The following is a 279,480-nucleotide window of genomic DNA, read 5'->3' as shown; positions in this document are numbered from 1 at the left end:
TTTAGTTTGAATAACCTGAAGCTGTCAAGTTGAAGTTGATTAAGTGTGAAGAAAAAATAAAATTAAAAAAAGGATGAAGATAGAAAATTAATAACTACTATTTTAGTTGACAAACGTAATTTAAAAACTCACTGTTATTTGTGCTAAAAAGGAACTGGTTGTATGGAGAAACATGTATGAGAAAACAAGAGGATAGACACACAACCCTCCCTGAAAGTGGCTGTGAATTAAAAATACAATTGATTTCTAAACATATTTTGTACAATTCATGAAGAGCATATCCCAGGTTTTTATGGAAACTAGGATTATTTTAAGTATATCCCATCATTTAATGTTCTAGTTGTTTCTAATTGCAGATCCTCATGGTAACTGTCTTTCAGGAAGATTCTTCAATCAGTATGTCAACTGACACAGATGTTCCTCTTTCTTCATATGATGAAGGTCAGGGATCTAAATTTATACGAAAAGCTAAAGAGGCACCGTTTGTCCCTGTTGGTAAGTTTGACTTTGACATTCTAATAGTCAGTTTGTATACTGGAACACAATCAAAGTGTAAGCTACTCACTCATCAAGCTCATCCATAAGCATTATTTTCAGACTTTTTAATGTTATTGAAATATACTGAAATTGGCATGCTATAACTCTCATTATAAAAATTCTTCTGTGTGTATTTAGACTTCTCGTTTTAGTAACTCTTATTTCAGTGAGTGTGTAGAGGGATCCCAAGACTACTCTTATTAGTCTCAATGATTTGCTGGAAGGACTCTTTTCTTAAAGCTCTTCTACTCACGGTGATGGTTTATTACATCCTCTATTACATTAATTGATTTCCTTCAAAGAGGGAAGTAGGACAGAAAGGAGGAGTTCCCCAGCCCTCTTCCAAACATTTGTCTACTGGCTTCACAACCCCATGTTTTGAAGATTATAACTTTCTGGATCTGCTGGTTTTTGCTACCATCTTTGGGTTTTTGGTTCCAGGGAGAGATTAAAAGCATGATGTGTATGTTGTCTAATGAATGGTTTCTTAAAGCATTTTTATAAAAACAGTAGAAAGTACATTGATTGATAGTAAAATCATTTTGGTTCCCTGCCCCCATGTACCTGACATAATTGTGACTATTTGTTTCTCAGGAATGGCGGGTTTTGCAGCGATTGTCGCGTATGGATTATATAAATTGAAGAGCAGGGGAAACACTAAGATGTCCGTCCACCTGATCCACATGCGTGTGGCAGCCCAAGGCTTTGTTGTGGGAGCGATGACTCTTGGTAGGTTCCTACGGAAATTTCCAATTTGTCGTTCCCCACTAATGGATTTCTTTGTTACTAAAACAATGTAGATACTTTAAGCTAATTTTGAAGCAGTTTCCAAATAACACATTTATTTTCATGGAGAAGTGAATGAATAAAAAATAGTTCAAGTAGTGACATAATTTTACTGTCTGTATACAGGGTGGGGCAAAAGTAGGTTTACAGCTGTGAATTTGCAAAACACAGTTTATTCTTTTATTATTTATTTATTATTGTACTATTTTCCATATGAACAACTGTAAACCTGCTTTTGTCCCACCTGGTATATCTTACTAAGGTTTTAAAGAAAGAAAAGACAATCCTGCCCATCACTCAGTTTCTGATTTCACTGAAGAGTCTAGACACGCCATTAGATTGGAAGTGAGATCCATTATCTGGGAGAGACATGATTGCTGCTTTACTGAGTTAAAGGTGGAAAAGATTTTTTTAAATGTAGGTATTAGATGCTTTTATTGGCTTTATGATTCATTGACTTTATCTGGTATTATTTAGCAAGAGTGACAGCTTTTAAAGTTGCCAGATAAATACTGAACAGTCTGAGCTAGTCATACTAGCCTTAAGCTACTTGGGAAACTGTAAAAATAAATTTAGAAACTTAAACTGTTTGAGAAGGCTAGAGTGTGAGCAGCCCACGGTCTTGTTCCCCTTGCAAAGACTGCATGCCAACAAAGGTGCTACTTTGAGCTATTTTATGAACTGTTTTTAATTTTCTTAACATCGAAAAAAATATTTAAATGCTTAACCAGCATTCTTTTTCTTTAGGTATGGGCTATTCCATGTATCAGGAATTCTGGGCGAAACCTAAACCTTAGAAGAAGAGATGCTGTCTTGGTCTTGGTGGTATTTGCTGTAGTTAGAGATCTCATATTGAGGTTATATATTTATGTTGAAAATAAATCGTTTGAGTGGGTCAGACAGGAACATGGTAATTGGAATATTGGCTTTTTTCTTGCAGGCTTGGTTTGCTGGGTGACTAAATTACTAGTGACTAGTTCACTAACTAGGTCATTCAGAGGAATCAAATTAACACATAAGAAACATGTCACTTTTAAATGTACTTGATAGTGGTAAAATGTCCACCTTGTTCATCTCTTTTGGTGAAATTAGCTCTAAAGAAGACATCCTGCCAATCCTGATGTACCCCAGTTGCTGCAGAATATCACATGCTTTTGATGTTATATAGGAATCCTATTTGCCCCAGTTAATTTTTTTGTGCCTGCCTTGTGAACTGAACAAGTACTTCAGTTTTTAGGGCTGGTTGGCTCTTAAAGAACCCTTTCAGAACAGTGCATAGCATATAAAGTTACAAACCTCCCCACAACTGAACGTGTGTGTGTCTAAACCAAACCTAAAATGCTGATAACAGCTGCAATAAGGTAGTATTTATTTTAGAGTCATACTTGTAAACATAATTATGGATCCTAGTTTAGCTATTTTGTAATTGCAGAATTATATTTTTGCTGCTGTTATATTACAATAATTTTTAAATGTCACTTGAAATAGAAATATGTACCTTAAGTGCTAATGCAAAGGTAATGAAAAACAATTTTTAAATATGTGCAGTGTGTTTGTTTTTCTCTGTAAAAATACAAATGTTAAACTAAACAATTTACCTATAATGGGAGTGATTAATGATTTAAGAGCAAGCTATGGCCAGACATCATACACAAACTTTTGTGTACTACAGAAGATTTTATTGCACTTGGGAAAATCTCCTGTCTAACCTGAATTTACATTCCATGGTGATAACATGGTAAATGTGGTATTATTAAAGTAAATGAATGCATCGAATGTCTTGTATTTATTTCCATTTGGAAGAACAAATCATTCCTCAAAGTAGTATAAACATCAAACTCCCAGAAAAGAGAAAGAACATTTTGTACCTGTGGCAGGAACCACGGTTAAAGAATATTTACCAAACAGGGATAACGGCTAATATTTACTGAGCATTCACTGTGTGCTACACACTACTATAAGCGCTTTTCAGGTATACTGTCGTTTGAGTTTCCTAGCAACCCTTAAGCACGAGGAGCTATGATCTCATTTCACAGAGGAGGAGACTGAGGCTTGAACAGCTCAAGTAACTAATTCAAGGTCACATAGCTAGAGAAGGTTGTAGGTCTGGGACTGGAACCTGTATAGTCAAGTTGTAGACGCCAACAGGTGTTAGAGACCTGAAATGTTGGGCTTTGTGGAATTAATGCTGGAGAGGTAGTGTTAGTTTTGTTCACATCATAAGTAATATTAGAGAGAGGTCAGAGCGTGGTTTTGGCTTATCACTTACTTTAACCCGGACCAAATCAGGCTTTCTCAGTCTAATCCTAGCTATGACGTGAGAGATTGGTCTAGGTCAGTTCCATGCTCCTACTTACATTATAGATCATTATATGAGTCTGTGAGACAGTGATTTGTAAGCTAGTACTTAGGAACTTTAGTCAGCTTCCGATGTTACAGATACTTGTAGGCAGTCCTAACAGTTATTTCATAAAGGATAAGCAGAAGAACAAATTTGGGAACAAGTTTCGGAAGTGTCTTTTTAATAGATGAGTATATTATTGATTTTGTGAAAATAAATAAATACTAATTGGAGATAAATTGATCTTTACAAATGCCAGAGGATAGAGGGAAATACCTGCGTGAGGTGTTGAGACAGTAGTACACGTTACGTGGTCAAGACAAAATGAGTGGGTTGCTTGCCCGAAGAAGGGTGGAAGACTAGGCTGGCCTCAGGTTGTGGGGGCTCATCAAAGTAGCTGAGGTGGAGGTGATGCTACCTTTTATCGAATCAGACCCAGGGTCATGGTTCTGCCACTTTCTAGTCAAGTTGCCATGGTTTCCTCATCTGAAATGACTGTCAGTGGCCTGGGGTGGCTGGAAAGGTTAAGTGCAGTGATGAATGGAAGGAGCACAGTGCCTGGTGCATTAACAAACTCAGTCAATCATTGCTGTTACCTCGTGCTAAGCCTGGGAATGCATCAGCGCAGGAGACACACGGGCCCTGCCCCTGCGGCCGCGTCTAGCAGGGAAGGCTGGCATGAGATACGGGATGACCAAAAGCATGATGAATACTAGACGCAGCAGGAACATCTGGCCGGGGGACCTAAGGCAGGGTTGGAGCCAAACGGCATCGCTGAGGCCCTGGCCAGTGTGGCTCGGTTGGTTGGAGCATCGTCCTGTAACTGGAAGGTTCTGGGCTGGATTCCCAGTCAGGACACATACCTAGGTTGCTGGTTTGGTCCCCAGTCCAGGCATGAACAGGAGGCAACCGATCCATGCTTCTCTCTCACATCGATATTCTGAGTAATGAAAAAATGTCCTTGGGTGAGGACTTTTAAAAAGGTATCCCTGAGGAAATGATATCCTACCTTAAGGAGATGGTATGCAGGTTTTTCACTCAGAGTTGGATTCCTTGGCTCACTGTGACATGTTCCTGAAGCGCTGGTGTATGGTCGCTTCTGTGCCTCTCCTCCCTGGTCTGTGGGCTCGGTAATCTTTTTCATACAAAGCGCCTGGCTTAGTGCCTGGTTCATGTAGGTGTTCAATAAATCTTTGTTGAATTAATTAGAATAAGTAGGTTTTGTTTTTCCACATCCAGGACCCTGCTGTCCCCAAAGAACTTCCTATGTCTAGTTAATGAGCAACAGTGACATCTGTTGCTCGTTAGAAGTAGAATTTGATGCCACGCTCATAAACCCCCAAAGACACCCTCCACCTCTGTATTGGTCAGAATTTCGGAGGAGAGGATTAGACATGCAGGCCATGCCTCTGTCCTCAGATGGAGAAATGCTACAGGAACGTGAAATTTAGGATCAATGCTCAGGTAAATCCACAGCCTGTGGCAAGGTGCCTACTAGGCCAGGACAAAGCTGAATGAACGTAAGGTATTTTATAGTTCTCATGTGTCATCTGGTGGTATTGCTAGTTATTTATATACTTGATCCTGCTGGAAAGCTCTTCAAGTAAAATGGGGGAATTCGAGAAAGGAAACCGAACGTGCCCAGCCTTGACTGGACTGCCCCTTTCTCAGGGAACGATTTACCTGAAATGAGTTCATGGAAGAACCAGCGCTGCTCGTGCATCCTCTTTATTCTGAGAGAGCCTGCTTTCCCCTTCATCACTGAAATGAGGCAAAAGAATTTGTTTTCAGCAAGACAAAAGCTAGAAGGCTTTCCCCTAAATTCAGTCGCGGTAAGTGGTCCTAGAGTGGAGGCCAGCGGCATTTGCTCCCCTCAGAGGAACGGAGCAGTGGGTCTTCGTGAGTATTTGAGCTTAGAATACCCGTGGGGGGTCTTCCCCTGCCCGCAGCGTTACTGGAGTGTTACGGAGTAACTCAGGTTTTGCCATGTGAGGTAGAAATGCCCCCCTTTCAGCTGGAGCCCAGTTACCTGAGGTCAGCTCGTCTGCATCCACACTTCGTGTCTTCCCTACCGGTGCGCCTTCCTCGCTCACCCATTCCTGTCTGTGGGGCCCCGTCTCCCACTACCTCTCTGGGCACAGACTCGGGAGCATCTTTGCTTGCTCCTGTCATTGCCCACTCCTAAGCCAGTCACCAGGTCCTGCCAGTCCTTCGTAAGCAAAGCCTCTCAGCATTCAGATTTGTCCTTTTCCTCACCTCACGGCCACCACTTTGAACGTAGGCCCTTCACCTGTCCTGCCACCGAGCTCCGGCGGTGCCCCTACGGATGCCAGTCCTGTGCCCACCACGGCGCCATGCCTCTGCCTGTGCTTGGCTCCTTCCCTGAACGTTCCCCTTCGTTCCCAGTGGCCTCTGTGCACTCCTGAGATTAAAGGCAACCCAAGGTCCTTATGGGCAGAGCTTTTTAAAATTCTTCCAGGCCACAGTGAACTCTACCTACTTACAAATTTCACCATATTTGAGTGTAAAACACAATCCACGTTCCACTGTGATAATACGCAGACTGCTTTTTTGTATATAAAATGCTTTAATACTCTTCTTCCATTAGTTCTGCCCAAAAAGTGAAGTATGTATTATCCTTTTTCAATGAGGAAAGGTCTAAGCTGTTCAAGGCCATACAATTGAAAAGTGACAGAGCTGGGGCACAAATCCAGAACTTGAGACCCTTGGTCACGCGGAGAGACCACATGATGGAAGGGAAGGCGGGTACATACAGTCCTGCCTGTTCACAACTCATGCTTTTCCTTCTCGTCTACCTTCCATCGCACACATACACACTCATCCAGGTGCAAGTCTAGTATTTTTTTCCAATGTACTATAACTACTTTATCCTCAGATGTTTTCACCTCTGAAAATCCTCAGCCAGTATTCGTGTTGGTCTTTAGGAGAAGGAGGATGGGATTCCCATCTACAAATGGCCTTTCCTGTGGAGGAGGTGAATTAAAAACTAGGAAGTACACAAGGTATTGGGGATCTGGTCAAACAGGAGGAAACCGATTATCGCTGAGGCCAGTTCACCTTCATCCACGTGCTTTGAAAGGCAGTGATGTGGACTACGAGTGCAACTGAGAAAATCTGGAGGGAAACAGGAACTATATTACCAGCCCACTGTGCTGAGGGCTTCGGGGAGAGCCAGAATAGATCTCATCCATGAGGGCGGTCCCGTGGAACCAAGGAGTGAGGAATCTTGGCAGAGCATCGAGTTTTCTCATAAAGTCAGCATATGATGAATGAGATCACCATATATACAAACACTTCTTAGACAAAATAAGTCCATGGATAAAATAAGACTTGACTGTAGACAAGATGGTATTAAGCTGAAACACAACTGTATGTGGGATAATACAAGGCTGGTGGCCAAGAAAAGCCCAAATCCATGGAGTGGAAGAGGCAGAACTGATAGTGTGTAACCAGCACCTTCCAGCCAGAAGGAACTGGAACCTGGGGGGAAAAAAGGAACAGTTTTAATCTATGCAGGAGCCCCTCACTGTGCAAAGGAATATTTAATAAGGCTTAACTCTGGGGAAAAAAAAAATCTCAAAACAGTTTGCCTCTGTTTGCTCTGAATTCATACCCACAATACTTTTCTGATGACTCTTGGCTTCTTGGGTGTCTGATTCCGGGAAGGGAGTGGCTCTGGATATATGGGTCACAACCCTCTCAAGTAAACTCGTGGCTTAGTGTTTACATGCCAGTTACTTAATACCATGACTAGCGTATGTCTAGCTCCTGGTACACGGCCAAACGCGACTTGGAACCTGCAAAGCTGAGGCCCCTAAACTCAAGAGCCCTGAAGTGGGGAGAACCACGCGGAACTTGGCTTTAAGCTGCAGCAAAATGTACTTCCACTTTGAGGCAAAACAGCTAAATCTATAATAAAACGAACGTTCGAATTTACAAAACAATTTTCAGGACCTATTTGAGTATAGTGGTAATAAGTGTACTATTGCTATTTTAAGAAGAAAGTTGAGGTTTATAACTTGGCAAATGTCACAGAGTTAAAACCCAGGTATTTGTACTTCTGATGGTGTTTATTTCCATTTCATATCTCATAGTAAGAGCAGCACCACTAACTGCTTATATTTACTTATTTGCGGGGAGTGAATACGAGTATAATTTCAGTGAAGGATAATGTGTTTGGTGACCTTATCTTTAAAAAAATAAATAAGCATGGATATAGGTCCCACTTTAAAGTTGAAGCTACACTGAAATGTGGGAAGGACCTAATTTGGGAATTATGAAAAAGAGCAATCAGATCCACATGAATATGCTCAACTAATTTTTAAAAAATTTTATTGTGGCCTGGCTGCATGTCTCAGTTGGTTAGAGTGTCATTCTGTGCACCGCAATGTTGCTGGTTCGATTCCTGGTGAGGGCACACGCCTTGCCTAGGTTCCAGGTTCAGTCCCCTGTTGGGGCACATACGGGAGGCAAACAAACAATCGATGTCTGCCTCTCTCTCTCTCTCTCCCTCTCTCTCTCTCTCTCTCTCAATCTTTTCCCCTCCCCACTCCCCCACTTCCTTTCTCCTCAATGGAAACATGTCCTTGGGCGAGGATTTAAAATTATTGTAGGCCTGGCCGGGTGACTCAGTTGGTTGGAGTGTCCTCCCATGCAGGTTCAATCCCTGGTCCAGGCACATACCTAGGCACTGGGTTTGACCCCCCGTCAGGGGGCATACGGGAGGCAACCAATCGATGTTTCTCTGTCTCCCTTCCTCTCTCTTCTAAAATCAATAATCATATCCTTGTGTGAAGATTTTTTTTAAATCATTTAAAAATTGTAAATTATGCATAACAAAGTTTACCATTTAACCACTTTTAAGTGTAGAATTTAGTAACACTAAATACACCTACAATGCTATACAACCAGCCACTATTACCGTCTGCCTCCAGAACCTTTTCATCGTCCCAAACAAACTTCCTAACCTTTACCAGTAACTCCCATTTCCCTTTTCCCTTGCCCCTGGCAACCTCTATTCTACTTTCTGTCTCTATGAATTTGCATGTTCTAGGTACCTAACAAGTGGAATAATAACAATATTTGTCCTTCTGTGTTTGGGATATTTCACTTAGCATAATGTTTTCAAGGTTTATCCATGTTGTAGCATGTCTCTGAATTCCATTCCTTTTCATGGCCAAATAATATTCCACTGAGTGGATATACCACCTTTGTTTATCCATGCATCTATTGATGGACAGTTGGGCTATTTCCAACTTTTCGCTATTGTGAACAGTGCTGCTATGAACATTGGTGTAAAAGTATTTGAGTTCCTGCTTTCGTATTTTGGGCACATACCCAGAGGGGATATTGCTGGATCATACAGTAATTTCATTTAACAGTTTGAGGAACTACCAAACTTTTCTACAGCAGCTCCAGTACTTTACATTCCCTCCAGTAATATGTAAAGGTTCTGATTTTTCTACATCCTGGCCAACAGGCTAGTTTCCACTTTTTTGATAATAGTCCTCCTAATGAGTATAAAGTGGTATTTCATGGTGGTTTTGATTTGCCTTTCTTTAATGGCGAGATATGTTGGGCATCTTTTCATGTGCTTATTGTCTATTTGTATGTCTTCTCTGGAGGAATGTTTATTCAAGTCCTTTGCCCATTTTCCAATTGGGTTTTTTGTTATTGTTGAGTTCGCTCAACTGATTTTTGACAAAAATTGAAAAGCAACTCAATAGAGGAAGGATACTTTTCAAGAAATGGTGCTGGTCATTCATAGGCAAAACACAAAATAAATGACCTAAATCTCATACCTTATACAAAAATTACCTCAAAATTAATCATGAACATAAAATGCTAACATTTCTAGAAAATCATAAGGGAAAGTGTTTGGGATCCAAGGCTAGACAAGGAGTTCTTACACTTGACACTACAGGCACGATACAAAAAAGGAAGAAACTGATACATTGAACCGAATCAAAATAAAAACTCTTGTTCTGTGAAGTCCATGTAAAGAGAATTAAAAGACAGGCTACAGACTAGGAGAAAATATTTGCAAACTACATACCCAACAAAGGACTAATATCTAGAATATACAAATAATTCTCAAAACTCAACAATTAAAAATTGGGCAAAAAGGCATGAACAAACACTACACCAAAGAGAGAGAGCAAATATTAACAATGACAAAAATGTTCAATATAAGTATCCATCAGGCACCTTAGAACCACAATGAGATGTCACCACACATGTGTCAGAAAGGCTAACATAAAAAATAGTGACATTCAACACTGGCAAAGAGGTGGAGAAACTGGATCGCTCATACACTGCTGGTGGGAGTGTAAAATGGTACAGACACTCTACAGAACAGGTTGGCTGTTTCTTCTATATGAAACTAAAGATATGATTACTATACAACCGTATTTTGGGGCATTTATTCCAGAAAAATGAAAACTTAAGGTCACACAAAAACCTGTACATGAGTGTTCATATCAGCCTTATTTGTAATAGCCCGAAACTGGAAACAGCCCAGAAGTGCTTCAATGGATAAACTGTTAAAAAAAAACATGGAAAACCATTGAGCAATAAAAAGAAATTATTGATACAACTTGGGTGAACCTCCAGAAAATTATTCTGAGGAAAAAGTCAACTCCAATAGGGCACATACTGTATTATTCCATTTACCTAACATTTTTGAAATGACAAAGTTTTAGAAATGCAGAACAGATTAGCGGTCACCAGAGGTTAGGGATTTGGGAGGGGGCGGGGCAAGAGGGAAGTGGGTGTGGTCATACAAGCCCAACCTGAGAGGATCCTTGTGATTTAAGTGGTCAGTGTCTTGACTTCAGTGATCAAACCCTACACATGTGATAAAATTAAATAGAACTAAATACGCACACGAATAGAAGTCAAATTGGGAAAACCTGAATAAGGTAGATGAATTGTGTCAACGCCAATATTCTGGTTGTGCTATTGTGCTTAATTTCTGCAAAATGTGGTCTGGTGCCGCATCTTCGTGCATGTCTATGAGTGGATGCCTTCTGCTGTTAAAAAGAAAGACAACTATGAGATATCTGAAGATTTTCACATTGTAAAGTCCAAGATAAATATTTAGAAAGCTTCCTCGGATCTAGATATTTGTCTCCCACCCCCATCAAATAGCCCTGAATATAGGAGTGGCTGAAATTAGGAAGCGTTTTCCACTATGAAAACAAACCATATTCATTATATTTAAAACCCTCTAAAGTGCAAACATAAAAACAGCACTGCCGTTCCGGCGGCCAAATATAATAACTTGTACTATTCCCATGCGTCTCTCCCAGCCTTGTTTTTAAAAACATAACTTTATTTAGTAATAACTATTTGTGTCCTGCTTTTTTCACTCACCATCACAACATGACCTTTCCCCCACTTTTTTTTTTAACACATTTTTCAAAGACTTTCATGGTGGTATCGTTAACTTTTCAACTCCCCTGCAAAAATGCGGAATGAGCACCTATGCGCAGAACGTTTTGTCCACAAAACTTCCAAAACGTATGTTCCAGAAGCGGCCCACTGGACCTACTTTAAAGTCTCCAGGCCCACGACACCCCCCTTCCAGCCCGCCACGCCTGTTTCCTACCGTATCACCGCACCCAGGACCACCCGAACCTCCGTCTCCTTCTGAACTCTGGCGCCTTCTCGGCCACCGTAGACCCGTAGTGCGGTAACGCGGGTGGTGTAGCAGGTTTCCCTGGTAACCGTTGCCAGGGCAACGCGAGAAGCGTCCTGAAGAGGTGACCCAGCTGCGGTGGCCCCAAAAGGCAGAGGAAGTGAGCGCTGTAAGTGCGGGGAAGTGGAGCCGGGGGAGCCCGCAGCCGCCGGGGGGCCTGGCCTGGAGCCGGAGGGCACACGCTCGCTCGAGCGCGCTGCCCCTGGCAGGGTGTTCACTGCACGCGGAATGCAGAGCGAGGACTCTCCTCCTTTGGTTCTTTGAATCTTCACGCTCAACCTCCCCCTTCTCTAGGTATTTCTTTTCTATGCGGTACAAGGGTTAGTGCGGCGCAAAACGGGGATCACCTGTTCAAAGCCACATAGTAGGTGGCAAAGTCAGAACTTCAACTCCGATCCGCCAGAACTCCGGCGCCCTCTTCTGGTCCCTGCTGCGGAGGGCTCTCGCACAACGCAGGGGTGGAGCGGACACTGAGCGACCTGGGGGTACCCACTCCCCTCGTCCTCCCGCCACAGGGCAAGCCCCCACAGGACCGGGGACTCGTCGGAGAGTGCCCCTCGAGACGGGGCTCCCTCCCGGCGACCCAGTCGTCTGCATCCCGTCCCCAGCCCAATCCCATCCTTGCATTGATGCTGGCCTGGCAGGCAGTCGGTACAGGTCGGCCCATACGCTTCTCAGGCCGCCTCCCTTCCACCCCCAGGACCCCAGGAGGTTGCTGGGAGGAAAGGGAGGAAGGGAGGGAGGTAGAAAGGGAAGGAGGGAGGGAAGGAGGAAGAGGGAAAAGAGAAAGTGTCAGGCTGGAGGGGACAAAGGAAGCCCATGCCTGGATGGGGCCTCAGCCCCTTCTCACTGGTCCCAGTCCCCTCCCCTATGCACTCAGCTGCCTCTGGGACCTTTGCCACAGCAAGTGCCATGATGGGTAGGTGCCACTCTCCCTATCCCACGGCTTTCTTTATATGCCTTATTTCATAGAACAATTTTAGATTTACAGATACACTAAACAGAAAATACACAGAGACCCATATATTCCTCTCCCCTTCCCCCCATTATTAACATCTTGCATTGGTAAGGTATATTTGTTACCATTGATGATCCTATAGTTATTATTGACTTTATGTTTGTAGGTTACATTAGGGTTCACTTTCTGTATCATACAACTCTATGAGTTTTGCCAAATGCACAATGCCACGTATTCACCATTATAGTATCATTCAGAATACTCTCACTGCCTTAAAAGCCCCTGGACTCTCCTGTTCATCCCTCCTTCCCTCTCCACAACCCCTTCTCTCTGTAGCTTTGCCTTTTCCAGGATATCATATTGCTGCAATCATACAGGGTACAGCCTTTTCAGACTGGCTTCTTCGCCTAGCAATATACATGTAAGTTCCCTTTATGTCTTTTTGTGTCTTTATGTCATTTCTCTTCATCAATAGATAATATTCCATTGTATAGGTGTACTTATTTGTTCACCTGTTCACCTCTTGAGGGACATCTTGATTGCTTTTGATTTTTGGTAATTATGAATAAAGCTCCTATAAACGTTTGCTTACAGTTTTTTGTGGAAACAGGCTTTCAGCTCATTTGGGCAGATATGATGGCTAGATCATGTGGTAAGATTATGTTTAGCTTTGAAACAAACTGCCAAACTTCTTCCAAAGTGGCTGTGCCATTTTGCTTTCCCACCAGCAATGAATGAGAGCATTCCTGTTGCTTCACATCCTTGCCAGCATTTGGTGTCGTCAGTGTCTTGGACTGTAGCCATTCTCATAGACATGTAGTGTTATCTAATTGTTGTTTTAATTTATAATTTCTAATGAGATATTATTTTGAACTTTGCATATGCCTATCTGTCATCTGTAGATCTTCTTTGCTGAGGTGTGTGTTCAGATTTTTTGCTCACTTTTTAATTGGATTGTTTCCATGATGTTAAGTTTTAAGAATTTTTTGTATATTTTGGATACAGTCTGTTATCAAGTGTATTTTACAGATTTTCTTCCAGTCTGTGGCTTGTCTTTTCATTCTCTTAACAGTGCCTTTTACAGAGCAGAAGTTTTTCATTTTAATGAAACCCAACTTGCCAAATTTTTCTTTCATGCATCATGCTTTTGGTATTGTATCTAAAAACTCATTGCCAAACACAAGGTCACCTCATTGCCAAACACAAGGTCACCTAGAGTTTCTCCTATCTTATTTTCTAGAAGTTTCATAGTTTAGCATTTTAGACTTAGGTCTATGATCCAGTTTGAGTTCATTCTTGTAAAGGGTGTAAGGTCTGTGTCTGTTCCTTTTGTTGCATGTGGATGCCTAGTTGTTCCCATGGCATTTGTTGAGAAGAGTGTTTTTTCGTTGTTGGATTGCCTTTGCTTGTTTCTGTTGATTCTCTTTGTGTAGGTCTATTTCTGGGCTCTCTATTCTTTTCTCTTGACCTATTTGTCTATTCCTTCACAAATACCACGCTGTCTTGAGTTCTGTAGCATTATATTAAGTCTTGAAAGTGAAGAATCAATCTTGCAACTTTGTTCTTTTCCTTCCTATTGCCTCGGCTATTCTGAGCCATGCCTTTTCATATAAACTTTAGAATCAACTTGTCAGTATCCACAAAGTACCTTGCTGGGATTTTCTTACAATTGTGTTGAATCTATAGGTCAATTTGGGAAGAACTGACATGCTAGCAATATCGAGTCTTCCTATCCATGTACATGGAATATCTATTTAATTATTGGATTTCTTTCACTTGAGTTTTATAGTTTTCCACATATGAATCTTGTACATATTGTTTCCAGTCTAAGTATTTCCATGTTTCTGCAAATGTAAAACTGCGCTTAAAATTTTCATTTCCGGTTGCTCGGGGCTGGCCAAGTTCTCATCGCTCCGCTTTAGGCTGGCGGAGCAGAGGCTGGCCCCGCAGCGGGTCGCTCAGAGCACTCGCTCCTCTCACCTTCAGTTGTGGCTCATCTTTAGGCCCCTGTGGGAAGTTGTAAAAATAGATGCCCAGGCCGCAACCCGAGCCACTTAAATTGAAACGTCCCTGGCTGCGTGCCCCTCCCAGAGCAGAGGCTGACGTCCCCGGGGTGGGGAGGAGGAGGACAGCAGGGGCCGCCGGGGCAGGCCTGCTCCCTGTCTTCCAGCGGCTTAGTGGGCCGCAGACGCCGCGCTGCATATGGGGAGAAAGATACTGACAGCTGAGTTCTCGGAGTTCTTTTATGCGAGGCACTGCATTACGTGCTTTCCACTCATTCCCTCACTTAACCTCACAACCACCCTGTTAAGTACTTAGTGATTGCCTTCCCATTTTATAGATGAGTAAACTGAACCACAGAGGGAGAAAGTAATTTGCACAGCAAACAGTGTACATCCTAGGAGAACCCATTCTCCGTGGACTCCAAGTGCAGGTTGGGAATAGAAAAGGAAAAAAGCTTTGAGAGTTACTGTGTTTATTCATTCATTTATTCTTTCTCTCATCCTAGAGTACCTGCTACATTCATTCAATGGCAATTCTGCAAATGTTAAATGGAAGGCTCATTCTGGGCAGGGTGCCAAGAATTAAAAAATGAATAAGACCCAAGACCGTTGCCTTTACGAGGCCTCTTAGTAAAGGGAAAGAATAGAAATAGTCATAGATGATTCTAATACACTGAGGTAAGATTGGTGACCAAGGAACACCTGGGGAACTCTAGGAGCCCACACAGTGCCCCAGGGGGTCCCTCAAGGCTAAAGGGGAGCTTGTGGGCAGAAGAAGGGCTGCCGTAGGGAGCCTGGGGAGGAAGGCTTCCCGGGCAGGTACAGTGGCTGGAGCAAGCCTTTGAGACGCCTCCGGGCTTGAGCCTTAGCAGGGGTCATTAACCCAAATATCTGCAGGGGCTGGTGGGAAATGAAAAGGGTGAATCCAGCAGGTGTAAGAGTGAACAGCATTCACTGCAGGGATAACGGGCAGCTGGTGTGCCAGCCGCAGCACCTGGGAGCGGCGGGGACCATGGCTGAGCGGAAACGGCACACCCTGCCCAGACAGGACTCCCTCGGCCCGGCAGCTGCTGCCCATGTGGGACCATGGGCTCAGCTTTGCCGGGTCTGTAAACTTTTACAAAAGAAGCTGGAAATCTGGATTTAATTGAAATCTATAAATGTTTTTGAATGTTGGCAACAAATTCAAATCCTAACAAAGCATTCTGTGAGAGTCAGACAAAAATGTCTGTGGGCGGATGTCAGCTCTCGGGCAGCCTGAGTGTGCCTGTGATTCCTGGGCCCTGGGGACCCAGGGGGCACCTGGGAGGCCTGGGCCCTCGGCAGCCAGGACTCGGAGTCCTGGAGGGTCTCGCAGAGGCCGGAGCCACTTAGACCTGGCTTTGGAAAGGTCCCAGAAGGTTGCGTACAGGAGGGATTAAAGCGACAAGGCAGGTCCCCGGCAGCTAGGGTGGGAAGCAGCTAGCCAGGGAGATAGGGAAACCCTGGGGGAGGCAGGGGTGAGCCCAATGCCCCAACTCCTGGAGCAGGCAGGCAGTGAGGGGCACAGGGGGCGGCCTTGTAATGCGAGGCAGTGGCTGCAGAGGCTAGAGGCACCGGGCATGGGGCTTGGCCACTGTGGGCCCAGCAGCCAGGGAGGCTTTCTGCTGAAGGGTCACAGGGATCACCGTGAGGGATGAGTGTCTGGATGCAGGGCAAGAAAAGGAGGAAGAGAGTCCTCCGCAGAGACCAGCAGGAAGGGAGAGGATAGTAATATTTTGTTTCCACCAAAGGCATAGCGGACAAAGCGTGTCATACCGCCCTCTGCATTTTTCCTCGCACAGCACATCCGGGGCCTCCGCGGCATCATCTCTTGCTTACCGAGCAAGGGGCTGAGGCCTGGAGAGGTGGAGAGATCTTTTAGACTCACATAAGCCAAGTTCGCCCTCAGCTCCAGGTGCCGTCTCAGCTTCTCATACCAGGCTTCTCCCACGAGAGCCCACACAGCAGCATCCAGCGCCCAGGCGGCACCTGACCAATGACATCAGAATTCCCGGGCGTGGGACCCAGCGTCCGTATCCTTAAAGCACCCCAGCTCGTTCCAGGGAGCAGTACAGGCGGGCACGGCGGCTTTACATGCTGGTCACAGCCCCCGCATCGCTTTCCTGACTCGCTGCTGACCCAGAATGGTTATTAATAGCTCCCTCTTCCACTCTCCAAGGTGACCCAATTTGGAAAATGAAGTATATGGTCGTCCCTTCTTATAATCTACAAAAATAAGGGATCACAGGACAAACTTATTTTTAAACTCTATTAGTTACATATTCAAATAATTGGCCCAGCAGGGTTTTCTTCCATCTCTAGACACCCTTTCAGGTGGAGCTCCTCTAATCGGGTTGGCAAACCAAGGCTCACAGCCCAAAGCCAGGACGCCGCCTATTTCGGTGATAAAGTTTTCGTGGAACGCGGCCACACCCACTTAGTGACGCCTCGCCTGTGGCTGGGTTTCGCGGCGACGGCAGAGTGCAGTCGTTGCAATGGAGGCTGCGTGGCCCACAAAGCTTAAAATATTTACTATCTGGCCCTTGGGAGAAAAGTTTAAGCTGGACTCAGTGGAAATTTAAGCTTGTCAGGCTTTTTTTCTGGGAGGTGTAGGAGCAAAGGGACACTAGGTGAAACCGGCATTAAGGGGAGAACAGGCTGGGAGGAGAGACGGAGGCCACACCTCCCCAAGCCTTTGGATTCCGATGTGGGGCTCATGGGCGTGTACTGACGCTTTCAGCACAGGGGCACGGCCACCTCCGGGCCGTGCTTTAGAGAAAGTAGTTTGTCAATGAAGGCGGGCGAGGCTGCAAGAGAGGCAGGAAGAGGGAGAGGGCAGTGAGGGCCGTGGGGGCCTGTGAGCAGTCCTGGGGCAAATTCGTCCGTCATTCGTTTACCCATTCGTTTGCTTCCATGCCTGCTACACCCCAGCGGCGAACATCACGCAGTGCCTGCCAGTACGGGGCTGGCGGGGAGGAAGAGAAGCAATCAACAGACAGATAACGTGTCAGGCGAAGCTAGGTGCGAGGGAGAAAGATAAAACAGGGTAAGGGAATGGGATGCGGGGACACATGCTTTCTACAATAGAGTGGTGAGGAAGGCCTCGCTGACAAGGTGAGCAAGGGAAGGGGAACAGCAAGTGCGAACGCCCTGCAGTGGCCATGAGTATGATAACAAGCTTGGTATCAGTGGGGATGGATAGATGGGGACAGGCTTGTTTATGGAGCATCGACAAGATTTGTGAGTAATCGGATGGTGGATGAATGATGTGACAAGGCTGGTTTAAGTCAAGGATGCTTAACATTGGCTGCACTTTAAAAGCATGTGGGGAGAGTGTTAAAATGCCATCTTTGGTGCTCTATTATTCTATTTACATGAAACCCAAAAGTAGACAAACATCCAGAGTATTTAGGGAACTCAGTAAGCACTGGCAGCGTGGCTCAGTTGGTTGGGCATCATCCTGAGAAGAGAAAGGTCACTGGTTTGGTTCCCAGTCAGGGCACATGTCTGGGTTGCAGATTCCGTCTGTGGTCAGGGCACACACGGGATCGATGTTCCCTCTCACATCAGTGTTTCTCTCCCTCTCTTTCCGCCTCCCTTCCCCTCTCTCTAAAAATGAATAAATAAAATCTTTTTTAAAAAAAGAAATTCAATAAGTAGACAACACAATTTTTAAATGGGCAAAAAATATGAACAAACACATCACAAAAGAAGATGTGCAAATGGCCAGTAAGCACATGGAAAGATGCTCGACATAATTTGCCATCAGGAAAATGCAAATTAAAACCACATTGAGATAGCACTACATACTCGCTAGAAAGACTAAAATTTATACTGACAATACTAAGTGTTGACAAAAATGTGGAGCAACTGGAACTCTCATGCACTACTGGTGGGAATGTAAATGGTACTGCAACTCTGGAAAACAATTTAGCAGTTTCTTATAAAGCTAACATAAATTTACCATATAATGAGGCATTTCCAATTCTAAGTATTTACCCAAGAGAAATAAAAACATATGTTTGCACAAAAACTCTTGTATATGAATATTTGTAACAGCTTTATTCTTGGTAGCCAAAAATGGAAATGGCTCAGGTGTCCACTAACGAGTGAATATATGAACAAACTGTGGTATATCTATACAATGGAATACAACCCACAATAAAAAGGAATGAACTAGTGATGCATGCGACAACATGGATGAATTTCCAAAAGGCAGTGCTAAGCAAAAGAAAACAAAACAAAACAAAGCAATAAAAGACTGCCTACTGTATGATTCAAGTTGTATGAAATGCTAGAAAAGGCAAAAGCATAGTGACGAAAGCAGGTCAGAGTTTGCCTGGGATTGGGACGGGCAGAGGAATTGGTTGCAAAGGGGCCCAGAGGAAATTTCTGGTGACATAGAAGTGTTCTGCCGTGGTGATGGTGCTTTACACAGGTTATATCTGTCAACACTCATTTGCACATGTAAAATTGGTATGTTTTATTGTGTGTAAATCACAATTCAATGGAGCTGATTAAAAAAGAAAACAGATAAAACTCATCCTGAGTGGCAGAGGTCAGAATAGTGGTTACCTATTCGGGAGTAACCCCTTACCTTGGGGGTCAATGGGCTGGAGAGGGTACAGGGTCGCCTGCTCAGGGCCGGGTAATACCCTGCACCTTGATCTGGCACTCACCAGACGAGTGTATATTTATGTAAAGATTCACTGAACTGTGTACTCAGGATTTATGCCCTTTACTGTATGTAAATTATACCTCAAAATTTTACCTCCATTTTAAAAGTAATGTGTGAATCCCATTCCTAGGAATTGGGATTTAATGGGTCCAGGGATATGCCCAGGCTTTGGTATATTTTAGGAGATTCTAATGTTCAGCCGGAGTTGAGTACCGCTGTTTTCGGGACAGGAAGGGGTGAAGTGTTGGATCTGAGTGATGGGGGAGAATTCCAATGCCATTCACAGTCTGGTGGCACAGTCAGGGCCAGAGGAGGGTGCTCAGCTCAGCTCTGGCTTTCAGGGGATTCGAAGTGAGGCTGGGTCTTCCGAGCTTCCACATGGCCACAAGCAAAGCTAAGCAGGAAGCTCCAGGGTTGCGGGCTGTAGGCCAGGCTGACTACGTACTGAGCACTCTTGGGGAACGTGCCCTTTGTGGAGTTGGCTTCAGCTCAAGCTTCCCCACCTCCCCCTGACTCCTAGGGCAAGATGGCAGCAGATGAAGGCTCGCAGGACACCTTGCGGCTCCAGTTCAAGGCCATGCAGGAGATGCAGCTTAAAAGGTTACAGAAGCGGATGGAGAAACAGAAGGAAAAGGAACTGAGCCTCAACAGCAGAGTCGATGACCCAAAAGAACCCTTAGAGATCTTCGATGGCCTCAGCCTTTTCCCAGCTGGGGAGCTAAATTCAAAAAACAGCTTCGAGCAGAGGTAAACGCAAGTTTGAACTCTACCAGGAGCATCACAAGGAGGTGGGCAGGTGAGGGAGACACGGCCGTAGGCTGTCAGGTCGACCAGGTGCACGTTTCTAACTTGAGACACAGAGGTGTTGACATAGAGGTTGTTATTGAAGACTCTTGCATCTGATAGAAGGTCTGCACTCCTGTGGACAAAATTTGATATGAAATGTACTTAAAAACCATGTAAAGTCACATTGAAATTGGGAAACTCACCAGGGTGTGGTTTATTCACTTGGATTTTCTTCTGTAGTCTCTCATGGAAACCATGTTTGGGTTTCTGAGGAGCTAGTTGGCTGCCTTTGACGGTTCATCAAAAATCATTGTCCATCTTCATCTGGGACCATTCCAATGTCCTTTTCCTGACATAATAACACATACACCTGCCTGTCCTCAGGAAGCTCTTGGTGGGCTCCTTGCTATTTTTTAGTTGATGGAAAAGTTGTAAAGAGTCCAGAACCCTTTCAGCTTGCTCTAAATTTGATATCACATAGATTTATATTGACCTATACTGGTTATTGGAAACAGGAGTCTGTATTGATACAACATTCTCTGCTTGTGATTTTTACATAAAAATCACAACAGTTGTTGAGCTGCCTTTTTGCTTCTGGCTTCACCTAGAATCTATTTTCTCCATCTTCAAATTCTACTTCTTATAGCTTCTCAGTGTTCAAAATCATCTACTAAAAATGCTCATTGAGAAAAAAAAGAAAGATCTCTCAATAATTGAAAAAATTCATATGGCTCTTAAATATTAGCTGTAAGTTAACCCCAGAGCTATTTGCAAGTGATCTTTGCCCAAATCCAAGAAAGTGGACTTGATGGAGACTTGAGCCATTGATGGATTAACAACAACACAACAACAACAACAGCTATCATCTAAATGACAATAACCTGTAACTCCTAAACTTATTGACTTTCTGAGCAATGGTCTCTAGAGAGTCTGTTCCATTTGTAACAATGGAAGTCATTGCAGACCACCACCACGTGTTAACTGGCTTCTAAAAAGAGCCTTGCAGGCAATTTATAATACTGAAAACCAACCAACTACCTGTTCTGATTTTCTGAACAGATGCTATTTGGTCTTCTAATATGTATATGCAATGAAGACTATAAATTTCCTTCTAAGTATCATGTTAGCTGCATTTCACAAGTTTTGATATCGATTGTGTCTGCAGTCCATCCATTCTAAATGCTTTATAATACATATTTTGATTTCTTCTTAACCCACAAATAATTTAGTAGTTTTTTTTTAATTCAAACATAGGCTTGCAGTTTTGTTTTTTTAATTTTTACTATATTTTTAGTATTGATTTCTAATTTTAGTTCACTGCTGTGAAAGAAAACGGTCTGTATGATGTCCATTATTTGGAATTTGCTAGGAGTGCCTTTGTAGACTATATTAATACATTTTTGTGCATGTTCTGTGGATGTTTAAAAGTAAAAGAAACTCTCTAAGCGGGGGTTTTATGTCGCTCTCTGTTGAATCCACAGTAAATCATGTTCAAAACCTTTCTCCTTTCACGTGTGTGCACATGTGCGTGTGGCCCGCCTGTGCTGAATCACTTAGTTTTGAGACCAGTGTGTTACAGTCCGCTCATTGAGGTTTTGCTAACTTCTCATTCCTATTTGGCACAGACCAGTTCTTATCACCACCCAGTGCCCAACGAGGCGCAACACACACGGGCAATGGAGGCCTGACCCCCGCCCCTGGCCCCTGTGAGGAAGCAGCAACTCGGCCTTTGCCTTGCAGGGTGATTGAAGATGAGATTGAACAGCTCCGCAGTCAGCTCAGGGAAACCGTGGACGAGAACGGGCGGCTGTATAAGCTGCTGAAGGAAAGGGACTTTGAAATCAAACACCTCAAAAAGAAAATAGAAGAGGACAGATTTGCCTTCACAGGTAGCTCTGCCATTGTTGCAACTAACTGTCCCCGCCCTGAATCCCAGGTACCCTGAAGTCCAGGCCCTGCTGCTGCGGAGCCTGCCCAGCAGGGCAAGCAGCAGGTTCCGAGGGCAGGTGCCCAAGGGAGAGTGCCAGGGGGCCGCTGCGGTCCAGCTTGTCCAGCTGCTTCCCGGAAACGAGGGAGCGGCCAGAGGAAGGGAGCAGGCCCAGGAGGCCCACGCGCCGGGAACGGGATGGGGGAGCAGCAGGGAGTGGGGCAGCGGGCTCCAGGCAGCGCCAGGGTCGCAGCTGGGACTCGTGATAGGGTCCTGCATGGTGTTCGCTGCGTGTTCGGTGGGCCAGCAGGGTCCATTTTTCGTTGGTGCTCTGGCCCCGGCATTGAATGGTAGATGTAAAAAAGGCCCCATAGAAACAGGCACTTACTCTACTTGCGTTGCAGAAAGGTGGATGAGACAGGGAAGCTGGCAGTTCCTGGGGGAATTCCTAGCACCCAGCACAGTCTATCATGGACCTTGGCCCCTCAGGTCCGGGCTGGACCTTGGCTCTGTTGGTGCAGACCTTGGCACCATGGGTCTGGGGGGGACCGTGGCTTTGTGAGTTTAAGATTGACCTTAGCCCCGGGGGTGTGGGCTGGACGTTGGCTCTGTGGTTATGAGCTAGACCTTGGCCCCATGGATCTCGTGGGGACCTTGGCCTCTGCTCTAGGTATGCCCATTGAGTAATTCCCAGGTAGCTGACTAATCAACCACAAAGTCAGTTCAGCAATCCCAGGGAGCAGCTGGCCTCACCCCGCATCTGCCAGGGCGCCCCTCCCTGCCTGTGATCAGGAATGCCTTTAAGGGCAGGTACACCCGCCCAGAGGCACCCCGCCGAATTACACTGCAAGGGATGTGGGTGTCCTAGCGACTCCTGGTGGTCCACTCTGCCTCCCTCCGTGCTTCGGCCTTTGCTGCCTAAAACAAAACATCGAAGACCCGGCTTTGTGTTCTGAGGACAGAGACGCACTCAGGGTTCAGATACGAAGGGGCAGGTTGCCCTTTGCCAGGCTACAGAGAAGCCGACTGGGCTCCAGGGAGAGCAGGAAGCCCGGGACCCCAGAGCCGGGGCTGCCCTCTCTGCCCAGCCCGCCCGCGCTCCCGCGCGCTCCCAGCCGGCACGCGGCCTCGCCTGGCTGCCCGCCCCAGCTCCCCCTTCACCTCTCCTCTTAGAGTCCAGTTCATTCTCTGAAGTCACCATGTCTGATGTCCAGCTTCACATGTGGAAGAGAAAGGTCTGGCCCAGCTCATGTTTTTAAATGAGGCCACAAGTGACTGCTGGCAGCTGATAGGAATTTTAGTGATTGTTATAGTTTAGTTTTTCAGACTACATTTCTTGGGTACTATTTATTTGTGATTGCTCTGGTGGTTCCAAACTTAGCTTTCCACAGTCTACTTAGAATTCATAGTTTGCCACTCCAAGGGGAATGAAGAAACCCTACCTCCACATGGGTCCCTTTATCCTCCCCACTCTGTTGCAGCTTTTGTATTTATTATTTCTATATATTGAAAATCCCATCAGACCGGGGTGCCGTATTTGCCTTCAAGCATTAGACATATTGTGAAGAACGTGAGGAGACCAAAGCGGTCTGCCGTATCTACCCAGACCCTGCGCATCTCTGTGCAGCCCCTTCGCTGCGGCCCCCTTATCAGCGGTGGCGGCTCAAGAGTGGGGCCTGTCTGGCAACAGCGTTGGTGAGACTCAGAAAAAATCCCCAGAGGATGTTTCCCTTTGTCCGCGAGCTCCCCTTGCTGCCTTGGGATTGGAGGCGGCTCACGTTAGACCTCTCTCTGATGTCAGGTTCCAGGATTTGTACTGCTTTTGAGTCCTGGGAGAAGACATAACCCGGAAGACTCACCACTGGACTGTCGTACCTCTAGGCCCAGCTTCCTCCCTGTGTCCTGAGCTCTTTGTCCTGTCTGTCCTCATCCTGTTCTGCGGATGTGAGGTGGCTGAGGGCAGCTGCTGCTGGTTGTCTTCCTCGTTGCCAGGCCCAGGCCGGCGGCGCGAGCCCGGGCTGAGTTGGGTTGAAAACCTTCAAGTAAATTTGTTCACCTTCTACCTCGGTCTTGTTCTCAGGCACATTACAGTCTCAAAAGCAGTCATTTTTGTTTTTTAACTTTAAGTAACTTTTTATGATGAAGAATTTCAAGCATGCAACAATAAAGGAAAATCATGTGTCTCTGCCAAGGACCCAGGGCTGGAGCGTCACAAGCATTCAGGGAACGTGCAGACCATCCAGCCAAAGCTGCCTTTGCGCAGCTGGGAAGCCGCCCTCCAGGGAAGGCACAGGACTGCAAAGCTGCCCAGTGGCCGCGCGGGGCCAGCCCCCGCCGCCCGCCTTCTGTGGGGCCCCACACCGCCACGTTTACAGCCCTCCGGCCACCCCTTCTCCAGCCTCCTGCCCTTGCCTTGCCTTCCAGCTGCCTCCTCCGGCCCTCCATGCACTTGCCTGCCTCCGAACCTTTGCACTTGCTGTTTCCCCTGCTGAGAACACTCTTCTGCATGGCAGGTCCCTCGCTCCATTCAGCCAGGCCTCTGTTCACACGTGGCCTCCTCAGGGAGGCCTTTCCTGACCACTCCTGAAATGCCACCACCCCATCGCTCTCATCCCCTTGCCCAGCGTCAGTTTATTTCATACCATTTATTCCTCCCAGGTATTAGAATACATTTGTGTTTGTTTTTTTTATTATCTGTAAGCCTTCTCTATTCACCATTGAATCCTTAACACCCAGAGTATTCAGCACTTTGTAGAAACTAGGTGAAGACATGCATTTGTATTATTAGGTGTTACCACAGAACTCCGGGAAGAAGCAACCACACAATCTCAGCAGCATTCGGCAGTGAGCGTCGATATAGCTCCAACACCTGGGGGTTGGTTGGGGACCTGCTGATCCAGGCCAGGCTTGGCTAGGGTGGGTCAGCTTTGTTCCATGTGTCTCTCTTCCTCTTCCTGGGCCCAGCCAGCTGTCCTGGGTGTGCCATCCCTGTGGAGGGGACATAAGCAAAAAGGGCGAGTTTACCTGCATAGGAGCTTTGCGAGCCTTCACCTACACCTTGTCTGCTAACGTTCCATTGGCCAAAACGAGTCCTTGGCTGAGCCCAGAGTCAGGCAGGCCTGGGGACCCGCTTCTCACTGGGGGGGCGTAAGGTGTGGCTGTGTAACTTGTCACTGAGGAAGGCATGAAGAACTGGCACAATAAGCTTATTTCCCATAAAATAAAGCTCTGCATCCTGATTTTATAATTTTCCTAGAACACGCTGAGTCTCCGAGCGGCTGCCTTCTACTCGCTGGGGGTGGAGGTCAGGGCGCCTCGGTGTGGGGTGACGTTCCTGAAGTGCCCCTGTCCTTCCATGAGCATCACGCCAAGCAGCCTCAGCTTTAAAAACCCTGGCTGCTGGTGGTGTAGCACAAGTTGGCTGTGTTGCCCGTGTTTTTAAGCGACCTCACCATTTCCCTTCATTTTAGGGACAGCCGGTGTGGCTGGGGATGTGATCGCCACCAGAATCGTCGAGTTGTCCAAAAAGAACCGGGTGCTGATGGCAGAGTCAGAGGCTGCGAAAACCAGAGTGAAGCAGCTGAGCTATCGCGTCCAGGAACTGGAGCAGGAAGTGAGGGGCCCCGGTCATTCCCGCCTCTGGAGGGGACTCAGCCCCTGGGCCACCCCTCCGGAGGGGAGCCACGCTTAGGTGCTTTGGGTCCTTCTGTAGGGCCTGTGGGTCAGTGTTTGCAATGAGTGTCCCAGTCGCGGTCACCTCCTGAGAGGGGAAAGTGTGTTAGGTAGTGAGGGACACAGGTCTCGGAGGGGCAGCCTGGCATAGAGGTGAGGACATGGCGTTGGGGACCAGCTGCCTGGGTGCAGATCTCAGCTCCATCCCTGACTTGCTTTGTGACTTGGAGCAAGTTGCAAATGCTCTGTGCCCCGGGCTGTCACATGGCAGAGATCAGAGCACTCACCCCAAGGTTTTCTGAGGACTAAATGACAGCACATTGTAAAACACTTAGAACAGGACCTAGCATGCAGTCAGCACTAGATAAATGCTTGTTAAATGCATGAACAGGGAATCTAGAGCCAGGAGCACTCTACCACTTGCTACCACTAGCTCTCCCTACCATCCATCTTCCCCTTTCTGCTGCCCCCTGCCCTCCCACAGCTAGTCACAAAGCCCCCCGGTCGGGCAAAGGTGCAGCCCAAGCAGTTCACGGTCCCTTAGGAGCTAGAATGGGATCCCTGTGCCAGACAGAACCTACGTAGCTTCTCCTTTTATGGCTGAAGGAGCCAAAGCCGGAAGAGGTTAAGAGTCTTCTGAGTCACCCAGTATGTGGTGGTGCCGGATTTCAGGTCCAGTCTTGTCGCTCTCCAAAACTCTCCCCAGCCATTGTGCTCGGCGCGGGGTCAGAGCTTGTTCTCCAACACATATTTGGAGAACCATCCCAGGCACTGTGCCAGGCCCCAGGGAGACTCTGGGGAGCAAAACAGGCCTGGCCCTTGGCCTCCTGGGAGCGAGACCAGCACCCCGGGCCTCTTGAAGGAGGAGCCTGCACGGGTCCCTGCCAGATGGACGGGGCAGACTCGGAGAGGTGGGGAAGGGGCTGCCCTGCAGAGGGCCCCTCAGGGCGAAGAAGGGCGGGGAAGAAGGTCTGAGAGGAGGCCAGCGTGGCCGTGGCCGAGAGTGGAACCAGATGAGGTCACAGAGCCGGAGGGGGGCCGTGCCCAGCCTCGTTAGACAGGTCATGGTCTTTGTGTGAGGAGCAATGGGGAAACCAATAAAGGGCCCGTTGGCTGTCTGCATCCGGAGCCGGTCATGGCCCCCGGGGCCGTGGGCCCAAGCAGCAGGTTCCTCAGTGTCTGCTTGTCTGAAGCCTGAAGCCTGTGATTCCTTCACCCACTGCCCCCAGACTGTCCTTAGAACTCCAGGATGCTACTTATTAAGCTGTTGGTGAATCCCGGGGCTGCTCCCTGTGTGACTGGGGAGACAGGCAGACAGTCTGTTAAACCTTCTCCCATCGCTGAGTTAGTAAATGAGATTCTTCCACTGGTGACCCTAACGTGCGCGGAAAGGTAACCACTGCCATCGGTGACCGCGCACCTAAGAGCGGCACCGGGGCACTTTGAAGGGGCAGTGGGGCAATTGCTGAGCAGAATTAAATATTAAGTGTGAGGTTTGCTTTTTCAGCTGCAGACGGCCCTGGCCAGGCCGCCGGCCAAGGGCGCCACCGACGCAGGAGCTAAGCTGCCGAGGGCCCCAATGGGAAGCAAAGCCTTGGTATGATTCTCTTCTGTGCTGGGGAGTCAGCGAGGCAGCCGCCGGCCAAGGCCGCCCCCTTCCATGGAATGTGGGGGTCTCTGCCCAGGGTCCACCTCCACCCCACGGGGGAGCCAGTGCCACCATCGCAGGATCCCCAAGACAGACATCAGGGACAGTAATCAAGCCAGGAATGCCCAGCGGAGGCCCGTGAGGGTCTCACTCTGATTCGGTCCCCGGAGAGGGGGGTCAGGAGGGGCCGGAGGACGCTGGAACCCTAGAATTTCAGGACCAGGAGGGAGGGCCTGGTCCAGCTGGCCCCTTGCCCTCAGCCCGCTGGGGAGACACCCCACCTCTACCTCACCCCAGAAGCAGGCGCTCAGTACTGCTCCCGGAGCCCTGCTTTGGGGGTCGGTTTAAGTTGTGTCGTCCCAAGAGTCCGTCCAAGCAGCAGTCGATGAGACCCGGGAGGTGTGAACTGCACCCGCAGGGAAGAAGGCAGCCTGGCCCCACGGGCTACCAGGGAGGAGCATGGAGCCCAGGCCAGACAGGAGGTTGCACCAGAGTCTCAAGAGCACCCCAGGCAGCCTCCCAGGGGTTTTCTTGGGAAGCCAGACCAGTGGGCCATCCAGGGGTCCAAGCCTCAGGACTCCCACCCAGGGCTCCTTTCCCGGCCCCTCCTCCCGGCTGCCTGCACCTCAGGACCGAGTGGCTTTGTGCCTGTCCCGAGGAGAATTCTGTCCTTGGTGTGCAGCGACGGGTGCCTCGGACTCCAGGGGGGAGACGTGCCTCCTGAGGGCTGGTCTTGTGTAAACCTACTCATTGTCAGGGGGTTGGGGGGCGCAAAAGAGGGGCGCCGCTCTCAGCAGGGCTGGCCGGAGTGATCAGGGCCTTTCTGGCTCCGGGGCACATGCTGGGCAGCACCTGGTTTATCCAGAGCGTGGAGCACAGCCATCTGCCTGACCCTGACTGGGGCTGCCCTGGATGGGAAAGTGCTTGTCCAGGCCCTTGCCGAGCCCTGCGACCCAGAGAATCAGACAGGGCCTCTGTCCAGTGGGGAGTCCAAGGGGAGAGATGAGCGGCCATATTGAAGGAAGGAGGGGGACAGGGCCTTCCGAGAGAGGCCCGGGCTCTGAGGTCACAGAGGGAGCGTGTCCCTTGCCTGAGGTGGCTGGGAGGGGACATGGAAGGGGGTTTTGGAGGGCGGCCTTGCTGGGGGAAAGGGGAGGGGCTTCCGTCAGGCAAGCCAAGGTTCAGGCCAGAAGCCGTCAGTACTTCTATCGTCTTTGCTCGCAGGGTGTCAGCTGGATGACGCTCGGCTGCGGCCCAGGGCCCGGGAGGGGAAAAGGGGAACGAGAGGCAGAGACAGCGGGGTGGGGCCACCATGGACGGCGGCCTCGACTGGCAGCTGGAGTAGCCCTTCCAGCCTTCTTCTGCGGCTGCAGGGAGCCTGGCAGGTTTCTGACAGGAGAGTGGGTGATGGGCTGTCAGGCTCGATCCATCAGTGCCATGTGCTTTTTCTGGGCCTCTTCTGATCAGAGAGAGAACAAAAGCGACAGCGCCCCTCCGTGGACTGTTCCGCACTGCGGAGGCCTACAGGCTCGCCCTGCACCGCGGCCCCAGAGCTGCGAGTCCATCTGGAGCCGAGCAACAGGGGGGGCCTCCCTCCCTGGGGCCGCTGGCGTGAGTGGCGCTGGCATTGCGTGCTCCCCACGGGCTGGGTTTCAGTTATGTTCTCAAAGATCACAGCCCCTACCTAAGCCCCCCACAAAGCCTGTGGAATTTCACTCTGGGAGGAAACAGCTCCGAAGTGGCAGGGGGTAGGGATGGCCCCGCTGCCCAGGAGGGGAGGACCCGGCCGGCAGCGGAGCGGCAAGGGCTGTGCGTGCACGTGGGCCCAGCCCCGATCACAGCACCATTGGGCCCTCTGCCCCTCCGCCAGCTGCGCGCCCGCGGCAGCGGAGGCGCCCGGCGCGGCCCTCCGTCAGGTCTGCCCCCACAGCACCCTTACACGTGCTATCCTATCAGCACACACGGAGGCTGGTTGTGCTTACCCCCATTTTACAGATGAGGAAACGGGGTTCTAGGTCCAGGTCCTCTCTGCGTGCTGGTCCCGTGCTGGGAGCAGGGCCGCAGTGGGCACGTGGGAGGCTCAGGCACTCTCCCAGCTGCCGCATCCCCACCCGCAACGTCGGCGGGGCTCATGGCGCCAAGATCTGGCAGGTGGGGATCAGGTTGCTGCCCATCTCCGGGCAGATTCAAAGCAGCAAGGTGGCAGGGAGTAGACAGCGCCCAACCACAATGAGGTGGGGTGGCAGACGGCCAGATGGAAGGACATGAAAAAAATGGATTGAAAAAAAGATACGTTTGGTTTTTATATAAATTCCCAGCTTACAGACTCTGTTCACGTTGGTTATTATATTTAGCCTCAGGGTGGCGCTGTGGAAGCAGGACAGGGAAGTATTTTGTACCCATCGCATAGATGAGGAAACCAGGGGTGGCCAGGCTTTCTGGACCGGCTGTCAGGGTCTCCTTCCCTGGCCCGGGGTTCCCCCCGCACCGCCCCACTACCCAGAGCCTTTGGGGTCCACGGACCGTCCCAGACCCCGTCTGCTCAGATCTGCTTTCACACTGAGCCGCTCAGGAAAACTCAGAAAGCCACTGCAGTTGCCACCCTGCTTCCCAGAAGTCCAGCCCACCTGGTCTGTTGGGACAGGAGCAGACGGTCTCGGTCTCGGTGTCATTGCTGGATGGGATGCTCAGCCCACCAACCTCCATTCCTGCTGCCACGATGCCTGGCGTCAGCCACAGCCTTGGGGGGGAGGGGAGAGTCAGCCAGTGCAGGGGAAGGGGCTGGCCCTGAGCCTCCCCCGACCCCCGTTCCCCGCCGGCCAGCTGTGTGCCCAGGGCAGGTGGCATCCCCTCTCCGAGCCTTATGTTCCTCACTTTAGGAAGGGGTTTGAATGGGCTGAACTTGGCCTACCTTTCCCGCCCAACGTCTTCAAGTCTTAGGAACATTTACTGAAGAAAGAGAAATGGGCAGCATTCAAATAATTTAAATCAAACATTTTTTTTGAAAAAATTTCTAAGAGTTTTCTTGGTTGCTGCAGCTCTTCGAGCCACAGAAATGGAGCATGTGGGGTTTAAATGGGGTCCTTGTTTCTGTCCAATGCGCTCACTGCCAGGAAAGGGAGCCCAAGGCCCAACCTGAGGATCCCAGGAGGGGGAGGACCCGAGTTTGGATGGGTGTGCCCTCCTGCCAAGCCGGCGTTGCCTTCTGCAAAGGAACCGGTTCCCTCTTTGTTCTGAGTGAAGGTGGATGGGCTGTGAGGCCGGCCTCCGGTCTCTAGTGTCTGAGCGCAGCAGGGAGTCCATACCCACGAAGGGCCCGGGAGGTGCGGAGCCTGCGGGCCTCCTCCAGAGCCTCTCCCTCTGCGGCCACCACATGTGTCGATGTATGTGCCACACTCTGAGCAAAGGGCTCAGCTCCCAGAGTGGGGCCGCCAGCACTCACGCCCCACCCCCCCGCCGCCCTTCCCAGCCGGGTACCCCACGCCAAGGGGACTCACCCTCCAGCAGCCTCTGCGTTGCATCTCTGAGGGGCCAAGGGGAGAACCTCCCTCTCAGGGGTGTGTGAGGACTGAGTGAGTTGCTCCTTGCTGAGCACTTAGCGTGGCACCCAGCACATGCGTGGATGGACGGGGGCTGTGGTCATTCCCACTGTGGAGGCATCAAGTGACTGCTCTCCATCCCGTCTTTCCCCACCAGCCCGAGGCCCCAGAGGTGAAGGCCTTGCAGGACAAGCTGGCGGCTGCCAACCTGAAGATGAGTGACCTCCGCAACCAGGTCCAGTCCCTGAGGCAGGAGCTCCGGATGGCCCAGAAGGTATTTCAGGGCCAGGCTTCAGGTCTTCTTGGCTGGGACAGGCTCAGGAAGGGACATGACAGGGACAATGGGTCCCATTCAGGGGCTAGAGAAGGCTTGGCCCCATGCGCATCATGCTGCTTGCTCTGGGTCGAGCTCCAGGTCCAGGGGCATCCGTCTACCAGCCCCAGAAACAGACCCGTTCGGTGAGGGGCTTGCTGGCCTCCTGAGGGGCCCTGTGCATGTGCCCCATTGTGCCCAGCCAGCTGCCGGCCGGGGTGGACAGTGCCATCCCCCAAGCCGGAGTCCCAAAAACCTTCCCTGTGCCGCATGCACCCCCACAGGTCAGGGGTCTCTCCTCCGTAAGCCACCTTGGACTTGGAAGCCTGGCAAGACCTGCCTCTTGTCCTCTGCTGTCTGTAATATTAGAAAATGAATAGGTTGTTTGTGTATTAAAGGCCCCTTTCAAAGGAAAATCCTCAGACTCGGGATGCAGGCCCAGCTGGTTCATTATTTATTTGTATTTACACAGCAAATTCTCTGGCGTTTGTCTTTCCTGCTGGAACCACTCGGGCCAGCCAAGATTTCCAAAACAGTGTTCTATTGTAGAAACGAGCCCCAGAGACTGGGTTCACCAGCTCAGGTTTCCGTGACAGGCTTCGGAGGGGCCCAGGGCCCACGCTGAGCGTGTTGTTTCCACCACAAAGCCTAGAGGTGGGGCCTGAGCACCTCCCGTCCACAGCCACAGCGCCGGGCCCTTCTGGAACCCGATGTCCCTGAGTGACATTCAGAAGCCCTCGTCCTCGCTGCTCTCAGACATGGCCCCTTGCCGGGGGCTTTTCACAGAGAGCGAGACCCTGTGGCAATGCACTTCCTGGAGCCATCCAGAATGAGCTCAGTTCCAGGTGACCGTGAACAAATTAAGGAAGCAGGTCTTGGTCAGTCTTGTGGTTCACTCATCCCAGAATATGTCAAGAGTGTGGGGCCCCATCTGGGCCTTGTCGGCAGTTCCTTGTCTGCTCTGAGCATCGCCAAGAAATGCTGGGGACAAGGGGTCCGCTGCTTTCCCAGGGAGAGCTGCACTTGGAGCCCGGTGGGCTGGCCTTTGGGGCAGGAGGAAGGTAGGGCAGGCAGAGTCCGGGCTTTCTGGGAGCCTCTGCATGGGCAGCAGCCCTGGGGCTGGGCTGGGGCCCCCTCTCCAGGCCTCACGGATGGCCCCGCCCTTTTCAGGCTTTGGCCAGCGAGGTTGGGGAAGATGTGAACGTCCAGCAGCTTCTGTCCTCGCCGGGGACCTGGAGGGGTCGGGCCCAGCAAATTCTCGTTTTGCAGAGCAAGGTGAGTGAGTTGTCAGACTTCTCCTGGCCCAGAACCCAGGGCTTGGAATGCCCCAGGAAGACCCCCACTGGCCCACAGGAGACCAGGAGCCAAGAAGAGGCCCCTTGCAGGGTCGTTGTTTTGCATTCTCCCCACCCAGCCTGACTTTAATTTGTTATTTAATGAATGAGCATTTACATAACAGTTACCATGTGCCAGGCACTGGTGCTCAACAAACACGAAAGCCTCTGATTTATTTGACTCCAGGCATATTTTTTCCCCCTGAGTTTATGTAAATTTGCGTGACTCGCGTACTTTGTAGGCTTTTTCAGTTTTGTCCAGATGCTGGTAGACTTTTAAAAGTTTTAATTACCCAACAAAAACTTAGCTTTGTCTCCCTCTCCCTGTTCTAAATATTTGGAGCCTCCTTAGAGGCTGAGAGTAGGGGCCCCAGAGCCCAACTGCTCCGACTGAAACCCCAGCTCCCCGCCTGCCAGCTGTGTGGCCTCAGGCGAGAGCCTTCATCTCTCTGTGCCTTGGCTGCCTGCTCCAAACGCAGATTATGGTGGGATGAGCTAGTGGGAGTAAAATGCTCAGCACGCCGCCAGGTGCGCAGGAAGCGCTGTACCCAGGTTAGTTGTGGTTCTTTTGCCTTCAAACCAAGAAATCCCCATCGATGTGTAACTGCTCCAGTTGCCAGCACTTTGCCTTCACCCCAAGGGCATCAGAGCTGCAGCCCCCTGGGTGGCTTTTGTCCTTGGGTTTTCCCGGAGGATCCTTGAAGCCAACATGAAGGGGGCAAAGGCCTCCCAAGAACTGTAATCAATGACTGGTGTGTGGCCCCAGAGTTCAGCAGACCTGAGCCAGTGTCTGGCCTGAGTCACTGATCTACAAGTTCCGTGACCTCCGGCAGATCACACCTCTGTGCCTGCGTCTAGTCTCCTCCCCGGTAAAGGGAGATGACGGTGTGGTATTTTTCTTGTGGGTTTTTTGAGGGTTAAATGAAACAACACATGTAAAGCACAGTGCTTGGACATAATAAACACTCAGCACATTAATTATTGTTGTTAAATTGTGTAAATAAATTATTAGAAGTAACCCACCCTGTTTCTTTAATGCTTAATGGGATGACCACACAAGGCCACACGAGGGCGCTGCCACGTGTGTTCACACACTGCCCTTTACTAGCGAGCCCAGTGACCTTTGCGCCTCTGCTCAGGTTTACCCAACTTTGTTCCCCCATTTATGTTTGTCGACATGGGAACCAGGGTTAGAAGGACCCTAGGAATTACCCACTTTAACCCCAGTGTGGTAAAGCCAACGTTCTGTGGGATGCCACCTACCAGCCACTTGCCGTGACAAGAGACTTTGAGGACTGGACTCTGTGCTGAGGGCTTCGCCGGGCCACCTTAGGGTTTCTCAAAGTTGCCCAATCCTAAATAGCACCCGTAGCACTTGTTTAAAACACAGGTCCCCAGGTCCTGCCCCTGGGGCTCTGAAGTGTTGGTCTGCAGCGGGCCCCAAGATTTGTCATTCCAAGAAGCATCTTGCAGATTCCCGGGCTCAGACAAGTTCAGGACACTTGTAATAGCATGATCAGCATTCAGCGTTGTCAAGGTGGACCCTTAGGGCCACTTTGCAGATGAGAGGCCTGAGCAACCTCTGCGCTGTCACACAGCCGGTGAGGCTTTGAGCTGGTCTCTCAGCCCCCAGGCCCTGCCCGCGCCCTCTGCTGCAGCTCTTGCCAGTGCCCAGGCACCCGGGGCCTCCCGAGGAGCATAGCACATCTTGGGTGGTCTGTCTGTCACAGTCCTTCCTTGTACTGAGACCCTCTCCCTCCTGGGTTCCTGGGGCCACATGTCTGCTTCTCAGCCTCAGAATCCTCAGAGATGGGGTGATCTTTTTCATTTACTGTGAAGTTTCTCTTTTCCAAGCTAAACCTCTCTAGTGTCTTCTCCTGTTTTGCTCACGGTGCCACCTCAGATCCCTCCCCTCCCCAGTCGCTCTCTCATGAGGCCTCCACATCCATCTGTCTGGTGGGGTTTCCTGTCAGACCTCAGGACAGTCCCCACCCCCTGCCATGAGCGGTTGAGTCTGACGGGAGGCCGGTTGTGGGACAATGAGTCTTACCACCCTCAGGTTCGAGAGCTTGAGAAACAGCTGGGACAGACCCAGAGCCGGTCTGTGGGGACAGCCAGCGACGAGCTGTCCATCTATCCAGACCCAAGGAAGCTGACGGCACAGGAGAAAAACCTGTTGAGGATCCGCAACCTGGAAAGGGAAAAACAGGAAGGCTGGGAGGTAACACATGCATTCCTGGGGGGACGTCAGCCAGGCACGGGGGACCCAGAGATCATGCCCGCCCTGGCAAGGACTTGGAGGCACCACTGAGAGGCAGGAGACACCCGGGGGTTTGGGTCACCTCTGTGCATGTTCCTCACATGCTGCCGATCCAGCTTGAGCCTCCCGATGGGCTTGTGAACTTTGGGTGGCCCCATCTTGGCTGGTTTGTAGGTAATGGATCCGAAACTTTCACAGTAGGACAGGGAAAGCGTCCCAGTCCTGGACATGTGCAGGGTGAGGTGGCCTTAAAGGAGGAGCGCTCCAGACTGATGAAAGAGGGGGCAGGCTGGGGTCAGCTCCAGGGCCTGCGTCTCCCTGGCCGAATGGGGAGCGTCAGAGCCAAACTCCACCAGGCCGATGCAGAAAGGAGACGTATTGGCCCTTGTAGCCAAAAAGTCGAAAGGTGGCCTCAACCCAGGCAGTTGGATCCAGATTTGGGGCTCGGTCTCAGTGCCACTTTCTCCTGGGTTAGCCTCAATCTTGCCCATGGGGTCTCCTGACTTCTCTCCTCCAACCCAGCCCCCACAAAGGGCTTCTCTTTCCCAGGAGTTCTGATGAAATCCCAGAACTGAGTGTCATTGGCTGGCTTAGGCCGTGTTCCCCTCCTCGCTGAGCCGATCACTGCAGCCAAGGGTGCCGGATGCTCTGACTGGCCAAGCTTCACATCCCCGCCCCTGGGTCTGGGGAAGAGCCAGCCTCCCCACACGTGGTCTGAGGGCGGGGATCTAGGGGCTTTCTTGACCAGGAGGTGAGGAGGTGCCAGCAGCCCGAGTGGCCCGCGTCAGCGGCCCCGGCAATGGGCTTCCTAGCAGCGAGGCCTAACAGGGAGACAGCCCCCCGTGAGAGCCCTGTGCCAGGCCCTGCGCTCGGAAGGCCATGGCCAGCCCTGTCGTCCCTCCCGCCATCCCAGACCATCAGGACTGAGGGAGGGAAGAGCGAGACTGGGCAGGCCCTGCGAGACCCTGTGTGCTGCCCAGGGGTTTGGGCGTTTACCTTAAAGGCAGCGGAGAACCGGCAAATGGTTCTAAGTTGTGGAGGGACCTGGTCAGGCTGCGTTTTGGGACGGTTATGTGGTCAGGCATGGGGTTGGGTTGGAGGAGGCATGAGGGGCAGGAGATGTGACCGAGGACCTGCACCAAGGCGGGAGGACTCAAACAGAAGGGCTGGACACCCGGGACACTGAGCATTGACTTTCTAGGGCTCAGCGACTGGTGGCTGGGGAGCGGGTAGGAGGAATGATGGAGGACTCTGAGTGGGTGTAGTGGGTGGGTAGGGAAGGCGGGGAGTGGGTTCCAGGGAGGTGGGAGCTGAGATTTGACACCGCTGGGCTTGCGGTGCACTTAGCTCAGACGTACACGTTCTCACAGAGCAGAGCATGATGGACGCGTCCGGCCGCCCATAAGCCTCAGTGCTGGCCCTGGGACCCGGCCTCCCGCGCACTGGCCCCGCCGGGTGCCCCCCAGAGCCTGCAGCGGGCAGACGGCAGCGCCACAGGGAGCAATGGCTGCTTCCCTGTGACGGATGAGTCTGGGAGGCTTGTCACATCCTGCTGGTGTCCATTTCTATGACTCACCTCACCAAGGACCTGAGAACTCTTTTCCAGCGATAATGCCCCTTTCAAACCAAACCAGAGTCTGTCACCCACTGCCCCACACCCTCCTCAGTGTCTCAGTCTTGGCTCTGAGGATTTACCTAATCTGGCCTCTGGCCCCTCTGCCCTGGGCCCTGACCTGCCGCCCCGTTCCAGCCACGCCTGTCCCACCCCAGGGCCTTTGCACTTACCCACTTCTCCTTCAGTCTCTGCTCGGACGCCACCCTATCGGAGAGGCCTCCCCTGTCAATGCTGCTCTCCGTCCCTCCCGCCCTTCGGGCAGCATTTATCACCCCGGGGCATCACCAGCCTCCCCCACTGGGATACCAGCTCCTTGGGGACAAGGACTCTGTTTTGTTCTCAGCTGTCTCCCCGGCACCTATAATGTGAAGCACAGAGTAGACCCTCAGGAAATATTTGAGAAGGAATGAATGAAGGAGAGGCTCCGAGGGCTCTTGCAGCCTGGAGTTCCCAGTTCGTGGCTGATGGGTCCAGGTGCAGCCTGGGGTGGTGCTTGAGGAAAGCGCGTGGCGGTGGAGCCTCCCTTCTTGCTCTAGCTGCCGCGGGGTGAGGCACTTCCCACTGAGCCCTAGACTGAGCAGGGCTTTCCTCTTATCCCCAGCTCAGGCAGGGTGGAGGGGTGGGGACAGCCGCTGGAGGATGGCCCCAGAGGTGGCCAGTGGGTTTCCTCTCGTGTCTGACTGTGGTCTTGAGCTGAGGGAAGGAGTGTTGTCACCCGTTAGTGACGTCAGCCGCGTGCTGGGGCAGGAGCTGGGAGGCAGGGCCCCGGCTCTACTGACTTGCTCCGTGGCCTTCGGGTAGCCCCCTGCCCGCTCTGGGCCTCGCAGTGAGCGGGCGTGAGGGCCCGCTTTCTGCTCCCAGAAACTTGCTGGTGAGCGGGACGCCCTCCAGAGAGAGCTGGAAGAGCTGAAAAAGAAGGCTGAGGGCGTGCGGTCCCGGAACAAGGTGCTGGCGAGCGAAGTGAAGACCCTCCGGAGTCAGATGGGGACCCTAGCAGAGAAGGGCCGGCATGACGACGAACTCATCGACGCCCTCATGGTACGGCCCCTCGCTCGGGGGGCGGGGGTGCGGCCGCAGCCAGGGCCCAGCCCCCGGGGAACCGGGCCCGGCCACGGGGCACCCTCCCTCACCCCCAAGTGCCACCTGCTGAACCCCGAAGCCCTAACCTGCAGAGGGGCCCCAGCCCCAAAGCCCCGCCCCAGGGCCGAGAGCAGCTCCGTGGCTGCCCAAGAGTGCGTAGAGGTCATGCTGTGTGACGTCTGGGCCTGTGGACCCCAAGGGAGAAAGAAACAGGTGCGGGCGAGGAGCAGGATTACTCCCCAGGTCACTTTTAATGAAGGAATGGAAGGGACAACCGAGGGGCCAGTACGAGTTCCTGTCAGTGTGGTAGCACAGAGCCCCGCCCCCTTCCTGCGCCCTTGGGGACGGTTTATACGGTTAGTGGCCAACAAAGGCTCTAGGGTCATATATTATAATCCCATTTCACAGATGGGGGAAGTAATTGGTCAGAGAAGTTGTCCAAGACCGCACAGCTGCGTGCAGCCCAGGCTTAGCTGACTAACCCTCTTCGATGAGCCTCGGCGCGCTGCTGCCCTGATCCGGGCCTGGCCTGTTCTTTCAGGGGCCTGAGGCGCCCCAGCGTCTGTCTCTGAATTCCGACTTGTGCTTGGGGTGGCCATGCCGGCTGGCCGGGGTACAGGGGGAACTCATGCTGGCTTAGGCACCGCCCCCCCAGCCCACGACCATTTCCCCCAGTGGGGCGGTGGGCGGGGCACCAGACCCTAGAGAGCGTGGCCCTGCCTCTGCTGATACCTCACTGTGTGACCCTAGGCCTGGTGCGTCCCCTCTCTGAGCCTCAGCTCCCAGTTTTAAAATACGGGTGTGGGGCTGGAGGTCCCCTGAGGTCCCAGTGTGCCACCATTCTTTGTCACTGAAGGTGGTGTGATGAGAGCTGCAAACCAGCCCCACCCTGCCATTCACCAGTGGGGTCCCCTTGGGCTCTCTGTGCCTCATTTGCCTCCACTATGAGATATGGACAACAGCCCCCTTTTGTCCCCAGTTGCTAACGTGGTCCTCTTTTCTCCTCAGCACAGAACTTCCACTTCCTAAGTATCCCCTGGGGCATCTTCAGGGGGTGGGACCTCGGCCAGGGGGTGGAGCCTCGGTCAGGTGGAAGAATTCCTGGGAGGGGTCCAGGTGTCCCAGCAGAGTGGGATAGGGCTTCTTTTTACCTGAATATTGTCCCTGCTGGCTGAGGGACCGCCATCTGAGCTGCTTTCTGTCGTCCCGAGAGCCCCTTGGATGTCCTTCTTGGCCCTGATCTCAGGGAGAAGACACTTGAGGACAGGAAAAGGGCACAGCTGTCACCTGCCTGGTGACCCCCACAGTATGCAAGCAAAAAGGTGTCCCTCCTGCTTTTCAGGGGAGAACCTGTGTCCCGCTGTTAGGTTCCCGCAGACACAGGGAATGGTGGGGTGCTGGCGGCGGCGGGGGCGGGCTTCCCTGGTCCTTCCTTACCAGGGTCCTGCTTGGTGCCCCAGGACCAGCTGAAGCAGCTCCAGGAGATTCTGGGAAGCCTGAGCCTGCAGGAGGAGAAGACGCGCGCATCCCAGCACCGCCTGGGCCAGCAGCTCAACAACGAGGCTCAGCAGAGCAGCAGCCTCGTGGCCCAGCTGCGCGCCATGGTGGCCGAGCGGGAGGCCAAGGTGCGGCAGCTGGAGCTGGAGATCGGGCAGCTCAGCCTGCAGGTGAGCAGGGCGCTGGCTCAGCCCGGCACCCAGCGACGTCTCAGCCACTCCCATGTGTTTCCACCTGCCTTTATTCAGGTCGCACCATATCCTACCTGGTCCCACTTAGGCTCCCTGCTTTCATCTGGCTCCCCAGCCCATTCTGCACACCCCTTTCCTCTCTAAGGCACAAAACGGATCATCTCCCTGCTCTGCATTAAGCCTGTCCGTGCCTCCCCATCACCCTGTCCTCACGCAGTCCTCAAGGGCCCGGGCTCCTTCCAGCTCACCCCTCACTCCCCAGCTGTGGCCCTTGTCCTCCTGATCCAATATGGTGGCTGGAACGCCAGCTTTCACATTCACATCCCAGGCAGCAGCAGGAAGTCGCACTTCCTCATTCAGCGTGCGGGGCACCACGTGACCAGCTCTTGCTGCCACCCCTCCCGCATCTTCCCTCCACCCCTCCCTCCCCTGCACACTCTGGCCGCAGCTCCTCACTTGGCCCTGCTCTCTCCCTGCTCCAGGCCTGTGCGCACACCTCCCCTTTCCGCCCCCACTGCCCTGCCTGGCCAGCTGCCCCACAGCCCTTGGGTCTTACTTCCCTAGCATGAGCGCCTCTGGGAAGCTCCAGGGCCGCCATTCTCTGTCATGTACCCGTCCTGGGCACTCTATGGACTCCCTGTGCATCCCTAGGCCAAACTTGTATCATACTGTGCCATCATTTTCCAGTTTTCTCCCCAAATCCCCCTGGAGGGACACAGACCGGAGGCTCAGGACAGGCGTGCTGAATGCATGAGCTCCTGAAGGTGTTTTCCTTGGCTGATGACCTGAGGGTGCAGCCTGGGCTGCTGGGGGTCAGGCACCGTGGCGCTGTGGGGTGGGAGGATTTGGTGACCTTTGGGGAGAAGGATTCCTGGACATCAGCACAGGTTTCCCAGTGACAGAGGCGCCTCACAGGCAGGTTGAGGCTCAGCCACAGGTGTGTCTCAGCGTCCCAGCCCTCAGTCCCCAGGGCTCCGTGGTCCCGTGGGAGGGTGGGAGCCCAGGAAGCCCTCAGTCCCAGGCCAGTGCTGCCTGCTGTTGGCGGTTTGTCCTGCAGCCACAGGACTGGCCACGAGGGACAACACCAAAGCCCCCGAAGCTGAGGGAGAGCCGGGGGCACGGGCAAGGCCTGGGCACAGGGCAGCGGTGGCCGTGAGTGGGGCATCTCCTCCTGGCCCCCAGGCTTGCCGGGGAGTGGAGTCTGAAAGGGCACCCTGGACATTCCAGCACCTTGATTGACCTCACCACCCTCCTGGCTCCAGGCACGCAAAAGAGACTGCTCCTTCCCTTAAAGGTCACCCGCCAGCTGGGGGCCGAACGCTGCCGGCCAGACAAGGTGGCGCACGCTGCGAGTTTGCTCCGAATGGATGGGGCTGGGGTGCGACAGGTTGTTTGGGGCTCATGCCAGCTGGCCGCTCCTTGCTGACCCCCTGCTGGGGCCCTCCACTGTTGCGGCCTCTGCCAGGCCTGGGAGGCCCAGCCTCCCCGCAAGGTGCCGGCCTCGCTCAGGCCCTGCTGGCCTCTCTGGCTCCAGGTGTCTGGGAGACGCAAGTGTCTCCAGCGGACAAAGGCAGCTGGCCTCAGTCACACCTGGCAGCGTAGGGGGCGCTGCTGAGAGAGATGGGCCCACTCAGGACGTCAATCTCTGATCTGCCCCGAAGGCCAGGCACTTCCTCTTGGGACCTGAATGTCCTCACACCGTGTAGCTCCCTTTCTGAAGGGAGCCATTGTTCAATGTCATTATCATGCAAGGAGGGCCTTCACCAAACAGGCCTCGCCTTTCACTCCTGAAAACAAGCAGCTTTCATGTCCCCTGAAAGCCCCGAAATCAAGCCAAGGCCCCCTTCTGCCTCATCCAGGCCTCTGAGACAAACCCTGAGAACCGACCCCATGCCTGTTCCCTGCAGTATCATCAGAATAAAGGAGAGGGTGAGGGGTCCGGTGAGCCCGAGGTCAACCCCACGTACACCACGTGCCTGGAGGACCCGGGCCTGGCCAAGGAGGCCGGCGATCACGTTGGCAGGCTTGGGTCTTCCCGGTAAGTAACACATGGGCCGGAGGGGTTGGGAAGTGAATGTTAATTATTCAGAAGACAGGATGTTTCCCACTGCCTCTGTTCAGGGAAGCCACGGGTGCACTTTTAAGATGGCTGTGGCCTTGTCCTTCCAGTCCGTGGGCCTCCCCTACGCCATTAGCCCTGCGCCTGCGTGAAGCGCTGCAAAAGCGCCTGGGTGCAGCTCCCTGTAAAATCCTCTCGGAACTCACCAGCTCCTAGGAGTCACAGCACAAGCCTGTGTTGGACTGTTCTCGGCTCTGACGTCTCCTGGTTCTCTCGTTTTGAGCAAGAGTTCTGGAGGGAAGGGCAGCAACTCCACAGGGCCGGTGCGAGGACCAGCGCTGGCCAGCTCCTCGGGCCGCCCCCTGCCCCCCGCTGGCCCTGCGCCCCGCCCAGCCGGGGAGCCCTGGCAGGGCCCAGCCTGCCTTCCCATGGTGATGAGCCCCTTCTCCTCCGCGCAGCTCTGTGACCAGCCTGGGCCACACACTGGTGGAATCTTCTCTCACGTGGCCTTCCCTGCCCAGTCCTCACGGGGCCTCGCCCAGGTAAGAGCCCTAGTTCCCCAGGCCCTCCCAGTCCTTCCCGTCCTGGAGAGCTCAGCCGGGATGGCCATCCCATTCAAAGGAGGGAAACTGAGGCCGCGCCAAGGCCAGCAGCTCTTCCGAGGTTACCTAAGGACACAGAAGGCCAGGGAGGTCCGGTGCCTCGTCCAAGCCGAGAGGCTTCAGAACCAACCGTGGCCTCTGATTGGCTGTCTAGTGTTCCTGCTCCCACAGAGTTAACGGGGACCTTCCAGGGCCCGGAACCCAGCACCTTCCCTTGTCTTCTCTTGCCCGCTGAAAACCAGTCTCTCGGGGAGGAATTCACGTCACATGCGCGCCTGCTGTAGGGCTCTGATATCCCCCCACTTCTCTGGCCCCATCTTTGCGATAGAATCAAGACTTGGGGCTAAAATGGGCCCTTTGTTCTTCTTGCCAGCTCAGAGATAAAGAGAAGCTTTGTCCTGCCTCCGAGCCCTGTCCTCAGCCCTGTCACTGGAGCCGGGCCCCTGCCGTGAGCCCCGCCCCACCCCCACCCTCAGGCAGGTCAGCTCAGGTTCCGGGTCACAGCCCCTGAGTGGGGCTGGTCCCTCCTCTGACTTGCTGTGAGGCTCTGGGCAAATCATGGAGTACCTGAGACACTTCTGGCCTGACAGGTGGCAGCACAGGGACCATGGGCCAAGGCTGGCCCTACCACTGCCCCACTCATCTGAGGGCACCTGGGGGCAGGGGGACCAATGGGGCTCATGCTACGGAGAGAAGGGACAGGCGCTGCCTCGCTGCGGTTTCAGCACAGCAGTAGGAGCAGGAAGATGGGCAGGATGACCCCTCAAGACCCCTTCCAGGCCTTTGTGGCTGGGACCTCTGCATTCCACAGGGATGGAGGAGCCCGTGCGCTCCTGGGCTGCCCAGTCTGCTGGTTCGCAAGCTTGTTTCCCCCACAACATGCAAATATTTACTGAACCTGGCCACGCGCAGGCCCTGCCTTCACGGAGCTTACAGTCCCCTCCCATCAGTGACAGGGTCAGCATGCGTGGGGGGCATGACCCCAGAGCATGTGTCTGTCAGGGAGGGCGTGGAGGCTGGTGGGGTGCCTGGGAGTAGGGTGGGGACTTCCTCCTGCCGCCCCTCCCTGCCATGGCACCCAGAGCAGCGGGGAGCCGCCAGGCTGGATGTGGGTTCCTAGGCAGCGGCAGGTCTCGACCAGACACTGAGATCCTGCATTTCCACCGAGCTCCCAGGTGACACCCCAGCCGCTGACTTGGAGACCACACTCCAAGCAGCAAGGCTTTAGAGTGTGTTCAGGAGCCAGAGTGTGCAGGAGCCTGCGTCCTGGAGCCCGACTCAGCCACCCCATTCCTGTGCGGAAGGACGGCCGGGGCCCAGAGACGGGGAGGGACCTGCCCAAGACCACAGAACAAGTCAGCCTCTGGGCTCAAGTGCCTGCATCCTGTGACGCTGGAAGAGCAAAGCCAGAGTCACCAGGGTCTCACTCAGAAAGGCGAGGGCAGAGCAGAGAGCAGCTTGGGACTCACGCGTGGCCTCCGGGGGGCTAGAGGGAGGGTGAAGCTCACCTTCTGTCCAGACCCCAGCTAGTGGGGGAGGGGCTGGCAGGCTGTCCCCATAGTAAGGAGGGAAGCAGAACAGACCAAGTCACAGAGCCGAGTGTCTAGGCCCACAGAAAGTGGGCCGGGCTGGGGCCGCGCGGGGACCTGCAGCGGGGTTGGGGCAGGGGGGTGTGGGGCAGGGAAGCCAGGCCCCCAGGAGCCAGCGCCCTTAGCAGCCAGGCCAATTCCAGGCCCCTGCAGGGGCCGGATGGGCAGGGGTCGGATGGGCAGGGGTGCCGATGCAGCTCTAGCTCTGGTGGGGCGTGGGGTTGGAACCAGCTATGGGAGGTCCAGAGACTTCAGCAGGGCCGGCGAAGGCAGGCTGACAAGAAGCCAGGGGAGAGGGGCCGGGTGTGCCAGGAGGGACTGGGGCGGCTTCCTTCCCTCTGGCGGTCTCTGAGGGCCCCTGCCTGTCCTCAACTCTCTCCCACCCTCACAGGGGTCAGTGTGTCTTCAGGTAGCCCTTCAAATGACTTCATCCCCCCGGTCCTGGTCCCCAGGTTCTCCGACTCCCCAGAACAAAAAGGCTGGCAGGCACAGGCGACAGAGTTCAAGGCCCTCTGGCAGGCGACCGAGGTCGAACGCGACCGGCTCACCGAGTTTGTCGCAGTCCTGCAGAAACGGTAATGCCTGGCCTCAGGGCCTCGCTTCGTGGGCCTGTGTGGGCTGGGGGGTTGACAGCCGGGCCCGCGGCATCCCTCTGGGACAGGGCAAGCCCCGTCCGGGACTGGAGCCACCTTACTGGAGAGTTCGGCTCCCACGGTGTTGATCCGGGCCATTCTCCCAGACAGACACAGCACGTGTCCCCACCCAAGTGCCCCACAACCTGGGGGTCCGATCGTCACCCTGTGGTTTGCCCTGTCCTGCATGCTCCCAATGGGGCTGTGACAGACAGGGGGACATGAGGTGGGCCTCTCAGGGGAGAAACTCTCTGGAGTAGTTAAATCAGTCAAGGCTCCACCAACATGGAAAGTCTGCAGTGAGGACAGCACTGTCCTGCGCGCCGCTGGAGGCGAGGCTGGTGCCCAGGCTTACACAGAGCAAGAGGGCAGCTGGGCGCTGGGAGCCGAGGCCCCTCGGGGGAGGGCGAGGGAAGCATGTGGCCTGAGGCAGCAGCCCAGGAGGATGGTTTTCCCCACGGGGCTGTTGACAGGCTTCCATTCAGATAAATCAGTGCTCCTCACTCAAGTGACCCTTTTGGCAAGAAATGCAGCTGCCCGGTCCAACACATGGCCTAACCACGTGACCTGCACAGTGACAGTATAAAGGACACCACCGAGTTTCTGCCTTAACAGGCCACCTCGCACATCCGTCAGGGCTGTTTGGTGACAGGCCATAGAAGCCAACGCTGGCTCAGTGGAGGTATTCGGACGAAGCTGGCGGGCCCCAAGGCGCAGAGCAGGACAGAAGCTCACGGAGGCCCAGGGATCTTGGTGGCAGGAACCTTGGGTGGTCTCCCCTGGGCCCCTCGAACGGTGAAGGCTCAGTGGCTTTCAGCTGCAGTGCAGTGGGTTCTGGAAGAGAAGGTCTAGCCGGCCTGGGCCGCTCTCATGTCCCTCCCTGGACACAGGCCAGGCATCGTGACTGGGAGAGCCTCCAGCAGCTGGCCGGTGGGGGAGGGGCAGCTTGCCAAAGAGAAAAAAGGAATACCGTTACCGAAGGGGTAAGGGCGCCGGCAGGTGATCAACAGAAGGCCACCACCTCAGCAGTGACAAACGATCAGCGTTAACTGTTGTCTTTTCCATAGTGCATAGGCAGGGTCTGATTTTCAGACCTACTCAGGTCTATGAGAAAGGTAACAGCAATTCTTTTCCCGTAATGGAAATGGAATGGGTAGTAGAAGCCTCTGGTCTACCAGATGGAAGAAATATAGTCCTTCCAGGCTTTCTCACCCATTCCCTTTGAGTTGTACCTGAGTTTGGTGGGGTTGTGAACCAGGATGACTCAAGTATCTGTTTCTGTTTGAGAAACCACACCAGGCATAGCGGCTTCAGACACAATGGTTTATTCTTCACTGAATAGGTCTCTTTTTAAAAAGCAGTTATACAAGATCTGTCCAGAAAATATCTGGCCATGTACTATGAAAAATAGATATTTATTGAAGAAGATACAAGATACAAGAAACACTGTACATAGGACAGTGATGGCTCAGTCCTCTTCAAAGTAGGCACCTTGGCACCTCACACAGTTCTCTCAGTCCCATCAGCTGCCTCATCATATTTTCCTGAGTGCCATTGATTGTCTGAAATCTCTTCCGTTTCAAAGGTGGTTTTAGTTTTGGGAAAAGCTAGAAGTCACAGGGCGCCAAATCTGGGCTCTAGAGGGGCTGAGTCACCTGGGTGATTTGATATTTCACCAAAAACCTCTGCACAATACACGATGCATGAGCGGGCACATTGTCGTCATGAAGCTGCCAATCACCAGTTGCCCATAGCTGCAGCCTTCTGTTCAAGCTTATCGCAAAATTGGGTGCAGATTCCTCGCTCTGCTCGCTCAGCCGTTTTGAATGCGACAGCCCCACAGTACACATGCTCACTCAGTGGCATCTACTGCCCCTACTGACTAGTATAGTGAAGTTGTCATTGTTCATACATGTGCGTTCCAGGCCACTCTCCTTGGCTGCCAGGTTACATCAGTGTTGTGCAAACCAGTCTCATTATATTAACAATGGCTGGACTTTTTCCAGGCAGACCTCATGTGTAATTTGCTGTGTTTGTTCCATCTGAGAATTCGTGTCTGAACAATAAAGATCAATACATTCTCATTTTTGGAATATTTGGAAATATTTCAATTATCTCAATATTTTCCATTTGGCATGATTTTTATTTGTTCTTTTTTCTTCATTCTTCACTCTTATAATATTGGATGGATCAAGTTTTATTTCTCTGTCTTGTATACCAGTTTGGAAGTTATGCATTCTCTCTCTATTCCTTTCGCACTTACCCTTGAAACTCAGTTTAAGGTCAGCAGGTTTTTTATAGCCACTTTGAGCAATAGAATGAATTTATGCTATGTTAAGTGAGATTTCCCCACGTGCATCTTTCATGTTACTATTTTCTAGAAGTTCTCTTCCACATCCTTTTTTTAAATCCTCTGAAATAAACTCTCCAAATTTGTCATGTTAGAAAACAGTCAACATTCACTTACTTTTACCAACATGCTTCAAAATGTCTTCCCACTCGTTGTTGCTTCTTGCATCTCAATCTTTTCTTTTTTCTTTTTTTCTTCTCCTCAGTTTTCTTTTACTGATGCACATCCTTTGGGCAGTTCAGAGAGGCCACAGGAAGGGCCAACTCTGAGTCTTTGCTTATTTTTAAATCTCTTTGTTATGCCCTCTTGAGAGTGAGAATACACTCAGGCATAGAATTCCAGAGAGATGAGTATTTTTTCTCAGCCCTTGGAGGCCATGATAGCCTGCTGTCTTTAAGCATCTGCAGTTGCTAAAAAGAAATGTGTGGTTGGCTTGATATTGTTACTTTCTGGATGTGCCTGTCCTTTCTCTCTGGCTGCTTCTTCAGAGATTCTCTTTGTCTTTGACATTTTGAAGTGTCGCTATGATGTGTCAGGTATTTTATTTTGATTTATTTTACTTATTTTATTTTATTTTTCCTACTTAGAAATTAGTGTGCTTTTCATTCCAAGGACTTACGTCTCTATATTGCCTCTCCCCGTTGTCTCTGTTTTATGTTTTATGGTTTATGGTTTATGTTTTTGTGTTGTTTCTGTGGGCTTATCTTCAGTGTATTTTTTTTCTCATGGGAGTTTCTTAGGTCATGAAAGTCCTTCCCCAGAATGGTCCTGCTTTTGTTTCTGTGGAGCTTTGGGGTTTTCTTGGTCACTGATTAGTCATTTAGGCTAATTTATTGGTTTAGATTTCCTGAACACATGAGTGTGAGCCCCTTTGTTTCCAATGTCCCCATGATGGGTGCTCTGTGCCCCGCTGAGGCCCTGGTGGGCTGCAGATGTCCTTACCCCGACCCTGGCTTAGAGGTGGAGACTGTCCAGTTCCTGCATCAGAAGCAAAGCACTCTTTGGGGGCTTCCAGAATTATGCAGCAAATTTACTTGCAGCTTGCTGTCTTACATGAGCCCAAGTTTTTGTCTTCTGCTCTCCTGCTGGCATGAAAACCTCTGAATTATGCTGTTAGAAGTGTTACTAATTTTACTATGACAAATGAATGTTACCTATTTCAAAAAGCCTCCTTTTCCAACCCCACAAGTTCTCATTCCTCATAGAAAAGAACTGTTAGCATTTACAAAATGTTTTCTTTGCACATCCAAAAATATGTATGCATGGGTATGTGTGTATTTGTGTAGGCACAAATATGTACACACATATATTACTAAAAGACCCACACTAGACATTTCTTTAAATATTTGTGAGAGTATATCTGTATCATGAATTTCTAACAGTGGAATCACTGAATGAAAGAGTATGTACATTGAAAATGTTTACAAATAATGGCAAATTGCCCTTTTAAAATGAATCAATTTATATTCCCATCAGTAATGTGAACTATCGACTAGTTCCTCCCCATACCTTCCCTATACTAAGTTTTATCAATCACGAACATTTTTGCCAAACTCCAAAAGAACACTAATATCTCATCGCTACTTTTACCTGCTTTGCTGTAACAAAAGTGGGGATGAACATATTTTTCACATGTTTTTGGCCCTTTAATGTGTTTTTTTCTGTTAAGTACCTATTTATACTATTGTCCATGTTTAGTCATTCATTCCTATTTTTTCTTTACATCTCTAAAGAGCTCTTTATAAATTATGTATACAGTATTATGTACATGATGTGTAATATTGATCTCCATAGGGATCTTGTATCATTAGTATTAAATTAATTCCTGGGTATGAGGACTTCCTTATCTAAGTATTCTTTGCCAATATCCCAACAGTTACAGTCCTTATGAAAGCAAAACATTTTTTAAAATTAATTATTTTTAGAGAGAGAGGAAGGAAGGGAAAACAAGAGGGAGAGAAACATTGATATGAGAGAGAAACATCGATCAGTTGCCGCTTATACATGCCCCAACCCAGGACCAAACCCGCAACCCAGGCATGTGCCCTGACCAGAATCGAACTGGCGACCTTTGGCTTTGTGGGATGACAGCCAACCCACTGAGCCACCCCAGTCAGGGCAAAAACAAAATTTTTAACATCAAAACATTCATTCACTAATGACTTAATTACTTAATAGTCATCACCTCACATTGTCATTTGGTCAAACTCTCAAAACAGAATGAAAATCAAGTACAAAGTGAAAAGGGCAAATCTTTAGAAATATTTGGAGTTTCACGAGGTTGATGCACGTGATGTCGGAGAGCTGGTAGGACCACGCTCCAAGCCATTCACAAACAAGGGCCTGGCTGGAGGAAAAGCTGTGGGAGCAGCCGTGTCCAGCCTGTTGGCGTCTCTGGGCCGCCCTGGAAGCAGAGTTGTCTTGGGCCACACAGTAAATACACAAACACTAACAAAAACCGATGAGCAAAAAAAAAAAAGGTTTTAAGTAAATTTACAGTTTTGAGTTGGGCTGCATTCATAGCTGTCCTGGGCCGCATGGGGCCCGCAGGCCACGGGTCAGACACCCTGCTAGTAGGGCCTGCTGATGAACTGGAGGCTGAGAGCAGCGAGGACCAAAGGGAAGGCAAGAGTGACTCCCAGGTTTCTGGCCAAGCAACTGCATGAGCCACAGTGACATTAATCAAGATAGGCACATTTTGGGGAGAAAGGGAGAAATCCAGAGTTTAGAAATCCCTAAATGTGGGAACATTTCATAAAGTACTTTAGCCTTTTATGTGGTGTTTACTGTTCATTTCTTTTATTATTTCCCCATCACAAATGGAATACAAACTTGTTTAAACAGGCACTAGTGAAAAATGTAACAGAAAAATGAGAGCCCCTTTCCCACAGATAACAAGTCAGTATCTGCTGAATGTTCCTCTGTTTCAAGACATGGGCGGACTTACATTGGCATTAGTATTGATTTGTTTGCAAATTCTTAATATTATACATTTTAAAGTTAGTTCATATATGATGCACAACCTTCTGCTACTTATTTCACTTAGTGATACATCGCAGACATTCCTCATGTCGGCACGGATTCTTCTTATGGTTGCAGAGTGTTTTATTGTGTTAACCCGCTATGATTTATTTACCACGTATTTACATGCGGGCTTTATACGGAATCTTGTGGCGCCTGCTTTTCTTCACCAGTTCCCTGACTTGGAGGCCTAGCGTGTCTGTACACACGTAGCTCCTCCTCCTCCTTCCCCGTTGCCAGAGCGGCGCTGGTCAGCGGGCCTTCCGTGAGGAGCTGTTCTATGTCTGTGCGGGCCAGTAAAGTACTCATTAGCCACGTGCAGCTCTTGAGCACTTAAGTGAGGCAAGTATGGCTGAGGCACTGAATTTTTAATTCTCTTTAATGTTCATTAATTTTAATTTAAGTAGCTGCCCCGGGGCATCCCGCCGGCAGCTGCTGCGCTGCACAGCACAACCCTCTCATACTCTATTACGTTCCGTGGCACGGATATGTTACCGCCTACGCTGTCTTTCCCCTGTTGATGGACCTTTAGGTTGTCTGGGTGTTTTGCTTAAGAGGCTGTCCCCTGAGTTCTTATCACGTTTTGTTTTAGTAGTTGTGTACTTTGCAAAATTGTCGCCGTTCAGTTCCTTCTCGACTCTTCCCCACGGTGCCAGGACCGCGTCCTTCAACACTGCAGGGTTCCCGGCAGCCACTCGGACCTGTATGTGCTTGTAACCATTGCCTGGGCTGAACCTCGGGGGAGCTCGGCCTTCTCGCCGAGCCTTTAATACCCGCAGTCTCCAGTGCCAGGCCCAGCCACGGGAAAGGCCTCAGTCCAGCCCCAGGGAGAGTCAACAAGTCCTTCATGTGCAACATCCAACCGACCAGGTCCTCAAGGCCCATGACTTCATGACAGGCGCACAGAAAATAACAATAAGAATAGCCGTAGACAATAATAAACAGAAAACAATTACTGACTCAAAGAGAAGCAACAATTAGGAAAGACAATGTAACCATTCCATTTCTGGGGTAGGCAGGATTTCATCCCCCCTGCCGCTCGCTCCCTGCCGTTGTGCCTGTGAGCGCTTTATATTATATGGCAGAAGGGACTACGCAGATGTAATTATTGTTATGGATCCTAACATTGGAAGATTATCCTGGATTACAGGGTGGGCCCAATGTCATCACCTGAGCCCTTAAAAGCAGAGAACTTCCTCCCACTGGGCTCTGGCGGGGAAATGCTGCAGAAGCCAGAGACACTGAAAGCACAAGAAAGCTCCTTTCCGGCTTTGAAGGTGGAGGCCTCTGAAAGATGATAATGACTCAGGCAACAACTAGCAGGAAGCAGGGACCTCAGTCCTTCTGTTGGAACTGAGTTCTTCCAACAACCTGAGTGAACCTGGAAGCGGACTCTCCCCCAGAACTTCCAGGTCAGCGAGCACCTTGATGGGGCTGGTGGAACCTGGGCGGAGACACCCACAGAACGCCCTGAACCCTCTGACTCGAGAGCCGAGATCGTAAATACATGTCATTGTAAGCTGTTATGTTTCTGGTCATCTGTTACGGCGGCAATACAAACAAATGTACCGACTACTGTTAATTCAGCCCCCCAAAATGGTATTATAACCATACTAGGAGGTGGAGAGGTGATTCTGCTGGGTAAGGGGGGAGTATTGAAATAAAACTAAGCTCTCGTGTTGCATGTCAGGAGGTCAAAAGGTTATATTTAACCCTTAAAAATAGCAGCATAAGCATCTGTGGAAATAAGGCAGGGAACAGTGAAGCAGCAGCTGAAAGTGTTATAACTGGTTGCCTCTGGCGAGCAGGAACTGGGAGCGCAGAGGAGAGGGGAGGGGGCAGGTTTCTTCATCTTAAGCCTTGGAGGATGGCAGGATTTTCAAGTGCCTGTTCCTATTGGAGTATGTCACTGCGGTAAAAGGGAAGGAGAGCCGGTCCCCCACCACTCGTGTCAGACGTGCGCACCCCTTTGGGAGCCGGAGCAGGTGGATGGAGGGGGGCGTGGGGGGGAGCTGTCCTGCCTGCCAGGGTGCATGGCAGCCCCTCGCCTCTCGTCTGGTCCCCAGGGCGGAGGAGAGCGACAGCAAGCTTCTGGAGTCGGAGAGGAAGCTGCAGGAGGAGCGGCAGCGCACCGTGGTGCTGGAGCAGCACTTGGAGAAGATGCGCCTGGAGCCTGGGAGGGCGGCGGGCTCTCAGAGAGCAGCTTCGCGGAGCAGAACAGGTGGGGCCAGGGACCGGCAGGGGAGGGCGTGGGAAGCAGGGGCCCCCCGCTCAGGGTGCGGCCGGCCTGCCCCTGCTGCTGCTGCTGCTGCGTGTCCTCCCCGCCCCCGGCCTCCCAGTCAGCCCCAGAGGGCCACGCCCCTGGGGGCCCTGGCCCAGCTCGCCTGCGAGCCCGTAGGGTAAAGTGGCAGGGCCCTCGCTGAATGTCTTCAGCCACCACCCCACCCCATCCCTCAACCCTCTGTCCCCACTGACTCTGGCCGTAGGGCACAGCGGGCCCGCCAGGGAGGCCGCAGACCGGTCCCTTGCCGCCTCCCGCCGTTGTTGTCGTAAGCGAGGCTGAAGGTGCCTCTCCACAGGCCTGGGGACCTGGGCTCCTCTGTCTGGTGCTCCACTGTCCTCGACGCTGAGCTTCCATCTCATGGTCTGAGGTGGCTGCATTCACTGCCCCGCCAGCAGCTCAAAGGGGACACCCTGCTCTTTGCCATTTAAGGCAGCACCCCTAAGGCTGCGTGTCACTTGTGCGCTCAGCGCCTTGGCCAGACCCCAGTCATATGACCACACCCAGCAGCGGAGGGGGCTTGCTGTCCTAAATGAAAAGGTGTATTGCTGTGACACAGTGGTTCGCAAAGGACAGCCGCGAGGCCAGCAGCCTTAGCGTCTTGTGGGGCTGGAGCAAGCAGGGGGCGCAGGATGCCAGAGCCAGGGCCTTTCTGGGGCAGCTGACCCGCAGGGACGGGGACTCTCCAGCGCAGAGGGGCTGGGCCTGCTGCCCTCTGACGTCCCACCCCACCCCCTCGAGGCTCTCTGCTGGAGCTGGTGTTCTGCCTCTCAGCACCCAGGACTCCCCCTCCCTCCCCCAGCCAAGGACACTCAGACCTTTGTTCCCCGCCCAGATCAGACCGCAACGTGAGACACAGTCAGGGAGCTGTGCCCTTCTCCCTTCTCTCGCCAGCAGGCCCCGGGCTCAAGGGGGCCTCCCGGTGCCACTGAGAATCCAGGCTCAGGTGGGTGCTGGGCTTAGCCCTGCTGGCCCTCCTGGGCCCTCAGGAACATGTCCCCAAGGATGTGGTGCCTCCAGGCCTTAGGCTCACCCGCCGCTGAGCAGCCAGCCCCCTACCTGGGAGGGCCGACCCCTGGCGGGAGAAACCGCTTTGATGCTGCCCGGACAGCCAGGGGCAGCTGCCTGGGAAAGCTGTCCACCCGCTGGCCTGTGACATGGGCGGCACATAGCGCAGCGCCCGTCTGTAAAATGAGGAGACCTGAGTCTGGGACTTGGCCCCTCCAGGCAGTTCCAGCCCAATGAAGAGTGAACGACATGACAGGTTAGACAGAAGCAGGTGCTATGGCTCAAAGCAGAGGAAGGGGATGGGTGGCCGGAGAGAGCCGCCATCTTGCACGGGGTGGCCAGCGAAGACCTTCTGAGGAGGGGACACCTGAGCAGAGGTGGGGGAAGGGGGAGGGGAGCCTGGAGGAGCAGCAGGGTGGCTGTGAGGCCACGATGGGGAGGGCAGGGAGCAGGAGGTGCGGTCAGAGGAGCCGCGGTACTCAGGCGTGTTCCCCAAGGGAACGTGTGCGTCCCCTCAGGCCTCACAGATTTCTGGAGGCGAGAACTGTTCTCGTTTTACAGGCGAGGACATCAGCTCAGAGAGGTTGGTGGTTTTCCTGAGGCCGCACAGCAGGGGGTGAAAACCAGGCCCCTGACGCCCGAGTGATATGCCCTGGGAGCCGCCTGCCTCAGGGGCCTTTTCACACAGAGAGTTTCTGGTGCCGGGATCCAGCCCACGTCCCCCGCCAGCTGGGCTCTGGTTCCCTTTCCTAAGCATTCTGTGGTCCCTGACCCCAGCCGCCCTGGCCCCTCCATGTGTATGGAGCTGCCGGCCAGGATGGGGACTGGACGGGGGGTCGTCGTGGTGTGAGGACATCAGATGAAGGGACTGTCTAAACTCAGGCTCAGCCTGCAGGCCAGACCTCAAGCGCAGCTAACTTCCAGAAACTTGTAAAGAACAAAGACAGACAGAGGCGTGAGGGTGAAAAGCCAGGGCTGCGGCAGAGGCCGAAGCCATGGTCCAGGGGAATGCGGAGCAGCTATCAGGGAGGGCTTCCCGAGGGAGGCAGGCCTTGTCCTGCACCTCGAAGGAGGGGTACTGTTTCCACAAGTGGGGAAGGCAGGAGGTGGGCAGCAGGGGGAGGAGTGGGAGAGCACAGGCCCATGGCCTGTCACAGAACGCCACGCTGCTGCCCCACAGGTCTGCCCAGCTCTAACACCAGGCACAACCCGATCGGGAGCGAGAAAAAGGACCCATCTTTCGCCCAGCTCTCCGGCATGCCCATGGAGTCACAGATGGAGGAGTTGACCACCAGGTGCTCCCTGCCCTGTCCTCCCGAGGGTGGCATCGCCTGGGTGGAGGTGCTTCAATGGGCAGAAGGATCGCGTCCCTCCCCTTAAACGTGTGTTTGCCCAGAAGGCTGGTCCTGCTGGGCCCTGGTGTGTAGGCCTGTAATTCAGCGACTGGCCATCAGGAAGCAGAGAGACTCAGCCATGACCACGTTAGCCCCAGAGCCCTATGAGAAGTTTTACGAAGCGTGGGTTGCCAGACCCCCTTTTCTTAGCTAAACTTTTCAAGGTTAAATGCAGTGATGGGAAAGGAAGGAGGGGGAACCTTTCCAAATTAGTACCATCCTTGGGGCAGCTGACATTTTGAGGAGCTAAAGGCCCAGGGCTCGGGGCAGGGCGCAGAGAGGAATCTCACGTGGTATTCCCCCAAGGGTCCATGGGAGGCTGGGATCGGGGAGAGAACCTGCGCCTGCGCAGCAGCTGTGCTGGCGGCCCCACCCCGGGGTCCCGTGTACACGCACGCACGCACGAACGCACACACGCCAGCGGGGGTCTCACCGAGCCCTCTCTCCTGTGGTGCAGGCTGGCCATCCAGGTGGAGGAGAATGAGGCGCTGAGGTCCGCCCTGGGCAGCGCCCTGCGGGGAAAGGAGGAGGACTTCCGCATGTACCACGAGACCCTGGCCCAGGTGAAAGGGGTCTTCCTGCAGGCCTTGCGGCAGCAGAAGGCAAACAAGCACTAGGACAGCGGCCCGGTATCCCCCAGGCCCCGGCTCCTGCTCCTGGAACAGGCTCCCCAAGGTGACAGAGCCAACCCATCAGGCCAGAAAGGCAAAGCAGAAGCCCTGGTGGAGCCCTGAGGGAGCCCCTGGGCGGACGTGGCTGCGGTGGGAGAGGCCCAACAGCCTGCCCGGCGGCGGTGGCAGAGGCGGCGGCAGCAGCAGCAGCAGCGAGAGTCTGGGACAGCAAGCTGGCCGCGGACAGATGTCACTGTTCGGACAAGGGCTCATCGTCCTTGTCCTAGGGCCCGTCGGGAGCCCCTGCATGCGAACGTGACTGGGCACGCGCAGGAAGGCCCTGGTGCTCCAGGCGGGGGGCATCCCCCCGGATGCTCAGCCCCACGCCACCCCCAGCAGGGCACACCTGCCCCCTCCGCGGCTCTGCCTGTGGCCACCCCCGCCCTCTGCCGGCGTGAGCTCGTGGCGCTCCCAGCCACATTTCAGCCCACACCTCAGGGCGCTTTCTTAGATGCAGACCCTTGACCTTGTAATAATAATGATTATTTTCATAATCGCTGCAGCTCCCAGCGCGTGGGCACCAGCTGTGGAAATCTGAGCCCATCTAGTCCTCTCGCGACCCAGGGGATTGTCACCATATTTTACACTTGAGGAAACGGAGACGTGCAGCAAGAAGCAGAGCCTGCCTGACACCAAGGCAGAGCAGAGTCGCCAGGGCCAGCCGTGCGCCCACCCCGCTGCTGGGCGGTCCGTCAGCTGCTCCAAGAGACCCCTGCATGTGCTACCAAAGGCTGCAGGGGTGGCTGCTGGGGGCGGAGGGCGGAGGTGGGGCTGGGCTGGAGCTTTGGGCGGGAGTCCAGGTGAAGGCGCGGTGCGCCTCCCTCACCGCAGCGCTGGGGAGGCGGGCTGCCCTGCATCAGGAGAGCCCCAGGCCTGACTGCTGACGCCATGGCCACCTCCCAGCACCCACAGGCACACACACACACACGCAGATGCACACAGATTCCCAGACCCGGGAGTATAGCCGCCAGCGTGCACTCGTGAACACACAGGCTGGGCTGTGGCCCCTCCACACTGGCCTGTGTGCGCACGGGCGTGTATGTGGGTGTGGACGCCCATTCCTGCACATGGAGACCAGCCCCTGTGTTGCTTGCGCAGTGACTCACAAACTTGGGAGCACAGACCATGAAAGCGCCCTTCCCCAGGGGAAGCTACCCGGGGCTCCTGGGGCCTGTCTGCTCAGGTCCTTCCTCAGGGACCCAGCTGTGGAGGGACTCTGTGCTGAACCCTCTGGCCAGGAGCCCCGACCTTGCACGGGGTGACGCAGGCCGTGGGGACGAAGAGGCGACTCTGATGGGCCTTACGGGTCCCTGAGAAGGAACAGCTTTTCTCTGGTTCCTTGGGAGGGGGGATGGAGGACAGAGAGGGAGTGGGAGGGCCTGTGTTGGCGGGGACAGCGTGACAGGGGCAGCGGGCCAAATGCAGAGCCAGGACACTGGGCTGCAGGGCTGGAACCTGTACCTGCCGGCGAAGGGGAGCCCCAGAGGGAGACCTGAGCGTGCGGGATGCGGGCGCTGGTCCTCCTGGCGGGGAGCACGTGTAGGACCAGCCTCCCTCCTCGGGGGTGGGCAGAGCAGCAGGGCCACCTCAGGGGAGCGCGGGGTGGCAGGCCTTGCACCGTGGCCACTCAGGGGTGGTTTGCCTGCCCTTCCTGGTGCAGGTCTGGGTCTGGGCGAGGAAGGGGCATCCGACTTGGGGTCTGAGGAGGTGGGGTGCGTGGGGCAAGTCCCTCTCCCCACTCACCGACTCTGTGGCCTACCTCTCTGAGCCTCTCTGTCCTCTGTAAAATGGGGACAATAATAGAACCTCCCTCCTGGGCTGCTGTGTAAGAATCAGTCAAAGACATGCAGCTGGTCATTAGCCTGCTGTTTATTACTTCTGTACAAGGGACATGCATCAGTAGATTGAATTCGGTCCATAGAGATACAAACAGAACTTATGTAAGAGAGGAAGGGGGAGCTTGCAGTCAGGCACAGTAAAGAAAACTTGTTTGCACATTTCAGGGTAAACTGATTCGCTAGCATCCGGCAGAGATCAGTCCGGACGTTCGGGCCTTGTTTAGGCCACAGGTGTAAAGACATCTGTTTCAATTTCCAGGCCTTGAGGGCGTGGCCAGAAAGCTGTGGGCGGGGGTCCCTGCCACGTCTGCTGGCACCTGCCCTCAGCACCCCGAGCTTAGTCAGACCAGGTCTGTGCCATTTCCCATTGGAATCTGTCTTCAGGAGTCACTGAGTTACAAAGTGCCAAGTGCTGGAGGGGCGGCTGGCACACGTGAGCCTTAGCGTTACCTCTGGGAGTTCAACAAATCCAGCGGCTCCTTTGCCCTGGGCATGGGGGTCCCGGGTGAGGCGGACTTGCTTCCTGGGCTCCAAGAAGTCCCAGGCCACCATGCCCTGAGCTGGCCAGGCCGCAGGGTCAGGGAGTGCCGGCTGCAGGCCAGCCTCTCCGGTGGCCAGACTTGCTGCTGCTCCCCAGGAGCTCCCGCTGCGGTCAGAGGGCCCGGGAAACACAGGGCCACGGTGGAGCTGTGGAGCCGTGGAGCCGGCGGCTACTGGTCGGGGTGGGAAGTGCAAAAACAGAACGTGGACCCCAGAGCCTCCACCTGCCCTGCTATGGCTCCCAGGCTCTGCCCAGCTCTGGGCGGGGAGGGGCTGTCCACAGCTCCCTGAGGTGCGGGTGGGGCAGGGAGGAAGCGAGAGGCCCAGGGGAGCCTGGGAGCGGATTTTTCAGGGAAGGAGGGGTTGTCAAAGGGGCCAAGGACTGGGACCCTGAAGGAACTAACCCAGGGGGGCCAGGTGGCCAGTGGGGCAGCCCGGTCTGCCCAGGTTAATGCCACCTGTCCCTGGGACCCTGAGGATGACATTCCGCAGCCCTCAGGCAAGTGGGCAGCAGGGGGCTGGACTTGCCTTTCACAGATGAGAGCGCACTGGCCGGAGCCACTGGGTGGTGGGGGGAGGGCCAAGGACAATCAAAGAGGCCTCACGTGAGGGCTCTCCTTGGCTGCACCCCAGGCCGGTGCCCGGGGCCTGGGTGCTCAAGTTCCTGCACTGACAGGTGAGACCTGGTTGAGCCACGGGTGTGGCTTGGCCACTGTCCCCATGGGGCCTCTGGGACAACACAGCAGAGCGAGATAAGACTGCAGCGTGGCTCAGGCCCGTTCAAGCCCCAAACACAGTCCATGGCCCCTGGGTCTCTCCTCCGGGCCCCTGCACCCAGTGTGGAGAGCCAGCCTGTCCCCTCCACCCCTCCCCCAGCCAGCCCTCCGCTGGCCTGCAGGGAAGTCTCTGCCCGCCTGCCCCTGCTCCACATGTCTCAAATGTACACACACAGTACACACACCACACACATCTATAGACAACACGTGCTGTAGGCAACATACAACAAAAAACATGCACACAGACCCACACACAGCCAACACAAAACACATTAATACACACCCAAGATACTTGCTCCACATTTTTACTTTGAACAACAACAAACCTAAGGGACGAAAAGAAGCTCTACCCACTGCATCCTTCCTGGCAGCTCTTGTGGCCCCAGGTGCTTGTGCCGGTCTTATCCCAGTCGGCTTCCTGCCCCTTGTTGTGTGCACTGGCCACACTGGGCACTCTCCCTGCGCGCCACCCTCACACAGCGTGCAGCTGGCCTGGGCCATCCAGCCCCTGGTCTGGGGGCCTCCCGCCCACTACCCCTCCTGCCCTCTCCACATGCCTGGCCCCCTACAGACTCCGCTGCGAGGGGGTCACCCAGTAAACATGTACTGCACATGAGTTCTGCCTCTTGAGTGCAGGGGTTTCTGTCTGTTTATTTTAAAGACTCTATTTATTTTTAGAAGGAGGGAGAAAAAAGGAGAGAGACATCAACGTGAGAGAGAAACGTCGATTGGTCGCTTCTCATACGTGCCCCGACCAGGGACTGAACCCACAACCCAGGCATGTGCCCCGATGGGGAATCGAACCAGCGACCTTTCGCAGGAGGATGCCCAGCCCACTGAGCCTCACCGGTCAGGGCTGCCTCTCTTTATGAGCAACTCAGAGAGCCAAGCCCTTGCTCTGGAGTGAGTCATCGAACCCCGCAAGAGCCCAGCGTGGTCAGGGCCAGAAGCCCGCCTGTTTATAGGTGAGGACCTGAGGCACAGAAAAGTGGTCACACCAGTGAGGTGCAGCTCAGGTTCACGTGAGCCGGCTGGACCCGCATGCTTCCCTGTGGGGCCAAACCACCCTGCCTGCTTCCCTGAACCTTCCTCTTGTGCCTCAGAGGACGCCTGCTGGGGCAGCTAATGGGGCTGACTCACTGCTTAACCTCCCGGTGCATCAGTTTCCTTTTCTATCAACCAGGGCTAAGGGCGACACCTTCCCTACAGGTTGTGGGGAGATTAGAGTCGATCCACGCACAGCCTTAGAACTGTGCCTGGCTACTGGGATTAGCTCACTCCTAACGACCGTTCACCCTCTCAGGACGCTGCTCAAGCGCCCCCTCCAGTCCAGGAATCCCTCCCGGACTCCCACCGGCACCCCTCCTGGGTGCCGGTCTCCTCCAGGGCCCAGGACCCCGGCTGCAGCGCCCCCCCGAGCCCCCGTGCTGTGCTGCTCCTGCTCTTCCCACCTCTTGGGGTCAGGGACCGGTGGTGCAGGCCTCCCATAGCTGCGGGGACTGTGTGCTGGGTCCCCTGGCTTCTTCCTCTGGGCGGGTGCGCCTGCATGCTTGGGAGGAAGCCCGCTGCCTAAAGGCGCTGTGGGAGGGCCTGGGCCTCCTTCCCCTCCCCACGCCTTGCTCAGGTCCTCCTAGTGCCCCTGCTGGGGGTGGGGGAGCAGCCCCTTCTCCCCTCGGTTGTACCTGAGCCCATGGCCGCGGTTGGGATCAGCAGCAGCTCCAGGGCCCGTCCCATGATTGCAGTCCCACTTGTAACCCCAGACCCCAAACCCAGGCCTTACACACACATGCGCGAACAGTCCCCACATAGACTCTGAAGCGCTCATCCCAGAGGGGCCTATCAGAAGTTCTGGACCTGGGGGTGGCCCATCAGGCGGGCTGTGTGGAGGCTTTGGCTGCCCCTTCCCAGAGTGGGGGCACTGGCTCCCACCTCACTCCTTCCCCCTAGGAGTCTGCTCTACCCTGCCATCGGGAGGGTGCCAGCCACTCCAAGCACCCGCTCAAGCCTGGCCAGGCAGCCCTGCTAGCACCCCTCCCCCAGGCAGCTCCCCAAGGGCCAGGGCTGGAGGCCGGGGGGGCCCCCTCAGCCACAGGCGAGTAAAATCCCCTTAGGCAAGCGAGTCTTCCCCCAGGCCTGACGCCTGGCCAGCCAGGACTCTCAGCCTGATGAAATGGACCGGAGCAGGGGCGAGGTGGTCTGCCCTGGGCCAGCCCCTGGGAGCTCACATGTAAAGGTGCAACCTGGGGTTCATGGAGCTGAGCATGAAAGTGTGAGTGTGCGCGCACACGCGCGCGCGCATGTGTGTGTGTGTGTGTGTGTGTGTGTGGTGTGAGCAGGCATCACAAGCCTGGAGAGACCAGTAGGGGCCACCCGGCAGGCTTCCTGGAAGAGGGGAGTCCTGACCAGCAGTGAGAGGGAGGTGCAGGCCCTACGGACCAGGGGAGGCAGGTTGAAGTGAGGCCCAGGTGTCCCTGTCTGAGCCACCGGCCACCCCCTCCCCTCCGCCCCCCTCCCCCCGCTGAGATCCTCCCTGCGGCTCCCTGTGGCCAGCAGCTCTGCAGCACTCGGCTCTGCTCCACTCCGCTCAGCTGCGCTCCAGGAAGGCCACCTCCTCCCTGCCCTCCTCCTCCCCCGTCTCCTGCTGTCACCACTCACCTCTCATAGCCTCAAGGGGGTGGGGACCCCAGAGCTGGACACACTCCACCGTGGCCCCAGAGCCCAGCTCGTCGGACGGACAAACGGTCGGACGCAGGGCCCCGGAGCCCTGAGGTAGGCAGTGTGCCAGGGTGCCTCGCAGCCTCGTCAAGGTCAGTGCCCAGCGGGGGTGCGGCCGCTGTGGGGTCCTTGAGACCTTCAGAGCCCACCCTCTCTCTCAGACCTCAGGTGCCAAAGCGGGCTCTGACCCCAGGTGTGCCTGAGGCAGGCAGGGTCGGGGGGCAGGGGGCACCCGTGTGTCCACCAGCTGGCCTAGGTCTGGGGGTCTATTGGGAGAGGTCCCAGGCTGGGGACCAGCCCTGGCTCCACTCACGGAGGCCTCACTGGGGACACCCCGCTCTGGCCATGGGGAGCTAAAATTGGAAAGTGGCGAGTGGGAGGCAGCTGACAAAGCTATTTCGCGGGCTCTTCACCGTGCTCCGGTTTCAAGCTCCTGCTCCATTAACCTGATCCTCGGTGCCTCCCTACCCCCAGTGCCGCTGAGGAGGCGGCTCGGGCCTCCGGCCGGCCGGCCGGCCATGCAGAAGCCAGGCCCACAGCCCCTGGTGCAGGAAGGGGCGGCCGTGGTTGGTTTTCTCTGTGACTCCGGAGAGGCTTACGGAGGACACTCGATCCTGTCCCAGTTTTGCTGCATGACCTTGACGGGTTCCTGCGCCCCTCTGGCCCATGACCCCTCCACCTGTGTACAAGGGAGAGGGCCAACCTGGGGGAGCTGTTTGCAGGCGTGGCGGGGGACTTTTGGGAGGGGAGCTAGGGTGGGTGACGGAGCCGTGCCTGCTACCTCTCGGCTCAGCCCAACCGGAAAGGGTGTCGAGAAGTGTTCCTCCTTTTAATTTGGGCCCTGAGCCTGTTACCCATGGGACCCATAGGAAGGTCTCAGGCCAGGCTGGAGTCAGGTAAGAAGGGAATAGGTGCTAGCTGCAGTCCCAGTTCTGCTAGATGGCCCAGCAGAGAGAGCTCCTGGGGACGAACGGGGCTCTGGTAGAAGGGAGTGGCTAGGCTCACCCTGGGCCTGATACCGGTCAGCACCTTGGACAGCGGCCAGCACCCTCCCCGGTGCCCGCCTGGCTCTGCTCCCGCTTCCCCAGGGCAGCTCTTCAAATAGCACAGCCCGCAGCCAGCATCCAGGGCCTGAATACACCGAGCACCGAGAAAGTGGCCCGGTGTGGCCACGGACAGAGGCAGGAACCAGGGACGGGGCAGGCGGGAGCTCAAGGTTGGGGCAATGGGGGTCAGCGGGAGGCTGGAGGCTCAGTGCTGGGGGCCGGCCCTGGGGAGGTCACGGAAGGTCCAGGTGGCTCAGGAGGGTACGGGAGTCAGGGGAGACGGCGGGGAGGGGTGGGGCTCAGTCAGGCACTGAGGGAAGCTGTCTGAGGGTCATGGGGACGCTGGGGGCCAGAAACAAATTGAGGTGGTGCAGACAGGGCTTCTCCACATGAAGGGCATCCGAGGCCATGGCAGGAGCAGTTAGAGCACAAGCAGGGGCCAGCCCACCCATAAGGTGTGGGGAGCAAACAAAAGTGAGGAAGGCAGGCGGAGGGTGGAGGCTACGCCTTCCAGACTTCGGTGGGAAAGGCAGGACCCAGAGCAGAGACTGGGATGGGGGCAGGGAGAATGATGGCATGAGTCCCCAAGGGGCCAGGGGGACAGTCTGCAGGATGAGGTCCTCACCACCCTGGCGGGGGACCATAACGTGGGGCTAGGCAGGGCTGGGGGGCCAGTGTGCCCTCACCCAATCTGTCTCCCCCAGCCCCTTCCAGGCTATGGGCGTCAAGACAGCGCTGCCGGCAGCGGAGCTGGGCCTGTACTCCCTGGTGCTGAGTGGGGCCCTGGCCTATGCTGGACAGGGCCTGCTTGAAGCTTCACAAGGTAACAGCTGGGCCCTGGGGCAAGGGGGCGGGACTCTCCTCTTCCTGGGGCCTCAGGGTCCCAACAACCAGCAAGGCCAGAAACCTAGAGGCTCCAGATACAGAGTATTCCCTCTGCCCTGGGGGCTGGGCTGAGCCAGGTGCAGTCACGGGGAGACAGCTGCAGAGACGTCGGCAGAGATATAAATGCGGAGCCACAGAGAGAGACAGGCAGACAGACAGAGACTCAGACGCTTAGGGAGGCCCGGGCCCAGACACACAGCGAGGCCCAGAGGGAAGCAGAGGCGGAGGGAGGCCCAGGCTTCCCAGGGTGGCGGGGGCGGGGGGGGGGGGGCGCCTCGTGCAGGGCGGCGTGGCCTAGGGGAGGAGGCCCTCCCCCTGAGGCCGCACTCTCTCCCTTCTCAGATGGGGCCCATAGGAAGGCCTTCCGGGAGTCCGTGCGGCCCGGCTGGGAGTACATTGGCCGGAAGATGGTAGGTCCTGGCACATCTCTCTGATCCTGAACCCTTCCCGACTCTCCCCTATTCCAGGTGCTCAGAGGGCTCCCAATGGGGAGGGTCTCTGGCTTGAGCCTCCCCTGCCCCGGACCCTGCTCATTTAGGAAATAAATCAAGACAGGCCTTAGCAGCGGCCTCAGGCACTGTCCCTCCCAGGAACAACGCAATAATGCTGGAGTGTCAGGCAACGTGCCAGGGAGAGAGGGAGCTTTGAGGGGCGGGGCGGGGCGGCCCATATGGTGCCCCTCATTCCCCTCTGTCTCCCCGCCTGGTACTTCCCTCAGAGGGGAAGGCAGGGCCCTGCAGCCATGGCTCTGCTCTAATGTGTAAGGAGAACATGGGGGCTGGGACGGTGCTGGGACAATGCCGGGGCTCTGACCTGCCTGCCGGCCAGCCCACCCCGCTCCCCTGCCCCACCCTAACCTGCCCGGCCCGCCCCAGGACGTGGCCGACTTTGAGTGGGTGATGTGGTTCACCTCCTTCCGCAACGTCATCATCTTCGCCCTCTCCGGACATGTGCTGTTTGCTAAACTCTGCACCATGGTAGCCCCCCAGGTGAGCACGACCTGAGCCACCCCGGCCTCGCCCGCAGCCCCTCCGCAGCCGCAGGGGCTCTGGAAAACCATACTGGGGTCCCACCCCCATGGGTGCGGCTAGGTCAACGCAGCCTTCTCCCTGCCCGCAGCTCCGCTCCTGGATGTACGCTGTGTACGGGGCCCTGGCCGTGGTGGGCACCATGGGCCCTTGGTACCTGCTGCTGCTGCTCGGCCACTGTGTCAGCCTCTATGTGGCCTCGCTCTTGGGTCAGCCCTGGCTCTGTCTTGGCCTCGGCATGGCCAGCCTTGCCTCCTTCAAGCTGGACCCCCTAATCTCCTGGCAGGTGCGCAACAGGGAGGGGCAGGGGTGGAGGGTGCAGGGATGGGACACCCAAACTTCCCACCCCATCCAAGGCCCTTACCTCCCATGTCTCCTCAAGACTTTCCTCCACTTCCCCAGCTGTCTCTGAGCCTTTGAGCCTGGAGTATGCCTTGCCTACAAGGTGGTCCCCCCCACCAAAGCAGGGACATGTCCAGCTCATTCCCTGCTCTGTCCCCAGCACTTAACACAACCTTGCCGTGAGCAGCCACTGTTGCCTGGATCTGGAGAGAGGAAGGGGCGGGACCAGGCTGGGCCTCTGGGGCAAGCTGGGCAGGCTTCCCAGAGACCAGGGGCACCTGGTGAGCCGGCGGCCTGTTCTCTCCTATCCAGAACGGGTTTGTAACGGGCACTTTTGATCTTCAAGAGGTGCTGTTTCACGGGGGCAGCGGTTTCACAGTGCTGCGCTGCACCAGCTTTGCGCTGGAGAGCTGTGCCCACCCTGACCGCCGCTACTCCCTCGCCGACCTGCTCAAGTACAACTTCTACCTGCCTTTCTTCTTCTTCGGGCCCATCATGACCTTTGATCGCTTCCACGCCCAGGTGAGGGGACATTCTGTGGGCCCCCAGAGCTGGACTGGCTCTCTCGCTTCAGACAGGGGCTCCCAGCCACTGGTAGGACTCCCAAGGTGGGCTGAGTCCCCATCCGCAGGCATGGCTCCCTTCCTCAGACCCCAGGACTGGGCCACATTTTCCCGAGACTGGGATCACAGGATGGAGACGCCTCCTCCCTCAGACAGGACTCTCCTCCTGCTCCGCTGGGTCTCCCCCAGCAGGCGGCGACCCCCGTTGAGTGTTTCCACCCTCAGGCAGGGCTGCCAGGATGGAGCCAATTCTCCCCAGGCAGTGGGTGACTCTCCCCGGGGACACTTGGCACCCCCAGGTGAGCCAGGTGGAGCCGGTGAGGCGCGAGGGCGAGCTCTGGCACATCCAGGCCCAGGCGGGCCTCAGCGTGGCGGCCATCCTGGCGGTGGATATCTTCTTTCACTTCTTCTACATCCTCACCATCCCCAGTGACCTCAAGTTTGCCAGCCGCCTGCCGGACAGTGCCCTTGGTGGGTGCTGGGGGGCCCGGACCAGGGATGGGATCTTTGTGCCCTCTGTGCCCCCACGGCGTCACCGCTGGAGAAGCTGACGCCTCGAGGGGCACAGTGCCTACCTGAGGGTGTGGGAGCGGGGACCTCTTTGAAATGTGTGGGACTTGTTCGCTTTGTCCTGCAAGGCCAGGCTGATATGGGTCAGAGCCCTTTCCACCTCCCTGGGGCCTCGGACTGATCTCCACATTGGAATGGGGTCTCCCTGGGGCAGCCAGGGCCCAGAAGTGGGGAGAGGGTGCCCGTGGGCGTGGTCTGGGCAGCAGCACCTCCCCCAGGACCTGGGAAGATGGTGTCAGAAGCGGAGGGTAGCCCACCTAGACTGGGTGTCTGGGGTGGGGAGGCCGCTACAACGACCCATAGGCAGTGACAATGTGCTGTCCCCAGCTGGCCTCGCCTACTCAAACCTGGTGTATGACTGGGTGAAGGCGGCCGTCCTCTTTGGTGTCGTCAATACGGTGGCGCGCCTTGACCACTTGGACCCGCCCCAGCCTCCCAAGTGCATCACAGCACTCTACGTCTTCGCAGAAACGTGAGTGACAGCAGTGGGGGCCACGCCCTAGGGGCCCTCCTTCCCTTAGCCCCTCCCCCTCGTCCCGGGAGCCCTGCTCCTGGTTGGCTCACACTCAGCCGCCCTCCTCCTACAGGCACTTTGACCGTGGCATCAACGACTGGCTTTGCAAGTGAGTTGGGGTGGGCAGGGGGATGGGCACAGTCATGGGGCAGGTGTTTGAGTGGACAGTGCCGAGACTGGTCCGTGTTTTGAAAGATTCCCCCTGGCCCAGAGGAAGCAGGGAGGAGGGCGAGGAGGTCGTGGCACACAGGTCCCGGTGAAGGACATAGAGGTTTGGAGTTGGGTGGAGCCCGGGAGGTGAGAGAAACAGTCGGAGAGGAGACGCAGCAGGCAGCCTGGACGGGACTCGGCTGTGCGTTGCAGGCAGCAGGAGGGAGAGGGCAATGACTCCCCAATTCCTACCTGGAGCCTGGGAGGATGGAGGGGTGGTTTCCAGAACAGGATTCCATCTGAGAAATGCCTGGTTGGAATCTGGCAGGTCCAGGGAGGCGGTTCAGAGAAGTCTGGGGGATGGATGGAACGCTGAGCTCACGGGGGAGGGTGGTCTCTAGGCCTTAAGGGCCCCAAGGAGAGATGAGTCCCAGGAGGGAGGATGGAGTGAGGAGAGAAGGGGTAGCCGAAATCCGGCCTGGAAGAACGCTGGATGGGGGAGAAGAAAGAACAGGCAGAAAGGACTGAAAGGGGTGGTTACAGGAGCAGGAGAAAGGTCAAGGCCATGTCACATCCTGGGACTAAGAAGCCCGTCCAGGTACGGCGGGGGCAAGGGGGTCAGGCGCTGCTGGGGTCAAGGAAGCTAGAGACTGAGCGGTAGTGTTGGTGGCGGTACGCAGCCTCTCACTAAGAGCAGGGGCAGGTGAGGAGCCAGAAGCACCTGAGGAACTACAGGGGAATTCTTGTGCGGACAACTCCTGGAAGGAACCTGGTACTGAAGGGGAAGACAGAGGGGTGGCTGAGGGGATAGTGGGGTGTCTAAGAGACAAGATATGGCAGACAATGTGTGGGTGCTGGGGCGGAGAATTATTGCATAGAGAGGAAGGTGTTGGTGATGCAGGATAGAGGGCTGATGGGCAGAGCGAGGTCCCCGAGGAGGGAGGAGGAGGCGGAACCAGGCAGAGGCCTGGCTCCAGGTCAGGGAGGAGGAAGAGAAGCCGGCATGCTCAGGAAGGATCGCAGGTCTGGGTGGAAGGGTGGAATTTTCTCCACCCTCCTGCCTAGGTCCCCACTCATGCTGGGCAAGACGGGATAAGGGTGGTGTACTCGCTGCGGAGCACGGGAGAAGCCGATTAGAGAGAACTCGGCAAAGAGAGCCCAGGTGGGGTTGGAGGTGGTGGATTCATAGGCTCTGCTCTGTGAAGGTATACGGGTTTCCCCATCAGCACTTAGCTTCCTGGGTGCAGGCGAGGAGAAAGTGGGTGATTGGACGCTTCCAGATGGGTGAGAAGGAAGGGGTGAAGGGTTTTTGGTTGTTTGTAATGATGACTTGCTGGATGTAAGCCTGTTAAGGAGGAGGTCACAAGATGAGGAAGGGTGGGTATTAATGAGATTGATAGCTGGAGCTGGGGGCCGGGCCAGGAGGGGCTGGGCGAAGAAGAATGGGAATTAGTGAAATTTCAAGGGGTGACAAAGTTGGGGTGTGGCCGTGGGAGAGGGTGGCTGAGGTGGAGTGGACAAGGAACCAGTGGAAACGAGGAGCTCAAGGACATTACTCAATGGGTCTTCTACTGCATTTACTTAACAAATACTTATTAAGCACCTACTATATGCCAGGCACTGTTCTAGGCACTGGGGACACAGCAGGGAACATGGCAAAGTCCCTCAACTCATGGAGCTTACAGTCTAGTGGGGAGAAACAGACCTTAAACAGGTAAACAAACACATAAGTAATTTTAGAGAGTGGTAAGCATTATGGAAAAAATGAAACAGCATCATGGGATAGGAGTTGGCCACAGGATCTGGGCAGAGCTCTGTGAGATGATGTTTGAACTGCGACTTGAGTGACAAGGGAACCTGGGGAAGATAATTCGAGATAGAGGGAACAAGTGCACGGGCCTCGAGGCAGGAACCTGCTGCGTCCGAGGGTCAGAAAGGCCAATAGGCCGGAGCAGAGTGGATGAGGACAAGGATGGCGGGTGATGAGGTCAGGGGGCAGCAGATGCCAGAGGACTGGGGGTCTTCCAGCCACAGGAAGGAAAACTGAGTTTATTCTAATTGTAATGGTGGGGAGGCACTGGGAGAGGGTTTGATTGTGGAAGAGATGTGATCCAAGGTACACTCTTAAAAGACGCCTCGAGCTGCAGTGTGGGGAGCCGAGGGGAGGGGGCGAAGGCGGGAGCAGGGTGATGAGTTAAGAGACGTGCAATCGTCTCTGTGAGAGAAGCTGCCCCGACCGGGGTGGCGGTACGAAGGAGCTGAGCCGCAGCCAGGGCTGGGCGGAGCCCGTAGGATTTGCTGGCTTGGATGCAGGTGGGGGTGGGAACGGAGAATCCCAGCCGGCATTGAGGCCCAGCCTCCAAAGGAATGGATGGCAGCGTCGTTCACTGAGATGGGGATGAAGCGGGTTTGGGCAGGGATGGGGGAATCGGTCATTCAAGGGAGATGTCTGGTGACAGTTGGCGAGACAAGTCCAGAGGGAGACTGAGCTAAAGACACAGGCGTGGGGCTCAGCAGGGAGACAGTTCTCAGAGCTTTGGGTGTGGGAGAGGGCGCCGGGGACCGAGTGAGCATAGCTAGAGGAGACCTGGAGCCCAGGCCGAGCACCCCACAATCTGACAGGAAGCCACCTGCGAGTGGGAATGTTGAATGTGCCGGATGACGGCATTGAGGAGGGCTGTCCCTACTGTGTCCCCTTTGCCCGTCCCCTGCCTGCCCTTTCCCTCACTGCCACTGGTCCCTTCTCCCGCCTTTCCCGCAGGTACGTGTACGACCACATTGGTGGGGAGCACTCTGAGGTAATCCCAGAGCTGGTGGCCACAGTGGCCACCTTTGCCGTCACTACTCTGTGGCTTGGGCCTTGTGAGATTGTCTACCTGTGGTCCATCCTCAACTGCTTTGGCCTCAACTTTGAGCTCTGGGTGCAGAAGCTGGCAGAGTGGGGGCCCGTAGCACGAATTGAGGTGAGCTGGGGCTGGGCTTGTTGCTCTCTGGAGGCTTCCAGCCACACTTGGTCCCCAGTCCAGAACTTTCTCACCGCTGCCGTCCTGGTTGTCAGGACAGTAGCTCACCCTGCGGGTATCTGGCGCCCCCATCCCCCGCCGTTACTTCTCTGGGGTGTGGCACACCCAGGCCCGTCTATGTTGGTCAGGCGCTGCGCTCTCTCCAGTCCTCAGTTTCCCCATCTTAAACAATGACAGAGAGCTGACCTGGGACTCTCAGAGACCTCAGGGACCACGCGGGCAAGACCTCTGACCACCCATGTCCTCTTTCCCCTGGGCCTCTTGCCGCACGGACAATGCCTTCCTGGACCGGGCAGGCCTCTCTGTCGGAGCAGATGTCCCGCCGGGTCCGGGCCATCTTCGGAGCCATGAACTTCTGGGCTATCATCATGTACAACCTTGTAAGCCTCAACAGCCTGGAGTTCACAGAGCTGGTCGCCCGGCGCCTGCTACTCACAGGTGAGGGACGGAAGGGCGAGGATACAGAACAAGCCAGGCAGCAACCTCGAGGACTGTGACCTTTTGAAATGCTTCCACCTCCCCCCCAGTTCCCCAGGGACTCAGCGGGAGCGGCATGAGAAGAGAACAGTCACCGAGGGCGGGGGCCGCTCCCAGGCTTCAGTGACAGCTTCCCTCCACAGGGTTTCCCCAGACCACACTGGCCGTCCTGTTTGTCACCTACTGTGGTGTTCAGTTGGTGAAGGAGCGAGAGCGAACCCTGGCGCTAGAGGAGGAGCAGAAGGAGGACAAATTGAAGCCGGAGTAGGTGGGAGGGGGCAGGGACAGCCCTGCTCAGCCATTCCTGGGCCCAGGCCAGGCCGGGCCAGGCGGGGCCCGACGGAAAGAATAAAAGACTTTTCTACCACAGTTTGGCTGGTCCCTGCCCATTCCCCCAGCATTCTCCTGCCTCCTCGTCTGTGCTGCATGAGGAGCAGGGAGTTCTGGGCCACAGGAAAAGGGTCAACTCTTGCTGCATGCAGGGTGTGGAGGAGACATCATGTGGAAGGCAGGGACCACCAACCCGGAGACCCCAAAAGCTGAACGTTAAAGCCCCGGATCTTCAAACTAGCTGCTCACTCTCTTGGAGCGCCTGATTCCAGACCCTGAGCTGCTTGCTCGGAAGGCACTTTATTCTTCTTACGGAAGGAGACTTATCTGTGCTGCAGGGGGCACTCGATGGGGACATTCCCCATGAGACAGGCGAGGACCGGCTCCTGTGGGGAATTTACTGATGCGTGCAGCCAGGCTGCGGCAGGGCCAGGATGCAGCCTCCTGGGATACGTCCTTGTGTTGCTGGCTCAAGGGCCAAGAACGTGGGGGATACGGAGACATTGGAGGGGCCTCAGGTTCCTGTCCCTGTCCCCAGGCTGGGACTGGCAGTGTGACCTTCCCTGGCTGAAGCAGCCACTCGGCCATCATGACAGCCAGGTGGGCTCTGGCCCCTCCCAGCCTCCTCCCTGGAGCCCCCAGAAGGCCCGGCCTGTGTGGGCCGCAGGGCACTTGGTTCAGGCCCTCCAGGCTGGTTACATCTTGGTCAGGCGCAGCACGTTGAGCCGCACAGGTAGGAAGGTGGCGCCCGTGGCGTAGGCAATCTCCCGCAGCACACCTTCCCACTTCTTCTCATCCTCATTGTACCTGGGGGTGGCGCAGGGACCAGGAGCTCGGTCAGCGAGTTCAGAGGGAGGCCCAGCAGGCGGGTGCACTGGGCCTCCCTGGCCCCGGCTGCGGACAATGGTCGGCTCCGGGAAAGGGGCCCCCACAAGGCCCATCCCCAAAGAACACCCGCCCCACATTCCAGGTAGGGCCACCTCCCTCCAGCAAGGTCTACCTCTTCCCTTCAGATGTAGAATTTGCCAACTCAGCCCTCTAGGAAGTACCCCCATCCCCCTCCCGACAGCACCGCTCCTGGACGCCGCCTGCAGCAGTGGGATAAGGAAGGGCCCAGGGGCAGCGCAGGCGGCTGGAGCCGCTCCCCTGCACCCCCAGGAAGGACCAGCCATGGGAAGCAATGGCTCTTCGAGGCTGGGGTCCAGCGACTTCTCAATCCTGGCCCTGTCCCCCTCCCCCTCCCTGAGCATCCAGGAGGGAGGGGAGAGGGAAGGCCTGGTGGCCTCCTCAGGGCCTCTCTGCTTCGGAACATTTCCATGGTTCTGTGCCCTAAGCTTGGGGTCAGCTCCTGACTGTGACATGTGACTCTGTTGGGGACCCACAGTGGGGACCCATGGTGTCATGTGTGTGGGCCCAGACTTGCCCCACCAAATGGAGGGAACCTGGGCTGAACAGCACCCACTGTGGGGAATCTTCTGTCCCTTCCCCACAAGAATTGCAGAAGAGAAACCAGCTCTGCCCCCAGGTGAGCCTGCCAGGCACCTCGGGGCCCGGCCGCAGAGCTGTGGGCCCTCAGCCCTGCTCACGATCCCCCTCACCTCCCCGGGGCCAGGCTCACCTCCAGATGTCCGTGAGCTCTGTGGGGACCAGCTCCCCGGACTCAGTCTCCAGAGTGGCAAAGCCACCAATGGCATAGAGGGTGCCTGCCAGGCTGACCAGGCTAAGCGAGCTGCGCTCCTGCGGGAAGGCCTCAAAGGATGCCCACCTGGCGGGGGCGGGGGGGGGGAAGACGGTGAGGAGGTGCGTCACCGGGGTGCCTCAGTGAGCCCAGCGGCTGTCCCACCCTGGCACCCACAGCCTCAGCCACATGCCCCTGAAATCCAGACTCTGGGCTCGAGCACAGCCTCCCGGTCTGGGCCTTTTGGGGATGCCCACCCGGTGCCTCTGCCAGGGCCTCAGAGCATCCCTACGCTGTTCTCCTCCCCCTTCCCTCTGGTCTTCACTTCCTTCCCCATTCTCTCTGCCCCTCCCACTGCCCTTCACTGTCCCTTTGACATGCCATCCAACCTGCCCCCCGAAATCCGCCACAGATCCCCCCAGTGTCCCTCCTCCTCTCCTGAACCAACTCCCACTTGCCAGCTCAGAGGCCGTCACGCTCCCGGCCCCTCGGACCCCTGCCCGGTCCCCTTCTCCCACAATTACTCTCGAGGTGCCTTCACTCCCGTCCCAGGGCTCCTGTTGTTGAGGCCTCGTCTCCACCCCCGCACGGCTGGCAGGCCCCCAACCACCGCAGGGCTTGGCGGCCGAGGCCCAGCGCGCGCACCCCTGCTGCCGTGACTTGCATTTTAACACGATCTCCCGGGGACTCGTGGGCACGTTACAGTGTGAGAAGCCCTGGCCTGAAGCTTTCTACGGGGCACCCCCTGTGCCCCTTCCCCTCGGCAACCCCACCTCTGGGCCACCATCACCTCTTGCTATAAAGCAGCATCCCTGCCTCCTGGGAAATTCCTGATTTCTTATCTACACCAGCTGTCATGAGGCTTCTTAGTAAAACCCATTAGAGGAATTTCATTGCCCTCGGCCTGCTCACGGCCTCCACGGCCCCAGCAGCCCCTCCCCACCTCCGTCCACCCTGCGCGCTCCGTGCAACCTGAGCAATGGCCTTTCCTCCGATGGGCCTGCCTTTTTCTGCTAACTGCCTGGGCCCCCACCTTCCTTTCCCTGGCACCCTTCTCCCACCCCCACGGTTTTCTTCCTGGCCCCCAGTGCGGGGCGGCTGGGTCACCACTGCATCCCCAGTCCCAGGCCAGTGCCAGGTGTCAGTCTGTGCATGAGGAACCGGCATCTCGCCCCCCAGCCCTGGGAGCTCTCCCCTGCAGGCCGGGCCGGCCCGAACCCTCGTGCCGCCTTAGGGGAAGCCCACCTCACTACTGATCAGGGGAAACGGGCTTTTTCCGAGCCGATGTCCAAGCTCAGCTGCAAAAATCCAAGGCAGGAGCTACGCTTCCCTCGGGGCTGGCACAGAGGGGGCGGGCACAGGCACACAGCCAGGGGTCACAGGGAGGCCCTCAGTCCCTGGCCGTCCTGCCTGGGGAAGGGGCGGGGGACACACAGGAGTCAGGCAGCCGTACTTGTTGTCCGCGATGCTGTACACCTCGACGGAACTGGTCAGCCCAGTGTCTGTGACCCCAGCCGCCACAAAAATGCGGCCATCGTGGACGGTGGCCCCGAAGAGTGATCGAGCCGTCTGCATGGGAGCCAGCTCCTTCCACTCGAACTTCTTGGGGTCATAGACGCACATCTTATTCAGGCACTTCCTGTGGGGTTGGGGGCAGCCAGTGAGAGGGAGGGGGCAGGAGCAGAGCCCCTGTCCCTGTCCCTCCCCCGCCCCCGCCCTGCCTCCCTGGGCAGCCAGGACAAACACCCGACAGCCCCTCGGAGCTCCTGCTGCTGCTGCTCTCGCTGCAGGCCTGAGCCTCACCTGTTGCTTCCTTTGCCGCCAATGACGTAGACAAGGTCCATATGGGAGAGCACCGCGTGGCCGTACACCGCGTAGGGCAGCGGGTCCGATTCACCCCATTTGAACGACCTGGAGGGGAGGGGAGAGAGTGAGGGCACTCGGTCCCTGTCGGCCTCCACCGACCCACGCAACACGTATTCCGTATTCCGTATTCGGGGTGCACCCGGGAGATTACCCGAACTCCCCAGACCTCTCATTTCCTGGCTCAAGTCCCACCTGCCGCCCGCCCGCCCGGCCCCTACCCAACCGGGTCACTGCCCTCTGCGCGGTCCTAGACCGCCCCGCCTCCAGGTTCCCGCCCACGTCCTCAACCCAGGCCGCGCGGCCCGCCCCCCGCCCGCGCTCACAGCCTGTCGTAGCACATGACCGAGTCCAGGCTGCTCTCCCCGTCCTTGAGCTCCCGGCCTCCGACCACGTAGATGGAGTTGAGAGCCTCTCCCAGGCCGAAGAGGCAGCGCGGCGAGGGCAGCGGCGGCATCCCCAGCCAGTCTGAGTCCAGGTGGTCAAACTGCGGGGAGGGGGCGGGGAGGCAGTCAGCTACCGCCCTCCACGCCCCCAGCCCCAGCTCCACCCCCAGCCCAGCCCCATCCGGCCACCCTGGGTCACAAAGGAGTCCAGGCGTCCCAGTAGGGCCAGCGAAGCCTGAAGCTGGTTTCTGGAGACAGCGCCCCTCCTCCGATCAGGCTGAGAACAGCGGAGCGCGGCAACCCCCACCGGGCCCGCTTCTGAATAGCCAGAGGCCGGGAGATCACCGTCGCGGCACCGGCGCGGGGCGGCTCTGCCAGGGCCTCCGAGAGGGGGGCCAGCGGTGGCCCTGGCCCTTGCCCAGCACGGCCCGTCCCACCGCACAGCCCTGCCACTCGCCCCTTAAAACCTGCAGTGTGAGCCCCTCGCCCTGTCCGCCTGGACAGTCTTATAATAATATTAGTGGCTCATGTTTTTTTAAAGTTTCCTGAGCCCCGTGCTGATGAACACTTTATACCCACCATTTCACCTTCAAACAACCCTACCAAGCAGGAAGAATCACGGAAGCCCAGAGAGATCAAACCACGTGCCCACCTGGGCCTTGGCTGGTCACTGGTGGGGCTGCCCCCGCCCCCCAGCTTAACCCTGGCATCAAGCCACTCCTCACCCCTCACCCCTGGCCTCACTGAGCACACCGCTCACAGGCTCCTTCCCCCACCCCCGACCCCCTTCAGGTCTCCAGATGCCACCCACCTGGCTCACACTGACAGAGCCAGTCCCCAGGAAGCCACTTCTGCACTCCGAGATCCCACAGTTACACTACAACTTGGACTGGGCACCCCACTCTCCTGGTCCTTCCGGGGCCCTCAGTTTGCTCATCTGTGTAACAGGAGGACTAGGCAGGATGGTCCCTTTGTCTGGGATGCTCTCTCCCACACTCCAGTCTTGGCCGCATGCAAAGGCCCTGCCCAGACCCCGACACTGATCTTGCTCCTCCTTCTCGCGGTGCCTGACCCCACGCCCTGTGCAGGGCTGGTGTCCGCGACACATCAGACTGTCCTGGGGCTAACATTCCCCCAAAACTAAAACACCATAAAGTTACGCAGCTCATTGCCCACAGCCTACAACTGCCTTCAGCTTTCAGTGGCTGTCAGCAAACCTCCTTGGTCTACATCTCACCCTAGACCAACGACATTGACCAAGAAGCAGACACAGGTCGCTCCTGGGCCTCAGGGCTGACGCCAGCGCCTAGCACCCAGCATTGGTCACCCCCTCCCAGGACTGCCCAGGCACCTGCAAGAAGTAAGCACTCATGGGGTCCTCTTTGTTGTCCTCGTTGTAGAAGAGGCCCCCAGCCACGAAGACCTGGTTCTCCTTTGTCGCCAGGCTGACGTGGTTCTTGGGGATCTGGGTGGAGAGAGAGGCACAGTAACACTCGTTGGCAGCCGGATCGTAGGCCACGGCGCCCTCCTCGCTGATCATGAAAATGAGGTCCTGCAGGAACATGCCAAAGCGCAGCGTGTCGTTGAGGATGCCGGGTAGGACACGCTCGTCCTCCTCCTCCTCGTCCTCTTCTGCCTTGGCTTCACCCGTGCCCTTGTCAGCCGCCTTGGTCCCAGCTGCCTCCTTCCCCTTCTCCTTCTTCTTCTTGCGCAGGACAGTGATGCGGCCCTCGTGGGCATCCTTCACCATCTGCACTTTCCGCAGCAGCTCGGGCTGGGCCCGCACGAGAGGGTGGCGCTCCACGCGGCTCTCCAGGAAGGCGCGCGGCAGCAGGCGGAAGCGCACGCTCTCGAAGACAGTGGGCAGCGCGCGCTGGCGCTCGGCCTTGGCCTCGGCGTCGCCGCTGGCCGCCCACCGCATCACCGCCTCAAACACAGCCTCCTCCTTTTCCACGTTGAGGTTGTCGCTGGAGATGATGGCGATGAGCTCGTCGGCCGAGAGCCCGAGGAAGTCGTTGTCGCGTGACACGAGCGAGAAACGCGCGCAGATGAAGTCGCGAGCGGCCACGGCCAGGCGCGCGCAGTCGAGCAGGAGCCCGAGACGGAAGACCGCCAGGCAGTTGGAGAGACACAGGCGTTTCTGCAGGAAGGACACGCAGATGGTGAAGATGGACGGGATCTGGAAGCGGTGCGCCGCGGCAAACAGATCCTGAACGCTCGCCTCGTCCAGCGAGATCTCCGACGTGTACAGGTAGTGCAACACCTGGGCCACCACGTCCGGGGACACCTCCTCCAGGCGCAGTTCGCCTGCGTTCTCGGGCTCCGCCAGGAAACGTGCCCGGAAGTAGGGGCTGCAGGCGGCCAGCACCAGGCGGTGGCACGGGAACTCACGCTCGCCCACCCGTACCACGCAGTCGAGGAACTTGCCGTGGTCCAGCATGTCCTTGAGCCCGTCCTGCAGGAGCGTCTGCTGGTACAGCCGCTGCTCCTCCGCCTGCTCCAAGCCCAGCGCCATGGTGGGTGGCCTAGGCCTAGGGTGCAGTGACCGAGGGTGCCAGGGGCTTCCTCTCTGTACTCCCTGCTTTCCTGCTGGGTCCAGCTCAGCCTATGCAGCTGTCTTCCTGGGGCTATATATAGAGGAGGACCTGGCCCTGTAAGGCGAGCTGCCTGGCCTCCTGCACATGACGCAGAGGGGACAACTGGGCAGAGGCCCCATCCCAGAGCAGCCTTGACTCAGCCCCACGGGCTCATGGGACCGGAATGGGGTTTCTGGGCCCTCCGGGAAAGGTGAGGGCCTCTCTGCCTCATTTCTAAAAGGGGGCACGGGGTGGTGTTGACCGCATTCCTTGATTGGGCAACGGCCCTCGGGGGAGGGGCTGCCCCAGCCTCTGCCCCTTACATCAGGGAGGGGCAGACATCGAAGTCCCACTTGTCCCGGTCGCCCTGCCTTCATGCCTCCTGTGTCTTCCCATCCAAGCGCCTCTATCTTCGTCTCTGGAGTACCTCTCACTCCAACCCCCTCCCAGAGCTTGCGTTTTGTGCTCAGTGAACTTGAGCATGGCATCCGCTCACTGGGGGCCTTGTTATCCAGCCTTTTAAATGGGAAGATATTTTCCAACCTTTGCCCCGGCTCAGATACCCTCTTTCAACTGTGCAAGAGAGTGCGTGAGGTGAACTAGGTGGCCACTTTTCTGTGGAGCCTGGGGCAGGGCAGGGCTCTCTGTGGACCCTCAGTTTCCCTTCCTACTCAGTGAGGAGGTGGAGGAGTTGGACTCGGAGGCCGCAGCCCGTTCTGCTGAGGTTCAGAGGCACTGAGGTTCTGTATTGCTAGGAGCGCACAGTCATAGGGTTTGAACACTGTTAGGCGTCTGACATGCTAGAGTAATTTCCTAGGATGTGACTATTCTAGGTGTTTAAACCCCTAGGGTTTTAACATTCTGGGGGAGTGACATTCTGGACTTCAGTGTTCAAACAGTGACACTCGAGGAGTTTACTATTCCAGGACTTTAGCTATATGTGCTCATTGGTCTTTGTCCATTCCCCATTCTTGGCCTGGCCTGAGCCTGCCCGGCCTTGGAGCCCCTGTGCCTAGTCTAAGGGATCAGGGTGGAGACCCAGGACAGCCAGCCCCTATGGCCACGCTGCTCAGGACTCCTGACCAACCCCCCTTCGCACACACAACAGCCTCCACCACCAAGATTAACTTGTTCCCAAAGTGCAGGAGGCTGCAGCTGTGGGTTAAATTTAGCCCCCAGGACACTGGCGTGAACTGTTATGGGGCATTCTCCCATCATTCCTCTGAGTCACTTGTTTATAATCTCAGGCTTGGGGGGTGGAGGGATTGGAGAAGGGACCTTAGGCTGGGCCAGGACTGAGTCACCTCCCCTTTTGTGATCTCAACGACGTCACTGCCGGGTCCCTCCTGAGCAGTGCTTTTGACCACCGCTGGCTCGCCCCACCCCGAGCAGACCCCAGAGGGCACAGCACCTGGAAGGCCCTGACGGTGGTCCTGTCCGTCTTGCAGAAACGACAAGGAGCGCAAGTGGTGGGCATCCAACGCAGCCCTGGAATGGAGCAAGTCCTGTCAGTGACACAAGGCTCTGAGAGGCTCGGCGACTTGGCCAAGTCACACAGTTGACAAGTGACCCGGCCAGGATTCAAGGGGGATCTGCCTACCTCCAAGAACTTACTGCTTCCCACAAATTAACAACAACAAGGTCCATTAATCATAGTTTCATTTTCCAAAGACCCGGACAGAAGGTACTGACTGAACAATTAACTTATATTTACCAAGTGACTCCACAATGTATTTTTAGATTATGATGAATCTCATAGTGCTCACTCCCTACCAGGCATTCCACTAGAACATATATATGTGGCTCATTCATTCACCGAGAACCTTCCGGGGATTCAGCAGTGAACGCATCAGGCAAGAATTCCTGTCTTCATGGAGCTTCCATTCAGCCGGGGGTGGGGGAATGACAGCAACAAATAAATTGTTATACAGCATGTCAGCTGGTGATAACTGCTATGGTGACAAACAGCGGGAAACAGGGTGTGGGGAGTGACAGATGGAGGTGGTAACAATTTTAAGCGGAGGAGGCAGGATGGACTCACTAAAAAGACTCCATCTGAGCCCTGGAAAAGGAGGGTTCCCGGCAAGGGGGCGGCTTGAGCAAATGGCCTGAGGCAGGAACGTGCCTGGCTCCTGTGCGGGCTGGGGCAGCGAATGAGGAGGTGAGAAGGAGGGAATGAGGACAGAGAGGAACGGGTGAGGGGACCGTGCAAGACCACGTGCAGTTTCCCCCTCAGTGAAACGGGATCCGCTGTTTACGTTTTCACTCGAGTTATAGAAAATGCAAACATACACAGAAGTAGAGAGACAAGGACGCTGAACTCCCTTGTGCCTGTCACCTTGCTGCAGGTCATGTCATGGCCAGTCCTGGAGCACCTCTGCGGCACCCGCTCTGTGCGTGACCCAGGGAGAGGCCCGAGCGCTGGTCGTGGGTGCAGGCGAGAGAGGGGGACAGCAGGGCTCCACCACTTGTCGTCGAACCGAAGGAAAATGTCATCTCACTTCATCCCTTTAATTTTTACTCATTAAATCGTTACACCAAAATCATGAGGTAAGTATTGGAAACTGAAATGTAGGTGGCCAGCAAATAGGGATCAGTCTTTTGTTGTTTATAAACAGCTTTGTTGAGGCAAAAGTGACATCCAGTAAACTGCACATATGGAAAGCATACCATCTGATCAATTTTGACATATGTATATACACCTGTGAAAACTACCACCAAAATCAAGGTAAAGGATATATCCATCACCCATGAGTTGCCTCGTGGGACGGGTTACCCCGAGCTCCCAGCCTGGGGCACCCAGTCTGTTCTCTCAGACAGCAGAAACAGAAACGAGTGACAATCTGTCATTAGAACCTCAGCCCGCAAATGTCGACCTGGGCCCGCATGCTAAACCTAAGCAGGGCAACTGCTTGTTTAAAAAAAAAAAAAAAAGAACCCAGAATCTTCTAACGTAATAGCCAAGATGTCCAGGATACAATAAAAAAAATCACCGGTCATAATAATAACCAGAGAAATCACAACTTGAATGTGAAAAGAATCAACTGATGGCAACACTGAGACGAGTCAGATGCTTGGACGGTCTGCCAAGGGCTCTGAAGCGGCCATTGTAACAACGCTTCCACGATAAATCACACGTTCTCTGGAAACAAACCCAAGGGTTCTGAAGCAGCCATAGCAACAATGCTTCCACGATAAATCACACATTCTCTGGAAACGAGTTTGTATAAATTGAAAATCTTAGCAAGGACATGAGAGTTATACAGAAGAACCAAGTGGAAATCAGAGAACTGAAAAATGGAACAACAGCACAGAAACTTGCCAAACGGTCTCAGGAGGAGAGGGCAGATGACAGAGGGTAAGATGCCCGTGAGGACAGATTAATAGAACATACCCGATCTGAAGAACAGAGAGAGTGTGGAGTGAAAAATAAAAAATGAGCAGCATCTCAGGCCCACAAGACAAGAACAAAGGATCCAGCATTGGCATCATAAGGCTCCAGAAGGAGAGAAGGGGCTGAATACTTCCAAAATCTGGTGAAAGACACAAACACGCAACTTCAAAGAGCTGAGCAAACTCCAAACAGGATCCGTGCCACGACACGTAATTAAACTTCCAAAAACTGAAGACAAAGAGAAAAACCTTGAAAGCAGCCAGATATAAACAACACATTCCCCATAGGGGAACACCAATTTAAATGATGGTTGATTTCTCACCAGAAACCATGGAGGCCAAAAGAAAGTGGCACAACATTTTTTAAGAGCTGAAAGAACTGAAAATGGTGAATTCTATATGTGATGAAACTCTCTTTTAGGAATGTAGGGGAAATAATCCCAGGGAATCTACAAAACAAAACAAACAAATGAACAAACAAACAAAAACTTCCAGGAAACTAAGAAATGAGTTCAGCAAGGTTGGAGGATATAAGATCAATACACAAAAATCAATTGCATGTCTGTCTATGCACAATGAACATGTAGAAACCAAAATTGAAAATATAATAGCATTTATAATCACTCTAAAGAAAGTGCAACATTTAGGAGTACACTTAACAAAATGCATGTAGGCTCTGTGGACTGAAAATTACAAAACGCTGATGGAAGACATCGTAGGAGACCTAAATAAATGGAGACACATACTGTGTGTGTGGATTAGAAGACGCAACACAGTAAAAATGTCCATTCCCCCCAAACTGAACTATAGATTTAATTCAGCATCTTATTAAAATCCTAGAATAGTTTTTAATAGACATAGACAAGCTTATTATAAAATCCATATGGAAAGGCAAAGGCCCTAGAATAATAAAGACAATCTTAGCAAAGAAGAATAAAGTGGGAGTAATCACTCGACCTGGCTGGAAGTTTTCCTATGTGGTTACAGTGATCAGGATTTTGTGGTATTGGCAGAAGGGCAGACACATAGATCAATAAAACACAATGGAGGACCCAGAAATAGATCTAAATATGCTCAGCTGATTTTTGACAAAGGTCCAAAACAACTCAATGGAGGAAGGATAGACTTTTCAACATATAGGGCTGGAGAAATTAGACATCCATAGGAAAAAAATAAAAAGCCTCTACCCAAATCTCACACTTTGTACAAAAATTAACTCAAAATGGATCATGGACTTAAAATGTAAACCATCTAAAACAATCTTGAAAAAGAAGAGCAAAGTTGGAGATCTCACACTTCCTGATTTCAAAACTTACTGCAAACCTACAGGAATCAAATCAGTGTGGTACTGGCATAAAGACAGGTACACAGACCACTGGAATAGAATAGAGAGCCCAGGAATAAACTCGCACATACATTGTCCAGTGATTTTTAACAAGGGTGCCAAAACTATTCACTGAGAAAAGGGCAGTCTTTTCAGTAAATAGTGTTTGGAAAACTAGATATCCACACGCAAAGGAATGAAGTTGTCTTATAGCATCTGCAAAAAGGAACTCAAAATTCAAGAGCTAAAACTACAAAGCTTTTAGAAGAAAACAGGTAGAAGCTTCATGATGTTGGATCTGACAGTTTCTTGGATATGACACCAAATACACGAGCAACAACAAAAAACAGATTGCATCTAAACTTAAAGCTTTTGTACATCTAAGGACAGAGTTGATAGAAAAGGCAACCCTGGGAATAGCAGAAAATATTTGCAAATTGCATATCTGATAAGGAGTTAACATCTACAATATATAAAGAACTCCTAAAATGTAACAACAAACAACCTGATTTAAAAATGGGCAAAGGAACTGAATAGACATTTTTTCAAATAAGATATATAAATGGCCAATAAGCACATGAAAAGGAGTTCAATGTACTAACTGCTAGGAAAATGTAAGCCCAAACCACAAGATACCACCTCACACCCCCATTAGAAAGGCTACTGCAAAAAAACAACCAAACAACAGGTATTGGTGAAGATGTGCAGAAATGAAAAGGCTTGTGCGCTCTTGGTGGGAATGTAAAAATGGTAGAGCCACTGTGAAAAACAGTGTGGTAGTTTGTCATAAAATTAAAAATAGGATTACCAGTAATCCACTTCTGGTTATATACCCAAAGGTATTGAAAGTAGGGTCTCAAAGAGAGAGAGATTTGTACACCTGTGTTTGTTGCAGTATTATTCACAATAGCCAAAAGGTAGAAGTAACCCAAATGTCAATAGACAATAGAGAGATGAATTGGATAAATAAATTGTGGGACACACACATATACGATGGAATATTATTCGGCCTTTAAAAAGGAAAGGAGTTCTGCCACATGCTATAACATGGATGAACCTTGGGAACATTATGGTAAGTGAAATAAGGCCATCACAAAAGGACAAAGAATGTATGATTCCACTGGCGGGAGATATCCAGAGTAGTCAAATCATAGATGTAGAAAGTAGAGCGGGGGTTGTCAGGGGCTGGCAGTGGGCAAGGGGAGTCGGGAGTAACTGTTACCGGGGACAGAGTTTCGGTTTTGCAAGATGTAGAGAGTTCCATGGACGGGTGGAGGCAACGGCTGCACAACGATGTGAATGTGCGTAGTGCGCTGCACCGCGTATGCAGCCCGTCCCGACTGACCGACCAGCCACGACTCTGCAAAGCCGCAAAACCGGGGAGCAGGTCCACGGGCACTGCCAAGCCAGGGGTGCATCGCTTCCCATCCCACTGGCCCCTGCTGGGCCTTAGGCAGAAGGAAGTGCAGCTCCCCACCGCAGGCCGGCACTGCTCGGACGTGTGCTCCAGGCCACGCGGAGGAGAACGAGGGCTTCTGAGAGGCCCACCGTGGTGCCCGCCGTTCATGGCCCGCGGCCACCCGGCTGCGGCTGCTTCCCGGCCTCACGTGGCACGTGCCCAAAACTCTCTGGAGAGGCAACTTGGAAATACAGTTGATCCCTGAACAATGCGGGTTTGAACTGCATGGGTCCTCGTATACATGGAGTTTTGTCAACAGGTACATACTGTTCCGTAAATGTATTTGATGATTTTCTTCATAACTTTCTTTTTCTAGTGTATTTTATTGTAAGAATACAGTATATAATACATATAACATACAAAATATGCATTGATTGATTATTAGTGGTAAGGCTTCCAGCCAACAGTAGGCTGTTAATTGTTAAGTTTCAGGGGGATCAGAAGTTATACGCAGATTTCCGACTGCATTGTGTTCAGTATCCTTGACCACCACGTTGTTCAAGGGCCAGCTGTACTTTGGTGATGAGGGTGGTGAGGTGGGGCTGAAGGAAAGGACGTATAGAGAGGTGACAGGCAGACAGGTGGGTAGCAAGAAGAAAGAGAGCAGAAACACAGAGAAGCAGACCCCTCCCAAAAGAGACCCAGGTTGAGGGGCGCGGCTTGGCCCTCGCGTCTGTCAGTGAGACTTTTTCTAGGGTGGCCTGAGTGAGCCCCAGTTCCTTTTAGTCAAGGAAGGGGACTGTGTGAAAAGAGTGTCCACACCCTGACGACCGGCTCCTCCGCTGGCTGGTTAATGAATCCACCCACCAGCCTCCTGTCCTCCCTCCCAGCAGACCCCTCCCCCGGAAGCAAACCAAGTGACGCCAACACAGGGGCCTCATTCGCCCCGTATCCCTGGGGCCTAGAAACCACCGGGTATGGAGCCAGTGCTCAGAGGGCCCAGGGGAGCCACAAGCTCCCCCTCAGAGGGCACTACCTGTCTCCCACGTGAGCATCCGTCCTCCCAGGCACCCATGACAGCATCTCCCATACCTGGCCCCTTCGGTCTCACCTGCCCATGAAGGGATGAGTCCACACTGGCCATCGCAGTGTCCCCCAGTGCTGAGCATGAGCAGGAGGGGCTCCTGCGGCCACACCCCTGGGGGTCCTGGAAACCACACCTGCAGAGGCCCTGACCTCCTGTGGCACCGCCTCCGGGGCCTCCGGCCACTGGCCCCAGGACCTCTCCTCTTTCCAGCCCAGTCTGCACCCGCCCAAGCCCCAGCATCAATCTGGGGGTGTGCCTCTGCTCTTGCCTCAGCTCCTGACTCTGGGCGTTCCCCGAAGTCTAGCCCACCCTAACGGGAGGGAGATGGGGTCCAGGGCACGCTGTCCATGAGGTCTGCGGCCGAGCCGTCGCACTCCTTGCCCTGGTCCAAGTCTTTCTGAGCAATAGTCTGGGCAATCAACACATGAAGAAGAGGCTGGGCAGCCCTGGCCAGGTGGCTCGGTTGGTGAGGGCACCGTCCCATAAACCAAGAAGTCTGCAGGTTTGATTCCCAGTCAGGGCGCTTACCGAGGCTGTGGGTTTGATCCCGGCCAGGGGTGTGTTTGGGAGGCAACGAATTGGTGTTTCCTGCTCCCCGTTCCTCTCTCTCTCAAACAATAAATATGTCCTCGGGTGAGGATAAAAAGAAATTTTTTCTTTAAAGAAATAAAAGAGGCTGGGCCAAGGAACAGTTGTATGGACTTTATTCCCCTCGCTCCTCTCACTCGCCTGCCTGCTGTCCCCCACGTACTCTGTGGCTGTGGGACGGTCACACATGACCAGGGGTCCCCAGGCCCGGGCACAGCCATTCTACCACCTCTGTGAGGGGCACTGTGGCAGCACATGCCAGCGCCGGAGGCTCGGGCTCTGAGACCAGCCCCGGGTCCCACAGCTGTGGTCACGGGGCTTGCAACGGGTCACCTCACCCCCCTGGCCACTCCCCCGACCTGGCCCAAGGCCAGGGAGCCCCAGAGGAGCCGGGGCAGGGACCGGCCCAGGTGCCAGACCTGAGGTCTGGCCACATGGGTTGAGAATCCCACTGCACAGAGGGGCCTCCTCACAGCCAAACCCCAGGGGGAGGGGACGAGCCTGAGCACCCACCCCACCCCTGCAGCCAGCCCTGGGGGTGGGTGTAAAGCCCAGTCCCTTCGGTCCAATATCCGGGTGCTTGTTAATTGGTTGTTAAAATAAAAAGGAAATGGAAAAGCTGGTAAAACAAGAACCCCATCGTACTGGTGCTGCTGAGGTTCCCTTATTGCTTCAGGCCCTTGTGGTCTGGCTGGAAAGGAGTTCCCTCCCACCGTGGCCCAAGGGGGAGAGCATTTAGCACCAGGGACACAGGGCTCCCGCCCCGAGGGGACAGGGCCTCCGGGAGCGGGCTCGGCTGTGCCTACCTACACGGCTACATGACCATTTTGACCAGAGCCCAGTCTGCTGCCCGGACCCCTCTCCTGCCATCAGAGGGAAGATATAAAAGGATAGGGACCCCCAGCCTTGGGACACGGTTTCACTACCGGCTCCTCCACACCCACCTCTGGCCTCTGCTTGTCCAAGTCTGGCCTGGCCAGGGCCCCCAGGCTTGCTAAGGCTGCAGTGGGGCTAGCAGGTGTCAAGGCCACCAGCCTGTACGGTAGACCCTGGTGTGAGTGACAAGGGGTTGGGAACCCACAGGGGTCCCGGCCTAGAGCCCGCTGGGGAAGATCAACTTTCAGGTGGGGGGGAATGTGAGCCAGCTCGGGGGAGCTGCCAGGCACTGGGACCAGAGGTTAGAAAGAGCAAGCGTTGGGGAGCGGGGAGGGGGGACCCTGAGGACGTCATGGAAGCCCAGAGATAAGGGGTACAGGAGAGGGAAAGAGCTTCAGTAAAGCAGGGGCCGAGGAGGCCCAGGCTGGGGACGGGGAGCCGCAGAGCTGGGCGCCAGACGGGAAGCCTTCCCCTCAGGGAGGGCCCGCTTTCAGGCCCCCGAGGACAGCAGGGGCCCCGAGGGTGTGTCCGCAGGCGCTGGCCCGGCCTGCTCCTGAGGCAGAGGCAGCCCCAACTCAAGCAGGCCGGGGCGCTGCCCGCTCCGTGCCCAGGCAGCAAGCAGCCTGTGCGGCTGGGATCACAGACCCTCAAATCACTCGGGCTCCTCGGGCCTGCCCACGTCTGTACAGAATAAAGTGCTTCGTTTATTGATGATTAAAATGTGCCCAGTTCCCTGCCCCAGCGCCATGGGTCTCACAAAGAGGTCAGAGGGGTTCCGACCCCTTCAGCCTGTAGGCTGATGGGGCCCAGCCCCCCGTGGTCCCCCTGGGGCTCAGGCCTCTTCCCACTCCAGTTGTGCTGGGAAGGTGGTGGTGTGGGCGTAGTCGTGGGGGTTTAAGGTGCAAAGAGTATAACAAACATAACCGCATAAACACAATAGGAAAGAGCTTAACTAGGAAACATGTAGCTTATGGAACCTTCCTCCCCATTTAAAAGGCAGGAATAAAGATGTTAAATGACAACCAAAAAGGGTGACCTGTTAGTGCCGGCCTCCGGGGGCAAGCAGTGGGCACGGGGAGGGGCTCCCCCCACCCCGGACCCTGCCTTGCCCCCGGGAACGTGCAGGTCCTTTCACCAACAATGCCACAGGCACCCCGCCACCGGCGCAGGGGCCCAGGAGGGACAAGGACGCTGGATGCTAGCCAGGGGCAGGTTGTGGCAGGGCCTAGGAGAGCACGAGGCCTGGCATCGTCTTCGGGGAGCGGGGACAGACGCAGACATACACATCTCCTCTAGCGTGGGAGACACGGCCAGGGCAGCAGCGAGGGGCGGGGTGCTCTGTGCGTGGGAGCCCCGCCGGCTGCCCCACTGATAGCACCTTGAAACCTCCAATCACGTGCCTGAGCCTCCTCCTACAGCCCTTCCCCTGCAGTCCACTCATTTGCAGGGGCTCCTGGGAGCTGGTGCTGCGGGAGCCGACCCACCTGCCCAGCCAGGACCTGCCCACAGCCCCCCAAGGCCCAGGCTGATGGGCTGATCTCGGTGCGGCCTGGTGTGGGTCAGGGACCCCTGCTGGCAGGGTGAAGGGTGGGGAAAGCAAACGCCTGGGGTCCAGCCCCTGCCTGCCCCACTCCACACGGTGCAGAGCTGGGTCTGAAGTCTTCACGCCTGGCCACTCCCCACCCACCACGCTCACGGGCATGCAGACTCAGGCCCCTATTCGCTGTGCACAGTCCTCAGACCGAGTCCACAACTGCTCCAGGGGGGCTGGCATCCCAAGTTCTCCCCAAACCCTCCAGGACAAGGGGGCAAGGTACAGGGCACAGGGGAGGCAGGGCTGAGCGGCTGAGGCCGGCCGGGCTCCACCTGGACGGCCCCTCCAGCTCAGGCCTCGGCAGAGCGAGAGTCATACACCTGCCCTCCAGACCACCCCTTCCACTGTGCCCGCTGCCTCCAGCGCCCCCCTCACCTGGAGGGGGGTACTGCAAATAGTTTCCTCTCTTCTTTTTCCTTCGCTTTCAAAAAAAGAAAAAAAGGAAAGGCTTCAAGGAGTCACTGAAAGGGAGCACTTGGGAGTGAGGTGTCCTCCACCAGATCTGGGGCGCCACCAGCCTGCACCCCTGCTAGGGGCAGGGGCCTCAAGCAGAGCGTGTCCAGCCACCTCTGGGGGTGGGGGGAACGGTGCCAGGCAGGTGTGCCCTCCCCCAAGGCGGGGAGGACCATGGGGTGCTCCCAGTCGGCGCTGGGCTCCAGGTCCTGCAGGCGCAGGGCAGGGTTAGTTGTTGGCGTTCATTCGCCCGCCGCTGTTGGCAGTGGTAGGGAAGAGTGGAGGTGGGGCGGGCAGGTGGGGCGCGGGGGGCAGGGTCTGGGGCATCCCTGGGAGCAGGGGCAGGGTGGGAGCCTGAGGCGGGGCAGGGGGCAGGCCTGGCGCAGAGGGGGGGCCGTCGCCGGCCAGCGGGTGGCTGACGCGGAAGCATTTCTCCTTGTGGGCCTTGAGCATGTTTGAGAAGCGGAAGCGCTGGCCGCAGACGTCGCAGGGGTAAGGCTTCTCGCCTGTGTGGGTGCGCCGGTGCCGCTTCATGTTGGGCCGGCTGGTGAAGCTCTTGCCGCAGATCTCGCAGATGTACGGCTTCTCCCCTGGGGGTTGGCGGGGGACAGTGGGGTGTCACTGGGGGTCACTATACCGCAGCCTAGGGCCAGCCTCCCTGCGCCCAAGGAACCGCAGTGGGGCTCGGCCCTCGCGCTAGGATCCTCCCCACCCCGGGCTACTTTGTCCCAGCCTCATTAACCTTGGGAGGTGGGGAGCGTGGCCCTGAGCCTCAGAAGGGTAAACTGAGGCCCAAGGTGGAGAAGGGGCGGGGCCATCCCAGGCCTCCTGAGCAGGGCTGAGAAGGGGTCCCAGGCCGGGCCTACCTGTGTGGGTCTTCATGTGCTCATCAAAGTACTGCTTCATGTTGAAGTCCTTGCCACACCACTGGCACATGAACTGCTTGTGGCCAATGTGGATGCTCATGTGCGACCGCAGCTGGTACTTGTACTGGAAGCGCTCGTTGCAGTTCTGAGGGTGGGGTGGGGCGGGGCGTGAGGACGGGGACTGAGCAGGGAGCAGCTTTCAGGGAGGGAGCCCACCCCGCTGTTCCAGCCCGGGCAGCCGAACCACCCTGAATGTGTGCGGATGGGCGGGGGCGGAGTGGCAGCGCGGCGCACGGTGGCAGGGCAGGCCGATGGGTGACCAGGTATCGCTGGAGTGGGGGCGGGGGCACAGACATCAGACAGAGCGTCCCTCTCAGAACCCTGCACCCCGCCCCGCCCCCGGCTTTCACCCAGCTGCCATCCCTGACCTCAGTCCTGTCCGGGGCGGCTCCAGGGGCAGGGGAGGACGGGGACTCACCTCGCATCGGAAGGGCTTCTCCCCGGAGTGCTGCAGCGAGTGCACCTTGAGGGACATGCTGCGTTTGAAGGACTTGCCGCAGGTCTCGCAGGTGAAGGGCATGTCCTTGGTGTGAGCTATGGGGCATGCACCATGGCCGTCACAGCTCTGGGGGGCCCCGCCTGCCTGGGGCCTGCCTCACTGTCTCTGTCCCAGGACCTGCGGCTGCCTCCCAGGCAGCACCCACCATCACCCCTGTCCCCGGCGGCGAGGTCTCTGTCCTTTCTGAAGTCTGGTCAGACGAGCATGGTGGCCTTTCTGGTTCTTTAGCCTCTGGCCAAGAGAAAGAGCCAAGGCCACTCGCCCTGCCCCCCACGCCCCCGCTGAAGTTTCAGGGAAAGATGGAAGCATTCCAATAGAACTGGGCCCAGCGCAAATCCGGGCCCAGCCGCCGGCTCCCTGCACGGCCTCCGTGGACCTCAGCGTCCTCTATAAAGGGAGGCTAGGAGTGATACGGTGCCTCAGTAGTAGCTGCACTTTACGGGGGTGGCCCTCCTAAACGTGAGCTGCATGTGCCCCAGGACCCACGGACAGATGAGGGAAGAGGTCAAGGAAGAGGTCAGGGAAGAGGCGGTCGGAGGCAGGGAGGGCCCCCTCAGAGCTCGCGGCTGGTGACCCTGAGCCCAGGGGGCACCGCCAGTCCTGGGTTACCCAGCATCTCCAGACCTAGCCCCAGGGGTCCCAGCTCCCAGGCAGTTCATGCCGGGGGCCCCCAGCACTGTCTGGTGGAGAGTGGGGGTAAGGCCCCCCTTGGCCACCTTTCCTGCGGGCCCAAGTCCATGAGCGGGCCAGGAAGGGAGAGCTGCAGGGACCCCGGACTCCCAGCCAGGCCCCCCTAGAAGGGAGGGACAGCCACGTCCAAGGTGCAGGGGCGGCCCAGCCCGCACTTGGGGTGCTTCCTTGCTGTGTCCAGGCTTAACCCTGGGCGAAGGGTTCCATTCGGAAGGTGAGAGGCACGGCTGTCCTCCAACAGGGCCTGTGCTGGTTGGACCCTGGACCCCACCTGCCATGGGGTCCGGGAGCCCTTGTGCAGCGTGCGGCCGGCCTAACTGAACACGGCAGCCCTGGCCCCAGCGTCTATCCGGTCCCGCCTGCCGCTGCAACCCGCCATCCCAGGCCTTCCCGCTGACAGGGGCCTCCTCACTCCTTCACACCGCCCTCGCCCTCGGGTGTGAAGTCCTTCCCCGCACACCCAGCGGCTGGCCAGCTCTGTCCTCAGGCTCCGTTCCCCACGGGCCTCGACTTACCCACCATGTGCTTGCGCACGTGGGCCATGGTGTAGAACTTCTTCTCGCAGATCTCACACGAGAACTTCTTTTCCGCGTAGCCATGCACGATCTTGTTGTGTTCATGCAGGGACCACAGCTTCTTAAAGGCTTTGCCGCACGTCACGCACTGTGGGGTGAGAGGACTTCAGGCCCTGGGGCCGAGGTCAGGACCCTGTGATGAAGGGCGCAGGCCGTGGCCCTTCTCTGGGCCTCATTTTCCTCACCTCGGCTGCGCTGGAGAGAGGGCCCTCGAGTCTGGGGACCCGCCAGATCTGACGCTGTGGGGGTCGGGGGGGGGCACCTCCCTAAACACCTACCCACAGCCCGGCTCGCCTTCATCCTTAAACTTAACTAGGGCCGGGGTCTCCTCTTCCAGGGGGCCCCTCCTCTGTGCCCATTCCAACAAGGCATCTCCTTACAGAGGGGAGGGCATGTAACTGGCTGAAGGGCCACAGCGGGTGTGGAGAGGCCCCTCTTAGGTGCAGACATCAGCTCTGCTGCCTCCCCGCTGGGACCCAGGCCCTGACGCCATGGAGATCACCAAGGAGACAGGTCTCAGAGGGGCGGCTGCGGGAAGCGTCCGTCCGGATGGGGTTGCTGCAGAAAGAGCCCGGTCCCATCAGGCAGTGCAGGGCGGGGGGATCCTTAAGGCTCCGCTCCCTTCCTCCTCTTCCCCCAGGCCCTCGTCCTGCCCACCCTGCAGGACGTGCCCACAGGTCTGGAGGCAGGACCATGGCGCAAGCAGAAATTGGCTCCGGTTGGTCAGGGTGGCCAGGTCGGAAAGGGAACAAGGGTCTTTCCCCTGCGGAAGGGAGGCGCAGCTGCGTGGCAGGTGGAGAGTCAGAGCAGCCCCGCAGGCAGGCAAGCGGGAACAGGTACGTGAGGGTGGGGCAGGGGACCAGGTAACCCCCAGGTAACACTTTCTCCTCGGGCAGCTGCAATTAGCAATTAGTTGAGGCAATTAGCACCCGCCTACCTGCTGCCCTCACCTCGCCACCTCTCAGCCACAAAGGTAAAAACCCTGTGCTGCCCACACCCTGAGAGTCTGGGCTGGCCCGCTCTTCCCCTGCTCTTCCCAAGTTTCTATCCGGTCCCTCGTCCCCAGGCGCAGGCCAGCTGGCATCTCCAAAGAGCCGAATGCAGGGACTCCTTCCTACCCGCTGCCCCTTCCTCTACTCAGCCTTTGTGGCAAGGGGAAAATGGCACCCCCCTCAGGGTCAACCCCTCCTCCCTTCATCTGCGCTTTTGTGCACCGAACAATCTGTGAAACGCTACACAGTGGCCCTGCGGGCCCATCCCTCCTCACGGCTGGCTGTCCCCATCTCATGGGCTCAGGCCACTCTCTCATGCTCCCAAGTCCATGCTCCCTTGCCCTTCGGGCCAAAGGTACTGTTTGTTCCAATCCTATCTGCATCTTTCCATTTGTCAAAGCCCAGTGCTATCCACCTCCTCCAGAAAGCTCTCCTTGACATTCTCACCAACCTGGGCCCTACTCTCTTGACTTACCCTGGGCTTGGGCTGGTCCCCCCCAGGCTGGGCAATGCAGTCAGCAGGACCCTTGGGTGCCCAAGTCCAAGCTCTGGCCTGGCCCAGCCTAGGTGGCTGTGTGGCCTCCGCTGGCCTCCTGCCCCATCCCGCCCCGTCCCCCGCACGAAGCGCCCCCCAGGCCCACCTGGATGTTGCGCTCACAGTCTGTCTGCCGGTGCAGCAGCAGCTCACTCTCCAGCAGGAAGCGCTTGCCGCACTGGTCACAGATCTGCATGCGGCTGTGGGTCACGTTCATGTGTTTCTCCAGGTACCAGCGGTTGTTGAAAACGCGCGGGCACTTCTGGCACGGGTGGTGCTGCTTCTCCTCCAGCTTCACCTTGGCCCCCAAGCCATCAGGGGCCTGTGGCCCTCGAGCCGGCGCCGGGGCCGCTCCGGAGGGCTGCTTTGGCCTCTTCCCACCACGCTGCGCGGCCTCCTCAGGCTCAGGGGGTGCCCGACGCCGGGCGTTCTCCCGGGACCGTGTGGCCATGCGACTGTGGGGAGGGGGCTCTGCCCGGCTGCCCCTGCGCCCCGCTGGCCCCTGCCTGGCTCCCGCCTCCCCCTCCTCCTCTTCCTCCTCCTCCTCCTCTGAGCTCTCTTGATCCTGGTCACTGTGTCCTTCTTCCTCCTCCTCCTCGTCCTCCTCCTGTTCGCTGTGCCCTTCCTCCTCCTCATCCTCCTCTCCCTGACTGCCACCTTCCTCTTCCTCCTCCTCCTCCCCTCCACTGCCACCACCCTCCTCTTCTTCCTCCTCCTCTTCCTCCTCGTCCTCCTCATCCTCCTCGTCCTCCGAGTGTCTCTGCAGCCCGTCCTCCCGGCCCAGCACCATGGTGGCAGGGCCCGTGGCAGCGCCCGGCTTCCCCTCGGGCGTCGTGGACACGTGCAGCGTCTGGTTGTTGAGGTTGACCTCCACGATGATCTGAGACTGCTCCTGGCGACTGTAGGTGCCGGAACCGCCCAGCTCTTCCTCCAGCTCCTCCCCACCCTCCAGCTTGCACAAGCTGGCCGGGGGCCCACCAGCCTCCTCCGTACCGCCCTCCTTCTCCTCCTTGAAGAAGGGCTGAGCTGGCCCAAGGGTGGCAGGCACTGTGCCACCTGCAGTCCCTGCCCCGTCCTCAACACGCACAGAGTAGGGGTCAGGCCCCTCGCGGGCGTAGATCTTGGGCAGGCCTGGGGTGTCGGCCTCCTGCTTGATGTCACAGTAGTAGGGCGGCGCGGCTGGGGCACAGCTGGCGGCTGGCTGGGCTAGAGCCACAGCAGTGGGGCCTGGGGGGCCCAGGGAGCGGGCGTCCAGCAGCTCCTGGCAGGACGCAGCGATGTCAGCCATCTGCAGCAACGAGGCGGCGCTGAGCACCTCGTGGACGTTGGCCGCGTTGACCAGCAGCTTGGATGTGTAGATAAAGTTGAGGATCTGCTGCAGGCCGCCGGGGGCCAGCGCCTCCAGGGACAGTTCCACCCGCTGCAGCTGCTTGTTCTGGGTGAAGAGCGAGTGGAAGAACTGGCTGTAGGCGGCCAGCACGCCCTTGTGCGCCGGGAAGACGCTACGTTGGGGCACCAGCACCAGGTCCACGTCGCAGAGGTCAGGCTGGAAGAGGCGCTGCTCATTCAGACGGCCCATCAAGCAGGCGAAGTGCAGCGCCACGTCCTCTACCAGCGAGAACTCCGCCGCCGGTGAGTCGGTTGTCTTCTCAACCAGCAACTGCAGGGCAGAGGGCACAGGTCAGGTCCAGGCCGGCGGGGCTCCGGCCAGCCCACCTTCTCAGAGGCAGCGATGTCAGCCCCCTGGTTCCCCCATCACTCCTGGTTCCATGTTACAGAAAAGGAGCCGACGCTCAAGCAAGGAGGTGGAGGAAGAACCAGGATTCAAGCTCAAGTTCTGAAGCCCCTCAGAGCTCCAACTCCAACCGTGACATTCTGAGGCCAAAGATCAGTTAACTTTTCTGGGCCTCCAGCTCTTCCGCTGCAAAACAGGAAGTCATCCGGGGAAAGAAAGAGGAAGAGGGGAAAAGGGACTAGGGTGGCCCCCTGTCCAGGTGTGCCAGCAGCTAAGGGTTTCCCAGGATGCGGGGCTTTCAGTGCTAAGCCCAGGACCATCACAGGCAAACGGGGACCAAGGGGTCACCCCAGCAGGGACACAGGCACTTCCTGGGCTCCATGAGTTCTCTCTCCCCCACACTCACTCACACAAATAAAACCACAGCCGCCAGCCCCAGACGCCTTGAGAAGAGAAGCCAGGCTCACTCGCCCGCTTCCCGCACTCTGGCTACCGCAGCCCAGGAAGTGGCCGCTGAGGGGAATGCTCGCACCCATGGCGCTGGGCCCGCCTGGCCTGAGCGCTGCAGGGTAGACACTTCTGTGAAGCACCCCCCACCCAGGCCTGCGGCTTCGCCCGCCTGAGAGGAGGCTGGTGCGATCCAGCCAGCCTCTCAGCACTTGCCAGAGCCTGGGCCAGCCGGCGCCGCAGGCCTGGCCTCCAGCAAGTCCCCCTCACACAGGGGTCCTGCAGGGCGGGAGCCCAGGCAGCCTGCGTGGGCCCCCAGGCCTGCCCCAGGGGCTCTGAGAGGGGCCCATCTTGGAGGGCCACTTCATCTAGGGCCTCCGCAGCTGCCGGGGGGCCCTTGAAGTCTGATGGGTCAGGTTCTCTAGCTCCCGTGAGCCGCGGCAGTACGGACGGGCATGACCTTTCCTGGCTCCACCACAGTGGCCTCCCCAAAAGGTGGGCCACACAGACAGGCAGGCTGCCCAGTCCCTTGCTTGGGTCCAGTGCATGGCATATGCTCACATATTCTGCCAACCGCCTGCCTGGCTGGACCGAGCCCACAGGTTCCAGGCCCTGGCCCTCCTCGGACCCTGTCCAGCTGGGGCAGAGCATCCTATATTTGAGGACCTTGCTCCACTGCCACAAGGCCATCATCGCCCCTGCCCCAGACAACTCCCTGGAGGCCCTGGGATGAAAGCCGGGTCCCATCCGTCCACAGCCCACGCTTACCTGCCCCCCATGTCCGGCCTCCCACTGCTGGCACAGCCATGGGTGGGCCCAGACTGGGGAGGGGGTGTGGGGGTGGGGGGATGTCTCTTCTCAACTTCTCAGTCACTTGAACGAGAATCCGCCCTGGGCCTCAGAGTGGGCCTCGAGGAGCTACCAGGGCCGGTGGCAGTCCCCGGGGACACCCACCCAACTTGCACTTGGGTCCCGCTCTGGCCAGGCCCTCAGCCACGGACACGATCTCCCTCGAGCTCTCCCACCACACCTTCTGCCTGCCGGCCAAGAAGCCACGCGTCTGCCCCTCTGCCTCGGGGCTGCTAGCCTGTTCCGGCCTGGCCAATCTCACTGGGATATAGTGCCAAGCCCCTCCCTCTTCCCTTCCCTGACTCAGTCTGATTCATCTTCTGGGACCAACTGAGATTGCACAGATGGGGAAACTGAGGCTCAGAATGGGAGAGTCCCTAGGTGAGCAGTAGCAGAGCCCCTGGCCTCCCAGCTTTTCCGAGGCCACCCTTCCCCGCTGGGCTGGATACTGCTCCATGTAGGCCGATTTCTTGACCTTTAATGACTTAAAAACAGGAAGAGGCATCGGGGACCCTCTCACCCAGGGGACCAGCTGTGCCTCCTCAGGCTCTCCCCGCCTCAGCCTCCTCCCCAGAGCTGCTGCCACCTGTAGGTCAGTGAGGGGTCAGGGTGCAACTTGAATAGTAACAGGGGCTCCTTAAGGGGCTCCAGTGGCCAGATAGGGGCAGAGGAAGCGGCTTGGATCAGGGCTTGTCAAAGCCAGGCCTGTTGTGGGGAGCCCGCCCCAGGCGACGGGGCCTGAGCCACCCTGCTCCCCATCACAGAACGCCCTGCAGTGCCCAACCTTCCTGTGTGCAGGTGGGGACCCAGGGCCCAGGCGAGGCCCGGTGAGGCCCTCTGGCTTCAGCCGAGGAGGGGCGGTTGGCCGGCAAGCTCGTGCTGCCCCAGAGGCCCCACTCACGAGGCAGCACCCCCGGCCAAGCCAGCAGCATCCTTGTCGCCTGAGGGGCCGAGAAACTCAGGACCAGGCCCTGTGACTGGGCTTCATTGACAAGCACACAGATGCTGCCTGAGTCCATAGCTGGCAGCCCTTCAGCAGGGCACAGCTGCCCCCTCGCCTGGCACCTTCCATGCAGCGCCCACCAGCTGTGCCCGCCTCCCCAGCCAGATGTGCCAGTTCCCTGAAGCTGCGGCTGCCCCTCCCCATGTGGCTGTGCCAGCTGCAGCCACACACCCCACCCCGAACGCCAGGCCAGCCTGGCTAAGGTGCAGGACCAGGGGAGCGGTCAAGCGCTCCTGTTGCCGGGGGGGGGGGGGGGTTCATACCCTCAAAGCCTGGCCCCCAAGCCAGGCCGAGAGGAAGCCAGGTGCCGGGGACACCTGCCCAGGCGCTCAACCAGGTCAGAGCTTCTACACCTGAGGGGTGCCCTGCATCATGGCCAAGAAGCCGCTGCCTCCCTAACCTGCCCCGCGCCTCCCGGGGGGCCCCAGGATGAAACCTGGGCTCCATCTGCACCCCAACTCCCACAACAATCCTTCCATGGTCCGGCAGCGGTGGGTGGGCCCAGTCTGAGCAAAGGGCACAGGCTCACGACTTCCAGGCTCCTCCTTTTGGGGACGGGGGTGTCTAGTTCAGTCTCCTCAGGGCTCATGCCCCCTCCTTCCCGGGGAAACAGGCCCAGAGAGGGAGGGGGACCGGCCCAAGGTCACACAGGAGTTCGGACTGGAGCTGCGGACGGCCCCCCCAACACCCCGCTTGGCCCAGGAGCCCCGAATCCCCAGGCAGGGCGGCTCCAGCGCCCACGTGGCCCAAGGCCCAGGCGGGAATCCGACCTCCCCCTTCCCCCGACACCCAGTCCGAGGGCGGCGCCGTCAAAGCTCAGGGGAGCGCCCCCTCCACCAGCGCCCAGCAAGACCTCAGCCTCTCGAGCCCGAGGCCCCCACCCCAGGAATTTAACCCCCTCCCCGCCGAGGGCCGCACCAGAGCGCAGCAGTCCGGGCCCGCGGGGACCCAGAAGGGGTTCGGGAGACCCGGCGAGGGGGAAGACCCTCCACCCCGAGTCAGCGGGCCGTGCGCTCGGGAGGGCAGAGAGGGCAGGTGGGCGGATAAGCGGGGGGACAGGCAGGGCCTTGCGTACCATGGTGCCGTGGCGCTGGGGGCTCACAGGGCCCCGCGGGATCGCGCTGCCCCCGGCGGCCAGGCCGGGGCCGCTCCATGAAGCGCCGCGCTGGGGGCCGCCCCCGCGCAGGGCCCCGCGACCATGGCCCCCGGGGGCGCGGCCGGGCGGGCGGAGGCGCAGGGCCGCAGCGAGTCCAGCAGCCGAGCAGCTGCGGCCCCAGAGCCTCGGGCGCGGCGGGCGGGGGGCGCGGGGCGCCGATTGGAGCCCGCGCGTCAGCTGGGGCCGCCGTCTGGACGCTTAAAGGGCCAGGCCGCCCTGCGTGCCGGCGCGGGGCATGGACACGCGTGGTGTGCGGCGTCCCGAAGCTGCCCGCTCTGCCTCGGGCCGCTGGGGCCCTCAGCCAGGCCCCGTGCTTCCCATTCTAGCGGATGGACCCCGGCCTCACTCTCCCGCGCTGAGCCCCCTTTCCGCCGCCGGGTTGTTAGTCCCGGAGTCTAACCTCGGTGCCCTCCAGCTGCGCCACAGAGGCGGGGTCGGAGGAGGAGGCGGCCCTGAGATCTAGAGGCTGGGCGCGCCCGCCCCCCGACCAGCTGCAGAAAAGGCTTCCACCTGCTCCCCCGAGCGATCCCACGCTGAGGAACAGAACCGGCACCCTAGCCGCGCTCACCACCCCCACCCTCTGTCCTGGGCTGCTCTGAGGGTGAGTCTGGGATCTCCAACTGGCCGGGCCGTCACGGCTACCCCAGGGCAGCCCAGGGCTCGTTTTGCTCTCTGCTTCCAGGACGTGGTTCTGGTCACCCCGTACCTACCTGGTGGCCTCCTCTGGCTGCCCAGGTCCACCTAGGGCAGGAGATAACCAGAACCGGCAGCACGGCGATAGGGATCGAATCCTTTACGGTGACTGGCCCAGGAGAAGGAGAGACGCCAGGAGTGGGGGCCAGCGGCCCAGGCCCCACTGCGCCCCCAGCCCGGCGACCTGACGCCTGCTCATAGCCTCCCCGCTCAGTCTCTGCTGGGGAGATGAAGCCAGGCCTGCGGAATGCTGCTCTGGCACGGACACCAGTGGGGGCAGGGGGCGGGCTGTGCTGGCAGGAGGCTACAAAGGAACGCTGCCAGGCTGAGCCGGCGGCAGGGTGGGGACCACCGCGCGCTGGGCCTGGCAGGGTCCAGGTGGTGGCTGGACCGCTACTGTGGAGAGGGGGCCTCTGTGGGCCTCTCCTGGGGCCCTGTCATCATTCAGATGCGCCACCCCCGCCCCACCCCACGGTGACTGGTGACCCATGTCCCGTCACCCTCCCATTGCCCCATCCCGCCAGTACCACTCAGTCCCTCCCCGCTCCCCCCACACTCGCACTTGTGCTTACCCACCAGCCGCAGGAGTGTCCCCTGCGTATGCCACCTTACTCACGAGTGGGCAGGGACTCTGGGGCCCGTTCAGAGCGACGTGGTTCTGAGTGCCAGGGGAAAACGAGGCAGAGGCACAGTCCCAAGGCAGGCACCAACCTCTCCTCTGATGGCCTGACCTGCACGGCGGAACGGGCCTCTCCTGAGGCCAGAATGGGGAGGCCAGTTATGACTAGGCTGTCCCAGAGCCAGGGAGAAAACGCCTCGGGGCAAAGACGGGTGTGACCAAAGGGTGCCAGGAGGAAGGGAAGAAACACACCCAGCTGGATGCAGGGTCAGGAGAGACCCTGGTGGAAAGAGAGATGGGGAGAGAGGAAGGGGCACCGACGGGGACCTGCCCCCCAGAGGGAGCCACTGTGGGCATTTTGCTCTTCTGTGGCCGCGGTAGGTGCGCAACAGCTGGCTCAGCTCCCACTGGTCTCGGGCTGAGGCCAGGCCACAGCGGCTGACGTGCCACATGAGCCCGTCACCTCAGCGCTGCCTTCCACCTCTTCCTCCTCACGACCCACCTCCTCATCTGGTTCCGTGGGTCCCTGCACCAGCCTGGGAGGTGGCAAGGGAGGGATTGCGTAGCCTGGGGTTGGATAGGGACAGTGAAGCCCAGAGCAGGACAAAGCATACAGCCAGGCACCCGCATCGGGAGCCAGGGAAAGGGGAGGCAGGGAGGGGGTGGCCCCCCCACGGTGGGGAGGAGCCTGGCAGAGAAGACTGCAGGGACGCTCCTGGGCCCACTTCCCAGTCACGGCTTGGGGGCCGGCGTGACCAAGGTAGGGCTGCTGGCCGCCTTGGGATTGGCCCTGGTTGCGGCAGTCAAGCCAAAGGAGGGGCTAGAAGTTGGGAGAGAAAGGAGGGAATGGTAGGGTCTCCATAAAGACCCCAGATGTTCTTCTTGCTTCTCTGGCCTACCACCCATCTGGGGGAGCCCTGGGCAGAGCCTGGACTCTCTAAGAAACTATGGGCTCTTGGGTCACACTAGAACTGGCAGGAAGAGGCTATTTGAGGAGCTGAGTCTGGTGGGCTCAAAAGGGGCCGCTCTGAGCTGATGCCTGCAAGTGGAGTGAACGTCAGTTAGAGCAGGGGGAGAGGAAGGGCCCTCCAGGCAGCAGAGAGCAGCGGGGGTTTAGCGTGTGCAGGGACTGGAGGTGATTTGATGTCATGGAGTCCAAATTCTAGTCGGATTGCTCTCTGGGCCTTGGCAAGGGCCCTGCCACTGGAGCTTCACCGCAGGCCTGGTCAAGGTTGGCTTTCTGGAGGGGGAAGGGGTGACGCTGGGTTCCTGGAGAGGAGGGATCCTGGGCCAGAGTGGCATGACCCAGAGGGAAGCCAGGAGTTTGTGGAGACGGGGGTTGGGGGGGGGTGAGCTTAAGGAGCCTTCAGACCCGTGGGGCTCGGTGCTGGCAGTCAGCAGCCATGCCCGTGCCTCTAGAGGCCAGCTCTTGGGTTTTCCCACAACTTCCCTAAGCACCTAGCCCCGAGTTGCTCCCCCGTGTTAGGGAGGAGGAACAAACAGACCCACACAAGCAGCCCCAGGCTTGGTTGGGGAAACCAGGCTCACCCCTACTGAACCTGGAAAGACTGGGTTGGGGGGCGGTGTGCGTGCGGGCATGCGTGGCTGCGCAGCTGCACACGTGCGGCCTTCCTGGGCACCGTGGAGCTGTGTGGCTGCCGTAGCTGAGGCGGGGGAAGGAGCAAGTCCAGAGTGGCCATTTGAGCTGGCACTTCAGCCCAAGGCCATTCAGGGCCTCCTGCAACTAAAATCCTTCACCAGGCCACATCCCCTGAGAAAGGAGCCCACTGGCCACAGTGCCTCTGGCTTAATCTGACTTTATTTAGAAGATACAAAGGGCCCCTATGAGCACCTATTCCATGGCACAGTCTTTGAGGCTTTGGGGCCAGAGCCAGGCTGCCTGGGTTCAAGTTCTGCTGTGCCGCTTCCTAAAGTCGGGTGACTTTAGAGAAGTAGCTTGGATTTTTAGAATTCAGCTCCTTCTCTGAAGCCCTGGACACTAAGGCCTCCTCCCTCCTAGAAGTGGATTAAATGCTTAGAGCCAAGCGGTTCAGGGACGCTGGCCGCACGGGCTTGCCTCCAGGAGGATGGTGGGAGGCCATGGCTCCACGTGGAGGGCCAGGCTCGGTCGCAAATGAGAGGCCTGGGGTCCCTTGACCCACAGGGCGGGAGAGAATCCCAGGCACAGCCAGGGAGGCCTCGAATGCCAAGGCCGTGACGTCTGTGCTGCAGGAGAGAGCAGGGCAACCTGCTGGTTTGAATTAGGTCCCCACCCGCCAGCAGCTGTGGCCTATTAGTGCTGAGCTCCGAGCTCCGAGGGGGCAGAACATAAGTAACGCCCCTGCAACCCCCCAGCCAGAGACTCAAGCTCCCCTACCCTGGAGGGCCCTGGGTCAGCTGGGGTCTCCCCGCCACCCCACGGACCCCGCCCGCAACTTTCTGATTCACAAGGAGGAGGAGGCAGGGGCCAAGGGAGCATGCCTTTTTCTACTGAAGCCTTAAAAAATAAACACCCCAGACCTCTCAGGCCCCCTGCCCCCTTGTGCAGGGCTTCTCACCTCGCCCTCATCGGGCACTGGCCTGAGCTGTCCAGTCTGTCCCCAGGCAAATGGCTCCCGTCTCCCATGCGGCCGCGGGACGCCAGGCTCTCGCCTGTGAACGTGGGCAGCAGCAGAGCGCGCCCTTGTCCAGGCCTCTCACCTGGTCAGAGGCTAAATCTGCAGGCTTGTCACAGCACCCAGTCTCCTTGCCCTTCTGGTGACATGGTGGCCCGTGAAGGGTGTGTTCCTCAGATTCTCTTGCCTCCTATTCGATGCCCAGCTAATTCAGAACAGTCAAGACCAAAGCCCTTGACACCTTGCCCCCCATACCGCCTGGCTGATGAAGATGATCACTATCGAATGTGAATCAAGATCCCAGGGCTCACTAGAAAGTAAGACCCTGAAGGAACCTCGCTTAGGGATTTTCCGCAGCAGACCTGCAAATTTTCCTAACATTTTAAAGCGACGCATCCAGATGGGACTGTCGTCAGGACCTGCATGACTTGGGCAGCAGAGGGGCCTACTAATGGCTGAATTTTGCAAACGGAATCTCTGCAAGCCTTACTGGGAGAGGTTATGTTGTAGTCACCATGCAAATTCCTTGGAGTCCTGAGGAGAAAAAAGGTAATTGCATTTGCTCTGCCAATTCTCCTGTGGTTGCTAAAAATACCCCACGAATGTTTCCCCCCGGGAGCAAGTGCCGTGTGCCTGGCTGGGGAACCGTCAGGATGGAGGTGTGGGGGCCGTGCAGGTGGGTGAGGCAGGTGAGCCACTGTCCCTGGGCAGCAGCTCGCAGAGGGGATGGGACACACTCCTTCCGCAGCATGGACACCTGCACGTGGTTGCAGCTGGGTGACCACGATGACTCTGGAATTCCCAGGGGAACGCGGAGCATCCCCGGAGAGGCCTCCTGGGAAGGTGCACAGCTCCGCGATGAAAAGGAGCCCCAGAGGTGGGTTGGCAGAGACGCGAGGCTTCCTCCCCCGCCTCAGAAGCACTAGCTCAGCCTGGATGAGTAACGGTGAAGCACGCAGACTCCGACTCAGACTTAGACTAAGCATATATTTTAATTTCTACAAGGTGCCCCTTTCAAGTTTTAGGGGAATTTAAATGAAGTGTATACAAATTAGACAGTGCTGATATGTACAAAAGTTCTTCTAGTTTTTAAACAATACCAGCTATATCATGTTTCATTTGCAGTAAACAGGATGTTACAAAAACAGTCCAATAATGCATTTTCTATTAAGAAGCACAATACGCAACATAATTCAATTTTGTTAAAAATTAACTTAAAATACAGAATAATCCCCTTAGGAAGGAAAGCTGTCTCTGTAGTTCATTCAGTAAACACACAAGTTGAACGCTGCAGCTGAGGGCTGTTCTTTTCCAGAGAGAACCAACGAGGCTCCCAGGACCCACGCCCTCGGCCCCGGTGGGCAAAGGGACTGCCCGAGGGAGGCAGACTGCTGCCCACGCCGCGCCCCAGCCCGGGAACCTGTGCACGGTGGGGGGGCGCTCCTGTGAAGGTGTTTTATGACCTTAAAGTGGGGAGGCGATCTTGGTGGGCTTGATGTAATCACATGAAGCTTAAAGCAGAGGAGAGAGGAGGAGAGATCGGAGGCATGAGGACTGGCCAGGCCGTCACTGGTTTGCAGATGGAGGGGAGCGCATGAGGAGGCGTTTGGGCAGCCTTAAGGAGCTGAATGAAAGGCCCCCCAACAGAACGGAGTACCGCCAACTGGCTGAGCCCACCTGGAAGCAGCTGCTTTCCTAGAGCGGCCGTAAAGGGCCGCTGCCCTGCAGGCCCTCGGATTCACACTTGTGAGACCCTGAGCAGAGAGTCCAGCCCTACGGAGCCAGACTCGCGAGCTTCGGAGCGGGGAGCTAAGGAACGGGTATTGTTTGAAGCTCCTAAGTTTGGGGTGATTATTTACAAAGCAACAGAAAATCAACCCGCTGCTCAACAGTAATTTTCTTAACATAATGAGATTTGGCAGTTTTTGTTTGAGTTCTGAATGCAGATTTCCCCCAGAGGATTATTAAAGCAATATTCTCCACTGCAGGCAACTTTTGAAAACCCTTCACATGGACTGCAATGTTTTGCAGTCACTAGTGAGTACGTCTATTTGACTCCGGTCTTGTTTTCTAATGCACTCTCGTCTGTCAACATGGCGAAGAGCTGACCCCTTAACCCTGTTTATGAACCTTTCTGAGCAATGGTTTTGAATCCATCCAAGGTCGTCCCTCCATGCATCAAGGGTTGCCAGATCTCTCCAACTGAGGGCTCCCCCTTCCCAAGCACACCGGGCGCAGCGCCGAGTTCTCTCTCAAACATCCAACACGAATTTCTCCCGCATAATTGGGCTGAACTGGCACTGAGGTGATTAAGTACACTTGGGGGAAAAAAACTGCAACTAGATTAAAAAAAAAAAAAAAAATCACACCGGTTTTTACGGGCCAAATCATTTTTGGAGGAACTGCCCAAACCTGTGAAAATGCATGGTTTACACTGTCCCATACACCTTCTTTCCATGTCCTGGGTTTCCTTGTGTGGTGCCAGGCTTCACTGGGTCGGTGTGGTCACAGGGAAAATAGGCTGGTGCTGAAAGCCGTTCAACTACTATTGTGGCCTCTCTCTTACTTGACTTAAAAGCCCCGCAAAATGTCCAGGATGGTGGCAGTTAGGTTTTGCTGTTACATTGGACGTCTGTTCTTCAATCCGTTCTTCCAGACATGGTCACGTCAGTGACATGTAGTAGACCTGCGTGGCCATGCAATCCCTGCTGCCAACCCTGCCCGGTCCAGGAGACCCCCAGCCCACACCTGTGGCTTGAGAGAACCCCTCCAAATATTCAAAGTGAGTACAGCTCAGAAGGAAACATGTTTGGTGCCAGTGGTTTAAAAAAAAATTTCATCTCTCTCTCTCTTATGAGACCGTAATGTACAGTAGAGAAGTAGAACAATGCTTAAAGGGGCACCAAAAGGTACCAAGCACCAAAGGGTGAATGGGAATAGAATTGTTTTTACAGTCCGAACCTCTGATCAAATTTATTAGAAAGCACATGAAATACTAGGTCCTTAGAGACAGTAGGTACTTCGAGTTAAGGCTGGTTATTCTCCTTACCCTCGCCTGCCAACCGGAAGTAACACAGACAGCAGGCTGTACAGTGATCACTTTCCTGGTCCTTGCAGACAACGAAGAAGGAAGGAATGGATTAAGAGCCCCAAAGCCACACCCCCACGCCTGGCTACCGTCAGCAGGGACCTGGGTGGTGGGTTCTTAAGAGCACACTGCGTCAGGCTCTGTGATGGGTGCACAAACACCTGGCTGTCTCTGACGAGCTCCCACAGGTCTGTGCTGGGCAGCACATGTGCTAACACCTGAAAACGGGCAAAAAGAATTTGTATTCTAAGGGATACGTGAGAGAAAAAGGAAACAGTCTATCTAAAGTAATATTGCAAATTATACTAAGATTTCATGGTTTCTTGATTCAAGAAAATGAAATTTCACTTCCATAGTTGGCTACTGTAAAATGTGGCATAAAAATATTTTTAGGAGACATATCTGTATTTTAAATTCTGCACACAAGGAACAAGTAACAATTAAGAAGTGTCTATTTTTGAAATTCACCTCTAATATTGAAACAGAACAACAGACTGACTTTAAGTTTCTTAAATTTTTAAGTTACCAGATATTTACAAATAAGATATAATTTGTATCAAAAAAGGGGACATTTTCAACTATATCTGCTGCTTTCACTGGGACTCCTGCGATGAGAGTAACTTCGGTCACTTTCGCTGTCAGAGCCGTAAGATCTACAACTCCTGTGTAACAAAACAGAACAAACACACAAACACCTTTAGCTGTGAACCCTTTGAATTCCTCTGGTAGATTCTTTTTCCACAAGACTGGCGAAAAGCCCTACAAGGTGGCGTACAGCGCGGTGGGTGGACCGGGGGTGCTGGCTGTGGTAGCACTGTGGACTTTTCAGAGATGTTTTAAATGAGAGTAGTACTACCAAGGCTAAGATAAAATACAGAAACATCCGTGGCTTGAAATCCACTCATGCAAATGAGAATAATTTTCCATGTTACCCAAATGAACATCAATACTGAATTAATTAGATTGAGAAAGTAAAGGGAAACAGTGCATAAAGAACGTTTTCTTAAAGATACGGAAATCAAAATGGTACCCAAAGCGGGCAGGGGAGACGGCGCGGCCGGCACGGAAGGAGCACTGGGACAGGGAGTCAAGAGGACATGGTCATGGTCACCATCCAGGTATTTTGAAAAATGTTCACTGAGAGCCAGTTACTTTGTAGATACTGGACGCACGCACGAAGGGGACCAAATAGTGGTCCCTGGGCTCAAGGATAATGCAGGACAGTGGACGAGACAAGCCAGGTGCACAGGGACGGGGACGGCCTACATCGGGGTCAGCAGTCAGAGGGCTTCCCCGGGGCCGCAGGCTGCCATGGAGACCTGCAGGGTACATGGGAATCGGCCATTGCAAGAGCCAGGAGAGGTGTCTCTCGACAGAAGCAAAGGTTCCAGCACAGTAAGGGGGGAGGACAGAAAGCCCGGCCGGAGCTGCAGGTGAGAGGGCCTTGGCCAGGAGGGCAATGCAGACACAGCCCCTGAAGAGTTTCGAACAAGGGAGTGTCCAGAGAACACTGACTTTCTACAAGGATCATTGGCTGTCCCTGCAGTGGATGAGGGAAGGGTAAGACTGAAAGCCACCAGGAAAGGGTCATTATAAAAGGTCACGATAAAAACTTGCAGTACTAGGCATAATGTTACATAAAACACAATATTTATAAATAGAGAAAAAGCACATTTCCCCCAAATAAATGTCAAGATATGAACCTTAATCCTGCTTCTGAAGCAAATGACCGTAACATTTTATTATACATTTTTTAATTTAAAAAATTGACAAACTGGCTTTCCCAATTTTAGCAACGAGCTCTGTTTTAAAAAATGGGCCTCGGTTTGGGTGGACTTCTCTCTTTACTCCTTCCAAGAGAAACGTTTGTCCAAGGATATGTGAATATTTAAAAACCCATTTCAGATTCAAACGTCAACACGGACCAACAAGCATCACCCAGCAACTCTTAGCACAAAGGCCACATTTGTAGCTGCCTGTGGGTTGCTGAAATTCAAGGGGAGAGAGGACTTCTGTCCTGAGATGTCCATGCTCTCTCCTAGGTCTCCCGCCTCACACCACATGCCCACAGGACCGGGCCGCGCTCTAAGGAGACACCCACCTGGACCGCCTGTTGTAGCTTCTGCCTCGGTGGTAGCTGTCGCTCCTCTGGCTTCTGCTGCGGCTCCGGCTCCTGCTGTAGTAGCTGTCGTAAGTGTAGGACCTGCTTTCACAGCAACAATAAACACTAAGGTTTCCCATTCCAACACTCACACATTCCCATTCCCTTCTAGGAGCTTAAGAGTGTCCTCTTAGAACGTGGGCACTATAGGACAGGGAGACACTTGCATAACAAGCACTGGAAACACTTAACAACTGTCCCAAGTCAGACTTACCATATGAAACAGAAAAATGTTAATTTCTGTTCTGCGTTGAGAAATATCACAAAATTAACACTGAGTCAGTTGGCTTGAATCTGGCAGACACTGGGCATTATACTCAGTAACACCTGCCATTTACAGTCGGACATCAACTGTGCCTTTTGACACACAGCACAATGGGCCAACAGGGAAAAACTGTCAAAAAGACCTCATTTAGAAAAAGTCTGATTTCATGAGGCAAACGCATGTGTTTAAGTTGCTCGATAAAATACACCCCATTTAAAGGGGGTCAGGGCTCCAAGGGCCAAGGCCTCTCCACTCTGCTGCAGGCGGCTCCCCAGCCCCGCGCATACCTGGAGCGGCTGTGGGGGTCATACGAGCTGCTCCTGGATCTGCTCCGGCTGGACGTCCTAGGACGAATCACATGAGGGACCGTCATCTTGTGGATCAGGGTAGGCTACATAAAAAATCTAGACATGTATTTACCCATCAAGAAGAAAACACAATGAAATCCAGCAGCTGTTAGTCTTTATATCAAAGTATATTGGACTTTTTTAAAAAAGCATGTTGGATTGCCTAAGAAAGGTTGAGCTTCATGCTATTCTTCTATGAGGTGCCGCTAAAGAAAGCCGCTGGGGAGGCTCTAAGCGGGTGATGGCGGAGGGAACAAAGGTCTGCCCAGGCAGGACACTAAGCCATAAGCAAAATGAAGCTGCAGTTGTGGAAAACACCTGAAAGGCAAGTGTGGGTGCGAAGAAGCTGGGAGAACTAGGCACCTGGGGTTACCCCTGCCAGACTTCTCCATTTGGTCCCCCTTTAAAACTCCTCCTATGCTGCCCTGGCTGGTGTGGCTCAGTGGACTGAGCGTCAGCCTGCGAACCAAAAGGTGCTGGTTCGGGCACAGGCCTGGGTGATGGGCCAGGTCCCCAGTAGGGGATGCACGAGAGGCAGCCACACACATTGATGTCTCTCTCCCTCCCTTCCCTCTGCTCTGAAAATAATAAAATTTTTTAAAAAAACAGGTGTAGAGTTATAACACAAATAAATAATACAAAAAATAATGATACAATAATAAACTGTTTCCTATACTTATAACTATAAACCTACTTTGGGAAAAATAAAACTGCTCCTGTCCCAATCTCTAACTCAAGTCAAGAGGTGCACACCATGGCAAGCGCAGGTGAAGGCAGGTGCGCGGGGGCACGGGGTGGAGGTAGCGGTCAGGGCCCCTCTCAAATATTCCCACTGCGCCTTCCTCCCCACTCGGGGAGATTCTGACCAGCAAGGCTATGACTGTTCCCCGAGACGGAGCTGGATGAGAAAGCAGGCCTGCCTGGCACCGAAAGGCCACTGGGGCGGAGACCGCACAGGAGGCGGGACTCGCGAGCTCACCTGTGACTTTTGTAACTGCGGGAGGAACTGCTCCGGCTTCGTGTGCGGCCCCAGCTGTACCACCCTCTGCTCCGACTTCTGGAATAGCTTCTTGATCTACAATTAAGAGTGTGAAACCGTAATTATATCAACTCCCCATGCTGTTAGAATTACTTACTTATAGGGCGGGAAGGGGAAACACAGTAAGAAGAAAGGCCAGGGCAAGGTCTCCCATGAAGTCCTCACAGTGTGGGTATGATGGTGACAGCGAATAAGGCTTTAAATGGAACAGAATGACACAAAGAAAAACCAGGAAATGCTGACACATGTATGTGTATAAGAGCCCCATTAGTAATAACAGAAGAGGAAGTAGTCCAGCCTCCATTAATGGCAGAGTGGGCTAAATGGCAGCATGGGCTACAGCTTCATGTATCAACTGAGACATCTCTTTGGAACACAATGTGGAGTGAAAAAGCCAAATGTAGAACATCTATACATAAAAGGATTTTGTTAGCAAACATGCAAAAGCAACACTGTGTAAGGATAGAAACGTTTGAGGTGAGACTACAGAAAAGCAACAAAACTGCAACAACAGTTTAGAACAATGTTTAACTCACAAGGTAGGATAGCGCTGGGTAGGGCTACATCAGGTATGTCAAAGCTCTAACAAGGTGAGGTGACTTTTTAAATTACTTGTTATATCATAATCATTTATTTTTGTATCTATTTAATACTTAATAAAACAAACACTTAAGTAACACAGTCCTGCCCTCTGCATGCGCGTAGCCCCGGCCCCTCCCCCACTGCTCTGTGCCTGTCGCTCAGCATCAGGACAACAACCCTATGCGTAGGCTACTTAGGTAAATACCGCCACAGGTTTTACTCAGTTTTGAACCCACTGTGTTCTAATAAGACTCTAGTCATTTACTCAACAATTGTAAAGCAGACTGGGAGGTGACTGAAAGAGGAGCAGGAAACAGTCTGTGGATTAGCAGACATTCAGTCCATCGAAACCGTCCATAAGCATATTTGGCTGATGTCAAGTGGCCCTTGGTATTTGGTCCTCTCAAAACGATCACACTCAAAAACATCCGAGTTCAGGTAATTCATTTATTTGTATTTTTGACTTAATACGTAAAAAACCTATCATGTTTTAGTGCCCTGACATTGCAGCGGGGCTGTCTCGCCAGCGACAGCCCCCGTCTCGTCTTGGTCGCACAGGCGGTGATGGCGCAGGGGTTAGGCCGACAGATCAGCTGACATGGACCAAATGTCTCCGCGTGTGTTTTGGGCAGAACCAAGATGTTCTGCAAGGCAGCCCCTCACTTCAGTGAGGCCACAGCCTAGGAGGGACGTCGGGCCCAGGCAGGCCACCAGACCAGGGAGGCAGAGTTCGGCTCTCTCAGTCTACTGCCTTGGCTGAAGAGCTGAGAGCAAACTGCTCAGCCTCGCTATGCCTGTCTTCATTTATGAAATGAATCACCACCCACCCCAAAGGCAGACGTAGGAGGTGCTAAATGAGAGTGGCCAGCGTGACCGCAGCTCAGAGCTGTCAGAGCGCAAGTGGGAAGGCAGGAGCTGAGCAGACGGGAGGCTGGGGGGCAGCTCAGCAGGTACTGCACCCAGAACTGGCAACGCCAGGGTCGACCAGTTCTCCGGGCCTGTCGGAGTCGGGCAGGAGGAGGCAGAGGAGCGTTAGCAGAAGACTTCCAGAAGGTGAGGACTGAAAACCGGCTACGCCGCAGAACCTGGACACCTCAGTCAGTTCAGTGAGACGGGGGAAGGGAGGCACAGAATACAGACGGCAAGCAGCTGAGGAGTAAAGGGGAGGCCGCTATTACAGCTGGCAAGTGCCGTTTCCTATTTTTAAAGAAATATGGGTAAAGGGAGAGAAACACTGACAAATAACTGGAAAGGGAAACAAAAACACTCAAAGACTGTTATTGTATTTTAAGTTTAAGGGAAAACCAAGAAATATTTACAACACAAAGAATACGAATGACTTATTCCTATCACCATCACCACTTTTAAGTTAAAAAGAACCTCCATCTGGGCTGATGACAAAAGTTAGGTTCAGCCTGAACAGAAGAGCGAAACCTATCTAAAGATGATGGTTGCTGCCATCCCTCCAATCCCATCCCAGCCTTGAATAAAGAGCACCTAACTGGGCAAAAAAGGTAACGGGATTAAGACGTACAATTTGGTAATTAAGAAGCAGTCATGAGAACATCAAGAACAGCCTAAGGAACATAGTCAATAATACCGCAATAACTACGGCTGGTGCTCGGGGGCACTGGAAATACCAGCGGGAATACATTGTAAAGCACAGGACTCTCTCACTACTGTGCTCTACGCCTGAAACTAATACAACATAAAATTGCATGTAAACTGTAATTGAGAAATAAAATTAAAAAAAAGTGAACTAGACGCTTGCCTTGAGCAGGCAACTGGGTCTCTCTGGTCCTCACCCCCTACTTGGGTGAAGTTGAAGGGTCAGGCCAATGATCTCCAGAGCCCTTCCATCCTGCCAATGGAAAACCCCTCACATCCCTAAAGAAGGAGCCCTTGCCACCTATCACGGCAACTGATTTCTGCTGCCAGAGAGCTATAGCAGAAAGTGAGGGCTTTTCACACTGAGCCCCAATTTCTTCCCTGAAATCTGCTCCGTGTCCTCAATCTGCTCTCTGAGTCACACGGCACAAGGCTTCTCCTTATTCACCTTCCAGATATTTGGAAATAGCGATCTTGTCCCTAATTCTGATGTTCTTCCAAGCTAAACAATAACAGACTCTCTTTGGGAGAAAAAAGGAAAGAGAATATTGCTCACCGATAAGATGATGTGGAACTTCGCGATCGACTTCTTGAATGACTGTAGGAGACAGACCTTGTTCTGTGTCTTGATTTGGTTTCAGATTTACTTCGAGACCGACTCGGACTCCTGGACTGGCTATCGCCATCCCGACTAGGTGTCTGCTCGTCGCTTGAACTCTCCTGATTTCTCGGCCTCCGGTTTAAGCGTGCCGTCTTTCTTACTTCATCAAAGAGAGACCCAGGCCGCACTTTATTTTTGCTTTTAATTTCTATTCTCAAGACTTGTGGCTTCATTTCAGGCAGAGCAGTCAACGTCTTACCTTCCACGGCACTGGAAAGGGCAGCCGCCGGTGCTGTCAGGTTCCCCGCCCCTTGCAGGGGCTTCCATTTGTTATCCAGGAGGCTGAGCTGGCCCCTTTCGGCCACCTCCTTCCTCACTGTGCCTTCCACCGCACCGGCCGGGCCCACAGAGATGCTGTCCTGTGCCCCCGCCTCACCCCCTGGGGGGCTCTCAGGCATGCTGCTGTCTTGGCTCCCCGCCTCTCCCTCAGGATGCTCAGCCTGTACTTCCTGCTTCACAACGAGGCCTACATCCAGGGGGTCAAGCCTCGAGTCTCCTAGAGGGGACGCCCCCTCCACCTTTGCCGGGGAACTCCTATCAGGAGTGCAAATTTCCATGTTGTCATCTGCCTGAAGCACATCCTCCACTCTGCTTGGGACACTGTCTTCGATACGCTGAATGTTTGGGGGAGAACTGGCCACACTCTCCTCGGTATTTAAAGGTGTGGGAGAAGTGCTGAGTTTGCTATCAACTTTGGCAGGCTGCTCAGCATCTGATGAAGCCGTTACTGTATTCTGTTTACCTGACTGACTGCCGTCTTCACAGGGCTTCTCAGTTGGGGGGATATTTTCTTTTGTGGCTTCACTGTTTTCAGAAACTTGTTTTTTCTCTTGTGACTCCTGAGTCACTTGCTTTTCATTAATCTCCTCCTCCTCCTCTTCACCAAATTCTAGTGGAGGCTGCCAGTGAAATGCTTGTTTTCGTTTTGGAGCCTTGTGCTTTTTGTCTTTTTTCCCCTTCATTTTCTCTTTCACTTTTTTGGTGTGTTCCTTTTTAAGATTTTCCTTTGACCCATGTTTGTGCTTCCGTGACTTTCCTCTAGGGTTTTCTGAATTGCAGGACCCCTCGGAATCAGAGGTTGATGACCGCTGTTTGCTAGACTTCCAAGCACCATTACCATCAGACTGTGAAGTACTCGCTGAAGACTTTGTTGTGGGTTTGGCTTTGATGTGAATTTCACCAAACTCTGATTCAGAATCTGATGTGGCCTCACCTTCCTCCTTATCAGAAGATGGCCGGGAATTATTTTTACTGTTTTTAGTTATGTCTCGTTCAGAATTTGACTCAGAGTCCCATTTACTCCCAGCGTAATTCTTCCTTTTGGGCTTACTGCCATTTCTAAAGTGTTCGGAAAGACTGCCTTTCGAAGTTCTTTTTTTTGAACGAGGACGTTCCTGTTCGGGCTTGGATTTCCCTCCATCTCTGTTTTTCTCTTGTTTATTATTTGTTTCCTTTTGGACTTGCTTCCCTTTTTCCTGGGCTGACTGTGTCACCTGAACACTTGACCGTTCACTGTCTGAAGAATAATCTAAAGATGACCTGCTTTCGCTATACTTCCTCTGAGACGAAGACTTATCTCTGCCTTTCACATATTTATTGCGAAATATCTTTTCAGAGCTGCTGCTGCGCCTTTTATTTGAAGTGTTATTTTTTTTCCCACTGGGCCTAAGTTTTCTCTTGGCTCGCCTTCCGGCGTCACTGCTGACAGAAGAATATGAAGACGACCTACTGTACTGTGAGCGATCACTGTACTTATTTCGTGAATGAGATCTAGAGGAGGGAGACCTAGACCTTGAATGGGAACTAGCTACACTTCGTGACCTTGAGTACGATCTGGAGTAAGATCTACTCCTGGAGGATCTGCTTCTTGACCTTTGTGAACTTTCTGAACTTCTATCACTGTATTTTGAATAAGCACTCCGATCACTTTCTGAATTTTTTTCTCTTTTATGGTAGGATGATGAACTACCAGTCTCTTTAATACTTGCTAAACTGTAAGTGCTTTGGATGGGCAGCAAATGGGTTGTTTTTGCTTTCATTTCCTGAATTCGCTCATAAGAGGGTTTCCAGGGCTTCTGCCCAGGCTTCCACCTTGAAGGAGGGGGACTGTCACTCAGTGGTATTACAGGAATATTTTCCGCCACCACTGGCTGTTGTACTATGATGTTTTCATTTTGTGGCACGATCGCTCTTAAAGGTTCTGCTTTAACTGGTTTGTTTTCGCTTAGCTGAGAGGCTGTCCTTCTCGGTGATTTTGATGCCGTCCGTTGGCGCCCTGACTTGGAACTCGATCTGGACTTTGATCTACTTCGAGAATGGGATGAGGACTTTGATGGCGTCCTTGATCTTGAGCTTCCTCTAGAATAAGACTGCGAGTGAGATTTTGATCTGTATGAGTCCCTGCTGGAATGAGTTGAAGAGCTCTGGTCATCCTTATCAGATTTAGACCAATCCCTCTTCAGCGAATGATGAGAGGATAGCGAGGAAGATCGCGACCTCCTTTCTCTGTCACCAGAGGGTTTCATTCGTCGGGTGGAAGACTTTGAGGATTCTATGTCAGACGGTACAATAATCCTTCTCTTCTTAGTCTGTTTGCGTCTCCTGCAATGTTTCTGCTTTTTAGCTTTCTTTTTATGCTTGACCTTTTTCTCTTTTCTGTGTTTTTTATGGTGACTGTCAGAGTGTCTCGCTGTACTAAGGTCTGAATAATATCCACTGTAAGACCGTGACCTTGATCTTTGGGACAAGCTTCCTTCATCCCATCGGCTTGAGCAGGGGTCACTTAGCCTGCAGAAAGAACACAATACACATGCAGTATTTGCAAGCATGATTTCTATGCTTTAAAATTAAAACATGTTCATTGTCAATACAAATGCATTGACAAAGGCCCAGTTACCCACAGAGCACTGACCCCGTCGACACTTTCCGCACACGTAGGAAGGACAACGCACTTACTGGTTGGCCTGGTCCTGACCTGACAACTGCAGACCATGGACAACTGCTAATGGAGCCACTTACAAAAGGATTTTTTCCAAAGCTAAGCATAGCATTTCAACTTTGATAGGAGAATGGTTTTGAAAACCAAACCAACCAACCAGGAGAGCACTGCTGACCTCCTGAGTTCCTGGCTGCGGTCATCTCCTAACCCTCTGCCTCCAGGAACAATGTCCAGCCAAATTCCCCAACAATTCTGTTGGTTCTCTGCCGATACAGGACAGCCGCCTGAACCCTAAGAGAAACCTCTTTTGCTCCAGAAGCTAACAAGGTTGTTGCTTTATCTCAGCCCCACAGAGTAATCAAGGCCTTCCCCTAAGGCTTAAACTATTTACTATGGGCACTGGGGGGAAAATTCACGAAAATAGACATGGGCTTTACAGTCCCACTGGCTGCGTCAGGGCTCTAAACCAAGAGTTCTCAGGGCCACGGTATCTGAACTGTTTCCACACAGCGGTGCGCCTTTTCCTTCCGTTTCCAATTTCAAATATGCTATAGGGCGCCCAGGCCAATCAAGAAAATTTTGCCATAAACAACTATAGAGGGTCCCACTGGTATATTTTCATTTTTTAGTATATTTTCACTAGCTATTCCAAGGCCAGTCCCATTTCTAAAATAACTGTTCCCTTGTGGGGTGTCACTGAGAGTAAGAGACGCATATACTTCTGAAGAAGCAACAGTCCCTGGGTCAGAAGTTAATGCACATGCTGGGTACAGATTTTCCCATCTACCAAGTCATTCATCAGTAACTAAGAAACCTTGCTGTTAAAGTACCTGCTATATAATTTTAAGTCCTGATTACTTCTAAAATTGAACAAGAAATCTGTAAGAGATTCAGCAGGTTTATAGTCTTGGGAAGAGAAAACAGAACACCTCTTGGAGAATAGTACTACTTTCACTAAGTATTCCCAAATGTATTTTCTGGTCGCTGACTCATTTTAAATGTAAATCTTCAATGAAAAGTCCAAAATTAAGTCTCTAGCCCCTGAACACTTAGAATACAGCAGATATTGGATTGTGCGCAGACTCAAAGCTCTTACTTATCTCCTTTACTCCATTTCTCCCCACTTGGCGGTCTATATGCTCTCAGCCTCTGCATCTCCTCTTTCCAGTGAGGGGGTGTCTCGCTGCTGTCGTCGTCATCTGACTCGGAGCAGGATCTGGATCTCGGAGGTGTGTGATAGCGCTTTCAAAACAAAGACAGGAGCTGCTGTTTTTAAAATACCCCTCAGTCACAGGCCGCTACAGGACAGAGTTAGGTGTAAGACCCAATCTCAGACCCCACTCAAAGGCAATAATGACTGCAGTACAAAAGGATGATATGAAGTTATGTCAGACATAAGCAACTAAAAGAAACGGGAAGGGCTGAGATTTACCTGTAATCACACGTGAAAATTTCCTCTTCGAAGTCCCAATGGTTACATTCATTAGCCTAGAGTATTCAGCATACTAAGGTTTCTCAACATACTCACTGGTTGTTTCACATGTTCATTTCATACTTAAACCCATTCAAACATGGTAGTAAACTGATCTAATAGCTATACCTTCCCATAATTGTGTAGAATACAACTAGCTCCTTGAACGGAGTTTGGATTATACCTATAATCAAAGCTAGCATTTTGCCTACAGGTGAAAACATTTTACTGCTTAGATAATTTGAAAAAAGAAAAGTCTTAACAAACATACAATTGTACCCCTTCCTTTAATCTTCCGTCCAGACTTTGATACAGATGGTTTCTGATCACTTACAGTGGGTGTAGCATCAGGAATCTTCCTGGAAAAGGTGATTGAAAATTAAAAATAAGCAAATGTAGGCAGTTTTCTTAATGTTTACATGTAGAGTTTATGCTCCTATGATACAAAAACACTTCATTTAGATCCAACACTTATGTAGAACAAGACACTCCACATGACCTTATTTTTCAACCCTTCAAATGCCAAAACTTAAAAAAAAAGAAAAGTAACCCAACTGGTTAGAAATACACGATACTAGTATTTATCTTTTTAAGCACAGTACTATTTTTAAACAAAATCCTCTTTTAGAAGTCTCATGTCAAAACAGTAATGTTCTAAGGGAATCCGGAGTTGTCCCTGACTCATGCTTAATTATGGTTGGTTTTTCAGTTGGTTTTTCTTTTATGTTGTATTTTTTACAGTTCATTTGTCTATACTTCTCTACTGCTAGCTGCCCCTCCCTCACTGCGCTGAATCTGCTGCCTCACCCTACGGGCAGTTTTGAGAATATGAACTTTGTGGCGGCCACAGTTCTCCACGCATATTTAAATATGCGTGAATAAGCATGAAGCTTATTCATGCCTGTTTGTTTTGTGTGTCATTATTAATATAATGGCTAGTTTTCACTGAGTACTTACTATATGTCAGGCATTATGTTAATAAGCATTTTTAAACATGTTTTTTATTGGGTAGAATACACATAAAGTAGAGTTGGTTCTTTTAACCATTTTAAAAGCGTACAATTCAGTGGCATTAGTTACATTCACAATGTTGTACAACCATCACTCCTATCTTTCCAAGAGTTTTTCATCACCCCAAATCAAAACTCTACCCATTAAGCTCTAATTCTCCATTGCCCCCATTCCCTCAGCCTCTGGCAACCACTAATTTATAGCCAAATAATGAGAGGGAGGGAGGGAGGGAGGGAGGGAGGGAGGGGAGGGGGAGAGAGAGAGAGAGAGAGAGAGAGAGAATGAGAATCATTCTTGTATGGATGGACACTTGGTTTGTTTCCACCTTTTTCCTGTTGTGAATGTTGCAATGAACTCTGGCAAACAGTTATCTGTTTGAGTCTCTATTTTCAGTTCTTTCGGGTATAGAGCTAGCAGTGACATTGCTGGGTTACATGGTAAATCTATGTTTAATTTTTCAGGAAGCACCACACTGTTTTCCACAGCAGCTGCATCATTTTACATTCCTACCAGCGATGAATGAGGAGTCCTAGGGTTTTATTGTTTTTTTAATTTTAGCCATTCTAGTAAGTGAGGAGTCATTATCTCATTGTGGGTTTGATCTGTTATTTCTCTAACAACTAATGATATTAAGCATCTTTCCATGTACTTACTGGCCATTTATATATCTTCAATATAAGAAGTCATTGCCAAATCCAAGGTCGTTAAGATTTATTCCTATTTTTTTTTTTCTAGGAGTTTTATGGCTTTAACCCTTACATTTAGGCTGTTCACCCATTTTGAGTTAATTTATGCATAGCATGTGAGGTAGGGATCCAACCTCATTCATTTGCATGTGGAAATCCAGTTGTCCCAGTACCGTTATTGAAAAGACTATTCTTTCTCCATTGAATGGACCTGGCACCCTTGTCTAACATCAATTGGCCACAGATGTATAAGCATTCCATGGGTCTCTATGTCTCCTCTTAATGCCAGTATCACAATATTTTGATGACTGTAGCTTTGTAGTAAGTTTTGAAATCAGGAAGTATGAGTTCCCCAACTTTGTGCTTTTTCAAGATTATTTTGGCTGTTCAGGACCCCCTGCCACCTCATATGAATTTGGGTTTTGACTTTTCCATTTCTACAGAAGGGTTGTTGGAATTTTATAGGGATTCCACTAAATCCACAGTTCAGTTTATAAGTGTTGACATCTTTATGATATTCCTATCCATGAATATGAAACATCTTTCCACTTACTTAGGGTCTTCCTTAATTTCTTTCAACAATATTCTGCAGTTTTCACTGCCTTAAGTGTTTCATCTCTTTGATTAGATTTATTTCTAAGTATTTTATTCTTTCAGATATCATTTTAAATGGAATTGCTTCTTAATTTCCTTTTCAGATTGTTTGTTGCTTGTTGTTAATAAGCATTTTAAAGGCATTCGATCATTTAATTCTTATAACAATACTAGGGGGTAGATACTATTATATCTCCATGTTGAAGAATTTTACGTTTAAGTGATTTAAAATCTTGCTCAAGGTCACAGAAACAAATGAAACTCAACACTTACAACAATCATATAGGGCTTTCTAAGGGTCTGGGAATCTGGCTCCAGGTAATTCTAACTATAACTACATTATAGTTTTTTCAGTCATGTCATACGCATGACATCACTTGATTCTCACAGTGAGATAACTAGGTAGTCTTGGTAGGCAACTGTTGGCCCTATTTTCCTCATGAAGAAAAAAAGGTACTGAACACCAAATGGTTGCCTACAGATGTTCAGCAAGAATTAAAGTCCACCTGGAACCTTTTAGATACTGATCCAGTGCTGCCCCACCCTGTCCCTCTCAACAACACTCTGATTTGATTTGCTGTATGGCCCAGAAACTGGTATTTTTTAAAGCTTGCTAAATTACTCTAAAGTGCAACTGAGAACAAATGAACTAGAGTAAGTGTGGAACCCAGCTTCTGCTAAGCAAACTTTGAGTGACAATGAGCTTAACTGTTGGTAAGTCAGCAAGGTGGCAAGCTCCCCATGGCTGGCAACCCGTGTTTCTTATCCTTGCATATGCTGGGTTCTTAAAGCACACTGAATTCTAGCTCCCAAACGCCTGATCAAAACCTCAAAGATTCTAATAATCTAGATCAATCTGCTCTCTTTATAGGACACAACTACCCGCCAATTATGACTTAAAATAATTCCGCACACAATAACTTCCTGAGATGTGAGCAAAGAAGAGTCATGACCAAATAAACTTAGCAGCAGCGTTCCATCACAACTGCAGGACGGTGGTATGAACTACTTTAAACAATACCGGATAACAGGGGTCAGCAAACTTTTTCTGTAAAGAGTCCACGAGTATTTTAGGATTTGTAAGCCAATATATTAAGGCTATTATGTAGGCACTTGTGTAACAAGGTGGGGGGAACCCCCAAATTTTCACAACTATTAAATTAAAATATAATAACTGAATTATCTTTTTTTGTTTTTGTATTACACATCTCCTAATGAGAGGATTTAAATGGGGGGGGGATAACATTTCAGTCAATCAGGGTCCATAGTGTTTCCTATCAAAATAGATCATGTTAATGCTGTTCATCTGGTAATGATGACCTGTAATGAGGTTTTACATACTTTGTTTTTGAAAATATCTTTTGGCCTCATGGGTACCATGTGTGGCGCCTGTAACACTGAAGAGCTGCAACTGCATTACTGGGATGTGCAGCGTTCCGAGCAGAGTATGAAGCAACGACGCCCCCCTCACCCCCAAACTCTGCGGCCACTACTCAGTTCTGCCGTGGTACAGAAACGGGACAAGAAAGTCACAAACAAATGACTTTGCTGTGTCCCAGTAAAACTTTATTTATGAACACTGAATTTCACATAATTTCTAGTATCACAGAATATTATTCTTCCTTTGATTTTTTTCCACAAACATTTAAAAACATAAAACCTGTTTGCAGCTCATGGCCTACACAAAAAAAGAGGCAGTAGGCCAACTGTGGTCCATGGACTATAGTTTTGCCAACCCCTGTCACAGGACACTGAATTGACCTTTCAAGTTTCCTACTTTCTGAAAGCCAATGGATTTGATCAATGAACTTGATATCTTGTCTTTTAAGAAGGGTCCCACTAAAATTTATTCACAAGCCAGAATTTTTAAAAAAGAAAACACCAGCATCTTAAGCTATTAATTAAAATGCCAGCATCTTAAATATTAATTCAAAGATACACCCAATTTTGTAATAACTTTATAAAATGAGACAATTCCAACCTTAAAAATATTTAATAAACTACATAATAACCTTATGCAGACACCTGATTGTGAACAGGGACATTTGCAAAACTTCTCAACCTTTAATCTAACTTTTCAGAGGGAATTTATCCATTGCATCAGCAATATTATTATATTTCTGTTTACTCTTCACACAATACTTCTTTTAATAATTCTAAACTTGAATCTAATATACAAAATACATTAAATACTATCTTTTGAGAACCAAATCTAAAGCTATACATTAGCTTTTCCAAAGTAGAGGAGTTATCACCAAGGAAGTTAACAACAGTTAACACACTTATGATACTAAATTCTATCCCCAACTTCCATACAATTGATTTTACACTATTCAAATTGTAACAAGTGTTTTATTCCTCTACTGGATCCAAAGAGTTCAACGAACTTTGTTCTGACAACTAAAACGTCATGTCTAATGAAAAGCCAAGTAAATAAGGTTAGTGACGAAACCTCTGCAGGCCTCCAACAAGAACTTCTCCCCGGACCAACGTGCTCGCTGCCCTTCCTGTAAGAAGAATGTGAATTCTGAAAGGCAGGGCCCATGCCATTCTTTAATCTGGAATCTGCACAGCTACCTTTCAAAGCGCTTTGGCTGCGGGCCGTGCTCAGTGAGTGTGTGTGGGACCCAATGACCTGATGAAACCACCACTCAGACACGCAAACACAGGTTAGCCGTCCTACTTACGGTTCAGGTTCGACTGTGACAAGGGGCATATCTCTCCTCAGTAAAAACCGGTTCTCAGGCACTGGGGGTATCTCTTCTGGGCGGACCACAGGCTTTTCCCTTTTAGCATTTGAATCGACTGACCTTTTTCCATTGGTATCACTTCTCTCAGAGTGACTTAGAAAGAACATACCAAGTCATCAATTAAGATATGTAATGTTTGCATTTCATAATAAAAGCACATCAAGTTAGCTATTAAATAGCAAAACTACTGATACCTTACGAGTCTCACTCAAAAGCTTTATACAGTTTTCTCAAAGAGAACATATAAAATACCAACTCAAGTCAAAATCCACAGTACTAAAAGTCTGAAAATTGTCAAATGAATCCTAACTTTCTTAAAGAGTTTCAGGGATCTTTGATATGAAATGTCTGTGCTACCCTAGATTTGCCAGATTTCAATTTACATAAAAAATGCTATCCTTTTTCAACAATAGGTAGAAGCAATGCTAAGTTTACAGAATTATACATACTTTATTTTCACCATTCCAGGGAGGTTTTTTTTTTTTGTTTTTTTTTTAAGGTAAGACTATTCTAGGGTTTCACACTTACCCTTTCGGGCTCACTACATGTTTATTCCTTGGCTCTTCTGAACTGCTTGCTTCCTTTCGTCTCTTCTTAGAATGTTTAACTTTTGGCCTCCTCTTATGTTTCCTCCTCCTGCTTCTCTCCTGTTCGATTTCACTTTCTGAAGATGATTCTGAAGAGGAAGAGGAATTGGAAGAGGAATCCGATTCTTCTGAATGAGTCGGTTTCTTCCTTTTTTTCTCAAAAACTTTTAAGAAACAGTAACAAAAGTATTAGTACTGGAGTGTCTACCTTTCAGAGCAAAAAATGTGATTGTCAAATATTATAAGACATGCTTTATGTATAGCAAGCTAAAAACAAAATTTGTATTATCAGCTTGAAAAAAAGTTTATATAATCAGCCAAGAGGCAACAAAGCCCTTGCCTTTATGAAGTCTAGTGGGGTCATATAAAAAAATAAGTAACTGCATAATATGACAAATAATAAATGCAAAAAAAATAAAAAAGCAAGCAGTGTAGAGCGATTAGGGAGTCAGGGGTAAGTTAGGGTACCATTTGAGCAGAGATGTAGAGGGAGTGAGGGAGGGGGTCAGACAGATTTCCGAATGAAGAGTGTCCCAGACAGAGGAAAGAGCCAGCACAAAGCCCCTGAGCACTTGGCATGTCTGAGTAGTCACGGTCAGCACGGCTGGAAGACAGTGAATGATGGGGAAGACGTCAGAAACAGCAGAGACGCCGGCAGCCTGCCAGGTGGCTGTCCAGATTTCAGCTTTGGCAGACTGAGAAGGGAGCCTTAGGAGGCGACCACTCTGGTGGCGGTGAAAGCCCAACTGTAGAAGGCCATGAATATAAGCAAAGGGGGCCAATTCGGAGGCTACTGCCACTGGGAAAACATTGCAGAGGAGTCAGGACTGGCAAAAAGAACACTCATGAGGCTACTGCAGAAAGCCAGGTAAGAGATACTGGTGCTGTGGACCAGGTAGCAGGGGAAGTGAAAAGAAGAGATAACATTTGGTAAGACTTGCTGAGGGACCAGGTACAAGGTAGGGCATAGAGGTCTCAGGGCTACTGCTGTACCACTCGTATGAGGTTTTTCCACCACTGAAATCGAGGAGGCATCTTTAAGTTACAGTCTTCAATACCAGTTACCTGTATGCTAGCTCCCTTTACCTCCCCAAACTCTTACCATCTTTTGTTGATTTCGTGGCAAGAACCCCACAGTCAATAACGCGCACATCTGCATAAGGTCTGCTTGCAGCATCAGTTTTCAGATTTTCAATTTGCTCGATGACTTCAAAACCGGAGATAACTAGTCCGAAGACAACATGAACCCTGTCATAATACAAATTCAAGAAAGAAATGGTTTGCTCATAATTAAGCCACGAGCAATAATCAAGAATCAAAACATCTGTTATAAATGATATGTCCACAGACTCGAAAATAAAAGCACAGTGTCTGATGTATGAAGGGAATTAGACCTTGAGATCCCCTTCATAAAAGGGGGAAAAAAAATTTACCCAAACTGGGACTTAGTTTTCTGCCTTTAAAACAATGGTTCTTAATTATTTTATGGTAAAGAGGCCTCGGACAGAATGTGCCTGCTGCTCAGAGCCCACCCTGCAGGGTTACTCTGTGGCTGAAAGGCCCATCCACGGGCCCCGGCCAGGACCCCTTCAGGGGCACGAAAGCCATGGAGTCCAACACCACAGCACCAAGGGATCCTTAAGGAAGAGTCTGGCTATGAGATTCGCCCAGAGATCGAGAGCGCCCCCTTGAGGGTTCACCCAGGTCCAGTGTGCCTGGGAACAGCCCCCCGCAACACCTCCCCGAGGTGATAAGAACATAACTCTTACCCATCCAAGTGCGGGGCAGGTTTTGTGGTGCTGTGTTATGAACGTCAACACAAGGAAGATGGCAAAAGCCAGGTGTTCAGGTGAACAGAGCAGAAGGGTTTAACACAGACCATGTAGAGAACAAAGAGGTAAAGATAAAAAGACAGGGGAAAAAATTAAACATGATATACATGGAAACTTTTACATGTAAACCTTAAAAACAGCAAGAGTAGCCATTTTACTGATAAAAACCTCAAAATTATAACGAATTACAAAACCATATCTATTTCTCCAATATGAAGATTATATATGTATACCAATATATGAAATGGGTTTGAAATACACAGCATAGACATTAAAATTAAAGTTACTCTCAATTCCAAAATAACAACAAAAAGAAACAAACTCGACACGTGTAAACAGGGATAAAAAGCACCTGTCACTTGCCCTACGGAAAGGAAAGCGTGGCCAGCACGGGCCCCACACCCTTGAGTGAGTTCTCCTACTGCGCGTGCGCTGCCGAGGCGAGCACGAGACTTTCCCCTATTTCTCACCCCGAGTCAGCATGTGTCTTCCGGGCGGGCAGGCGGGAGTTAGGCCTCAGGAATTCTGTTTCCAGAATTTCCTGCCTCTCTGCCTTCCCCTAAGGTGAGGCTCCGCCACCACTCACAGCAACTCTGAAAATGCAATAGGGAGCAAACCTTCCCTCTGCCAGCACTTCTGACAGCAAAGTCAATAATGATGGATAACATGAATAGACATTTCAAATTTCCATGGCCCAGAAAATGCTCAACAGGCTTCTTCCACAGTCACAAACTGGCAGAGAGTCACTCTTGAGAAGCCCACGGGTACATTTGGTTAAGATATTTTGAACCCAAGCTGGTTTTCCCATAGCATTTTCACAGATCTTCACACTTGTGAATTGCAGCAAGAAAAAAAAATCAAAAGCAGATACATCTAGACTCAGAAGTATATACCACAAACCTCTTAGTTTTTAAGAATAAGAAATAGATATTTGAGAGAAAGGTCACTGGATATCAAAGGCCATGTTAAAGCAGTCAACTGTACTAGAAGTTCCCAGTTACAATTTAACCTTCATCACAACAATGCTAAAAATCTGTATTCTACACAGAATCTTAACACTTATATTAAAAAATTCAATTCTGTAAGACTGTTACATCAAAAAATTAAAATGTCAACGTAAGTAGTTCTAAAATTATAAAGAGAATCTTGAGTTTTAAAAACCACTAATCTCAAATTTTCCTTAGAAGATTGAGAAGTGGTAATTCAAGCTAGTGTAATAATGAAAATGAATGAAAAGAGGCAGAAGGGGGGAAGGAAAAGAAGGAATAAAGGAAGGGAAGCAGGGAAGGGACAGAGCGAAGGGAGGGAGCGAAGGGAGGGAGCCCTGGCCAGGTTGCTCAGTTGGTTAGAGCATTGTCCCGATACACCAAGATTGAGGGTTTGATCCTAGTCAGGGCACATATGAGAATCAACCAATGAATGCACAAATAAGTGGAATAACAAATTGGTGTTTCTCTTTCTCTCTCTGTCCTTCTCTTTCTCTAAAATCAATAAATAAAAATTTTGGGGGGAAAAAAGAAAATCTAGTAAATTGGTGAGACACTAATGCTTAAATCACTAAACTAGCATCCAGAAACTACCTTGGTCAATATCTCTAAGCCAGAAATGTGCTTCCCACAATTATAAAACTTAACCAAGGCACACTAAAGATAGGAAGACATCAGTCTGTACTCTAGACAGTGATTCCACTGTATGAAGGATACAAAGAGGTAAAAAAAATGTAAAGGTAACAATGTTCTGCAATGTAAAGGCTCAGTCTCAAATGTGCAGCAGTGAAAACGGGCAGTTTGTTGGTTAGTTTATTCCTCTTGATCCTTCCTCTCATGACACTCAAACTGTGATACTGGGGAAAGCCTACAGATTTATCTAAAACACACGGAACCCAATTCAATTTGCTACCCTGGCTAATAAAAGTGCTGTAAAGACACCTTATGGCAAACCTTTGGAGCCAATGGTAAGAGGAAAATATTCTAGCTAACTGCATGATGTACAAACATACTACTTGAGACTCAATGTGAGGATGGAATAGCTACCTTTATGACAGATTTGAGTTTTGTTTTTAACTCCAGTGGAAACTGAAGACAAATGAACTTGGTCCTTTACTGCTTAGTGAGGAAAACAAACGAAGCCAGGAACAATTCTTTCAAGGACAAATTTCAGATGGCCCTCTGTGCCTCAACTGGTGTAATTAAGTCCATCAACTCACACCTGCATTTCAGGATGCAGCACTGCCAACTTATACCTTAACTGGGTTAGACTACATACTAAGAATACCGAAAGGGTCTTAATGAAAGAAGGCCCCTGGGATTCCCAGCCTCTGTTCCAGAAGCAGAAATTCCGAAGTAGAGCAGGCTTCCTGGCACTGGACGTGGATAAACAGAGGATGTTGCCCAATGGGGCAACACAGGGCAGGGGGAAATGATGTGCTCAGTCCGAGCTCTTCAATTCTATTAAAATGGACAAAGAGATCTCATTCCACCAGCTCTGAATTGCACTGATTTTTCAAAACTACAACTGGAAGGCCCCATGCAGTGATGGCATATGCTCAGTAAGTTCAGACCTTAAGAAGGCCAGAGGCTATCATTTGTTCATGTTCGTGAAAACATCTGAAGGAGAAAGAACCACAAAGAACATTTCAAATGATAAAAGCTTTCAGTATTTTCATAGTCTCCTGTCACTTAAGACATTGATTTTCCAGGGTCCTCTAATCTTTGAATCTGCTTTAAAATTACAGGGGTGGGCAAAAGTAGGTTAGTAATAATAATAAATGCCATAATAATTAATAAATAATACAAGAACAACTCATGTATTCACAACAGTAAACCTACTTTTGTCCACCCTGTATATGAACAAGGGCTCATTTAAACCTTGTCAACTCTAGAAATTGAAGTGTCACTGTTACCTCCAACATTTTTATACCATTATCAAAGAAGCTTTTGTCCTTATACAGAATTTAATAGTCCTGTACTAAAATGAAATCTAAACCCATTATATACAATGTAACACTCCCACCCCGAAGATGTGTGGAAACTTAGTAGAAACAAGCCACTGAAATTAAAACACACTTCCCAGGGTTAACCATGAACAGTAACACACTTGTTTTACATGTATTGCTGTCATACAGATCAAGCAGAGTTTTTTTTTCTCTTAAAATTGTTCAATGCACATAACAATAGGATTAAAGAGATAAAGGCAAAGAAAGAAAAAAAGAGAGCCTTAGAGTAATGAGACATTACCTTTGGAGCGCACGGTGTAACACTCTTTCTGTAAATTTTACACAAAAATGGCAAGAAATAAATTGTAATACACTTTTAAGACAAGACTGAATCTATGTTTTAATATCAATATAACTTTGAAATTAAATATTTTCAAGTTTTATGCAAAGCAAGAAAGCTTTTTAAAATGGAGGGCTCTAAATTTTCTTTCAAGTAAGTAAGCATGTAGAGATGAATTACACTTAGGAAAAGCATTGTGGCTGAGGTTGGAATCTGCCCAAATCCTTAACAATGTAACACTAGAGTGTTAATACCTATTAACAAAATATGACCTTTTGCTTCACAACTGGCTAAGTCAACTAACATCTTCCTCAGAAAGAGAGTAACGTATCCTGAATACATACATAAACACAAATCTTGAGTGCCCAGAAGCTGTTCACACCAGTGGAAAGCAAAGACTCCAATTGAGAAAACTGAGTCGAGAGAATTCAAAACAAAATCCCCGGGAACTTTTTTACTAATTCACCTCAGCGGAAGAACCTTGCGTGCTTGCACGTGTGCAACTGTTTTTCCGCTGCACAGCACAGCAGGCCGCTATCAGAAGGTATCAGGCACATGTTCGGACTACAGTTACTGCTCATTGGCATGTACACGTTGTAGCTGTTAAGTCACTGAAAATAATAATAATAATAATAAAAAGCCATAACTAGAATTTTAAGTATTTTCTCAAAAGAGAAAAGGGCAAGAGATAAATGTGTAAGAGTATAGCAAACCTTGGCGACACACAGTACTTTCTTTTCCTGTCTAATCTCTGATTTTCCCCATCAGCTGTTTTTTTTCCCCAAAGAATATACACTGCCTGACCAATTCTAACTCAACCTTTAAACATACCTATTATTACACAGGTCAAAAACCTTATTATATACAGCAGACAAAATTTTTTTATGGGGGTTTTGAAAATATTAAATATTAAAATACTTAAAAACAAGCTTTAATTTAATGGGAAGGAAACAAAGGTAACCAATTTCTGTCTAACGGACCCTTTCATGTGCAGTGTTTTCCTCCCAACCCCTGAGACTATCACAGCACCATGGAGGCGGCACCAGCAGGCTGCACGGCAACAAAGCTGTGTAAGGGCAACAGAGACCGACCACGCCACGGCACAGTGCTCTACTTATGTGTCCCAAAAGTCACCGAGATAGGAGAGCTTTCAAAAATTCAGCGCTCATGTTCACTAATATCCACCGATGCCTATATCACATAAATACTAAATAATACTAAGACTGAATTAAGGATGACACTTGATATTCACCGAACTTGGCTTATGGTTAAGTTTCATGAACATCTCTGTTCATGAAAAATCTTGAAATTAACATACGAAGGTATTAGCCAAAACAATGGAAGGAAAAAGCTAGAACTTCTCAGGTTATTACCACTTACTAGCATTTCTTCCCAAATCTACTTTTGCTACCCAAAACGTCAACAAGCTTTGTAAACCCCTTAAAACCGACCGCCCAACTCCCTTTGCTCCACTGCTCTGAAGTTCAGCACTTCTCTCCCATTCAGGTGAGAAGCCACTTGCACGTGAGATTCTTAAATGACAGAACATATCCTAGAACTTCTTTTGTTTTCCTCCCATAGTCCTACTTAAAGACTGTTACAATGCAAACACTTTTTGATTAAAGTCAAGTTTGACTTTTCTGTATTATCTTGTTTTCTTATCTTTTTATAATTATCATGACCGCCGACAGAGACTTCTCCAAAGCTCTGTGGGTCTACTCCGTGGCTGTGACTTAAGGCCTGCACAGAGTAAGAGCACATGGGACAAGGGCCATGGCCACACGCCTGAGTCCTGGCTGCAGCGGATGGGGAGCCTGCTGCTGCGTCCCCTGATCTAGGTGCAATGAGCCGAAGCTTCTTGGCAGCACCTTCCAGACTGCTAAAAACGAGGCAGTGACAATGGTTTCCTTTAGGCACGACTGTTTGCATAAAAATCATTCCCCACATTCAGAAACATAGCATCAACCTACAAAACTTTCTTCTTTTTATGTCCACATTTCCGCTCTGAAATGCTTACTTTATCTTTGAAAGATTACTACTTTGCAACATACCTATTTTATTTTCCAGGAATGTCTGATGCTTCTAATGCCTAACTAAAATAAATTCAGAGCAGAGTGGTCAATAATATTTTGTAGTTTACAAGGTGCAGCATTCTCTTTCTGGCTATCATTTTTTTCTAGATTATGAATAAAATTTCTATATAACCTGGACTTTATATGGTTTTTCTTCTTTATTTAGCATTATCTACAGAATGAAAAGGACTAGATCTCTAAATCCTTTCCACTCAAAGACTTTGTAGTTCTATAGCTTTTATTGTGGTTTTTCCTAATCTTTGGCTTAAAACATAAATAATAAAAAGGACAACATGACTAAATACTGAGTTAACTTGGTTACTACTTTGGTCCCTGTTCTTTGAATTCCTTCAAAAATACCTCAACATGAGCCATTATTTCCTCAGCGATTCATGGGGATTGTGCCATATATCACTTCTCTCATGTTTCTTGAGCAGTACTAGTCCAAAAAGAATGGGTTTTCTTCTATTTAGACCCCCTAAAACAAAATCATTGTAACTAATACAATAGTAGATATAGGCAGTTATTGCAAAAATCACAAATAGCTTCATAGAAGAAAAGCCAATTTTCATCATATATGTAACTACATGCAAAATTATGTGTAATAAAAATGCTGTAGGCATAGGAAGGGGAAGTTTTAAATGTGATAAGTCATGAAGACAATAGTTACTGCACAAACCACAAGAATCCTTGAGGAACATTTTGAAAATACCCATACTAATAGCATTAAATTTACTCCCTCGGAATTGCAAAATAACAGATTTAGAACATAAACTACGAATCCAATTTTGCAAGACCAGATTGAAAGTCCTTCTTAAGCTTATAAACAGGAACTATGAGGACAGTTCTTGGCATTTCACCATCCCTTCGGACACTACCCTTCTTTTTCCAGAACTGCTGCTCAAGGTGCCACGGAAGGAGCTGTGCGGGAAGGTGAAGGGCAGGGAGCCATCAGGCAACAGCTCTGTGACCGTCGGCCCCAAACCTCAACCTCTAGAGCCATTACCTGTGATCGCATACAAAACCTGAAGACAGCACATTTTACTTTTTTACTACTTCCGACTCCAAAAGGATTTGCAAAGCATGGATTTTCAAAGATTTTTCTTTTATGGAAAAAAAAAACCCCTCCATTTTACTATCCTTTCTATAAAAGCAAGGAAGCGTTTCGTTTAGAAAGGTGACTGTTGGCCTGATTTTTACACTGCAACCCAAGGGGGACTGGTACTTTTAGCCAGCATTAAAAAGCACATTCATTAAAAAAAAGAGAGAGATTGGGATTTTTTTTTTTTTTGAGTGTGCAAAAGCATTCTATTACTTCCAAGATTGCTTTTAACTGGAAACTCATTTCCAGAATTAAATTTCAAACCACAAGTAGAAAATTTTCTTTCAATCACAAGTTCACAGTGATTTTAATGCCATCTACAGTTATTTATGAAAACAAGCTTAAAATATTTAATCTTAATTTACTAAAGTTAAAATTTCCATTTGGCATTCCTTGTCAAAAATAGCAGTCTAATGTAAAATTAAGTAATGGCCTTAATTTTGTTTTGACACTGAACATTCCTAGAAAAGACTTAAACAAGTGCTAAATAACACAGAAACAAGACACTCTAAATTTTTTGAAGGGAGAATCTCATTTACTGGATTTTAATTAATGTATGTAGGTGTACCAGTTGTAACTCTAACATTTTATAAACAAGCTAATCAGTAAATAACAATGAGAAGAAGCTGCTGCTACCTGATAAATCAAATTTTACATGTACTTATATTAAAAAAAAAAAAGAAATCTAAAAGAAACTTTAGAGCCCTCAGATAGTAGCTTCTTGACCAATGAATCATTAGTTTATCACATTCAGTTCAGATAAGCTTAAAAATGGAAATGGGAAAACTCAAAGAGCAAACAGCTTCTATATTTAACTACCATATAAGAAGTTTTTCAAAATATATCACACAAGTTGTTTTTTTTTTTTTTGGCCCCAAAGAAGGTTAAGAATAGAAAAATATAAAGAAATGTAATAACTAGTATTCTCTGCTTAAGATCTTTCTTTTTCTCTGTACCACTCCAAGTATCATCACCTTCTCTCAGCTTTCCATTTTTAGGACATTCTTAGGAACAGAATGCCCCTTATCTGAACTTTATCAGGTCATGTTGGAAATATATTTTTCAGACAAATTAAAAATGTGAGACTTATTATATATGAACTCCTTTAAAGACAGGGAAGCGCCATTCATACTCATCCATTTAGAAAGATGACCCCCCAATAAAACTTTTTCTCCAATATACATAGCACAACTGTTGAGATTTACTCACAATCTAAAGCATGAAACTTCCAGCTAGACAGTTATCTTTCATATTTTACATCAGAGGATTATATAAAAACAGGGTTTTGGAATAGCTGTAGTTAAGGATAAAATTAAAAGTGTGCCGAAGGTCTTTCAGACAAGAAATAAGTAGTAAGGTTCAGGCTGTGCATGCACATATATATAAAGGTGTTTGTTTCTTAAAGAGCAAATTTAGCATGCTGAAGTTTCCAGAGTGATAATCTCATAAATTTTGGTGGAAATGACAACATTGAGCTAATTAAATCATGCATAGAGATCTCATAAAGTTTGAGTTTTTTAAAATACTGGCTTTAGAGCAAATTACTTATTTCCATACAATATCAGAAAATAATGCTCTCTCTCTCAAATTGGCTCAAAGAGACACAATAGAAGAAAACGCAACTCTGCAAGGGCACATCTGGTAAGTACCCTTACATGTTCATCAGTAGTTGCTATTCCAATCCAGCTTTGGTAACTAAGCCCCCAAATTAGTTGCCAATGTCTCTTTGTAAGATGACAGCCTATTTTGAAAATAATGTACATCTTCAAGTTATGTCTTTTAAGCATCGTTCTTCAAATCCAGGATATTTGCTTAACACAGAATTGGTTGCTAGAGTGTGCCAGTTACTATAACATCAGAAATTAAAAATGAAATCCAAGTTCACAGAATCCTAGCAATAAATTTGGTTTAACTATACCATCTTTCTCATGAACAGCGCTTCTCTGTTTAAAAGCTCATCTCTGAATTATGCCTACTCACATGAAAAACTGGGAACCATTGGTATGTTTCCCTCGATTTGCCATTGACAAAAGGAACGCTCTGTCATGTTTGAGAATAAAGTTTTCATCTGTTTGAAGAAAACACAAATTTGTCAGTCTCCAATTATAAGCCACTTTTAAAGTGTCATGTTCACAGAAATTAATAGAAAGCAAAGGATGAAATTCCTCTTCTGGTCAGTACAGATACTTGACTGAATATTTAGAAAAAAAGTTTTAACTAATCAATTAACAAAAGCATAAAAAGACCAAAAATTACTACTTAAAGCCTTGAGGAAAAGAACAAGTATTTAATATTTTATACAAACAGCCTTAGAACAGTCACTTTTAGTAGTAACATATTTGGCTAAATATTTAAACTATAACTTTCAGGGAAAACTAATAAAGAAATTTTAGGAAAAAACCCTCTATTTAGCAAAGCTCATTTCCTTCAAATTATCCTGCCTAATAGTACTGTACGTTGGAGAAGTTTAATAATCCTCTTATGTGCTTAATTTCTATATGGTAAATTTAGTACTTAACTGAACTGAAGCTAGACTATGAGAGCAAAAACCAAGAAATTACATAAATTAAGTTGTAGAGACATGCCTAAATTAAATGTGTGGATTCCTTCTAATCAATAGGATCACAAAATTATCTAAGGAAGAAAGTCCTGTAAAAACAACTTAAATGGCGAAATACAATTTTAAAATACACAGGTATTTGCCACAGGGACCAACCACATTAAAGTGGCCTACTGGCTATAATTTCGAAGTTACATGCTAACAGAAGCAGCTAAAGAGCTGTTTCTTTACTAGTTTTAAAGGAAAAACTGTCATAAAGATAACTTAAGAGATTATTTTAATTCCAGCAGAAATATCTTGAGAATTTAAACTTGCTTTTAACATTCATACAAACAAATCTTTCTTTAGAACAAACAGAAACATAGAAAACTTTAAAAAATGATTACCTTGGGAACAGGCTTCTGAAAAAGAGTAGTAATCCATTTTCCCCCAAAAGAAATATAAAAGACTATTATAACACTGAAGCTATCATGGCATTAAGACCTTGTAATATTGGATCCCATTATAAATCCCTGCAACTGACTTTTCTAAGGCTTTTTGGGGCAAGTGCAATAGTTAGATTTATGCAAATGCTACTACTATAGGAATAATACACAATCATATAGTTCTAATGTACAAAAGAAAATATACAAACCTTGGAGAAGAAAGAAATACCAACTTTTATTCAAGACATTGCTTGGTTTAGGGGGAAAAAAAAGACACAACTAGATTCTTTTTCCTGATGTGGAACTAATAACCCATCAGGAAAAGAAAAAAGATAGAGATGTATAAAATAGTACAAAGAATTTTCCAAGTCTTCAAGCAATATTGAAATCCAGCCACAACCTGACCCAGACTGTCCATAAATTTATTAGGAAGGGTGCAAGGGAACAGAATTGGAGTTTGTGTTACTGAGCTTCGTTCTCTTACCTTTTCATTTTGCAAAAGACCACATTCTCTATAAACAAAAGAATATGTTGACAGTTTTAGGCAGGAAGATAGGAGTTTTCATGTATATAGTTGCCTAACCTCCATGCTGAAAGTCATGTTTAACCATAACGTTAGCCTTAATTAATCTTGTCAATTAAGTTATATATTACAATATAATTTATCCCCAAGTTCATGCAAATAAAGTATTTTCATGCAGCATTAGTTTCATGCAAAAAGTGAACTATAAGTAAACCTGTTCTCATTAAAAGTACATGATTGAACTTGCTTTAATGTCAGAACTGAAAAAAGAGACCATAAAATATTAAGGCTTACCTTTAAAATATCCACCATAAATTGATTCTCCACCTTTTCCATTACCTGCAAATAACAAGATACATTAAACTATAATGAAAGTTAAAAACATATTAATATATAAATTACTTTTTATGGTTTCAATATGCTGCAGGAGATAACACCTTGTAAGAGCTCCCATAATCAAATTTCTAACAAACCTCATCCTTTTACAATAAACACTATTAAAATAATTATCGCCACAATCCATTTATTTCAAATAGTAATCACACCAGAAGAATAAATACAATCGAACTGTGCTTTGGCATTCATCATAAGGAAATTCACCAAGTACTTACATTATTAAAATAGCATGCAAACAAAACCAAAAAACTTTGGTATTTTGCTTTTTCATACATTCTTGATTTACAACATTTATCCTCCCAACAACTATTCAATGACCACCTAATGCTTACATTATACTGTAAGTGACAAAATTTATAATGAAAAATAATGAGTACTTTAGAACCCGATAGATTGAGTTATTAGGAGTGTAACTTTTAGCTCTACCTTCACTGAAGTCCCCACCCTGAATCATAAAGTTCTTAACCACACGATGGAATGTAGAACCTTTATAACATAACTTCTTCCCAGTTGTTTTCCCAAGGCCTTTCTCCCCTGGAAAAAAGAGAAGGAAAAAAAAAAAAAAAGAAAGAAAGGAAATTTAGCTGCAAAAGCATCCTTCCATAGGAAGTACCATCCAATTACTCCTTTGTCAAATCACTCCTGTGTGTTGGGCACTGCAGAAGATACAAGAGGTACATGGTATGACAACTTAAAACACAGCCCCCCCTCAGTAATACAAAGTGGCATATAAATGTTAAATTGAGCCCTGGTTGGTGTGGCTCAGTAAATTGAGCACGGGCCTGCAAACAGAAAGGTTGCCAGTTCGATTCCCCGTCAGAGCAAATGCCTGGGTTGCAGGCCAAGTGCTCAGCTGGGGGCCTGCGAGGGCAACCGATCCATATCTCTCTCACACATTGATGTTCCTCTCCCTTTCTTCCTCCCTCTCTCAAAAAAAAAAAAAGTACATAAAATCTTAAAAAAAAACAAGGAAGAGAGAATCTCTAAAAAAAAAAAAAAAGTTAAATTGTGTGGTACAGAGTCTATATGCTACAGGAGAAAAGACAGATAAGAAATTTTTATCATCCTAAGGAAAAAATGTAATCAGGGTGTTGGTACAAAGACTGTGTATGCATGTGTGGATACCCAAGTATGGATTTTAAAATTTTAATTTGCTATTTCTAAGGTAACATTACAGATGTTTCCTTCTCCATTTTCCTTTTAAAAAATTAATCCAGTGTTATAGAACAAAGAATAACTTATCTTTTGCCCCTCTATCTTCTAATCCTAAATTTCTTGTGAAATCTGGATTGCTAAATTTTTTCAGAGAATTGAAACTTTTGACATTCTACCAAATCAGTGTTGAAAATGCTATTATTTTATAAACTACAATGGACAGAGATTTCATTACACACAGTGGTACTTTATTTCTCATTTTTAAAGACCATTTTTTTCTTCTCTCTTCCTTTAAAAAAAAATGCTTTCCTGATTTCACATAGGTGAAAACAACATTTTTTATTTGCTAAAGTCATCTCACAGCCCATTATTTTGTTTTAAGGATTGTATTTATTTATTTTTAGAGACGGGGAAGGGAGGGAGAAAGAGAGGGAAAGAAACATCGATTCGAGAGGAAAACGCCGATCACCTGCCTTTGCACGTGGCAGGAGGACCCAGGCATGTGCTCAACCAATGAATCACATCGGTCAGGGCGCACAGCCCATTACCTTGTAAGGAAAATATCTGCTCTGTTAAACAGGGAAAAACTGTAAGCCATGACTTCCCATTGGAATAATGATTCATTTACCTGAGCATAGGCAAAGGAAGTTTTTGCATGTTTTTGGACATATGTCTGAGAAGAGCTGAAACATAATGCGACCAACTGAAATAAAACACATAGGAAAAAAAGGTAATCAGGTTGATTAAATATACCACATTTTATAGGAAAGGAATAAAATAGATACATAGACTTGCCAAACTGCAAAGTCCATTTTTGTAATTCATTTTAATTTTTAAAAAAGATTTAACAAGAAAGAATTTAACAAGAACTCCACTCTGTGTGTTAGGATTAGAATTCACATGCAGTTGACATGGTTTCAGGCCTAAAAGTGCAAGATTTTAAGTGTCTTTTAGAGAGGCCTTATGTTATTAGAACCCTTGTAGTACAGACCCTTACCTGAACTATTAATCTTCTTTACAAATACTCTCGATAGCAGCTGTCTAACCACCCCTGCCGGGACCTCCCCAGTGATGGGAACACATCATAGCCTAGGACAGCCATGCAGGCCAGTACTGTAAGGAGAAGGTTCTGTCCTCTACGGTCAGCTTTCTACCTTTACGCAAGAACTACTGAGAGACAACTTCTTGAATTGCAACCCACAACTAAAACTCACATTCTATTCCCTGAACGAGCAGACGAGAGAACAGGTTATCATTCCTTAAAAACAGAAGCACCCCTGTGATAAACAGGAAATGAGAAGAAGCAAGTCTGCAAATTCGATTAATCACACCTTAGAGAGGTCCGTCACAAACTTTTTGGTAACGCTTTGGACTTGTATATACTCCTAAAATCATTGTCCTTTTAAAATGTGGGTTATAGTTCCTGCAACTTACTGTGTCATAAATTAAAACTCACACATCTTAGAAACACGAGAACACACAAGGTCAGGTTCCATCCGCTGTTGGGATGGTGCCACCATTACACGCTGCCACCTGAGTTAACTGACGCTGCTGATGCCTCTTTGGAAACTAATAATCCTTTGAATAAATGAGTAAGATCTCAGGAACGTTCATTACTCAACACTTCTTATAATTTAGTGGAATTTAATAATCTTTTAGAATCAATCTTTACTGTCAATAACATAATCTTTTATACATAAGAAGGTTTCTTCCGAACCTTACTGTTATGCCAATAAATACACTGCTCTACAAGGATAAGACTAAAATCTAAAACTGGTTAGTGTAAGCACTAATACGGTATTTTTAAGGTAAAAAAAAAATACATGGCTAAGGACAAAAATAACACAGAGCAAGAATGGCTCCTGACCTTAATCCCAAAATACCAACATGCAGATCCTTAAAAATAGCTAAGATGGGGAACAATACTAAGATTAATCAGTTACTATCAACACATCTAAACACTGGCTAGAGACAGGAAAGCCAAGACACGACTATGTCACACTGTCAGCCTGATCGGGCCACCCGGCGGCGGGAATAAAATCAGCAAGTACGCAGAATCTGGATAAAATCAACATCATCTTTCAATAATATCACTGTTCCTATTTCTCAGAAACCGCTGTACTGGAACCGCAGGTGCAATGCTAAGAAAGGATATGTATGTTACAGACATAAAAGATGTTAGTTTTAAAAATGAGCACTAGTTGGAAAAATGCCGTAGGTGATATCAGGCCATTTACTCAGACATTCTTTACTGACATCTCTCTACGCTCGACAGTCCAGCAGTGTGTGAGACACAGTGCTCTTTGGGGAGCTCCTAGCCTAGCTGGAAGGGACAGGCACAGAGCGCCGCACACTGTGATGAGCAGTCAGTGGTATGAACAAAGAACACTTCTATCCACCCTGGGCCAGGCTGACGTGTGTGAGGGGAGGGTGGCAGGGCCCGTGTCTGTTGTACTCACCTCTCTGTCCCCACTGATGTGCACAGTGCTGGGCACAGAATAAATATTTGAATAAGGATACCAATAAAAATACTTGAAACAAATTTTTTCAAAAATAGAGATTAACAAAATATAAATAGCTAAATTTATAGATCAAAAGTATTCATTATATGCCAGCAAAAGTTATTGTAAGTAGAACAACATCAAGAGATTGCTTAATAAAATCTCTTTATTTTCAGAGATAAAAAGGAAAAGAATCCTTCAAGCATCCCAGCAGCAGAATTATGCTACCCACAGAGAAAAAGAACTCACAGTATAAATAAAACCAACAAGAAAGAGCTGAGTGGGTAAGAAAAGTTACCTTTCCTGATATTTCAGACTTTGCTTAAAATAGATGAAAGAGGAAATACGGGTTTAAGAACACGTAAACATGTAATCACCTGTAGAATTAAAAATGCACTGAATGCCTTTCAAATTATTGTGGTGGAGCAACTCATGTAAAAGGAAGTAGTAAGAGAACACAAGAAAGATATAAGACAAGGTAAGAGAAGAATGAAACAGCTCTATAATTATTTAGGCACCTAAAACTTTTTTCATGTCATTCAATACTCAAGTAAAGGTATCCTCAAGATAGTACAAGTAAAAACTCAAAAGAGAATTTATTTATTGGCTCATGTAGTTAGCTGACAGGGATACTGGCACAGGTTGGAAAGTTGAAAAACTGCAAGACCCAGGCTGTTGGAGTATGAGGTCAGATCTTAAGAGGTGGCAAATCTCACAAAGCAAAAAGTACTGGGCTATCATCCTTCTTTGTCCCACTCAATGCATGCAGTCCTAAATATTTTCGTCAATGAATAAGACCAAAGATAAATTAATCACTCAACTCAGGATAAAAAAGCAATAAAGCTAAGAAAAGTATAAAGAAGGTAAAAGCAGAAATAAATGAAAAACCAGAAAGATATTAGACTTGGTAAATAAATCCCAAAGCTGCCATGGTATAATGGGTAAGAGAGAAAAACTTGGGCCCTGACTAGTATGGCTCAGTGGACTGAGCATCGGCCTGTGAACCAAAGGGTCGCTGGTTCAATTCCCAGTCATGACACATGCCTGGGTTGCCAGCCAGGTCCCCAGTAGGGGCATGTCAGAGGTACCCACACATTGATGTTTCTCTCTTTCTCCCTCTCTTCCCCTTTCTCTCAAAGATAAATAAATAAATATATCTATATATATATATATATATATATAGATATATATTTTAAATGGCTACAAAAAAGAAGGAAAAACTTGGGCTGGAGCTCCGGTTTTGACAGTTGCTAGCTAGCTATGTGAGCTTGGATCAGTCAATACCCACTCTTAGAGTCTCTTTCTTCTATTAAATGGGTTAAACCTGACATCACAATGTTGTATGGGTTAAGACACCTTGCAAAAACACACAGTATATTATCAGAGCCAAGATTATTACCCGGATTTCCAACACATTCTGCTGTTAATAATGTGACTTATCAAAGGCCACCCATGCGAAAATGAACAGAGGCAGAGCCCGAGCCCAGTTTCTGTGTCCTCACCCAGTGTCCTTTCCAACGCACTTGGCTGCCGTCCCAGGTTCTGACATGACTGACACCCCCTTGCCCCAAACATAGCACCCAGAGTGGCTCTCTCATCAAGCGATTAAGAAGCAAGCGGCCCCGCTGCTTAATTTCAGGTCATGTATGAAACTGAACCTTCCCAAAGGTGACGGCATTCTTAAAAAGAGGATACTTATGTACTTCAATGGAACAGAACTGCAGATCGGTATATGACAGTAAAATGGAAACTTTCCAGCTCTCCGGGAAAGATATTATCTGGGGGCAGAAGCTAGCGACCCTGGGGTTATTCCTGCTTTGCCGTCTCCTTCTGCTCCTGGAATCAGATTCGAAGAAAGCATCGCGTTTTTCAGGTAGTGATTACAGGTATGCAAGGTAAGGAAGGCCGGGACAGAGCAGGGGTAGCGCCTCACACTATGCTTGGCTTGTCTGGGCCACTTTCAATCTGCTAGTGTCGCTGCAGTTCTGTGATGAAAATGTCAGGGTCTTTTTCATTTTTTTCTGTCACTTAATTTTGTTTTTCAATTAGTTTATATTCAGTATTATTTTGCATTGTTTCAGGTGTACAACATAGGGGTTAGATAATTACATACTTTACAAAGTGTTCCCTCCGATATTTCCAGTACCCACCTGACACCATACAGGGCTGTTATGTTAGTGATCATGTCCCCTATGCTGTACTTTACCTCCCCATGACTATTTTGTAACTAACAATCTGTACATCTTAGTCCATTTATTTTTTGTCACCCAGAAAGTGTCAGGGTCTTTGTGTTAACTATTTTGCCTAAAAGGACCGCTTCCTGCAGCTTAATTTAGAAACATAACTCTTCCCCTCCCGCTTCATATCGGGTACCTACCCTGTATACATAGCCCCTCTACTCACACATCACCTAAGAATCAGGCATCAGGTCTGTGCAAGGGTAAGGGTGGAAGCAGAAAGCAGGGTTTCACTATATGACAATCTACCTAGGACACAGTCTCTTGGAGCACAATGGGACTCAAGTTAGGCACTACCCCGGCAAGACATTCACAGCCAGGGGTTTTGAATGCAATTTTCGAGATAATCTTGAAATCATTCTTTAGTTTAAGATAACTGTCAGTGACCTGAGTCTTGCCCTTTCCAGCCTGGGCTTTCTTCTGCCTATCTAAAGAAATCTTTTTAGTTCCCATTTGCTTTTTATTCCCAGTAAGATAAGTGTTTGCTAAATACCTGACCATCTGTGTAAGTGCTTTGTCTACCAAGAATTCAGGCTGAACCATACACATTCCGGAAAGCTTTGAGACTCTCCAGAGCCAGAGGTGAAATAAATCATGTACAAATCAGAACAGAAAGGAACCATACTAAACAGCTAGTTCATACCAGCGATGTCATACTTCCCTTTGCAATACCACCAAAAGTATAAAAATGACAGAAAAGCACAGGGGCTCAAACGGGGTAGGTGGTGAGAATCAGGCAGGCAGCAACCATCTTATGTCAAAGACAGAAAAGGAAAAAACTCTGTGTATTTCACTTGAGCTTTCAGGCAGGGGAAGGGGAAGGAGAGGGGGGTACTAGGAAGTGAATTTTCTCTAGATAAAGTCCCTGTAAAAATTCATGAGTTTGCCTTTGAGACCATCCAATTGAGACTGGTGTTAGGAATGGGATTCTCCAGGCCAAATTTCTTTAAAAAATTAAGGAAATAGCAGGAGTGAAGGGCGGCAGAAATCCCAAGCCTTGTGGCTTACAGAAACCTGAAACTAGGCTTTTTCCTAAAATGTGACCAAAAAAGCTTTCTACGAAGGTCTGTCTGCATAACATACTTACATGAAAGCCCTTCGTACTGATTCAGTGCTAGTGCAATAATTAAAGCAACCTGAAAACAAATGTCACCACACAGGCATAACCCACAGACACACGCAACCGTGGTGACGGACTGAGGAAGCGCGAGTGAGGGCTTCGGGGGGCAGGGGGGCAAAGCAATAAAATGGGAACATCTGCAACAGTGTGAACCATAGAGCAAAAATAAATATATAACAAATGTCAGATACTGTGCTTTTTACAAAGTCTGCTCTACCAGACCATGACGGCATTTAAAGAATCACTGCATCATAAAAACAATTCTTTCCACAGGAAAATAGGAGTTGGGGGACAAGGGAATTTCAGGCTGCAGTAAGAATGACCTTTTTTTTTTTTAGGAGTATTAATAACAAAGGCATATTGTTAGCTCTTAAGTATGTTATGAAACCTAAACATCCCTGAGAAAAACCCCACCACTGAGCACGCCTCACCGCGGCCTCCTTTCCCAGCTCTGTCATGAGCACAATGCTTTCAAATTACCGTCTGGACAGACAAGAGCAACTCAGGAGAGCAGTGCCGGTGAAGTGCCTTCCCTACACACACCACTAGTCCCGCACCTTGTTGTCTGGCTGTGTTATAACACAAACAGTAGTCTACCTAATTAAATGGTCCTCCTTAATTAATCCATCCATTAGAACAAATTCATGTTACAAAAACACAATCTGTAAGACGGGTAGTTGTAGTATTTCATTACTCTTCCCAACAACCTTATTATGTAGGCACTATTTCACCGCAGTCCTATATAGTTTATGAATACATAAAAGGGGGAGAAATTATTAAATAGCACAGACCACTGCATCCAGTCACTCTATTCATGCACTGAGTCTTTGATCCAGGGAAGCTCGAGATGGGAGATACATTTCTCCTGTTCCCTCAGCCTCTCACACTATGAGCTACCTTGAGTGTGAGTCTAAAGTTCACAGGGTAATTTTGAATATAAGCAAACGTTGTCATACTGCTATCTTGAGAACCACATTTACAAAGAGGACAAGTGGCTTGCCCGAGGTTACAAGTAGTACTCAAACATTTGTCTGCCTCTGCTTAAAACAAAGTTTTTGCTATTTCTTCCACCTACTTTACAATGTTCAGTAAGGATACATTTTTAATTCAGTGTTTTGGATCCACATGAATCTTACGCAGTAAAGTAAAAATACCCATTTCAACTATATCCCCATTTTTATCTATTTTGATAAATTGCCAGGGTTTTACGATACTGCTCTGAGGCCCACATAAAGAGAAAATCCCAAGCCAAGTATTCATCCTAGTTATCACTTTCAAAACCAACTTTAAGTCTCCGACAATTACAAAATGAGTAATGTTTTCAAACTTTTTGATATCAGAACCATGAAAATCTCATAAGGAGAATGACAACCAAAGACAGCAACTCCATGATGATACAGATGTTGGGATTGTTAGACAAAGACTTTAAAACAGGTATTACAACTATACTCCAATAGGTAATGATAAACACCAGTAAAAATGAATGGAAAGTAGGAAGCCTCAAGCAAAACCAAAAAGAAATTTTTAATGGAAAAATACAATAATAAAAATTTAAAATTCACTGGGTGGGCTCAGAGGATGACAGAGGAAAAAGACAGTGAACTTGAAGACCAATTAATAGAAATTATCCAATATGAAAAACAGGGAGAAAAAAAAAGACTGAAAATGAACAGAGCCTACGGAACCTGCAAGGTCATATCAAAAGATCTGATATCTGTGTCACTAAAGTCCAAGAAAGAGAGGATTAAAAATATTGGAGAGAAAACACATTTGAAGAAATAAAAGCTGAAAACTACCTACATTTGGCAAGACAGACGCAGATTCAAGAAGATCGGCAAACCCCCCAAGAGAATAAAGGAAAGCAAATTCACATCTCGACACAGCACAAGTGAACTGCTGAAATCTAAGAACAAAGTAAAAAGTCTTGAAAGTCAAGCAAGAACACATTACATACAACAGGGTAACAAAAAACTGAATGATTACCGATTTCCTATCAGAACTGACACAGACCAGAAGGCAATGGAACATTTTTCAAGTACTAAAAGAAAGTGCATGCCAACCCCAGTTCGATATCTAGTGAAAATATCTTTCAAGAAAAAAGGCAAAATAAAATTTGCAGGTGAAGGAAAAAAAGAAAATGTGCTGCCAGGAGATCTGCTCTAAACAATGCTTAAACCATTCTTTAGCCCCGGTCAAGCGGCTCAGTTGGTTAGAGGATCCTCCTGTGCACCAAAAGCATGTAGATTTGATCCCCGGTCGGGATGCATACAGGAGGCAACCAATCAACTTTCTCACAAAAAACAAACAAAACAAACAAAAAACATTCCTCAGGTGGAAGGGAAATGATACCAGAGGGAACTTGGAACTATAAGAATGAACAAGTATCAACAGAAATGGTAAATACAGTATGTAGGTTAACATAAAGAGTACTTTTTTCCTTTTAAGCTCTTTCAAGTTATGTGCAATGTTTGAAAGCAGTTTTCAATGTTTGTACATGTAATACATATGACAAATACAGCATAAGATGACAAGTAAAGGAATGTTATATGGAGGGATGTTTTCAACATTTCCCTTAAAATGGCAAAATATTAATTCTAAGTGCACTATAAAAAGCGTGTGTGTGTACATGCATGCGATAACCTCTTGAGCAGGGGTGTCCAAACTTTTGGTGTCTCTGGACCACAATGGAAGGAGAAGAGTTGTCTTGGGCCACACATTAAATGCATTGCAACACGTAATCACACACACAAAATATCTCATACTATGCCCTGGCTGGTGTGGCTCAATAGATTGGGTCCCTGACAGCAAACTGAATGGTTGCCAGTTCAATTCCCAGTCAGGGCACATACCTGGGTTGTGGGCCAGGTCCCCAGTAGGGGAGGTGCATGAGAAGCAACTATTCGATGTTTCTCTCCCTCTCTTTCTCTCTCCCTTCCCCCCATATATAAATAAATAAAATCTATTTTTAAAATCTCATAATATTTTACGTAAATTTACAATTTTATGTTGGGCCACATTCATAGCCATCCTATGGCCTGCAGGCCACAGGTTGCACACTCCTGCTTTAGGCAACATACTAGAGAGGTGACAGCAAAAATCCAGTAAAAAATTAAAAATACTAAAAAAAAGTTCAAATAATCTCCAAGGCAATAAAAGAAAATGGCATAAAAAGAGGAAGCAAAAACAAGTATTGAACAGACAACCCCAAATTTAATATAATAACTATATTAAATTTAAGTAGTCTAAATATAGCAATTAGGAGACAGAGATTGTGAGAATAGATAAAAAGCAAGACCTATTTGCTCATCTACAAGGAAACCATTTTAATTATAATGCTCTAGGTACAAGTAAACAAGAAAATCTGCCAGGATATAGAAGTATTTAATAATACTCTTAGCCAACTGGATTTAATTGATATTTATAGACCACTCTACACAAAAACAGCAGACTATACATTCTTTTCAAGTGCAAATAGGAATTTCACCAAAAAAGAACACAAAAAACCAAAATAAATTTGAAAAAACTGAAATCATACTAGTTACAGCTCTGACTGTATTGGAATTAAACTAGAAATCATTAACAAAGACAACTACAAAATATTCAAGTACTTGGACATTAAAACACTTTTAAATCATTCATGAGTCAAGGACTTGGTCTCAAAGAAAATTAGAATATATTTTGAACTGAAATAAAATGAGCAACATAACAAAGTTGTGGTGTATGCAAATTGTCTGGGGTCCATACAGAGGGAAATTTATAAATTCATAAAATATTAAATGCTTATACTATAAAAGGAAGGTCTCAAATCAACAATACAAGTTTCCACTTTAAGAAACTAGAACTAGAGCAAAAAAGCCAAAACAAGCATTATACAAGAAATAAAGAGCAGAAATCAATGAAACTGAAAACAGAAAATAGGAAAAAAAAATGAAACCAAAATCTGGTTCTTTGAAATGATAATGAAATTGATAAATCTCTAGCCAAACTTATCAAGGAAAAAAACAAAAGGTACATGGAGGAAGAGCTATCACTGCAGATGCCATTCAATTACGGGACTGTGTCAAACAACTCTATGCCCATAAAACTGACAACTTAGATAAAATGGACCAACTTCTTAAAAAACACAAACTACCAAAACTCACTCAAGGGGAAATAACATGAAGGGTTCTTTATGTTATTACTCAAGAAAAACCAACTACTCAAGAAATGAAAATCTTAGTTTAAAGCCTTCTCAAAAACATTTCTAAGGAATATTCCTGGAATTATGTCTGAAAGCAATCATCTTATTGGATTCACAGAGAAAAATATCATAAAGACTTTTCCTCTTTTGATATATACTTGGCATTCATTTGGTGACTTTGATTGAAATGTCTAACTTGATTGATACAAAATATACACATTTCCACTGATAGTAACAAAAAAACCATACTGTGTAGCATTCAACTCAATTTTTATCCACACTCCTTGATCTCATTAATGTGGATAGTATGGTCACTCTTAAAGGACCTTTGTTTATCAAATTAAATCAAAGCTACTACTCCTACCAAGTGAATTTGTTAACTACACAAGAGGTTGAGTATTCCTTGACTAAGTACTCAAAGACAAACATACTAATAGTTAAATCCCACAAAGACCCTTCAAACAACTGAAGTGATCCTTAAAAGCTGTGAAAAAATCAAGTATCTAATTTACTGAAAAGTGCTAGATAAGTATTACATGAGATCGAACCATATGAAATTGCCAATTTTACCAGCTGATTCGACCTAGAATGATGTTAAGTGTTCCCTGCTTCACATATGATGCAGTCTTCTAAAAAGTGGTATTCACTTTTACCCGGATGGTATTATAATGAATTACCTTGGATATTGGAGGCTGAAGTTCATTCAACGTTCACCAAACATACTCCAGAGATTTTTCACAACAAAGGTTATTTACAGATCTTTATAGGGTATGAACATGTACCAGAAAAGGAGTAATTTACATGGCTACAGAACCTTTATTTTACTTCTACTTTGAAGAGTGTGCTATTTTTAATTGTTTAAAAAACACAAGCCCTGCTATCTGACTCTTTGATTCGCTATAAATACTATGGCCTATAGCCATTTCCCTCTACTCTTTCCCCTCCTCTCCCCAGCTCTTTGAGGTTCCTTAAACAGATAAGGACTTACACTCGAAGACCCCTGTATTAACTGTTCCCTCTACCAGGAATGCTCTTCTCAAAGATATTCACATGGCTCACCTCATCTCTGTCATATGTCTGCTTAAATGTCACCTCCTCAAAATGGCCTTTACTGACCAACTTAATAAAATAGTACCTCTACTACAAGCCACTGTATTTTCCACCCAGGTTTACTGTCTGTCTTCCCCCAAGAGAATATAAATGAGAAGCCTTTGTTTTATTCATTGCTATATCCCCAACCATCTAACAGTAAGAGGCTCTCAATAAGAATTTGCTGAACGAGAGGGTGCACAAAGACTGTAGATACGACTTCAATTAAAAGTGCTGTTACAGATACTAAAAAAAGCTAAGAAAACAGTTTGAAACCCTGCACGCTCTGCTACTCAGAATGAAACAACAACCCTTTAGAAGAAAATATTTTATTTGCAACAAGATATGCAGACAAAACATTAATGCTAAGTGCATGCATACTGCAAGTCCACTGGTAGAGAATGCTTTGGTTTATCACAGAAGACTTCCCCAGGAGATTTTCCCATGAACCAGAAATTAGAAATTCCAGCTAAGGATACTTAAGGAATAATAGAGGCCAAGTAGGACCTATTACTAATACTCAAGTATTAGGAAATACAGAATATCGGAAATGTTTGCCACCTAGAATCACTGGGGTAAAACAAAAATCCTAAATGGATTGGACCTCTTTTCTTGGCTCCAGGGATGGTATGAACACTCAGCCTGGGGGTGCAAGAGGGCATGAAGTTTGGGAGAATGAGGCCTAGACTCCCGAGTTCAGTGGGAGTGGTGTACCCGAGCCATCCTCCTACGTATAGATTTTGGCTCAGGAGGAATACAGTGTTGGCTGTGCCTACCCGTTCCCAAAAAGGCTTGGGGAGAGTTGGGATGGGGGTAGACCCCTCCCCTTCCCCAAAGTAAGCCCGGCCCTAGCAGGGTTCCCCAGTCTCCGGCTCACCCGGCTCCCGGTTGATCTCGATGTCGAAATGGCACTGCGGCCGGTCCTGCGCCCCCATCACTACCGAGGCGGCGGCAAGAGCTAGGAGAGAGGGGGAGGAAAGCGGTCAGGTCTGAGGCCAGGGCGGGGGCGGGGCGGCGCCCGAGCCTCGGTCGCCTCGCGCCTCCCTGTCGCGACAGCGCGGGAGGGTGAGAAGGGGCCCTTTCCCGCCCCGGTCCCACCAGCTCCCATACTACACGCACACACATGCGGGCGAGCTCTTCACCTGGCTGGCCTCCAGCCTGAGCAGCTCCCCGTGCACGGAGGAGAAAGCGCCGCCACACCTGCCTGACCCCAACGCCGATAACGGACCCCCCCCACCCCCTTCCCCGGGCCCAGCCTCCCGGTGCCACGCGAAACCCCGCGAGAGTCGGAACAAATACCGCGAGAACACAATCTCCGAGGGGCTCTTTAACCGAAAGGAAGCGCACGTGGGCGTGTCTAAGAGGCCCAGACAAGCCTGCAGTCTGGCGCGCCTATAACTGAGCTGGTCCTTTATTGTCCCGCCCCTGTCCTCTTTACTAGTGGAGAGAGTTGCCCAATCTGAGAGCCCTGGATGCACCTGCGCTCTCTACTGGCTCTTGCCCCCCCCACCTTCTAGGGCCGTGAGCTTCCGCGTATCTCTAGATATCGCGAGGCTTCGCTGTTGACAGATGCAAGCCAATTGCTTCAATTAAGTCGTTGAGATTTGAGAAAGCCCGCATACCTTTGGGCCCGTTTTCTTTCTCTCAACAATTCACTTTAAAAGCCTTTTAGGCTGAGATGCGTGTTCCTTCCGCTGTGGCGCCAACGTCACTGGGATAGTTTCTGTTCATGGCAATTTTACATTTTTTTATGAGTCAGTCCAAGTCCTTTGCCCATTTTTAAACCGGGTTCTTCGTCTTGTTGAATACGAGAGTTGGAGACACAGATGTTTGTTACGTAGGTGATACATATATGTTATGAATCCAAATCTTTTGTTGATATATGATTGCGAATATTTTCTCCCAGTCCGGGCCTTGTCTTTTCATTGTTTTGATGGTGGCTGTGCAAAGCAGTTTTTAAGTTGAAGTCATTTGATCAACTTTTTTTCTTTGATTTCCCCGAAGTTCAGTTTCTTCATCTGTAAAATAAGCAGGATGAAATATCTTCCCAATGCCCTCCTTGTTCAAATTTTTTTATTCTGTCCTATGAATTGAAGTTACATTTCAGATGATTTGAAGGTAAGGCATGCTATTTGGTCTGTGATTAAGGTGAATAAACTGCTGTGAAAAGGCAGGCCTAGCATCCAGCAATAAGACTGATACCTCCTCCTTCATCCTCAGAGCGGTAGAAAATTGGTATCCAAGGAGTTTACAAACTCGTTTGGCTGTGATTACCAGGAAGGAGAATCCTTGGTAGGAATTTTCTGGTAATAATTCTGGGTGTGTAACCTCAGAGTGGGATCACATCGGCAGCTGGAACTTCAATGGATAGGACGTTGACAAAACTAATCAGGAGTGCTAGTGGGGAAACGTCGATGAAATAAATCGTTTTCTAGAAAACAGAAATGACCACATTTGACTCAAAAGAAGTAGGAGGCCTGAATAAACCAGTAACCCTTGAAGAAATTGAATTAATAATCACAAGTCTCCCTGCAAACAAGTGTGTAACACGTTCTGACACAGCCATATGGGGAACTTGATTATGGTCTAAATTTTAGATGAAACCAAGGAAACATATTTAATTTTGCTAGATGTGATCATGAAATTTTGATTATATATGAAAACGTCTTTGGTTTATTTAGAGATGCATACTGAAGTATGTAAGAATGAAAACACATGATATCTATCTGTGATTTGCTTTAAAATACTTCATCCAAGAAAAAAGAAAATACATTTTAAAATAGACAATAAGTGAAACAAATGTGGAAAAACCTTGATAATTTTTGCATTTAGGTGATGGGTATAGGGTGATTTTCGAACTGTGTTCTCTACTTTTGTATATCTTTGAAACTATTCATAATAAAACCAACTTGCACTCAAACCATAGTCTTCCTTTCCAAAAAACACAAGCTCCAAATTGTTTCATGGGCAAATTTTGCCAGACCCTCAAGAATTGACAATCCCTTTCTCAATTAGAGTATTTCAGAAAATGGAGAGAAAACGAGCTATCTAAATTATTCTGTGATACCAAGTCCAAAGTCAGGACAAGATAGTTATAGACCAATCTCATTACAAACATGAATTTAAAATCCAAATAAAATATTAAGAAATGCAATTTATCAGTTTTTAAACTCCAAAATGCTCATGACCTAATTGGCTGTAACTCAGGAATGCAAAGATGGTTAAACATGAGAAAATCTATTCCTATAATTTACCATATTAACAGATTAAAGGAAGGTCACATGATTATCTCAATGGCGTATTGGTTATCAATTTATTGCCTCTCAGCTCTTTCAGTGTATCCTCTGTAATACACAATTCAGCTTCAAGCAGGGATTCCTGCTCCAACCTCTTCCCAAGTTAACTTTCACATTTTTATAACTTAGAGAAGAGAGAAAAGAAGTGACCAAAAGGAGAGAAAAGGAATCCAGTGAGAAGGTACATACACAATTCTACCTTATTTGCTTCTACTATTTTGAAAAAATAACATGATATTCTAGATCTTAAATGGGAAATTGTGCAGAAATGAATTCATATTACAGGCCTGAGGCCGCTGTCTTTAGAATGGCCTGCTTACAAGTCTGGCCCTTGAGTGGAACCCGGGAACTTGAATGGTAACCAGTTTCCTACACTTATAGAATGTTTTCATTATATGATAAGAGTGCCTCATTATGCCCAAATTATTTGTGTAAACAATAGGGGTTATGCCGAACACCTGCTTTCTTCTTGGGAATCTGGAATTTAGGTATGTGCTAGGCAGAAGATGCATATGTGACCAGCCTCTAATAAAAACTTTGGACACTGAGTCTGTAGTGAACTTCCCTGGTAGACAACATTTCTCACATGTTGTCACAATTCACCCCTGGTTGAAATAATCTTGTCCTTTGTGACTCCACTGGGAGAGGGAAGTTTGAACCTAATTGCCTGTGGGCTTCACCGCATGTGTCTTTTCCCTTTGCTCACTTTACTTTGAATTCTTTTTGCTAGTAAGTACAACTATGTGCTGAGTCCTGTGAGTCCTTCTAGCCAACCATCAAATCTGGAGGGAATCTTGGGACCCACGATGCAGAAACAAATATTACCAGAATATGGTAACAAAATCTATCTATATTGAAAATTTGGAAACACATATTTTGAAATCCTTTATCTTTTGTGGAAAATAAGTAGATTTAAAAAAAAAAGATTTTATTTGTTTATTTTTTTAGACAGAGGGTAAGGGAGGGAGAGAAACATCGATGTATGGTTCCCTCTCATGTGCCCCTTACTGGAGACCTGGCCCACAACCCAGGCATGTGCCTGACTGGGAATCAAACCAGCAACCCTTTGGTTCGCAGAGTGGCGCTCAATCCACTGAACCACATCAGCCAGGGCTAAGTAGACCATTTTATGTGGTAAATAAAAATGTGCACTTTGCTAGAATAACATCCTCCTGTTAGTCAAGATCAAATTGGCTTTCTCCAGGTGGATCAGAGAACTTGGCCATGGCATCTTTGAGCATATATTTCTATAGCCCGGCAATTTGAAAGGAAAGCAATTTCCCTGCCAGCACCAGTGAGCAGAATCCTGGGGAGAGATTCTGGTTGGCTCAGCGAGGTTCCTATGCCCATCTCTTGATGGCCATGGCAATGGGCAGACCAGCTTAGGGTGGAGCCGGTCACCAGGAGGAAGACGTGAGATGTGGCAGCACAGAAAGAGCCACTGGGGCAATGGCTTCACACTAAGAAATCGCCTTAATTGTGGATACTACACCCATCTTTTGGCCTCTTAGGTAAGTGGCTTTTTGGGCCACTAATTGGTTTTAAAGCATGCCTGTGTCTTCATAAATGTCTGCTGCTGCATTCTCTTTAGGGGGTAGTTTGGATCCCATCAAATTCATATGAAAACCCCAGTACAACAAACATTTCCTCTCAGATAGGATCCTTACTCATTTTTTATTGATCCTACTCATTTGTTTCATTCTCTAAACTCTGCTTTGGGTCCTTGGCTCTGACACTAGTTTTTGCCAGTAGATTGGCTTTTGGTAAAAAGAAAAATAAATTTTCATCTGCCCCGATGCTGATAGAAGCTATCTTTGCTGTGCCAGTCTGCCTCGGTCTACCCACTAGGAACAAGGCATTAGACAGCTGGTATCATGGTTGTTTTCCTCAGAAGACTCTAAGACAATGATTTGAGTGCAAGTTGTTCACTTGGGAAGTGATCCCTGGAATCTGTTTGGGGAGTGGTGAAGTCAAACAAGGAAGGTAGCAAATAAAGTATGTACTATTAAGCTGGCTATGACACTGCATGATGACAGCTGAATCCTGCTGGGGAGCTCTGGTCACCAATGTAGGACAACATCTCAGAATTGTTCTTATGCTGGGGGGTGAAGGGGCTGGGATACTAGTACCCCATCTCCTGAGTCGTTGGTTGAGAGCTGCTCCCAGGGCGATAGAATGCCCAGGCTCTTCTGGCCTGCTGCACCTGGGAAAAGCAGACTGCCAGTTTCAGGAACAAGTCCTCAGAAGAGAAATACAGATATGGACTGTCGGGAGTCAGCTGGAACACAAGAGAAAAAGTTCAGTGAAGTTGGAGTCAAGTTCAAGAAATGAGAGTGGGGCGCTGATAGCTTCCGCTACGACCAGCAAATGTTGTTTGAAGACAAAGGAGTGTTTGGGAACTAAAAAGCATACTTTTTCTATGATGTAGAAGCACTTGATACTTTTCATATGGAATTATTGCAGCCTCAACATCTGGTCCTGCACGGGGCCCCGCCCCGTGCCTGGGTATGAGTCTCCTTTATTTTGCCAGGCTTATTAGGAGTCCCTTGAAAACAGGACCTAGTGCCTCTCCTCTATTTTCCTCACTGTAGAGCCCAGCACAGTCCTGGTCAAATGAGGACTCACGTTATAATTGAATTGATGACCACATAGGTGCACACTGCTCTATAAATGGACTCAAGAGAGGACAAAAAAAAAAAGTTTGGAAAGAAGGGTCTTTGCATAGCTCTTGCGTCTGCCCGCACTAATGAGTGCATATCAGGCTCCTCGTTATTCGTATATCAGCTGCAATCGTACTTGTCATCCCTGATTCCATGATTTGAAGTAGCTACCCACTCTCCAGAACATTCCCTGTTGTAATTCCCTGCAGAGCACTTATTACCATGAGAAGCTTTCCTTGATAATTTATACCTTATTGTCTCCCCCATAAATAACTTACTTATATTGCATTGTCTTTATACTAGAATATAGTTTTCATGAGAGCAGGGACAACGTATGGCTTCCTCAATGCTGTGCCTTCAGCACATACTAGTCAATCAACTATTGTCGAATAAATGAATAAGTGAATGAACAAATGATGACAGAAATGGAAACCAACCCCCCCTTGGATCCTAGACTCTTATTAAAGATTTAGGAAGAGAATGTCCTAATGATTGAGGAGAACATCTGGATTCTAAGGGTCTCTGTGGGATTTTCATTGCGAACAGATTAACTAAAAATTGCTTTTATTAAAATGGAATCAAAACAATATATGTATGAAGTAGAGTAACAATAAAATGAAGATACTATATACCATGCCCAAGAAATATACAGACCATCTTCACTAATGAGTTTATTGCAGAGGCTTAAGGACACGTGAGAGAGCACTGAATATCATTTCCTCCCTAGGCATAGTGTTACTTGGAGTCCCCAAAGGTCACACTGGCATGTTAGGAAGCCTTATGGGAAAGTGGAAAAACAGCTTAACATTTCTCCAGTTATCTCCCCAGAACGGAGCTCTCTGGAATGTAGGGTAACCTGTGGCTAAAGCAGCCTCACTGTTCTTCGTGGCATCTGATTTACCCGAATTCAGTTCTCCGCGTACAGATTGAAATACCCAAGACAAAGGGAGGGGGACATAGCAGGTCACAAACCCCTCCCCTCTGAGGGAGAGCTGAGCTTTCTCTTCAAGGATATGTATTCCCTCTGCACTTAACGGCTGTAGGCCCCCTGGCTTGCTTAGAGCCCATACTCTCCAACCTTGGAGCCCCTGGTACTGTCACAGACCCTCACCCACCTTGCCCATAGTGGACAGTCCCTTGTTTGATTTTTGATAAGAGGGAGAGAAATGTCGACCTGCTGTTTAACTCATCCATGCACTCATTGGTTGATTTTTGTGTGTGCCTCAATTGGGGATCGAACTTGCAACCTTGGCATATCCAGACGATGCTCCATGCTACCTGGCCAGAGTTGCTTTCTACTTTCTTCTGTCTCCTCTGCCATCTGGGTCCCACCTGGCCACAAAGGTGGCCTGTTAGTGTAGGAGGAGCTAACTCCCCTGCAGGCAACCCCCCAACCAGTGTCTCTCAGGTAGACACTTCTGGGACATTCTGCATGCTTCTCCAAGGTCCCAACAGAAAGGAGCCCCTACTGAGACAGTACAGTTGAAAGTTGGGCACCGATGTGTTTGCGCTGTGTTATAGGAAGGCTCTGACCCTTTCTAGGCCTTCTTAAGTCTGGGAGGCAGCCTGTTCGTTGCTCCCTCACCAATTCTACCAGAAGAGGCCCCCTCCCAAACCAATGTGTGAATCTTATTTGGATCCTGATTCAAACAAATTAACAAAAAGATGTTTTGTGACAACTTTTTGAAAACTGAACATTGATATGGTCCTGGATACACTACTCCAAAATATGGCACCTTGGCATACTGAATATTTTGAATGGAAGGAACTTGAGAAATGGCAGATGCTGGAAGGACTCCCTGACCTCCCCTGAAGCCCTCCCTATACCCAATGGAGCATCCTTATCTGTAAAAACTGAGACACAGAGAATTTGAACAAACAGGCCTAAGTTTCCCCCAGTTCACTACACTTAGCTCATACCCCTTTGTCCTAGACTTTCCACTCCTTATCAAACCTAGTAAAAATGCTGAGGTTCAACTGCTTCTTTGGGTCTTCATTTCCCTATGCAGTCTCCCATGTCATGTAAAATGTTTATTAAATTTGTATGCTTTTTTTTTTTCTTTTTAAAGATTTATTTATCTTTAGAGAGAAGGGAAGGAAGGGAGGAAGAGAGGGAGAGAAACATCTGTCAGTTGGCTCTCACACGGCCCCAGTTTGGGATGGAACCTGCAACTCAATGCATGTGCCCTGTCCAGGAATCTAACTCGGGACCTTTCACTTTGCGGGATGATGCTTAACTGAGCCACATTGCCACGTTGTTCAGGGCTTGTACGCTTTTCTTTTGCTAATTTGTCATTTGTTATGGAGCCCCAGCTGATAGCATTAAAAGAATAAAAGAAAAACGATATTTGTATATAACATCATCTGTTATTAGATGATATTAAATAAGAAGTAAGGATTACTATTAACTTTGTTAGCATTGATAATGGTGTTGTTACATATATTTTTAAAATTTCTACAGTTTTCCTGGAGAACAAAATGGAACACCTAATACATGAAAATTTCTATTCCTTAGTATCAGTTTCCTGTGGAAAAGCAAGCTTTATTTCAAAGCAATCCGAAAAGAGCGGTCAAGGGGTCCACAACTACAAACTGGTAGAAAGGAGAACACAGTTACATGTTCAGCTGGCAGGGTCTCAGCCAGGAGTCTCACCACCAGTTCCTGCTGATCACCAAGCACCTGCTCAGTGTCCTCTTCAGGCTGAAACTAAAAAAGTAGACTGGGAGATGCCCATATCTTTGTTATCCAAGCACACCTATTTCCAGAAAGAAAACACCTGGAGGCAACTTAATTGGGAGAATCTGCTTAATTATTAAAAATAAATATTTACATTGAAATACAGTTAATCTAATAGCTTTCCTTACATTTTCACACTTTCAAAAGAGCCGCAAAGATTTCCTTCATGTTTTCAGCACTTGAGTTGGTGAAGATCCTGCCTCCATTTCATAGGAAATGGATTACCTTCAATTATTCCTCACAGTGGCTGGCTAGAAGATTATTCCATTACTTTTGAAGGACTGGTTGGGTTGGCATCTGCAATGGTAGCCAAATAAATGAGATTTCTATGTAACACATGCTGGTACCTATGGGTGAAAAACAGGCAAAAATTACAGTTTTGTTTTTCCTGAACATGAATAAACAAATGCAAAAAGAATTGACCTACCCTAGCGGGATGGCTCATCCATTGACTGGATAATTTAGTGCTATCAACCTTCTTGTTTAACACATTCAAGGAAAATATATCCAGAATCTAACCTTTTCTCACTTACTTTCATCGCTACCTCCCTAGACCAAGGATCTGGCACTTCTTGCTTAGACTATGGTATTGGACCAGTCTCTTAACTGGTCACCCTGCTCTACCTCTATTCTCCACATTAGCAGCCCGAGTGATCACTGTACAATTTAAATTAAGATCATCTCTTTTGTCCATTTAATACCTTCCAAAGGCTCCCATGTCATCCTCAGCAAAGCTGAGCCCTTCTCATGGCCTACAAGGCCCTGTGTGATCAGAGCCTCTAGGACGCCTCTGGTCTCATCTCCTACTATCTCCTACCGTCCTACCGTTTCCCTTCGGTCACTGAGTTCTGGCTACAGTAGCCTCCTTGCTGTCACTTCAAGATACCAGCATGCTCTAGCCTGGGGACTTTTCCACCTCCTGCTCTGCCTCACATACCTGAATAGCAGGCTTCCTTACCTCAAGTATCTACTCAAATCTCCCATCAGAGATACCCTGTATAAAACAGCACCCTTCCACCCATTTACCTGTTTTATTCTTATTCAATGTACCTAATTATGATTTCCTACCTCTAGATTCCAGTGTCTGGAAGGTAAGCTCCATACCAGCAGAGCTGCTGTTTCAGTACTAATTCTCCAATAGCTCAAACAGTGTCTGACACTCAGTAGTAGTTATAAAATATCTGAACTTAAAGCAGGGACGAAATACTTCCATGTGAGCTTCCCATATATCGAAATACTTCCATGCAGCTTCCTATATATAGTAGCAATTCTCAATCAGTGAGGACAGCTCCCTACCCAAGAAGAAAAGTCAGACTAGAGGGCAGAAATTGTGGCTCGTGCCATGTGAAAAAGCCCACAAGGAGATTTTGATAACTTTCTTACCCATAGGTTGAGAACTGCTCCACCAAATGGAATGTTTTGCAACTATTTTACATACAGAAAAGTATTTACTATAAACTATAGAAACATAAATTATCAAATGCCAAAGTCCAATGTAAAAAGCTTACTCAAAGTGGGTATCTCTCCTATTCTACTGAATTGTTTAGTGAGGGATTGTAGGTGACTTCTAGGTGGGAAAAGCATGGCTTTCTAAACATGACTCCAGTAACAATGAAATAATATATTTCTCTTTAATAAATGGGGCATAATTCCTGGACTACATTTAGAAAACAGACTAATTTCTCTCATTTTGGTATATGACTAGAAAGCACATTAAATTACTGTGCAGAATTTACCTTTGGCTTACTTGGAAATCCTTCTTTGGTCTTTGTGAGTGTTACAAAGGGACACACACAAAGGTAGAGAACTTAGCCACCAAATGCTCTGACTCCCTCAACTTAACAGAGAAAGGCTGAGCCAGGGATTCATAAGAAAAGCAGCCACCACTCTTATCAGACTAGTCTCCCCTGTACTTCCCTCCCCATTTCCGTTGTCATCAGCTGACAGGGCTTCACATGGAGAAAGCTTTGCAATGAGCATAATTCAAGTTTTGAAGAGGGTGCCACAACGGACTCCAGGCTTCACAATGTACCGTCCCATGGTCTGGGGCTGGTAAGCAACGTCCCTGATCCTCATCTGCAAACAATCACCCAAGGCTACTAGTTCAGGACAGCTGCTGTATCTCCACACTGGCTTCCCCTCCACTCAAAAGTAAGGGGAGGGAGTTGGGGACTTACTGGACGCACTCATTCGCCCGGCCTTTGTTCTGATACTCCACGATACAGCGGATCAGCTGGTCATTCTCCTCCAGGAGCTGAAATATCAGAGAAAGGATCAGTGCCACACGACATCAAGTCATTAAGTAAGCTGCCCGAGGTCTCACAGCGCATTGCCAGGCTGTCCCGCCCGGGCGCTTTAGCTGACTCCTACCCCTAACAGTCAACGCCCTAGGCAGTCTTAGCGGGGGCACCGCCCACTCCAGGAAGCTTCCAGCGCCCGTAGCCCTTCGGTTCCCCACTAGGGGACCCCTTCTCGTCCGCGTTAGCGCTAACCCGCTGGATCGTCTCCTGGTTGACTTGCGCCTTGCCTCGCAGCCAGTCTGGTACGAAGGCCACAGACATTGCGGGATGCCAGGTTGGAACGTGGTCTCAGGCCCCGTAAACCCCCGCGCAGCTAGACCGCAGCCAACCAGCAGCTCCAGACCACTAAGGCTGCGGAGGGACCCACTGTAGGTGCGAGCATACGCTTTACACGTTGATTGGATCCTCCCGCTTAGAAGGCGGGAACCGGCGGAACGTCATTTGTGATTGGGCGCGCGAGAGGGACGCTCAGCGCCCCCTCGCGGGCCCCTCCTCTGGGTGTCCGGAGTTGTTGCGTATCCTTTGCATTTGCGCAGTCTGGAAAGCTATCTTGGGGGCGGGCCCATAGTTAGCTCCTTGCTTTTCTATCACTCTGCGTACAGTCTATATGCGGGAATACCGTGCCGGGGTCACTCGAGAATCGTGGCTGGAACCCAGATATCTGGTTCCAAGTCCACTCCTTTTTCGACATGACTCTTGTGCCTCCAGGCTTGCGTCTGGAGCATGAACCCTGCGCATTTCATCCTGCCAAGCCAAAATCCGCAAGTGAAAACACTAGTGAAAGCTTTATTCTTTCCTCAGGGAGAAAATCACCTATATGCCTGTTTTTCTTGTGGGCAATAATAATGCTTTATTAGGTTTACAACCCTAAAAAGCACCATTATTTTGCCCATTTTACAGATGAGAAACCATAAGTAACCTGCTCAAGGTCTGGTAGCTACCAAGGGGAAAGCCAGTAAGTAAATACTGGCAGCCTGGCTTAAGAATCCTCACGCTCTTTACCACTATCCCATACTGCCAGGCACTATTCTGTTGAAATGATTTGCTGCAAGATACAGGGAGAAAGCTGGGCCTCCCCTTCTGAGCCAGGTAGTTACTGTTGGCAACCAGTAAAACTCTTAAGTGGCTATTTCTGGCTTGTCCAGCCCATCTATGGTGGACATAGGAACAAGGTTGGTTTTCCCTGCAACTCAGAGTGAGCAGCAGCCACATCTTTCAGGGGGGAGATGTTGGAAGCCTTTACTCCTCAAAAGAGGTCTGGGGGCAATTCCGCCTCCTAGAGCTTCATTTCCCCTAGTGAAGGCCCAGGTCCAGGGCAGGCTCATCTGCTTTTGCTGGGATTTCCCTCTGCAATCCTTTTATTCAACCTTGTGAGGAGGCAGCTTTCATCCCATTTCACACAGCGGTAAACCCAGTAAGAGAAGTGGGGCAACATGCCTGAACTGAGCCAGGACTCAGGGTTTCTTGGTTCCCAAGTCTATACTGTTATCCCCAAAGCAGGCCCCTCCCTGTGGAAAGTTCCCAGAGCTTCTACAGAAAACAGTAGGTAGAGGAGGAGCCATCAGGAGCGAAGTCCAGGACAGAAGCTCCTGTAAATTCTCTTAAAACACTTGCTCCTCTCTTAAGTGCACATATCTCAGTTTGTATTTAAACACGTGTCGTGTAATTGTTTGATGGGTGCTCTCACTCTGCCCTCTTCTCTTAACATAGTTGTTAGTGTCGGGAGTTCCTCGTTATGTCCACAGTCCCTGGCATAGTGCCTAGCACGTAGCAGGTGCTAAAAATTTGTTGAAAAAATAAACAGATGAACTCTGCTTCCTAATCTCCCTTGAGCTGGCCATCCCTCTGTGACTGTCTCCGACCCAGACTGGGGTGTGTCCCTAGACTTTGGCACCTCATCCAGGCTGGCAGGAGGCTGTGCTCTTTGGTTTGCCTATCTCGGGCCTCCCAACCAGTCGCACAGACGTCGGAACCCCCGCCCCGGGCGTGTCGCACCTTCACGCTGAACCTTCTAAGCTCCGTGCGTCAGTCCTCTCTGCTACTCCAGCCGGAACAGAGCTTAGACCGCGAAGCCTTCTCGCACCTCGCGACGTGGGAATTACAGGCTTGGACCTCAAACCCACGTGGGTGAGAGCCGGGAAATGGGAAGAAAGTTGGGAGGTGCGAGTCCAGCCACTCCCCCTCTGCATTTGGGTCGCAGCCCTTTAAGAACTATTTCATTCAAGAAGCTGCCTGGGACGGGCGGCGGAGGCGCGCCAGGATTGGTCAGTTCGGGTGCGGGTGTTGCTTAGCAGCAGCGAATGGAGGTTGAAAACGGGCGCACGCGCACCATGGTCTACCTGCGCCTGGGCGGCCAGTGACCTGGGCCTCTTCCCTGTGAGCTAAGGTTGCGAAGAAGGCGGCAGGTGGCTAGGAGGCGCGGAGGGAGACCGCTGACTTCCGGAGGCCGCGGTCCCGGCAAGGTGAGGGCCACTGGGCGGAGGCGGCCCGTTAGCTGAGAGCAGGCGGGGTCGGGTGTGGCGCAGGGCGGGCCTGGAGATGGAGGCGGTTCTGGGCCCGCCCCTCTCTCAGGCCCAGCCTAGCCGCACCGGGCGACGTGGGCCTTACCGGAATCGTCAGTCTCCTTCTCTTCTGCGCGCTGATCTCCAGACTCCGGGACGACCCTAGGCGCGCACCTTCAGGAACCCCCAGCTGATGGATGCGCGTGGAGCGCTGCTTCCTGGGGGAGGAGACGGGGTGTGTCCAGAAGAGAGAGCGGGCGATTATTTCCTCAATTATCCACGAAGCTCACGTCAGAGTATTGTTTAGTTTTAATAGAAAACTTTCTTTAGGGTGCCGATGTTAAGACTTGGTGTACCACGTACTGGATGCACTAGACCAGTTTTTCTGAACATCAGGTGTGGGAGGAGGTGTGTATTTTGTGTCCGTTGTAAGCTTACATCTAGACCTCCAGAGCCAGGAGGATAAAGCATTCCGGGGGAAAAAATAGGACTGAATAAAAGCGAAGTGAAAATATAAATAGTTGAAAACGATTTACTATTGCTAAACACGATTAAAGTTGACCTAATAGCGTTTGCTCTGGAAAACGCATCTTAGATGATGATGCTATACCTCTAAGTGTTTATGTTTACACACGGAGGACACTTTGGGGTCCCAAAGTTTTTTATTTAAAGAGCTTCAGAGATCAGCTGCATCCGAAAGGTGACTGATGGTCAGAGAGGAAAACTGACTTTTTCAAAGTAATACAATGAGTAAAGAGCAGTTGTAACAAGTGAAACCCTAGGCCTTTGCTCCTATTAACAGGTCTCTACTTAGCTTTGAGCATCAGTATCCTAAGAGGAGGAATTGTTTTAGAGAACTAGAGAAGCTGTAATACCAAATATTGAATTTGAGAAGCATTGAATAACATTATCAGTGTAAAAGGTCCTAGCACAATGCCTGGCATATGATATGGGTTGCTATCAAGTTCGGTGCTCTAATCCTAGCTCTTAACACATGACAGTTGACCTCTACCCTCCTCCTCAAACCACCCCCAAGCAAAGTGGAACAGAGGAGCCTGTGTGGTCTGCGAGCCTTAAGTCCTGTAACTGAAGGTGAATCCAATAAGGGTTCAAATTTTTCTTCTGTATTGTGTTTATGAGGAGTGGGCAGTATGCCTTATGGTGAAAATTTGTGTTTGAATATTTGTGTGCCAAATGAAACTTGTTTTGCTCGTTTAAAATTACTGTGTGGTAAGGTCTGGTCACTTAATGCTGTGTTTGTCTCCCTTTTTCTTTCTCTCTTGGAGGGAGGAGGAGTATATGTGGCAAGGATTTAGGAGGAGGTTAAGTGTAAAGGGGAGAGAAAAAAAAAATAGTAGGAACAAGGGTGGCCTCCAGCGAGGTACAGCGTTTTTGCTGGGAGAATAGGGATTATCTATAACATGAGCAGTTTATAAATAGAGCTGAGAAGAGGATTTAGGAAATGGGGAGGCAGATTAATATTTTAATCCAACCTAGTAATACTTTGGGTGCTGTGTATTTAATTACAACTTCAGTTTCTACTTTTAAGAAATTCCATGTATATACACACCTTTCTCCAATTAGAGATTTATTATGGAAAAATGTTCAAAATGCAGGCTGGGCAAAAGTAGATTTACAGTTGTGAGTACTGGAAACAGAGTTTACTCTTGTATTATTATTATTTTTTTTTGTATACTTGTCCATATGAACAACTGTAAACCTACTTGCCCCACCCTGAATAGGTCAGAATATGGCAAGATCTGCAAAGCCCATTTCTTGTCTCAGTGAGCAAAAATAAGTCAGCCTCTTAGGTCATTCATTCATTTGCATAGTAGTTTTTATTGAGGGCTTTCTCATATGTGGTAGGCATGGTGCCAGGTACAAGGTCCACTGGCCTGTCCAAGGAGCTGGTAAGACCTGGGAGACAGACTGGTGTTTCTGTGGGAGCACTCTGAGGCTGCCTTTGTCCCTGTGGAATTGATAATGTATTTTTCTGTAATTGTGGAATGATTTCCCAGATTCATTACACTGCTTTCCTGTTTAAAACTAGATGCTGGTTACCTGCAAGCTGTTTTTATTTTAATGAGTCCTGAGGTCATAGTACCTTCCAGACTGAGAATGTCATGTAGTTAAGGAGCTGCTCACTATAAAACATGCCTTTCAGTGTTCATGTGTAAATCATCAGAACTGCAGTTAATTAGCCCTGCCCGGTGTGGCTCAGTGGATTGAGTGCCGTTTGCGAACCAAAGGGTCGCCAGTTTGATTCCCCGTCAGGGCACATGCCTGGGTTGTGAGCCAGGGCCCCAGTAGTGGGGAGTGCGAGAGGCAACCACGTATTGATGTTTCTCTCCCTCTCTTTCTCTTTCCCCTCTCTCTAAAAATAAATAAATAAAATCTTTTTTTTTTAAAAGAACAGTTAATTAGCAGAAAACGTTATTCTAATAGTAGAAATATTTAAAAATGACATCTGAACATAAAAAGTATGGGCATAATTTAAGTGGTATAAAAACAAGTTAATACTCTTTTTTATCAGCTTCTAAAATACAAGTTATAGTCAGAAGAAGTTGCAAAAATAGAACATTTTACATAACTGTAGTATAATATCAGATCCAGGAAATTAACATTAATATAAAGTCTGTATAATTCTTTTTTTATTATTAATTGTTAGAGAGAGAGAGCAAGTGGGAGAAACATGGATTTGTTGTTTCACTCATTTATGCATTCATTGGTTGCCTGCTGCATGTGCCCTGACTGGGGATCTAACCTGTAACCACGGGGGCGTATTGGAGCAGCGCTCTAACCAACTGAGACACTGGGCCAGGACAGAAGTGTGTAGTTCTATCATTTCCAGATTCCTGTAACCACCATCACAATCAGGATACACAATTATTCTATCACCACAACAATTTTCCTCTTGCTGTTCCTATATAGTCTCACCCATTCCCCACCTCCCAACATCCCTAACCCTTGGCAACCACTAATCAGTTCTCCATCTCTATAATCTTGTCATTTTTAGAATGTTACGTAAAAGAATTCATATATATGTGACCTTTTGAGATTGACTTCTTTTTTTCACTCAATGCTTTTGAGATCCATCCAAGTTGTTCTGTGTTTCCATAGTTTATTCCTTTATACTGCTAAGGAGTATTATGTGATATGAATGCACTATGTTTTGTTTAACCATTCACTATTTTATGTAGGACATTTTAGTTGTTTCCAGTTTTTGGCTGTTGCAAATAAAGCTGTTATGAATAATTGTACACAGGTCTTTGCATGGACATAAATTTCTATTTCTCTGGGATAAATGCCCAGGAATGTGATCAATAGATCATTTGGTAATTGCATGTTTAGTTTCACAAGAAACTGTCAAACTTTTCCAGAGCGACTGTACCATTTTACAGTCCTACTAGTAATGTGTGAGAGATACAGTTTTTGCATGCTTGTCAGCACTTGATATTGTCACTTTAAAAAATTGTAACTGTTCTGATAGATACGTAGTGTATCTCATTGTGATCTTAAGTTGCATTCCCCTTAATAGCTAGTGATGCTGAACATCTTTTCATGTACTCAATTGTCACCTGCACGTCCTCTGTGGTGAAATAATCGGTTCATGTACTTTGTGCATATCTAACTGGATTGTCTTTTTAGTGTTGTTTTGAGAGTTCTTTATAAATTCCAGATACTATCTAGAGTACGTGATCAGGTATGTCGTTTACAAATATTTTTCTTCTAGTCTCTAGCTTGTCTTCTCATCCTCTTCACATGGGCTTTTGCAAAGCAAAATTTTGAATTTTGGTGAAATGTAATTTACTGATTTTTCTTTTATGGATTGTGCTTAGGGTGTCATATCTAAGAAGTCTTCCCCAGATCTTCCTGAAGATCTTCTCTTACGTTTTCTTCCACTTTTATAGTTTTACTTTTTTTACATTTAAATTTATGGTACATTTTGAGTTAATTTTTATATAAGATGTGAGTTTAGGTCAAGGTCCCCCCCGCTTTTTTTCCTTTTGCTGTAGATATCCGTCGCTCCAGCACCACACGTTAAAAGTCTGTCCTTCTTCCAATGCATTGAGTTTGCACCTTTGTCAAAAATCATTTGGCTGTACATGTAGGTTTACTTCTGTGTTTTCTATTCTGTTTCATTGATCTATATGTCCATTCCTTTGCCAATACTACACAATCTTGATTACTGTAGCTATATATTAATTTTCTCTATATCTACAAACTCTCTTGTTGATATTTTTTAATAAGAATTGTATTAAACCTATATATATATATAAAAATTTGGGGGAGAATTAACATCTTTAATATGTTGAATTTTCCAATCTGTGAACATGGTATATCTCTTTATTTAGGACTTATTTGATTTCTTTCAGCAGTGTGTTGTAGTTTTCAGTATACAAGTCCTGTACAGGTTTTGTTAGATTTACACCTAAGTATTAGATTTTAAGAATTACAGCTTTATTGAAATCATTTTTTGGAGTGATTGTAAATGGTATTTTATTTTTGTTTCTACATATTCATTGCTACTATATAAAACTACATTGATTTTTGTATATTTATTGTATATCCTTCAATCTTGTTGAACTCATTAGTTTAGAGAACTCCCTTTAGTCATTATCTTAGAGCAGATATGCTGGCAACAAGTTCTTTTAATGTTCTTTCATCAGAGTATATTTTAATTTTTCCCTTCAGTCTTGAAAGAAATTTTTGCTGAAAATACAGAATTCTGCATTGGCAGTTCTTTTCTCTTAGCACTTGAAAAGTGTGTGTCCTTCTGGCTTCCAGGATTTCTATGAGAAATTGGCTGTCATTTGAATTGTTTTCCCCCATAAGTAAGGTATTGTTACTTATTTCTTTCAAGATTTTTACTGTCTTTAGTTTTATTAAATTTGACTAGTATGTATGTTGGCATGGGTTTCTTTGGGATTATGCTTTCTGGAATTTATTCTACTTTTTGATTTTGGTGGTTTGTGTTCTTTGCCAAATTTGGGAAGTTTTCAGACCTTGTTTCTTTTAATACTTTTTCAGTCCCGCCCACTTTCTCCTCTCCTGCAGGAATCCAGTGATGTGTTACATTATTTGTTATAGTCCCGCAGTCCCTGAAACTCTGTACAGTATTTTAAAATCTAGTTTCTCTCAGATTGTTCAAATTAGGTAGTTTCTATATTCTGTATTCCCGTTTACTGATTCATTCTTCTGTCCTCTCCAGTAGGCTGTTTAGTTCATTCATTGAGGGTTTTTTTTTTAAATTCACTTCTTTGTTGTTGTTGTTATTGGAAACTTTTGAGGCCCTTTCCCAAATTACTGCCTGCTCCCTGTGCAAAGAAATGGTTTTATAATAACCACACTTCTAAAAATCTCACAATATCCACTGGCTTTATCTGCGAAAATAACCTGCAGAACATAGAGTAAGTGACTAATCCCCAGTGCACTCTAACACACCCAGACAGTACATGCTGTTTTCTCATCTGGAGTTATCCTCCCCCGCCCCGCCTTATCTCTCATTCATGGAACTCTAAAGGAGCACCCTAACACACGTATCGCCCTCCCACATGCAAGTTTAAGGCACCCCGTGTCCTAGCATCACTATTAACTTTGTGTGTTTTATCTCCCTGTTACTGGCGGTGGGGACTTAACTGTTCCCACCACTCCCAGAGAGACACGCGGGGGAACTCCATTTTATTCCCAGCGACAGCCCCGGCACTTCTATAGTGTCTAGCCTATAACAGGCATTCGATAATGTCTGACTATTTGTTGACTGCATTATAAAGTAATTTGAAACTACATAAGCTAATAATAAAGAATTAAAACAATCTGTGTTAAAATGCCTCTAGTTCAGTGTACCAGTCAGATTCTTTAAACTGACGATGTGGTTCACAACGTCTGTTCTCCGGGGTGCTGCTGGGGCGCTCCTCGTCCGTTTGTGGGTTCCCCTGTAGCTTTCATGCCCCAGCTCCCTCTGCCGTCCCAGCGAGGGCGGTAACTCTTGTGGAATGCCGCATCTCTGCAGAAGCAAAGGACTTATGGCTGAGAAATGAAGCCAAACCGGTCTTCTCAAACCGCTGGGACAAAACCCCCCCAAAATGTCAGCCCGTTTATTAAACTCTAAAACTTCTGTTTGGTTCTTTATATCTTCTGTTTCTTTTTATTTTTTTACTTGTTTCAAGTATGTTTATAATTGCTCATTGAAATATTTTTATGATGGCCGCTTTGAAGCCTCAGATAATGCTATCATCTGGGTCACGTTGGTGTTGGCATTAGTTGATTGTCTCTTCTTAGTCAAGGTGAGATTTCCTGTTGAAACTCGGACATCTTGGGCATTATGTTATGGGACTCTGGACCTTATTTAAATCTTCTGCTTTAGATGGCCTTTGCTGACATTGTGCTGGCAGGGCACGTGAGGGTACTATCTCATTACTGCCAGGTGGGAAAAAAGTCCAGGTTACCCACTCAGACTTTCTGACTCCCTGCAGGGAAGGGGCTGCTTACTAATGTTGGGCGGAGGTGGGAATTCTGTCTCCCCGCGACCCAGTCGGTGAGGTTGGCTCGTTGCTGCCCGTAGCTCCCCACTTGGTGTTCTCTGACACTGCCCTGGCAGGGTGGGGAGTCGGGGGGGCACCTCACTACTGCCAGGCAAGAGTAGCATCTAGAGCTCTTCAGTCAGCCTTTGCTGCTGCGTATTTGATGACGGCAGCTTTTCTCTGTGATGTTTGGCGGGAATAGAACTTCTGGGTCTAAAAGTTTTGCCTGGTGCTTGGCCACTGCTTTGGCCAGAGAGAGCAGGCTTTTTGTTGTTGTTGGGGATTACTTTATTTTTTTTTCAATCTACATTCATTGACATTTCTGGGTTGCAGTCTTCTCCAGCAGTTAGGCTGGATACATGAGGCAAAAAGGAAAGCGAGGAAACTCACAGCTGTGTCATTCCTCACGTCCCAAGGTCTCTTAGCCAGTCTGCCTTCTCCCCACCGCTCGGAATCTTACGTTCATTTTATATATAAGTTGTATTTAGTGGGAATAGGAAAAAAATTACTTCAACTCCATCTTTCAGAAGCAGAAGTTCCCAGTTCATTCTTTTTTGAACAGTGGTCAGATCTCTTAAGGTACAAACTGTCTCATAACCTGAATTCACAAACATCAAATCCCTACTGTGTGCAAAGCACACAGGCAGTGTGGAGAACGGAGAAATGAGCCTCTCTCTTCCATAGCAGTGTGTAAAATTCCTCTTCCTCTCAGGCAGCTGCCTTCCTGTGTATTGACACACTCACACATGCGTGTAAACACGAGTCACAGTTAACATCACAGTGTCACCATCGTTAAGCATCATGAGTGTTTTAAAATATTAAAAATGCATGTGGGTTTCCCTAGTTTGCAGTCCTAATAACTGAAAACCAATTTTTGAAAAATGATTTTATTTATTTATTTTTAGAGAGAGGGGAAGGGAGGGAGAAAGAGAGGGGGAGAAGCATCTGCGTGGGAGAGAAACATTGATGGGTTGCCTCTCTTACGTACCCTGACTGGGGACCGAACCCACAACCCAGCAGGCGTGTGCCCTGACCAGGGATTGAACCAGTGACCTTTCACTTTGTGGGACAATGCCCAATCAATTGAGCCATGCCAGTGAGGGCTGAAAAACAGTTTTTGTTTATCTTGAATATTATTGTTTGAGGAGAAGCAGGTTCGATTACCGAAAGGTTAAAATGGATGAAGTAGAGGCCTGATGGGCTTCTGGGTCTTCTAGAGAGTGGTAGAACTGGTTCTTATGATAACTCTCTTGGAAGGGAAACTTTCCTTTTTATTGGCTCAACATGATACCTGGCACGTAGTAGATGCCCCATAAAGATAGCACTAGAGAGGATATTTGGGGTTGATAGTTGGAATAAATGCATACTACTTTTCCTTGGAAGAACATACAATTTACTCAGTTTCCAAAAAGAAAGCCTTGGGTGTGTTTTTTGCCCTGGGTGCGTTTCTGTCCCCATCTCTGATCTTGGTATCTCACTTTCTCATTGTATTTTTTTTTTAAAGCAAGTACTGTTCTTAGAAGCATCTTTATTATAAGTGTTCTTAAATACTTCTCTGCATGCATTGCAGAATGGCTCTAACTGATTAACACTGTTCTCCAGGTAGCAGGCAAGTTGAAGTTCCTGTTTAGACCCTAAACCCTGATCTCAGGTTGGCCTCGTAGTCTCCTCCATCTCTTTCAGGGCTTTGTGCATTATAACTTAAAAAAATTTTTTTTCTAAATTAAATATTTCAAACATTCACAAAAGTATAGAAGATAATGTTACTAACCTCCGTACATTCATCCCCCGAAGCGCTTTCTGATCCCGGGGGTCTCAGCTGTGGCTGAACAGCTGGGGTGCAGCCCACAGGCTTGTCTGGTAGTTTGGCTGGCCCTGCCCGTGGTGCCGGGAGCAGTGGTGTGGATGTATCTTTCCTGGGGGTTTTCACATTTTTACTCCTCGGTGTTGGAAAGTGTTGGGGGATAAGACAAATGGACTGTGTAGGGTCTGTTGGCTGGTAGACTAGGTAATTTTTATTTTTCCCCTCTGTGTTTTTGTACCATGGCAGCTTCTACCGGTGTAAAATGTGAATAATCATTTATTCACCCATTTCAGATATGGTCGTTATTGTTAGAACTCACACTTAGATGGTGGAAAAGATAAATCAGTAAAATAGAGAAGAGGAAGGAGTACATCTAGCTGGGCAGGTCTGAGACCGTCTCATGGAATGGGAGGATTGGAGACAGACCGTGAGGTGGATTTGGATATGGGGTCATCAGAAGAGTGGCAGATTATAGGCGAAGAATACACGGAGGCACGGGGGTGGCGAGAGTAGCGTGCATCCTGGGGGCCCCCTCTCCCACGGCACATAGGCGCTGAGATGCCAACTAAGGCTACACCTGTAGAGTTCTTTGGAAGGAAAGCACATCAGCGTAGGAACCTATTACTGCCCTCTTAAGTAGAGGACCTGATGAACGGGACCTGTGAGACGGGTGTGCAGGTGCATGGAACACCCGTTAAAGCTGTCGTGGCCACCTCGCTAATCCCTGGCTGCAGGGCTGCCCATGCACATGTGCGTGCTGTGCCCTCTGCAGGCGCCTGCGCAGTCAGCAGATGGGGCTGCACCCCAGGCAGGATCTACCAGCAACTGGTCCCTGCTGCTTCTACACGGAGAAGTACCTTGTTCTAATTTGCAAAGGCACCATGAGGACTCAGAATCTGTTTCCCTTGGTTTCTTAATGGTGCTCATGTATCAAAGCCAAATATTTAGTATCTTACTATAATACAATTTGTGAAATGACTCCCTTTAGCCATCTGTAGGAGCTCAGTCATCGTTTTGAAGACTGGCTCTGTATCAGAAATTTGGGGGGATAGGCTGTACTCTCTCAGTTCCATTTGGCCTTCTGCTGCCCTTGCTACCTTCCTGCTTTAGGCTGGCTGCTTAGAATCCCTCCTCTCAGGTGAGGACATGGCAGCTAAACTGCTCAGCACCTGCCTCCGTGGGTGACCTGAAATGCACGGGTCCCGGGGCCCCATTCCTGCTGCTTCAGCATCAGCTATGTCCTGACCCGTTGGGGACATCTTGCTGCCTATGTCCTGCGCCCCACCATCACTGCTGTTGCCCCTGAGCCCTCCAGTCCTGCTTCCTGGCTTCCTTTCTCCCTTATCCTCATTGGTTTCATTCTGGAAAAGGAGGATAACAAGTACAGAAGAGACAGGGGAATACTGAAGGGAGGAAGGCTGGGAGTGACAGAACCGCAGAGGGAAGGGAAATAATAGAAGGAACCTTTGCAATCACAGTGGGGGTGAGGGTGAACCAGCAAACATTTCGAGGGCACGGTGTCTCTGGCACCGAAGCCCGGTCCTCAGTAACAAGGAAACCTTGCTTCCCGCAGGTGTCCTCATGACTTCTCTTGCGGACCATGTCCATGATCCTCTTTGCCTGTGTGGTAAGGGTGAGGGATGGACTGCCCCTCTCGGCCTCCACTGACTTTTACCACACCCAGGAGTTTCTGGAATCCAGGAGACGGCTCAAGACGTTAGCCTTGCGACTGGCCCAGTATCCAGGTCGAGGTTCTGCACAAGGACGCGACTTCAGTATACAGTAAGCAAGCATGTTCACTTTTGCAGAACATCAGCAAAGTTTGGGTGACTTTTAACCATATGTTGGGGTAACACTATGCGGGTCACGTGGTGTGTTAAAAGTAGATCTGACATCAGACAGCGGTTGGAGGTTGTGTGTGTTCACAGTGGAGTCAGGAGGACTTCCGGCATTGCTGCGCCTGCTGCTGCCTGTGTTAGTGGGGTGCCCGTGAGCCTTGCATTGGGAGACCCAGCTCCAACCAGCTTTCATGCCTCCAGTTTTTTCTGCACTGGATGCAGGGGTGGAAAAAAGGTGGGGAGGGAAGAAACACTAAATTGAAATGGCAGGGACGGAAAAGGAGAGTGAGAAAGAAGAAAATAAAGTAAGCAAAAAGACAGTTCTTGACTTCAAGTTTTGCTTTTTAAATCTTTTCACTTAAAAAATTTTTCTATAGTAAAAAATTGTAATTACATGCCAAGAGCAGGGCAATGAAAAATGAGCACAGGTAGGTTCCTCTTCTCAAGGAACTTAAAGCCTAATGAGCGAACAAGAGAAATATGTAACTAAATATGATGCAGTGGGGAAGATGCTCCCGTGAAAGTAGGAATCAAGTGGTTACAATAACATAGTAATAATCACCAATATTATTGAGTGTTTTCTCTGGGCCAGGCACTACTATTGTAAGTGCTTTCTGTGGAGAATGAGGAGCCTGTTAGTATTACAGCTTCTTGCGGAGGAGGAAGCAGAGGTTAAGTGACTTACCTAAGGGTCAGCTGCTAGAAGTGTAGCACCGGGTTTGAGTGCAGGCACCCAGGCACCAAGGCCTGACCCTCATGTATTTTCTCGTTTTTTATTCTAGGACTTAGAGCAAAAAGCCATTCTACGGAGGCATCAGGGCAAGGCAGGCTTTGAAATACCAAAATGTCTCATTATAGATTTTACATCATTGTTTTCTAACATTTATCCTTCACTTACCAAGTCCCTTTTGCTCCCTTCAAACAGTATATTTTTAGTTTACCTCATAAGGTGGGGTCCTTTGAGAGCAATTCAGTCTCAGAATCAGAAAAACAAAAGGAAGAACCCAGGCCTGACTCCAGGCTCCGTGGCCGAGTCAGGGAGAAGGGACGGGGCCTGAAGGGGGTGCCAGAGAGCAGGCACGTGCAGCTGTCACCCTGCGGCGTGGGCTGCGGGTGCCCGGGGGCAAAAGCCAGGCTGCATCTGCCTGTGCGTGCGACCTTTCTCTGGGGGCCTGGAACCGTGTTCCTCATGAAAACATTCTGTGGGAACTATGTGCTCAATTTCAAATAGGAAACCTTTTCTCAGTTCACAGAAAAAAAGTCTGTGATGCCAGATGAAATTCTGGGTACTTCAGTCTTTTGAAAAGTGGAGTATAAAATGTTCTCCTTATTTGTAGTTTGACTTTAGTATTCACCATTTTCACAGAGGAAACTGAGACCTTTTCTCCGTACAGCCGAGCCGCGCCATAAGCTTCCTGTGCAGTTTAAGGAGTTGGACGGTTTTCCTAGGGCTGCCACAGCAGATTACCGCAAACTGCCGTGAACAACAGAAGTGCGTTCTCTTGCAGTTCTGGAGGCCAGAAGCCTGAAATCAGGGTGTCAGCGGGGCCGTGCTCTCTGGGCTCCGAGGAAGAGTCCTTCCCGTGCCTCTCTGCCACCTCCTTGTCATTCTGTGTCTTCCAGAAGCGTTACTCCAGTCTCTGCCTCGCAGAAGGAAGTAGCCTTGGTTACATGGGCTTCTTCCTTCTGACGCTGCGATCAAATTTCACACCAGTCATTGGATGAAGGCCCACCCCAATCCATTATGACCTCATTTTACCTTGATTCCATCTGCAAAGACTTGCCAAATAAGGTTATATTCACTAGTACTAGGAGTCAGGACTTCAACATATCTTTTTTGCGGGGGACACAATTCAGCCCACAAATAGGGCTCATATTTCCAATAGAAGTAAGTACCTTCCTCCTACAGAGACTTAGGCCCTGCTGGGGAATTCCATGTAGAAGGAGGAGGTCGTCATTTTTTAAAAACTGAAAACATGTTTTATAAAGAGACTTCCAATTACAAAAAGGTGGTAGATTGATATAACCTAAAAACAAACACCCAGAAATGTGGGTAAATAGATAATAAAAAATTTTTTTTAACATGTAGCTGAGCTTGAAAGAAAGAAATCCCAAAATACCAAAACTGAAGGGGGAACAGAATGTCAAAGGAGGTAATTGTGTGAGCGGACGCCGGGGCTTCTGGGTAGCCAGTTACAGTCAACTCAGGGCCTGAGCATCAGCACCCACGAGGGGAGAGGCCCCTGAGCTCATGTGGAGTGAGGTGCGGAGCAAGACCCTGCAGGGTTCCCGTTGGGCGGCAGCCCTAGCACAGTGGTGGGCGAGAAGAGGCAGCCTCCCGAAGCCGGGGGAACTCACCCCTGTGTGGCTTTGAATGGGAAGAAAAGATCTCACTTGAGAAACTAAAACCCTGCTCCTGTCCCTTGTGATCGGAGTTGGAGTTCATACGCTCTGCTCCTCACAGTCTAGGAATTCCCGAGCCAAGGTTTAAATGTCAGTGTTGGTTCCAGACTGAGGACGCTCGTGGAGCAGCAGGCCGGGGTAAATGCAGAAGGCTCTGGAAGAAGTGTGTCCCATGTCAGGCCTCGAGGGAGAAAACAGGCTCCGCAGCGATGCGCTCTCAGCATAAATGGCAGAACACAGGAGGAGACGGCCCACAGCGCGCGGGAGTCAGCGGACGCCATGGATAGGGGAGCCAGAGTCTCCGGAACTTGAGATGATAGCGTGACAGTCTGAAAGGAGTAGGTTTTATTTAGGATGCCAGTATGATTTAGCATTAGAAAATCTTTTGCTGTAGATGAGAAAAGGAAAACATTTTCCTCTAAGAAGCACAGAGGTGTGGGGCTACTTCCCTCTCATGGAACATGCCTCCTCGTGCATGAATGAGCTAGAGTGACCACACACAGGCAGTGGCAAATCCTGCTCTGCATTTTAGAGGACACAGAGGGAAGGCACCGTCCCAGGTGGGTCGGGCTGAGGACACAACACACGTGCAGCGAACAGCTCCGGGGCTGTTCGAGGCCACGCAAGTCAGGCGTCACAGCGAGGTTGTGTCTGGGTGTGGGATGGGAGCCCGCAGGTCTGTCCCTGGTAATGCAGGCGTCGCCCTGTTGTCTCAGCTTTTCTTCATCAGGGGATGTGGCCTGCATGGCGATCTGCTCCCGCCAGTGCCCGGCAGCCATGGCCTTCTGCTTCCTGGAGACGCTGTGGTGGGAGTTCACAGCTTCCTACGACGCCACGCGCATCGGCCTAGCCTCCAGGCCTTACGCCCTCCTTGAATTCGGTGTGTAGCCCTCTTTTGCATTTACTGTTCTCTCTCATGGTGTGTGTAGATTTATAGTTTAGATTTGACTTTGATCATCAAGGAAAGTCATTGGAAGTGCAATAAAATACCACTGGAGACCCCCTGTGTGTCGGAGATTTCACAGAGAGGGGAGAAGCCTGGAAGCTTTGAGGTTTAACACGCTGGCCTGTCATCTCTCCAGCCCCTGGGGGCAGCGCGGGGACTGGTGAGACCTGTACAGGTTCTTCACCGCAGCCCTCGGAGCTGGGTCAGCAAACTGGACCACGGGCCAGAGCCTGCTTTTGTCAACAGAGTGGGACACAGCCCCATTCAGTCCTGTACGGGCAGCCCGTGGCTGCTCTGGCCTGTCACCAGCAGCGCTGAGTAGTTGTGGCAGAGCAGTGTGACCTATAAGCCTAACATTTTTATTTTCTGGCCCTTTAAGAAAATTGTACTGACCCTGCTCTAGAGCTACATGGCTCAGAGAGTTCTTTAATCATTAGGTTAAATCATTCATCGTTAGTTCAATCATTAGGTCCAGTGCACTTGTTCTTCAATCATTAGGTATGTATAGAATGTGCGAATAAGTACTTAGAAGTTCCTACAGTGATGGAACGTTCCTGCAGTATGTTTTACTGTATTTTTTCAAAGTATCAGTCCACAAGAGTTTAGAAGTAAGGAAAACTGGTCCTTCACTCAGAGGTCTGAGAAACACTGCTCTGCTTGGAGAGGATACTGCTTTCTAGGAGATGCCGGAGGCCTGGGGCGGGAGTGGGTGGCGCTTGGGGGCTTTGGAACACCGCGTGACAATGAGAGCGGAAGCAGTGTTTTCCCAAGTGTGAGCCTCGTCATTCTGAGCTCTGGGAAGACAGGGAGGGAGTACAGCCGGAGCTAGAGGGTCCCCGCGGCCTCGGTGTGAACACTGCCGTCCCCACGGCGCTGCTGAGTGGGGGGCGGGCAGCGTTCAGTGCTGTGGGGCAGGTGCGGGGCCAGCCGCTGGGAGTGTTGCCTCTCGGGCTGCTGGCTGTCGCCTCGCCCTCGTTCTGCCATAGCCCACGCAGCCCCTGGTGTGGTCAGCCGGCCGGCCCGTCAGGGATCCGGCCAGCACCCTCTTTTGATGCTGGGTGCTGCGGGTGCTGGGGACCGCCCTGGTACGCGGGCCCCAGCCTGGCAGACCTGACACAGACGGAGAGCTCGGCCCCCGAGCCTCCTTGTGAGCCCTAGTCAAAGAGCGGCTCTCAGCCCACCTCTTCCTGCGGACGGGGCGTGCCATCCCCAAGCAGGTGACAGTGCAGCGTCCCTGGGCTGCCGTTGGACTTGTAACTAGTGGCCTGTGTTCCTCTGTCCCCTCATCTCTGCATGTGCCTTCCATCTAAAGTGGTGGGCTCCATCGGCTAGGAGACCCTTCCCGCATCCTGTCTGCTCATGATTGATTAAGAGTGGAATATGAGGAAAAGTACACTGATATTAGAATTATAAGTGATTTTGCTTTGCCAGTATGTATGAAACTTTGCTTCAGATACTTATTAATACTTGGCAATAAATTAATACTAACAAATAAAAGAATTAATACTTTTCAAATATATTATCCTAGTTTGTACAACATAGTCAAGTTCATTGGTAATTTTTCTATTACACCCCTTTTCTTGAAATAATCAGGTCAAGAATAACTGTCCCCATATTTTAAGCTCAGAAATATTCTGTGAGTTGCTTGGGATTGTACTGTTGTAAGCAGCTGAGCTAAGAATCAAGTCCTTATTCCCTGACTCCCTCGTCACTGAGGTTCTGGAACGTGTTATTGCCTTCTCTCTATATAGCCGATCACATTTTAATTACTCTGCTTTGGAGAGGTTGATGAGACTAGTAATGATATGTAGTCATCATTTGACCTTTATGCATAGCCTGACATTCTTGAGTTAGCTTGCGTGGAAATGTAAAGCTCATTTTATACATATTGTCTTATATCATCTATTATGATATAATGCCCAACGTGGGTTGCTCTCTTTTTGCAGACAGCATCATTCAGAAAGTGAAGTGGCATTTTAACTATATGAGTTCCACTCAGATGAAGAGCAGCTTAGAAAAAATACAGGAGGAGCTGGAGTTCCAGCCTCCAGCAGTTCTGACTTTGGAGGACACAGACGTGGCAAATGGGGTGATGAACGGTCACACACAGATGTACCTGGAGCCTGGTAAGTGGCCTGCTCTTCTCTGATGTTGATGAAGATGAGGGGATGTTATATATTTCAAAGGGACCTTGATTTCTTTTATTAGGAAGGTGTTTTTTTGCGGGGGGAAGTGTATAAAATATGTGGGGGAAAAGTATGAACTGATGTTGTTTCCAGGAGGCTGCGGCAAAAAACTTGACCATCATGACAGTGAGTTGATGTGAGGGAAGGTGACCGTTAGGATGAAATTCAGGAAAAGAGTGACTTGGCAGATTGTTTCCTTAGCCGGGGAGCGGTCTAGAGGTTTAAATGTTGTAGAGGAGGTTCATTCCCTTTTGCTGGAAGCCGCTTACATGGATTTGTATGTCCACCTCCATCTGTCTACCTGTCTCTTGAACTTTGACAATGAACCCTCAGGACAGCACCCAGTGGGACATTGCAAACCTGCACCGAGAGGCCCCCGCTCCCCCTGATGGAGGGGAGGGGGCGCTGTGGGAATGAGCGTGGGCAGGGGCCAGTGTCTGGTTCTCCGTCCCGCTGGACGGCCGAGCCCTTACCCGAAGGGCGAGGTGTCAGTGAGCGCGGTCCCAGCACCCCGGCACCCTGGGGCTTGGCCTGGCCGCCCAGTGCCTAGCGTGTAGCAGAGCATGATTGTTGGCGCTCCTTGTTTACAGTGATGATTAAACCGATGTTTAATTAAAGTGGGTGTTTACACTGTAAGCATTTTGTAATGGTGAATTTTGTTCTGAAAGAAAAGAGCTGTGTACTATAACAACCTAATTATTTTAACTCTTTTATACTAAACTCATTGCTTGAATTTTAAAAGTTCTATATTAAAAGTGTTCATGTTTTTGGCTTAACTTTGTGTTTTAATTTAACGTTTCAACCAACAAATTCCTGGATTGGCTGTTGTGCCAATCAGTAAGTTGTAATTTATGTGAGGAATGAACTCAACTTTTATGGAAGGAGGAGGCTGGGTAGTTGGGCCCCATGTCCCTCCTTTGCCATATCTGAAGACAGGGTAACTTCGTAATATACATTCTGTTTTTAACCACTTGGACAAGAGGAGCAAATCCAGAAAGTGCCACCTTGCCTGCCTTTCTAGGACATCTTACTCCGGTTTGACTCACCCTGCTGTCCTCAGGCTAGGATCTTTACAGGCAGCATGTCGCGTTCTAACAGGAACTTGACTTGCCCAGTGGGAACTCTAACAAACTGGCAATCGGCATCCGTGGGTTGTGGCTAGGTGTCTGTGCGTGTGCGTGTGCGTGTCGGCGGGGAATGTAGGGACAAGAAAGGGGGATTGGGAAAGAGCTAGCAAGAGCATGGACGGAGCTCCCTTTAATTTTGTGAACCAGAATCAACTCCAGCAGTCACCTTTGAGGAGAGTGTGATCATTTGTTCCTTTCAGAGTCCCAGAAACAGCTTGTGGCTTAAATAATCAATGTTTCCCTCCTCTTCCCAATTATTTTAGAGTTTTAAAAATTACACTTGCTGGGAACTGCCCTGAAAGCTCGCGACACTGAATATTGTCCTTGTCAGAAAAAAAGTGGAGCATTTTACAAGCTGAGGGTTGATGTGTGTAGTAGAAATGCTTTTGGAAATTGACAGCTAATTTACACATGAAGCCATACATTGCTTTAAATCAGGATTTCTCAACCCCATTAACATTTTGTACTGGACAGTCCTTTGTGTGGGGGCTGTCTTGTGCATTGTAGGGTGTTTAGAAGCATTCATGGCCTCTTACTCAGCAGATGCCAGTAATGCCCTGTGCCCAGTTGTGACGACCCAAAATGTCTCGAGACACTGCCAGCTCTCTGTTGAGGGGCTATAGTGCCCCTGGCTGAGAACCACTGCTTTAAATAGAAAGGAAATGAAACACTTGAAAAATCTGTGCTTGCTCAGAAAAGGAAAGGCTTGTTTCTAGAAGGAACTCACCTTGGATTCCCACATCCGTTCTGCCCTTCGTTTCTTGCCTTTCCCCCCTCTAGCTACAGCTGCTTTTAAATTAATATGTGTGTTCAGCATAACCTATCGTCAGTGGAGGTCTAGTTAATGTCTTTGTTTATTTTTCTTTCATGAAATTATTTCACTAGACAATTTTTTTTTCAATTGTGAAGCCCCTGATTTCCGAATGGAGCCAGTGACTGCCCTGGGCATCCTCTCCCTCATTCTCAACATCATGTGCGCCGCTCTCAACCTCATCCGTGGGGTCCACCTTGCAGAGCACTCTTTACAGGTAAGCTTTTCTTTATTGTTTAAATGGAAGGACATACGGTGGAAGAAGCGGATGGGGACTCATTTTATTTATAAGATTATGATGCACAAAGGTTTCAAAATTCAAATGGAATTTCAGTTGCTAACTTTGTTCTTTGTAGAAGTTGAACAAATATGAAACATGCTCTTTTGTATCTGTTTTTCTAAGAAGCCAAAGGGGCCTTCAGGATACGAGTGAGACAAGGACAACTGGCCACCCCGTGGCCCTTGGGACCCCGGGAATCACTGCAGGGCCTGGATCGTTCACCCAGGGCAAAAGTTCAGGCTCCTTTCCCCTGGCAAAAGTTGCCTCGTAGTCTGATTTATATCATGCAGATAGCAGTTCTCCATGTCCTTGTCAAAAACCATCACTAGGAAGTTGATTTTCAAACCTGCTCCTCTCAAACCACCTTTCCATGCCAGTGTTTTTTAAATACTGTTTTTTAAATTTTGAAGTATTTCCAACACTTTAAAAAAGTATAGGACCATCATGAGCATAAACAGAGGGATTACTTTTAAAGGTAGAGCTGTAATGCTCATGCCCATGTGCGCGGTGGCTAGAGCCTGCAGCGTGGCGGTGCTGCATCTCGGGACTGAGGCAGGCTGGCCTTTCGGGGGGACGGAGCCGGCCTGAGCTGGGAGAGCGGTGACTGCCTGCTGCCAGACCCCGTCTTGGCCCACGGGTGGTGTGGTCCCCTCTCCTGTTGTTTATGATGACTCGTAACCTGTTAGTTACCAATGTCCTACACACTAGAACTGGGGCCTGGCCAGCAAGATGGCGAAGACATAGTCCCTGCCCCGGGGACACGAAGCAGAGCGTGGTGACGTAACTAAGGAGGTGGCAGTACCCTGGATGGGGAGAGTGAGGGAAAGCTTAGTACTGACACGGGAGTAAGGTTTTGAGAGGCGGTGGGGTTGCTGGGGGCATTTCAGGTTGAGGGCTTAGCACAGATGCGTGGGGACAGAAGGGTGCATGGTGCGTCCGGGTCCCTGAAGATGATTGCGTGTCAGCCCCTGTTCTGGTGCATAAACAGGGACCTGTGTCTCACCCAGCCAGGGATTTTGCGCTGTTATCCACACCCGCCCAGATGAGGAATGAAGCGCTTTGTGTCATAGTGTTTCCTTTCATCTAAAATATTCCTTTTCTTGTGTTCCTATTGGTTTTAGGTTGCTCATGAGGAAATTGGAAATATTCTGGCTTTTCTTATTCCTTTTGTAGCCTGCATCTTCCAGGTGGGTGAAACGTATTTAGGTGAGTGGGTTAAAGCCAAGGCCTTATTTTGTTCTTTAGTTGGAACCATGAACAAGTTTTCTAGATTCTGTTTTTGCTCCACCCAGGCCTTGGATCAAATCACAGTCAGCGCCAACTCTTAGTGGAAGGACCCAGGCCCATCCTGCCCAGTCCTGCCCAGTCCCCTCATTCAACAGAGAAAGAACTTTGGGCTCCACAAGGGAAAGCCAGTTGCCCTGGGCCACAGGGCCTTTCGGAGCGGCAGACCGAAACCAGGAGTTCGGACGTGGCTCCCAGGGAGGGAGGGATGAGAGCGCGGTGGGGGTTGGGTCGGGTCTGACTAGATCAAGGCGGGGGGTTCTTGCCTCCTGCTTCTTGTTGGACAATCCAAGTACAGAAATGTCCTTCTACAGCCCTGGCTGGTGTGGCTCAGGGGGTTGGCGCTTTGTCCCATAGACCGAAAATGTGTGGGTTGGATTCCTGGTCGGGGCACGTGCCCAGGTTGCGGGTGTGATCCCCAGTCAGGGCATGTATGGGAAAGCAACCAATCGATGTTTCTTTCTCTCAGAGATGTTTCTCCCCACTCCTTTCTTTCTCTCTAAAAGTAATAAAAAATGTCCTTAGGTGAGGGTTAAAAAAAAAAAAAGAAAAATGTCGTTCGGCAGAAGTCATACTTATCTATGTGAATGTGTTTTTAAAACACAGGACTAGGTAAAAAAAAAAATTCTTTTTGTTGTGTTTTTTTTAAAGATTTTATTTATTCTTAGAGAAAGAGGGAGGGAAGGAGAAAGAGATGGAGAGAAACATGGATCAGCTGCCTCTCGTACATGCCCCCGGGACCGAACCTGCAACCCAGGTGTGTGCCCTGACTGGCAATCAAACCAAAACCTTTAGCTTTGCAGGATGGTGCCCAACCAACTGAACTACATCAGTCAGGGCCTGTTTTTAGTAGTAATACTACCTGACTCAAATCTGTCCTTAGGAAATGCAACAAAAATTATAGCATTAACTGGAGAGCTTTGAATATTATTTTAGTTATTTTCAAATAAGCTGCATATGTAAGGGGTGGAATAAAAAGGAGTTTAGAATCTCCTATGGGCAGAGTTAATTCTAGTAAAAACCTGACTAATTCTCTTTCCTTGTCCTCCACTGGGCTAGGATTTTAGTACTTTCTCCTCATGCTTAAGTCTTTTTTTTTTTAATTAAAATTTTTGTTCTTAGGGCACATCCTCTCTCACATACATCATAAAATGGTCTATTTTTAAGAGTTACATGATTGTGCAAAAAAGAAATTTTCAACCCCAAATTAAAAACGTACTCAGTTTTTAGAAACACATCCCTGGAGCCCTGGGAGTTGCCAGTGGAAGCCTCCAGACGCCGCGCCGCGGGGCCAACGGGGACCTTGCCCGTCCACCTGCGCTCCCGCGGCTGCATTCTCACTTGTTAGCTCTTTCGATGGGGACGGCGCCCCCTCCCACTGTAGCAGGACCTTTGGCAGGTTACTCTGTTTTGAGAATGTGCTTTTTAAAAAACAAAACAAAGCAAAAACATAGAACCAAAAAGCTCTTTTCACCTTTGGCAGAACAAGAGTGGCTCTTTTCCACGGGATAGCCCCTCACGAAATGTCAGTCGCTCTTCCTGCTGTGAGACCTTTCCCTGTCTCAGCCGTGCTTTGGAAGACACGATAAGGGGAGGCCTGGGGAACAGGAGTCCCCTGCGTAATGGTAACCCAGGAAAAGCTAAAGGGGTGAAAGCACAGCTCCTCTCCCCGGCTTTCTCACCCGTCACGACCCCCGGCCTGACTGGGAGGCCCGCCGTGTCAGGGTGCCCGGGCCTGGCTGGCTGTCCCTCAGGCCCGTCTGTCCCTCTCTGCAGCGCGCAGCCTGGGCGTGTCTGTCTCTGTCTCCTGAGCTGCTTTCAAGAGTGCGATGTCTAGTTCCCCCTGCAATGCCTGTTTCACGCTGCCCCCCTCTTCCAAATCTTCACTTTCATCCAGTGGTTGACAGCAGCTTACCCAGAGAGGCCCAGCCTCACTGGGACAAATGTGGTGTCCTAAGCTAAGGCGAGTGAATCTTGCCTCTGACCGGTGGCCCTTTTATTACCTCTGATTGGACTTCCCCTGCCGGTGTCATTGCAGTGCTATTTGTACCTGTTCTACAGCCCAGCCAGGAGGGCGAAGGTCGTGCTGGTGCTGCTCTTCATTTGCCTGGGCAACATGTACCTGCACGGGCTGAGGAACCTCTGGCAGATCCTTTTCCACATAGGAGTGGCTTTTCTGTCTTCACACCAGATACTGACGAGGCAGCTCCGGGAGAAGCAGCCGGACTGTGGAGTGTGAGGGATGGATCCTTCGATTTTCCCATGGCGGTCGTCTGTGTTTCCCTTCTGGCTTCCTGACTTGACCTCAGGTTTTCATCCTCGGAGTTCATTTCCACCAAACTGGACTGATGGCAAGACCTGGGGCTCCCGCAGGTGCTGCTGGAGGCGTGAGGTCGCTCGCTGCCCGGGCCCAGTTTTGTGCTGCGTGTTGCTGCAGGCCCTGTTCACTGGGGCGGCAGGTGCTGGGGGCTCGATTCCAAAAGGGCGTTACTGGGAGATCCGAGTGGGAGCGTTTGGGGCTTTTACTCTGAATGACGCAATAAACCACTAGATTCAATGATACTAGCGTTAGCAATGGGCAGTTCTCTCCGAGGAACCACTTTAAAATCCATATCAGCGGTCCAAGTGTGACTTGATTAGTTTTTCTAGAGGATCAAATACAGGGTGAATTAAAAACTTAAAAATGTGGTTCATGAATATAAGCGAGATAAATTTTGTTTACATCGTTTTGATAACCTCTGTCCAATATGATACCTTTAGAATAGTTAAATGTATTTTGGGTATAAATTGAACTTATCTTCATATAGGGTAAGGGTAGACTTAAGCTGAGAAAATGGTTAAGAAAGCTCAATTTAATTTATGTGTAACCTTTTATAGTGGTGGGACTGTGTGGGAACAGAAATATTTTGTATTTATTTGCAGGGTATCTGAATATTTTAAAAATTAATTGAGCAACCAGTGCTACTGGATTATAAACTTAAAAGCAGGGGCAGGAATGAGCATTTCAGGATTCCGTGCAGTGGGTCACAAACTGGAGAAGGTGAGTCACACGGATGCACACAGTGGCACTTTACAGACGCAGGTGGCAGAGGTTGCTGCCATCAGCCTAGCACGTGGCGGCTGAGTGTACTTGGCCTGTGTACCTGTTCCCAGAAGACCTCCCAATTTAACTACTCCTCTACACGGTGCCCAGTCATCCGAATTAGAGCAAGGGCCTCATCATTAAGCAAGTGTTAACTTTTTAAAAACTTTATAAATACATAATTAACCGTGTGCTCTGAGAAGTCACTGCTCTTTCTCTCATTGTCACAATATTGATTGACCATAGTTTTCCAAAACGTGGATCTGAATCAGATCCCTTAGGTTGTCCAGTACCATTCGGAAGGCCATTTCGGAAGCTTGCCCTTGGATTGCTCTTGGCAGAAGTCTGGAATCTGACTAGCTCAACCACAGCTGCATGGAATACTTTGAGTTGAATCGTAGAGTCTTGATAAATTTTAAAAAATGCTATTTTGATAGTTTTTAAAATTTGAAGACCATTGCAAGAGATGTTGAGCACATGGGGAAAGCAAGACTATTGTTTCAGGGAATTCAGTTGTACCTGAGTATTACTGGTGGTGTATTGTACTGAGCTACCTTGGTATCACTTCAAGAAAAACAAGTTTATGTGACTGGGAACTGTTGGGGAAATGTTGCCAGAGTAATTTTATTTTCTTATACAATTTTTTATTTTTCATCAAATAAAATACCTGGACATGAAAGATCTATTGGCAACGCCCTCAGATGGCAGCTTCAGAGTTGTCTCTCCATTGGCTTTGGATCGGCTGCTTTTCTGCATGGGCAGCAGGTGAAATGGTCAGGGTTTCTGGGAGGTAATTTTGAAGAGACAGTAAAATGGAGTGGGAAGCCAGGGAGGCAAGACAGATCCTTTTATGGTAGAAGCACAAAAAAAGCTTTAAAAGTTGGTAAGAGCAGCTTATAAAGACTCGCTTTCTGTGTGAGCCCACGTGCCGTCGGCATTGCCGCGCAGCCCCGAGCCCCAGCTGCCGTGGGCGTCAGCCTGCGCCCCACCCTCAGCAGGCAGTCCAGGCAGTGCCCTGGAGGAGGACTTCCTCCCAGGGAAGGCCTCCCGCACCGGCAGGCACGTCGTCCGCACTGGGGTGGATGTGGCTTGATTGGCTTAACACCTGCTTGACCTTTGAGACTTACCTTTGCAAGTTAAAGGGGAAGGAGACACGAGACAAGCAGCACAGAGTAACAGCTACATAAACACTGTTTAGGCTCAGTTCACTGGAGGAAGAAAATACTGATAAAGAAGGAGATCTGGAGATTTTGTCCAGGGGAACCCCAGGCTCAGGGCTGCCTTGGTCCAGGCCTGGAGCTTTGAGGCCTCCTGTGTCGTCCTCGATGTCAGAAAGCTGGCTGCAAGTGGCCATAGTTTGTCTCGCTTCACCACGGACTCAGTCTGTGCCAGCACCTTTGTCTTCCCATTGGTTAAATGCCCCCTGCCCAACCCACCTCACAGGGCGAGATCTGGGAACAGATGAAAGAATGTTGAAACAAAACCTCAAAAGTGCCTTCTGCTGCCAGAAGCGACAAATGTGGAGCTTCAGAGTGTGTTGTGCCCCATGGGCAGGATGGGGGGGGGGGGCGGTGAGGCTCAGGGCTCGGGGTGGACAGAGTCGGGCGAATCTGGGGAGGTAGTCCCTCCGGTCCTAGAGGCCCCACTGCCCGTGGCAGGAGGAGCGTGGCCGTCGCCCCTGGCCTTGCTCCCCAGGCTGGCACGCCCGTTATCTGGGAACTCTTGACAGGCGCTGTGAATCGAGGCCCAACAGTTTAAAGATCTCTAAGAGGTGGGAAGTAGGGTGTTTGAATAAGTGCTGAAACGCAAACGTTTAATCATCATTTCCATGCATCTCGCCTTGAGCTCCCTGTCCTCTTCCTAGAGGCCACACTCCAAGTCTCCCCCGCCTCTCGGCCTCCCCCAGCCCTCCCTACTCTAGCCCTGCCCACAGAGGCTGAAACTGGACCCTGCAGGGAAGGGAAAGCCACCTTTAATCATAATCGATAGGGTGGTACAGGTGCTTGAGGGGCGGCAGCTTGCACTGGGGCCCAGCTTTCTCCCCATGGACCCCAAGGAGCTTCCGCACACGCCGGGGGTCGGAGGTCGGAGAGAAGTTGCACTTTGGTGGGCGGCACTGCTCAGAGTCATGGACAACAGCCAGTCAGGCCAGTTATTTGGGGGCGTGGGAAGCAGGGATGTCGGGGAACAGAGTTGGGGGCTCCCTGCTGGAAGACAGCAGCTGCCCCTTGGCAAGTGGGGGCCGCAGGCTGCACCTCCACTCAGGGCTGTTCTGTGAAGGGGTCGGCCACTCGTAACATGCAGGGCAGGTGGCCCTCCGAGAGCCTGCTGCTCGGTTCCACACAGGCGAGGCCTTGGGGACCGGCGTCTGGATGTGCACCCCTGCTCTGGTGTTTCAGTCCGTTGTTCCTCCACGGAATCCTGCCCGGAAGAAGGGAGAGCAGACGTGCCCTTGAGAGATGAGGCTGGGGAAGGAGCTTGCCCGTCAACTTGCCAGAAGGCCTGGCTTGGCTCAGACCCTCAGCCCCGCACCACAGTGGCCATATCCTTGTGCATCGGCCCCAGCGTCCACATTTGGGAGATGGTGTTCATGTCAGCCTGCTCCGCCCACGTGCTGTCCTGAGGACAGAAGCCTAGTCGGGGAGAACATGGGGCGAACCCGTTGTGCATGTGCAGGAGGAAGGCTTTGAGTTTGCCCGCTACACAGAGGTCCCTCTGCCTGCTTCAGGCAGCGCGGCGCGGCCATGTCTTCTGGCCTTTACAGAAAAGGGGTATTTTATGGCGCTACAATGTGAATGGCCTCATCTGTCACCCTAGAACCTGCCGCCTGGACCTGCCTCCCGCCTCCCAGGCACACAGCCCTTGGTACCTCTGGCATTGGGTCCTTCGGGATCCAGGGAGGCCGGCGTGGCTGGTTGTGGTTGGGGCCTGTCCTAGGGAGCCAGGGACCAAACCTTAAGGTCTGTCCCCAGATGAAGAGAGCTCTGGTTTTCCAGGCTGAGAGCAGTGATGTCAAACTTCTGTTGCTGGGGCAACGTCATTGGCAGGGAACCTGTGGAAATGGGCTTGTCAGTAAAGTCTGGGAATGGCCGGATATGGAAACACCTGGTGGTGTGTACTGATGGCGGAGCTGTTGCCCAGAAGCGCCTTTTATTTAGGCTAAATTTACCAAATCCACTCTGTTCCTCTAGCCTGTGCTTGGTACATCGGACCTTCTTTAACCTTTATGCCTATGTGATTCAGGGCTTGCTTCGGAAGTCCTATCTAATGAGTTACTCATATGACACCCCGGGTTCTATGTTATTTAATGGACTTCTCTACTAAAAGCATAAAAGGCTGAGGCTGGTTTAGCCAGAGCAACCACTTCCCATACTCCTTTTGAGTGCTTGCTGTGTTGTACAAGCGTCTCACTGTTTTCATGTCTTAACAAAGAGCTATTTTGAGTAAACGACGGGTACCTTGGAACAAACTTCCACGCAGCAGTGAAGCCTAAAGTTGTGCTACTGTATGTAAAGAATGTTGTATAGCCATTTATATACTGTGTATATGTACATTAGACAAGGTGGCTTCAGAAGTGGGAGGAGAATAAATCTAAGGTGCTGATTAACTTGTGTGTTTGTATTTGTGTGAAAAATTCTGAGTTTTGGGTCCACCTTTCCTGGGCCTGGCATAATGGAGGGGAATGTGTTGTGAGAAGTAAAACTCAGGCCCTCTTGTCCAGTGAGGTCTAGGCAGGTGCAAGGACGCAAGGAGCCTTCAGCACCAGTCCCCAGACCCTGGAATGCAGTCCTGGGTCCAGGAAGGACCTTGGGAAAACCGAAATAGCAGTCGAGGTGCCGCCCTGGGGGCTGGGAGGCCTGCCTTCCGTGCAGGCTCTGTCCCTGTGTGGCCCTGTGTCCCGGGGCAGGCACTTGCCCTGCTCTGGGCTCTGGTCTCCCCAGTACTCCGAGGGTGATGAGTTATCTCCCAGGAGCCCCCTCACGAGACGGCCACTAGGAGGCGCAGCTGCCAGCCACATCATGGGGACTGGGCCCTTTTGCAGAGGTTGGTCCTGTGGCAGCTGATCAAATTCCCAGAAAGGAAACAAATGCACCAACCTCCCCTGATCATGCTCTAAACACATGGGGAAATGCACGCTCCAAACTTCTCTCCACCATCTGTCCTGCACAAAATCTCTTGGAGGAGGGCAAAGACTCCAAAATAAACATCTGAGTTACTGAGTTCTGGGCTTTGGGAGTTGGCAGAGCCTTTAAGATACCATCTGGTTCAACCCCCTCGCTGCTCGGGATGGGGAAGTTGAGGCCTGTGCCAGGGAGCCAGTACAGCGCGGCCCAGAGCTCCTTCCCCTGGGCCGGGAGCAAGGTGCTCTCTACCACTCGGCAACACCCGCCAAGTCTAAGAGGGGACCTGGGCCCACGAAGGGTGCCTTTTCTGGGCTAGGAGGTCTGGGTACCAGTTCAAGCTGATGAAATTTCTTTCTCTTGGGCTATCTACCCCGGACAGGGCCAGGTAGCAGAAGAACTGCCTGACAGCTCCCAAGGAGCCTTGGCCATGGCAGTGGGAGAGAGAGGCCCAGAGAGGAAGGGCCCCCCTGTGTGCCCGGCTCTGCTGAGTCAACCCTAAGACACTGTGGATCGGGTGTGCCAGGCACAGCCTATAAAAGTTCGCCGAAGAGCACGAAGGAGAGTCTGTGACCTGGGAAGAAAAAGTGCTTCCTAAACAAATATCACGGGCATAGCCCTTAAAACAGAGTGATTGATGAATTTGATCTTGTACAAATAAGGATTTCATGGGCAAAGTTAAGTGATAGAAGTAATTACAATGACTTAAACCAAGAAGGGAATAATACACAAGCAGTTCCTGTATGTCAGCAAGGAAGACAGCCACCTCAATGGAAAAACGAGCAATTGGAAGAAGAGAAAACCCCCAAAGCATATGAAGATGTTTAAGATCATTAGAAATATAGAGAAATACATATGATGACAACAGTAAGGTATCACCTTACGCCCATTCGTTTAGAAACAGCTTAGGAAGCTGGATGCACCGCGTGCTGGAGGGACTGCGGGGATGCGGGACTTCATGCACAGCCAATGTGAAGAGCGATGCTACTGGTGCGGGCGAAACGTGCCACCCCATTCCGATGTTGAAGTCCTAACCCCTAGAACCTTAGAATGCGACTGTATTTGGGGATAGGGCCTTTAAAAGCTCACTGAGATAAGATGAGATCATACAGGTGGGCCCAAATCCAATAGGACTGGTGTTCTTGTAAGACGAGGTTAAGGCACAAACACTTGCAGAGAGAAGACCATGGCAAAACACGGAGAAGGTGGCTGCCTGCAAGCCAGGCGGAGAGGCCTCAGAAGAAACCAGCCCTGCCGACACCTTGATCTCTGACTTCCAGCCTCCAGAACTGAGGGACAGTAAGTTCCTGTTCTTTAACCCACCCGCTCTGTGGTCCTTGGCACGGGCGGCTCTAGCTGACTCATAGAGCTACCTGCCCAAACAGAGTGTGCACACACCTCGTGATGTGGCGACTTCACTCCTGGTTGTACATCCCTGAGGAATTCTTGCACAGATCCCCGAGGGGCCACGTATGGAGATGAGTGTTTACTGAAGCATCGTTTGTGTTGGGAGAAAGCCCCCGTGTGCCCCCATGGACAGTCAGCGTGCACCGTGCAGCAGCGGAAGGACCAGGTTTAGGTGTAACACAGCAGTATGGAGGGAGCTTCAAAAGGTAGAACTGAGTGGAAAATGACCTTTGTGTGATAGAAATAAATGCACACGAAAGGATAAAATGTTTTGGAAGCATACTCCTATGTTTAACAAGATACGTGTTCAATGCATTTGAACGGTTGCCTGCCAGGGGCCAGGAGCCTGGGAGTTAGGTAGAGAGGTAATGAGGAATTAAAAAAATAATGAAGAGGGTCAGCGGTCCGGCTCCTGAGGGCCCTGGGAGAACCAGGTGCCGGTGTTGCTCCTGGAGATCCTGCCCTGGGTATGCCCAGGTCTGGCTGGACTCGATGAGGCCGAGAAAGCCTGCCTCAGGGGGACTCTAAGCCCCGCTCCGGGGCTTCAGTGGGCCAGTGGGCTGGGAACCGAAGCCAAGGCTAGGGGCTATAATGGTCAGGGAGGGCTTCTGGAACCCATGGGGCCATGAGGCGGGGAGAGCAGAGAGGAGGGGACTCCAGAGGGGGAAGCAGGCGGGTGTGAGCTCACCCCAGCCACCAGGGACTCTCTCCTTCCAAGATGCAAGCTGTCTGACCAGTTAGTTTCCTGGCGGAGACATTTTCCCACGTGAGGCCCTGAGCTGACGGCTCTCACAGGGACAAGGAACACAGCTGCAGGGGGACAGAGGTGCCCCCAAGGCAAGGCTTTCCTACCTCCCCAGGAATAGCCTGCTTTGGCCCCAGGTGCCAGGACTGTGAGCCTGGGGAGCTGAAGCCGAAGTGGGTCGGGGTTGGGCGGGGGTGAGGGAAGAGGAGCAGGACCCCCATTGCCCTGAGGGGTTGTTCCCGGCACATTTTCTGAGGCCCCAGGGACCAGAGCGGGGCCTGGGGCCAGGAACGCAGGGCCAGCTTGGGGATGAACTTTCTCACAGGGCCATCCAGCAAGGCACGGGTGGTGGCTGGCCCTCTGCCCCAAAGGTGTGCCAGCAGAGCTGCAATGTGCTGGGTGGGCCCTTGGAACACGCTGTCCTCATCTCGATGACATTGTCTCTTCTTGGATGCTGCTGTCCGCGGGGACATCTGCCTATCTCTCAAAGTGCCTCCTGTGCGTCCATCCTACAGGGTGAGCCCGACGCCAGTCGCAGGAAACAGCCTGTGCCAGCTCCCGTCCAAAGAGTAAATATTAGTCTTTTCAAGAGCTGCCTGTTCTCTATCACTCGGCACCAGCACTGGGGACACTGAGCTGGGGCGGGAGGGCGGGGGGCTTCTTGGTCCCCACACCCAGGTGGAGCCTGTGGGCCCAGGTCGCTGCTGCAACGGAGGTCACCTGAGCTCCGAAGCCCCTTCCCAGGGGAGATTCGGGCGCCCTGGGCCCACCCCCTAGTGGGGGGCTCTGCTCACAGGCTGTGCAGGGCGCTGCTGCAGGGGCAGGGGACTGCATGTTTCGAGCTGGCCCTCCAGGCCTCTGGGTCCCAGCTCTGACCTGCGTCGTTTGAAATCCTCTGATTACTGGGAAGGGGGACGACCTCCCCCCTGCCCCACTGTCCCTGCTTTGGGGAGGCCTCCCGAGACCACCCCCTAATCCAGCCCCTCGACCTGCTTGCTTCTGTGACCTCTCATTGATTACCGGACTCCTGCATGACAGGCGCCTCCCCTCGGTTGCTGCTGTGCCCTCCGCACCTGGGACCTGGCACGGGGTCACGTGCCCAGTAACTTTCTGCTGAATGGATGTAATGATGTTAATACTTTGAACGTATTAAACAGATGTAGTTCTCTTCCCCGAGCCCTTGAAATTGTATTCCTCTGAAGGCCCTCCGCCACAATGGCCCTGGGGAAGGACGGGGCAGGTGAATGCCATCTCAGGCTGAGGGCGGGAGGCCACCGCCAGCTGACGAGTGGTGGGAAAAAGAAGGGGACAACCATTTCAGACACGTGTCCAGGTCTCATCCTCTGGGATGAAATCGTGAGGGGAAAAAATCGAAAGCAGGAAATAGAGAGGGCCTGTGTCCCACGCTGCTTGTGGACGTCTGTGCCCCTTAGGTGGCCCCGTTGGATAAAAATGGAGTCACACGTTCAACCGCAGGAGGGTCTGAGTGAGCATCATCAAGCCTCCCTGAGCTCCCAGAAGCCTGGAAGGGACCTAGGGGTTCCTGTGGGCTCCACGGGGCACGCGGAAGGTGGCTGAGCTGGAACTGCTGGGCCCGCGGCAGAGACCACGACAAGGGCAGGTCACATCCGAGCCCTGCTGGAGGCTTGGTGACGCCGGAGGGGCCAGAGCGAGCCCAGGTGGGGCTGGTCAGCCCCGGCAGGCCCTGGGCCTCAGCCGCGAAGACAGCTTCTGAGTGCCCCGGCCACAGATCTCAGCCATGGGCCAATGAGTGTCCACGGAAACTCCAGGGCAAAGGGCAGCACCAGGCCCTTTGTCGGCCACCCAGGCTCCTTTTCTCTGCCACCCAGACGCCACCTGTGACGGACCCTCTGCCTTTTATCCTATTGACCTACCTTTACCAGTTCCTACAGGAATAGCCGGACAGCCCCTCGGCCCAGCTCTGCCACACTGTCTGCCCCAGAGCTTCTTTTTCCCCAGCCCTGGAGTGGGGACCCTTGGAGGAACTGGTGTGTCACCCGTACATGCCAAGCCTGGAAGTAGGAGGCACTGGTGTGGGCAGACCTTGAGCAATAGATGGTGGGAGCCAAAGGTTAAGGTGCTTCTGTCCCTTGGGAGGATGATTCTGAGGGACATTCTACCTGCAGCTCAGACGGTCCCAGGGGAAAAGAGGTCCCCCCGCCTCAGGAGTGACCAGCTCAATAACTCTCCTTTAGTTTGGTCGTTCCCACTTCCCTGCTTCCCATTCGTGTTTCCTGGTCGCAGGCCCTTGTCTCAGGCTCCGCTTTCTGGGGACTCAGGTTCCCAGGCCCCCTGGGCTTCCATGCTAGAAATCAGCTGTGGCACTCAGCATACCCCCGGCCCCTTCCGCAGGCCCCTGCGGTGCTGGGGCTGGGAGGCTAGAGCCTGCCCTTCCCAGATGCCCTTGCTGCGGGGGATCTGGGTACGGTGTACGCTCTGCCAGAGGGAAGCGCTGCAGGAGAGGGGTGGAAGGCAGAGCGAGGCGGGGGTCCTTCTTCTTCCTGCAGCCTGGCAAATGCTGGGTGGGACCGGGCACACAGGGGTTTCTGCAGCGGCAGGACACTGTGTTCCTTCCACTTTCCTGTCACCAGCTGAATGGATGTGCCATTAGGATGTTGACACAAATTCCCTGCAAGGTGGAGGCTGGGGTGGTGAGATCATGAAGTGCAGAAGTATGTCCCACCTTCCACTCTTCCAGATCTTTCTACATTCCACTCCCTGTACTAAATTTCCTTCTCTAGTGTTTTCTGTTTCCTGCACTGACCCGTGGCAGATTCGGCTTCTTCGCCTCTGCCATAGGTTCTGGGGGAGGGAATCTGAAAGGCCATGCATTTGCCGCAAAAGATACCCGAGAAAAGACCGGGGGTCAGACTGCTGGTTGCCTACTCAACAGCCTTCTTCCGCATCAGGTCAACTTCGCTTCTGGAAGCCTGGTCTGCCTTGCAGCCAGGGCTCAGGAATGTGACCTAGTCCTGCCAAGGAGCCTGAAGAGAGTGTGCAGAAGGTGGCTTCTCAGATATAGCCTGTCCTCCCGATAGAAGGAGGCACAGAGGAAACCTTCTCCCCCCTGCTGGGGCATGGGATTCTATGAGAACACGGTGCTTGGCGGGCAGCGACGGCCACCTTGCCATCATAAAGTGACAAGTCTGTGGATGAGAATCAACATGCTGAAGGGGACAGAGTGGGCAGATGGAAAATCCCTGGGTCTATGGTGACACTGTTGAGCAGCTGAACTAACCTGGGAGCCTGCTTCTGGTAGGCATCACCCTGAAGGCACCCTGCCCCTCTGGGCCACACGGAGGCCAGTTCTGACCTCTTCTAAGTCTCTCCACATCTGCATGCTGGGACTTGGGGGGCCGGGACCTCTGCCGCTGAGCAAGGGAGGCACTCGCCTTGGGTGTCAAATTTAAGGAGGTGGCAGAGAACTCGGTAATCAGGATAAATTTTATGTTTAAAAAATCAAAACAAATGCACAAACGTACAATTAACAAAGTATCCAGATTTTAAAATAAAGAGACTAAAGAATCGGTGTTGCCACCTGGGTCTGCCCTACTTGTGTGCCCACACAGGGCACAGCCAGCGATGCCCACCAGTGACAGTCCACCTCCTGAAGCAGGGCTCTGGGGTTTGGAGAATGGGGCTCCAGGCCGGGCTCTGCCAACGACTTGCTGGTGATCCCAAGCAAGCCCCTTCCCTTCTCCCTGGACTTGGGTCACCCCGTCCTGCATGGGGCCGGGGAGTTGCCAGGGCGACCTGTCCCCCCATCCCCATGGCCTTCTGAGGCTACTGTCCCTGTCCCTGGGAGGCCGTGTTTCCAGGGCCATTGACTCCTGGCTATTAATATCTCAGCCATCCCTGGCCTGATCAGGGTGTTTAATGACTGCCAGCTGTGGCTCCGGCCCCCTCCCCCGGGGGAGATAAGAGCAGTTCCTGTTCCCACATAGGGGAGGAGGTGGGGGAAGGCAGGGTCACTGCGCATCCAAACAGGCGGTGGGAATGGAGGGGCTGGCACTTAAGCACCCTCATCCCACCCTGGCCCATCCCACTGGACGGCGGTGTCGGGGAATGGGCTCCCTGTGCACGCCGCCCCCACAGGGGCTGCCCTGGTCTCCCCACCTGGGGCCCTTCTCAGCAGCCAGAGGGACCTGCCCCAACCCCACCCTCCTCCTCTGGCCTCATGGAGAAAGCCACCACTGGGTTCCTGCTGCAAAGGGCCCCCAGCACCTGCTTACCTGGATTCAGGTGTCCCTGGCACCCATAAGCTCCCTGGGGACCCAGAGACCCTTACCTAGTCCTCAGGGACTACTGCCATGTCTCCTCATCTGAAAGCTGCTCCCATTCCATGCTGCTGGCAGATTGGCGCCATCCTCATCAAGGCGATGGTGGCCCTCTGCGCCAGGATGGTGGGGGAGGGGATCCTCGTCCTTTCCTTCTCAGGAAATGACCTCCTGAGTTAACTGGCCTTTGCCCTCAAGAACTGGGGTCCGTGCTTGGCTGAGGGCAAGGGCCTAGCCTGTGACGATCCATGGAGACCCGGCTCTACCTGGGGTCCCAGCTGGGCCTGGGGCAAGGATCGCTGTGTGCCACCATGCTCAGGGGTCTGGGCCTGAGGGCCAGGCTCTGGATCTCCTTAATCCCTGGAGCCCCCAGTCGTGTGGCCTCACCACCTCCTCCCTCTTCTATCTCACTCTGAATTGGGGCTGAGGATAGTTTTGGGGGCCCTAAGGCCAACCTTGGTGAAGTCCTTCAGGCACCCACCAGGTGGCGATAGAGATGAGCGGGCCCTGCCCCACAGGGTAGGAGGGGGCCTCTGGAGCTGGAGGGAAGAGGGGGTGCGGGTGAAATTCATTTTGTGGTCATCCCCACTGCAGCCGACTGCACAGGCAGCTGGGATGTGTGCCGACGGCCTCGGCCAGGTGACGGCGGTGGTCCAGCTTCCCCCTGTTCCCGAAGGCCTGCCCCTGCCACCTCTCAGGGCAGGGCCCGACCCATGTGCCCCACTTCTATGCCCGTGTCTTGGGTTTCTCTGTGTTTTATTCACTTCCCACCCTCCTGGTTGATGACTCTGCTCCTTTCCCCTGGGCTCTCTCCTTACCCTACAGCCATGACTCACTAATGGTGGCATTTCAAGCCCTGGATAGGCAGGGACCAGCTTAGTCTGGGGGCCCCTCCTGGCTTTACAGCCCTCAGGCAGCCAGTAGGGTTCCTGGTCCGGAAGGGGGGTGCTGCCCTTTCCTGGGCAGATTCTTTGCCTCTAGGGCCTGTTGGCTCCTCCCATTTCTGTCTCTCCTCTTCCCTTCCCCCTCCTCCACCAGCCTGAGCTCGCCCCTCAGCTCTCTGACCTTGTTCGCAGCACAGCCTTCATCTTCTGTGCGCCCCTTGGCCCCTGGATGCCTGGAGCTGCCCCTCCGGCTGCTCTCTGCCCCCTGAGCCCAGAGGACGGAGCAAGTGGCAGAGGGCTCTGGGCAGCCTCCTCCTCATGAGCCGAGCAAGCCTTAGCCAGGAACTAAGCTAAGCCATATGGTGCAGGTGGAGAAACTGAGGCCCGGAGAGGGGCAGAGACCTGCTCATGGTCTCGGAGAAAGTCTGACACGGAATCGGGACTAAAGACGAGGGCCCGGTCTCCTGGACCTCACTGAGCAGTATGGGGGGTGCACAAACAAGGTCTCTGGAGGGGGTCCCGGAGTAGGGAGGTAGGGAAAGGAGACAGGGAGAATAAGCGACACAGCCTGGCTGGGGAGGGGAGCAAGGACATGCCGCCTGCTCCCGATCTCTCATCCCCGCTGTGCTGCGGGCGAGCAGGGCTGTGAGACCCTCAGGGACGAAGGGACCAGGTGTGAGACAGGGAGGCAGGAGGGTGCAGCAGGTGTCCCGGAAGTCCCAGCTCTCCCCTGCTCGCACCTCACTGGTGGTGCCCACCATTGGCCCAGCAAGGGGGAGGGGAGAGAGAGGGCTGAGAATTCTCTCTCCAGCGGCCAGGTAGCGCCTGAAGTCGAAGTCGGGGCGCCGCCCTCTTCCCTGTCCTACAGCCGACATGCACAGGGCGGGCATGGCGTGTGGTTCGACATGGAGAGGGCTGGCCACTCCTGGACGTGCTGGAGCACAGACCAACTATACCTGGGACTGGCCCCGCCCTCGGCTCAGGGGCACTCTCGTTCTGGCCTGACAACCCCCGGCGAGGGCCCCTGCAGGGTGCGGGGCTGCAGCTGTCCTCGAGGGGGCCTAGGGTGGTGGTGAGTGGCCAAGGCTTCGAAGGAGCCTTGCAGGCAGATCTGAGCCTCTGCCAGCCCATTCTGGCCTCTTTTTACCAGCCTGCCGTCCCTCTCCTGTTCCTGCAGCAAGACGACCTCCTTGCAAGTTCATAGGAAGCGGAAGCCAAGGGGGCAGCTCAGGCAATGGCTTCGGAGACACCTCTTGCTGACTGACATCATCTGCTGCACCGTCCTGCCTCCCTGTCTCACCCGTTCTATTACTGGTGCTGTCTCTGCTCACTCACTTGTTTGGGTGCCATTTGTTCTGGCCCCCGTCTTCCTCCTCTTGGGTAAACCCCAACAATGGCACCACGTTCACCTCACAGCCCTTGGGCTCCTTGTCTGCAGGAATGACCGCAGCCTGGGACATGCTCACACTTAACCACTTCTGGGACTGCGGGCAGCCTTGTTGGCTGTTTCATATCGGTCCAAGAATAGGACTGTCTTTTCAAGGCTGGATTTAGGGGGTGGGGAGACACCATGAGGCCCTGGTGTAACCTTTTCACACTCAGAATAAAGAAGCTACCCCTCCGTGAGGTGTCAGCTGCGCCCTTCTCACAGGGAATGCGCCCTCCCACAAAGCCACAGGGGTGGCTTCGGTGTGCCCCTCCCCCGAATGGGGGGAGAGGGCTGCAAGGGGGAAGTTAGTCGCCACTTCAGGTCACACGGGAACACCGACCACCAGAGAAACCGAGCCATCCCAACATGACATTTATTGCACAAGCGTGGATCTTCTGGCTGGGCTGTGGGCAGGCAGCCTTGACCACAGGGGCGCAGGGCAGACACGCGATGCGATGACCGCCAGGCGCTTGTCTAGATGATGCATGGGCTGTGGGACTCCTCGGCCGCCCTCCAGGGAGGGCTGGGCAGGAATGGGCTTGCAGGGCCGGTGGGGATACCAGTTGGTGGTGATACAAATAACCAAGAGGATCCAGCGTGTTAGAAGGTAGAAAAGGCAGCAGTAAAAAGTCTGTGCTTTCCCTTGCCCATCAGTCAGATTTGAGTGAGTTCAAATCCTGCTGTGTGACAGGACCAGGTACCTGCTCTCGGTGAGGCTCGGTGTCCTGATCCGTGAAGGAGGGACAGTAATTCCCACTTTGCTGGGTTGATGTGACAATAAGGGATGCAGGAGGCCATCTCTCTGGGCCTGCTCCCCACTGTTGGCACCACGGGTGGGCAGCCAAGCGCATGGGCGGGTTTGGCGGCAGTCTCCTTGGATTGTTCCAAACATCCTGGGACCGCTCTGCTTCAGCTGGGTCTCCGAAGATAGCTGTGCTCCCCAAACAAGAACTCCGTCTCACAACCGCATCTGCCGGAGGCAGAGAAACTCACTGAGGAGCGGGCAGCTAAGAGGAGGACACTGAGGGAGGGGACTGCACCCTCAGAGAGACGCCTGAATGGCAATGCTTCACCCAAGGGGACTTGGCAGCAAGGTTGGAACTTCGGGCACTCTTGAGGTGGGGGTGCCCAGTGACATTTCCAATGACTCAACCAGGTTCCCATTGTACTGTTTGGGTGGCTGGTTGCCTTCCCCAACAAGTGGAGAGGGGGTGGAGTCCCTTGAAAGTATGCAAATTTCTTGCCATTGATTGGCAGGGAGGGCTTTTGAGGGAGGAGTCTGATGACTGCGCTCAAGCCCACATCTTCCAGGGTGCGGCTCTTAAGGTCTCTTGCTTGCTCAGAAGCGGCTCAGGTATAAGCTCTCTTCTCTCCCCAGGCAGGCGCAAGAGCAGCGTTCTCCAGGGGCTTCCAGACAGTGACCTGGGGGCCAGGGCAGCCTCCGAGCCCAGGGCTGGCGCTGGCCTCGCCCTGGCAGGCCTCTGTCCCCGGTGCCGCCCGGGGTGGGTGGGTGGGTGCGTGCGGGTGAGTGGGGCCTCTGTGGGCCCCTGGGAGCCTGGCGTCAGACCAGGGAGTCCTCGGCCTGGAAGCTGGAGCTGCGGCGCCCGCTGGGGCTGACGCGGGTCAGCAAGGAGACTTGTGTGCTGCACGTGGCCCCGCTGCTGCCTCCTGACGGGTACTGGTATTCGGGGCCCCAGCCCAAGATGCCCTGTAGGTTCCAGCGCCGCCACTTGCGCCGAAGCTCCGCCTGCACCTGGGAGAAGGGAGGGTGGTCACACCTACAAAGCCTCCTCCACTGCTGACTGGGCTGTTTTCCCGTTAGGGTGCTGAGCCAGCCAGTCATGTGCGCTCGAGAGTCTAAACTGAGAGACCCGGATGCTCCCTTGGGGAGAGCAGAATTGGGGCGCATTGGAGCCAGGGTCAAATCAAGGCCTTGGAGCAGGGGCTGGTGGGAGGCAAAGAAGATCAGAGAACAGTCTAGGGGTGGCTGTATCCCCAGTTCTTCTGATCCCTGCCCTCCCGCTCACTTGAGCTCATCCAAGTGGATTTCTGTGCTTTGTAACCAAGGTTTTGCTCGAACTCAACCTTCACTGGCTGCTCACCTTTGTCCCCACACAGCCACTTAACAGGCACTTCTCAAACTCTGAGGAGCACACAAGTCCCCTGGGTGGGGGCCGGGGGGCCGAGTTACCTAAAATGCAGAATCTGAGCCGGCAGGTCTGGATTGGACCAGGAAGTCAACGTTCCTAACGTTGCCACCGCTGATTTGTGAGTCTGAGGACCATACTTGGAGTAGCAAGGTCTAACCCATCCTTACTCTGCTCACATCCCATCAGAGTCTCTGGACCCTGGGCCCCCGGGGTCTGGGAGGGGCTTACCTCGCCATTGAGGAAGCAGTACAGCACAGCCACCACGAAACCCTGGGGAGGAAGGGGACAGGGGAGGTGAGGCCCCGGCGCTGGCCTGCCCCTGGCCCCAGCCCCTGCGTTCCCCTGGTTAAGCGAAGGGCTCCTAAGTACACAGCAGGTGCCTCCTCAATCCTTATTACAACCCGAACGGCTGGAATCCAGTGGCAAGAGGCCAAGGCCCCAGGTTGAATTCCCTTAAAACCCGGAGGAGAACGCAGCCTTCAGTCAATAGTTCATACCTGGAAAGACCCCACGACCAGCTCGAAGTTCAGTTTCACTTCAAGCTTGAAGTTGTCGGGGAAGAAGGCAAACATGGTGTAGTGCACTCCGAAGAGGGGGATCAGCAGCAGCGTGGACTTGGCCAGCCTCCTGGGGACAGGGAGGGGCCGGCCGTGGGTTGGAGAGTCCACACACGTGGACACCGCTGTGCCAGGGGTGGCTGAAGCACAGAAGGCAGGGACAAGGACCAGGATGTGTGTGGATGAACTTTCGGCCCCCGTAACAGTGACGCCCCCAACCTGGCCCTGTTCCATACCTGCAGAGCGTATGCCCTCATGCCGCCCTGTCCTCCCAGCCTGGAGGGAAGCATGAGGGAGAAAGAAAGCCCTCTATTCTCATCCTTCTGGAAGAGAATCCAGAGAAGGGCCAGGGCTGAACCTTGAGGATGATGCATAACTGTGGCATTTCAGGCTCTGAGGCAGCTAGTGGGCGGGTGTTCTCAGGCAACATGAGATCCCAGCTCCCCGTCTCCTGGTCTCAGTTTCCCCATGCTCTACCTGGTCAAGTTACAGGAATGGGAGCCATGGTAAACTCTGAAGTGCTGTGGGTGCTATGAAATGCAATGAATCCAGAAGAAACCACGTCTCCACTGGGAGAGGTCAGAGGGGCGGTGGGGGGTGTCTCCGCGTTTCTCTTTCCTGCCTTGGCGGTTAGCCCCGGGCGGCCTAGCTTGGGGCCTGGGGTCCTACAGCAAACCAGGGGCAGGGAAACTGGCCTTGCCTCGCCCATTCCTTCCTCGACCTGGTTCCCAGCCAGGCCGAGATCCTGAGCACCGCCCACCCCTGCTGGCTGCACACGCCTCGCACGCACGCGCCGCAGATGACAGATGGAAGCTTTCTTTAAATTGAAGGCTTATGGGGGAGGTGGAGCGTGGGAGCTGACAGCCCCTCCTCGGGGAGCTCTGTCTCCTCCTCCCCCCAGCGCCCTGCCTACCAACAGCTGTTCAGTTTCCACCTCCCCCATGTGGACCTGGCAATGACCAGCTCTCTCTGCCTCAGATTCAAGCCCTTTTGAGTAGTTGATGCTGGGAAAAACAAGGCCCCATAGGCAAAGGAGAGGATGGCTGCGCACAGGCCTGAGGTGCTCCCTACCCCACGGCACACTGCACACCCCTGCAGGGCCCTCCCTCCTGAAGCTGGGAGAGAAGCTCTGCCTACACGCCCAGCAGGAGAGACTGCTGTCACCCTGGGAGTGCCCATCCTAGTCTCATCAGAGAGACGTCATGGGATTCCAGAATAGCATCCTAACCCCGGCAACGCCTGACATTTTAGCCAGGAACCTTAAAACCACAGCACAGACTCCCCAAAGAGAAGGCCAGGAAGAACGCTCTAGAATCCCAGGACCAGAAGGTCCTTGTGGGATGTCCAGGCTTGTCTTGTCTCTGTGGCACTGGTAATCTCTTCCCATCTGTGGGCATGCACAGTCCTATGCACCTCCCACAGCTTTTCTTGTTTCTTTTTTTCCGTCTTCAAGCCCATTGTTCTTGCAAGAACCTGCCTGTTTCTCCAGACCTCCCAAGCACAGGGAAGAGCCCTCACACTTTCTAAGCCAGCAGCACAACAGCTGTCTATGGACACCGTGCCCTGCCTCCCCCCCCGCCCCCCCGCCGCACAACATACTCCCAAACCCTTGAGTGGAGGGAGCGCGTATCAGTTTCCTCCCCTGTAAACTGGGGACAATTTGTAGGGAACTGTGGGGATGAAAGGAGATGACGATTGGAAACCCCTGGCACGTGCCTGGCACGTGAACTGCAGATGCCGTTATTATGCCTGGGGACGACTGAGTCCTGTATACGGCTGTCTTGTTGATAGACCGGGGGCTTCCCCTGGACATTCACTTGCATTTATTGCCCCTCTTCCTGTGCCAGGCACATGCCAGGGACTGAGCACCCAGTGTGAACAAGACACAGATCATCTACTGTCTTCTCGAGCTCCTTCCCTGGGCTGCAGATTCGTACCTGGATCAGATCACGTGCTAGGTAAGGTGATGGCAGGAGAAGCAGACGCGGGGCTCATGCGGGGCTGCTGGAAGGGACACTCGTGGACTGAGCCGGGCCATGGGGCAGAGGTGGGCAAGAACAGGGTGGTTTTTTGGTGACTCTGGAGGAGGACTTCAAGGGGACGTGGGATGATTTGAGGACCAGGGACCAGGGTACTGGGAGAGCCAGGGCACTGAGGTCACACTCACGAGTATGGGCTTTTTTCATTCTTCCTCACGTCTGGGGGCTGCAGTTTCTGAACCAGGATTCGGACAATGAGAATAAACATGATGAAGTTCACCTGGTGGTGGCAGCGGGGTAAGGTTGAGTGTCCAGGGTGTCCAGCCCCCTGAGCTGATGGCCTGGCTTGTCCCCTAGGGCCCTGCCGCCCCTCTGTGTTAGCTGTCCTCTAGTTTTTCCCCTTTGGGCCAGGCATCTGGGAACCCTACTCCCCATCCCTGAGGCCAGGCCTCCCAATCCATCTTCCCTACTCGAGAGGAAGAATGAGGGGTGGGGTTGGGGGGAGAATGGGGACACTCCTGCATTGGAAAGTCTAGGTTTCCATTCTGACCTAGGCATGAATTTCCTGCGCAACCTGAAGCAAGCTGACTACCCAATCTGAGCCTCAGTCTCCCCACCTCTAAGTGGTGGGAGGAGGCCTTACCAAGATGGATGTGAGGATGGGGACCTTTAGGATCCACCACAATGATGAGGCTCTGATGGTGTCCCAGCATCTGGGCAGGGGATGGGAGGGGAGAATGAGAGAGGTTGTCCTCAGCCACAGACACGGTCAGCAGCTCTCCCAGTTGTCCCCAGCTCTGCCCCCAATCCCTTTAGAGGCTGTGGGTCCAGACTCTGTTGCTCCCGAGTCCCTCTTATCCCATCCAGGGGATCTGACGCAAGGGATGGCAGCTGGGAGGAGAGGGCAGGGGGATGGCTCACCCCAAATCCTCAAAATGGATCTTGCTGATGGTCCACACCATGGTAAATGTGCTGGGCACCCCTGTCAGGGCCAAAGGAGAGAGAAAAAGAGGAGAGAAAAAAAGGAGAGGGCAGGGGAAGCAGGGAGGGAGGGCATGAGGGAGAGATTAAGGAGGAAGAAGCAGAGAGGGAGGGAGAGAGAACAGGGCGGGTTACGGGGCAACCCCGTAGGGTGGCCTAGGTTGTTCACAGTGCCCCACAGAGGGGCTGAAACTATATGCCCAAGGGGCTGTGCCCACCTAAGGGGAGAGTCTTTTTCTCATTTCGGCAGAGGCACTTTATAGACCAGCAGTGGTCCTGTGTGTTTCAAGGGCTGAAGGGGAAGGGGAAGGTAGCCATTGAATCTGTGTGTCCCATGGTTCAGCCCTGAGGGCGCCTGCCCTGTGTCACACATTTGGGGGACTTTTATCAACCCTTGGCTAGAGCATTGCAGGCCCAACCTAGTGCCCAGCAAGACCCAAGACTGCAGCCTGGGCTGGCATCCACCCCCTCGGGAGTTCCCCCAGCCTTGCTCCCTCTGTCCCCAGCCTGGCAGCCCTCCCCAGCACCATACCCCAGCCGATGAGTATGTACCCCCAGAAGTACTTCCGCTCGGAGAAGAAGGAGACCGTGAGCAGGGTGTACAGGTAGAGGCCCTCCACCAGCAGCCAGAAGAAGTTGGCCATGACACAGTACTGGAATAAGACCACGACTGCCTTACAGCCCACCTGCAGGGGAGGGGACCAAGAGGAGGCTTGCCGGGGCTGGCAGGGGTCCTTGCCAGTTGCTGTAGAGTCAACTTAATCTTGTTATTTTTTTTTTCATTGTCCCTGCAAAAATGTACTCAGTGTTTTCCCACTTATCCCTGATTTGAGATCATCTGATGCTTTGGAATAAGCTTGTGGTTTTCACTATTCAACTATCAATTTACCATCTTCTTATTTATATGTTTATCCACCCACCTGACCATCCAACCATTCATCTTCCTACCTATTTATCTATTTATTCACCCGCTCACCCACTAGACATCCACTACCAACTTGCCCATCTACCTATCCATCTACCATGCATCATCTTCTCATCTTCCCACCCATCAATCCATCCACACACTCACCTGCCTACCTCTCCATTCATCTCCCTGTCCACCTACTAGACATCTAGTACCAACCCACACGTGTAACAATCTATCTATCCATTCTTCCACCTATCTGTCCACCAATCTGTTCATCCATCCATCCGCCTACCTACCCACCCACCCCTCTACCCATTATCTATCCAATTTTTCCTACGTTATCCATCTATCCTTCCACCTACTTAGCCATCCGTGTACCTACCTATTTACTCAGCCATCCATCTGTCTACCCATCCACTGAAACACTCCCACCTCCCCACTCACCTTGCATTTGCAAGTGTCCCTTGAATGTGTGCGGATGAGGGTAGTGGGTTGTGGAGTGGGTCCAGTGGGGAGGGAAGGGGAAATGAAGGAAGAAGGGACAACAGAGAGATGGCCATTCCTCCTGGGGGCCAGAGGAGCTAGTGAAAGAAAGTTCCCCAGGTAGGTGAGGACATTGGAGGAGCTATGGGCGACCTCTGAGTAGGGTGATCAGGGGCTGTGGGTGGGTGAGAAACTCTTCTGCGCACTCTTAGAAATTTTCCCATTTCAGATCAAGCCCAGACACCTGCGAGCCACAGTGTAAAGCTACCTCCTCTAGAAAGCCCTCTAGCACGCCCAGAACATGGGTTCCCACCCTTCCTTCCTGCGCCCTTGGCTTTGAGACATCCTCAAAGAGCAGCCTACTTCCCTCCCGCTCTGACTGGAAAGTCCTTCTTCTGGCCACATGCCAGTCCTTCCTGACACAGGCATGCCTGTTTTCCCCAGCCTCCACACTTGCTTTACAACAAGAACTGCTCGCTCACAGGACAATTCCGCGCACTCCTCCCAGCCTTCGAAAAGCTTCCCAGAGCTGCTGCTAACGGGGCGCGTGGGAAGCCGGTCTCCGCAGTTACCCGTAACAAGCATGCTGGAGGCTGCGCGCGGCTCCCAGGGCTCTGCGCTCACCCTGCGTGTTTCTGGATCCTCTGAGGAGCTCTGGGCATGGCTAGCATGGTTCCCCTGGGCTTTCCCTTCCTCTTGTTGAGATGCCTGAGACTCCATCATCACAAGTTAACTCTCTGGGGAGAAGGTACGGCTGACCCCGGAAACCAGGCGCCACCCCTGCTGTCACTCCTGAAGTTCAGGGGAATGGGTGGAGGGGACCGGCTCGAGCTCCGTCCTAGTTCAAGGACACTCAGGGAGGGGGTCCTGAGCTCAGAGTCAGCTGGAGACGGACCTTTCAGTGACGGCATGAATTCTTAGACGCTCTCTGAATTTCCGTCTCAAGGACGCCCCTGCACTTACTGACGCAGGGGAGGGGAGAAGGAGAGAGGAGAGGAGAGGAGGGCTGTGTGTATGGACCGGCTCCATGAGGCAAGGGGGTGGAGGGAGCGCGGCATGGGGCACAGAGCCCTGGGTGTGCAGGTGGCAGAGGGTAGAGTTGGAAGCAAGCTCGGAAGTCCTTGCACAGATGGGGAAACTGAGGCAGGGAGTTTCCTAAGGTCACTCGGGGACCTCGCAAGCAAGGTGGGATGGGGCTGTGGGCTCTGACCATGAAGTGTCCTGTTTCGTACCAATGAGAGATGTGTCTCATTGGCAGGGGCAGGTCGGTGAACCCCCCGGTGGCTGAGCACCTCCCCCTGTCGTGGGAAGAGGAGTGGGATTCAGGGGCTGCCAGGTGGGGTCGAGTGGGAGGCTGGCCATCTTTGGAGAGAGAAAGGGGGAGAGGGGGGAGAGAGAGAGAGGAGGCGGAGGGAGAGGGAGAGAAGGAGGAAGAGGGAGAGAGGAAGGAGGAGGAGGAAGAGAAAAATCCTCCTCAGTGAGAGGAGATGGACAGTGCGGGAAGTGGGGTGGGGCTGGTAGGTCCTCACCGAGGCCACAACGCAGTTTTCCCATTCGTAGCTGTCGAAGACGATCAGGTCCTTGATGAGGACGGAGACAGCCCTCAGGATGAAGGACATGAAGAGGTGCATGTGGATGTAGTTCCGGGTGCAGTGGAGCTTCCTGGGTGGGGTGGGCAGAGCTGGGAGGCTGGAGGGGCCTCAGACCGCTCCCCCGCCAACCAACACTGTCCTGTACTCTCAGCAAGTGTAGGGCAGAGGGGGCACGTGGCCCTGAGAGCTGGCCCTGCCCCAAAGGAGGGCCCTGTCTCCATCCCATCTCCAACCACTGTGTGCAGCTGGGCCTCCAAGGGCCTCAGACTCCAGGTGTCTCAGTCCAGGGCACAGGCCCCACCTTCTGGGACCCTGGGCCCGGGTGCAAGGCCATCCTGTGGGGACCAGGCTAGGACAGGCAGAACCCTGAGCGCAGCCTAGTCCCCAGGGGAGGCTCGGCGGGCGGGGGCGCTGGGACAGGGCCATGTGCTGCCTGGAGGTGACAGAGGGGGTACCCAGCGCGCCTGGGCCAGGCTGGGCTCGAGCACAGAGCGGCTTGGCTGGGTGTGCTTCAGGCCTTGCTGCTGGGGCTGGGTCTCACCTGAACAGGCTCAAGATGGCCATGGCAACTAGCAGGGTGGCAAGGGACAGGCTGTAGCCGATGGTGTAGCCAGTCTTCACGGAATCGTAGAACACTATCTCCTGCGCCTGTAAGAGGGAGGGAGGTGAGGGTCTGGGGTTGGGGAACTCACCTAGGGCAGCCGGCAGAGGCGAGGTGTCCCACGCACCCTGCCTCGGCAGAGGAGGAGGCTGAAGCCCAGGGCTCCCAAGGGCAGCCGAGCTGCTCCCTTGAGGACCCAGACCCCCTGACCCCGCCGTTTCCACAGATGGGACAGGACTGCCTCCCAGGGAAGGGGCTGAATTCAATCCCTGTCTGTTCCTTCATGGGAAACGTCACTGAGACAAAGAGCAAACACCTCAGACTCAGGGCGCCTGTCCACACACGCTTCAGCCATGCGTCTGGCACCCCCTGTGCCCACGCTGGGCTTGGCAGCCTAGGGAGTGCAGGCTGCTTGACCTCCAGACCCCCACATGGGGACACACAGGGGTGGAGGAGGTAAAGAAGACACTGTGGGGGCAGTGTCACATTGGGGGTCTCCGGGGCTGGGTCAGCAGGATGCGGGCAGTCGGCCTTTCAGAGGAGGAGGGACAAGCTGGATCCCAAAGGCTCCTTGAAGGCCCTCCCCTGATGCCCTCTCCAGGGTCACATGTGCAGAGCCAAGGTCACTGGGCCACTGTCTCCCCGGCCCCCCAGTAGAAGCAAGTAGTTAAGAGGGATTTAGGAGACTTGGATCCTGCCAAGGACTTCGGGGGGACAGTGAGGGCCCCCGAGGAAAATCTGCCCTCTCAGGAGGAGTGAAAGTCCTGTCTGAGAAGGGTCTCTGGGGGTGGGACCGATGTCATCACAGACACACACACCGAAGCAGCGCAGGCTCCTGGCTGAGGACTCCAATCACGCTCTATCTGTCCATCAGCACCTTGCCTGGCTCCGGGCCCCGCCTCCGGAGGGCGACCACCGAAGCTTCACCTGCTCTGGGGCAGATCCCTGTCCTGAGACTGATGATGTTGTCCCTGTCCCCAACTGACTCTTGGGTATACAAGACTGGTTGTTTCCAGGATCGGCCCCTCAGTGTCCCCTCCGCACGTGACAGGGAGGGCGGTGTCTGCCTGCCTGTCTTGTCGCGTCCAGGGCTGGAGCAAGATTCCCACCAGGCAATGGGGCAGCCTGGCCGGGGGATGAAGCTTCAGCTTTTGCTGCTATGAGTCATCCTCATGAAAGGACTCTCATGCCAGGGGGAGGCAGGGGGTGAGCCCCCGGAAATACAGGCCTGGAGGGGGCGAAGGCATGGGGAGGGCAGACCCCAGAAATCCTGGCTTCCACACTGATGGTGACCGCCCCTCCCCCCGACCCTTGGTGGGAGCGTGGAAGGAGCCCTGCAGGCCAAGGCGCTCCGGTGGGGGCTGGGGTGCACTGAGGCCCACCTCTTCCAAATCCGTTTCCTTGTGATCCAAGCCACAGGCAATGGGGTAGGGGCCAGGCTCCATTTCTGCCCAGCCCTCGTCCGTGCAGCTGCGGCTCACGTTGAGGCCTAGGCGGAGGGCAGGGGTGGAGAGGAGAGAGGCTGAGGTCAAGAGCAGGGTGGGTCCACAGAGCTCGTCGAGACAGCCAGGCCTCTGCCCCCGGCCTGACTCCCACTAACCTCCGCTGTGTCAGACCGACTCCAGCTGCCCCGTCCTAGACCCCCCGTGCATCACAGGGGAACCAGGGGCAGGGAGAAGCCCCTCCAGGACTTCCTGGGGACTCCCCAACACAGAAGACAGTCACAGCAGGCATCTCTGTGCTCAGCCCTGCCGCTTGTCATGTCTGAACCTGACCCCACATGCAATGTAAACTCTGATCCTTGTGACAGATAGCCAGGATCCTTGGCTATCTGAATGACCCCTGACTCTTGCCGTGAGCTACATGCTGACCCTTGCCACAGGGCCACAGGGGCGGGCTGGTGTGGCAGATGGTTTCATTGTCCTGTGGGCCCAGACAGCAGCCCTCTGGCTGGGGTCGGGGGGCCCATGCCTGGCCACTCCTCTGGGGTCAGCCTGCCTGGACCTACGGGCCTGGGTTTCCTGCCACACCTGATGGGACTCAGATGTGTTTCTGGGGAGGGACAAAGGTGAGGCAGGAGGTAGGTGGGGGTAGGAGGACACCTGATAATGCAGCGTATCTATAATCCTCATAAACACAGAAGCAGGGAGCTCCTGGCAGGGAAACCTTGAGTTAACATCAACTGTTGTGTTTTCTCTACCAAAATAGCTATCCTAAAAAAGGCCTCTTCAAATATTTGAAGGTAAAACCGCCACAAATTAAAGGCATGCAGACCACACATTAAAGGACTAGACCCCCAGGACCATTTTGGGGACTTAACGAGCAGTCTCTTGCTAGGGCCACCCCTACGCCCAGCTGTTTTTACCCAGCCCGGGTACATGACTCCTGCCTAACCCTCCACGATCTTTACCTTCTACAAGGTTCCCTCAGGTCCCTTCCAACCCTTCCGGAGAGGACGCGTCTTCCCCATTCCTCGTGCCTCTGAGCTGGGGTTGGCCTCAGCCCCCCCTGCACGTCCCTCACTCACCAACTCCCCTCTTTGGAATTTAAGATCAGATGCTCACACCTTCTTTCTCTAGTTGCCCAGGAAAATATACCCTATTTCCTCTGCATTTTCAGCCCCTACCCCTGTCTCCTGTTCCTCTCCATCATTTTGAGACTGGCCACCAGCTGTAGCTGTGCAGGTTGTTCACTGGCTGATGGAGGACAGGGGGCTTGTTTATGTTCAGCTCGTCACTAGGTGGGTTCTGGAACGAGGCTTACTCAGCTCGAGGAAGGGCTGCCTTTTCCTCCTCTGCACAAAGACTCCGTGTGGGCCCCCCAGAGGCTGGTGGCTTTGGGAATAGTCAGAGGGTGGGCTGCAGTCCAGGTTCTCAAGTGAAGGAGCTGCCTTGGTGATTTCAGTGGGGCCAGAAGGAAGAGACGTCAGGAGGAATGCAATTAGCGGAGTGGCAGGAAGAACGTAATTAGCAGGCACTTCCCGGGATCCAAGAGAAGGCTGGTTGCCAGGCTCGGCTCATGAGAGCGCTGTGAGAGGGCCCTAGTAACTCATCTCCTACCTGCCCACGTGCTGGGCTCCCCTGGAGGAGCGCTGGGCTGTGGGGGGGGGGGCGCCAGCCTGGAATAGGTCACGCCTGGGACTGCTCCCAGATGCCTCAGCGAGGGTGTTGGGCGGGGTCTGTCCTTCACTGCTGAGGTCACAACACTGGGGGGCAAAACTGGCCTGTCCCCCAAAAAAGACATTGGGTCTACCTCCTATAACTGCTTTACAAACAGGGAAACTGAGGCCCAGAGAGGAAAAGGCCATCCGGAGTGAGAGATGCCCAGGAGCCTTTCTGCCCTCCTTCTGAGCCCTTATCTAGGTCTGGCTCCTCCCTAAGTCCTCCCTACCCCAGCCCTCTGTGCCCCCAGTCCACGGATGCTGATTCTCTCTCTCCATGCTGCCCCCCAGCAGCATCTGTGGGTGGTGGCTCTTCCCCCGCCTCCGGGTCTTTACTTCCTGTCCGTGAACACCTGCCTTACCTTGTACCCCCCAACTCCCTCCCAGCACTGCTTACCATTTAGAACACGTGTATCTGTTTTCTTGATAAATGTCTTTCCAACTAGAATGTTAGCTCCCGGAGGGCAGGCAGTGGGGCTGTTTTATGCCCCCCACCATCCCTTGCTTGTCTAGCCCAGCGTCTGCCATGTATGTGGCAGTCTGTGAATGGAAGGAGGTCTGACCCATGCCTCTGATTGGTTATTCAGTAGCAAGAATGCCCACTTCTGCAAGAGGCTCCCCCGTTTCTTTTCTGCCTATATATGAACACTCATTTCAGTAGAACGTGACAAGGCGTATAAGCAAGGCCACGCGGTGGATTCATAGAGCCGGAGAAGTCATCAGCTCCAGGCAGCAAAAGACTGAGTCGTGAGCAGGCCAAGGCAACGGGAACACGGGAACCATAATTTAATCAAATACCTGTCAATCGATAAGTTATTAATTGCCAAGCAAATATTTAGTGAGCTCCTCCCACATGGTTATCTTTTAGGTAAAGAGTTAATCAAATCCCATGAGTCCTTCAAAGGCCTGGCGCCAGAGCATCCTCTTCCAGGAAGTCCCCCTGTTTGCTTTGGTCCCTTCGACACTTTCTCTTTCCTTCTTATTTCTGTGAGAGGTGAGTCCCCACTCTAGTTGGTGCCACTTGTGCCACCCAGTTCCCTCGCTTCAGCCCAGAGGTCTTACCTTTAAGAGGGGAGAAGAAATTATAGATGGGGGGGCAGGCCATGACGACCACCTGGCCCCGAGGGGTGGCCGGCCAGCAGGTGATGTTGTCCCACATCTTGCTGCAGCCTGGGGGGTAAAGGCAGGGGATGCATGGGTCAGCATGGCCACCAGGTGCCTCCAGCCTCTCTTCCTCCTCCTCCAGGCTCCCACCTCGAGGAGCCTGTGGTACAGAAGGGAGGCACAGCCCTGTCCAGGCTGCCCTGGGCCTGTCCTGACAAGGAGTGGGGAGAAGGAGGCATGACTACACTCCATGCTTTTCAGTGAGGGCCAGAGAGCCCCCTGGGGTTGTTTAGAACAGTAGTGGGGGATTCCTTGGTTGCAGGTTGCCCCCCCGCCCGCCACCGCCCCGCATTTCATGGGCAGGAACCAGGTCCGGCAGGGCCCAGCACAGTGATGAAGGCAGAGCTTCCGCAAGACTTTCAAAAGAGCACCTGGGCATCTGTATAGGTGAAATCCTTTCGTAATGACCACAGCCTGGGCTCTTACTCCATTTCACACACAAACACAAAGTACTTAAGGCACATTTAACACACACCATTTTCCCAGCATTCAACTACTGAGTAGAGGGAGGGAAGACTGGGCGTTGGCACATTGTCGAATGCTTTGAAAAATCACGTTGCCTGCAGCATGCTTCCTGTGATAATCTGAGCCAGTGACGCAACCACTGAACACACCAGCCTACAGCTATGGTCCTCCCATCTCCTGAACTTATACCTATAGGCACAACCTTCAGACTGTGTCTTCTTATCTTTTAGTGTGATCAGGCCTGCATATGTAGATAGTATTTTATTATACATTATTTTCCTTTTTATTTTTCTTAGAACATCACTTTTTTTTTTTTTAAATGCACATTTTAAAAAAAATGTGTCCTGGATTTCATTTTGTAATAGTAAAGGAGGCATTAGAAAATATATTTTATAAAAAGGAAGTGTTGTTTACGATTGGGTGCTGGATATATTGGGGTTCAACTCGTTCTTGAGGAATCTAAATACAGCTCGCAAAGCAGCACGATGCCTTCAGCTGGGCTGAATTGTGAATTGTGATTAGGGAGGCGGGTGGTCAGGGGTTGAGTTTAGAGAAGATCCTGCCTCACAGGCTGTGTTTTCCAGCAGTACCCACTAGCTCGAGGACCTAGCTGGCGAGGGGTGCACAGTGTGGTCTCTAGGAGTCTGCTTTCACAGGCAGATGCAAATGCCATGGTTTTGCTCATCCCGGGTCTGGGTGCCTCTCGGGGACTACGACTCCTCTGGATCCCCTCCCCTGAGGGCAGTTTAATTGTCTCCTTGCAACTCTGCCCGTCCCATAGACTTGCTCAGGAAACCCAACCCCTGAGCCAAAGTCAACGCAAGCTGGGCCAAGCCCAGCCCAGCCCAAGTCCGAAGGTTCACGAGTTCCCAAGCAGGGGGCCTGGGAAGAAAAGGTGGAAGGATGTCCGCACTTGAGGAAGAGCCTCGGGACTCTGAGTGCTTGAGGGGGCTGACAGTGGGGTGGGGCACCTTCCAAGCCCGCAGCAGCCAAGTGGTACCTGTCATTGAGGGCAGAGGACACTTGGATCCCCAGGGCTGGTCAGAAAGCACAGCATGCCTCCCTTGGGGATCCCAGAAATTCTGCCCCACCCTGTCCTCAGGCTCCCGTGGCCTCACTGGCTCTCAGTCCCTCCCTCATTCCTGCACCAGCCTCTCTGGAGGCCACGTAGGGGACATTCTGGCCAGTCAATCCTGCTAGCTGTTCAAGCCCATTAATAATATCAGCTGACACTTCTGTAGCCTTTGTAAGTGGAAGACACTGTTCTGCCCTCTGTCAATAAACTGATTTAACCCTCCCAATTTACAGATAAGTCACTGAGGCAGAGAGCAATTGGGTAAGTAGCCCAGGGGCGTGCAGTGTTGCCTATTCATGTGCTTCCTCTCCAGCAAACCTCTTGCCTTCCTGTTCTGAACGGCTTGATGCCGATTTGGGAATTTTGATCTGACAGCACCGAGCACACCCTGGTTTGCAGGCTGGCTGCTGTGTCTGGGTCCTCGCCAGACTTTGTCTCTCTGGGACTCCAGGTGCAGCACAGGCCGGGGAACAGATCTGGAGCTGGGTCCCTGGCCCCGAGCTCGGTTTCACCAGAGGCAGCACAGAGGACAGGGAGACCGAGCCAGTGTCCTTGGGGAGGTGATGCTTGACCTCAAGGGGCACAGGCCAGTGGGCAGGGCAGGGGACCCAGGGAAGAGAGGCCAGTGGGGGAACGTGGCCCAGGAGGCAGCAGGGCCCGCAAGCAAAGGGTGGCACACACAACTCATGGACACGAGTGCTGGGCATCTGGAGGGTCTGTGGTCCTGGGCTGGGCCCTGGGAGTATTTTCTGTGTATCCACCCCAGGGAGAGTCCTCAGGGCCTGCCATGCGGTGTGTATCCACTGAGGGTCACCACCTCAACAGGAAAGAAAGCCCAACCAGGAGCCTGGGGTGGCGGATGGTGAGGTAGAGTGGGGACCTGTGCTGGGTCATTTATAGGCTTGTGTGTTCAGAGAGAGACACACACTGACAGACAGGCACTCCCAGAACCATAGACGCACATGCAAACATACATACATATATGCTTCCTTGGACCCAAAAAGACCAGGCACAAGTAAACACAGGCACAGAGAGACACACAACTCGTAGGCACACATGCGTGGACATGATGGCATCTCATAGACACTCACAGTGACACCTCCCCAAAAAACACAGAGACATAGCCCACCAGGCAGACACATCCAGGCACGTCTGGGCCACAAAGTCACTCAGAGGCAGACATGGCGCTATAGGCCCCAGAGGCACGGCCACAGAACCGGACAGACATGGGTCAGGAGCACACACCTGAATATGCCAGGACATGCACAGAGCCCCGCAAGGTCGTGGCCAGACCCACTGCCCACTGACTCACATCTGCCCTCCTCTGGATCCCAAGCTGGCTGCCTGGTAACAGGGTGTTTGTTGGCTCCTGACGGGTACCCTGCGCCAGCAATGACCTCATCGGGATCACGAGGGTGGCCTGCCCTCGGGTCCTGGGAGGAACGCGGGGGTCTGGCGTCAGGGCCTCCCTGAACTGTCCATGACCTTGAATCCCACCATTGGGGCCTGCTGAGGCCGGCGTGCAGCCTGGCCCTGCCTCCCCATGTTGGCAGGTGCATAGGCAGTGGGCAGTCCGGCTCCCCTCCCTCTCAGGGGCCGGGGAGGCCACCTTCCGTGAGAGCTGGGGGAGGCAAAGGCCGTCACGAGGCTACATACTCTCCTGGGCTGCAGGAGGCGGAGATCCTGGGCTCCAGGGCCAAGAAGGAAAGACCAGGGAGGGTTACATATACTGTCAGCCTCAGAGGTGGCAGGGGACGGGGAGCCCGGAAGACGCTAAAGATGTTCTGTGTTCCTGAGCAAGACGGGTATGGAGCTTTAAGCTGGGCCTCAGGGAGGTGACCACAGCCTACAGCCCTCCTCCTCCCTCTCAGTGAGCCTGGGACCCCACACCCACTCCCGAGCCCCCACCCCTGCTACCCTCCCACACTGCCCGCCTCTCTGCTTCTCCCAGTCCTGCCCAACCTCTGCGTCAGGCTCAGTTGGCACCTTTTGAAGGGAGCCCTTTGTATTTCCTCATTCCCACCCCAGGGCTGCTGAGCCAAGTGTGGGCCACTCAGGTGGGGGAGTGAAGAGTAGAGGGTGCTGTCATCTGGTCTGATGGCCCTGTGGGGTCTGGGCAGCTGGGCAGCATCGGCCAGCAGGGGCCCCTGGCTCCGCTGTTCACTCTGCCAGGCTGGAGTCCCGCCAGACCCCTGCGGAGGAGAAGCTGGACCCCCATGTGCTCAGCCTCTGAGCCTGACCTTGACTTGTCTAATCAGCAGGGTAACAAGCGGATGGTTCATCTGGCCTGAGGAGGGTGGGTGGGGGTGGGGAGGTCACTGTGCATGTCTAGGGCCCTGTGTGTGTGTGGTGTTGCCTCTGGGTGTTGTGCTAACGGGCAAGGCCTGGGGCTGGGAGGAAGGACCTCGGTTTCCACCCCGACCCCGTGGTGGATAATCAAGACCTGTGCACACTGGCCTGGTCCCCGTTCCTGCTCGAGATTGCCAAGATGGCTTTGAGCTTCCGTGTGGTCCCTGTGGCGGTCATGTACTGCCACCGAATGTCCTCCACTCTCCCTCTGAGATGCTAATAGTACATGGTTTAGTCCTAGAGTGTGGTGCCCTGGGGCTAGTTCTCCATCTCAACTCCAACTAAGTCAGAGGCTGAGGAACCTGACCCGGAAGTGCTCCCATCAGCGAGCTACTCCAACCCTTCGCTGGGCTGAGCCAGGGGTCCTCGCTGGCACTGGCCCCCACCAGGCTGTGCCTTGGGCCCTCCCATCCTGGGTGGCCTGGCGGCCATGGGCATCATCCCCGCTTTTCCTGGAGAAAAAGGGTAGGGACCCCCAAAGGCACAGTTGGCTGCACTCACTTTTCTGAACCCCAGTGTGTATGCTCTCTGCAGGTAATAGCTGGGAGCTCCCCAGACCTGGGATGGGTGCTGGGAACATGGCGGCTTGTTGGTGCCTTCCTTCTGTTTGGCTCTCCAACTTCTCCCAGCCCCCTCTCCTCGCCACCCAGCAGCTCCCCAGCTCCCCCGTGCTCCCCTCTCCAAAGAATGTGCAGTGGATGTGACATGGACCCGGGCTCGTGGGTCAGGAGAAGCGGGGCTCTGTGGGGGCCTGCGGCGGGGGGAGGGCGCTCACCTGCTGTGTCATTCTCCACCTGGATCTCCTCCAGGCACTGCTCCTGCTCGGCCTCGATCATCAGCTTGTAGTCACACAACTCCCAGTTCAGCCTGGTCGCCCAGACGCTCTGGGGGACAGAGACAGGGAGGGGCACCGTCAGCCTCGTCCGTGGCCCACATCTCATGCACCGACTCCAGGAGCGTGGGTCAAACAAGGCCTGACCCTGACCTGGATCTGACCCGAACTGTGTTTGCTATCCCCACAGCTTGGTCTGCCTTGGGGACCCTGTCATGGCTTCTTGGTGGTTCCCTCAACAGTGTGGTGGCTTTAATAACTGTCTCTTTGTGGGTAGCATGACCTGGACAGAGGTGGGAGGGCCTCTCCTCGGAGCCCAGAGCTGGGCCACAGGGTTCTGCCGCTGTCCAGCTTGGCGGGAGGGCCGGGAGTCTTCTGTCCCTGCCTCAGTCCCTGTGGCCGAGAGGGGCCCAGCGGGTGCTACCTCGTTACAGGAGTTGGAGCCAGACCTGGGAGGAATCCAGGAGTCTGGCTGCCTCTTCCAGCCTCTGTCCCCATTCTAGGAGCCTCAGTCCCCTGGGTCACCAGATAGGAAGGCCACACTAGCCCTCTTTGCCCAGACCTCAACTGCCTCCTTCTTAGCTTTTGAATAATTCAAGTTAAATCAGACCTAAGGAGAGAGGAGGTTTAGGGAAGTAAGAGAAGGCCTTGCCATCCTACCAGGCCTCCTCTGCCTCTGGGAGGTGGGGAAAAGGGATGAGGAAGCTCAAGCTCCTCCCCGCCCCTTCCCTGCATCCTCGCTGGGACCGGCCCTGCGTGCCACAGGGACACTGGCACTGCAGCCAACATGCGGCTAGGGGTGATGGGTGCCCAGCCACAGCCAGGTGTTGGGGGCCGTTGGGCGGCGAATGGAGGGCGAAGTCCTCTGCGGAGGAACCGCTGGGCTGGAGCAGCTTTTGCCTGTCTCTTTGGCTTTAGGGATGTGGCTGCTGCCCCCGGCCACCTCGTATCAGTTTCCTCATCTCTGCTTCCGGAGGAGAATGTCCCAGTCCCACACAGGGGCGGGGGGAGAGACCAGCCAAGACTGCTCCAGAATCAGAGATTCTCAGTGTCTCTTCCCACTTGCCTTCCTGCCCTGGGACAAGGTCTTCACCTCCCTGGGCCTCCGTTTCCTTGCCTGCTAACTGGGCCTTAACCACCTCCCCTGCTGACTCCAATGGTTCTCGTAGTGGGGCTGTGGGGAGACATAGATTGGAGGGGTTTCTCCTTATTTCCTTCTTTTAAGGGAGTCCGGTCTAGCCTGTAGGCGCCAAGAGCGAGACTTTACCACTGCTCTAAGCGAGTCGACCCCCCGAGGGACAAGCGCCCCATGTGCCAGTGAGCTCGCTCTCCGCTGCTGTCATGGGATGGGGGGTCCTAGCTGCAGCCGGGCAACTCAGTGACCACGGGCCACACTGCCGAGTCCCTTCCACCTCAACAGCTCTCTCATCCCTCATTGAAGGTTTTGGTGGCGCCTCACTGTCACGGAGGTCCCCAACTTTCCCAGCTTAGCGCCACAGCTGACCGAGCCCAGGTCTAAGGGAAGGCCTCCTCGTCCGCGATGTCTTTCAGACGCCCCAGCATCCAGGCCTCCCTCACCTGCGCGCCACAGGCCGGGAAGCCTCACAGTGACCCTGGCTTCCATCTCAGGCCATTAACTTTATCAGCCAATTGGGGTAAAGACATTAGCTGGTATGTCATTTAAATCTTGGCATATTGAAAGTAACATGCATCTGTTAACATGCAGAAAGGATGTAGTTATTTGTATAACTGTTTAAACGAAAGGATATGAGACTTCAAGGAAATGCGCTGTGGTCCCTCCTTGCGCTCACGTGCTTCCTCTCTTGTCTGAAGGGCTGTCCAGACTGAAACACTCCAGGTGCCCTGTCTTAAGGGACCCGTGGCTCGCTCAGGGACGGGAAGAGGAGTGGCTATCAGAGGAACCTGGGGACAGGCCACTCCAGGTTGTGTCCCACCATCTTGCTTGCTCGGGCCATGCTTCTCCTCAAAGTCCCTTCTCAGGCCCTTTGTCCTCCAACAACCGGGTTCATTCTGCCTTCTGGCCCCTTCCCAGCCTGTCCTGCCTCTCCTGCCCGTTCCCCTGGCAGTGGACATCTCTTGCTGCTGCCTTCTACCATCCTCTGCCCTCCTCTGGTGCCATGTCCTCATCTCTGTCTGGGAAACCACCTTCTTCCCCACTCGTGCTCATGGATCAACATGTGACCAGACTTGAGCCTGTCAGAGTATCCCTGCCCCTGGTGTCTGGCACATGGCCCAAGTCACGCTCATCAGAATGAGGAGACTCGTTCCTGGGACTCTGGATTAAACAATTAGGTGAGTGGATTTGTTCTTTCCCATTGGACTGGACACCTCAAGGGATGCAGACTCTAGAGCTCCTGCCACCATCTGTCACCAAGTGGAACACAATGACAAAGGCCACACAGCTAATGGCAGAAGAGAGGGAGAAAAATTGGGTCCTCTTGACACGGTCTGAGCCCCTGAAGCCAGCCATGCTTCCCGCAACGTGAACCAATGTCTTTCTTTACAGCTCCAGCCGGCTGAGTTTTCTGTCCCTGTAACCAAAAGAGTCCAGACGCGTGCTCCGAGGACCTCCCTTGCGGAGCCCTCCTAAGCCAGGGCTGTGGTCACGCTGTGTGACCAACATTTCTCTTCCAGTCACTGAGGGTGTCAGAGGGTTCCTGGAAACCTCTGCCTGCCGGCATAGGATGGGAGGGGGTCGGCTCAACTTCTCTAGCCAGTTCTGTTCCCCCGACCCCAGCAGCACCATCACAGAGCCCTTCCTGAGGGGCAGCTTGTAGAGGGAGGGAGGAGCCCCCAGAGTAACCCGGGATTCTGAGGCGTCTCTGAATAAAGTGGGGGTGGTCTGGAAGATGAACCCTGACTTGACCACAGTGTAGCTGAGTGCTGGGGAGAAGAAACAGAGACCCAAAGAAGGCTGAGGTACCCAACAAAGTCACAATCCCAGAAGGGACCGAAATCTCTGACCACTAATCTGAACATCAATCCTTCTGCAGCGCCTCGTCTTGGGGCATCTGGTCCACCACTGCTCTTTGGGGTTCGGGGCCGGGGCAGCTCCTGAGCCCTTATCACTGAGGAATTCAGACAGACTTTGGACTTCCTCTTCCACTTATATCCTTATTCTAAACATCCTCATTATTCCTCTGGACTCCAGACACACAAAGTTGGAAAATTCCCAGCCGGATACGAGCAAGCCTGCTGATCCATGGAAGGGTTCCAGGGTAGGATATAGCCGGGGTGTGGACTTCACAGAGAATGGGCAGTGGAGAGGGGAGGGCCTCTGAGGATGGGTAGGAGTTGGACAATTAGAGGTGGGTTAAAAACATTCCAGAAAGTAGGAGCTGTGTGTATAGCAGCGGGGAGGCATGAGAATGCTTAATACACTCGAGATTGCAAGGAGCCTGGTGTGGCCACAGCAAGGGGCCCCAGAGGCCTCAGAAGGCAAGTTGGGGGATACGCATGAGGGCCAGGCCTCATCGGTTCCTGCCCGAATAGGAGCAGTCGTTTGCAGCCCCAATACCTACAAGCCGAGGGGTCTTTACATAATGTGCATCCCCATCCTCAGTCTCTTGCCTCAACTCTCTCATGGTTCCCGTGGTCGGGGAGTCAAAGCCTACGTTTCAAAACTGCCACTCAAGGCCCTTCCTAATCTTGCCAATGCCTGTATCTCCCAACTTGTCTCCTGATGTCCCATGTGGAGAGGAAAAAGTAGAGCTTCCTCCCAAGCCCTCCACTAATTCCTGTGCTGGGCTGAGCTCCAAGGGAGCGGGAAGTCAGCCTGATCTTGCATCCTGGGTCCCAACACCTTCTCTATGACAGGAGTTCCTGAGCCCGAAAGGGACCTAGGCAAGAGCGAGGGAGTCCATAGCATCTCTTCCATCCTGGGCTTCTGTCTCCCCTGCCATGGTGCTGGCTGGATGTGGGAGGTGACTGACAGAAAGTTGGCAGGAGAATCCTGAGTCTCTGGTTGGGGTCAGGGATTAACTGAAGTTTGTTGATTCCATCTGCTCAGCTGAGTCCCCTCCTCTCTATCCCCATTGTGAGGGGCTTGAAAGGAAGCCCTGCTTTCTCCTCTCCGTGTGGGGTCCCTGAGACCCCAGGCTGGGGCACAGGCTGGGGAGGCTGAAGATGTTGGGAGTTGAAGCTGTTAAGATACTAGGGGCTTGGAAAGACAGGGTGGGCCCAGCTCACATGTTGTGAGCCATACCCAGTCACGCCCCGGGCAGCCTGAGACCACAGCAACTGGCCTTGCATCAGAAGCCCAGTCTCCTTGGGCCGGAGAGCTATGGCGGGAGGAGCCACGGGAGACAGAAGCAGTGTACCAGGGTAACAAGAGTCCTTCTGAGGAGTAGCTGGTCCCAGAAGTGTCTAAAATGCAGCAGGATGGATTAGGTGAGACAGGAGAAAGAACTTCCTGACTGCAAATTATCAAGCACTGGGAGCCACCATGGGCGATTTGTGCTTCTGAGGTTTGTCAAAGGAGGGCTTTTTCCTCTTGGGGATGGTGGGTGGAGGCTGGGATTGGGAAGTTGAGGTTGGGGGCTCAGGAGTGGCCCCACTTACCATTCCTCCACTACCATCTCCTATCGCATGATTTTATTTAAGCTCATTCCAATGGAAATAACAGACAACAAAGAGCCACAGGGGGAAACTGAGGACCCAGACAGAATGGCATGTAAGACCATAATCCAGCTGCCCAGGCTACTGCCTTCACTTTAGCTGTTGTGTCCGAGTTGGTAAGGAAACGGAGATCCTGTCGTGGAGGAGGCAGGGGCGAGAGACAGAGTGCAAGGAGAGAGGCTGGGCCGAGTGTGGGCGGGGGTGGGACCCGGGAAGGTGAGGTAGAGAATGGAATCCAGGCGTCATGAAAAGAAGTTGAAGTCAGACCTCATCTTACTGGGAAGGGGCACAAGGGGGACTTTGGGCGGTGGTCACAGGAATTGTAATCATTTGATCTGGGTGGTGGCTACATGGGTATACACACGTGTGACAACTCCCTGCGCTGTCACTTCATATTGGAACATTTCACGCATTAAAACCAGGGCATCGTGTGGCATGCCATAGCTGCCTTGGAAGAAGAAGCTCTTCTTACTCAGTGAGAAGGTGGAATCTAGTGAAGTCCCAGGATCTGGAATCAGATTGTCTGCCACTTCCTGGGTGGGTGACCCCAGGCTACCCGACCACATCTGCAAATGGGCGCAAGGACAGCACCACCTACTTCCAGGGTTGTGTCAAGGGTCACGTGTAAATGACAGTAGGGGACTACTAAGAAGTTAGTGGTCATTGCCAAAGCCCCAGCCCAGCCCCTCACGCCAGGCTGCCCCCTTTGTCACTGGACCCTGGTTAGCCAGAGCCTGAACGCCCTGCATAGGCTCAGGGAGCCACGAGGTTGTGGGTCCTCAACACGCAGTGGTTGGTGGGTGACCTCCTTCCCTCCTCTGATGACCCGCTGTGCAGGGAGAACTTGTTTTTGAGAGAGTAAGAGGCGCTTCCTGAGAGATAGGGACTCACATCATGCGATGCAAGAGAGGGGGGTCATAGAAAGCTTGGCCTGACCAGGGAAGCCCAGCTCGAGGCTCGCGCACCCGGCAGCTCGCTCTGCAGTCCCAGCAGGATGCAGAGGACAGCTCTGTGCAGAGACCAAAACCCCTGATAATGGCACCACGCATCTTGTGGTGCTTCACTCAATGCTTCCTGGAGAGATCTGAATATGAGATACAAGGGAACCTGTTAATTTTGTTAGTTATTATGATAACTAGCTGGGCCTCAACTGGCCTCATAGTTACGTAGGGAAATGTCCTTTGGTTTTAGAGATTCATCTTAAAATAACTGGGGATGAAAGGTCATGATATCTCTAATTTATCTCAAAATATCTCAACCCAAAAAAGCAAATGATGCAAATATTACTTTGTAAAGGCTAATAACGGTCAAAATGAGGACTCGGGAGGGAACGAGTGTGAGAAATTCCTATACTGACATTTTTCTGACGTCACTCCAAAGGAACGGGTATTTCCATGTTCATTACACTATTTTCTACTTTTTGGGGCATGTTTGAAATTTTCCAAATTAAAAAAAACCCTGTAATGTGGTGGAGAGATTTAACTGTGTTTCACTCTCTTTCTGAAATATGCGTAAGGTATGTGAGGATGGCTCCCACATGCTGCATGTCTTCCCGGGTGCAGTGACAGCTGCTTTGAGCGGGGAGGTCACACGAGGAGGCTGGTGTCTGGGCGGCTGAGGAGGGGCCGGAGAAAGGGATGGGGCTTCGTCTCGGCCTCTGGCCCCATTCCTGCATCCACAGCCAGGGGGGCCACAGAGAGGGGCTGGGCAGGCGGCAGGCTCAGCCCACCCAGGCTGAGTTACCGTGGAGGCTGCCCACAGTGTGGGGAAGCCCACGACCTGTCACCTGGCCTGCCCTGACAAATCGCCATCGCCCCCACCCCGCCCTGCCCTGCAAATTGTCTGGCTATGTAATGAGTACACCCCATGTCATCAGGATGCCCGCCAGCCCTGGGGATCCCTGAGCAGGTGGTGGCAGAGACGGCTGACTAGGGGTCCCCAGGGCTCCTGAGCTGGGGATCAGGAGGGAGGAATGACCTGTCACATGGTTCACTCAGCAGTTTCATCTCCTTCTAGTCCCTCAGGAGTCCTGCCTGGAAGGCCACGGTCATTTCAGAGCCGTGAGGCTCATGGGGAGACAGTATGCTCCACTCCAGGGTGGTGCCGGCCCCCAGCCCAGGCCTCTCTTCCCATTTCTCCTGCAGGCTGGGCCAAAGGCTCTCGCCCTCCCTTTTGCGATAAGGAAACTGGGGCTTTTCCAGAGATTCCACAAGTTCTCAAGACCAACTGGCCATAGTCATGGAGTGGGGTGAGGACCAGGTCTCCGGGCCCCGCTCAGGTTCCTCACGGAAGCTCTGAAAACGTCAGGGAAGTCTGAGACTCGGGCACCGGGATGGGAGGGTGGAAACCTCTGCGGCAGCTTGCTTTTCCAGGACAGGCGCCCACGAGCCCTGGGCAGGCCTCACTGAGGCAGCCGCTTCCCAAGAGGAGGAGGCCTGACCCCGCTGCAGCCATGCTTCGGAAAGCCCGCCGCAGGGCCAGGAGGGCCTGGGCAGCTGTGGGCAGCCTCTGGAGAGCCAAGAAGCAGATGGCTGGGCAGGGTGGCGAGGGGGGGCCTTCAGGAGCAGATGGCCAGCCACCTGACTCACGGAGGAGTTAGAGGAGCCAAGCCTCCCCCAACCGCTGGACCATGCTGCCTCCGGGGAAACCTGGGGGCTTCCTCTTCCATCTGCGGTCAAGCCCACTGGCTCTGCCAACAGAAGCTGTTTTAGGATTTCAGGCGGAAGTTTGGCCCATTTCGCGGAACTCTTCAGGGCACTGTCCTGCCTCCTCCAGGGAGCCTTCCCTGACAGCTCCTCCCAGAGACCCAGCTCTGGGAGGCTGCACTCCACATCCACCCTGGCTCTTCTTCCTTGGTCGCTGGCTCTGCTCTTCCCTACCAGTCTGAGAATCTTCCTAGGGCAAGGCCTGGGTCTGTCCCTCCGCTGTTAACACCCCTCCCCCCACCGTTGGGCTGGGCATTGCCCAGAACAGCTCCGCTGTCACCAGGGAGCAGCCCCTGGGCCTGCTGTCCAGGAGGTAGGGGTAGTGGAAGGCCTGACGGGTGGCCTTGGGGTGGATTTCCTCTTTAGCGACACTGGAGATTTTCTTCCCTTTTTGTTTTTGCTTCCCTGTTCAGAGATTTCCCCTTTCCAGGCTGAGGTCAGGGCGCCATAAACAGGAGTGATAAGGCCTCGGGCCTTCAAACTGAACTTTGTTGCTGCCATTTTATGGCCCTGATAACGTCAGCCCCCCCCTCCCCTGGAGTCCAGCTGGAGCAGGATTGCCGATGTCCATTCAGCCTGGGAACAAGTGCCGGAGGGGAGAGGTAGAGAGAACTGGATTCCCTGTCTCCAGCCTGCCCTCGCCCAGTCCTGGTTGAGTCCCCTCTTCCTCTGGGGGCCCAGCCCTGCACTGGGCTGTCAGGGACATGGGCGGGGAGAGACCTAAGCCCTTGATGCCATGGGATGGTCAGAAGAGCCCAGGCTGGGAGGTGAGTAGGGCTGAAGTGTGGAGTCAGAGGTGAGAGGGCAGTGTGCACTGGCGCAATCAGGGACGGCTGTCTGCAGGGGGAGCTGGTGCTGTGTACAAAGTGAGTAACATGTGGAAACACGGGGCAGGATAGGCATTGGAGGAGCCAGACCTGGACTGTCCCAAGAGGAGGGACAGATGTGACTAGCATGATAGGAGGCCTTGCTAAAACCACCCTTCACCTGGGCTGAAAAGCCTCCAGGAATGGGGGGATGAAGGGCCAGTGGTGGTCCCAAGATGCCCAGCCCATCCAAGGAGAAATTGAGCAGTTTGGGGACCAGGGCTGGGAGAGCCAGAGGGTGGTCGGTGAAGCCTGGAGGCTCCATGATACTGAGGGGAGCTGTGGCCTCAGGCCCTGAATTCATTAGGGCTCTGAGTGCTCCAGAAGTGGGGCCCACGGATAGCAACGGAAGGAGGGGAAGCTCTTGTCAATCAGTGGTCAGAAGGTCTGCTCCCAGGGCAGGCAATGAGCGCCCCTCCCTCAGGGTATGCAAGACATCAGTAGATGGAAACACAGATTCCTGCCCAGATGGAGATGACAGTCAGGGAGGTGGAAGGGACTAGATGGATACATTCCACCCTTCCACCAGCCAACCTGGAGCTGGCGCCAGACCTAGAACCCACCTGGGTGTTACGCTGTGCACAAGCAGCAACCCCTGGTTCCTCAAGCCCTGGGGTAGGGGTAGAGAGAAAAATCAGCCTCAGTCCAGTTCTGTTTGGTAGGGGACAGGTATGGCTCCCCTGTCTTGGGGCCTCCCTTTTGGGTAGATTCAGTGAGTCTTGAGGTCTTCCCTGATCTTAGAGGGAGGGGATCCATGTGTCTCCTGCCTCAGCCCGAATCTGCCTCACAGACTAGGTGAGCCATCCACAGACACACGCGGGCACACCCACACACCGGGCGTGCTGGCACAGGCCAGGGGCACACACATCCCCATGTGGGGATGCAGCAGAAGAGTGAGGAAGAGGAGGCCACTGCTTGTTGGCCGTTTGCTCCTTGTCAGCTTTCCCCCTGCACGTGGCTGGCCCTTTCTGCTCTAAACCCTCCAACCCCTTAGTGCTCACCACCTTCCACCTCGTGCTCCCTACCTTTCACTTCTGCTCAGTGAGAGGACACAGGAAGGGTCTGCTTGTCACACACCTGATTCCCCAAAGTCCCTTCCCAGGTCCTGGGGTCCCCTGGTGCTGCTGAGACGTCACTCCTCCATGTAACACCCAACGCCCCACAAACACCTCTAAACTGGCCCAGCCCACAACGACGAGCCGCACAGCCTCCCTCCCACTCACCGTCTACCAGACCGTCTATTTCAATCAACCACAGTCCCTACCCCTGCACCTGCTGACTCCTCGCCCCACACACACCCGCAGCCACAACAAGAAAGGCAAATGTGGAGCTCGCTCGCATCCATTCTCCCTCCCCCACCTCCCACCTCCCACCGGTGTTTCAGATCGTCGCGCGGAGCGGGCTCCGGATTGTGCTAGAAGAGACTAGGCGCGACTGAGACCCCTCCCTTCGGGTCTAGATCCGGTCCCAGGCGGAGCGGCGAGGGGAGACCGGGTGCTCCGAGCCCTCCTTCCCCTCACACGGGCGTGCGCACGGACAGCTGGTCTCCCGCCGCTCCCACTCCACCCCCCGTTGCCGGGATTCTGGGTGGCCCTGTGAACACTCACCGCGGGGCGGAGGGCGCAGGCGAGGGCGCCGGCCAGCAGGCAGAGCCAGCGGCCCCGCAGCGGGCTCGGCGGGCTCATGGGCGCCCTGAGCCCGCGCCGGGCGGCCCCACGCTGGTAATGGGCCGGCCGACGGCGCACCGCGCGGTCGACGGCGGGAAGGCTGGCAGAGTGGAGCTGCCGCGGTGGCCCCCGCGCTAAGAGACGCCCAACGGGGCTGGGGCGGGCCCCGGGGGCTCGTCTGAAGGGCGGCGGGTCCAGCCAATGGGCCGGCAGAGGCGGGACCTCAGCGCAGGTGTGGGCGGGGCTGGGGCACCCCGAGAGTCGGGAGTCCCTGGGTTCCCTCCGCCTATCCCTTACGTCAGTCCTCCGTTTCGGGCAGTGACAGGCCTTCGCCTCCTCCACTGCGTCCCGGGAGTCTCGAGACCCTAATGTGCCTCATTCATCTCTTTGGCTCACGACGTTTCCAAGCGTCTGACTACCATCTCCCCTCCAGCTCGCGGCCCCCCGCCCCCCCGCCCACCCCGCGCCCGGTCCCTCAGGCCCGCCCCAGGGCGCTTTGCCTGTCCACCTTCAGAACCACCTCCTGGAGACCCCTCAGCCAGCTTCCCCATTTCCCACTTGTGCACCTCGGAGGACTGGTGCGGGCGGGCCGGACCACGATACAGGACACGGCCCTTCTTATCCCCCAGGTTGCCGGCGGCTGGGCCTGCGTGTAGGGTCCCGGGCTGCAGGCGACTCGGAGTAAGTGCGGCGCGTTGTTTGCTCCATTTTCAATCATCCTTACTCATTGCGGGCGAGGGCAAGCAAGGGCTCGAGTGAGGCCTGACACTGGGTTCCTCGGTGCCTCTCGGAACCCAGGCGACCTGGCAGGGCGCACTCGGTACCGGCTGACCGGCTTCAGCGGACAGTGTGTCCGCGCCCTCGCGCATTTCAGCGGGGGCGCCTCCTGAGCGAGGCTGGGCCTTAGTTCCAGCGCCTCCACGCGGGGATGGAAGAGTTTGCTCCCAGCGCGAGGGCCCCGACTCTGGGCAACCGACCTAAAACCAGAGACCTCCTCCTCCTCCTGCCCGGGAAACTGAGGTCCAGAGAAAGGTCCGGATGGGGGACTCTTGCCTCTGGTGCCTCGTTTCCAAGCCTCGGCGGGTCGGCTCCTGGGTGACATCGGGCCAGCCTGCCTCCGCTGCGCGGCCTCAGAGCTCAGTTTTTTCGCGCCTGGAGCGCATCTTTTTGTGGACCAAGCGCAGGTGGCTGTTCTGCCTTCTTTTCGAGGGCTTGAGACTGTGCAATCGAGACTGGAGGTGGCGCCAAGCGCAGGTGGCTGTTCTGCCTTCTTTTCGAGGGCTTGAGACTGTGCAATCGAGACTGGAGGTGGCGACGGTGGCAGCGGCGGGGGACAGGTGGATTGTAAATATGATAGAGAGATGCGGGAGGGTGGTGTTAGTGGAGAGGCAGAGAGGGCGGTGCGTCCCCGGGGGCCTAGGGGGATTCGCAGCTGCGTTGAAGGATCTTCAACTCCCGGCGCTGGCAGACCAGCAAGTGTGTCGGAGTGGAGTTCCCTGCGCACCCACCCAGGTTTCGCTCAGTACAGCCAGGGAACTCCGGCCACTGGCCTGCGCGGTGGAATGGAGTTAGGGGGTCAGGGAGAAGCTGGGGAGGAATGAGGGCTCAGCCTCTCTTGATTTTGGGCTTTCTGCTCTCCCTCCCTTCCCTGCCTCCTTCCATCTCTCCCTCCCTCCTTTCCTATCTCGCAGACTCTACTGTACTCTGGGGCACGAAGGTGGGTAAGACAGGGGCACCTCTTGTTGGAGGAGGAAGTGGGGAGCTATTGTACTCCCCATAGATTTCACCTCCTTCCGGGGGGGAATCAGTGAGCCTGGCTCAGGCCCTTCCCCAGACAGGGGAAAACTGGGAGATGCGTTCGCATTGGCCATTCTGAGGTCTGGATCCAAGCCCTCCCTGGAGGAAGTGTTTGAAAAATCAGCAGCCACATACTCACTCAGCCACCCTCACTTCTGGGGGCCAGGTTAGGCTCAGGAGCCAGGGGTCCTTGCTTCACCTTGTGACCCTCTCAGTCCCTCTCCTCAGGCCTCAGTTCTCCAGCAGGACAATGGAATCATGTCCTCAGTCTGGGGAGCTGTCTGCTGGCACAGTGTCCTGGGAGTCCCGGATGAACGGCGAATCCATGGGCTTTGGCGCTCATGAACCCCCCCACCAGCGCTCCCTACACACGCACTCCCTAGCCAGCTGCGGCTGAAATCCCAGTGTTGATGCTTGTCCCCCTGGACTGTTGAGGTTCTGCTCTCTCTGGGAACAGAGACCACGGGTACTTGAGTGGTGACAGTTTGGGGGGGGGGGTTGGGGAACAGCAGGGAGCCAGAATCCACTTTGGCACGTGATCTTCTGGGGGGGTGGGAAATCTGAAGGCTTCCAGCGGGGGATGGGCTGCCTCTCCCCTGTTCCAGAGAGTGGTCCCCAAAAGCCCCCTCCTTGGCTCAGGGCTGCTTGGGCAGCCTGCAGGCAGTGAGCGGTGCTGGCAGGGCCTCTAGATGCTCGTGCGGCCCCGGGCTCCCAGGAAGGAAGTGGTGACTGAGGGAGACTAGTGTCCTTGCAGATCCTTTGCAATGAAAATTACTTCTCCATTCTGTCAGAACTGCTCTCCTGGGGCACCCACCCTTCCTTACCTATCTAAAACCGCCAAATAAATTCAGAGGTGAGAGAAAAAAGGAAACTGCAAAACCAAACAAAACCAAGGCTAAAATAGGGCATATTTCAACCAATTGTTGCTGAATGTGCAGTCCAGGGTTCTGAGGCACAGGGCGGGGGGTGTGTGTGGATCAGCTATGTCCCACTCTTGAGGCGTCCTGTGGCGTCTGATGAGGAGAAGCCATCTCTCACCTGTCAGATGAGCCAGGAAGGCTTCTGGGTGAGAGAGGGAGATGAGAACCAGGAGGTGGGGAAGCAGGTTACCCAGCACTGGGACCTCTGTTCCCCATCCCCTGCCCTGTCCCTCTGGCTTGAGGAGGGGGCCACAGCCACCCCCTGCCCTCTCTTCCCCATGTCCTCTTGCATGGATTCCTCCCAGGGATGTTCTGTCCTGAGGTCCCTCCCTTGGGTCCCTGAAACCAGTCCCCAAGTCTCTGGCCCAATCCCTACCTCACGTCTCGATTCAGATTCCAGAATCTCAGGGGGACGGAGGTAGAGGAAAAGAGAGAGAGAGAGGCAGAGTCACTTGCCGTCCCCCGTGACTAAGGACAGGCACGACAAACAAGGGAGGAAAGGATTTGTAGTTACTCATTGGGAGCCTGCCTGGCTTCCTGGCTGCCTGCCTCATCCCCGCAGGCCTTCCCGCACCTCCCCCAGGCCTTCCCGCGCCACCTTGAGCCATCACTCACTCCTCACGGCTCCCAACTCAGTCACTCAGTGGTCGCCACCGGCTGGGTTCTGCCGAGGTGTGGCAAGGGCAGCAGGGACCTGGTTCGTGGAGTCGCCCCTTCTAGAGCCATCCACGGGGCTGTGTGGGTACAGACGAGCTTTGTCCTCCCTGGGCCTCGGAGTTGAAGGGACCCACGCCTTTAGGTCTTGACCCATGGAGTGGGGCCCGGCAGCCCCAGGGAGATGAACGGCTCACCCGGGGGCCCCTCCTTTGCGCCCAGTTCTTCCTGTGAGGAGCCACATCTTAACTCCAAGCTCTCAATTCCAAGGTCTGGTGGAAGGCGGGGGAGGCCCAGGCAGGTGTTGGAAAGAGAAAAGCCCCCGCCCTCACTGCAGGTGAGAGCTTACAGCGCACCGTGTCTCTTCATTCCTCACGTGTCATCACGTGGGCTGCCTGGCCCGGGGAGGGGTGCTGGAGCTGTTACACTGACTTCGTCACGGGCTGCCCCTCCGGGGGACCCTGGCACTGCTTGGGCGGGGCCCTGGGGCTGGGCGAGGGGGCATCTTCTGGTGGCGCCCCAGGAAGGAAACAGAGGCCATGGACGTGCAGGTGATGGAGGGAGAACCGTCCTGACTTGACTGAGGGGACATGAAGCCGAGGACCGGTTCCGAAATGGTCACGGGGTGTCCAAACTTTTGGCATCTCACTTTTGAAAAGTTGGCATCAAACTTTTGGCCATGCTGGAAGAAGAGTTGTCTTGGGCCACCCATTAAATACCCAAAAGCTAACGAAAACTGGCGGGCAAAGAAAAAGTTTTAAGTAAATTTACGATTTTGTGTTGGGCTGCATTCACAGCCGTCCTGGGCCACATGCGGCCCACAGGTCTGGGGCCAGACACCCCTGGCACCATCCCTTGGTCCTGGACACTACAGCTGAGCGCTCTGGAGGGAGGGTGGGGAAGGCGGAGATGTGTCAGCTCAGGTCCTCCAGCGAGCAGAGGCTACAAGGGAGTTCGGATCGTGGAGGTTTATTGCGTGTCAGGGGACTCTGTGGAAGGCGGAGGAGGAGGAAGCAGGATCAGGCAGGGAGAACCTCAGACCTGGCGCAGACCTGGCAGTGAGCCCTGAGCAAAGATGGCTCGCAGACGCGGAGCCACCCTGCTGTGCCGGTCAGTGGCCGGGCTGTCTGGGAAGAGCGGGGGGCCTTGGCTCCCTCAAAGGCTGTGGTGCATTCTGGAGGCTCCAGCTCAAGGCTGTCAGCTGCCTGCCTCCTTCACAGCCGAGTGGCAAGTCCTTTCTTGGGGCAAGATGCAAGCAACGCATGTCTATGGCTACCACAGAGGGAAAACTGCGGCTTAGGGGCCACAGGGCAGTGAGTCTGGGAGGGCCCTCTCTCCTTTTTATACGCCACCAGCAGCCACAGTCTCTTGGTCTAGCGCCTACTGTGGTGAGTGTGTGCCTATGTGTAGGGCAGCATGGGGAGGGGTGGGGGGGATATGTGTCCTTATGCATGGCCTGACTCAGCGCAGGCACATCTGCTCCCAGCTGGGGTCTGAGAGCTGGGCTTGGCCGGTGTGTGCTGGGAGGCGGTGGAGGCAGGGGCAAGCTTCTGGGCAACTAGGGCCCGAGGAAGGCTGAGCCTCGGGGAGGGTGCCGGGGACCACACACGACACCAGGCTACCTCTCAAGAGTTAGTTCCTGGGGCAGTGGAGTTGCTGGGGATCGTGGGACACTTTTCACCCCAGGGAGCGCTCAGATTGACTCCACGGGAGATCTGAACTCACCTCCCTGATGCCCAGCCTTGGGTTCCCATGAATCAGCGGGTAGCTGTTCTGAGGCAGAGATCCTAGGAGAGGAAGACAATGGGATGGGGCAAAGAAGACAGGGAGTTTAAGTAACATCATCGATGCTGTCCGAGTTTAGTGTGTTGTGTTAAAATTTTAAGGCTATCAACTGAAAAAGTAATGGAAGTTTTTCCTAGGCTTGGCACGAGGTAACAAAGGCCTGGACGAAGCGTCCCCAGCGTCTTGGGTCACTTCTGCTTCTTTCGAGGTTTCAACCTTCCTCTGTGGTGAGAGATCACCCGTCCAAGAGAGGATTCATTTCCGGGGAGAAGAAGAGCAAAAGCTGTCTCATGCTCTCATTGCCAAGTTGGGTACCCCCGCCCCCACCCGTCCCTAGCTGGGCCAGAACTACCTTGGGCTGAGGGAGCGCCCACTCTGAGGAGAAATGTGAATCCTGCGACACGCTTTTTTCTCCTTTGGAGGAAACTGGGTGGTGTGGGGGGGGGGGTGCTGTTCTCAGACAGGAGACAGCAGGTCCCGGAGGCTGGGGGTGGGGCTGGGGGTGGTAGCCACAGGAATGAAGGGAGCTGCCTGGCAACCTAGTTGCAGAGAAAAAGCAGCTGGGTGGGACCACCTGTGCGCGGCCCGGGCACCTGGCCAGGACCTCGCTTGCTCCCAGGAGAGGGGGGAGGAAGATTGATGAGGAAGGAGGGAGAGATGGGGGGGAAGGAATGGGGGAGGAAGGGAGGATGGGGAAGGGTGGTGGGAAAAGGGAAGCTGGGAGGGAGGAAAGGACCGAGCAAGGCAGGAGGAGGGGCCAGGAGGAAACCAAATGCGGGAGCGTGGGGGAGTCTTGTGGAGGGAACTCTCCCCGGCAGGCCCAGCCCTGTGCCCTCCCCCACCCTTGCCTCCCGCCTCAGGCGGTCTGCAGCCCACCCCTTGCAGCTCGCCTGCTCACCTGTTCACAGGTAGCTCCCTCACACTCTCTGGCTTCCCCCTGGCCCCCGCCCCTCCCCCGCCGCTCCAATCTCAGCAGCCGGGCGTGCACCATTATTGTTTTTAAATTTATTAACGAGCGCTTCAAGATATATTGTACAAAGTGGGTAAAATAATATCAGGAATGCTCATGTACCCATTACTTCTTCCGTGCCCCCACCCCACCGGGATTCTTTGAAGTCAAATCACAGAGCTATCATTTTATCTGTAAATAGATCAGTATGTATCTCTAAAGGATAAGGACTCAAAAAAAAAAAAAGAAAGAAAGAAAGAAAGAAAGAAAGAAAGAAAGAAAGAAAGAAAGAAAGAAAGAAAGAAAGAAAGAAAGAAAGGTCACAATACTGTCTTCACACAATACCATTTTTATACCTAAAAATTTCCTCAATTCCTTAATAGCATGATATACTGTCATTATTTAATTTATATTTTGCCATATTAATGCTTTTATTTTTACCAGTTGTTTGTTTAAGTAAGGTCGACACATTATAATTTAATATAAAGACCCCTCTGCCTCTCTGTCCAGGCCTCTTTCTTCCACCTCTGAAGAGCCTGGGTTGCTCCTGTCCACTGGTTTCCCACCGCTGGAGTTTGCTCATTGCATCCCTGCGGTGTTATTAAACCTCTTTCTCTGCGACAGATTATTTAAAGCACAGAGGAAACGGGGTAAGTGAGATCCCGCAGCTCCTCAGTTCCAAGGGCCCGCCCCCGCCCCTGAGCGGTCCCGCCCTTCCCGCTCCCCTGGGCTGACCTCCCTGCCTTCCCAGGAGCTCATTCCTCACCTTGACTGGCTCTCAGGTTCTGGCACTGGCCGCTCCCCGCGGGGCTCCTGACCTCTCTCTCTTCAGTGTTGACTCCCCTGCTTACCGGTGTTACTGCCCGCTGCTCCCTCCCTTCCAGCTCCTGGGCCCCTCCCCCTGTTGACCTTCTAAGGCACCATGTCCTTTAAATATTTTGAATTTACTTTATTACATGTCTTATCTATCTCCCTTAGACCAGAAGCTCCTAGAGGGCAGGGCTTTCGAGGTGTTTTGTTCCCCATGTATCTCAAATCTCTAGAATGGTGCCTATCTCAGGCTCAATTCTCTGTTTATTTGAATGAATGAATGAATGATTCTTCCTAAAACCCAGAGCTGATGCCTCCCTCCTCTGTCCACGGGTTTCCAACGCTGCCGGCTCACTGGCTCTGAAGCCCTTCCACCCTCTCTTTAGCCTGGCTTGGGAGGCTCTTCCCGCCCCTGCCCACGTCCAGGCTCCGCCTGGTGAAATACCAGGCTCTCCCGGCTTCTGTGTCTTTGCCTGGGCTGTTCCTTCTGCCAGGAATTCCTCCTCCACACGTCTCTCCCGGGACATTTTCACGCCTCAGGGCTTCAACCCATGTCTGCCATTCCCTCTGCGGAGATTTCTGGGGGTCTCTGCTGGGGGTGATAGGCCCAGTGTGGGTGCCTGCCGGTGAAGCAGGAGGGATGGAGCCCCACCAGGAGGTCTTTTTTCCTTTGACCTGTCTCTGACTCTAGGCCAAGTGTGACCCTGGACCGCCGGCTGACCCCTCACCATGATCCACGGCTTCCATCCAGGACTACACATTACGCCAGACTGATCCCTGTCCCCGCCTGACCCCTACCCCTGATCATGGGCCTCCATCCAGACTAACGTCCATGCTGATCATGGGCCTCAGCCCAGAATGACTCATGGCCCACTGTGATACCGCCCTCTTGTCACAGGTGTCAGCCTGGCCTGACTTCTGTCCCCGGGCTGACCCCTGGCCCTGATTCGCCCTTGCGGACACTGCCTGCCACAGGGAGGGAGAGCGCGCGGGACCGGCTCTGAAGGTAGGCCCTGAGCAGCTAGAGGGGTGCTAGGCCCTCAAGGCTGGGAGTCTCCGGGTCACCTGGGGACAGTTCTCACACCTGCCTTTCCTCTACCCATCTGGCTCCCACCCCGGGGGATGCTGCCAACCGGGTGAGAGGCTTTGTGGCCAGGCACCCGGGGCAGGGAAAGAACTGGCCAGACCAGCCCGCACCTCTGTTTGCATAAGTCTGGGTAAAAATAGCCTCAGCCGTGCAAGCCTCCCTGACTTCCTTCTTGCCCTGGACCCTGCCCAGGCCCAAGTCACTTGCCAGCTGTCCCTGCCCCCAGGATTCTTCTCACCTGGGGTGGGACGGGGCTCAGAAAGATGGGGGCAGGTGCCTGGAGAGCTCCGGCGGCACCGACGCAGCCCAAGGGACCCTGACACCTGCTGCAGCTCCGGGGAGCCGCCCTGGGTGGCCTGCGGGCGCTCTTGCCTGGTGGTGGCTCCAGATAGGAGATGATTTACGTCCCCTTGGGTGTGTAGACTTGTCTGTCCTCTGCCTCGGAGGGGGAGGCCCTGGCCCTGCTGTGGGAGGCCCTCAAGGAGGTGGTGGGGGCACCAGAATTCCCTGGAAGGGGGGAGTTAGAGTGGGCAGGACTGCAGGCTGGGCTCAGCCTTTCTGGGCGGGCAGACCAGAGGGGAGCTCAGTGGAAACTGCTCGGAAGGGGGCAGGGCACCAGGGAGGGGAGGTCTTGGAGGGGTGTGCGCGTGTGTGTGTGTGCCCGGCAGTGGGGAGGTCGGAAGGGGGTCACGGGCAGAGGCCTGCAGGCTGGAGCCAAGACCACATTTGAGGGCAACTGGGCACCACTAGAGGACCCCCCTGAATGGGGGCCACCCCTTCTCTTTTTCGCTGGGGGTCTCTCCATGGCCGAGGTTCGGCCCTTTTTACTTCCATGGACCTTCTAGGGAAGCCTGTGGACTCTGGTTAGAATGATGTTTTTAAATGTATAAGAAAAATGTGAAGGATGACAAAGGAAATCAATTGAAGTAACAGCTCTGAAAATATTAAGGACAAGTTTGGATCATAGTAATGCATATACCTTAATTCAGTTTGGATTGAGGGGCAGGCTGAATAACTAACTACCATGATTTTAAGGCAGCGATGGAGAGTAAACGACATTTTGAGACATCTCCACCAATGGGAATGTGAGACGCAAATAGCTAGGATTTCTCTTGGTGACAAAGCCACAGCTTCTGCTGATACCACTGCGTTTTGTTGCCTACTCTCATAGCGGACAAAAATGCTAAAACTTTGGTTAAAAGTTAATGGGAATAAAGTTGTCATTTTCTCCCACCCAAATTCATGGACCTTCTGATTTCTATTCATGTATCCCATGGGGGTCTGTGGACCCAGGGCTGAGATGCCCCGTTCTACGGGGAGCTTCCAAGGAGACCTGTTGGCATCTTGGGTGACAAGGCCCCAGCTAGAGAACCTCTCCCTGCCTGGGCCAGTTGCTGCTGAGCCAGGAGGTTGGGGAAATGCCAGGGTGTGTGCATTCAGACTCTGGGGACAGGGTGGGAACTCCAGCCTCAAGACACCGTGACCCCCATGGCCTGTGGGCAAGGGTGAAGCTGAACCAGACTCAGCCCCAGCCGTGGGGGGGCTCCGTCAAGGTCAAGGAGGAAAGGATAATACTAGTATATGAGATAAAATGTTGTCAGGGCAACCACACGGTGGGGATCCTTAAGAAAGGGAGAGAGCATCTCAGATGGGATCTGGGCGGTGTCATGCTGGCCTGTGAGAGTCAGGTAGGGTTCCCAGGGTGGCGGAGGCACAGCCGGGCATAGGACTGGACCCCTCAGCGGGCCGCTGGGCCCCTGCTCCACAGCGCTAAGCGTTCAGGCGTTTCTTCCTGGGGAGGCAACCAGGACAGCCGGTGCAGCTACCACCGCGCATCTTGGCTTTGGGGCAGCTCAACCCAGAAGTGCCAGCTGCCAGGCACTCGTGCTAGAAGCCACTGCCCTCCTTAGTTGGCATGGGACCAGCGGCTTTGGGGCTCAGCGGCCTGAATGTCTTAGAGGTCTGTAAATCATGGGTTTAAAAAAATTAACTGCAGCGTTCGCTCTAAGCCTGGCTGATCCTTGTCAATGCCCGGTGTGGTTTCACTTCCGGTGGGGGCTGTGGAAGCTGCAGGGACAGCTCTACGGGATCCTGAGGGAAGCGGGGAGGTCAGTGCCCTGTGGCTTTGGCTACACCAGCCCGGCCCCCATGCACTCCACTGCGCCCCGAGAACCACTCCCCCGGAGGGCAGTGCCCAGGAGCCTCTGGAGGAGCAGAGAAGAGCGTAGGAGGGACCGAGGGACCGAGAGACCAGCAGGGGCTGTAGTCCGGGGACTCAGCCTTCCTCTCGGCCCCACCGCACCTTGGGAGGAGGCAGGACAGGCTACCGGCTGCAGAGCAGAAGCCTGGCAGTAGCAAGGCCCGGAGGCTGGACTGGGTCACTTAAACCGGCCCTGGCCCCAGAGAGGCTCACTGGCCGAGGTGGCCATATATCAGCATCTCAGCTCTGCCCCTGGGTTCTCTGCCCCCCAGCTCATCCCCAGGTGCCTGGCCACACGGCTCCCCTCTGACTCCCCCATCTTCTCTCCACAAGCTCCTCCCTCCTCCAAGTCTCCCCACAACCTGGCTCCCCACCCCACACAATAGGTGTGCCGCTCCCCTGCCCCCCCGCCCCCCGCCCCCCCCCCCCCGCCGTCAAGGGCTCCCATTGCCTGAAGAAATTCCTCAGACTGACGCCCCAGCTTCCGAGCTCAGGAAGGCTCAGCAAAGCACTAAATGGCAGAAGTGCACTTCGGCTTCTCGGCTTGAGTTCCAGTTCTACCTACCACTCAGTAGCTGTGTGGCTTTGGGCCAGTTGCTGAACCGCTCTGAGGTTTGTGAGGATTAAATAAGTAGCACAAATAAAGCACTTAGCATAGGGCTTGGTACATAGTAAGTGCTTGGTAAAAGGTACCCATTATACTCAGTAGGTTGGGTGTCACCCTGCAAAACGAAAGGTCGCCGATTCGATTCCCTGTCAGGGCACATGCCTGGGTTGTGGGTTTGGTCTGAGGACAGGGTACAGACAAGAGGCAATGGATCAATGTTTCTCTCCCTCTTTTTCTCTCTCCCTTCCCCTCTCACTAATAATAAGTTAATAAAATCTTTTTAAAAAACTTTAAAAAGTACCGATTATTTCCTGTTTTACCACCCTACACGCACTGTTGCCCAATATTTTGTCCCTTGGTAGCCACTTTCAACTGTCTCAATGACCCCAAATTTCCCAGGACAGCCTTCTTTTAGTTACTTATTACTGTATAACAAATGACCCCAAACTAAGCTGCCTAAAACAATGGACCTTTATTACCTCATAGTTTCTGTGGGTCAGGAATCTGAGTATGGTTTGGCAGAGGCTTCCTGGCCTCAGGGTCTTAAGAAGCTACCATCAAGGAGTCAGGCAAGGCTGCGGTCCTTTCTGAGGCTCTGCTGGGGAAGAGTCTGCCTCCAAATTCACGCAGTCGACAGCCTAAGGTGGACAGAATTAAGTTCCTTGTGGCTGTAGGACCAAGGGCCTCATTCTCTTGCCTCCTGGGGAGGCCCTTCAGGTTGCCTGCCGGAGGCTGCCCTCAGCTCCTAGAGGCTGCCGGTTCCTTGTCATTTGGGGTTGGTTCCCTAACGTGGCTGCTTGCTATCAGAGCCAAGAAGGGAGAGAGACTATTGCAAGACATGTGCTACAATCTTATGTACCATAGTCACAGAATCTTGTGTACATAAGCACATTTATCCTATCACCTTTTCCATGTTCTACTGGTCAGAAGCAAGGCTCAGGTCCCACCCAAGGAGTGGGACTCACTCCGGTGTCAGCACCAGGAGGCAGGGACCTTGGGGGCCACCTCTCTGCCATAGGCCCCAACTCTCTATCTCTGCTCACTCTGCTCCTTCGTCTGGAAGGCTCTCTTCCTGTAGTTTAAGGTCTAACTTGCTCCTTCCTCCCGATGTGTCCAGAGCCCCTGCTCCGTGCCAGCCCTGAAATGGGTTCTGCAGCCACCCAAACGAACAGGACAGCCTGGCCCACCAAGTTTTCTCTTCCAAGAAGCGGCCTCCTGCTCACGGCCCATAATTCTCAGCTCATGTTTGACCCTCATTCCATTGTCATGTGTTATGTTGTATTGCATGTAAACACGCTCGTCTTGCTGGGTTCACATTTCTTTTGAAGTCCCAGCCTTTACAAGGTCAGAGCTGGGTCTGGGTCAGCACAGGGCTTGGTCTCAGGCCAAGTACGAGAACGGAGCTCTGAGAACATGCTAAAAAGGGACTGGGCAATTTTTTTTTCTTTTTAGGTTGATTAGTGAAAAGTTGCTTTCAGAAACTAGCACAGACCTTCTCAGAGGCAGCTGCACGTCCAAAGCTGTTAAGACTCTGGGTTCTCTCCATGACATAAGATGGCTGCTAACCGCGTGGGGTGAGGCGGGAGGGCTGGAGGCGCCAGCTGACGGCAGGAGCCTAAGTTTCATACTCAGCGAAGCCTCTCTGCTTACCTGGGAAAGTGCTAGTTGTTTGGGGGCTTCGCGACCCACCTCCTTCTCTTGGCTCAGTAACAGGCATGCGTGGTTCCGGCTGCACCGGGCCTTTGAAGGCGATCACTGCGTTTGGCTTGATCATCGCCTTTAAGGTGGAATTCCACAAATTCCTGTGGGAAAGAGGCAGCTGGCTCAGATTCCTCTGTGGCATGAGAATAGGCAGAGTGTGCACAGAGCAGGTGTTCGGGGGAGCCTGGTGTTACGAGAACAGGTGCCAGGCCTTGGGCTCTCTCTGTCCCCATTATATCGACAAGGAAGTTGAGCCCGGGAAAGGGGAAGCAGGCTGGCTGCTCCCGCAGGCCCTGCCTTCGCTCCTGCTCTGCGGTGTCCTGGTCCTTGGACTCTATGTGTGTCCTTTGCCTTTTCTCCTGGCCCTGGCAAGGTGAGGTGTGCCTGAGAGAGCCAGGGACTGAACGCAGGGCTGAAGAGCACTGTTACCTTCTGGGGGTTGCCGCGTATCCAAGCGTGGGAAAGGGCTGGGGGCTTCAGGCTCCAGGAAGCCACCTGGTCCCTCCCTCCCCCAGTCCCCAAGCTGTGAAGGCAAAGGACAGAGAAGGGGATGCTCAGGCAGCATCCCCTGTTAGACCCGAGCTGGACAGCCCAAGAAGTAGTGTGCCCACCCGTGAGGAAGCTGACGCCAGAGAAGACACAGGAGATCCCCAAGCCACACAGTCCCTGGAATGACGGGGCTGGACCTTCGGGTTTTTTTCACTCCTGGTGGTCTCTCTTGAGGTACAGGGGCCAAGGACATACTCCTAAGCCCTGGGCTCCCACAGGGACGCTCTCCCTGCTGGCTGCTGAAGTTCTGGGTAATCGAAGGTTCTGGTTAATGGAGAGCTATTGCTTGAACTATGGGTGGATTTAGAGCCCACAAAATCTTACTGCCCTGGAGGATGGAGGTGGCCAGGCCCCTCACCTGGAACCCCTGCCCTGGGGAGGTATGGCGGGCTGGGGACCCGTTGGAGAGGAACCAGGGCCTGTCCACCCCTCGGGGCTGAGGCCCGGAGGACTGAGAGTACCAGGAGTGCCTTACAGGGCAAAGAACGCACATTCGCCTCAAAGGGTGGTGTCCTGACCAGCGCCACCCTCTTCCACCCACATAAAGCTCACGGCGGCATCGCTGCTTTGTCTTGGAACCAGAGGGAGCTGGACGATGAGCTGGGGGAGCGATTTAGGTGCATCACAGGGTGAAGTGCTGTTCTTGCTGCCAAAGACCCATCCGGAAGGGATGAAGGGGAACCCACCTCCCAGCAGCCTCGTTCCAAGGCCTGGATGCTCCTCATGGCCAGGGAAGCGTCAACGACCTCTTTGTTTTCCTGAGCGGGAAACTGCCTGGGAGGGACGGGCTGCCGCTCCCTTGGCATAATGTGCTCAAGGTTCATCCATGTCCTAGCATATGTCAGAGTGCCCTTTCTTTTAAAGGCTGAATATAATGTTCCATTGTGTGGCTCTGCCACATTTTGTTTATCCAATTAGCCACGGAGGGACACCTGGGTTGCCTCTCTGAGCTGCGCCGCTGTGAACACGGGTGTGCTAGTCATCTCTTCCAGGTCAGTTCTTTTGGGTACTTATACCCAGAAGGGGAATCGCTGGATCCTATGGTAATTTTTTGAGAAACCACCATACTGTTTTCCCTAGCAGCTGTCCAATTTGCATTCCCACTAAAAGTGCACAAAGTTTCCAATTTCTTTACATCCTCACCAACATTTGTTATTTTCTTTTTGTTTGTTGTTGTTGTTTTTATAATAGTCACCCTAACAGGTGTGAGGAGATAGTTTATTGTCCTTTGATTTGCATTTCCCTGATGATCATTGCTGGTGAGCATCTATTTGTGGGTCTAGTGACCATTTGTATATCTCTTTAGGGAAGTATCTATTAAAGTCCTTTGCCCATTTTTGAATTGGGTGGTTTCTTTTGTTTTGTTGTTGTTGATTCTTAGTAGTTCTCTATATATTTTGGATATTAATCCCTTATCAGATATATGATTTGCACATATATCTTTTTACAGTTCTTTGCGTTATCTTTTCACTTTGTGGAGGGTGTCTTTTGATGCACAAATTTTCAAAATTTTTAATGACGTCCAATTTTTCTAAGTTTCCTTCTGTTGCCTGTACCTGCGGTGTCATATCCAAGAACTCATTGCCAGTTGTGACATCGTGCAGCTTTTGACCCATGTTTTCTTCGAAGAGTTTTAAAGTTTTAGCTCTTCCGTGTAAGCAAACTAGGATACTCTTGAGAGTGAAAGGAAATAATGATACACTTAAAATTTATTTTTGTATTGACCGCCAAACTGATTATATTTTACTGGTGAACCTGTGAAATATTTTCATTCACACATTAATTTTACATGTCAAGTTCTTGCTAAATTACAAGTAACATGTTCCTGCGCCTCGAAACAGTTTATACTGATTGTGTGAACATTAGAAGTAGCATACCCCAGAACATCCGGGGCTGTCGCCTGCCGGCTGTGGGGGCCGCTGCGGGCCCCCAGGTGAAGGGGGAGCTCTTCCTGCTGGAAGTTCCCTTGGAAGAGCAGCCATGACCTCATGGGGGAGCAGACGGATTTCACTGCCGGAGATGCTACCGCTTCCCGCCCTTGCCCTGTGCAGAGCGGGGCCCTGTGTGGAGGCAGCTTCCTGGTGCTTGAAGGGTGACCATGCACAACAGCGCAGGGGCTAACTTCCAAAACTGGAAAGGGCTCGCACAGCAAGGTTCACTTTGTTGGAACTGACGTTTTAACAGGCAAAAGCATGAAGATATTAGCCCTTCTACTGACAACAGGACCATTCCAAATATCAAGAGATGTGATTATCAAACACGCTTTTAAAAAGCCCCACAAATTACAAAGAGAAAGAGAGGTAAACTTGGAGTGGAAAAATCCAGCAGATACCACCTTAGCTAAGTAGGCGATCAAAGTTACCACCACCAGTAATGGGACAAATGGCATCGCTTGCCGCCTGATGCGATACTCGGAGACATGTCATTTGTGTAGTATTCCGGCCCATAAATGAGTTTCCGGAGTCACGAGGAAGTATCCAGACAAATCCAAACCAGGATCATTCTACAAAACAATGGACTTGCACTCTTGAAAATGTCAATGCCACAAACAACAAAGAGAGGAGACTGTTCCAGATTAAAGGAGATTAAACAGTCACAGCAGCCAAATAAAAGTGAAGTCTGATCCAGAATTGGATCTTACAGTTGGGAAGGGATTGCTCTAAAAGGCAGGGATACACTTTTTTTTTTTTTTTTTTTTTTTTTTTTTGGTGGAAGGGAGCAAGGTTGAAACAAAAGAAGTTCGGTTTCAGGTGCTGTACCCTAACTGATTATTACTCTTGAGAATAACTAGAGACAGGTGTGAACAAAGACACCAAGACACTTATTTTTTACTTTACCTGCTTCTGACACAGACAAAGTAAGAGGAGTCCGAGCGCATCTGAGGAAAGGAGCAGGGTAAGGGGAAGCAAGCGCAGCGTCAGAAATTCTTCCTGAAAGTAGTTACTTATTCTTTGTTAGAATACAGATGGGAATGTGAGCTTTATCTGGGAGGAAAAAAAAAAAGCTAAGAAAAACACATTGTTAACTGATTTTTTTTTTTTTTATTGCGAGTTAGAGCAAATTAAGATGAATCTACATAGCGATTATTCTGGTACTTGAGAAAATTTTTAATTGACTGTTTTATTTCGAGGTAATTATAGATTCACATGCAGCGGTAAGACAAAATGCAGAGAGATCGTATGGGCCCTGTAGCCGATGGTACACGGCACAACACTCTGCAGTAGAACATCGCCATCTGGACACTGACACTGATACATTCAAGACACACAGCAGTTCCAACACCAAGAGAAGCTCCCCAGGTGCCCTTTGGGAGCCACGCCCACCTTCCTCCCCCGCCCCCTCCCATTCCTGATCGCCGTCCATGGCAACCACAAGTCTGTCCTCTATTTCTATAACTCTGCCATTTCCAGAATGCTATATAAATGGAATCATACAGTTTGGAACCTTTTGGGAAGTTTCTTTTTTTCACTCAGAATAATTTCTTGGCGATCCATCCAAATTGTTGAGTGAATCAAAGTTCATTCTCTTTAAAAACCGCTGTGTAGTATTTAAAAACATGTATGTTCCACTGTTTCTTTATCCACTTGCTGAAGCACATTAGGGTTGTTTCTGGTTTGGGGCCGTTATGAATACAGCTGTGTGAACATTTGTGTACAGGTTTTTGTGTGAACATGAAATTTCATTTCCCTGGGATGGATGGCCGGCACGGCACCTGCTGGGCTTTCGGCGGTTGAAGGTTAGAAGCTGCCAAGCTGTTTGCCAGCACGGCTCTTCCATTTTACACCCCCGCCAGCAAGTCCCGCGTGATCCAGTTTCTCTGCATTTGATGTTGTGGCTATTTTTTCCTCCCCCCCGCCCACTTTATGTCCTATGGTGTTTGTCCCATTACCATTTAGTCCCCTTATAGTTCCTCTCCTCAATCGCCACACTGTTGTCCATGTCCATGAGTCCTTTTTCCTTCTTGTTTAACCCCTCCGGCCCCTAACCACCCCCTCGCCCCCGCCTTAGCTGCCATTCTTCTCTCTCTCTTTCTGAGTCTGTCTCTATTTTCTTGTTAGTTCAGCTTGTTCATTAGATTCTACATATAAGTGAAATCACATGGGATTCGTCTTTCTCTGATTGAATTATTGCACTTGTTCTCCAGGTCCATCCATGCTGTTGCAAAGGGAAAAATTTCCTTCTCTTTTACAGCCGTGTAGTATTCCGTTGTGTAAATGTCCCGTCGTTGTTTTATCCACTCATCTGCTGATGGACGCTTGGGCTGCTGCCATATCTTGGCGATTGTAAGTAATGCTGCAATGAACATAGGGGTGCTTATGTTCTTTTGAATTAGTGTTTTGGGTTCCTTTGGATATATTCCCAGAAGTGGGATCGCAAAGTCAAAAGGCAGATCCACTTTTAATTTTTTGAAATAACTCCACACTGCTTTCCACAGTGGCCGCACCAGCCTGCATTCCCACCAACAGTGCAAAACGGTCCCTTACCTCCACATCCTCGCCAGCACTTGTTGTTTGTTGATTTATTGATGACAGTCATTCTGAGAGGTGTGAAGTGATATCTCATTGTGGTTTTAATCTGGCATTTCTCTCATTAGTGATGTTGAGCATCTTTTCATATGTCTACTGGCCATCTTATGTCCTCCTGGAGAAGTGTCTATTCAGGTCCTTTGCCCATTTTTTAATTGGGTTGTTTGTTTTTTGGGTGTTGAGTTTTGTAAATTCTTTATAAATTTTGGATATTAACCCCTTGTCAGATGTATTGGCAAATATGTTCTTCCATTCTGTGGGTTGTCTTTTATTTTGGTGATGTTTACCTTTGCTGTGCAAAAACTTTTTAGTTTGAGTTAGTCCCATTTGTTTATTTTTTCTTTTGTTTCCCTTGTCTGGGGAGATATATAGCAGCTAAAATATTTCTATGAGCAATGTCTGAGATTTTGCTGCCTATGTTTTCTTCTACAATTTTTATTGTTTCAGGTCTATCATTTCAGTCTTTAATCTATTTTGAACTACATTTTCTTTTAGTCACTTTCTTGCCTGTGGTACCCAATTGCTACAGCTTCATTTGTTGACATGATTTGTTTGTTTCTTTTCTCTGTTTACTTGCTTTTCACCTGTATCAAAAACCAGTTGGAGATGTATGTGGGTCTATTTCTGGATTCTCTATCCTGTTCCTTTGATCTATACATTCATCTCTCTCTATCATACTGTCTTGATTATTGTATTAAGCCTTGACTATGGGTAGAGTGATTCCTTGCACTATATCCTTCTTTTTCAAAATTATTTTAGCTATTTTAGGTCCTGTCTCTGTCCATATAAATTTTAGAATAAGCTTGTCTATGTCTATAAGACATAGACACTTGCTGGGAATTTTGATAGGGATTATATTAAACCTATTTTTACTATATTGCATTTTCTATTTTTGAACATAGTATGCCTCTCCATTTATTTAGGTCCTTTTAAAATTTCTTTTATTAACATTTGAAAGTTTTCAGGATATATTTTGTACATGTTTTGTTAGAGCTATACTTAAGTATTTTGTTTTCTTTAGAATGACTATAAATAGTATTGTATTTGAATTTCAGTTTCTACATGTTCATTATTAGGATATAGAAATACAATTGATCTCACTTGTAAGAGGAAGCTAATGAGCAAAAATAAACTAACAAGCAAAATAGAATCAGAGTCATGTAAACAGGGAAGAGACTGACAGCGACCAGAGGGGAGGGAAGAGGGTGACAATGGCGGAAAGAAGGGGAAGGGACCAGTCAAAGAACATGCATGAATGACCCACGGACATGGACGACAGGGTGGGCATTTTCTGTGGAGCGGGGGGCGCTGGGTGGAGGAGGGCAAAGGGGGAAAATCTAGGACAACTGTAATAGAATAACAATAAAAATTTTTTTTAAAGAAATACAATTGATTTTTGTTTATTTATCTCATTCCTGTGATCCAGCTTAATTCACTTATTCAAGGAGTTTTTATGGTAAGTGGCTTGGGATTTTCTAATAGATAGTCATGCCATTGCAGATGACACAGTGGCAATTTTATTTCTTCCTTTCCAATTTATGTGTTTTCATTTCTCTTTCTTCCCTTGTCGCAGTGGCTGGAAATTCCAGCGCTATCTTAAGCAGTAGAGGTGAAAACAGACCTCATTCCCAACCTCAGAGGGAAAGCATTCAGCCTTTCACCGGTAAGCATGAGGCCAGTTACTGGCTTTTTTGCAGGTATTCTCTATGAAGTTGAGAAAGTTCTTCTCGATCCCTAGCTTTCTGAGAGTTTTTATCATAATTGGGTGCTGGATTTTTAATTTAGTTGCTCAAACTGCCAGGGGCGGGGTACTTTTTGTTCTTTTTCCCCAAGAGTATTTGGCTGGAGGAGAGCAAGTATTGCTCAAGTTTTCTGTAGTGAGAGCACCCTCTCTTCTGTCCTTTAGCTAGAGGGGGCAGACTTCTCTTAGAGTGTTTATGTCTCTGTGTGTTCATATTCTGGGCTGGAAGCCTCTGGAATACCCTGGCCAGCACATGTGGGAGGCAAAGAGGAAACTCAGGGGACTCACCGTGGTAGTTGTTCGAGTCCAGAGTTCGAGTCTGTAGGCTGCCTGTGTGCTTTCTGCTGCTCCGACTCTTCTTGTTCTTGTTTGTTGTATTATGTTGTGGGATTTTTGGTTGGAAGAGGGAGGACCAGGGACAATGGGACACTCCATCCTGGTGAAACTGGAAAACTGCATGGTTGTGCTGTTGCTGCAGACGACCTCCATCTCAGACACCCGTCTCCAAAAGAGACATTTTACTAGTTGGCAAAATAACCTGTGAGGCACATCAGCATTATTTGAGCAGAATCTGAAAAACACACATTGCTCTCAATGACGATGGCTCTCAGCAGCGCGTGGGAAAACAAGCGCAGAGTCACACATTCCTCAGAAGAGGAACCTCTCACTTAGAGTTGGAACCGGATACATCCATGCAGGATTTCTGAAAATTAGGTCCAAGTCATGCAGAGTTCTCCAAGCATTCAAATTCTCACTCTCATCTACCTCAGTTTCAACTGTAAAACAGAGATGGCAATAAAAGATTTGCTTGGCATTGTCGAAATTTACTCATTGAGTTACAAATAATTTTTTGAGCACTTGCTACATGCCCAGGACTGTTTTGGAGGCTGAATAATAGAATAGTGAACAGGGCTGATGACATGTCCTCTATACAGGACACAGTGAAAGGGAAACCCATCACCTTTACCACGAGAATTAAAGCCGGAGACCCCAATATTCTGCTAAAGGATAATTTTCCCAAACTGGTAAAATTATATAGACTCTCATATAGAAAAAAAAGAACACATGTTAAAGATTTTATTTTGCCCATGAATGAGAAAACTGGTAAAACTTTCACAACTTGATCAGAGGAGAAGCCGAGAAGCAGGTCCATTTATAGATAGATTAAGAATATTGAAATGAAGGATGCGAAAGCTGGCTTTTCCAATAGAGGGCAGGGGCATCCTTCCCCTGCGCAGAATTCACTTACATGTCTCCAGGCCTGAGTGAGTTTGTATTGCTCTCAACGCAATTAGCAGCGAATTAGCTCCTATAAAATCAGAATCAGATAAACTGGGACCCAGCGTGCTATAAACAATGCATAGTTTTCCAGTGAAGCTCAAATTTCTTGGTTTTATTGGCCAAGTGTGTCTCCCACATAAACTCAAAGGAATTCTCTCATTGTAAACCAAGAAGTGCACGATGGGAAGGCGCAGGACTGAGCATGAACATGGCCTGATCCGGGATTGAGCGTAGGCCTGTTGGAATGTAAACCCGCTGGAGAGTTCTCATGCCTTGAGACTGGCCTTTTGTACTTCTGTGGCTGCTGGGGAAAGGAGGGGTGGGCTGCCTGGGGCAGCAGGTGACTCTCCAGAGAATGGGCAGCTTTGGGACACTAACAGCTGACATAGCACCGGGGGGAACAGGTGCACCCACCCTGGTAAAGGGGATCTGGCCTGGGCACCGTAGCATACTGTTTAGGCTCACCACGTACACCTCCTTTCTTGATATGTCCCAGACAATCTGAGTTTAGAATCTCATACCAGCTTTATATTTTGAGAATGGGAGCTCCCTGGTTGGTGCCACTTGATTTTGGAGCCCATGCCAGAGCAATCAGCTATGGCCTGGAGGCTAGGTCATAGGCATGAAGACGACCATGCCCATTGCATTTGTGCGGGCAGTAGTGGTGGTGGCAGGCTGTCTGCTCAACGGGCCAAGCCCCAGACGCGCCAGCCACAAAATCTATGGAGCTGTGCCCCAGAGACGCCACTCACACAGGACACAGCGTGTAAGATACTCGTGGAGTATGTGCCACCTGGGCTAAAGCTCAGAAACTCTAGAAACAGGGCCCATGGTTTCCTTTGGTAAAGGAAATTTACCTTTATTATCAAGGAAATTTCCATTTGCAGAGATGTCTCTCTCCTGTGTCAGGAAGAGGACTCTTCACCGCTCTTACTGATGAAGAAGGTACGACTTCAGTCTGCATAACAATCCTCATCAACCTACCTTTCCTGGCTGCCTTCCTATTACTGGCCCCCCACCCGCCAGCCCCCATCCCTTTTCCTTTAGCCTAAGGCAGTTTATATGCCCGAGTTCCAACCTCCCCTTTGAGTTACCCCTGGGTATTCTCCCTGAGGGAGAGCCGTGTTAATAAATGTCTCTTCATTTTTTCTCTAGTTATTCTGTTGTTGTTTTTTTTTACCCAGCCCCAGCCAAAGACATAGAAGGGTAGAAAAGATTTTTTTCTCCTTCACGGTGATGAAGGGTATTTCCTAGAAAGGGAGTTTCTGGGGAGCAGCCTGTGGGATAACTATCCACCAGAGCAGCGGAACTGCCCACGGGTGTGAAGTGGGGCAGGGGACACGTGGCTGGACACGCCACAGGACCCAGAGCACAGGGGGCTTTGAGTTCCTCATTAAGGATTTTCACCCACCTCCTGCCACCCAAGAGGGGGAATTGGCAAAGAAAACCCAAACGGTGACAGAATTATAAAGGGGGCTCTGACTCCAGTGCTCTCACCACATCTGACCTCCTGGGGTGAGGTCCACACTTCAGGTCCTTCTGATCGCGGCTCCCCCCAAAACTTCCCTGTCCTGTGTCTCATCCATTCGGGGCTTCTGTCTCCTACACAACAGCTAGCTAATCTGGCAGACAACTAACTGTAGTGATGTGTTAATAACAGGCAGAAACTGACAAGCATGTGTCTCAGAGTACCTTTCTAGAAGGAGAGATTCTAATCGTGAGTCCCCCACACTCTGGGGACTAGATTTCCAGAGAGGCTCTGGGACCCCGTCTCCATGCCGTTGGTCAGGTCGGTCCTCTGTCCTGGGGCTGGCTCCTTCATTTCCGTCCCGTTGATTTCAGTGGGAGCCCCAGCTACGGGCCATGTGTCTGCTTCACCACCAGGTGGCGATAGCACCATGTTCCTAAGGACAGACCTCAGCACACTCTCAGGCCAGACAGTTTAGTTGATGGAAATAAAAGGAGCGGGTTTGAGGAGTGCAACAGGGGCTTTGCACCCACCCAGATAAATCGGGGATCGCTGCTTGGACACTTAGCAGCTCCAGGCCTGGGGGAAGGGGCTGGGTGCGCGCTTCCACTTAGTCCTCCCTGAGAGTTTGAACTGTGTCCCTGTAGCAGCTTTTAAACAAGACCCCCATCTTCCCGAATCATATTTTATTAAGGGCTTATGATGTTTCGGGTGTGCTCAAAGATCTTTACAGAAGTTGACTGAATCTCAGAAAGCCCCTCATTTTTTTGGATGAGGAAACTGAGTCATAGGAGGTCCAGTAATGTGTCGATGTCCCACAGCAGGGCTAGGATTTGAACCCAGGCAGGCTGGCCTCAGAGCCTCCTGCCTAACCACGGCGCTGTGCCATCTCAACGGCGATGCACGTGACAGCCTGCTCTCAGTTGCTGTCACTAGCCACAGTCTGTGGCAGAGACCATGTGCCGGGAAGACAGTGAAATCTGAAGGAACACAGAGATGCTTCTTGATGGGGTCACCCAAAATCCTTGTCAATGTTCCAGAGTTCATGACCTGTGGACCTAAGACGTGGTTGGGAAGGCCTTCCACAGACAATGAAGTCTTTTGCATTTGGGAGAAAGGGCTCCCGCCACCCCTGCAGGGTCCTTCTACCAGAGGTCAGAGGGGTCCTGCATCCTGGCTTCTTAGAGTACATGTGGATTGTGTGAGGGAGGTGTTGCTGGTTCTCTTCTGGGCCCATCGCTCGCGTTGGTGCCCATCCCGAGCATCTGACACTCATCTACTAATACTGTTTGATATGTCTTGATGGACCCCTGCATTCCTGGCCGCCCAGTGCTGACATGGAGGGTGGCAGGGGACGCCCGAGCATCTTCAGAGTCCTGGGGCCGTCCTGGCCCGGGCCGCCCTCCCATCACGGGGCCTGCGTGGTGACCCCGTGCTCTGGTGTCCCCCCGCCTGGCCCTGCCTGGGCCGATCCGGCACGAGAACCCCTGCCCCGGCTTCCCAGGCTGGAGCTCCGGGGGGTGAACTGCAGTGATTGAGGTCCAGGTGGGGACAACGTGCCACTTCGGGCCCCTCCCTGGAACGCACCACGTGGAGTAACTGGGACACTCACACGCTGCTGGGGGCAGGCTGACATGCTGCAGCCACCTGGGAAATTGCTCGGCAGTAACGTAAGAAGTTAAATGTCCCTTTGTCCTTTAACTCAGGGCTATCTGTCTGATAGTTTGACTCCTATGTATGTATGGATATATGTATTTAAATTAAAAAATATTTTAACCTTATTTTTTGATTTTAGAGAGGAAGGGAGAGAGAAAGAGAGAAACACCAATGTGAGAGAGAAACATCAATGAGTTGCCTCCTGTATGCGCTGGGATTGGGGCTCAAACCCCACAACCTAGGGCTGTGCCCTGGCCCGGGATCAAACCTGCAAACTTTCGGTTCGCAGGACAACACTCCCACCACCAGAGCAACTACTATGTATTTAATCGAGAGCAATGTAAGGCAAGGTCCATGAAAAGCCCGTGCACTTCCTGAATATTCATGAGACCTTTATTCATAACAAACAGCTCAAAACTGGAGACAGACCAGATGTCCCTGTTCAGGTGAGCGGGCCAGCAAATTGTGGTGTATTCACGTAAGGGAGCAGTGCAGGGCAAGAAGAAATGAGCTACTGATGCACACTCAGGGACGAACCCTGCAGACAGAATGCGGCTGAAAGAACCTAGACACAGGCGTTTCGTGCTCTGTGATGCTGTGTGCCTGAAGCTCTGCAAAACGCAAAACTAGCCTACGGTGCTGGGAGTCACTGGGCGCTGCAAGGTGCGGGCGGAGGAGAGGGAGGCTGGCGCCTGGGGCTTTTCCCTGTCTCCGCCACCCGCCTCCGGAGCTCTCAGTGTGCCTTGGGAAGCCACACTTGCTGCTGTGCCGGCTCCATCCACGATGGGGCCACCGGGCTTTGAAAATTCAGAGAAAGTGTAACAGAGCCTTCCACTGCTTCTCACAGTCGTTTTCTGCTTTTATTCCTCACGGTAGCTGGGATGTTGACAACCAGCCGGGTGATTACTTGCTCCAGCTACTCCTGCAGCAAGATGAGGCCACGCAACTAAGGTTGTATATGTGGCTTCCTGGAGGAGCTTGGAAGGGAGGGAACCCACCCTTTATCATCTTTTCTCCCTCCTCCTGTTTGGAACACAGATGTGATGGCTGAGGCTCCAGCAGCCCTCTTGGGCCACAAGTTTGAAAGTCGCCTAGTGAGGGCAGGGGAAGTCTGGGAGGAGCTTTGTGGACCTGTCACACCACACCGGTCCTGGCCTGCCCACTTCCGCACTTTTTCCCCCTTAAACACAGTAAAATAAAATTCTTTGTGTTTCAGCCACTGCTACCTGGGATTTTCTGTAACTTCCTGTTCTACCCAACCTCAAGTGATATATGTTCTAGAGCAAGGAGGTTAAGAGTGTGGGTTCTGGAACAAACAGCCGGCCTCACACCTCAGTTCTGTCAGCTGCCAGCTAGGTGACTCTGGGACACTCACCTAACTTCTTTGTCTCTGCTCCCTCATCAGGACAATGGAGAGAAATGCACCTGTCTCGTGGGTTGTTGCAAGAATCGGACATGCTGACCAAGAGAAGCGTAATGCGTCAGGAAGCTTTAGGCACGGCGTTCTGTGGGAAGTCCCTGCTTTGCAGCAAGTGCTCAGTAAGTGTGGGCTCGTATTGTTCCTGCGCGGAGGCGCTGTGTGTGAGCATGTGTGTGCCTGCATGCATGTGTGTGTGTGTGTGTGTGTGTGTGTGTGTGTGTGTGAAAAACCTGGTCTGGTGACACCCCATCGGCCCACACCCCGAGTGCTCCCTGCAGGCGGCAGCTGAGTCCTCCTCTTCTGACTCCAGGGACCGTAGCCAGGGGCGTGTGTCTCCGAGGCTGAGCAGACCTTTCCCTTCTCCCGCTGCGGCGGGGCTGGCCCTGGCCGAGGGGTGGCAATGCTGCCCCGGCTGCCCCGGCCCCAGGGCCCTGCTGCCTTCCTTGCATGCTCACGGGGAGGGGACTTTCTGGTGTCCCCCCAGGAAGTGAGATGCAAGTAGAGATGCCAGGTTTAGCAACTAAACATAGAGATATCTGGTTAAATTTGAGTTTCCGGTGAACAGTGAGCAGTTTGGTATTTTTTTAGTATAAATATCTCTCAAGTATTGTATTTTGTCTGGGGCCCCCACTCCTGTCTGAGGTCTCTGTCATACTCTCAACCTCCCCGCAGCGTCCACTGGTGGGGGTGTTGAGGAGTAAATCCAGTTTCCGCGTGACTCCCAGGGGTCCTCCCTTCCTCTGTCCCAGGGACCTCTCCTCCGGAGCAGAGGAAACTGGCTCTGTCCTCTCACAGGTCTTCGAACTTTCTAGACTATCTCTAAATGTCATGCCTGAGTCCTTTAGGTTCCTACTACTCAATGCTGACTTTTGACATTCAAAAGCCAAGCCTGGGTTTTGACTCTCCTGTCCTCTGTCCCAGGGTCCTGCTGACATCTCCTCACAGTCTGGTCATTATTCCTGTCCCCGCTGTTCTTTGTTTCCATGGCCATGGAGGGTGGGGGCTCATTGTCACGGTTGTCAAGCTATCAAGGCACAGGTGTACCTGGTCCATTCACATTCTCTTTCCTGTCACCTGTTAGCTCGCAACTCTTGGTGCCACTTCCCAGAGGGACTTGTCATTGTGTCTGTTCTGTCAGCCGATGCCAAACGCTTCTCCTCAGGGAATCCCAGCACATCTTGGCCCTGTGCTCAGGACCGAGATGAGAAGACAGAGGAGGCTGCAGAGACTTGAAAACAATGCAGTGCTTTACTGAACCTTCTGGAAGATACAGCTGTCACGTCCCCGAGTCCCCGAGTCCTCATAACCGAGCCCTGCTCTGGAATAAGCTTGGAACGCGCATGGCCCAGAGTCTGCAGATGATCTCAGGAGACAAGAGGACCAGGCAGGACATCACCTACACAGCAGGGTGGGCCTGCGAGACAGAGGAAACTGGGAATTTAATTATGGCAAGTGCTTTTCCTCAGCCATCAGGCTAAAAATGTACCCACTTGTGTAAGACACAGGCCTGAGTCACCAAAGAAAGTGTGACAATGAGAAGCGTCTCATTCCTTGGCAAACTTGCTGAGACTTCACACTTCCTGAATCAAAGCCACTGACATTTTCGGCAGGGCCAAATTTAATCAAGGCATTTTGGAAAGAGCTAAACCGAATCGGAAAGACGTGAGGCCCTATTGGCAGCCGAATCTTGATGAGAAGTTGGAATTGCATTTGTTACGAAGCATAGCTTTCACTGAAAATGATGGGAAATTCAATTTGGTTGGAAGCGAAGAAGAGGGCCTATTTTTAATTCATGTCATGAAGATCAAAACCGGAAAGAACAAACACGCCTGAGATGCCACGTTTGTCCCAAGACAGAGCTTGGGATGCTTTGGGCATAGAGTGGGTTGAGGTTTTGCCCCCTTGAGGATTGTGGGGTTTTTAGGTTTGAGGACTGGGGTTCAAACAAAACCTCAGTCAAAGGCCAACATGCAAAACCTGAAAGTGAGCGGCTCTGAGGGTGGGTCTGCAGGCTGCTTTCGGTCCCTGTCTGATCCCTGCCATGTTTACCTGTTTCCTATTTCTCCCCTCACTGGAAAGCGGGTCCGCGAGGGTAGGATTGTCTGCTGCTTTGTTCACTGTTGTATCCCATGTTGTGGACATGGTCAGACACAGGACCACCCTCGGTATGCGTTCACTCAATGAATGAATGAGTGACAAGACCTCTGAGGCTGTGCAAGACGAGCCCTTTAATACTCTCATCCGCGACCCTATTAGCATCCATCTATTGAGTGCGCTTTCTCCTGTAGGCAGGAACAATGAGTGGGGGTTTGGAATGCATGTTTCAAAGATTTGCAGTCCCTGATCAGATGTATTTGCAAATAGTCCGTTCTCTACTTTTCCAAAGCTTTTATGACTTTACTCTCTCTCACACACATACGCATGCACCAGGCATTTGATTTTTGAAACCCAGCCCAAGGCAGAACCTTAAACACATCTCAAGTTGCGATCACAGTGGCAAAACAGGCTCCCGCTGGGGTTGAGGTTCTGTAGGACATTTCATGATAAATGTATCAAAGCCACAGGAGCCGGCTCTTTATAAATAATTCTGGCCTCCTTCGTTGCTCGTTATTTGCCGTCAGCCCATTGGGAGCAATTAGTTTCCACAGAAAGGGGAGGCTTTCCAGCCACACAGTTGCAATCACAGCACTTTTATTTTTATGAACCCTTCATTTCATCAATCTCTAGATTAATTTTCGCAACGTTGGAGATATTTTATTTATGAAAATGCTGTAAAACAGCTGGGCTGCCGCTGAACCCAAGGCTGCGTCCATCCATTCGGGGGTCATTTTGCTGACAGGTTGTGCTACGTTGTTTGCTGGGCCCTGGGCTGGGCAGGGAATGCAAAGCCTAATGCAGACACGTCCTGGGACGTGAGCTGGAGAAACCCGGAGAGACGGGAATGAACAGAGCGCCGCGGGGAGCGTGCGGTTGCCGAGGCCGTGAAACGCAGGTGCAGGATGCGGGGACGACACCGAGACGGGCGTCTGAAAAGAACGTTTCCAGAGGCAGGAACCGGGGCCGGGGCCCGTCGTGTAAAATTCCCATCTACCCTGAGTCCCTTGTAAAAATAAAAAGCAAATGGACCCCAGCCTTTAAAATTCCCTGGACAGACAACCGGTTCAGTCACACAGACAACGCTTAGTTAAGGGCTGGGCCCCACAATAGATAGAAAGTCCCATTGTTGCTTTGGCTGCCATAGGTTTCTGAGAGCAGTCAGAGAGCCCACCTGCATTCAAGGGCAGGGAACGTACATTTTACCTTTTAAGCGAGGAATGTCAGAGAATTTGCAGCCTTCCGTAACCTGCCGCAGCCCCCTGCCTTGCTCCCTCCCCCAGGCCAAGTCCCCGTGAGGACAGAGGAATCCCGGAGTGGGTTTGGAGGATCTGGGAGCGGATTGGTACCCCTTCTGGGGCTGAGCTTGGGAAACTCTCAAGACTCTAAAGAGATGGCTGTGTCGTGTGCACGTAAAGATGGAGCTTTGGACAGAGTCCCTTGAGTGCCCGCATGGTGTCGGAGCCGAGGAGTGGTCCCCGTGTGTCCTGGAGACCGGAAGACCGTCGGGGTGGACTCAGCAGTGAGGAGCGTGAAAGGGCCTCTGAGGACCACACGGGATGTTGGGCGGCTCCGGGGTGAAGCGTAGACAGATGCTAACAAAAGGCTGTATCATCACCCCTCCTTCTCGCAGCTTGTTGCCTTGGGTTCTGAAAATTGGGCATGGCTCAAAGATAGCCAAGTGGGGGGTGGCTTTCACAGGCTGGGCTCCCCCGGCCGAAGATTCGGGATGGAGATTAGCCTGCAGGATGGTTATTAGGGTGTGTCCTGTGGAGGGGAGATGTGGGAGCAGAGCCCGGCAAAGGGAGAGAAGCTGGGTTGCCATGTGGTCTCGTTGGAGACCTCAGCCAACTCCACGGGCGGCTCCGGAGCTGGGAGGAACCTCCGGAGCTATTCTGAGTTGGGGCCAGGGGCTGCATCTGTCCACCCCCACGCTGATCAGGTGGCCGCAGGGAAGGGGGACATGACCTTGGGTGGGGCAGCTCCCTTTGGCTGAGCCAGTCCCCAGAGGGGCTGACAGCTGAGGGCTGTCTGCTGACAACACTCTCAGCAGCTGGGGAAGTAATTTCTTCCTTCCTAAGGGTTGATCTGGAAGACACATCTAACATCCACCACAGGACTTATCAGGGAAATTATAATGAGTCATTAAATGATGAAGAAAGTTACGAGTCTGACCTCCTGAATTTGCATGATTCATACCCTCAACGTGTGAATTCCATGATTTCAAGAATGAGGGCCACATGAGGCGTTACTCTGATAAAACTGATGGTCTTCCAGGTGCCTTCTAGAAAGAGGGAAGGCCCTTCATCTTCCTTCCACACAGACAAGAACATAAAACGAGGACCCGCGTAGCTGTTTGCCTGTATACTGCCAAAGGTCAAGTGCAATCCAGGGGGTGGTTCTGATTTTATTTTCCCCTTTAAAATGGCCCCTAAGACAAGAACTCCTTACTGCTTGGTTTTCCGAGAGCGATGAATCAAATATGGTAGGGACGGAGCCTTCGACCACCGCTTGGGGCAGTAAGCGAGTCCTTGGCCCTGTCTGTGATATGTGAGATGTTTATCTTATGCTTCTGGCTATTCAGAATTAAGTAGCATTTTGTGTCTGGGATGCCTATATATCTCCAAAGTTGGGGAGACAGGCTGTGAACAGCCAAGACCAAAGATGCACTGGGTGTGAAGGTTGGACCAGCTGAACCCAGCCAGCAGCATGTTGTGGAAATGAAAACTCCCGATCCCACAGACAAAAACTTCGGGGACCCCTGACCAGCAAGGAAGAGAAAGGCTTTCTCCCCGAGGAGGCCACTGGTCTGTCAGTGCTGCTCGTGAGGGGGACAAGGTTCTGTTCTCCTCCTTGCGAGGTGGCAGCTGTAAGGCACTTGAAGTGTGGCTAGAAAATGAATTTTAAATTGTATTGGATTTGGCTAAGGGCTAGCAGTACTGGACAGTGAGGTCCGAGGTTCTTGCTCTCCAAGTGTGGTCTGGGGACCAGCGTCGGCACAACCTGGGAGCTTGGGAAAGAACGCGGGCTCTCAGACCCATGACCAAGAACCTGCATTTTGGCAAGATTCCCTGGGGTGTGTGTGTGTCCAATGAAGACGGTTTTTAAGGGACCCCCAGAGCCTCCCATTCTTCATCCCGTGATTCATTATGGAGGAGCACGAACAGAGGATTGGAAAAGAACAGCAAGATCCTGGGCTTCAGCATGAAGGGGCTGGCTCAGACGCTGCCCCAAGCGGGTGGCTGTGAGGGGGAGGAGTAGCCCGTGAAGGGGCTGGGATGAGGCTGGCGCCCCCGCCCCCGGGGGGAGTCAGTTTCCAGGACAGCTGAGAATCCATCAGAAGACCCCCTGCTTGCTCGACGGGACAGCCAACTCTGGTCGGGCTCCTGGAGGGTCCCCCCACCCTGGGCATTTGGGGTGCCTGGGGACAGCCGGAAAATCCCCACCTTCCCATACTGCCACGTTCAGAATCCTCCCAACTGATGGGCAACTATGCTCTTCTTTTGGATGAAATACATTTTATTTTATCCTTTGGGACTCAGATGGTTTCTTTTCTTTGTTCTACTCCCCCTCCTTATTTCTACTTTAGTTCTAGCTGTCAAGGCTGTTATTTCAACCCATTCCAACTTGTTTTAATTGCTATATCCTTTTTTTTTTTTTTTTTTGAGGAAACTGAAAATTACTGTGATATCTGTCCTCCCTCCCCCGTCTCCCTGCTAGGTTTGAAGTCTTGCCTTTTTCAACAAGCATTTCTCACTTTGTTCTTTCCCTTGGGGCTTTGTGGTTGTTTCCCTCACTTTTGCTTTCACCACAGTTCCTGTTATTTTTTTCTGCGAGCTGATATGATAATACTTGCCCACAGTGGAAGAGATGCTCAGTATCAAATGCAGTTTGTGTTCTCCTTGAGGTTGCTGTGTATGTCTGAAGAGAGCCCATGAATGCGTCTCATTCCTCTAGGGTGTCTCCATTGGCGAGGCAGCAATGCTTTATGCCGCCCAGACTGGGAGCTGGGAACAGGGAGATGTTGCCCGCTGAGCAGCCCAAAGGAGACACCGCAGGGCTTTGGATACGACATTACATACCATCCCGGCTGTTCAGTGACTATCCTTTCATGTACCAACAAGCAGCCCTTGAGCTCCCAGTGGGAGCCACAATGAGGGCTGAACCACAGTCTGGATCTCAGAAGCTCGCAAACAACTGCAGTATCTGCTGGGGCAGGGGGTGCCAAACAGGTGTCGACCAAGCCGTGGGAGCCCAGTGGGGTGGGGTGGATTACTACCATTTTCGCAGGAAGAGAGGAATAGTGAAGCGAAGCCAGCCCCCTCCCCCAATCTGAAGACTGAGAAGAAGCCATTGGCTGGCGCACTCTCTGTTATGGGTAGATGTTTGTGGTTTGGGGCTTCCTGCTGGAGGATGGGATCATGAGAACTGAATATTTCTGCAGGAAAGACTCACAGAAGGGAATGGGGGAGGGGAGAGGTTGGGGAAGGGAATAATGGGATCAGGTGAGGGGACATGGATGGGGGAAAGGGGCAAATTACTCAGCAGGCGAGGCCCACGTGGGACCACTGATGACCAATGCCCAAATCCGTTACTTCATTAGGGGTTGCAAATGGTAGGGTTTTTTCTTCATTTATTAGCTAAAATTCTTCTACAAGCTCTCCTCTCAACTTTCTGTTCCCCTGAGTTACCGTGCCGTGTGCATAGAAGTATGGTGCATACTTGATTCTTTCCTTTATTTTCAAAACAACAAGTAGGTGCCCTAGTACTTTGCGGATGACAAAGAGTTGAACCTGGCTTCTGTGGGGAGGGGGCGTGTTAAATCCTCACATTCTCTTAGCAGCTCTGCAGGAGGGGTGTTAATACACCCATTTTTATAGACAGGGAAGGGAGACAGGGAGGTGGCGTGAGGTAGCAAGCGGGGCGGGGGGCGGGGGGCCGGGGGGGCCAGGGTTTCATCTCAGGTCTGCCTGGCTGCAGAGACCAGGATCGACCGCACGGCACAACCCTTCCATGAGGCTGCAGGGAATTCACCTGCACCTGGGACCTGGCTGGCTTGCTAGAAGCCAACATTCTATGGTCTGACAAAATGACATGCGTATCCTTGAGGCCTGAAAATAATCTTCCCTAAGGTTACTTTTAATCGCAGCAATAGCATTGAATTGTTTCGCATTTGTTAAATAGTTTCCCAAAAGTTGGATGGACCTCAAGTTAGGCTGCTTTAATCGGATTTATAGAATTCATTTCTTGCAATATGATTTAACATCACGATTTGTCAGCCTGTGGTGCATGTTAAATGTTACTGGTACGTGTAAGTGAAGGAATCTTGTATCAGAAGAGGTCTATTCATAAAGGAATCTGGGAGAAACTGAGGATTAACTATAGTAATAAAGGGATTCACTGAAAACCAAAGACCAGCATTAGGTCATACAGAACCTTGGTACAGTGGCATTGTTTGTTTAGTTGGTAGCTGCATGAGAACCATCACGCCATCCAATGAATTAATGAAGATTATGTATCAGGGTTCTTTCTGTTGCATGTGACTCACCCAGGGCCAAGCATGGCTTACAGGGTCTATTTGCCAACCCGTCCAGGGACAGCTGTGGCAGGACTTCGGGGCTCAAATGCTGGGTTTAGGACCTGGTTTCTCTCTTCGTCCCTGGGCTCTGCTTACTTTGTGTTGGGTCTATTCTCACAAACACTCTCTCCTACGGTCCCAAGATGGTAACTGCTGTGGCTACAGCCTCCCTGTTTCACATCCATGGGAAAGAAGAGTAAAGAGCCCGTCTTTAATTTTCATTGAGTCTTATTGGTCCCCAAGGGGTCCAAGTGCCTATCTCTGGACCAGTCACTGTAGCCGGGGGAATGGGGTGCACTTCTTGGCTCAGTCCCAGGTCATGTGCGCCAACCTTGAGCACAGGGGCTGAAAGGAATGAGTAGATTCTAGAAGAATTATATGTGCCATTATCAGGAGAAGCATGAATGAATGATGGGGAGCAAACGCGAATTCCATCCAGGACACTGGGGAGCGGTTCAGGGGCCTGTGCATTCCCTGAAGTTGTACTTACACATAGGTGTTTATGTCTGTTTTTTCAGGGAGAAAGCCCTTGATTTTCATTAGATTATCAAAGGTCCATCTAAAGAGTTGGCGATTCTGAGATAATCACGGTGGACATGGAACCGGACTGGAATGCTTTTTAAAAAAAAACCCAAGATTTCATTTTTATACTGTCTACTTGACCATTTTCAATATGAGATGTAGAATCTGCCTTTCATGGAATGATGGTGAATCCATTGGGATTGTCAGAGATGGTAACCACTGATTTAGTTTATGTCATTCTGTCAGGTTCCAAAGCTATAGACCCCCGCCCCCTTTTTTTCTATGTTTGGGGCCACAACAGAGCTTGCCCCACGCTCTGTCACAGGGGCAAGGTCACGCCCCTTCCAGGAGCCCAGCCCGCGCAGGCGCTCCGCAGAGCCGCCCGCAGCAGCCTGTTTGCCTGGGGATGGGGCTGCTGGTCCCAGGTGAGGGAAGGCCTCTGAGAGTTACCTCCTGTAATGAAGCCAAGGCCTCATGCAGGCTGATATTTTTCTGCTAATTCCAGGCTGGGGCTCAGCGTGTGCCCCGTTGACACCAGATAATGTTAGTCCTCCCGCTGATACAGTGGCGGATGAGCAAACATTGGGCTGCTGGCAGATCCTCGACTTCCTGAGCCTCCACAATCGCAGATTCACTTGAGTTTAAACACACAGAGCCTCACCGCCTGCGCGCTTTGCGTTTGCCAGGAGATGAGGTTATTGGTGTCAATAGCCAGCCCTCATTTCCCCCTCCAACCCACACTCTGGATTTTAATCAGGTTCAAAGCCTGCGTAGCATTTTGCTGCTTTTCTTATCTGGAGGACCGGCAGGCCAGCCCAGGGGTGCTTAGATGTTAACTGCACACGAATCACCCAGGGATCCTGTTCACATGCAGAATCCGATTCAGCAGGCCTGGAGTGGGGCCTGAGATTCTGCATCTCTAACATGCTTCCAGGGACCCGGATGTTCCTCCGAAGTCCACACACCTAAATGCAAAGGGGTTGATACCCTCAAGATCCACCCGTGATGGAATTATGTTAAGTGAAATGAATCAGACGGAAAAGCACAAGTTCTGTAGGATTTCACTGGTATGTGGAATAGAAAACAAAAAAATGGACTAAAACAAACAAAACAAAACAAAACAAAAACAAATCCCAGATACAGATAACAGGATGGTGGTTATCAGAGGGAAGAGATTGGCAGGGGGGAGGGCAAATGCGGTAGAATTTTGGTGGTGGGCATGAATAGATGATGCAGATAGCGAATTATAATGTTCACTTTTGAACACTGTTTTGGAAATTTATATGATGTTATTAACCCATGTTATCTCAGTAAATTTAATTTTATATATTACCAAGCAATCAACCAATGAGAAAAGTATAAGCAATGGCTAGGCCGATGGCTTTCAACCCTGGCTGCGCACAGGAGTCCGCTGGGGGGATGCAGCCACTCTGAGGCCTGGGTGCGCTCTCCGATTCCGGGCTCCCCGGCTTGGGGGTGATTCCCCTGAGCAGCCAGGGGAAACCCCAGCCTCCAGCCTCCACCTGCTCCTTGACCGCCCCTGCCCCCATCCGGCCTGCTCCGGCACCCTCTGCACCGCGCCCCTGGACACCCTTCTTCTTCGTCCTTCACATTCGCAGAGACGTTACCGCGGACTAGAACTTTCCTTAGAATCCGATGAGGGCGGCACTGCTTCCATGCCCATTTTGTCGGCAGAGAAGCTGAGGTTTGAAGACAGAAGTGTCTTGTCCTCCGTCACACAGCTGGTACGCCTCCGTGTCAAGCCCCACCGAGGCCTCTGTCCCTGGAACAAAAGGCAGCAGAGCATGGACTTCAGACGACGGCCACTGGAGTCAGACAGATGCGACCCCCAGCCCTGAATCAGGCCCTGGGGCCTGGCTGGCTCTGCCGCTTCTCTCCCTTGTGATGGGGGAGGAGGGGGAGGAGGGGTGGCCCCATCTCATGTGTAACCCCTGTATTTAAGTAGCCACCTTGAGAGACTCCATACCAGAACTTTCCCAGTTTTAACCCTCAACGTCCTGCATCCTTACACCCCCTCAGTCCCAGACAAATGGGGACAGATGGTTACCCCACCTGCTGGTTTTTCTCATCCCTTTTGTCATTTGGGCTCACAGACCCCCCGCCCCAGGACAATGTTGTGCCTCCCGTCATGCCTGGACTTGTGGGTCGTGACGGGTCCCCTGCCTGCTCCCTGCTCAGCGTTTCTCTCAGCACAGCCTGCTGTCTTTCTCCCTCCATGTCGGTGCCCGGTAGGTGGCCAAGGCAGTCTTTGTCCCGACACAGGTAACAAGAAGGGCCTTCATAAAAGACCACCACTAGGTCCCGCCCCCGTCTCAGGCTGCGGCGAGTGCACTTGGCCTCAGACGAGCTCCCATGACTACACAAACGCGGGGCTCTTTTCTTCCTGATGCCATTTCAGATGAAGCCGAGTGTTTTGAAACTTGATAAGCAACACCACAGCTAAAAATGCTTGGACTTGAAGATAAACGTGTGGCAGATTTACACAAATCCCTTCGATCAATGAGAGATGCTTTCAGCAGCAAGTACAATACGTGACTAAGGGGGGGCCGTGCCACAGAGATTTGCGTTCCTTGCGGAGGACGTCTGGAGGGGGGCAGCTGCTGGTATTGATTCGGGGATCAGCGATGTCAGGCTCTGAGCTGACAGCCATGGTCTAGGTCCCCTCCAGTCAAAAAAATGGCAGCAGCAACTCCAAACATTATGCCTTGTGCAGCTGAGCTCAAAAGGGATGCAGGTGGCCTAGAACAGGGGCTCTTTCCTTTGCCTCTGACCCAGGGAAGCTCATCCCCAGAAGCCCCCTCTCCCGACTGAATACCCCCTCACATCTTACTGGCCACAACTGGGTCCTACACCCACCCCATAGGCCAGGAGCAGGTTCCACCTTCTCTGCAATCCGACGGTCTTTGCCCAAAATACTATCGGGGTTCTTTGAAGGGGGCCTTTGGCTAGATGACCAAAAACGTATCCTCAGCCCTCTTTCTGTGGGTGTCAGAAGCCCTGGGTTCTGGTCCTTGTCCTGCTTTTGTCTTGCTCAGGAATGAATAACATGATGAACTGGACGCCTAATCCTCAAGCCCCAACATGGTCCCCATGGACCACTTGCAAAGGAAGCAAGGAGTGAGCGCTAGCAGTGAGGGCTTCTGCATGAGCTTGCTTTTCATCAGGGGCCCCACAGTCAGAAACCATTTTGAATGCAGGAAAAGTAGATGATTTCAAAGGGAACTTCTACCTTGGATGTTTTTGAGTGTTTACAGGATTGGCTGGTCAACATCTTGTCTCCAGGAATTTTTTTGCAGACACTGTACCAATATGGACGCAGATATTGACACAGATACAAATGTAATTATAGACTGTTATCTGGTCATGTCTGCAGAGCAGATGGAAGTCCATCTGTTGGGGAGAGCTCCTGAGAAGCTGAGCCAGGGCCAAGGACTGGGCAAACTGAGGGGCAACTGAGAGCAATGAGACTCAGGGGTTCAGGGCTGGTTCTCCAACTCTGAATCAGCAGTGGCTGAGATAGGCTCCAGCTTGGGGTTCCTGGCTCCTGCGAGGGGCTCGGGACTTGAACCAGCCAAATCTATCTCATTGTTGTGTTATCGGTGGGAGTGTTCTTGTGGTGTCACAAGAAAAAGAATTTCCTGAGACTCGTATGGGAAGATGAGGTTCTGTGGAAAATGTTATCAATGACATAAAACTAAGGGGGTTCCCTTCCTGACTTCCTAATGCCCTATCTCCATTTGCCTCACCATAGAAAGCATCCAACTGTGTCTTCAGCAAGGCCAACACAAAAGCAAGTGTCCAGAGTTTATGCTCCATATGTAAGTCCAGTCCAGCATCCAGCCAGCTTAGCATGTGTCCAGCTGCAGTCCATGGCTGTGGTGTGGTATACAGGCTTCCTCCTGGAGCCTGCGTGTGGCATCCCCATGGCCATGGGCCACATGGCCATGGAGTGTAAGTGACAGGCAAGAGAAGGGGGAGGTGCTTCTTTTCTCCCTTGGGATTATATTATCCTGGGCTTGGAAAAAACCAGAAGGTTTTTCAAATTGGCCAATGAATTTCCCAAGTTTTCACAGGCTTTGATAGGTCCACCCCCTAGCTAGACTGACAGGTCTACTTTGTCAAGCACCTCCCCCTGTGCCCCCCAACATTTCAGGACTGGAGCAGGGGGAAGGGAGGACTGTTAATCCTCTTGACAAAGTAATACTGTAATCCCCTGGCGCACGAAGCTTCAGGCTTTGCCTAAGTAAGCAAGCTCATGCTCCCCATTTTATTAAGCTCAACATCTAAGTCCCTTTCTTTTATTAATAATTAGCTAAATGCTGATCGTAACAGTTGTATTATAGTTGACAAATGATCCTATGAAAAACCAAAGCTGGCAGGGTCTGCCTTGTGCACATAAGTCTGCACTTTAGGGCTGAAGGTGGCCTTCATGTATGTTCAAGTGTTCTCTAGTTGGGGAGGAGAGAGCCCAACAGCTTTGCTGGAAGACTTGGGACCAAGGAGGTGAATGGCTAATAGTTTCCCTGAGTCACAAAGCCATGAGAAAGGAAGGTGAGCAGCCAGTGAGTGGTTCTGAGGATGGCACTAATCTGTCCTCTGCATCCTCCTCTTTGTTCTCTTCCTGGCCAAGATGTGTTGTGTGGATTGGGGTCCTGGGCCACCACTGGCCAGAGAAGGCAAGGGAAGCCATTGCTTCTTCTTCTTCTTCACTCTCCTTCTTCCCCTTCATTTATTTCTCTCCCTCCTCCCCCTCCTCTTCCTCCTTCCTCTCCTATTTCTCTTCCTTCCATCCTTCCTCTTCTCTTCCTCTTATTTTAAAGTTAAAAGCACTATTTGTTGGGCATTATGTGCTGGACACTGTGTTAAGCATTTTACATATATTAACCTCACTTAACTCACCCGACAAGCCTATGTGATAGGCTTTGTTTTTATCCCCATTTTACAGGCGAAGAATTGAAATAAAAATAAATGATGTTCTCAAGGTCACACAGCTAACAAATGATAGAGCCAGGACCATCTAACTTGAGAGCTCCAGCTCTTTTTCAGATTTTTAAAAAATTAGCTTATTTTTCAAGATAAAGTGGTGGTGTCATGAACACCGGTGTTCCTTTCTCGGTTTCCTGGCTATGACCACCCTGCCACTCTTGTGCTCTGTCCCTGGAAGTGGACTGCAAATATTGTGACATTTTATACCTACCAGGGTGTCCAAACTTTTGGTGTCTCTGGGCCACACTGGAAGAAGAAGAGTTGTTTTGGGCCATACATTAAATATACAAACACTAACAAAAACTGATGAGCCAAAAAAAAGCTTTTAAATAAATTTACAATTTTGTGTTGGGCCGCATTCATAGCCATCTTGGGACACACGCGGCCTATGGGCCGCAGGCTGGGCCCCCCTAATCCTTCATTTTGAGTTTACCAGGAACAAGGACAGTTGCCTTCCTAATCTCAATAGCATTATTAGCCCTAAGAAAATCAGGTTTGTTTCCATTAAACACCACCCAACGCACCGTCTATGCTCAAATGGCCCTCACCGGCCCTTTATAGCTAGTTTTTTTTTTTAAAAAAACTACAATCCAGTCAAGATTTATAAACTTTTGCTCTTTATCAGTTTCTGTCTTCCCCCAGTGAAGTGCAATCCTTGACTTTCCTCTACTCTTTGTTATCTTGAATCCTTTGGAGAGTTTAGGACCCTTAGTCTTCAGAACATCCATGTTATGGAGTTTGTTTCTTCATCACTATCCAGGTTAAACAGTTCTGTAAGAACGCCCACACTGATGTTGTGTAGCTTCCCCTGTGTGACATCAGGGGCACATCACATCAGACCCCTGTCAACCCGCATGGTGACACAATGGCCTTAGAAGCTCTAGTATTTCCCTTGCACGTCTCTTTTCTAACAGTTTCCATCAAAACCCTAAGCTTCTCTCTGACTGATCCAGCTAAGGTTACTTGATCATTCCTGAACCAATCTCTGTACCCAGAAGAATGGGATGTGCTGATTGGCTTCGATGTGGTCATGTGCTCCACCCCGGAACCATGGTGCAGCCCCCTTCAGCCCACAGGCGAGTGAGAGATGGGGTATCCAGATAGAAAATCTAGGGCAGGTGTGTCCAGCCTGCGGCCTGTGGGCCACCATGCGGCTCAGGATGGCTATGTATGCAGCCCAACACAAAATCACAAGTTTACTTAAAAACATTATGAGGTTTTTTTTTGTTTATTTGTTTTTGTTTTTTTGTGATTACGTGTCGCAATGCATTTACTGTGTGGCCCAAATCAATTTCTTTTTCCAGTATGGCCCAGAGACACCAAAAAGTTGGATGTCTCTGGTCTAGGGTATTCCCACTGTGGAGGCAAAGTATGACTTTCCACCACAGAGGCTGGAAGTATTCTCTGTAATGACAGGGACAGACCTGTCCCCAAGAAATGCAGGTTCAGTATAAACCATTGGCAGAGTCTTATCTCTTAGCCTACAGTTTGGGTTCAGAGGCTGGTTCAGCCCGTTTTCTGTGCACGCTAAGCTTTGACTTCCTCTTCTCCTTACCTCGCTACATTTTACTGTTCACTTTGTCCTTCCCATTTGCCTGGCTGTTCTTTTCTGTTTTAAAGGTGTGTCTGGTTCCCTACTGGGACCCAGCCTGGACCTAACACATAGTCTGTGCTTAACAACTGCTCCTTTCAAGATGGAAGGAACGTGGAAAAGCATAGGCATAGGGTGTCCTGGTCTCACAAGGCGGGAAGAGCAGTGTCTGGCTAAAATCGTGATTTAAGTTGACAGGTCAACCGTTTGGTTGTTTGCACAGGTCTAAGCACTCTTTCTTAATTTTTAATACAAATTTGTTTTTGAAAGTTCTAATTGGATTCATGCTGCCAAGCTGTTGGGCCGGGTGTGTGTGTGTGTGTGTGTGTGTGTGTGTGTGTGTGAAGCTTCCAGGAAGAGAGCAATTATTCAAAGTCTACTTTCTGCTTTGCCACTAAAATCTTTTAAAATATTTTACTTGTTTGAATAAGTAACTTATTTTCTTGTTTTGAAATAATAGTCAAGCATTGCCATAAATTTCTTGCCTATTTTTCCATATACATAACAAGCAAATATGCATATTACCATTTTGCAAAATGATAGCATAGTGAGAGAGTGATTTGAGCCTCCTTCTTCTAATTTAACAATATTCCATAAATATCTTTCCCTGTTAGTATGTAGAGAGCTGCTTCACTGATCTAAAAAAGCTTCGTGCTGCAGTCACTAACTCATTGCTGAGAAAGAGCCACCTCTAATGATTGTTGTGCAAATGTGCGTTTATGGGTTTAAGTTTGTTTTTGTGGCCTGGAATTTTCCCCTCCACTTTATCGCTTTCTATCAATCAACTAATTACTAGTCATAACTGAGTCAGCCAGAAGGACTTGTGTGTTTTCAAAAAGCCAACATTATCCTGATTCATCTCAGCATCTCTTAGCTTTTTGGAGCTAGGAAGGATCTTGAAGATAATCCATTCTGATGCACGGATGTCACAGGTGGGTTGGCCTAGGCTCCAAGAGAAGAAATCACGGACCATGACCCCGCTGTGAGTAGAGGAGCAAAACAGGGGCTTCTCCTACTGTTCCACGGTGGAAGGCAGTTCTGTGGGGGCCCAGAAGAATGAGGTGGTAGGCAGAATAATGCTCCCCCCAAAGATGGCCACGCCCTACGCCTGGAACCTCTGAATATGTTATTGACATGGCAAGGGGGACGTGGCAGATGTGATATAAGCTGAGGACCTCAAGACAGGGAGATTTTCCTGGGTGCTCAGAGTGAGCCGAATTATCTCATGAGTCCTTAAAAGTGGGAGGCAGAAGGTGAGTCAGAGACACACAACAATGGAAGAATCAGGAGAGAGTCAAAGTGCGAGAAGATATTGACCCATCCTCGCTGGGTTGGAACCTAGGGGGAGGGAGGCACAGCTAAGAAATGTGGTTGGCCCTCCAGCAGGGATGGTCCCCAGAGGCCAGGCAGCAAGGTCATGGGGCCGCAGTCCTACAGCTGCAAGGAACTTTGTTCTGTCCACAGCCCGAGTGACCAAAGAAACAGATCCTCCTCGAGAGCCCCCAGGAAGGAGCACGGCCCTGCCAAGACTTTGATTGTAGCCCATGAAACTCATGTCAGACTTCAGACCGATAGAACTCAAAGACCATAAGTTTGTGTTAAGTTGCTGAAGCAGAGGTCACTTGTTATAGCAGCAATAGAAAATGAATACAAATACTATGGTGACAGGCCACTCCTTGCTTCAGAATGTTCTGGTGCGTAGCAGCTGATGTCATAGAAAAGATTCTAGAAGAGCAGGCCATGGAGAAGGACTCATGGCATAGAAGCTCTTGGGTGAAGGTAAACGCATTACCAAGAAGGGGCATCTGAACAATCCAGTGAACTGAGTGGGGGAGAGCCACTTCCCTTGGACGAGGACTGAAGCTGCCCCAGTGAGTGTTCCTTCCCTGCCCCGAGAAAGCCCCAGGACCTGCAGGAGGACTGGTGGACCGGTAAGCAGGTGCATGGTGGGCAGGAACCGGGGCCGCTGCCGGTGACACTCATCAGCAAATTCACTTACTGCTCACCTGACGGCAGTTTTGTCGGGAGGGGTAGGTTTTTGTTCATTCATTCATTCTAAAGAGATTCATCGAACACTTACTGTGCTCAGTTCTAAGTTCTAGGGATAAAGTAGAGAACAAAACAGACCAGATTTCCATAAGCAGCTCTGGTGCTCATACTCTGGTAATGGGAGATAGAAAAGTGAACAGATAAGTGAACAAGGTTATCTCTGGAATTGACTTCTATTATGAAGAAAACAGGAATTCTTGTTTGCAGTGGTCAGGGAACCCTATTGGAGGTGGGGAGCTCCTCTGGGCTGAGACCATGACCATAAAGAGCAAGCTATGTGGCGGTTTTGGGGGAACCGTGTTCCAGGCAGAAGAAACAGCCATGTGCAAAGGACCCATGGTGGGAAAGAGATTGGGACGTCCAAGGAAAAACGTGCAAGGCGAAGGTGGTGGTGTGAGAGAGAACAAGGAGGGGAGAAACGTGAAATCGCTCAGGTTGAGGAGCTGGGATCTCATGGAAGCACAGGGGAGTCTACTGGAGGTGGGTAATGTGACAGAAACAGGCGTTTTTAAGGTCTTCCTAGTGCTGCGTGGAGAGAGGGGAGAAGGGTGCAAGGGAGGAGTATGGCGTCAGGGAGAACGGATAGAACAGGGAGGGAACCTTGACGGGAGTCAGAGGCGGTGATGATCTGGACTAGGACGGAGTGGAGACAGTGATGGATGATGGAAGTTGAACTGGTTCATTGGAAGGGCTGGGACCGTGATGAATGTCTGTTTTCTTTCTTTTTCTGTTTCCCAAAATATATTGGGAGGACAGGGGATGGGGCTCCCGATGAACTGTCTGCTGGGGAAGATCCCGGCCCCTCGGGGGGCGGCAAAGCTGGGATTTGGCCCCAGGCAACCTGAGTCCCAGCTCTGAGCACCTACATGCCAGGCCTTCCGCAGCCATGTATGGAATGTACTGGTCATGTCTCTCATTATCATGCAGCTTGAGAGTTGAGAAAAAGGGCTTGAAAGTGCAATTCTTCTACTTTATGAATACACTTATTTATTTCTAACTCCTGCCCAAGTGAGACATTTAGGTCCTTGATTCTCAACAGGGGGGGCAATTTTGTCCCCCAGAAAATACTTGGCGATGTCTGGGCACATTGTTGGTAGTCACCACTGAGAGGGTGGAGTTATTGGTGTCTAGAGGCCAGGTGTGCTCCTAAGCCATCTCCAATTCACAGGAAAGCCCCCGGAACAAAGACTTTTCCAGCCCAAGTGTCAAGGTTGAGAATCCGTGGTATAGGTGAATACAAACCAGAGGACATACATATATACCTGTAGATAATGACAAACAGGAGGGTGTAATTAATTGTTCAATTGATATGTACTTATGTATCACTAGGGGCTGTAGGGCATGCCAGGAGGGAGATATCTTGTGATTTCCAATTGCACATTCTAGTCTGAGGGATGGGATATAGCACAGAACAGGACAATCGCTGGCTAGGTGTGATGGAAGTGATTCTGAGGGCCTTAAGGACTAAAGAGAGGGAATGTTCTTGAAGGATTGCATCAGGCTTCAAGGAGGTGGCACCTGGGGTGGAGACCTGACAATGGAGCAACACCTGGGTGGGGAACGGCACAGTAGGACCCTGGGCATTGGGCAGAACCGCGAGTGAAGACAGCACACACGGTAAGGACGAGCAGGAGCACAGGCGTGGCGGGAGCGGTGTGGGGAGGGGCAGAGAGGCACAGAGCGGGAGCCACATGGGAATTCAGAGTTGACGGACTCGGTTCCTCCTGACGGAGGAGACCAGCATAAGGCCAGATTGTGGAGGGCGTAGAAAGCCAAGGGAGGATCTGCTATGGTGAGGAAGAGGGAGCTGGCAGCACTCTCAAAGGGACATTTTGTACGTGCTTTGGGGACACTCCTCACTCGTAGTAGAAAACACCACCTGGAGCAGTCGCCTGGAGGGTGGAGGCCAGGAGGCTGGGCTGTGACCTTCCCTGCAGCAAGGAGGTGGGTTGAGGCGAGGACAGCGAAACGCAGGACAAACTCAAGCGTCAATTTTCTGAGCACCCACAAGTTACCTGCGCCCCCCCCCCCCCCCCCCTGTGTGGATGAGAAGGCAGGGACACTGTGAGGCTAAGCGACACGTCTGCTATCACTGACAATGACCCAGCTTGTAAGTGGCTGGTCTGGCTGGACCAAGTTTGTCTCCTTGTGTGGAAAACAACAGACACTCACTGGAGTTTGGTTTGTAGAAAATCTGGTGACTGGACAGTGTAAGGGCTGAGACCCCACCTCAGACTCGCTTCCAGGAGAAAGATCGCGCAATGTGACGGCAGGGCGTGAGCGCCAGGGCTGGGGCCGTGACGAATGTCTGTCTTCTTCCTTTTTGTTTCCCAAAATGTATTCAATGAACCAGTTCAACCTCCATGATAAAGAGAAAGAAAGGATTTCAGTGTCTGTAACTAATGTGAAAGAGAAATGGGTGAGAACAAACTAAGAGGAAGCCACTGGGTTTTGCTGAAGGGAAAGAATGTGTGTGTGTGTGTGTGTGTGTGTGTGTGTGTGTGTGAGAGAGAGAGAGAGAGAGAGAGCGCTCATGCGCATGTGTGTGCACGCGCTTCAAAAGAGCAATCAATTCCCTTAGAAAATAAGAGCTTAGGAAGAGGAGAGAGCTCAGCTATCCGTGTTGGCAGTAACTGGCCATAGAGAATTAACAGAATGGGAAGCAGGGTCGTGGTTAAGCCGGGTGGGACACCCATTTTTCTGAACACACCGAGTTGTACACCCCGGCCCCACAGGGCCCTTCTTTTCCTTCAGAAGGACGAGCGTCTGTGGGACCCTGGTAGACATCACCTGTGGCCGTGCCGCTCACCTGGCCACGGCGCCTGGAGGAGATGAAGGCATCGGTGGTGCTCTCCCTCATCAGCTGTCTCGTGGTCCCCAGCGGTGCCGAGGTCTTGGGACGCTGCATGGTGGCTAAGAGGCTCCACGAAGGAGGCCTGAGTGGTTTTGAGGGCTACAGCCTTGAAAACTGTGAGTAGGCCCCACTCAGCAGCCCCTCCCCCCACGCCCCCTGCCCCTTCACCGGGCACCCCCCCTCCCACGCCCCTCCGAGCCACACACATGCCTCCTGTTCCGTCTTAGGGGTGTGCCTGGCCTACTTTGAGAGCAAGTTCAACCCCGTGGCTGTCTACGAGAACTTGCGTGAGTCCTACACGGGCTTCGGCCTCTTTCAGATTCGCAATCCTGACTGGTGCGACAAGGGGACGAACCGCTGCCACGTGTCCTGCTCCGGTAGGTCCCCTCCCTCCGTTCCACAAGGGCCATAGCATCACGCTCAAGAGGGCTGCCTTCCCAATGGTGGGAGTTGGAGAGTTTGGAGCAGGGAAGGGCAGGGCTTAGCGGGGGCTGAGCTGAGCCCAATCCAAGATGGGGACCCTCGGGGGCAGAGCTGCACTGCCAGGTACACAGGCAGCAAGGGAGGCTGTGAGCCAGGGACAGCAGGTGGCCTGGCACAGAGCGATGGACACCCAGAGAAGGCGAGCAGAGAAGGTGTCACCCTGTTAAGAGGATGCAGAGAGGAAGCGTTAGAGCCCACTGAGCCTCAAGGGTGAGTGTAAAGGGCTCCGACTGGGCCTGATATCACCCTCACTTAGCGCCACACTCACATTCTTGTTCAAGGGAACAGGAGCTGCCACTTTGATGGGCAGAAGTGGTCCCTGGGTCCCTAGGGGGTGGCAGGAATAGGTCCATCCGCCAGGAGCTTCCAAGTACCTGTGGTCAAGAGGAGGTGTGTCCCCAGGATTGACTTCTCCCATGAGCCTTTACTGAGCACCCACTAAGGGCCAGAGGAAATGTATAAGGCCCCCTAAGCTGCAGGCATCAGGGGTGGAGCACCTAGTCGGAGGGAGGGCAGCATCTTTGTCTCCTGCCCCTTGCCAAGTCTTGAGTGGAGGAGAGCAACAGGAGGTAAGGTTAGAGAATTGGAAAGTCACGTGGGGCAAAGTTGGACTAGGCCAAGGATTTGGGTTCTGATTTACAGGCAACTAGGGGCCACTGAAGCAATGGTATAAAGCAGTCAGACCAGATTAGGAAGGAGCACCCTGTAGCGCAGGCAAGATGGTGGGTATTGCCGTCGTCCCATGTGGGAGGTCTTGGTTTCCACATTTCAAGGAGGGAGTGGGAGGACAGATGCACAGCCATGCCGGTTCCTCAGAGGCCCTCTCCTAGGCTGTTCCTTCTGCCAGGAACAGTTTCAGTTTTCCTTCTGTGACTCCCTGAGCTCCCCTTCCTTGCCTACTCCTTTAGATGCCATTTGGCCCAATAACCCTTTACTCTGATCCTTCACGTCTTAAATTAGGTGTTTTCACTCAATGCTCCCACATCAAGTTGCATCCCCCTCCTTTCCAGGTATTGTTTGTATTACAGTCGACTATAATTTTTACCTACTTCCAGACAGCAGGCTCTGAGGGCAGAAATTTTTCATGTTGGCTGTTCTAACTCCACTACTTCTTATGTTGCCTAGCACAGACTATTCACTATACATATAATATTTTAATGAAAATATGGTAAGAGTTACAAGAAAAAGTCAATAGATTTAGCAAAAGAGGGCCAGCCTCATCCTGCTACCTCCCAAATTTGTCTGAGAAAAATCTAGCCATAGATTTATTCTTGGAATCACATGGATGCCTCTCTAAGGTCTGCACCTCGTACTTTCCTGACATGCTCTGGCTTAGCGGCCAAGTGGTCGTATGGTATCATTTCACTTTATTTTTTTCCACAGCTTTACTGAATCCAAATTTAAACAAGACAATTGAATGTGCTAAGAAAATTGTAAAAGGAAAAGAAGGAATGGGAGCATGGTAAGTGGTATATCTTTAAATATTCTGTACTAATGACTTTCATCCTTTCAGTGCTTTTCATCTTAATCTTGGTTTAATTTTGGTTGCACCTCTGTGGGATCTTACCCACCAAGTTGAGCAGAACTTCAATGTTGAGTTCTCCAAACCCAAGGTCACAAAAAGAAGGAAATAACCATTAGTCAAGCTACTTTAAGTTGAACATTTTCCTCCCTCAAATCTTGTGTAGGCTTATACAGGATGCAAAGATGAGCATCTTTCAAATAAATCTCTGTGTACCTGTCTGATTATTTCTTTCATATATATTCCCACAGGAGTTTTTGAATACTTTCAAAGGTCTTTGATCCATGTAGTGAAATGACTCTCCAGGAAGCTTGTACCAATTTACGCTAATACTAATAGTTTTGTTAAATGTCTATTTACTAAACTTTCACCATTACCAAACCTTTGCCATTTGAAAGGTAAATAACAATTTTGTCTTACCTTCTTTTGCATTTTATGATATCCCATTAGGGTTTTTTCTAGTCTATTATCTGTCTTATCAGTTTTTTAGGAGTTACTTATATATTCTGGATAAGTTTTTTGTTGGATACGAGTATTGCAAATATCTCCTTTTATTCTGTGGGTTACCTTTTCACCTTCCTAATGGAGTCTTGATAAACAGAAGTTCTTAGTTGTAATGTAGACTAATTTATTACTGCTTTCCCTTTATGGTTATTTTTGTTTATTTTAAAGTAATCTTTGGTCATGAGGGTATTCTTAATTTTTTTCCTAAAAGCTTCATTGTTTTACCTTTCACATTTGGCTCTACAATACTTTTCTTTTTCTTGCCTTGTTGCATTGGCTAGGATCACTAGTAAATGTTAAGTAGAAGTGATAGTCATTACATTCTTGTCTCATTCCCATTATTACATTAAAAAGTTCAATGTTTTATCATTGAGTGAGGTGTTTTCTTTAAGTTTTTTGAGATATTCTTAATAGTGTTCTTTTTCATTTTCAAATTGTTAAAAGCTTTCTTTTTTTAAATCATGAGTAGGTATTGAATTTCAGTTATTACATTTTCAGTTTCTTTGAAATTCTGTGGTAGTCTATCCATCTTCCTTTTAAAATTCAAACTGTCATCTTTTTTAATCTCTCTTTTCTCCCATGGGCTTTCTCCAGAGGTCATGTCTGGCTGCATCTTATTGTGGGTGTCACTTCTAGTAAATTTACTTCTGGATCCTGCAGTATGCTGTCTTCCAAAGAATGTTCCTCTGTAATTCATTATAACCTCCCCCCACCGGCTTCTTCTTGTAATATTTTCCCATAGGTCCCATATTAGTTTTCTCCTTCCTTGAAGAAGGACATATTTATTCATATTCAATATTTGCAAGATAGATAGGTCGAGTGACTTCTCATATTTGCTTACTGTTACTTGGGTGATGGTCAGACCTCCTTCTTAGAGGTCCATCACAGTGTAGATTGGTGTGCACATCTAAGGCCCAATTTCCGTCTTGGAGACGTGGCTGATACACATGTCTGGAGTAGATAAAAACTCTCATTCTCAGGGTACACTGCTATCACCTCCTGGGTAGGTCTGCATTGTCCAGGAGACAGTGTGTCACCACCGGTTTCCACCTCCCCCACCTTCCCCTCCAGCCCACATCTCATGGTGGACTGCCTGGTTGGTTCTGGGCATTGTCGTCTGCCGTTAGATCTAGAAACAATGTCATATTCCCAGATTTTACATCTTAATATGGCTGTAGTTAGGGTTTGTTTTGTAATCGATGTGTCATCTCCCAAAGTTGTTAATAAATCATTGATGCATCTTTCAATAGAAGACATCTTACAATGCAGGGAATCCTTTAATGATAGCTACAATTTCTTGGCTGCTTTAGTGTGTAGGCTTTGTGCAATCACATAAAGATCATCATTTAGTCTTCATAGATCCCGCTGCAGTGAGTTTTCTTATCCCCAATTTTAAAATGAGGAAACTTCCCTGGCTGGGTGGCTCGGTTGGCTAGAGTGTCATCCTGTGCACCAAGGGGTTGCAGGTTTGATTCCCGGTCAGGACACATACCTAGGTTGTGAGTTCAATCCCTGGTTGGGACCTGTATGGGAGGAAACCAATCAACGGTTCTCTCTTTCTCCCATTTCTTCTCTCTTTAGGGTCTGTAAACATATCCTCGCATGAGGATTAAAAAATAATAAATAAAAAATAAAAATGAGGAAACTGAGGCACAGAGAAATAGAATAATTTATCCATGGCCACCGTGCTGGAATTGATTCTGGATCTGTGCTTTTGCAAACTTCAGCTTTCAAGGAGATGAGCATGATTTTCTTAGAAGGTTGGCACTCTGGTCATGTAGAAGGCAACCCCAGGACGCTGCCCAGTTCTCCCGTGGGAGCAGACACGGGGTTTCTGAGCCGAGTCAGCCAGGGGAGCGGATGGACAGGTGGACTCACATCACTAGCAGAAGCCTGTCTGGTGTTCCTCACCATAGTCCCTCGGCCCTCTGCGCTGTGGAGACCTCGTCCAGAATCTGGCAGCAGGAGACGTGTCCATCTCAGGGGTCAGGGCTTTGGTTTCTGTTTTTGTTTTGTCTTTTCCTGTCTCTTTGGGAGCCAAGTTCAGCCATAGATTTTTGTCTTTTTCTAGTCTTTCTATCTCCAGCCTCTAGTTCCGTGCCTGGCACATACTAGGCACCCCCTAAGTGATTCTTGAAAGACCAAGGCTGCATTTGGAGACATGGTCCAGGCATCATTTTAAATATTTTAAAAAAATTTTTTTAATTCATTATTGCTAAAAATAAAATAATACATCTATATTTAAAAATTAAAAAAAAAATAAACTTCTTAGCAGCAGCCTCCTGAAGGTTACCACTGTTACCATGTCTTGTAAACCAGAGAAAAATGTATGTACAGGTATTTTAAAATACACATGGAATCCCAATGGGCTCACTGGCCTGCACCCGGCTTTTTTTTCTTTCCCCTCACTTATTAATAGAGCTTGTGAATCCTGGCAAATCTCTACCTAGCAGCCTGTGCCATCCCTGTCCTGTGCCATGGTACCCTGCTGTGTGGATGCTGCAGGGCTGCACCTGTCAGTCCCCTGTTGATGAGCACGTAGGTTGCTTCCATTTTCCTTCCGGCTGCTGTTTCAAACAAGTCTATGTGAGCATCTTGCTTTTAGAATTTTTATGTCCTTTCAAGTGTATGAGAGGGGACCCAAATAAACTGGAATTATCTTCTGGAAAGTGGGCCCCTTTTAGGGCAAGCTTTCCCCACTAGATGAGTGTTCAAGGAACCCATCCGTATCAGTGTACCAGCTGGTGTTGTTGTGAGAGGCTGCGTTCGGCTTCAGTGAATGTTTTTTGAGACTCTTTCAGTGCATTTGCTCATTTCATGACGGGTGATTTAGGAGTGCACCTGCCCTCACCACGCTGAGTGTTCAGCAGTTTTTGACCAAAAACTGCATAACTCCTGTGTCCCACCCTCTCCAGTCACCCAATTTCACCCCAAGTGACTTTTTTTTATTTCCCTGGATGAAAAAAGTCCACAAAGGGAAACATTTTGCCGTTGTGAAAGAGGTGAAACAAAAACAGGCAGAACTACTAAAAGGCATCAATATCGATAAGTTGAAAACTGTCTAGACCAGCAGAGAAAAAGTCTTGATAGGTGTATTGCCATCAAAGGGAGAGCACTCTGAAGGTGACTGAAGTTTAAACATGTATGAATAAATGCACAATTTTTTATAAATAAATTCTGTATTTTGGGGGGGTCCCCCTCCTATTCTTAGGGAAATCCCTTGTAGAAGGTTTGCTGAGGCCATTGGGTGCATTGAAAAATTGGAGACAGATTGTTAAGCTCAGAAAGGCCACACCTCCAGCTATGGTGCCGGGGTTTGGGCGGGGGGTCCTGTGTTTCCCCAGCCCATTTGCCTGGAGCATTAAAGCTTGTGTGGTTTTTGGAAACTGTGATTTGTCAAATACCATTCTGTTTTGCTTTGCATCTTTAAACTACAAAATAAGTTGGACATCTTTTCAGTCTTTATTAGCCGTTTTCCTGTGAAGTGCTTACTCATATTCTTAACCCATTTTCCTATTGGGATAATATTGTTTTCTTTTGTTTTTATTGGTTTTATAGATGTTCTTTATAAATCAGGACTATTACTCCTTTGCCCATCATAGCTGTGTGAACTATTTTTTCAGGTTTGTTGTCTTTTGACTTTGTTTATGGTATTTTCATCATCCAGGAGTTTTACATTTTCACAGAATCAAATCCCTCAATCTTTTGTTTCTTTTTGTAGCTTTTGTGTTTTTATGAAATCTTCTTGTTAGAAAGGTTTTTCATACTCTAAGATTGTAAAGAAATGAAGCTATATATTTTCTCTGTATTAAAACAGTGCCTGGCACACAGTAAATCTTACATTAAGTTTTTGTTATTCAATTAAAAGTAGAATTTTCATGGTTTGATGGTTTTATTCCTACATTTTTGGCCTTGTGATTTATTTTTGGTATAAAAAGTAGAGTAGGGATCAGCTTTATATTTTTCAAATGGCTAGTCCATGGTCACAACACCGCTTATCCATTAGCCCATTTTCCTCACTAATTTGACAGAGTGTGTTTTAAAGTGGGAGTCCCCTTATTACTGTTAACTACCTTCTGAGTGTTTAAAATACCTTTCACACATAGTCCTGACTTTCCAATTAATTCAGAAGCTTGGCCGACTCTCCGGGCGGAGCACTAATGAGCTGAAATCATCTTTATTGTGCAGCGCTAAGTGGACAGATGCTGGGCCAGGCGGACTGGGGCCTCAGACTTGCTCAGAGTTCCCAGTGAAGTGAGCTCTTACTAAGCTAATAGGCAGCTGTGTGCTTCCCGAAGCCCAGGTCAGCGGCTCTGCAGAGTCGGGCAAACAGGGAGGGAGGAGACCAGATCGTCCGTGGCCACAGGGGCCCCTGCAGCCCCTTCTGGGCCGTGGACAGCCTGGTGACTCCTGAAAACACAATGTGTGTGTGTCTGTGTGTTTCCCTGCTGCTATATGTCTGTGGGGGTCCCTCTTCAACTGTGGGACCAGCGACCCTGGAAGGTTCACGGAGGCCTGCCCAGCCAAGGGGCGGGACTAAAACAGACTTCCAATGGCCTGCAGCTGGCCTGGTGACGCCCACAGCTTCGAGGTTGGGATGAGAGGACTTGGGGTCTGGGTGCTGGCACAGGGGCTGGGAATAGGGGCATCACTTTCAGGGGAGCCAGGAGAGAGGTTAGAGAAGCTCAGTCCAGCTGAGATGGGCAGGTTGAAGAGCTGCCAGCAGTTTCGGAAGGGGAGGGGCGCAGCAGGAGCATGGGAAGGTGAGTGAGGCCCTGGCCCAGGGTCCGGGGGTCCTGTTTCGGACCTAGGGTCGGCCGAGCGCTCACCATGCGGGCCTGGGCCAGCCCCAGGGCTCTGATGCTCACGTCAGAGAAGTGCACAATGCCGACCTTGCAGGGCTGGGGGGGATTCTGCAGCTCACAGCCCTGCCTCCCCGTCTACCAGGGCGGGATTTGCGGAGAGGTGTGTTCATTGGGGGTGGGGGTGGGGGTGAGCATGAGGATGCAGGGAGCACCAGCCTTCATGTTTGGATGTGGTGGACGCAGCAAGGAACGTACTTGAGATGCCCGAGATCCTGGAGGAACATGCCCACGGCAGGCGTGGCATGCTCAGACGCTGCAGGGCCAGGCCAGGGTGTCAAGGGGCCAGCGGGGGCTGCGGACCCTGCAGGCCCTGAGCTGACGCCCCGGCTTTCCTCGCCGCAGGCCCTCCTGGACCCTGAACTGCCAGAACTCCGACACGCTGGCACGGTGGTTGGACGGATGCAAACTGTAGCCGCCGGGGCAGCCCTTGCAACCCTCCCAGTTGCATCTTCTGAATAAAGACGCTTTCTTGGGTGCTGCCTTCCCTTGGTCCTGTTGATTATCTCACCACTTGACAGCTCCAGATGGAGGAGGACAACAGTTGACTTCATTCAGAGATGCAGGATGCAGAATAAACCAGCTAGTTACTCCACCTGGACCAAAGAGCTCCACTTGTATGATTACATTGTGATCGCTACTATGACAACCATCATTTACCACTATTATGATTATTGCTTAGTCTCAGATAGAGGATTTGAAGAAAGGAAACGATCAAGAAAACAAAATGTGTCTATGAATATGAAACAGGGAAAGGAGGCAAAGAGAGAGTAGAAGCAAGAAGAGAGGAGGAGGGGCCTCCAGGCTGGCACGTGGCCTCATAGAGAGGCACAGGTGGATGGGAGGAGCCCACAGAATCCTCTTATCCCCTTTGCACTTTTTGTTTTTAAATCCTCACTGGAGGACAGTTTCATTGCTTGTAGAGAGAGAGAGAAACAAGAAAAGGCAGACAGGGCCTTCTTCGATGCAAGAAGAGAACTACTCATTGGTTACTTCCGACATGCACCCAGACCAGAGATCAAACCTGCAACCTAGGTACATGCACTGGCCGGGAATCAAACCCACAGCCCTTTGGTTACAGGATGATGCTCCAACCAACTGAGCCACATGGGCCGGGGCACCTTTGTACTTCTGCGGAGAGACTCCAGGGACAGTTGCTCTTTCTTTTAAAGAGATAAACTTTTAAAAGTTATCATTAACACATTCTCACATTAGAGAGGTTGCAAAAGGTACAGAAACACAAAAAAGGAGCCTCTGCCATGGCCCTAGAACCCAAAGACAACACTGCCACACTTTGGTTGCATTCCATGTTAACCCTTTTCTCTGCATATGGGTTTTTCTTCTTTTTCAACAGTGATGCTTACGTGCCATAAATAGAGTTTTATACCTCTCTTTTGAGAAAGAAGAAACATGGCCATACAATGTTCCCCTACATGTATTTTGATTTTAAGCAGAAAGGGGTTCTTTGCAAAAATTGGAGGCTCCCAGGATCTTGCCCAGGAGGGGGCAGCAGATCTCAGCGGGGCTGCCAGGGCACACCCGCCAGGGATGGGCACACCTGCGGAAGCAGCAGCCTCTGCTCGCCAGGAGCCAGGGCACCTGCGGGAACCCGAGCCACGATGGGGTTTAGAGGACACAGTCCTTCACCTTTCAGCCCTGTGCCGGGGGGACCGGACTGGAGAGAACTGAGAGGGCTGTTCGTCAGCCTCTGCGTCTCTGACACCACAGAGACTCTTCAGAATGAAATCTTGGTGCCGGTTCACATTCCACTGTGTGGATGCACCGTATTCTATTCACTTTCCCCCATACTGTCAGGTTTTTAGAAACCATTACAAAGTGTGCCGCCGTGCCTGTGGGAAGCTGCCCCTCTCTCCATTTTCTTTCACTTTTAAAATTTACAAACAATCTGTATTGGATGGAGAAAACTTGGAGAGAGTAGATAGTCATAAAGAAGTTAGATACCTGCCACTCCCTTCCTGGACACAAGTTTTCCTCATAATGAAGCCACAAAGGAGAGACCGTGACGCAGGGAGGGCTGGTGGCCGTCTTTCTGCATGTGCCCCTCCCCCCACGTGGGAGTGGGCGCGCATTCTTTTCCTTACAAACGTCGACTGCTCCTGCGAGTACAGTTTTGTAGTGTGCTTTTTTTTCAGCCAATGTGGTATGGTCTTCCTATTTCCAGGTCTACAACAGAGATCCCAATGCTATTTCTAATGAGCACACAGTATCCCTGTGTATGGGCCAACTATAAGACACCTAACACTCTGTGACTCTCTTTAATCTAGGCTCAAAGTCAAGGACATGAGTGAATCATGGCCACCTAAAAGGCAGGCAGGGCCTAAAAAAAACCCAGGACAGCCCAGGTCGCACATTGGCCACTTTCAGAAAGGGAAAGAAAGAGCTATACGTTCGAATTTCAGGGGCAGAACATTTCCTCAAGTTCAGTTATGATGGATCAGCTGGTTTCGTGCAGCTTCCTCGCCCTGCCCCCCAGAGAAAAAGGTACTTGAGTTCCCGACCACACAGCATGAATTGGACAGTTAAAATTCTTTTGGCGGTGGCCCTTGCGGCTGAGGTCAACAGGAAGCTTTGGAGACCTCAACAGCAACGTCCTTACTGAGCTGGGAAGCTCACGCTGTTTCTGAGGGTGGGTCCCAGAGCAATAATGCACCTGACCTCAGCCCAGCCCTAACCCAGACGTTAATGACCACCTGCAGCGGATGGAAGCGCCATCTCCTCAAGCACCAAGCCCAGGGTGCTGCCGCCTCCTTCCGGCCCATTAATTCGGCCACGGCTCATAGTCGTCCTCTAATGGCTGCTGTGTCAACATGGGCGTGAGGCCCGAGGACAAAGCAAATGTTAGTGTATCGATTGGGGAAGCCTCTCTAGGGTTTCCCAACAGCATCTCCTGGCTTGGCGCTCAGGCCCACTGATAACGGCATTACAATGAGCGCTCATTCTGGGGCCAGGTCTCCCGGTCTGGCTTACAGGTCGGTCAAAGCTGGACTAAGAAATCTAAATTAAGAATGACTCCTGCTACTACTGATATTGCTTCTGTCACCAGCAGCTACCGTATGAACTCCAGTTTTGTACCTATTGCACTTTTAGGTCTTTAATACAATATTTGAAGGCTTGAAGAAACTTACAAGGCAAGTATGCTTTGTAGCCATCTCAGCTGGAGGACTGAGGTTGGGATGGACTAAAGGACTTGGCTTTACCCCTGGCTGCTGAGTGAGGGCGATGGATGGGTTTACAGCTCCTCCACCAGCCCCCCCCCGACCCCAAACCCCAGAGCTATGTCAGTGTTAATTTTCCATTCTCTCCCTCAGCTGGAAAATTGGGTCTCCATCTTTTTAATTAAGGCTTTTGCACGAAAGAGGTTTTAGGCAGCTACTACCGAACAATGGATCGTTGTTCTAGTGCCCGATTCAAAGGCTGGCAAATTGGGGGCCTAAGAGATGAAGGCAGTTTCTCAACTGCAGAAAACTAGTTGGCAGAGAAGGCAGAGTGGTGACCTGCACCGTTTCCAGACCGTCACGATGAAAATCACCTGCGGTGGCCGTTAAAACACCGAACCCTGGGCCATGCCCCAGATCTACTGAGTCCCTTTCTCCAAGTATGGGGTCCAGGAATCTGATTTGTTTCCTTGTTTTGTTTTGTTTTGTTTTGTTTTAAGTGACTCCAGATAATCCCGATCTTTGGGAAATGGGAGAGACTGGTTATTGGGAGGACCGTGGGCTGGGAAGAGTCAGGGGACATAGGGATCATCCTTGGCTGGGTCACCACCAAGCCACCTAATCCTCTGGCGCTTTTTAAAGTTGGAAAGCGCTTGTTAGGTTACAGTGTAATCCCGAAGACGTTTCTTTTCCCTCATAGAAAGCTGCAGCTTTTAGCTCTGCGTGCATTAGAATAAAGTGCGAATCGGAGTGTAATCCACCTGGATTCTAGCAGAAGCCAGCGACCCCAACTCAGCCTTCAGGAGACTTCTCCGATGGGGTGTTTTGAAAGGCAAATGTACATAACGGTTCCCGTGACCATTTCTTTGGGCAAAGGCAGGTTTGTCTCTGCAGAATTTTGTGTCCTCCAGTGATCTGCACCCAGTGAAATGGGACCTGGCAAAGAAGTCAGTAAATCAATCACTTCAACTCTCCCCTGAGCCGTGGCCTTTAAAAATAATTGGGATTTTTGGTCATTCTTTTTTTTTCTTTGTCATTTCAGTTAGATTTTTGTTCCAGGAAGTTCCAATGTATTATCCCAGCAATAAATTGTGGTTCCTTTCAGATGCACTGTCATTTCAATGTTAGTTTCCATTTTTTTCAGCCTCTTTCAAAGTTCAGAGTCATACGTCACTTTCAAGCCGGGTGGTTCTGATCGTACTGCCCTGCCAGCAGAGAATGTGGCCTGGCTCCTCCTTCCCTCATTATTTTTAATTGAATTTATTTAATCATCTCATGGTTTCGTTAACTCATTTTTTTTTTAAAGCCTCTTTAGATGAATTAATAAAATTTGAAATACTGAAATCTGGCAAAGACAAATTCAAGATTTTATCCAGGTTTTGGAGCAGGCATTTATAAACAGGGTCGAGGACAGGAAAGGACCGACATTGGTCCCTGTCGCAGTTGGCTCCTGCCACAGCAATGCTGCAGGATGAACTGCGCACGCCCCAGTAGGCTCCCCAACAAGCATTTATTTTTCCCTCTTATGTCCGCAAGTCATCTGGGGGTCATCGGGTCTAAGCTGGGCTCAGCAGGACTTGGCGAGAGTTCACAGTTAGGTTTACTACTGCTTGATTAAATTTTCCATTTTTCTGGGACCACTGAGCTACCATTGGGAGCTCTTCTTATGGCAGGAAAAGAAAAGGAAAAAAAAAAAAGCCCAACTTCACAAGCGTATTTCAAACCTTGGCTCATAACATCCCATTAACATGACCCAGTACACAGTTGAAGAGCAAAGTACACACCAACCAGGAGGCCCAAATAAGTCCCACGACCTGGCCCACGATCAGTGGTGCAGGGCCGTACAGCCCGCCTGTGGGGCATGAGGGCGGAAGTGAGTATTTGCTAGGCAGTCATCTTCGACCGACGCACTCCTGAAGCTCCAAGAAAGGTGAGTGCTGTAGGTAGGAGCAACATCGTGCCGCCTTCCAGGCCCGGCCTTAAGAGACTGGCAGCTTACCCTGTCTCTCTCATGGAGTGCTTGTTGCGGGAACCCAGCCCCCATGTTGAGGGGAAGCTCAAGCTGCCCATGGAAAGGCCCACACGGGAAGGAACCAGCACCTTCTTACCAGGAATATGATTAAGCCCTTTGGGAAGTGGATCCTCCCACCTCGACCCACCTGTCCCAGTCGATGCCACAGGGAGCAGAGACAGGCCGTCTCTACTGAGCCTGGCCCAAATTGCCGATTTGTGAGCGAAATGAACGATCGCTGTTGGTGTAGGCCACTCAGTTTGCAGTGGCTTGTTATGCAACAATGGATGAATGGAATAGCCAGCTGGAGTGTTCTTGTTTTGTTTGTTTTCTTTTCTTTTCTGTTGTTGACAACCAGGAGGGCAGTAGTTCAGAGATTAAACACAGATCTCTACTCAGGTTGTCTGGGTCCAAATCCAGCTCTGCTTGGTATGACTTTTGGGCAAGTTGTGACATCTCTCTGTACCTCAGTTTTCTCTCTTGTCAAATAAAAAGAGAGAGAGGGAAATAGTCCTTTTCATCAGGTTGCTGTGAGAATTCGGTGCGATTGTGCATGCAAAGTATTCAGCACAATTCAGGCACAGTGAGCCCTGGTTTTACGCATGCTAGCCGCCTCATCAACGCACCCGTGGGTTTCGGGGATGGGCCACAAGGCACCAGGGCTGCACATGTGGACCAGATGAGTTGAGCTGAGCTGGGAAGAAGTAAGGATCCCCTGACCCCAGTATGGGATGCTGGCAGGCCTTTAACATACAGGGACAAACAGAGTCCATTAAACTACCTCTAACTGTCAACTTGGAGCCAGCCAATGTGGCCCATGATAAAGAACTTGGGGCAGATCTGCAAAATGCCAGAGTTTTTCAGAGGTTGAAGATCATCTATAGGCCTTAGAACTGCCTCAAGAAAGAGAAATGCTCCAGGTAAGCTGGACCGGCCACTTGAAAACAGAGCAGCAACCACAGAACAGATATATAATTTTGGCAACAGATATATCCCTTGCTGCTGATGCCCTGAGGCCACTGGGTCAAATGCTCACGCCCTGGTGAATTTCAGAGGCCACCTTCTCTGCTGCCCTCATAGGAATGCCCTGATGAACACCATACGCACCTGGCATGGAGGCGCC

The 279,480-nt window shown here is 51.3% G+C and overlaps 10 protein-coding genes across 25 annotated transcripts in view; 5 read left to right on the top strand and 5 right to left on the bottom strand.

The window, feature by feature from the left end:
* HIGD1A (HIG1 hypoxia inducible domain family member 1A) overlaps nucleotides 1-2,916 on the top strand; it is a 7,658-nt gene extending 4,742 nt beyond the window's left edge. Inside the window, exons 2-4 of one of the 2 annotated variants that reach the window (XM_054594560.1) lie at nucleotides 385-495; nucleotides 1,132-1,266; nucleotides 2,071-2,916. In XM_054594560.1, the coding sequence (XP_054450535.1) occupies nucleotides 399-495; nucleotides 1,132-1,266; nucleotides 2,071-2,120 (282 nt within the window). In that variant the 5' untranslated portion in view covers nucleotides 385-398 and the 3' untranslated portion in view covers nucleotides 2,121-2,916. Of the gene's footprint in view, nucleotides 1-380; nucleotides 496-1,131; nucleotides 1,267-2,070 lie in introns of both variants that reach the window. The other variant, XM_054594559.1, reaches the window with a different exon arrangement.
* A 16,654-nt stretch (nucleotides 2,917-19,570) lies between these two features.
* CCDC13 (coiled-coil domain containing 13) lies at nucleotides 19,571-54,547 on the top strand. Its single transcript, XM_054594493.1, has 15 exons — nucleotides 19,571-19,791; nucleotides 21,571-21,719; nucleotides 25,228-25,370; nucleotides 26,937-27,026; nucleotides 30,774-30,890; nucleotides 32,100-32,204; nucleotides 34,323-34,484; nucleotides 37,000-37,176; nucleotides 38,679-38,885; nucleotides 40,814-40,944; nucleotides 41,424-41,507; nucleotides 43,609-43,731; nucleotides 51,226-51,380; nucleotides 53,629-53,743; nucleotides 54,300-54,547. The coding sequence occupies exons 1-15, from the start codon at nucleotides 19,571-19,573 to the stop codon at nucleotides 54,457-54,459; spliced, it is 2,139 nt and encodes a 712-aa protein (XP_054450468.1). The 3' UTR covers nucleotides 54,460-54,547.
* Nucleotides 54,548-60,250: 5,703 nt separating this feature from the next.
* Nucleotides 60,251-69,347, top strand: HHATL (hedgehog acyltransferase like). 8 transcript variants are annotated; one of them, XM_054594739.1, is made up of 12 exons: nucleotides 60,251-60,436; nucleotides 62,133-62,251; nucleotides 62,656-62,723; nucleotides 63,189-63,302; nucleotides 63,433-63,627; nucleotides 63,996-64,205; nucleotides 64,546-64,717; nucleotides 65,144-65,288; nucleotides 65,404-65,439; nucleotides 68,242-68,443; nucleotides 68,800-68,941; nucleotides 69,124-69,347. In XM_054594739.1, the coding sequence occupies exons 2-12, from the start codon at nucleotides 62,146-62,148 to the stop codon at nucleotides 69,246-69,248; spliced, it is 1,515 nt and encodes a 504-aa protein (XP_054450714.1). In that variant the 5' UTR covers nucleotides 60,251-60,436; nucleotides 62,133-62,145; the 3' UTR covers nucleotides 69,249-69,347. The 8 variants fall into 8 exon arrangements, 7 of the variants coding, with proteins under 7 accessions (XP_054450714.1, XP_054450715.1, XP_054450717.1 ...); XM_054594740.1 differs by having other exon boundaries at nucleotides 60,251-60,474; XM_054594742.1 differs by lacking the exon at nucleotides 60,251-60,436 and adding an exon at nucleotides 60,858-60,948.
* A 120-nt stretch (nucleotides 69,348-69,467) lies between these two features.
* On the bottom strand, nucleotides 69,468-75,838 carry KLHL40 (kelch like family member 40). Its single transcript, XM_054594735.1, has 6 exons — nucleotides 74,589-75,838; nucleotides 73,178-73,338; nucleotides 72,792-72,899; nucleotides 72,442-72,627; nucleotides 70,929-71,075; nucleotides 69,468-70,117 (listed from the first exon to the last, which is right to left on the bottom strand). The coding sequence occupies exons 1-6, from the start codon at nucleotides 75,750-75,752 to the stop codon at nucleotides 70,006-70,008; spliced, it is 1,878 nt and encodes a 625-aa protein (XP_054450710.1). The 5' UTR covers nucleotides 75,753-75,838; the 3' UTR covers nucleotides 69,468-70,005.
* A 7,050-nt stretch (nucleotides 75,839-82,888) lies between these two features.
* On the bottom strand, nucleotides 82,889-96,061 carry ZBTB47 (zinc finger and BTB domain containing 47). The gene is made up of 6 exons (XM_054594819.1): nucleotides 95,854-96,061; nucleotides 90,851-92,404; nucleotides 89,158-89,305; nucleotides 87,872-87,987; nucleotides 87,394-87,538; nucleotides 82,889-87,117 (listed from the first exon to the last, which is right to left on the bottom strand). Exons 1-6 carry the CDS (start codon nucleotides 95,854-95,856, stop codon nucleotides 86,756-86,758), a joined length of 2,328 nt encoding a protein of 775 aa, XP_054450794.1. The 5' UTR covers nucleotides 95,857-96,061; the 3' UTR covers nucleotides 82,889-86,755.
* A 4,794-nt stretch (nucleotides 96,062-100,855) lies between these two features.
* Nucleotides 100,856-145,331, bottom strand: NKTR (natural killer cell triggering receptor). 6 transcript variants are annotated; one of them, XM_054594674.1, is made up of 17 exons: nucleotides 145,259-145,331; nucleotides 144,994-145,074; nucleotides 133,618-133,692; nucleotides 132,261-132,368; nucleotides 131,733-131,777; nucleotides 129,911-129,998; nucleotides 121,419-121,448; nucleotides 120,752-120,897; nucleotides 119,591-119,813; nucleotides 119,000-119,155; nucleotides 114,293-114,380; nucleotides 113,647-113,792; nucleotides 109,508-112,399; nucleotides 106,702-106,797; nucleotides 105,663-105,719; nucleotides 105,051-105,152; nucleotides 100,856-103,611 (listed from the first exon to the last, which is right to left on the bottom strand). In XM_054594674.1, the coding sequence occupies exons 2-17, from the start codon at nucleotides 145,049-145,051 to the stop codon at nucleotides 103,524-103,526; spliced, it is 4,398 nt and encodes a 1,465-aa protein (XP_054450649.1). In that variant the 5' UTR covers nucleotides 145,052-145,074; nucleotides 145,259-145,331; the 3' UTR covers nucleotides 100,856-103,523. The 6 variants fall into 6 exon arrangements, with proteins under 6 accessions (XP_054450649.1, XP_054450650.1, XP_054450651.1 ...); XM_054594675.1 differs by having other exon boundaries at nucleotides 119,591-119,738; XM_054594676.1 differs by lacking the exons at nucleotides 133,618-133,692; nucleotides 144,994-145,074; nucleotides 145,259-145,331 and adding an exon at nucleotides 131,400-131,427 and having other exon boundaries at nucleotides 132,261-132,284.
* A 4,309-nt stretch (nucleotides 145,332-149,640) lies between these two features.
* SS18L2 (SS18 like 2) lies at nucleotides 149,641-155,467 on the bottom strand. Of its 2 annotated transcripts, XR_008530934.1 has the most exons (4): nucleotides 155,302-155,467; nucleotides 154,987-155,063; nucleotides 152,938-153,156; nucleotides 149,641-149,690 (listed from the first exon to the last, which is right to left on the bottom strand). XR_008530934.1 is itself a non-coding variant. In XM_054594827.1 (3 exons), exons 1-3 carry the CDS (start codon nucleotides 155,368-155,370, stop codon nucleotides 153,069-153,071), a joined length of 234 nt encoding a protein of 77 aa, XP_054450802.1. In that variant the 5' UTR covers nucleotides 155,371-155,467; the 3' UTR covers nucleotides 152,865-153,068. The 2 variants fall into 2 exon arrangements, 1 of the variants encoding a protein (XP_054450802.1); XM_054594827.1 differs by lacking the exon at nucleotides 149,641-149,690 and having other exon boundaries at nucleotides 152,865-153,156.
* A 1,980-nt stretch (nucleotides 155,468-157,447) lies between these two features.
* On the top strand, nucleotides 157,448-180,848 carry SEC22C (SEC22 homolog C, vesicle trafficking protein). The gene is made up of 7 exons (XM_054594556.1): nucleotides 157,448-157,571; nucleotides 167,512-167,720; nucleotides 170,896-171,059; nucleotides 173,072-173,251; nucleotides 175,348-175,466; nucleotides 176,651-176,716; nucleotides 178,852-180,848. Exons 2-7 carry the CDS (start codon nucleotides 167,539-167,541, stop codon nucleotides 179,050-179,052), a joined length of 912 nt encoding a protein of 303 aa, XP_054450531.1. The 5' UTR covers nucleotides 157,448-157,571; nucleotides 167,512-167,538; the 3' UTR covers nucleotides 179,053-180,848.
* Nucleotides 180,849-194,289: 13,441 nt separating this feature from the next.
* On the bottom strand, nucleotides 194,290-220,964 carry VIPR1 (vasoactive intestinal peptide receptor 1). Of its 2 annotated transcripts, none has more exons than XM_054594727.1 (13): nucleotides 220,894-220,964; nucleotides 211,021-211,129; nucleotides 206,255-206,362; nucleotides 203,415-203,521; nucleotides 201,973-202,079; nucleotides 201,369-201,501; nucleotides 198,979-199,132; nucleotides 198,387-198,447; nucleotides 198,109-198,178; nucleotides 197,654-197,745; nucleotides 195,427-195,556; nucleotides 195,158-195,199; nucleotides 194,290-194,532 (listed from the first exon to the last, which is right to left on the bottom strand). In XM_054594727.1, the coding sequence occupies exons 2-13, from the start codon at nucleotides 211,079-211,081 to the stop codon at nucleotides 194,341-194,343; spliced, it is 1,257 nt and encodes a 418-aa protein (XP_054450702.1). In that variant the 5' UTR covers nucleotides 211,082-211,129; nucleotides 220,894-220,964; the 3' UTR covers nucleotides 194,290-194,340. The 2 variants fall into 2 exon arrangements, with proteins under 2 accessions (XP_054450702.1, XP_054450703.1); XM_054594728.1 differs by having other exon boundaries at nucleotides 197,654-197,700.
* Nucleotides 220,965-265,776: 44,812 nt separating this feature from the next.
* Nucleotides 265,777-273,585, top strand: LYZL4 (lysozyme like 4). Its single transcript, XM_054594536.1, has 4 exons — nucleotides 265,777-265,915; nucleotides 266,027-266,176; nucleotides 267,666-267,744; nucleotides 273,516-273,585. Exons 1-4 carry the CDS (start codon nucleotides 265,777-265,779, stop codon nucleotides 273,583-273,585), a joined length of 438 nt encoding a protein of 145 aa, XP_054450511.1.
* Nucleotides 273,586-279,480: the final 5,895 nt, after the last annotated feature.

The sequence above is a fragment of the Pteronotus mesoamericanus genome, unplaced genomic scaffold (assembly GCF_021234165.1).
Source record: "Pteronotus mesoamericanus isolate MK-2021 breed Mesoamerican mustached bat unplaced genomic scaffold, CSHL_Meso_final scaffold_533, whole genome shotgun sequence".
In the NCBI taxonomy this organism is placed as follows: domain Eukaryota; kingdom Metazoa; phylum Chordata; class Mammalia; order Chiroptera; family Mormoopidae; genus Pteronotus; species Pteronotus mesoamericanus.
This window is presented reverse-complemented; position numbering and strand designations above follow the sequence as displayed.

What these genes read in the sequence shown, in the direction of transcription:
- CCDC13 (XM_054594493.1), top strand. Translation starts at nt 19,571, where the DNA reads ATGGCAGCAGATGAAGGCTCGCAGGACACCTTGCGGCTCCAGTTCAAG. An exon ending in TCCAGGAACTGGAGCAGGAA is followed by an intron (nt 25,371 to 26,936) that starts GTGAGGGGCCCC and finishes TTGCTTTTTCAG; the next exon opens with CTGCAGACGGCCCTGGCCAG. An exon ending in AGCTTCGCGGAGCAGAACAG is followed by an intron (nt 51,381 to 53,628) that starts GTGGGGCCAGGG and finishes GCTGCCCCACAG; the next exon opens with GTCTGCCCAGCTCTAACACC.
- HHATL (XM_054594736.1), top strand. Translation starts at nt 61,049, where the DNA reads ATGACCCCTCCACCTGTGTACAAGGGAGAGGGCCAACCTGGGGGAGCT. An exon ending in TCAGGCCAGGCTGGAGTCAG is followed by an intron (nt 61,279 to 62,132) that starts GTAAGAAGGGAA and finishes TGTCTCCCCCAG; the next exon opens with CCCCTTCCAGGCTATGGGCG. An exon ending in CCTGCCGGACAGTGCCCTTG is followed by an intron (nt 64,718 to 65,143) that starts GTGGGTGCTGGG and finishes TGCTGTCCCCAG; the next exon opens with CTGGCCTCGCCTACTCAAAC.
- KLHL40 (XM_054594735.1), bottom strand. Translation starts at nt 75,752, where the DNA reads ATGGCGCTGGGCTTGGAGCAGGCGGAGGAGCAGCGGCTGTACCAGCAG. An exon ending in TACAGCATCGCGGACAACAA is followed by an intron (nt 71,076 to 72,441) that starts GTACGGCTGCCT and finishes CGCCCCCGCCAG; the next exon opens with GTGGGCATCCTTTGAGGCCT. An exon ending in GAGCTCACGGACATCTGGAG is followed by an intron (nt 70,118 to 70,928) that starts GTGAGCCTGGCC and finishes CGCCACCCCCAG; the next exon opens with GTACAATGAGGATGAGAAGA.
- ZBTB47 (XM_054594819.1), bottom strand. An exon ending in ACTGTGAGCGCAACATCCAG is followed by an intron (nt 89,306 to 90,850) that starts GTGGGCCTGGGG and finishes CTCACCCCACAG; the next exon opens with TGCGTGACGTGCGGCAAAGC. An exon ending in CGTGCGCAAGCACATGGTGG is followed by an intron (nt 87,988 to 89,157) that starts GTAAGTCGAGGC and finishes CATGCCCCATAG; the next exon opens with CTCACACCAAGGACATGCCC.
- NKTR (XM_054594674.1), bottom strand. Translation starts at nt 145,051, where the DNA reads ATGGGGGCGCAGGACCGGCCGCAGTGCCATTTCGACATCGAGATCAAC. An exon ending in CTTCCTTTGCCTATGCTCAG is followed by an intron (nt 132,369 to 133,617) that starts GTAAATGAATCA and finishes TCTTTTTTCCAG; the next exon opens with GGGAGAAAGGCCTTGGGAAA. An exon ending in AATGGTTCCCAGTTTTTCAT is followed by an intron (nt 121,449 to 129,910) that starts GTGAGTAGGCAT and finishes TTCATAACACAG; the next exon opens with CACCACAAAACCTGCCCCGC.
- SS18L2 (XM_054594827.1), bottom strand. Translation starts at nt 155,370, where the DNA reads ATGTCTGTGGCCTTCGTACCAGACTGGCTGCGAGGCAAGGCGCAAGTC. An exon ending in ACCAGGAGACGATCCAGCGG is followed by an intron (nt 155,064 to 155,301) that starts GTTAGCGCTAAC and finishes CTGATATTTCAG; the next exon opens with CTCCTGGAGGAGAATGACCA. An exon ending in CGGGCGAATGAGTGCGTCCA is followed by an intron (nt 153,157 to 154,986) that starts GTAAGTCCCCAA and finishes TTTCACCCATAG; the next exon opens with GTACCAGCATGTGTTACATA.
- SEC22C (XM_054594556.1), top strand. Translation starts at nt 167,539, where the DNA reads ATGTCCATGATCCTCTTTGCCTGTGTGGTAAGGGTGAGGGATGGACTG. An exon ending in TTGCAGAGCACTCTTTACAG is followed by an intron (nt 175,467 to 176,650) that starts GTAAGCTTTTCT and finishes TATTGGTTTTAG; the next exon opens with GTTGCTCATGAGGAAATTGG. An exon ending in TTGTAGCCTGCATCTTCCAG is followed by an intron (nt 176,717 to 178,851) that starts GTGGGTGAAACG and finishes GTGTCATTGCAG; the next exon opens with TGCTATTTGTACCTGTTCTA.
- VIPR1 (XM_054594727.1), bottom strand. Translation starts at nt 211,081, where the DNA reads ATGATCGAGGCCGAGCAGGAGCAGTGCCTGGAGGAGATCCAGGTGGAG. An exon ending in AAAACTGCGTTGTGGCCTCG is followed by an intron (nt 199,133 to 201,368) that starts GTGAGGACCTAC and finishes CCTCCCCTGCAG; the next exon opens with GTGGGCTGTAAGGCAGTCGT. An exon ending in CCATCCTCACATCCATCTTG is followed by an intron (nt 197,746 to 198,108) that starts GTAAGGCCTCCT and finishes TGCCACCACCAG; the next exon opens with GTGAACTTCATCATGTTTAT.
- LYZL4 (XM_054594536.1), top strand. Translation starts at nt 265,777, where the DNA reads ATGAAGGCATCGGTGGTGCTCTCCCTCATCAGCTGTCTCGTGGTCCCC. An exon ending in GGGCTACAGCCTTGAAAACT is followed by an intron (nt 265,916 to 266,026) that starts GTGAGTAGGCCC and finishes GTTCCGTCTTAG; the next exon opens with GGGTGTGCCTGGCCTACTTT. An exon ending in AAAGAAGGAATGGGAGCATG is followed by an intron (nt 267,745 to 273,515) that starts GTAAGTGGTATA and finishes TCCTCGCCGCAG; the next exon opens with GCCCTCCTGGACCCTGAACT.